At 56.9% G+C, this 218717-nt stretch overlaps 72 protein-coding genes across 72 annotated transcripts; 34 read left to right on the top strand and 38 right to left on the bottom strand.

Annotated features, from left to right (window-relative positions):
- Positions 1 to 3266: 3266 nt before the first annotated feature.
- Positions 3267 to 4508, top strand: EX895_000642 (uncharacterized protein; the record flags this gene model as incomplete). The annotated part of the gene is made up of 4 exons (XM_029881243.1): positions 3267 to 3423; positions 3557 to 3959; positions 4054 to 4390; positions 4485 to 4508. The coding sequence occupies 4 exons, from the start codon at positions 3267 to 3269 to the stop codon at positions 4506 to 4508; spliced, it is 921 nt and encodes a 306-aa protein (XP_029742629.1).
- A 1111-nt stretch (positions 4509 to 5619) lies between these two features.
- EX895_000641 (uncharacterized protein) lies at positions 5620 to 9687 on the top strand (the record flags this gene model as incomplete). Its single annotated transcript, XM_029881242.1, has 1 exon — positions 5620 to 9687. The coding sequence occupies one exon, from the start codon at positions 5620 to 5622 to the stop codon at positions 9685 to 9687; it is 4068 nt and encodes a 1355-aa protein (XP_029742628.1).
- A 202-nt stretch (positions 9688 to 9889) lies between these two features.
- On the bottom strand, positions 9890 to 11338 carry EX895_000640 (uncharacterized protein; the record flags this gene model as incomplete). Its single annotated transcript, XM_029881241.1, has 1 exon — positions 9890 to 11338. One exon carries the CDS (start codon positions 11336 to 11338, stop codon positions 9890 to 9892), a length of 1449 nt encoding a protein of 482 aa, XP_029742627.1.
- Positions 11339 to 13348: 2010 nt separating this feature from the next.
- EX895_000639 (uncharacterized protein) lies at positions 13349 to 14849 on the top strand (the record flags this gene model as incomplete). Its single annotated transcript, XM_029881240.1, has 3 exons — positions 13349 to 14580; positions 14665 to 14673; positions 14762 to 14849. The coding sequence occupies 3 exons, from the start codon at positions 13349 to 13351 to the stop codon at positions 14847 to 14849; spliced, it is 1329 nt and encodes a 442-aa protein (XP_029742626.1).
- A 139-nt stretch (positions 14850 to 14988) lies between these two features.
- EX895_000638 (uncharacterized protein) lies at positions 14989 to 16026 on the bottom strand (the record flags this gene model as incomplete). The annotated part of the gene is made up of 1 exon (XM_029881239.1): positions 14989 to 16026. One exon carries the CDS (start codon positions 16024 to 16026, stop codon positions 14989 to 14991), a length of 1038 nt encoding a protein of 345 aa, XP_029742625.1.
- Positions 16027 to 18644: 2618 nt separating this feature from the next.
- Positions 18645 to 22313, top strand: EX895_000637 (uncharacterized protein; the record flags this gene model as incomplete). Its single annotated transcript, XM_029881238.1, has 1 exon — positions 18645 to 22313. One exon carries the CDS (start codon positions 18645 to 18647, stop codon positions 22311 to 22313), a length of 3669 nt encoding a protein of 1222 aa, XP_029742624.1.
- Positions 22314 to 23508: 1195 nt separating this feature from the next.
- Positions 23509 to 24115, bottom strand: EX895_000636 (uncharacterized protein; the record flags this gene model as incomplete). The annotated part of the gene is made up of 2 exons (XM_029881237.1): positions 23509 to 23988; positions 24095 to 24115. The coding sequence occupies 2 exons, from the start codon at positions 24113 to 24115 to the stop codon at positions 23509 to 23511; spliced, it is 501 nt and encodes a 166-aa protein (XP_029742623.1).
- A 458-nt stretch (positions 24116 to 24573) lies between these two features.
- On the top strand, positions 24574 to 25653 carry EX895_000635 (uncharacterized protein; the record flags this gene model as incomplete). The annotated part of the gene is made up of 1 exon (XM_029881236.1): positions 24574 to 25653. One exon carries the CDS (start codon positions 24574 to 24576, stop codon positions 25651 to 25653), a length of 1080 nt encoding a protein of 359 aa, XP_029742622.1.
- Positions 25654 to 26498: 845 nt separating this feature from the next.
- EX895_000634 (uncharacterized protein) lies at positions 26499 to 27129 on the bottom strand (the record flags this gene model as incomplete). Its single annotated transcript, XM_029881235.1, has 3 exons — positions 26499 to 26613; positions 26689 to 26808; positions 26915 to 27129. 3 exons carry the CDS (start codon positions 27127 to 27129, stop codon positions 26499 to 26501), a joined length of 450 nt encoding a protein of 149 aa, XP_029742621.1.
- Positions 27130 to 27909: 780 nt separating this feature from the next.
- Positions 27910 to 30690, bottom strand: EX895_000633 (uncharacterized protein; the record flags this gene model as incomplete). Its single annotated transcript, XM_029881234.1, has 1 exon — positions 27910 to 30690. The coding sequence occupies one exon, from the start codon at positions 30688 to 30690 to the stop codon at positions 27910 to 27912; it is 2781 nt and encodes a 926-aa protein (XP_029742620.1).
- Positions 30691 to 34085: 3395 nt separating this feature from the next.
- EX895_000632 (uncharacterized protein) lies at positions 34086 to 35873 on the bottom strand (the record flags this gene model as incomplete). Its single annotated transcript, XM_029881233.1, has 3 exons — positions 34086 to 34807; positions 34927 to 35044; positions 35871 to 35873. 3 exons carry the CDS (start codon positions 35871 to 35873, stop codon positions 34086 to 34088), a joined length of 843 nt encoding a protein of 280 aa, XP_029742619.1.
- Positions 35874 to 37075: 1202 nt separating this feature from the next.
- EX895_000631 (uncharacterized protein) lies at positions 37076 to 38098 on the top strand (the record flags this gene model as incomplete). The annotated part of the gene is made up of 1 exon (XM_029881232.1): positions 37076 to 38098. One exon carries the CDS (start codon positions 37076 to 37078, stop codon positions 38096 to 38098), a length of 1023 nt encoding a protein of 340 aa, XP_029742618.1.
- Positions 38099 to 38454: 356 nt separating this feature from the next.
- EX895_000630 (uncharacterized protein) lies at positions 38455 to 39933 on the bottom strand (the record flags this gene model as incomplete). The annotated part of the gene is made up of 1 exon (XM_029881231.1): positions 38455 to 39933. The coding sequence occupies one exon, from the start codon at positions 39931 to 39933 to the stop codon at positions 38455 to 38457; it is 1479 nt and encodes a 492-aa protein (XP_029742617.1).
- Positions 39934 to 42151: 2218 nt separating this feature from the next.
- Positions 42152 to 46201, bottom strand: EX895_000629 (uncharacterized protein; the record flags this gene model as incomplete). The annotated part of the gene is made up of 1 exon (XM_029881230.1): positions 42152 to 46201. One exon carries the CDS (start codon positions 46199 to 46201, stop codon positions 42152 to 42154), a length of 4050 nt encoding a protein of 1349 aa, XP_029742616.1.
- A 2574-nt stretch (positions 46202 to 48775) lies between these two features.
- EX895_000628 (uncharacterized protein) lies at positions 48776 to 51538 on the bottom strand (the record flags this gene model as incomplete). Its single annotated transcript, XM_029881229.1, has 1 exon — positions 48776 to 51538. One exon carries the CDS (start codon positions 51536 to 51538, stop codon positions 48776 to 48778), a length of 2763 nt encoding a protein of 920 aa, XP_029742615.1.
- A 952-nt stretch (positions 51539 to 52490) lies between these two features.
- Positions 52491 to 53808, bottom strand: EX895_000627 (uncharacterized protein; the record flags this gene model as incomplete). The annotated part of the gene is made up of 5 exons (XM_029881228.1): positions 52491 to 52622; positions 52697 to 52766; positions 52865 to 53060; positions 53158 to 53530; positions 53716 to 53808. 5 exons carry the CDS (start codon positions 53806 to 53808, stop codon positions 52491 to 52493), a joined length of 864 nt encoding a protein of 287 aa, XP_029742614.1.
- An 851-nt stretch (positions 53809 to 54659) lies between these two features.
- On the top strand, positions 54660 to 55097 carry EX895_000626 (uncharacterized protein; the record flags this gene model as incomplete). Its single annotated transcript, XM_029881227.1, has 1 exon — positions 54660 to 55097. The coding sequence occupies one exon, from the start codon at positions 54660 to 54662 to the stop codon at positions 55095 to 55097; it is 438 nt and encodes a 145-aa protein (XP_029742613.1).
- Positions 55098 to 55124: 27 nt separating this feature from the next.
- Positions 55125 to 56648, bottom strand: EX895_000625 (uncharacterized protein; the record flags this gene model as incomplete). The annotated part of the gene is made up of 3 exons (XM_029881226.1): positions 55125 to 55243; positions 55330 to 55770; positions 55865 to 56648. The coding sequence occupies 3 exons, from the start codon at positions 56646 to 56648 to the stop codon at positions 55125 to 55127; spliced, it is 1344 nt and encodes a 447-aa protein (XP_029742612.1).
- Positions 56649 to 57910: 1262 nt separating this feature from the next.
- On the top strand, positions 57911 to 59098 carry EX895_000624 (uncharacterized protein; the record flags this gene model as incomplete). The annotated part of the gene is made up of 1 exon (XM_029881225.1): positions 57911 to 59098. The coding sequence occupies one exon, from the start codon at positions 57911 to 57913 to the stop codon at positions 59096 to 59098; it is 1188 nt and encodes a 395-aa protein (XP_029742611.1).
- Positions 59099 to 59826: 728 nt separating this feature from the next.
- On the top strand, positions 59827 to 61683 carry EX895_000623 (uncharacterized protein; the record flags this gene model as incomplete). Its single annotated transcript, XM_029881224.1, has 1 exon — positions 59827 to 61683. One exon carries the CDS (start codon positions 59827 to 59829, stop codon positions 61681 to 61683), a length of 1857 nt encoding a protein of 618 aa, XP_029742610.1.
- Positions 61684 to 61976: 293 nt separating this feature from the next.
- Positions 61977 to 65849, bottom strand: EX895_000622 (uncharacterized protein; the record flags this gene model as incomplete). The annotated part of the gene is made up of 1 exon (XM_029881223.1): positions 61977 to 65849. The coding sequence occupies one exon, from the start codon at positions 65847 to 65849 to the stop codon at positions 61977 to 61979; it is 3873 nt and encodes a 1290-aa protein (XP_029742609.1).
- A 360-nt stretch (positions 65850 to 66209) lies between these two features.
- Positions 66210 to 66770, top strand: EX895_000621 (uncharacterized protein; the record flags this gene model as incomplete). The annotated part of the gene is made up of 3 exons (XM_029881222.1): positions 66210 to 66308; positions 66401 to 66601; positions 66681 to 66770. 3 exons carry the CDS (start codon positions 66210 to 66212, stop codon positions 66768 to 66770), a joined length of 390 nt encoding a protein of 129 aa, XP_029742608.1.
- Positions 66771 to 66937: 167 nt separating this feature from the next.
- Positions 66938 to 68088, bottom strand: EX895_000620 (uncharacterized protein; the record flags this gene model as incomplete). Its single annotated transcript, XM_029881221.1, has 3 exons — positions 66938 to 67296; positions 67374 to 67433; positions 67527 to 68088. 3 exons carry the CDS (start codon positions 68086 to 68088, stop codon positions 66938 to 66940), a joined length of 981 nt encoding a protein of 326 aa, XP_029742607.1.
- A 569-nt stretch (positions 68089 to 68657) lies between these two features.
- EX895_000619 (uncharacterized protein) lies at positions 68658 to 69641 on the top strand (the record flags this gene model as incomplete). The annotated part of the gene is made up of 1 exon (XM_029881220.1): positions 68658 to 69641. One exon carries the CDS (start codon positions 68658 to 68660, stop codon positions 69639 to 69641), a length of 984 nt encoding a protein of 327 aa, XP_029742606.1.
- A 519-nt stretch (positions 69642 to 70160) lies between these two features.
- Positions 70161 to 72455, bottom strand: EX895_000618 (uncharacterized protein; the record flags this gene model as incomplete). The annotated part of the gene is made up of 1 exon (XM_029881219.1): positions 70161 to 72455. The coding sequence occupies one exon, from the start codon at positions 72453 to 72455 to the stop codon at positions 70161 to 70163; it is 2295 nt and encodes a 764-aa protein (XP_029742605.1).
- Positions 72456 to 73974: 1519 nt separating this feature from the next.
- On the bottom strand, positions 73975 to 75606 carry EX895_000617 (uncharacterized protein; the record flags this gene model as incomplete). The annotated part of the gene is made up of 1 exon (XM_029881218.1): positions 73975 to 75606. One exon carries the CDS (start codon positions 75604 to 75606, stop codon positions 73975 to 73977), a length of 1632 nt encoding a protein of 543 aa, XP_029742604.1.
- A 2777-nt stretch (positions 75607 to 78383) lies between these two features.
- EX895_000616 (uncharacterized protein) lies at positions 78384 to 79437 on the top strand (the record flags this gene model as incomplete). Its single annotated transcript, XM_029881217.1, has 4 exons — positions 78384 to 78438; positions 78723 to 78815; positions 78933 to 79025; positions 79133 to 79437. The coding sequence occupies 4 exons, from the start codon at positions 78384 to 78386 to the stop codon at positions 79435 to 79437; spliced, it is 546 nt and encodes a 181-aa protein (XP_029742603.1).
- A 1566-nt stretch (positions 79438 to 81003) lies between these two features.
- Positions 81004 to 82778, top strand: EX895_000615 (uncharacterized protein; the record flags this gene model as incomplete). The annotated part of the gene is made up of 2 exons (XM_029881216.1): positions 81004 to 81090; positions 81186 to 82778. 2 exons carry the CDS (start codon positions 81004 to 81006, stop codon positions 82776 to 82778), a joined length of 1680 nt encoding a protein of 559 aa, XP_029742602.1.
- Positions 82779 to 83077: 299 nt separating this feature from the next.
- Positions 83078 to 86032, bottom strand: EX895_000614 (uncharacterized protein; the record flags this gene model as incomplete). The annotated part of the gene is made up of 1 exon (XM_029881215.1): positions 83078 to 86032. One exon carries the CDS (start codon positions 86030 to 86032, stop codon positions 83078 to 83080), a length of 2955 nt encoding a protein of 984 aa, XP_029742601.1.
- A 4967-nt stretch (positions 86033 to 90999) lies between these two features.
- On the top strand, positions 91000 to 91953 carry EX895_000613 (uncharacterized protein; the record flags this gene model as incomplete). The annotated part of the gene is made up of 1 exon (XM_029881214.1): positions 91000 to 91953. One exon carries the CDS (start codon positions 91000 to 91002, stop codon positions 91951 to 91953), a length of 954 nt encoding a protein of 317 aa, XP_029742600.1.
- Positions 91954 to 95850: 3897 nt separating this feature from the next.
- Positions 95851 to 96762, top strand: EX895_000612 (uncharacterized protein; the record flags this gene model as incomplete). The annotated part of the gene is made up of 1 exon (XM_029881213.1): positions 95851 to 96762. One exon carries the CDS (start codon positions 95851 to 95853, stop codon positions 96760 to 96762), a length of 912 nt encoding a protein of 303 aa, XP_029742599.1.
- Positions 96763 to 97109: 347 nt separating this feature from the next.
- EX895_000611 (uncharacterized protein) lies at positions 97110 to 98201 on the top strand (the record flags this gene model as incomplete). Its single annotated transcript, XM_029881212.1, has 1 exon — positions 97110 to 98201. The coding sequence occupies one exon, from the start codon at positions 97110 to 97112 to the stop codon at positions 98199 to 98201; it is 1092 nt and encodes a 363-aa protein (XP_029742598.1).
- Positions 98202 to 98276: 75 nt separating this feature from the next.
- Positions 98277 to 100139, bottom strand: EX895_000610 (uncharacterized protein; the record flags this gene model as incomplete). Its single annotated transcript, XM_029881211.1, has 1 exon — positions 98277 to 100139. The coding sequence occupies one exon, from the start codon at positions 100137 to 100139 to the stop codon at positions 98277 to 98279; it is 1863 nt and encodes a 620-aa protein (XP_029742597.1).
- Positions 100140 to 101462: 1323 nt separating this feature from the next.
- Positions 101463 to 102855, bottom strand: EX895_000609 (uncharacterized protein; the record flags this gene model as incomplete). Its single annotated transcript, XM_029881210.1, has 2 exons — positions 101463 to 102462; positions 102677 to 102855. 2 exons carry the CDS (start codon positions 102853 to 102855, stop codon positions 101463 to 101465), a joined length of 1179 nt encoding a protein of 392 aa, XP_029742596.1.
- A 400-nt stretch (positions 102856 to 103255) lies between these two features.
- Positions 103256 to 104587, bottom strand: EX895_000608 (uncharacterized protein; the record flags this gene model as incomplete). Its single annotated transcript, XM_029881209.1, has 1 exon — positions 103256 to 104587. One exon carries the CDS (start codon positions 104585 to 104587, stop codon positions 103256 to 103258), a length of 1332 nt encoding a protein of 443 aa, XP_029742595.1.
- A 729-nt stretch (positions 104588 to 105316) lies between these two features.
- Positions 105317 to 106966, top strand: EX895_000607 (uncharacterized protein; the record flags this gene model as incomplete). Its single annotated transcript, XM_029881208.1, has 1 exon — positions 105317 to 106966. One exon carries the CDS (start codon positions 105317 to 105319, stop codon positions 106964 to 106966), a length of 1650 nt encoding a protein of 549 aa, XP_029742594.1.
- A 1029-nt stretch (positions 106967 to 107995) lies between these two features.
- On the top strand, positions 107996 to 109959 carry EX895_000606 (uncharacterized protein; the record flags this gene model as incomplete). Its single annotated transcript, XM_029881207.1, has 2 exons — positions 107996 to 109538; positions 109670 to 109959. 2 exons carry the CDS (start codon positions 107996 to 107998, stop codon positions 109957 to 109959), a joined length of 1833 nt encoding a protein of 610 aa, XP_029742593.1.
- A 210-nt stretch (positions 109960 to 110169) lies between these two features.
- EX895_000605 (uncharacterized protein) lies at positions 110170 to 112011 on the bottom strand (the record flags this gene model as incomplete). The annotated part of the gene is made up of 1 exon (XM_029881206.1): positions 110170 to 112011. One exon carries the CDS (start codon positions 112009 to 112011, stop codon positions 110170 to 110172), a length of 1842 nt encoding a protein of 613 aa, XP_029742592.1.
- Positions 112012 to 112785: 774 nt separating this feature from the next.
- On the bottom strand, positions 112786 to 116059 carry EX895_000604 (uncharacterized protein; the record flags this gene model as incomplete). The annotated part of the gene is made up of 3 exons (XM_029881205.1): positions 112786 to 115492; positions 115588 to 115716; positions 115989 to 116059. 3 exons carry the CDS (start codon positions 116057 to 116059, stop codon positions 112786 to 112788), a joined length of 2907 nt encoding a protein of 968 aa, XP_029742591.1.
- A 2109-nt stretch (positions 116060 to 118168) lies between these two features.
- Positions 118169 to 121411, top strand: EX895_000603 (uncharacterized protein; the record flags this gene model as incomplete). The annotated part of the gene is made up of 1 exon (XM_029881204.1): positions 118169 to 121411. The coding sequence occupies one exon, from the start codon at positions 118169 to 118171 to the stop codon at positions 121409 to 121411; it is 3243 nt and encodes a 1080-aa protein (XP_029742590.1).
- A 1578-nt stretch (positions 121412 to 122989) lies between these two features.
- On the top strand, positions 122990 to 126736 carry EX895_000602 (uncharacterized protein; the record flags this gene model as incomplete). The annotated part of the gene is made up of 1 exon (XM_029881203.1): positions 122990 to 126736. The coding sequence occupies one exon, from the start codon at positions 122990 to 122992 to the stop codon at positions 126734 to 126736; it is 3747 nt and encodes a 1248-aa protein (XP_029742589.1).
- Positions 126737 to 127130: 394 nt separating this feature from the next.
- On the bottom strand, positions 127131 to 128696 carry EX895_000601 (uncharacterized protein; the record flags this gene model as incomplete). The annotated part of the gene is made up of 1 exon (XM_029881202.1): positions 127131 to 128696. The coding sequence occupies one exon, from the start codon at positions 128694 to 128696 to the stop codon at positions 127131 to 127133; it is 1566 nt and encodes a 521-aa protein (XP_029742588.1).
- A 2058-nt stretch (positions 128697 to 130754) lies between these two features.
- EX895_000600 (uncharacterized protein) lies at positions 130755 to 131179 on the bottom strand (the record flags this gene model as incomplete). Its single annotated transcript, XM_029881201.1, has 3 exons — positions 130755 to 130835; positions 130931 to 131074; positions 131165 to 131179. 3 exons carry the CDS (start codon positions 131177 to 131179, stop codon positions 130755 to 130757), a joined length of 240 nt encoding a protein of 79 aa, XP_029742587.1.
- A 589-nt stretch (positions 131180 to 131768) lies between these two features.
- EX895_000599 (uncharacterized protein) lies at positions 131769 to 135506 on the top strand (the record flags this gene model as incomplete). The annotated part of the gene is made up of 1 exon (XM_029881200.1): positions 131769 to 135506. One exon carries the CDS (start codon positions 131769 to 131771, stop codon positions 135504 to 135506), a length of 3738 nt encoding a protein of 1245 aa, XP_029742586.1.
- A 934-nt stretch (positions 135507 to 136440) lies between these two features.
- EX895_000598 (uncharacterized protein) lies at positions 136441 to 137430 on the bottom strand (the record flags this gene model as incomplete). The annotated part of the gene is made up of 2 exons (XM_029881199.1): positions 136441 to 136982; positions 137094 to 137430. The coding sequence occupies 2 exons, from the start codon at positions 137428 to 137430 to the stop codon at positions 136441 to 136443; spliced, it is 879 nt and encodes a 292-aa protein (XP_029742585.1).
- Positions 137431 to 139106: 1676 nt separating this feature from the next.
- Positions 139107 to 139631, top strand: EX895_000597 (uncharacterized protein; the record flags this gene model as incomplete). The annotated part of the gene is made up of 1 exon (XM_029881198.1): positions 139107 to 139631. One exon carries the CDS (start codon positions 139107 to 139109, stop codon positions 139629 to 139631), a length of 525 nt encoding a protein of 174 aa, XP_029742584.1.
- A 186-nt stretch (positions 139632 to 139817) lies between these two features.
- Positions 139818 to 145142, bottom strand: EX895_000596 (uncharacterized protein; the record flags this gene model as incomplete). The annotated part of the gene is made up of 1 exon (XM_029881197.1): positions 139818 to 145142. The coding sequence occupies one exon, from the start codon at positions 145140 to 145142 to the stop codon at positions 139818 to 139820; it is 5325 nt and encodes a 1774-aa protein (XP_029742583.1).
- Positions 145143 to 146109: 967 nt separating this feature from the next.
- On the bottom strand, positions 146110 to 147126 carry EX895_000595 (uncharacterized protein; the record flags this gene model as incomplete). Its single annotated transcript, XM_029881196.1, has 1 exon — positions 146110 to 147126. One exon carries the CDS (start codon positions 147124 to 147126, stop codon positions 146110 to 146112), a length of 1017 nt encoding a protein of 338 aa, XP_029742582.1.
- Positions 147127 to 147737: 611 nt separating this feature from the next.
- Positions 147738 to 149018, top strand: EX895_000594 (uncharacterized protein; the record flags this gene model as incomplete). Its single annotated transcript, XM_029881195.1, has 1 exon — positions 147738 to 149018. One exon carries the CDS (start codon positions 147738 to 147740, stop codon positions 149016 to 149018), a length of 1281 nt encoding a protein of 426 aa, XP_029742581.1.
- A 236-nt stretch (positions 149019 to 149254) lies between these two features.
- EX895_000593 (uncharacterized protein) lies at positions 149255 to 151858 on the bottom strand (the record flags this gene model as incomplete). Its single annotated transcript, XM_029881194.1, has 1 exon — positions 149255 to 151858. One exon carries the CDS (start codon positions 151856 to 151858, stop codon positions 149255 to 149257), a length of 2604 nt encoding a protein of 867 aa, XP_029742580.1.
- Positions 151859 to 152786: 928 nt separating this feature from the next.
- On the bottom strand, positions 152787 to 153287 carry EX895_000592 (uncharacterized protein; the record flags this gene model as incomplete). Its single annotated transcript, XM_029881193.1, has 1 exon — positions 152787 to 153287. One exon carries the CDS (start codon positions 153285 to 153287, stop codon positions 152787 to 152789), a length of 501 nt encoding a protein of 166 aa, XP_029742579.1.
- A 3358-nt stretch (positions 153288 to 156645) lies between these two features.
- EX895_000591 (uncharacterized protein) lies at positions 156646 to 157149 on the bottom strand (the record flags this gene model as incomplete). The annotated part of the gene is made up of 1 exon (XM_029881192.1): positions 156646 to 157149. One exon carries the CDS (start codon positions 157147 to 157149, stop codon positions 156646 to 156648), a length of 504 nt encoding a protein of 167 aa, XP_029742578.1.
- A 356-nt stretch (positions 157150 to 157505) lies between these two features.
- Positions 157506 to 159317, top strand: EX895_000590 (uncharacterized protein; the record flags this gene model as incomplete). The annotated part of the gene is made up of 1 exon (XM_029881191.1): positions 157506 to 159317. The coding sequence occupies one exon, from the start codon at positions 157506 to 157508 to the stop codon at positions 159315 to 159317; it is 1812 nt and encodes a 603-aa protein (XP_029742577.1).
- A 128-nt stretch (positions 159318 to 159445) lies between these two features.
- Positions 159446 to 163171, bottom strand: EX895_000589 (uncharacterized protein; the record flags this gene model as incomplete). The annotated part of the gene is made up of 3 exons (XM_029881190.1): positions 159446 to 160763; positions 160994 to 161006; positions 161107 to 163171. 3 exons carry the CDS (start codon positions 163169 to 163171, stop codon positions 159446 to 159448), a joined length of 3396 nt encoding a protein of 1131 aa, XP_029742576.1.
- Positions 163172 to 163587: 416 nt separating this feature from the next.
- On the top strand, positions 163588 to 165012 carry EX895_000588 (uncharacterized protein; the record flags this gene model as incomplete). Its single annotated transcript, XM_029881189.1, has 1 exon — positions 163588 to 165012. The coding sequence occupies one exon, from the start codon at positions 163588 to 163590 to the stop codon at positions 165010 to 165012; it is 1425 nt and encodes a 474-aa protein (XP_029742575.1).
- Positions 165013 to 165141: 129 nt separating this feature from the next.
- EX895_000587 (uncharacterized protein) lies at positions 165142 to 167805 on the bottom strand (the record flags this gene model as incomplete). Its single annotated transcript, XM_029881188.1, has 1 exon — positions 165142 to 167805. The coding sequence occupies one exon, from the start codon at positions 167803 to 167805 to the stop codon at positions 165142 to 165144; it is 2664 nt and encodes an 887-aa protein (XP_029742574.1).
- Positions 167806 to 170812: 3007 nt separating this feature from the next.
- On the top strand, positions 170813 to 172147 carry EX895_000586 (uncharacterized protein; the record flags this gene model as incomplete). Its single annotated transcript, XM_029881187.1, has 2 exons — positions 170813 to 170843; positions 171420 to 172147. The coding sequence occupies 2 exons, from the start codon at positions 170813 to 170815 to the stop codon at positions 172145 to 172147; spliced, it is 759 nt and encodes a 252-aa protein (XP_029742573.1).
- A 598-nt stretch (positions 172148 to 172745) lies between these two features.
- Positions 172746 to 177083, bottom strand: EX895_000585 (uncharacterized protein; the record flags this gene model as incomplete). The annotated part of the gene is made up of 1 exon (XM_029881186.1): positions 172746 to 177083. One exon carries the CDS (start codon positions 177081 to 177083, stop codon positions 172746 to 172748), a length of 4338 nt encoding a protein of 1445 aa, XP_029742572.1.
- A 978-nt stretch (positions 177084 to 178061) lies between these two features.
- Positions 178062 to 179201, bottom strand: EX895_000584 (uncharacterized protein; the record flags this gene model as incomplete). The annotated part of the gene is made up of 1 exon (XM_029881185.1): positions 178062 to 179201. The coding sequence occupies one exon, from the start codon at positions 179199 to 179201 to the stop codon at positions 178062 to 178064; it is 1140 nt and encodes a 379-aa protein (XP_029742571.1).
- Positions 179202 to 181272: 2071 nt separating this feature from the next.
- Positions 181273 to 185136, top strand: EX895_000583 (uncharacterized protein; the record flags this gene model as incomplete). The annotated part of the gene is made up of 1 exon (XM_029881184.1): positions 181273 to 185136. The coding sequence occupies one exon, from the start codon at positions 181273 to 181275 to the stop codon at positions 185134 to 185136; it is 3864 nt and encodes a 1287-aa protein (XP_029742570.1).
- A 104-nt stretch (positions 185137 to 185240) lies between these two features.
- EX895_000582 (uncharacterized protein) lies at positions 185241 to 188186 on the bottom strand (the record flags this gene model as incomplete). The annotated part of the gene is made up of 1 exon (XM_029881183.1): positions 185241 to 188186. The coding sequence occupies one exon, from the start codon at positions 188184 to 188186 to the stop codon at positions 185241 to 185243; it is 2946 nt and encodes a 981-aa protein (XP_029742569.1).
- A 530-nt stretch (positions 188187 to 188716) lies between these two features.
- Positions 188717 to 191458, top strand: EX895_000581 (uncharacterized protein; the record flags this gene model as incomplete). The annotated part of the gene is made up of 1 exon (XM_029881182.1): positions 188717 to 191458. One exon carries the CDS (start codon positions 188717 to 188719, stop codon positions 191456 to 191458), a length of 2742 nt encoding a protein of 913 aa, XP_029742568.1.
- A 365-nt stretch (positions 191459 to 191823) lies between these two features.
- Positions 191824 to 193095, top strand: EX895_000580 (uncharacterized protein; the record flags this gene model as incomplete). Its single annotated transcript, XM_029881181.1, has 1 exon — positions 191824 to 193095. One exon carries the CDS (start codon positions 191824 to 191826, stop codon positions 193093 to 193095), a length of 1272 nt encoding a protein of 423 aa, XP_029742567.1.
- Positions 193096 to 193150: 55 nt separating this feature from the next.
- Positions 193151 to 195732, bottom strand: EX895_000579 (uncharacterized protein; the record flags this gene model as incomplete). Its single annotated transcript, XM_029881180.1, has 3 exons — positions 193151 to 193207; positions 193299 to 193373; positions 193468 to 195732. The coding sequence occupies 3 exons, from the start codon at positions 195730 to 195732 to the stop codon at positions 193151 to 193153; spliced, it is 2397 nt and encodes a 798-aa protein (XP_029742566.1).
- A 758-nt stretch (positions 195733 to 196490) lies between these two features.
- On the top strand, positions 196491 to 198314 carry EX895_000578 (uncharacterized protein; the record flags this gene model as incomplete). Its single annotated transcript, XM_029881179.1, has 2 exons — positions 196491 to 197620; positions 197714 to 198314. 2 exons carry the CDS (start codon positions 196491 to 196493, stop codon positions 198312 to 198314), a joined length of 1731 nt encoding a protein of 576 aa, XP_029742565.1.
- A 2043-nt stretch (positions 198315 to 200357) lies between these two features.
- On the top strand, positions 200358 to 202402 carry EX895_000577 (uncharacterized protein; the record flags this gene model as incomplete). Its single annotated transcript, XM_029881178.1, has 3 exons — positions 200358 to 200725; positions 200824 to 200937; positions 201208 to 202402. 3 exons carry the CDS (start codon positions 200358 to 200360, stop codon positions 202400 to 202402), a joined length of 1677 nt encoding a protein of 558 aa, XP_029742564.1.
- A 248-nt stretch (positions 202403 to 202650) lies between these two features.
- Positions 202651 to 203401, bottom strand: EX895_000576 (uncharacterized protein; the record flags this gene model as incomplete). Its single annotated transcript, XM_029881177.1, has 2 exons — positions 202651 to 202783; positions 202872 to 203401. The coding sequence occupies 2 exons, from the start codon at positions 203399 to 203401 to the stop codon at positions 202651 to 202653; spliced, it is 663 nt and encodes a 220-aa protein (XP_029742563.1).
- Positions 203402 to 204663: 1262 nt separating this feature from the next.
- Positions 204664 to 207622, top strand: EX895_000575 (uncharacterized protein; the record flags this gene model as incomplete). Its single annotated transcript, XM_029881176.1, has 2 exons — positions 204664 to 207480; positions 207578 to 207622. 2 exons carry the CDS (start codon positions 204664 to 204666, stop codon positions 207620 to 207622), a joined length of 2862 nt encoding a protein of 953 aa, XP_029742562.1.
- A 1647-nt stretch (positions 207623 to 209269) lies between these two features.
- EX895_000574 (uncharacterized protein) lies at positions 209270 to 212920 on the bottom strand (the record flags this gene model as incomplete). The annotated part of the gene is made up of 1 exon (XM_029881175.1): positions 209270 to 212920. One exon carries the CDS (start codon positions 212918 to 212920, stop codon positions 209270 to 209272), a length of 3651 nt encoding a protein of 1216 aa, XP_029742561.1.
- A 322-nt stretch (positions 212921 to 213242) lies between these two features.
- On the top strand, positions 213243 to 214121 carry EX895_000573 (uncharacterized protein; the record flags this gene model as incomplete). The annotated part of the gene is made up of 1 exon (XM_029881174.1): positions 213243 to 214121. One exon carries the CDS (start codon positions 213243 to 213245, stop codon positions 214119 to 214121), a length of 879 nt encoding a protein of 292 aa, XP_029742560.1.
- An 87-nt stretch (positions 214122 to 214208) lies between these two features.
- On the bottom strand, positions 214209 to 215240 carry EX895_000572 (uncharacterized protein; the record flags this gene model as incomplete). Its single annotated transcript, XM_029881173.1, has 2 exons — positions 214209 to 214544; positions 214632 to 215240. 2 exons carry the CDS (start codon positions 215238 to 215240, stop codon positions 214209 to 214211), a joined length of 945 nt encoding a protein of 314 aa, XP_029742559.1.
- A 582-nt stretch (positions 215241 to 215822) lies between these two features.
- Positions 215823 to 217760, top strand: EX895_000571 (uncharacterized protein; the record flags this gene model as incomplete). Its single annotated transcript, XM_029881172.1, has 1 exon — positions 215823 to 217760. The coding sequence occupies one exon, from the start codon at positions 215823 to 215825 to the stop codon at positions 217758 to 217760; it is 1938 nt and encodes a 645-aa protein (XP_029742558.1).
- Between the last annotated feature and the right edge of the window lie 957 nt (positions 217761 to 218717).

The following is a 218717-nucleotide window of genomic DNA, read 5'->3' as shown; positions in this document are numbered from 1 at the left end:
GAAAAGTTGAATCTATGTTTAAGCGGAAAAACAGGGAGTCGAGCTCTGCTGAGCCCATCGACCGGTGAGCATCTGAGAAGAGGAGCGTGAGAAATCAGCCAAACCCACCGGCTCAACTCTGTTCAAATCCGATCAACGCGTGGGGTCTGGCAAAAAAGGTGGACAAATAAGAATTCATCTTACTCTTTCGAGAGCGAAAGGCACTTGGACAGTCAATCCGACGCGGTTGACAGTGGAAGCGCGGCAAGTGGCGGAAGGCGACCGACACTCGCGACGAAACCGAAGCGAAAGCTTGTGGCTCTGCCGCTTGATGCCGTCGTGTTCGCCTCCCTCGCTCACAAAACGGGACTGAGACACAAAAGCAGCTGACAAGGAGCTTTCATCGATCCTTGGGTGGATGGCATGGGTCATGCTGGTCGGCGTGGGAATGCACCGATGGTGGGGAGACGACGCCAAAAGAAGACATTAACTGGAGAAAGAGAAAACTGTGGGAGCGAAATGTGGGGAGCAGCCCAGGAACGTGAGAAAAAGACTGGAACGAGGGGAGGATTCAGGTAAATGAAAATCAACGCTAACAATAGCTTGCGGCTGGCAATTTCGGTCATGCGCCGCGGCCAGGTGACTTTGCGAATGCATTTTGGTCGTTGCGTGTTGAGACAGAGGACAGGCTGAGTATAGTCCAGGCCTAACTAGAGTAGCTCAGTGACAAGCATCGTATGTCTTATTACGCTCCAGTGTTGAACAATGGCAATGCATTGCGGTTGCCAGTGTTGTTCGTTTGTCGCCGGCCAAATTGGGAAATTTCGCAGCCGGCCAATGATCACGACCGAGATTGCGACGAGCACCGGCCCGACCAACAGCGACGACACACTTGCGCCTCAAATTCGTTCCGGAACGTCCCATTGTACGCTGGCTGCCTTGCTCTCAGCTCCTTCTGCAAGGAAGGTAGTGAGATGCAAACTCTTCTTCTCTCTCTCCAAGGAAGTGTCGAAATGTATTGTCACAGAGCGAAAAGGAGGCAGTTCTAGAGGTTCTGAACGCCAGTCGGTGGTGATGGCGGAAGCTGCCTCCTGGCCGGACCGGTCGCCTGCCGCACCTCTAGGGTTTCCCCCTTGGGCTTATCTGAATCGTCTACGCAGCCTTATTTCTTTTTTCAATCAGCTCGGAACAACTCGCTCCGCTAGACCAGGAGGCCTGCCACTTCCACGTTACAGATAAGCCATTCTTCGGAAGCCGCTCGCTTCGTCTTCGCAGCCGCACCTTGATCGAATACAGTTGAACCATGCTTTGAGCTTTGAGAGCCAACGTTGCTACAGTTGTTGAAACACAAAACCGGGAATCTAGATTTCACTTTTTTTCCCTTTTTTCCCCCTCTTCCTCTGGCCTTGATGCGGTGCTCCAGAGCTGCAGGAATTCGTCGGTGCTCGCTCGGAGCTCGGTTTTTGTTCTGCAAGCAGCTTCACCGCCACTTTTCTCTCTCTCTCTTACTCTCTCTCACTGCCTTTCCTCTGACTTTCGGCGCGTGATGCCAACTGCTGAGCTTGAAAGGGTGGCGATGATCTACTGTCCCGAATCGCTACCTGTCCAACCTCTAGAATCGCCCGCTCTTTCTGGGCGAGAAGGTGTGCCTTGATTTCCGGCTCTCCTCTCCCCGCAGTGCGCAATGGTTGCGGCCGACTTTCCACCTCGTCCCGCTCCAAGCTTGGAGACCGGCGAGCGGCATTGCAATAGCTGTCCCGCGACTGATGCGTCTGTTCTTTCAATGTAAAGTAGAGTTGACGCGGACTGACACGCTGTAACTCTTTCTTTCAGGCTAAGGACATGACACAATGCTCAGCTTGTTATCGACTCAGTCCGACGCGAGAGAGGAATGCTAATGTCAACCATGTCCAACGAGGCAAACCATTCCATCCTCAAAGGCGTGGGCGCCAGAGGCGAGGTCCCCTCCCGAAAGTGACGCGTTGGTCGATGTCGATGACGTGAAATTGTGCTAAATGCGTCTCGCTCTTTCTCCTCAACGTCAAGCTACGATGCGCAAGGGTCCGATCGCCTGCGCATGCGCAAGAGCAACAGCCCTCTCAAGCTACATCTCAGACGGTCTGACTGTCACGACGCTTCCCTGTTCGAGTTGGTGTTGCACACATTGCGGACCGTTGCTAGGCAGGTCTTGATCGAGACGCGAAAGGGCGTCCCAGTCTCCGCCAAGCTGAGACACAAGGTCAAGTGACAGAGATGGCTTTCAGCGGGGATTGTTGTTCAAGAATGTACTTCGGTCCTTTCCCGACTCGCCACTCGTGGCGACTTGCTTGCTCTAGTCGTGAGCCTAATTCCGATTCCCCACAACAGACGAGCAACACGACCCTTCCCCGCATTGCTCCCCTTTGTCTCTCTGTTTGCGATTCTTTCATCCGTTTGAAAGTGCCTCAACCTTAAGCTTTCACGCTTCCGCAACTTTCCGAGCTTTCCTTCCACCCTTGTGCTCATCCGTTCTGGTGGTGAACGGTCTGAGCACGTCTGTCACCCAACCTGCCTTGAGCCTCAAACCCAGTAAGCCACGGATGCAGTCCCGGTCTGAGGAGACGGCATGGCATGACTGCGTTAGACAGCAAGCGGAACCGCCTCGAGGTCAGCGGGCACGACGCTCCGAATGCTCGATCCGGTCTTGCTGCACACGAAAGGCCGATCCGAAGGACGATCCCGTTCGTTGTGATTCCTCCTCATTGTCGCGATATATTCTCGCAGAGACCGGCAGAGACCGACCAATGCTTATTCTCAGTATTGACCAAGGACAGTACAACACTCTGGACGGGCTGAAGCCTGAGGATTAGATGTGGGGTGGAGTGACGCTGAGGATCTCATGGTGAGATTGCCGGACGGAAAACTGTCGCCCCGCAAGGAAGTCCCGATTGAGTGTCGCATCGGAAGTTCCTATCTCGATACGAGTATTTCTATGCTCGGTCCGAGAATATCACGCTGAGGGTTGTTGCCTGGCTGCTCGGCGCAGACACGGCGACCAAGCTGCAAACTGAGCACGCCCCACGTCGATTTGGTCGTGGGCGACGACGGTGGCCAACTTCCCTCCATGCGCAGGGCACGAAACACACAATTGGGAGGAACGTTCTCTGCAACAGAGTTACGACTTCGCTTTGGCCATCGAGAAAAGGTGCTCATCCGATCTGTCACCACCAACACCATCATCCCCTGTCTGGACCTGATCAGCTGCATTCGAAACGTCAATTCACACTCGCAGTCCGAATACGATCATCATGTCGCAGTATCCCTCCACCGCTCCAGGTCAAAAGACCTTCAAGCTCAACACCGGTGCCGAAATCCCAGTGATCGGCTTGGGCACATGGCAGTCGGCTCCGGGAGAGGTTGCCAAGGCGGTTGAGAGCGCCATCAAGGCAGGCTACCGTCACATTGGTAAGTGGCTGCCACACCACACAGAGCACTATGCTACGAGCTGAAAGCTAACCTCGCTTTGTCCTTGCTCTGTCCACGAACTGCAACCCCGCCCTGATTGCCATAATGACATACTTGACTTCCGCCGGCGAAGATGCTGCTTGGATATATGGCAACGAGGAAGAGGTAGGCCAAGGCATCAAGGCCTCTGGCGTTGCTCGCTCCGAGCTCTTTGTCACCACCAAGGTATGGTGCACGTACCATCGACAGCCCGAGGCGTGCCTGGATGAATCGCTCAAGAAGCTCGGGTTGGAGTACGTCGACCTGTTGCTAGTGCACTGGCCCGTGCCGCTCGAGAAGCGAGGCGACGAAAAGATCCCGCTCAATGAGGATGGGTCGCGTGCCATCGACCGGGAATGGTCACCCGAGCAGACTTGGGAGCTCATGGAGAAGCTGCCCGCCACTGGCAAGACCAAGGCGATCGGCGTATCGAACTGGAGCATTCCTTACCTCGAGAAGCTGCTGGCCAACGCCAAGATCGTGCCCGCTGCTAACCAGTAAGTGTTGTCGGAACGACGAAGCTAGAGTGCCTCATGACCGAAGCTTACTGACTTTGCAATCGACCGTCCACTTGACCTTGTCCGCACACAGAGTGGAGCTCCATCCGTTCCTTCCACAGCATGAGCTTGTCAAGTACTGCCTTGGCAAGGGTATCATGCCGCAAGCTTACTCGCCGCTTGGATCTTCGGGTGGACCCGTCCTGCAGGACGAACTGGTTCAGTCAATCGCCAAGGCCCACAGCGCCGACCCCGCGCAGGTGGTCATCTCGTGGGCTGCGCAGAGGGGCGTTGTGGCGCTGCCAAAGAGCGTCACGCCCAGCCGCATCGAGACCAACGGCAAGCTGATCGTGCTTTCGGACGACGAGATGCTGAAGCTCAACGAACTGCACAAGCAGGAAGGCAAGTCGATCCGCCTCGTGAAGCCCAACGTAAGTCCTGTTCTTCTCGTCTCATGTTCCCTTGTTGGCTTTGCGCGACAGTAGCTGACAAGTTTCGATCTGGATCTCTCATGATTGATTGCAGTGGGGTGTGGACCTCGGATGGTAGAAAAGTCTACAGCCGCGCATTGTTGCAGCCACTGGGCGCGCATTGTGTACGAATGAGTCCTTGCATCGCTGCTCATGGCCGCTCAAGTCTAATGACAGCGCATCGATGCCGAAGCAAAGTTGACGATTCGAGACGACCTTCGAGAGGGAACAAGGATCAATCTCGAAAATGTAACAGCTTGTTGCGGGATACGCCATTTCAATGTGGAGGCGTGACTGCGAAAAAAAACGCGGCCGTGATTTTAGCAAGTGAAATGAGCCTTCTCGCAGGTGACATTTGCTTTCATCGTTGCAAGTCACACATCGTCAGGAGCCTACCCTTTGCCTTGTACATGTAGCCTAGAGGGATCATGGCCATATCTGAAGAGTTGAGGGCTTGTCTCTACTATGACTGATGTATCGATTTAATCAAGACGCAACAAGTAACAGCCGAGCCAACGTCGTTTCCAGGGGAAAAGGTCACTCAGGGTTCAGACTTGAACCAGACCACCAATCCGAGATGCTCGGTCTCGCTTTTTCTTTGGCTGCTGAGACACCGAAAGGAAAAAGGACTCGAAAGTGTGCATCAATCAACACTTTTCTTGCACCTCTCGACTCAGCAAGCATTGTCGTGCCTCTCACCATCACATACAACAACTCTCATTTGAGGCACGAGAAACACTCGCTCGTTCATCCAGCGCTCGCTGATCCTCCAGCTACACGACCGACGCGTCCATCTCGCTCCGCATTTGCTGAGGCGCAGGATCGCTTGAATCGCGCCCCAGTCTCGACTTTGCTCAACTTCCGCAACCACCAACTCTGCCTGGCATCGCTTGCCTGCATTGCTGTCCTCCTTCGCACTCCGCAACAACACACGCACCCACTGGCAGAGCTTTGCCGCAGCATATCGTCAACGGTACCAGAAGCGCCAGCCGCAGTCATTCGGTCTGCTTCTTCCGTTTGCGCCGCTGCGGCTCATCGAGACGCTTTTTTTCCTCCGCGACCTCACCCTCTGCTCCTTGTGCTGATCACGCATGACTTTCGCACACTCTTATCACGGCAACGCCATTCAGTCCGGGCCTCCTGCTGCATTCTGAGCTAACTGTCAGCTTGTCCGCAGCTCATGAGCAGATATGGTACGCAACCTCAGTACAGAGGAGTACAAGACCGTCAAGGAGTTCCATGGCATTCCTCAGCGAACAGCTACACCAATAGACGTCCCCCAGAATGGAGATACGCCTGGAGGCCGCTCGTCGTCATATGGTCGATCTAGGCGCAACAAGCCCGACTTTCCGAGCCATCCAGCTACGTTTCTGGACAACCTGCACAGCGAGGGCGACCATGTAGTCCGTCCATTCACCGTCAATGGCACGGCCAAGCGAACCGGTCATCGCTCTGCTAGCCTGCGAACTCCCTCGGCCGATTCGCAGGCGCGTTCCCCTCTCGCCAGCTCGCCCAACGCCGTCCTTGCCGACCTCGCAACTTCATCCAAGTTCGCTAAGGGGAAAGCCAAGGCGCAAGATGTCTCGCCGCGTACCACCCGTTCCAGAACTCTTCGCAAAGCCTCGGCCCAAGCGGAATTCATCAACCTCGCCAGCGATGAGGACGATGACGATGAACACCCTCACGTCGTCCCGCAAATATCCTCCAGCAGCCGCGCATCAAAGTGTCCACCAAAAGAACCCGTCCGAAGTGCTGCTTTGCAAGCAAAGGACGTCCGGCGCAAGCACGAGGACCAAGCCGTCTCCAAATCATCCTCAGCCGCGCCTCCCTCGTCTTTTTACTCTCGTGCCGAACCGAGTTTCCCTCGTCCTGCAAATCGCCCTAATCCTCTCTTCGGCAACGGACGTCCAGAAGGACCCATCCAGCTGGAGGAGCCCGTCCCGCGTCGTGCATCCGGTTCCACGCACGTGGTACACCTCCGAGATAGCCCCGAACCCGAGTCTGGCGTCAAAGTACCACCACCTCATCGACTCGACCGAGCTTCCTCGAGTCAACCGCGCCCCAAGTTGTCCGAACGCATGAAACCCAAAGCGCGCTCACCCATCCGATCAGACTTGGCTGAACGAAGCAGCAAGATCTTGCCCTCGGGCTCTCAAACTCGCTCGCCGCAATCCAGATCGCACCTCGAGCTGAACCTTTCCCCATCAGAGCATGACACCAACGGTTCCACAAAAGGCCGCAAGCGCTCGCGAACGGATGATGGCCGGTCGCTTTCGCACGAAAAACGCTTTCCTGACTGGCCAGTCGACTTCCCCTTCGAAGTTCGTCTCCGCGCCATCATCGTCTCTGACGCATGGAAGTCTCGCGAAAATGATCGCATGGTCATGGTCTTGAATCAGCACCACCTCTTCTTCGGCCTAAGCACCGGACAAGCCATCAAGGTCCGATACAGCGACATACGCGAGATCGTGGCCAGCAAGCTCGACGTCAAGCAAAACAGCACCTTGTGTTTGACTCTGGCGCCCAATTCCGAGAGCGCACGCAACGTGCAGGCCGTTTTCTCCGAGTATGATCCTCGTGCTTCTGGGGACGCCGCCCAGATCCAACTCGTCGCATTGGACTTCGATGAGGTGGAACGGCTCAACCACAATCGTGCCATCGCCTGGATCACCCATAAGTTGCGCGAGCCGCGACCCGACGGCGTCAAAGTCTTCTGGCTCGACGAGTACAGCGCAAAGGGTAAGATCAGCAGTGTCGAACGCGTCATGCAACTTCCGTGGCCAGAGGCTTCAACGACGCCAGTGCAGACACGGCCAAAGCGGACGCTGATCGTTCCGGGTGCGGATCGCTTTCCGAACAACGATCTGCGACAATTCACGCGCCAAACCACTACCTACATTCCATCTGAGGGGCGAACGAAGACATTCAACATCCAACCAGACTCTCCCAACTCTCCGGCCAATTCGTCTGTCGATGTCGATATGGCAGATGCCTTCTCGCGGTCAAAATTGCCGACGCTGGCCCCTTTGTCTACTCCCAAGCCCAAACCGGCTTCCACTTCAGCTGCCAAGGTGGAAGTGCGGCGGCCGCGAGTATCTTCAGATGGAACAATCCTCCACTACCCTTACGAAGGCATCGGCGCCATGTCGCTTCGAGACGCAGACTTTGACAAGCTTCTCGATGGCGGCCTCCTCAACGATTCTGTTATCGAGTTTGGAATGAAGTTTATCCTCGACGAGATCCGTGCCAACGATCCAGAGTTGGCGGACAGCATTCATGTCTTTAACACTTTCTTTTCGACCATTCTGATGTCGGATTCGGTCGAGAACAGCTATGCCAAGGTGCGGAGATGGACAGCCCGGGATGACATCTTCTCGAAGAAGTACATTGTTATTCCGGTCAACGAGAACTACCACTGGTACTTGGCCCTCATCGTCAATCCGGGATACATCTTGGCGGACAACGGCAAGGATTCTTCTAGCGAGCAAGACACAGAAGAAGTGGCGCAGGCATTGACGCTACCCTCCAAGGATTCGTCGCGGCCACCATGCTCGCCCAGAGCGACTGCGACTTCCGAGAACAAAGAGGGCGCACCTGAGCCGCGCCAGGCTGCCACGGCTGCCGGCAGTTCAGACCCCGAAACGCCTCCCCTGCCTCCGCTCCACCTTCCGTTGCAGTCGTACGAGAGTTCTTCCGCTTCGCTCCCCACTCCCATGGAGGTAGACACAGACTCGCGCAGTGACTCGTCGACTAAATCCCCAGCAAGTGGAACTACCTCCGACCAGCTGATCATTATCACTCTCGATAGTCTCGGGCAACGGCACGTCAAGCTGGCCAACAAATTGTTTGAGTACCTGTGGCGTGAAGCCTGGGACAAGAAGATCTCTACGATTGCGAGGTCACCGAAACGGCCCGTCGATGACAAGGGCAAGCAAGACGGCCGTGCTCGGGAGGACGCGTGCGAGAACGCCGATGTGCAAACATCGGCGAGCGACAAGGAACCTGCAAAGGATCAGGCAGCCAAGACGTCCAAGGACGCGCATGACGACAGCACCGAAGAGCCAGATGTCCTGACTGACGGCATTCGCTCTGTCAAGGTCCAAGACTCACGACGATCCGCCACATGTGCAGCCACCAAATCAACTGAAGCGGAAGCATGGGCCAAAAGCCTCTCCAAGGCGGTCTACATCAATGCACAGGTTCCGGAGCAGCCCAACTTTTGCGATTGCGGCATCTACCTTCTGCACTATATTGACCGCTTCTTCCGCCAGCCCGACAAGCTGCTCGAGCTTACCGTCAAGGCCAGGGATAGGCTCGCCAGCGTCAACAAGGCGGGGTCGTCGGCTCGGCATCAGGCGAAAAGGGACATTGAAAGAAAAGTTGAAGCGGAATGGCAGGCAGGCGAGGTGGGCACCAAGCGGGCTTACTGGCGCTCCAAGCTGGTGGAGCTGTCAGAGGGATGGGAGGCGTTCAAGAAGCAGAAGGAGGAGAATGCGGTCAAGAGCGAGCAGGAGGAGACGAAGCCAGACAAAGATGAGGAGGAGCCCGAGCTCGGTTCATCGCAGCAAAAGCAAGCGCCGTCGCCAGCGAAGGATGGAGACATTCCAATGCCCGATGCAGACCCGGACCGAGGTGTCAATGAAGAGCACCTGCCTAGCGTAGAACACAGCAAGGAGGCATCTGGGGAGAAGGCAGTCAATACCTTGGACGACATTGAGCGTTCTGTCGACGACTGCGTGCGCGCTACCGATCCTGCGGCATCGCGTGTCGTCGACGACATCCTCGTCCAGGCTATGGCTACCCAACAGGGCCCACTGTCTCAGGAACAGCTCAGAGAGTTGCAGATGGAGGACCGAGAGCAGGCACACCAGCTGAGGCCCGCTTCCGAGTGGCGTCACAACGTTAGCGACATCGGGGCCTTCAGCACGGCGGTGCCTCCGGTGGGCAATTCCGGCTCGTCAGCTGTACCCGTTGGTGTTGTGACGGAGGCACCGCCCAAGGCTTGCGTGCTGGGGCAGCGGGAGCAAAAGGAGCAAGACACGCCATCACCGTTCGGCGCCAGCATCATGCCAACGGCATCGGGCACGTCGTCGGACCCCGCACCCTCGCTGTCGTTCGCAAGCAGCAAGCACGCTGCGTCAGAGGCGGTGAGGGGGGATTTTGAGGATTGGTCCATCGACGAGGGCGTGGGCAAGCTGTCGAGCGAGCTGGCGCTCGAGAGCGTATCTGTCTCGTCGTCTTCGGATGATAACATGTAAAGGGTCGGGTTGTAATTCTCAGAGAATCAAGTGCATTTCAGACAGGATGAGGATGTGAGCAACGGATGGATTGCTCGGGACCGTGAGAAGCTGGGGTGTTCTATGAGCATGAGAATCTACATAAGCGCGATAGGGGCTGAAGGTATGACGAGGGAGCGGTTGTGGCGAACGTGGTGAAAGTGGGGGTGGAGGGATGCTGGGATCAAGGTTCGTCGTCGGTGATGAAGACCTTGACGACGCCACGGCCGTGCTGGGCGTCCTTGCCATTGGCGAGGGTCTCGAAGGCCTTGACGGCGTCCTTGAGCGGGTAGGCGTGCGAGACGAGGTTGTCGATTCCGCCCATCTTCTTACCTGCGCCGAGGCCCTCCTGGTCGGCGTGCTGCTGGGCGGAGGTGGCCTGGGCGTGCACGCCGCCTCCTTGCGCACGGAGCGTTCCGCCAGCGAGCAGGCCGAGGGCGATCGGGTAAGTGTTGGCATAGCGGAAGACGCCGACGATGTCGACCTCGCGCAGGGAGGCTGCGCCGATGGGAAGGGTCTGGATGGGGCTGCCCATGCCGATGAGGACGACTTTGCCGCCAGGGCGCGTGGCGAAGATGCCGGTCTGTACGCAGGCGGGCACGCCGGTGCACTCGTATACCACGTCGAAGCCTTCCGAGGCCAGGTCGAGCGGCGCAGGTTGCACTGCGTACCCGGTCGATGTTGAAGGGGCCGAGGAAGTGGAGAGGGCTTGGAGGAGCGAAGTAGCCGAGGACGAGGCGGCGGCGATAGCAGCTTTGTCTTCTGCTACACGGCGAGCGCGGGAGTCCTGTGCCTCGTCGGCTACGGCGGCAGCAGGGGGAGCACGCGGAAGCAAGTACGTCGCATCCGCCCATCCGTTGGCCGCAGCAAACGACAGCTTCCCCTGGTCGATATCCACTGCCGCGACAAAACTAGCCCCGCTCGCCTTTGCCGCTGCACACGCCAGCAACCCGACCGCTCCAGCGCCGTACACCAACACGCTCTGCCCTGGTTGCAACTGACTCCTCCTAATCCCCTGCAACACCACACTCAGCGGTTCGCACAGCGCGGCCGAGGTCAAAGACACATTCGCAGGCAGCTTGTGCACCAACCACGACGGCCAGTTCATGTACTTTTGCAGCGTGCCGTCGAGATGCGGGAAAGTCTTTGCCGAAGAAGCGAAGCGCATCTGCTTGCACAGGTTATAGCGTCCATCGCGGCATTTGGGGCACGATCCGCAGAAGCGCCCGGCTTCGATGGCGACGCGGTCGCCAACAGAGAGAGAGGCCGCGGCGGGGACGTTGGGTCCGAGAGCAACGATCTCTCCCGCGGATTCGTGGCCGAGACACATCGAGTGTTGGAGTGCAAAGTCGCCATTGCGGCCGTGCAGGTAATAGTGGAGATCGGAACCGCAGAGACCGGTGGCTCGAACGCGGATCTGGACCTCGTCGCCTGTTGGCGCGGCGTAGGGACGCTCTTCAATGCGGAGGTCCTTGGCTCCGTGTAGCACGGCTGAGGTGTTGGGACCGGAGGAGGACGCCGATGGGGAGGCGGTGGTGCCGTTCATATCGCCGTTGACTGCAGCGGTTCCGTTTTGCTGCTTGGCGACGGGTGCTGCGACCGGGGCAGAATCTGTGACAGCGATGGGAGACATTGCGAACGAACGACCGTATGAGGTGTTTGAAGCGGGGCCGGTATTGGTAGGTGAAGTTCGATGACGAGGGAATGTGAAAGAGGAAGGCAGGAGGGAAGGAAGGGGTCAACTCAGCAAGCTTGTTGTAATATGGACCGTACGACTCGGAAAGATTTAGGCGCGCCCAGCAGCAGCAGGCTTGAAAGACACAAGCGGCGGGGCAGCAAGCCAACGGATATGAAGGGGCGTCCGTTCAATAAAGGACGCTCAGAGAAGGGGCGTTATCCGCGAGTCTGAGCCAAAGTGGGGGGGGAGGGAAGGGGGATATAGCCTCTGGTTCAAGCGGGTGGGGAATGGGAGTAGAGACTTGGGAGACAGAGGGGAAATGCCGGTGCGCCTCGGACCGACCAGACCTGCTCGAAGCCATGATCCTCGCTGGGAGGAAGCTGACTGGGCGCACAAAAGACCGGGGAGTTGTCCGCGATTCGAAGCTAGCAATGATAGGCTTGTACGTACCGGCAAGAAGGGTCCGGGGATGGGCGACAGAAGGTGATGGCACCAAGATGAGATGCACAACCCAGTGTCGATGTCAACTTTGACGAAAGCGCGGGGAAGGGCTAGCAAGAGAGAAGGGGGCGGAAGAGGCGAGAGCTGAGGTGGCCTCAGAACTCTCGGAATTGGCCGCCCATTGCTTCGAGTGTCGTACTTGCGAAGGACCCGCCGTGGTGGAGATGCAGCAGTTGCGCAGGAAGACTGGAGAAACGTGCCTGCTTGCCCCACCCTTTCTCACCACGCCTAGCCGGCGCGGTGAATTGACGGCTTACAACCCTTTTCGAACTCAAAAGGTTAATCCGCCGGACCGCTCTTCCGGTTCTCGTTCTGTTTGCTCGGCGGTCAAACATTGAAACCATCCAAAAATAATGTAATGATCGGAGATGAGTTTTGAGTTACCAATTGGCCCGATCGATGTAAATCGACCACCTTTTCCGGTTGATTGATTGACATGTCACACTATGCAAGCCCAAGCTTTGCTCCCTGTCATGACGGTTACATCCTCTTGACCCGTCTGCCTCATTCTGCAAGCCAAGTTCTCGATGCTCACCACCCCGACGCTTTTGCTGAAACGTAGATATTGATCTCGCTTACCTCTCTCGCCATGCGTTGGCTGTAGATCTTGCCAAAACCAGCAGTCTCGGCCTCTCCAGTCGTACCGCTCCAAAGCCCGTACATCACCGCCGCCATTCACCTTCATGCGTTGCAGGGCCGTGGTTCTGATTCGTGCTCTGCGATCATCAGTAGGCTCTACAGTCTAGCTTAGATCCTGAGGCTGATCAATGTGCTGTGTACCTTTTACAGGTGGTCCTGCTGCCTATCTGAGGTCATGCGACGCTCGCAGCTCTCTTGCGGCGTTGCACTGGGCCCATCCTTCGTCGTTAGTCAGTGGTGTCAACGCTAGAGACTCTTTTTGGAAGGACACTCCAAGACCCGTTCCGGTCTCAGCCATTGTAGATCCTTCATATAGGACATGCTTTGGCCCGTGTAGATTTCTCTTGACCTCTTCCTTTGCTTTTTTGAGTGTATCCCGTCTCTGTATCTCGTTCCGTCTCAGTCTCTTTCTTCTTCGTCACGACCAGCAAGCCTTCGACACGCTCTTCACATCCATCATCCGTACCGCAACTCTCCTCTTTTCGGTGTCGCTCACAAGTCTGAAAAGCTCGCTGGTCGAGTTTCTTCTTTGTATCACTTCTGCACACAGCCTCTGTTCTGCATCTTTGTATATCACCGCAACGCATCTCTCGACCGTCAGCTCCAATTGCATCTGTCTCTCCTCACCAGTTCGCTATCAGCATTCAACACCAGCTCGCACCACCGCACACGATTCCGCACATCCACGCCATTTGTACACGTAGAAACATTCCCTACTCTCTACTCACTTACACGCCTTCCCTTTTTCTGCTCAGGACAGGTCTCGCCTCCCCCTCAACATCCCTTCTCAACTCTCTTTCAAGCATAGACGATAGAAACTAGAAGATGCTTCCCTTCCGACAACTCGTTTCTAGCATCTCTGTGGCGCTCGTAGTGCTTCAGACGCACCAGTATCTTCATGGAACGGGACAAGCTCTTGCCAGGCCTGTGGGCCAAAACAGTGTCAACGACGCCTTCAATAGGCGGTCTACGCAGCCCGGCACAGCTGTTCCAGCCTCAGATGGGAGTGGAGAGGCTACCATGAACCCAGAGGCTGTTCTCAAGGCACTCAAGGCGCTTACCGAAGGTATACAAAGCCAGTCTGACGACCAAAACCGTCAGCCTGTCATGGTCATCTCTCATGGCGAGGGAGGGCCAATCAAGCCCAGCACTTCTTCCTCAGCTTCCAACGCAAAACCTACCGACAGCGGCAAGAAGTCTAAGGAAGATCCGCAGCCGAACAAGAACAAGAACAAGAACGACAAAGACAGGAGCGGAAAATCCAAGTCCAATGATGCAGCCAAAGCGGTGCTGAAGGCGCTTCAACAACCACGCACACGCTTCTGTGCCCAGGCTGCCAACACGAACGGTACTATCGATGATATTTCACAAACACTTGTCAAGAAGGAACGTAGGCGTCTGGCTGCCATTCGCAAGCAGCGCGCCTCCAAAACTTCGTCCAAAAACAACGCTACCGACGCGCGCTCCCTGACCGATGCTAAGCTGCTGGCAGAACAGACCAAGACCGTCTCGGTCGTCTGGCACATCATCCACTCTGGCTCTGCTGGCAACGTTACAGATGACATGGTTGCGAGCCAGATAGATACGCTCAACACAGACTACAAGCCCTACGGGTTCGCGTTCGACCTGAATACTACGGATCGCGTCGACAACGCCAACTGGTTCAAGAACGTGTCACCTGACACTGATCTTCAGACGCAGATGAAGAGTGCGTTGCGTCAGGGCGATGCAAAGACGCTCAATTTGTACAGCGTTGACTTCTCCAACGGCTTGTTGGGCTACAGCGCCTTTCCGTGGGATGTACAGGACGACCTGGTCAACGATGGCGTGGTGTTCCAGTACAGCACTGTACCTGGTGGTAGCGAGACCGGGTACAACATGGGCAAGACAGTGACGCATGAGGTGGGCCACTGGCTAGGCTTGTACCATGTGTTCCAAGGGGGGTGCAACTCGCCGGGGGACTACGTGGATGATACGCCGCCGCAGAGCATAGCGACGAGTGGGTGTCCGACTGGCCAGGATAGCTGTTCTGGTGGCGGCGTGGATTCCATTCACAAGTGAGTACCGTTTGCTCGTTTGCTCGGTCACATGATAGAGTATGGCGCTGACCAATTTACAACATGGTTGACCTTGTTTTGCAGCTACATGGAGTGAGTATCCCTTGCCGCGTTCTCAGGACACAACAAAACACAGGATCAAGACTAACCCGCTAATGCCCGCTTCTCTTGCGCACCAAAGCTACTCGAGCGACGCCTGCTACACCGGCTTCACCGAGGGACAAGCGGTTCGAATGGCTGCCCTCACTTCTCAGTACCGCTCTCTCTAGATCCTTCACGACAATCACGAGCTTGGCAAACACATTTGTCAACATATGCCAGTATGAATCACAATCCATGCTCGTTCTAAGCGACTGCTCGCGCTTTTCAGAATCTGTGAATGCAGTGTGTCCGCCCTTCGTCCTTCTGTCATTGATTGCTGTTGCTGTTGCTGTTGCTCATACGGATCCCCAGCGCTTCTTCGATCTCTTCTTCGCTCAGTCTGCACCGCCGCAATCGCGTGACCAGGTCACCGAGTGTTTCAATAACCTGACAACCGGTCCGGACTTTGGCCTCTGCCCCTTGCCCCACAAACACGTTATCCGGATGCTCCTGTGCCAACGCACACGACAGCAGTGCCTGCTCCCGCGCGCTGCGTCCTTCCCTCGCCCCTTGCTTCCTCTCATCACTCATCCAAGTCCACCTCTTATCCACGCGCAGCTGTATAGCGTGCCACTGCAGCCCTTTGACCCTCTTGACCATCTCCTCCACCGCCTCTGCTTCGCCCTCGAAGCAGAGATAGCCCGGATAGCCGACGCGCACAACACCCCAGATGGAGAGTTCGGGACACCAGTTGTTAAAGTCTTTGAGCTTGGACGGGGCCTTGAGGTGGTGGGACCAGAAGAGGGCGCGTGCGAGCTCGATGTGGGCGGGGTGTGCATCGGTCGTGCGGGTGTCGGGAGAGGTGTGCGGTGCGTCGAGGGTGGATTCGGAGGACGCGGTGAGGTCAGCAGCGAGCGTCTGTGCGGTGGTGACCAGGTCGAAAAGGAAGAGCGACTCGACGCCGTCTGTACGCCATTGGTGGGAGCGATCGAGCACCGCTTTCTTGATGCGAGTGACGTCGTTGGTTGCAAGTGTCGGCGCGGACACGTCGACCACTGCTTCTCTCCCGCCTTCCGCCTCCTGCCCGTGAGGGTGTGAGAGAAGGCAGAACATCAGACTGACCCCATCAACCACATTGAGTTTTCCTGCTAGACCCGCTGTGTCTGACTCGGGCACTGACACTGGGTCTTGAATGAAATCGATCCACTTCCGGCTTTCCTCCTCGCTTGCACCCTCCCACGACCACTCGCCCTGCGACGACGACTGGATCACCATGTCCAGATCCTGCGCCACATCTTCGAGGCTAGCATACCGCAGCGTCAGTAGTGCTGTCGCTGCTGCTGATGAATATGAGGAGGGGGCCATGCCATGTGTGATCAACCCCTCCTGTAGTAGATGATGGGAACGAAGAAACGAAAAGCCTCAGAGAGGCGGGAGAAGAAAATGCCGCGGTCCGCGCAAAACCCCATTCTTGCTCCTACCAATAATCCCTTGTTCTCAAGTTATATACGCATATTGAAGCCACCACCCCACCAAAAAGGCACTCTGCCCGAGTGGTTAAGGGGTAAGTCTCGAATTGAATTATTCGATCGTCCTCCTGGACGAGCTAACTTATAGGCTCTGCCTGCGTCGGTTCAAATCCGACGGGTGTCGACAAATACTGGTTTCTTTTTTGGCCTTTTTTTGGGCGCACGTTTTCGGCACTTCAATTAAGTAGGTTGATTTCTTTTTTACCAGGCGCGATTTCAAAGGACGACTTCATAGGGGAAAACGTGCTGAGAGTTAGACATATCGTTTTGCTTTCTGCCTCATACACATGCTAGGGCTGCCTAGCTTTGAGCAACCAGGACTGACATACAATGATATGCGGTTAGTTCTCCGCAAAAACGTTGGGTAGATTCAGCTTCATGTAGCTGGTTCGTCAGTGGCTTGAGTGACCGTTACGTCAGCCCTGGATCCAGTTGCGAGCTGCACGGCTGCATGCACCTGCACCAGAGCGAGCATTTCCTTTCTAGGGGTTTTCACTTTCGACAGAGGAACAAAGCAGAATGCAGCACTTGCGACCTACGAGCTCACAAGAACACTTTTCCGCGTTCCATAGAAAGACCAGATTCGTTAGCCTTGGCTTCGCTCTGCAGTGTTCAGGGACCTGTTCGGAGAGGTGCTGCCTTCTGCAGAGTATGCTCAAAATTTGTCCCGAGTCGCCTAAGGTTGGAGGTTCTGCGTACAGCTGGTCAAAAGGCGCTGCATGAAGCTACGTGGCGCTGTGCAGGAGGGCATGGTGATGGGATGTGGAAGGTGCCTGATCCGAAAGGTCCGACAGGAGTCCGGATCGACGTCCCCCTTGAAAACGACGGCAGAACGTGCATCAACACAGCTCCCACCTCTGCGACAGTCGAGCATGACACTTACCTGCCACCGAAATAGTGCGAAACCAAAGCAAGCTGACAACAGCCAATGCGGATCGAGCCATGTCCTATATCAGCTCGGGTGGTGTGCGTTCGATGCACGGCTGATGTACCGGGGCCCGTGAAATTTTTGTCTCACTTTTCCTCATGTTCACATTTCTGATGTGGGCTCTTCTGCCGGAGCTGCACGAACCCTGAAGATCATCGGTTGCTCTCGCTTGTGCGTTTGTCTCTATTCGCACCTTCTCGCTTGCTGCAGTTCGCCAAAAAAACAGGGGCGAAATTTGGCCGTGACTGCTGTAGCGCCTCTGCTCCACACGCATCCATGAATGCAGCTCGCCTTCCGATCGAAACAGGCCAACATTCCACCCCAAGCAAGCCTTTTCGCGCACCTTGCAGCGCCTCTTGCCCTTCCTGACCTTCAGAACCCGGCCTGACGGTGGGCGTTGCATGTCATCTCTGCAACCAACCGCCCTCTCTCAGCTGAGCTGCGGAGGACGCATGCATGCAGCACGCCCGTTTGTTGCTGTTTGTTCCTTCATCCGTCCGCTTCGCCAGAATGGCGCCACGATGGACGGGCAGGGGCATCCGCTCCGTTGGCAATTTGCGCGCCCTGTGGGAGCAATTCGTTTTCAGCCCAGACGGTCGCAGTCAGCTGCGACGGCAGCTTGATCAAGTCTCCGCACCCCGCCGCCGCCGCCGCCAAGGTCCATCGTGCCTCCCCTCTTTTGGATCGCTTGGTGGTTGCTGCTGTCTGCTCCCCGTGTGCGCCGATCGCGAGGCGCCGTGCGGTTTCGGATTCCAGATACCGACAGCCAGATGCCGGCAGAGCATGAAGGCGAAAAGGAGAGGGGGTTTATTGACCTGTGGCTCACTTACTTTGCTCGCTCGATTTCACAAGGCCCTGGTATGCTGGACGTCGGGTGTCATCATCGTCAAGCTCCGTTCCTCGCTTGTGCAAACAGCTCTCTCTCCCTCTCACCCACTCTCTCGTTTCTCCCATGTACAGCTTGGGCCTCGCACTCCTCGCGCTCCTCGCTCTCTCTCTCTCTCTCTCTCTCCACGGCAACTCTAAGGTTTCGTCGTCTCTCGCCCTTACCTTTGCCCTTGCCGTTGGCCATTGCTCCATAGCTAGCTAGCCCTAGCCCTTGTCGTGGAATTTGCAGTCCTTTACGGCCAAGTCGGTGTGTGGCCGGATTGACCCACGTTGACTCACCGTAGATTCAAGTTCGACCGGATCTTCATCCACTCCCCACCTTGTGTCTGGTTCATACCCATTCGCTTTCCCATCCACAACCTTCATAGCAGTATTAACTTCATCGGCATCACCTTCCGATCGATTTCGCGCCTTCCATCCCCAACCAGTTCAGCTACGCTCAGAACGACAACTTGCTTCCTGACCACCGACTAGCTTCAACAAGCATCAAACATCAGACACCGTTGAAACGCTCCTGGAATTGCATTGCCACGCCTTGGTCTTGCGCACCTACCTCTACCTCGTTACAACGAATGCCTCTCTAACCCCTTCCCGGGCACAGCGAAAACAAGAAGCACCGCGCTCGGTCAGACACAACAATGATACTGCTGCAACCGCAACGACCCGCGCCTGCGCGTTCCAGCATCGGCTCAAGTCGCTTCGGCCGCAAGAACAGCAGCGTTGCCTCGTTCGCCTCGAGCAGCAACGACGACTACGACCCTCCTCATCACCATCAAGGGTCTGGCGCACCCGGCATGTACCGAGATCAGCAGAGCCGGTCGTCTCGTGAACATTCACGTGGCCACCCTGCTTCTCCATACTCGACCCAGCTTCCTCCAGCGTCCCTGACCGCGACCACTGACGAGTCGAGCGATGTCGAGTACAGCAACAACAGATCCGGCAGCACGTGGGGCCGTCGTCGCGGGTCGTCGACCAAGAAAGGTCAGTCGCAGTCGCACGATTCGAGCTTGACCAAGGAGGGGGCTTCTTCGAACAAGTCGAGTGGCGTGGGGACGCTGAAGGGGTTTGGACGTCGGCTGTTCAACCGATCGAGCTCCAACTTGAAGCCAGCCCCGTTGCTCGCCATGCGTTCCCACTCGGCGTCGTCTGGTAGCACCAATGCACAGTCGCCCCCGCTCACCCCCACCACGCCGCCACCGGTTCAGCCGGTCTGGCTGCCCAATGGGCAGAAGGACTTCTTTGCCAACTTCTCCGGCCTCCCCTCCAGCATCGCTCTCCCCCATGTGCAACCACTTCGCACCTCCAATGCCGACAGCACGCTCGACATCAGCCCCAAAAGCAGACAGGCTCCCTTTTCCGACTCGGTCTCCTACGACTACACGCAGCGCGAATCCACCTCAAGCAGCGGACACGGCTCCAGCAGTGCCTTTTCGCACCACAGCAGCAGCAATGCCTTCTCCCTACCCGCTGTCCCCACGGCCACCGCGGCTCCTGTTGGTTTCAGCAGCAGCAGCCAGGTGGCCCGGCGCGAAATTCACGCGGTGATTGAGGAGGAGGGCGACACGGACTTTCTGCGCGCCGTGCTCAACTTTGGCGAGAGCGAAGCGGGCGAGGAGGCGCCGCAGCAGACGCCTTCATTTAGAGGCGGTCGGGCGGCACCGTTGCCGGCGAGGTCGAGCTCGTTGAGTCAGATTGCAGGGTTGACGGGGAGTCCGTCGGCGTATGCCTCTCCGTCTTCCCTGTTTGATTCTCGGCCGCCGTCACATCGGACGCTGGATGGACGCATGGTGCTCACGCAGAAAGCGGCGAAGGACTTTGCCATTGAGAAGCCGAAGTCTTCGTATGTTGTCGTGCATCGCAAGTACCGCAAGGGGCTGTTTGGGACTGACTCGGACTCGGAGGACGAGTATGGGAATGAGGACGAGGGGGAAGGTGAGACGACTATGGTCTCTCCAGCAGAAAGGCGTGCGCCAGCAGCTGTGAAACAGGTGGACCGAGTCGAAGAGCCCGCTCGCTACCCGTCCTCGTTCGCGAAGTCCAGAACGCATTCTCCGAGCAACGAAGCGCAAGCCCGATCCGGACCTGGCCTCGACACAGCCGCCAAGAAAGCCGTCTACAACTGCACGCTGCTCAAAGTACACATGCACCTCGCCCCGACTCTGGCAGGGGACGCCGATTCGCGCGCACTCATCCCCGTCATCGCAGCCGGCGAAGTACTGTACAGCAACGAAGACCTCAAGTTCCCGCGTTCCATCAACGCCGAATCGAGCCTGCGTCAACATTCGAGCACGTACGGGTTTGCACGCAACTTGCATGTTGCGCTGGCGAGGACGGGCGTGATGCGCAAACTGCGACGCGACCGACTGAGCATCGACGAGGAGGTCGAGATCTCGTGGTTCCAGCGCAGGTACGGCAGTGCCAGCATCGCTACGGACCAGATTGCCAAGGCGTTGCGGCAGAGGCAGATGGTGAGCCCAGAGGCGCTGGCCAAGCCGCCGATTGCTGTGATGCAGGAGGCGGCCAACCGCAGGCTGAGCAGTGAAGGGGTGCAGAAGGGCGACAGGAATGGGATTGTGGTTTGGGCGCAGAGGCCGACTTTTGCGGACAGGACTATGGTGTTGCTGCCGGCAGACGAGTTTGCGCCGGGGGAGGTGATGGTGCAGGGCGCGAAGTTGGCGGTCCAGGTCGGAGCGGCTTCGTCTGCAGCAGCGGCGTCCCCGACGACGACGGTCAACTTCTCGCCGAGGATCCGAACGCTGGCTGGACTGCCTTCGGTCGAAGAGGAGAGGAGGATCAAGTATTCTCTGGCGAGTAGGCGACCGAGAGACACGCAGTCGAGGCGCGCTTCCCGACTCGGCTCGGCAAGCGACGGTGCCGTGTGGGAAGGTCCTGAACGTCGTGCTGCTAGAGGATCGCCGCTTGCCTCACCTTCTCAAAAGTCCAAGAGGCTGCCGCCTTGGATGGCACCTGCGAGTCCACAGCTGCTGTCTCCCCACTCGATGAGCCAGCTGCGACCGGCACGCAGTGCGTCAGAGGGCTTGACGGCCTTCGCCACTATGCACCAGAACAGCAGCACCTCTTCCATCCCCGAAGTCTCCGAGACTCCCGAGCAAGCTGACGACAGCAGCGACGAGGAAGTGCCCCTAGCGCAGCTGCAGACCTTCCGAGCGCACCGCAGCGCGGAAAAGGAGCGAATCATGAAGCTCGAGAGCGAGATCGCGCAGCTCAAGCAGAAAGAGAATGTGCGCGACAAGGAGGAGGAAGAGCGCAAAAAGAGGGAGGAGGAGGCTAGGCGTATCGAAGCCGAGCGGGCGTACGAAGAGCGAAAGGCGATTTTGGAGGCGCGGAAGTTGGAGAAGAACCGAAGGATCTTGCAAGAGGCAAGGGATAGGCGTGGGTTTACGAGGCAGTCGGTGTTGCAGGCCGAGCCCAACTACGGGGCTGGGAATCCTCTGTTGATGCCGCACAGCAACAGCAGACTGAAAGAGGGAAGCTCGCCTAGTTCGCCCAACTTGCACGAGCCGATGAGTCCGCCGTCGACGGTAGGCGCGAGGGCGACGCAGCACGATGCGGCGTTGGCCAAGTTGCAGGGGAACCGGCTTGCGTCGAGGTCAACGACGACGCTGTATGCGCAGCAGGAGGGACAGAGGCGGTCCAAGACTTCGGTCGTAGCTGGTGCTGCTACGCCGTCACCTGTGCAGGAACAGGTGTCTTTGCCGATGCTGAATTCCGCCTCGCCTCTGGTCGACTTGCAACGCCTCGACTTGCAACGCCATGCTTCGATGGTCAACTTGGCCGTGCCGTCTACACCTGTACAGCAGACGCTGCCGCACCGTCGCAGCATGGCAGCGCTACCTGCGGTACCACAGGTGGCACCGCGACGAGCGTCGCTCATGCCGCCTCCTGCTCCGCATGTTCCTATCCACGAGGGCACAGTTGGCTTGCATCACGCAACGTCGATGCACCACCTCGGTGCGGGTAACATGCACCACATGCCCAGCTCGCCCAGCATGCTCTTGGCCAGCCCGAACGCTTTGATGCAGCAGTATGCGGATCCACGCCTCTCGATGAGCATGACGAATCTGCATGCGCAGGCGTACGTGCAGGCCCAGCAGCAGCAGCAACATGCGCAGCAGATGATGGGAGGTGTGCAGAGACCGACCATGGCGCAGACGGCGAAAGTGAGTTCGAGGCCGAGGTCGAGGATGCCGCCGCTCGTGTCGTTGTACGGGGATGTGGTGCCGAGCAGTGCATTGTCGGCGCAGCAACAACAACAACAGCAGCAGCAGCCGCCGTGGAGAGGTTGAGGTTTTTATTTCGTATCATGCACCTTTTTAATGAACTTTCTTACTTGTCCCAGGTGCGTATGATCGTTTGTACGTGTGTGTGCTGCTTGACGACTTGCATCGCGTGTGGCCGGGTGTGGGTGACAAGGAGTAGGTGTCAACTCAGATAAGCCGGAACATGTTCTTCTTGCTTTCGGGTCCCAAGCCTTCCTCGTATCTGCCATTGACGATCGATACGCCCGCGGAGCCTCCTTCTCGATCGAGCATTTTGGAGAGCAGCTCTTGGTCGCGTGCTAGCATCTTACCCTGTATGAGGGGTGTGGACTTTGCTGGTGTGTCCACAGGGTCCGATGCTGCTGTTGCGAGTGGCGTTGTCGGCGGGGTGGTGGAGGTGGGTGGATTTGGAGATGTTGGTGTAGAGGGTAAGGAGGTTGTTGCTGAGGTCGATGCTACGGTATGGCTTGATATTGATGTGGGAGTTGAGGCGGTTGAGTCCTTTGCGGAGGCGTTGGTCGACGTCTTGCCAGAGAACCAGCTGAACAGCGATGACAGAGAAGCAGGTGAGGAGGAAGTGCAAAACGTGCGGCCAACCGCCGTAGGGCCGGTGAGTGCACACTTAGAAGAGCTGCTAGCGTACCGCAATGGTGATGTTCTTGCTACCGGAGAGAACATGTTCGCTTCGGAGCTGCACAAGGATGGTTGAGCGTGTAACGGGAAGGTTGAGGCTCAACAAGAAGGTGTAAGAGTCAGGATGGAAAGAAAAGCTTGCTGCTGAAGAAAGCGCTCCCAGGGTCTTTTAGGTCCTTTGTGATTCAGCAACCGAAAACTTCCTTTTTCTCCGCACAGTCACACGCCACTCTGACTGGGGTTCCGACATCCGGCGATTTGCGTTTTAAAGTGTCGAACGGGTCAGACACTCAATGTACAGCAGGGACGAGATCTCCCACACACGAATGCTCGCAAGGCATGTGTCACTCTGTCCCACAATGGGCCTCGCAGGAATGTAGAGATGAGGTTGGGTGTTGCGACGGTACAAGTACAGGTGCCCGAATGTGGTGGGCAGTTTTGGAGAGGAAGCAGGGAACAAAAGGCAAGATGCCAAGGAGTAGACTCATCAACAAGGCACGGTCAAGGTGCAAATCAACGGGATTAGTCTCTAAGAGTGTGAGACTGTCGGCATCTCCAGCAGCGCCACGATCCGAGAGGTGCTGCAACATCAGGCCTTTGGCGCAGGTTGGTCGGCACCGACCCTGCTCGCCGCCGTCGACGACCCTGTCCCTGCCGCTGCTCCACCATACCTCGTAATCACATTCTGCTGATAAGGGTGGTCTTCTCCGTCGAAGATCTTCAACCTCTCCAGTCTCCTATCCCGCAACGTGTTCTTGGGCAACATACCGCTTACCGCCTTCCTGATGATCTCCTCCGGCTTCTTCTCCATCATCTCCTTATACTTGATCTCCTTGAGTCCTCCCGGGAACATGGTATGGTGGCGATACACGCGCTGGTCGGCTTTGCGTCCCGTGACGACGACCTGCTTGGCGTCTGTGACGATGACGTAGTCGCCCAGGTCTTTGGATTGGTCGTAGATCGGTTTGTGCTTGCCCATGAGTAGTTTGGCGATGTTGACTGCCAGCGGGCCGAGTACACGGTCTTTAGCGGAGACAGCGTGCCACGTCCGTGCGAATGCTAGTGTTGACTGTAGATGTGCAGACAAGATGCAACGTGAGGAGCAGGAGTGGTGGTCAGTACGATGTGCCCCAGACCCTCTTGTGCATGTGACCGAAAAGGACGATGAGACTTACGTTGCCGACGAATTGTGACATGTTGACTGCAGCCAGTATATGTTCACCGTACGTCTTATGTGGAGAGGCGAGTTCAGTCAGAGTGCTCTGGCCGTTAGTGTTGATGGTGAGGGGAAAGCGTGGATGATGAGCAGCAGTCAAAAGAGAGTGTCACTTGGAAACAGCAAAAAATCAAATCTTCCGACAAAAGCTCGGGTCCGAGTTATGGTTTTGAACACTTTGTGAGTTTCACACAGACTTGACACTGAGTCTTTGAAATTGATACCGGCAGTATTGCCGACCTTCTGCATCTACCTGCATAACCGCGCGCCCCAGACCGGTTCAAAAGCGCACGGTGTCGCACAGAGCTCGACGTTCTGCTCCCCACACTCGGTCCAGGGCGGCAATATAAAAGCGACCGACTACCACACCCGGCCCCTTGTTCCTTCACCTCCCCCAGCTCAACCCTGACTAACCACCCGTCGTCGCACCCTTCGACCATGACAGGCAAAACGTACAGAATCGCCGTCATCCCCGGCGACGGCATTGGCCAAGAAGTCATGCCCTGCGGCCTCAAAGCGCTCCAAGCCGCCTCTCGTCGCTTCGGCTTCACCCTGTCCATCACGACCTTTGACTTTGCCTCGTGCGACTACTACGACGCACACGGGAAAATGATGCCCGACGACTGGATCGTGCAGCTGACGCCCTTCGATGCGGTCTACTTTGGAGCGGTGGGCGATCCGAGCCGTCACCCGGACCACGTCACGCTGTGGGGGTCGCTGCTGCAAATGAGGCGGCACTTTGACCAGTATGTCAACCTGCGGCCGTGTCGGTTGGTCAAAGGGGTTCCTTCGCCTCTGGCCGAGCCGGGTGAGATCGACTTCTGGATCGTGCGTGAGAACACAGAGGGCGAGTACTCGGAGGTCGGCGGAAAGATATTTGAGGGAACAGACCGCGAGGTGGTGGTCCAGGAGACCATCATGACGCGAATTGGTGTGGATAGGATTCTCAAATACGCCTTTGAGCTCGCGCAGACGACACAGCGCAAGAAACTCACCAGTGCGACCAAGAGCAACGGCATCAAGATCACCATGCCCTACTGGGACTCGCGCTTCAAGCTCATGGCCCGAGACTATCCGGACGTGAAAACAGAGCAGTTCCACATCGACATTCTGTCGGCGCACTTCGTCCAGAAGCCGAGTTATTTTGATGTCGTCGTCGGATCCAACTTGCATGGCGATATCTTGTCCGATCTGGGACCCGCGGTGACGGGCACGATCGGCATCGCTCCCTCGGGCAACATCAATCCAGAGGGCAAGTTTCCGAGTCTGTTCGAGCCGGTGCATGGCTCAGCGCCGGATATCATGGGCAAGGGCATTGCGAATCCGGTGGGTATGATCTGGGCGGGCCAGATGATGCTGCTACATCTCGGAGAAAAGGAGGCGGCCGAGGCGATGATCAAGGCAATTGATGCTGTGTTGGGTCGAGCAGATGCTAGCGTGCTGACGCCGGATATGAAGGGTAGAGGCACTACGCAGAAGTTGGGTGATGCGATCGCCGACGCCATCGCTACAGTCTGATCCGTTTCTGCACATTCAGCATGTTCCGTTTCTCACTGGACTATGGACGTCAATTGTCTGGCTTGAAACTGCTTCTAACCTTCGCGTTGTCTAGGCACTGCGAGATCCATTCCACGTTTCGATGTTCGGGAGTAAAGCGCAGCAGCCTTGGTGAAGAACGTAAAGATGATGCCGATGCCCGTGAAGTACGAAGCGGTTCAAAGTCTAGCAGCTGCTTCGTCCGTGACAGAGATCTAGAACCTGCCAACAAGATACAAGATACCAAATACAAAGTTCACAGAGAAGTTCTTGTACCAGAGCCAGGTCCCAGACCTACACTTTGAAGTGGGACGGCTGACCAGGTAGCCGACGGTGAGCTGCGCACTCTCAGCACGTATGAACTGATTCTCCACCGCCGTCTTGTCCCCTTTAGCCGGCAGTTCAGCCAACAATTGACGCGAGGCCACAAGCTTCACGTTTCTTGGCCAGTCCCGCCGTCACCCAGTGCGGTACCATTGCAACCCACCCACGCGGCGGGGACATAATGGTACGCGTAGTTCGGCCGCTCGAGAGGATCGTCATTGTGAAAGGATTGTTTGTGAGGTAAGAGATGGAGTCTGTGGTGGCATAACGGGGGACGGAGATGGCTGGATGATTGTGCCTCTCATACGATATTGATACGGTGTTTCGCGTCTGATACGGCGTTTCGCGGTAGCATGGAGCTACCAACCACTCGCACCACACATACCTCGCACATACCAAGTTTCCGATCTCGCGTCAATGGACGAGAATGCGTCTAGCTTGATCAATTGTCTGAGCGCTTCGAGATCTATTCAACATGGCGCTGCGGAGGAAAATTTCGATAATCATGCAGAGCGCAGGCCAGCCTTGATGAAGAGCGTAAAGATGATGCCAATACCCGTGAGGTACGAACCGGTTCGGAGCGTGGCGGTTGCTTCATCCGTGACGTAGACGTAAAGCCTGCCGACGAGGAACAAAGCAAAAAGTCATCAGTATATTCCTCGTACCAAGGCCAGATCTCAGAGCTAAACTTACAGGTTGAACAGGGCACGGCTGGCCAGGTAGCCAGCGGTGAGCTGGTTGAGCTGGTGGTTTGGAACATTGGCGACGTTGGCAGCTACGACGGCGGCGGCGAACAGACCGAGCGTCTCGAACCTGTGCCAAACACAACGATACAAAACAAGACAAAATGTTCTCGTCAATCTTTGCCCCCAACCTAAACTTCCAAAGCGTCGGAAAAGGAGACGTGAAAGGAACTCACCCATTGAGCTGCGCACTTTCGGCACGGATGATCTTCTTGTCCAGAGCCGTCTTGTCCTTCTTGGCCAGCAGATCGGCAATCAACTGACGTGGCGAAACATTCGTGAACTGATCCTTGGCCAGTCCAATCGCAACAAAGTGTGGCACCATCGCAAGCACCCACGCCGCCGGGATCGAGTAGTACGAGTAGTTGGGGCCGCTCGAGAGGATCGACATTTTGATTTGTTTTGTACGAGAGGAGATGAAATACGGAGAAGAAGGAGCAGGTGTCGAAGGAAAAGATGATCAGGACGAGTGGATGGAATAGAAGAGTCTTATACGGCATTCAGCGGAGCTAGTTGATCGACCAAGAGCTCGGCTAGGAGGGGCGATTGTGGGTCACCGCCTTCACGCATAGACTCGACTGGATATGACGTTACCCCGCACGCACCACCATGTCGAAATTCCCTCCGCGCGTTCCGAGCGTGCGAAGGCGGTGATTGGACTTTCGGTGACAAACGCCGCCCCTCCTTGCCTGCTCGACCCCGGCGGCGACCTGGGCGGCGACCTCCTCCATCGCGGCTGCAACTCTGGTAAAACAAAACTGACGTCGAAAATGTCACTCTTTTGCAAGGTCTACCTTGACATACTTTGTGATGGTGAATGCTTGGTCAATTGAATGACTGAATGAGACGATGCGATGCTAAAAGAGATTGACGATGAGAACATGGTTAGAAATGCCGACGAAGTGATGAATGATGTCTGGATATCGCTTTTGAGGATGGTGACGATGAATACCGCGAACAAGACTGGACGGAATCAATATGCTACTTGATCTTTTCAAGACCTTTTGGGGAGCGATTGAGGAACTGGGCCTCATTGCGCTAGGAGCAATGCAAGATGACGGGCAAGATGATGCACCGATAGTGCCAAGAACGAAGGAGCTACGAGCAACTTTACTTTTGTTGACAGGATCTGGCCCTGTATGTCACCGAAGAGTATCGAACACCTGGGACTTTAATGTTCTTCGGCGCTGGCGGAGACAGCCTCGCCGTTGGTCTCGGAGCTTTGCAAGGACAAGGCCATTTGCGAGCCGCTACTCTCAGGAGCATGGTCGCCCGTGGCCTGGTCCCTAATCTTTTGCTCGATGTTGGCCTGGAGATTTCCAAAGATCATAAAGTGGTTGGGAGGCAAAAAATCGCTTGGCTGCTCGCTAAGGAACTTCAGAATGATCTCCAAAGACTGCTGTGCCTGCTCGGCAGTCACGATCGACGACCCATCGCCCGAGTTCTGCATCGCGCGGATGCGTTCAAGCGCAACTGCGGTGAGCTGTTCGGCGTCGGCAGCATCGAAACCATGGAAACCATGAAAAGTCGGCTCTCCCCCTCTAGCGTCGGCCGGCGACATGGACAGCGGCGATGGCGTCTGCGGCGTGTGGTTGGCGTTTGACAGTCGTGCTTTTCCGCGACGCGAGCGTCCACGGCCACTGCGATCCGCAGGCTTGGCGGGTGTTCTTCGGTTTCGAGTAGTTGGCTTGGGCGGCGTTACCATGGCCTGGCCTAGAGCTTGCGACAACTGTGCTGACATATGCACCTGAGACGAAGATGTCGAAGGACCCGCGGCCAGAGGGAACTGGAACTCGATCGGCGGGCCTAGACCCAAGCCGGCTCGGTTGTCTTGGACATCGTCCATGGCTCGTCTCCGCTTCAGGTCCGACTCTGCCTCTTCCTTGGTGGGCTGAGATGGGTCTGAAACACCACCATGGCCGTGGTGCATGTCAGGGCAATTTTGCATGGGCAGCTGAGGCATGCTAGGATGGCCAAAGTAAAGTGTTTGCCGGAAGAAAGCGGAGTCAGGCATGCATCCAGGAGGACCGCCGCTCTGGAAGTGCATGCGCTCCATGTCTTGACTGAGAGGTGACATGCCCAATATAGCTTGCGTTGCCTCTTGTTCGTCTCTGGCTCGCTTCTGAGGCGTTCCTTTCGCCTTGCTGCTTCGTGCTGGTTGGCGACGAGCGGGTTGGGACTGGTTGCTAGAGCCTGACTGTGAAGGAGTCCCTGGCCGAGGCGCAAGCGGCACGCCACCACCATTCGACACTGCGGCGGGTTCTCTCTTCGTTGCTCCTGCATCCGAAAGCGAACTGCTGCCCTCCGCAGGTTGCGGCTTAGGGATCTGGTTGCGCTCTCTGAACTTTTCGATCCAGCCGCCTGATGCTTTGAACTTGTCCTCGCCGAGACCGAGCTCTCGAGCGATGCGGAGCGCCTCGTTTCGGATGGTCGAGTCGCGGATTGCTTCACCGCGTGCCTTTAGTTGTGCGACCCAGCCACTCAAGCGGTCCTCGACGGCGGGAAACTTGATAGCGCGGTGTTTGGCGATCTTTGCCGCTTCGCTGCCGGGCTCGATCGCCAGCCATTTCTCCTTCTGTTTGAGGATCTTGCTGACGGTGCTGCGCTCGATGCCAAACTCGTTGGCGATGGCATCCTGCTTGATGGCCGGATTGGCGTTCGAATAGTCGCAGATCATCTTGCGGTCAATGTTGCGCAGCTTTTTCTTCTGCTTGGTCATGCGCAGAGAAGAAGCGACACTGAGAGCCCCAACGTCGAACGAAAAGACATCTTCCGACGTGGATGAGGCGCGACTGAAAGAACCAGAAGCCGTATTGGAGATGCTATCAAAAGACGACTCTTGCGAGGTGAAAGAGCCGTCAGGATTGATACGAGCACTTCCCAAGGGCGAGATGGAAGTCATTGATGTAGACGCCAAGCTGACCGAGGGCGACGTCGACCTTACGGAGGGACCACTCGAAGCAGCAAACGGGCCCGAATTCATTGCAGCCATCTGCGCGCCACTTTGAGCAAACGCGGGACTGTGTTCCGCCATACCGAGGCCCATGTCTTGTCGAGGTGCCGGGTTGTGAAACAGAACAGGGAAGGTGTCGGCGCTGATACCATGGCAAGGCGACACGGGCGCGCTGGCATGACTGTGCGAGTGCAAATCGCGAGATGGAACAGTGCCAATGAACGCTGCAGCCTGTCCTAGGCTGTGACTGGGCCGGTGCGAAGGGACGTGACGGCCGGTAATTGGCCGCATGCCATGTTCGAGCGCACGCAAATTCGTCTGCTGGAGCATTTGGGATCGAGTGGGTGGTGACGGAGGGTATGACTTGACTGCATTTCGCTCGAACTCAGGGGAGTGTTCCATCTTGAGCTCCACAGAGGTGGCGAGGGCTTGGTCGGGAGAGACCTGATCCGAGATCTGACCGTCTTCGAGCCCCAAGTGAGCGTTGTCGCTGGCTTGCAAGTCGTGGCATCGCGTTGGAGAGTCAAAATAGTGGTGAGTCGCTGTGTGACCTTGCGTCGCCGTCTGTGCATGGGTGGGCTGAGAGTCCATGTCGACGCCAAAGGCTTGGGAAAGAGTGCCCGATTGGGACGTCGATAACTTGGTCTCTGCGTGTTGAAGGTTAGGTGAGCATTGCAGATACTGCTGCTGACAGTGCGGTTGTGTCGATGGAGTGGTCTCGTTGTTTCCGATATGTGCATTGGTGAAGGCGTTGAGATCCGCAGATGCGTGCTTCATGAGCACGTCCTGCGGGCTCGTCCTGTAGGTCGCACCGTGGACCACGGTCATGTGGTGGCTTGATGGAGCAAAATCGCCATGGGCGCTGAGATTCGACTCGGCACCCTGACTCACGCCGTCAATAGCATTGCGGGACGATGCGACCAGGTTGGTGAGGTCGGTAAAGTGAGACGGACCGCCAATATTGAGGCCGAGGCCGATCTGCGAATGAGGATCGGACATTGTCTTTGAGCCGAGCCGTGCTTGTTTCCTGAGGCGATGCACCGGTGTCGAAAGCACCGACGAGGTGCACCTGAAGTCGCAAGGCTCCTGGGCTGACCCAATTACGATGACAAGAAACCGGGGCGAGCCTGAAGCAGCAGCGTGCGTGGACGTGCGCAGCACCGAGGGCGAAAGGGCACTGGTGAGAGAAGCTCAAAGTCAAGCGGACTCGAATGGGGTCATCAGCTTATTCGGATTGCAGTGGCTGCCAATGCAGGCCGTGGGTGGATTTTGAGTGTGGTTGCGGAGATGAAGCCTGTCGGAAGGAAAAGCTGTGGCTGTGGTGGGGAGCGGAGGGGTCGTGAGTATCGTGACGGTTCGTGAGCCGAGGTTCGACCAAATCGGCGATCTCGTAGCGAGGATGGAGCGAAACAAGTCTGGAAATGAAGGAGAGTCTCGAAGCTGATCGGAACAGCTGAGCGCGAACGCCGGAAAGAAGCAAGTGCAGCAAGCTACAGTACGTCGGCGCGAAGCAGTGTGATTCGAACTGCGCAGTCGGATAGGCGGCGAGATGTCCAAGATTACACCCGCAATACGGCTTGGATCGTTGGATCCAAAGTACCGTCACTGGCAGAAGTCAGACAGCGCTGATGCTGCGAGGCCACAGCAGAAGGTTGTAGGCGGCAACCACGAGCTCCCTCTGCTGCTTGAGCGGACAGCAGATATACAGACCGCAAGCAGCAAGCTAGCTTAATGGAGATGGGAGCCTGTCAGCCTATGCGAGATGCGATGGGAAGAGGAGGATGCGGGCCAGGAGAGGAGGAGAAGGCAGGATGTGGTCGTTGAGAAGAGAGGCAGCGAGAACGGTCATATACTATTCCGACTGCTGGTCGAGCGCACTTCTGTCGCTTGCGTTGAAACGGCACTGGCGAAAGGCCGAGCGGACGAGAGGCAGAGAGAGAAAAAAAAAACTGGCAGCCAGCCGCAGCGCTGCTGAAAACTCAACACTCTCTCCAACCAACACTCACAAAAAATTAATAAAAGATAATTTGAACAAAAAGATTGCTGAAAAATCCTGCTTTTCAGCGGCCTGCGCAGGAGAAGGTGCCGGTTAGCTTCACCTAGCTGCTGCTGTGATGAGCGTCCCCTTCTCACCTCTTCACTTCATTCGCCAAGTACAAATCAAGTTTCGGGGCGTCCAGTCTGCTCAACAACCTTGTCTTGATACTTGCGGTAGTGAGCGCAACACCAGGTGATTGTCGCTTCACTCTCAAAATGTGTGTGCCACAAAACCCTAAAAAGCCGAGTGATCAGCCCAAGCGCGCCGATTCGGTGAGTTTGCAGGCAGGGCTACGCACAAGCCGCCAAGCAAGCTTTGAGTAAGTGCAGCGTTGTCGAGACAAAGTGAGCCTTCTTTTGCGAACCGCTCGAGCCGCAAAGATTAAGCCAAGCCAGCCTTGTTTGCGCTTTCTCTCGGCGCTGGGGCAGGCGGGGCGGTGATCATTCAAGAAGAAAATTGCTACATGATAAGGCGGCGACAAAGATGGAAATGCACCGAGGTCATCAGACTTCTACGTACTTGCTTTTACCGCTAGGCCAGGTCGATGTGCCAGACGGAAGCCAGATCGGCGTTAGTAACAATCGGAAGGCATCCGCAGACCCTGTCGGCGTGTTGTACAAGGAGGAAGACAGGCAATGAGAGAGCATCGCAAGAATTCCGATCTCTGCGGGCTGTGCAAGTCAGCAGAAAGAGGGTGCCGCTTACTCGTCACAGCCAGCGCCATGAGGACGGATGCTCCCACACTCACATTCCCACACTTCCTCGGTAACAAACGCGACCAGCTTCCTCGGCGCAACAAGCGACTCAGCACTCGCATAGAGTACTGTAGGTCGGGCTCAACCCGGCGACAATTGTAAGCTTCGGGGGCTTGTCAAACAAGCTGCAACACGGTCGCAAGAGCCTAAACTTTGAAACTGCGGCCGTGAGGCAACAACGAAGCTCTTCTTGCGGGTCCTCGGAAGAGCGTTTCCAACTATGTCCTTCTGTCGTTCCCCGTTTGACGTGTGCGACGCGGGTCCTTTCACTCAAACTCGCCCGCCTGGTGGTGCAACTCCGGAACGAGAACGGGAAGCGTCCCAAGGAGTAACCCGAAAGCTCCAAAGCAGGCAACGGGTCGAGTCTCGCCTCGCGTTGCACTCAAATGTCGCTTTCGCCGTTTGTTCGCCGTACATGCGCATCTTCCGACCCTTTCTCTGATCGGTCCGCTGCGCCTTGAAGCTACACTAGCTCGCTTGGACCCTTGGTCCCGTCTCTCGTGCCCGTTTTTCTTTTTTCGTCTTTCCTTGCAGACCTCGGGATTTATCCGAAGGCGTCGCTGTACTCTATCGAAATTAGGTGCCATCGGCGTTCTTGCAGCCAGGCTGATAAGTAACTATCCGTCGGCCCTTTCGATCCCGTCGTAGCGCGTCGTGTACCCCAGGGTCCAATGGGTACAAGTGGTGCGAGCGGGGACATCGATATCGAAGCTCTTTCGTCGGTTCTCTCATTCTTTCTTTCCTTTTTCTACTTTAAGATTTCTTTTAAGCGTTGTGTTGGTCTTCTCAAAGATCGACGAAAATAGTGGCGTCAGGCCACGCGTGTGCATATCGAGTCGTAAAATGTGGAGGTATTTCATGCTAAAACATTTTTGGACACCAACTTTCACGTCGGCGCAGATACCGGTTCGCCTCCTGCAACTTGCGAGTACCGAGTACCAACCAGCGCGAGCGCCGTGCCATCGGAGGCACAGTAATCATGGCGCGAGGTGGGATGGAGGGCATGGAAGGAAAGACCGCCAAGACTGACGAGAGCTGCGTCGGAAGACCCGACCACGAACCAAAATTGCCCGCGACCCGTGTGAAACTGGAGCGGGTCTGTGCGTCAAAGCCTACGTCTACGCCCCACCTTTGCACCTTCCCGGTTGAGATATCTCGACCAGTCCTGTCGACTCGGTGCCTCGGCCAGATCGGCCAGATCGAGTCCGAGTTGGACACGACTTCAACTCAAAGCGCAAACGTCTCAATCACATCTTCGGGAGGTCACACGGGCAAATATGTGCAAGGCGGAGGGACATCACAAATCAAAGGAGATTCGGGGTATTGTACAAAGTGCTCCCCACCATCTGAGAACAAAGGAGGAAAGGCACCAGAGCAACACGGGCGATGAGCGGCACATCCGACTAGCCCAGTCGCACCGCGTAGGACGAAGTAAGGGCAAGTGCTTGGTACGGTATCACGATCCATTCACTAGGCAAAGAGGGAGCGAACATGACATCGAGCCAATGACTTTTAAAAAGAGGGGTGTTGGTCTCGAACAACCCGTCGAGACCAGCTTTTGGAAGGAGAGAAGGGACCAGCATAGCAAATGAATGATACATTTACTCGTCGTCGTCCTCAGCAGCGGCAGCGGGAGCGGCCACAGCGACGGGCTTGGGCTGCAGAGCGGCAACCTTGGCACGCTTAGCCAGCTTGTGGTTCGATCGCTGCGAGAGGTGTCCACCACCCCAGTGACGTCGGATCTCCTCAGCCTTGTCGAGGTAGTTAGCCTTGGCGGCCGAGACGAGGTTGGCGAGCTCGCGCTCGTCCTCAGAGCGAACCTCCTGAATCAGGGCGACGGCGGCGGTCTTCTTGTGGACAAGAGCACCGATCGAGGCCTTGGACTTGACAATGACGTAGGGGACACCCATCTTGCGGCAGAGGGCGGGGAGGAAGACGACGAGCTCGATGGGGTCAACATCGGCGGCGATGACGACGAGGGCAGCCTTCTTGGCCTCGATCAGGGCAACACAGTGGTTGAGACCGTACTTGACAAAGAGGGGCTTCTTGCCGTCGGCCTTGGCGTCAGCCTTCTTGCCGTCGGCAATGTCCTTGGCAGCGGCATCGAGACGACCCTTCTTCTCTTGCTTGGACTCGGGGCGGTACTTGTTGAGCAGCTTGAACAGGTTGGTGGCGGTGTTCTTGTCGAGGGTGTTGGCGAACTGGGCGATCGCGGGGGGAACCTTCAAGCGCTGGTTGAGGATAACCTTCTGGCGCTGGAGGCGGACGTATTCGGGCCACTTGACGAAGCGCGAGAGGTCACGAGAGGGCTGGATATCCTGGCCTGTGGAAGCGGGGAGGGACGGAGAAGGGAGGTTTGATCTAGGGTCAGACGATGTCCCCTTGAGGAGCGGCGGCGGCGGACCGTCTGAGTCGAGAGTCATGAGGCGGGTCGAAACTTACCAATGCCGAAGTTACGGGGGCGCTTCTCAAAGAGAGGGTTCTTGGGAGCCTTGGTAGCCTTACCCTTGGAGTAAGGGGCGGCAGCGGGCTTCTTAGCGGATCCGGTCTTGGCCTTGGGCTGTAGGAAGAAACAAAACAAACAAAACGCACAATTGGGTGACAAGAGGCGAGAGAAAGGCGGGGGTCATGGAGACGAGTCAGTACCCTGTTGCCATGTTTTGAACCGCAGAGGGAAACAAGACATTTGGAACGGCAATCGGATAAGAGACAGACTCGGTGCTCTAAAAGAGGTGATGGGCGACTCGAGTGCACTACCGAACCGAACAGCAGAAGGTTGACCTCGCAGAGGAAACAAGCCGGTGCCTGCCTCTGGAGCTGACCAGCGCCTCGTCGAGTGGTGTCCAAGAGCCATTGCCCATCACCTCATCCCCTTTTTACTTTGGATACCCAGAGGGTCCGGTGAACGCGAGAGACTGCGAGGCGACATTGTGTTCTGCCAGGTAGACGCAAGCTGTCCACTGTCCCTGTGATCAAAGGACCATGCACGCAATGCACAGCGTGGCAGCGGACGAGAGTTCGCAAGAATGAAGTGTCGGTGAGAGCGTATCTTCCGGCGTAAGAGGCGCCACATCAAACTTTAGATTGATGGGTCGCCTCGACGGTTGCTGAGCTACCACTGCTACTGCATCTTCCTCCCTTCCATTGTCCACACGTCTTTCGACATGATTGGGCCTGCACATGCATTGTCGATGCGGTCGCTTTGCCGGGTACTGGCCGAAGCGGCAGTGTCGTTTTACTGAAAAAGCCGCTGTTGGCGAAAAAGCTTGGGTGGGGAATGGCGGCACCGCATCATGTATCCAATCATCCGAAAGCCGCTGCTGCTGGTAACGTCGCTGTTGATGACCTCATGGTGGGCCATATGCTTCTGCTGACGAGATGCGTACCATTTTGAATGATATCAACTGTCTTGAGGGGGAAGGTGATGATGGTGAGCAGAGAGGAGATTCGAGAGTGTACGACATGTCAAGACTCAGTGGTGCTGCGCGCCCGCGGCCTCCGCCTCTCATTTTTTCCTCAGCTAGTCTATGTCAGTTGCAGGAAGCGAGCGAGTATTTTCTGCGCGCTCCCTGCCAAAACGGCATCATTTCAAGTTCGGCCGAGCGACACAACGGGGGTCACGTGTTGACTTGGCCTGTTTTATGAGCATGGCTTTGTAAATGTATTTAGATCTTACACTACTTTATTAACCTCATCACCGATTTAACTCACCGCTCCACTCGATGTCGATGTGACGCAACGTGGTCGTATGCCTTCATGCTCAGCGGGAGGGAGCCGCCTGCTGGTCTTCTGACAAGCGGTTACTACTCCATCTTGCATGCCATGTGACGAAGCGACTACGTACCAACTTGCTTACCGAGCAAGGCGCTGGAAATCGGTGGCGAGTCTTCGTGAGGGTGCCTTAGAAGTAACGTGAACAGTAAGATGGCACTCGAGATAGGCTCACAGCCTTGAGCACGAGCGGGTAGAAACCATGTGTGTGAATTGATCGTATCTTCGCAAGCGTGGCTGCACAAGCTGACAAGCTCGGGTTACACATGCTCAATGATTCGGACAACACTCGAAAGAAGATGGCGAGATGGCGAGTTGGCGATTGATGCAAGTCGGGTTTCGATTTACGTGCGATACGCGGTGTGCAGCTAGCTGCTGTTTGGGACTCAGGGATCGATGCGAGAGCGGGCCTTCCTGATTTCTTCCTGATCGCTCCGCATCAAAGGTGATGCGCGCTTTGGGCAAGTGAGGGAACTCCACCTCGCTCTCTTTTTCTCTCTCGGTGGTTGCTCGCTCGCTCGTCTGCCGCGTTCAACTGACTGGTCTCTGGAAAGAGAAAATGAAACAGAATCCGAAAAGAAGGAAAGTCAAAGCGCGCTCCGACTGGCTCCGTTGAGAACGAATCTAAGCCGTCCGTGATTCCGTGATTCTTTCGAGTCGATTGACTCGTCGTCCTCTGGCCTTGTGCCTGCCCCTCACTGTCAAGCTCGTGCGTTGGTCGTCGACACCTCTCTCTCTTCCTCTCCTTCCTTTTCCATCTACACCTCCTCTTTCGTTCTCCACACTCTCACACCCTCCTAACGGCCACACATCATCCACAATGTTCGCTCGTCAGGCTCTCCGATCCGCTTCGGCCGCCCGCGCCTTCTCCACCTCGGCTGCCAACAACCGTGCCGTCGCCGTGCTCGGTGCTTCGGGCGGTATTGGACAGCCGCTGTCGCTGCTGCTCAAGCAGAACCCTTTGGTCTCGGACCTGCGACTGTATGATGTTCGTCTGGCTCCTGGTGTTGCTGCCGACATTTCGCACGTCAACACCCCTTCGACCACCACCGGTTACCAGGCCGACCAGCTCGGTGAGGCGCTCAAGGATGTCGAGGTCATCGTCATCCCCGCCGGTGTGCCGCGTAAGCCCGGCATGACCCGTGACGACCTGTTCAACACCAACGCCTCGATCGTGCGCGACTTGGCCAAGAAGGCCGCCGAGGTCGCCCCCAACGCTCACCTGCTCATCATCTCGAACCCTGTCAACTCGACCGTGCCCATCGTCGCCGAGGTGTTCAAGAAGGCCGGCGTCTACGACCCCAAGAAGCTCTACGGTGTTACCACCCTCGACGTTACGCGTGCCTCCACCTTCCTCTCCGGCATCTCGGGCAAGAAGCCCTCGGAGACCATCGTCCCCGTCGTCGGCGGTCACTCGGGTGTCACCATCGTTCCCCTGCTCTCGCAGGCCAACGGCGGCGACGCCGTCGCCAAGGGCGAGCAGTACGAGAAGCTCGTCCACCGCATCCAGTTTGGCGGTGACGAGGTCGTCAAGGCCAAGGACGGTGCCGGCTCCGCCACTCTCTCCATGGCCTACGCCGCCGCTGTCTTCTCCGACTCGCTCCTCAAGGCCCTCAACGGCGAGAAGGGCATCAAGGAGTGCGCTTACGTCGAGTCGCCCCTCTACAAAGACCAGGGCGCCACCTTCTTCGCCAGCCCCGTCACGCTCGGCAAGAACGGTGTCGAGGAGATCCACTCCATCGGCAAGGTCTCGGCTGAGGAGGAGAAGCTCCTCGAGGCTGCTGTCCCCGAGCTCGCCAAGAACATCAAGAAAGGTGTTGAGTGGTACGCCGCTTCGCCTTAAATTCGGACTTGCACACACACAGAGACAGAGGCTCTCATCTTTACAACCAACAACAACCCAACCGAACCTCACCAGTCGCTAAGCGTTGCACTTTGCTCTTGGGTGTCTCGGCCCCGTAAAGCTTTTCCTCGTTCGCGCTGTCGATTATTTATGCCTAAAAACCCCGTTTCATTCTCTCGTTCTCAGCACCATGTCATGTGTTGCAACAATGTCATCGCGGACAGACCCGCGATGTCCTGCTTGAGCTTGAGCTGCAAGAGTCCACACAACAGACGATTCCTGCCGGGACTGGATGCTGATCAAAATACCCTGAGTCTTCCATTGGATCAATCCTCGTTGGCCTCCGCTATGCCAGGCTAAGGAAAACCCGGATGCGCAGAGTCCCGCATGCCGTTGTACACGTGTGCCGAGATGGCGATGTCGTTGCGCGGGTCGTCGGTAGACGTGGTGAATATGCTGTCGAACGACGGGGCGTGAGTTGCATCCTTGACATCCGCTGACGAATCTACGTCCACGTTGGTGTGGGCCTGAGGCGCCGCTGCGGCGTCCGCGTCGAAGCTGTACCCTTCCGCTTCTGCGCCGCCATTAGCCGATGCTGCAGCATTCGACAGCGCGGCGGCGGCAATCGCCAGCTCAGGAATTCCATTGTGCTCATTCGCAGCGGCACCATCGCGCTCCATCGCCAGACCCAGCGCCGAACCAGGCACAAAAGTGGAATCCTCGCGTGCCCGCTCGTTGTACGCCGCCGCCAGGTCCTCCATGAGATCCGCCTTGTCGAAACAGTCTTCGTACGACAGGCCGTACTGCCGGAGTCCAGCCACGATGATATCCACCTCGCTCCTCTGGAACCGGATCAGCATGTGCGCCGCCACCTCCAGGCTCTGCAGCGAGTTGCACGGATCCAGACGCAAGTATTGGTTGCTGCGAAGGATCTCGGTCAGCCCGGCGATTCGAAGTGCACTGTTGAGCGCCTCCTCCTGAATCGTTGCTAGGGTCAGCTGCACCTGTTCTGCGTCAGGAACCTGGTCTCGCGGCGTGGCGTCTTGCTCCGAGGCAACGCGTCGTTTAAGCCGATCTTGATGAATGGGTGAGGTGGCATCGGAACGGTCCGTTCCATAGATGCCCATCTCGTCGACCAGACGCCACAGCACGATCCAGTTGGCATGATAATTGATGTCGCTGGTACAGGCGCTCACAGCGGCGATGTAGTCCCAGTGAGGAGGCCAGTGCGGCAGGGGAACGCCCACCTTTTCCAGATGTTCCAGACGCCACTTTTTGAGCATCTCGACAATCTCGACCACGTTGTCGAGACGTACGCCCTCGATGTGACTTCGGGGTGCAAAGTAGTTGGCGGAGAGCTTGCGCTGGAACACGACGGCATCGTGCATCGAGCCGAAGAAGGCCAAGTACGAGTCGAGGCTTCCGAGTGGGTGTGGCGCCTCCTTCTTGTTGTCTGCGTCTCCTGCGGGTGGATCACTGTTGTAGTCGTCGCCAGAAATGATACATCGACGTTGGAAGAACAGCGCAGATGCCGAGTCGGCCATGCAAGCGAGCCACCACGTGAACAGCGTTTCCCCACGCAGCGCTGCATCCTTGATCGTCATGACCTTCTCCTTGCAGTGTATGCCCAGGTCGAGCATGTGCTTAATGGCAACGACGTACCAGTGTCCGTTGGTGTATGCAAGCAAGCTTCGGTGCTTGGCTGGAACCGGCGTACCAGCCAGGTTGAGATTGCCGTTGAAGTGGATCGATGGATGCAAAAGAAGCGACTCCATCAGCAAGCATGCTTGGACATTTTCGAGGGATGCTACCCTCGCGACGCGCAGCCGGTCCATGACGTCTTGGGCTCGCCACGTCAGATGGTCTGCGATCCGGTTTCTGCCCTGTTCCCTCAACTCCTCCGGCACGGTGAGAACGGGCTGCTCGATTCCACCCTTGATGCCGGTGATCTGGTTCGCTTTCTCCGTCTCGCCCTTGAGCAGCGCCGCGTGTGCCTGATTGTACGCCTTCTTCAGTTCGTCTGCACTTTCGCTGCGGTCCTGCGCAATGAGCGGATTCTCGCTAAACTTGGCACCCCACGCGATCACAAGGGCGAGGATGATATCCGAAGGCGGGCCTCCGAGCTCTGGACTTCTCTCGTAGTAGCGCTTGCGGAATGTCTGGGGGTTGAGGAGCGGCAATCGAGCATGTACGACCGAAAAGTAGGTTTCGACGAGATCGTTGACAAAATCCTCCCTTCGCTGCCGATCCAGCAGATGCAGCTCGGCGCTGGTCGTGGCCGCTGGCTTGGGCCCAGGAAGATACGAGGATGGCAGAATATTGCGGATGGTGTAGCCGGTTGCAGAGAGCGGCGCATTGCAGGGCAGAGTCTGGTAAAGGTAGACCTTGTTGTCGGCTGCAACATAGTCGGTGTCCCTCTGGAAGAGAGCGTTCAGCAGGCGATCCTGGACTTGCACGGCGGCGTCGATGAGTTCAGGTGGTTTAGGCGCCTCTTTTTTCTCTTCTGTTGGAAATGGCAAGGAGGTCCTGGGACGCTTGGTGGGACGCTTTGCGGACGAGGTAGCCCATTGGACGTATAAGGTGGTGCAGTCGATGTTCTTGGCCTTGCAATGGTTGCATTTGGCTTCGCCAGGATCTCGGTTGCATCGTACTTTGCGACTTCGACAGGCATCGCAAGCACTATTCTGCTTGCGAGATGCCATCAAGATGGTTGTTCCGCCCTTACTGGGTGACGCAGACGCTACGCGTGGCACGCTCGGCGACTGGTACGCCGAGTCGTCCGCTTCGCTGCTGCTGGCTGTCTGGTGGTTGCCATTGGTGCTCGAGGTGGCGATGGCGTATTGGGGCACATGCTGAGTGCTTACACCTGGCAATGAACGAACGCTCGCCGCTGCTGCTTCAAATGATGGAGAAACATCCGACGGTCTGTGTGTTGAACTGCTTGCTTCTTCCAACGCTGTGATGTTGTCTGCTGTAGACTGGATGCTCGCGCTAGCGTTGTCGCCGCTTCCTCCTGCTTCGTGCACTGCCTGCTCCGTAGATGACTTGCCCGCTGACTGATCATGCCATGTGGCAACCTGCCCGTTTGCTGAGCCATGCTCAATCGAGCCCGTACCGTCACTCATGGTGCCTAGTCTGATGGCGGATGTAGGGCAGGCGTCGGGAACCTTCCGCTTTCTACACCGAAGGTAATCAATCGAGGAAATCGGGTTTCCAGAGCCAAAACGAGGTCACTAATGCATGTGAAGGCCTCTGATCGTCCAAACCTCGATGAAGCGCACCACGCAAAAACAGGTGTGATTTGTCGAGCTCGCCGGTGCCGACGATGACGAGAAGGAACGTGGTTGTTGACCACCGCACAGCCACCTGGGCCGAGCCAAGCCCGTGTGTCGGTAGAGGCTGTTGGCGGGTGGTGGCAATGAAGCAGCTGTCGCGTATTGCAGGATGGACTCCGGGCTGTCGAACACTGTGGACCAGGATGCGGGGAAGGCGGGGGGCGAGGGGCGAGTGCGGGTCCGAGAATGTGTTGGATGCGTATATTAGGTCGTAAAGCGAAGAGCGGATCCGAGAAGATGGTGTGGAAAAACTCCCCAAAGCGAGCAGAGTCTAGCTTGCATCCAGGCAGCCAGTCCGCGGGTAGGATGCCTGTTCGAATCGGGTGATTTCTCGTATTTTGCATCGGAGCCAAGCCGACAGAAGCTAGAAGCTGCTGTTTTTTAACGCCGACTTGTTCAGCGTCAATATCCGGACAGGGTGCTGCTCAGACGAATTTCGTCAAATGCAACGGCTTTTTGCGTTTTCAACCGAGAAACCCCAATCAGGTCTGGGGGTCGAGATAGTCTCGAGATCGCCAGCCTTCTCATCAACCAGCCGTGATCACAGCCGTTGTCGTGGTCGATCAAGCTCAATACTGCGGGTTGTACGCAATCCTTTGGATGCTCTCACTGTACCCGAACAGTACCAACGACAATGGCGATGATGACAATGACGTTACATGTGAAGATACAGTATGTGATGTACGAGGAGAGACAATTTATGGAGCGACAGGCTCGGTTACTGCGGGGCTGTCCAGCTCGATTCATCAACCCAGTCTTTGTCTATGGCTGCTGCTGCTGCTGATGTTGCTGCAACTGCTGTCGCTGGTGATTGGCCGCAGCGGGATGTTGACGTCGACGTCGATGTCGCTCTTGGGTCAATGCTGCTCCCCACCGAACCTGTCAACTCTTCGGCAGCCTCCCGTTCGATCTGCTCCAAGTATGCTCGCTGTGCCTTCATCACGGGTGTGTCGCGCTCGGGCTCGCCGGGCAGAGGCTTGGCCGCCATCTTGATCGCCACCTCCTTGGCGTAGCCCCGTTTCACGGCTCTCCTCACACGTGCAAGGAAGGCATTGCGCGCCCGGCGTGCATCTGCCGTCGTCATGCCCAGCGTCACCAGCGACGAGGGAAGATCCGGAATGTATGTGTTCTCCGGCGCGGCAGTGCACTGGATGCTGATCTTCTTCAACGGATGCTGCGTTGGATCCTCGATCAGGATGCCGCGTTTCGACGCGCGTCGCACACGTGCCAGGAAGGCGTTCCTTGCTCTTCGCTCGGCTGCCCGACGCGACGCCTCCTCAGTGCTCAGCTGCAGCTTATGGCGACCGCGTCGCCCCGGCGTCTTGACTGCAGGCTTTTTCGACGCAGGACGTCGCTGAGGACTACCGTCCTGCTTCTGAAAATCCGACATGGTCTCTTCCGAGTCGGACAGGTCTTTGTCCACAGAGGAAGCCTCGTCGTTGTCCGAGATAAGCGCCTTTGCTGCGCTCCATCTTCGGTCCTTGGTGCCTCGCGTTGCCTTCGCAGTACGGCCAAAGGCGCTTCCTATGTTCGAACTGGCGGGTCGTTTGAGTAGCGGCAGTCGCATGAACCCTCGGCTCGCGGCAGTCAGCTTTCCCTCGCCTGGCGCGCTCTGAGCCGCACTAACCTCAGGGCCCGCACTTGCTGATTGCGAGCTCCTCGCTTCTATCCGAGCGGTCGCTTTCATGGGCAAGCGCTCGGTCGGAATGGCGGTGCTCGTCGCCTGACTACCTACAGGCACAGAACGGGGCAAGGGCGATGCGGTAGCTCGCAATGGTGCGACAGGCTCTTTCGTCTTGGCAGCACCCGCAGTAGTAGGTCGCAAATCAGATACCGGCTGCGTATCCTTCTCGCCCCAATTGAGCGGCTTGTCTGCGCTTTTCTTCCCGACCAGGTCTGTCGTGACATCCGCGCGGCCTGCAGCAGCGGTGTGCAAACTCGCTTCTTCTGCTGCGCGCTCGCGGCGTCTGATGACGATCTGGTTGAGAAGATTCAAACTCGACTGAGCTTCTTCGCGCTTGCGCGAGTTTCTCGCAGCCTTGACGCTCAAAAGTGCTGAAGTGGGCATCGCCGCTGCAGACAACCGCGACGCGGTCAGCATCGGCGTCATGGCGCGAATGCGGACGCGCGAGCTCTGCGATGGCTTGCGCACCTTGCCCTTGCCTTTTCCTCGTCCCTTGGCCGTCTTTTTGCGCGAGTTGGCCGTTACCGCATCTGCTACAGTCTTGTTGACAGGTGCTTTCTTGCCACCCAGGATGCCAGAACAGTTTGCCGCTCCGCACAGACACTGCTCGGATGGCACCTGCGCCGTGGGCGCACCCGTGATGTCGCGAGGTTGGAAAGCGGCCCAGCCGTAGTTGTATGTCAGCTCCTCGCCCTCCGCAATGTCGCGATTTGCAAACAAGCCGATTTGAAATTCAGCTGAGAGCGCCTCGTCTGTGCCGCAGATGATGAACTTCTCGATACGGCAATTGGGGTCGCAAGAGTGATTAGCGAAGCGGGTGATGTTCCCTTTGCGACCACCGTCGAGCAGCTCTCCTGCGGCCGAGTCATAATCGAGCAGATAAAAATTGCCCGTCGCCTTGTACTCTTCGGTAACTCGCTTCGCAGCCTCGCCCAGATTGATCACCTCGCCTCGATACTCGTCGATAAACTCATCCTTCTTGATAGCCTCGAGCGTTTTGAGACCAAAACCGCGACGACCATAGTAAGCGACCGTGGTTTTCTTCGTGGGTCGACGGCCAAGGCTGATGTTGCTGCAGTTGCTGGCACTCGGACAGGTCCTCGGATCGCAAATGAACATGAGCATGCGGTTCATGCAGTCGTTTCCGCATCCGCTGCCGGGCTTGCAATTGCACAGTGGCGACTCGCCCTGCAACTTGGCGCGCGTGACATATTTGTTCTTGCTGATCTGCTGGTAACGCGGTGGTTTGCGCTTGGCATTGACACGGTCGCGTAGCTTGTCCATGGATTGGTAGATGGGATAGGGAAGGTGAAAGTCGCGCTCCTCGGTGAGCAGTTTGGCGCCAAAGTGGATCGGAGTGGGGAACACTGCGTTCGGCGTCTCGGCAGTGCGCCGAGATGAAGTCGAAGCCACCGCATCCGCTTCGCCGGCGTACAAGCCCGTAAAGTGGTACGCCTTTCCATCTTTGTCCTGTTTGGTGGCTCGCCTCATCTTCTTAGAGTCCGACGTGCTGGCCAGCGGAGGACGTCCACGACGTCGTGGTGCCGGCTGAGCCGACTGCGAAGCAGATCGAGACGGTTGCGACGAGCCGAGCGAAGTGTCGCTGAGGTCGCTCAACTCACTGATATCGTCATCGAGCAGATCGATGGTGCTCTGCCGATTGCTGATGCTGCGCTGCAGAGGCTGCGACTGTGATGCAGGAAGAGACTCAGTGACGGTCTCGATGGAGGAGGCGACGAGAGTCGAGCGTGCAGGTCTGCCCCGCTTGGGTCGAGGTGTCTCCGGCGGCTGCTGCTCAAGGACAGGTGCAGGATTTGCCTGGACGCTTGCGCTCGCCGAGGACAAGCTTCGTTTGCGAAGCCGACCTGCCATGGCAGAACCCTTCCTTCCTGTGATTGGTGTAGCGGTTGTTGCCGGCGTCGGTGGCACGATGGGTACGAAGATTGAATTCCTTCTCGGTCGTCCAGGACCGCGCTTGACAGGTGGGGTGGCGGTGACCTGTGCGGTCCCAGTTCCTGCAATGGAGGCTCTAACCTGAGTTTGCGGAACATTCGATGTGGATGCAACCGAGGAGGAGACGAGAGCAGGCGGCGAGAACTTGGGTTGATCTTTTGCAACTGCGACTGCATCGATCCCTTCTGAGCGTCTACCTCGCCTCAATGTGTGACCTGTCTCCTGTGTTGGAGTTCGTTCAGCTTTCCTAGTTTGCAAAGAAGCGGGCTGGGTCAACGCAGAGACTGGCGAATCCTCGACGTTGGATGAAGGCAAGAACAGCCGAGAACTTCGTCGGGCCGAGGCGGATGCTGGCGTGTTCTGCTCAGACACAGCTGTCTTTGTCTGCAGCGCTGGCAAAGGAAGGCTTGCGTCGGGCGCCGATCTTCTCGGCCTGCCTCGCGGTCTTTTCACCGGCTGTGCTTCGGGAAAATCTGGCTTGCGTCGGAGAGGACTGGCCAGCATCTTTGCGTCAAGCTCGTCTCGCCTCTGAAGCGCCTTTTGTACGCTCGATCCGGACGAGACAATGCGAGCTGATCTACGACTTGGCGTCGGCGTCGAGGAGGATAAGCGAGCCATCGTCTCTGCAGTGGCTTCGGTGTCTCGCACCGGCGTGGAGACTGGCGTAATAGCGCGTGCCATGCGAGGCGTTCGTCTCAGAGAAGCAATAGCTGTGCTGCTCTTGTCATCGACGAGGTCGGCTGCATCGCTGTCCGAATCGATGGAGCTGAGAGAGGACAGACTTCCGTCCGAGACGGCATTGAGATCGCTGTTGAGAGACGTAGCATACGATCGATCGAGGGTGGTGGACGAGCGGCTCTCGTCATGGTGGTTGTTGGAGGCAGAGAAGGTGGACGAGTGCAGCGAAAGATCCTGTATGGCGTCGACCGTGCCAGTGGGCACGCTATGAGGGGCAGTCAAGCGATCACCGACCTTCAGGGCGGCGTCTGCAGTATCGACACGACCAGCCGTGACTTCAGTGACGTCGTTCATGTCGCTATTGCCGTCGGTGTCGGTGTCGGAAAGTACGATTGGGTCCTCGAACGAGTTGTTTGCGGAGATTTTGACCGGCGATGACAGAGCGGTCTTCATGGGGCTTTGCGTCGATGTCTTCAGAGGCCTTCGAGCACTGCGAGAGCCTGCATTCGAAGTGGTTGCGAAAGGCGAGCGTGGTTGGGGGCCAACGAGTGAAGGGGCGGCCGTCGCTGACATGCTTGCGCGAGCTGTTCTGCGTGCGGGTGGCATGACGAGCTGAAGTCCAGTGCAAATGCGCGTCAGACCATGAGCATTGGCGGCGAGGGGCTGATGCGTGCACGAAGAAACGTCGATGCCCAGCCGACCAAACGAGTGGGATGCACCCTGCAAGTCGAGTGCGTCGACTGCTGGAATCCAGCTTGATCTGCTAGAGTGGCCGATGGTATTGGCAGACCCGGCTGTGCTATGAGCGGCGGAAGCGCATCCAATCAAGAATGTACGCTGATCGCGAGCAGGACGCGCGAAGGAAAGTTCGGCTGCAAAGGCGGGGGAAAGAGAGGGCGAGAGAATGACGAGACGAGTTGGTTTTGTTGGTCGCGCGAGACAGCCTGCACCCTGAAAACGAAGCGTGTTGAGTGGTGATGTTTGTGCGCCTGTGTGTTTGTTTTACGAGGAATTGGAATTTTCAGAATTAAAGCTGCGAAGAACGATGAAGGGCTACTGTGCTGCGTTGCTGCGTGATTAAATCGAAAACGGAAGGGTTGAGATCGAAATGCAGCTGTCTGCAGAGTCCAGGAGGGAGGAGGTGAGAATGTTGGATGGCGATGATGTTGATGATGGCGACGGTGACGAGATGCCGTCGGGACCAGGCCGTTGAAAACGTGAAGGCGGAAAGTGGAAGGTGGAAGGCGGATGAGAAAGAGGAAAGAGAGAAAAGAGGCAAGAGGCAAGAGGCAGGAAGGGAGGCAGACTAAATCATGGGCTGAAGGGCAGCCAGCTACGGGGAAAGAATGCGGACGACGGATAACGATGGATGTGGACGGGAGGCAAGGCTGTAAAGAGCGGGTCTGCTATTGGGCCAAGCTCGCTGGTTGGTGGAACGCAGACCGGCTGAAGCAAGAGACTGGCTGGACTGCCGAGTTGGGGAAAGTCGAAAAGCAATGTGGGAGGGAGAGCGCGCGCGCGTTGCCAATATTTACACTCTGCTGCTGCTGTTTGAGCGCTGCCGGCTGCGTTCCTGCTGGCTGCTTCTGCGAGCAAAACGCTAAGTGAGTGCATGTGTCGGCTAAAGTTTGGCTTTCCGAGGGTCGAGTGACAACCACAAATGCACTCGCTGTGCCTGGCCCGACGCGGATAACCAACTCTGCGAGGCCGGGGCAGCTCGTTGAGTTGTGCGCAGCGGTGCGAGCAAGTTCATTACAAACTGAAATTTCGCTTCGGCGGCAATTTTCCTCCATATCGAAACGACAAAAGTCGGTCTGTCTACACACAGAATCCCGCAGTGTGGCGAATTTCGGCCGTTCGATCCTGGATACGCAAAGCTACGATGGCGCGGCCCAGCTGAGCTGTTCGCAGGTGGTGACGACCTATATAGTAGCTTCTCGCATGATCGGCTGATCAGCTTGGGCGAGAAACAGCGAGGATGTTGTTGCTTGGACATCAAGAGATCGACAATCGAACTTCCAAGTGGCGTGTGGTCGTCGTTTTCTTGCAACTTCGCCTTTTTTCAGCACCCAGTGCACATTGCTGAGCAGATGAAGTGCTGAGTCGATAGGTTGAGAGCCCGCCTCTCTGTGGCGACACTAAGTGAGTCCGAGGCGCCGCAGCTCTCCGAAGTCACAGATCCTACACGTTTTGAGCATTCGCGCTATGCTTTTGTCAGCCTCAGCCGTGTCAACCCCCTTCTGATCGCAGCTCAAGCCACAGGTGATTGGAATGCAGAAGAGACAAAGTAATTGCATCCAACCCTGATTGCGGCAAAACTTTGCACGCAGAAGTCAGAAGCCATTAAGCACACACTTGGCGACGCAGCCGCGACTCAGGCCCCTTCGCAGATCGTTACTTTCAACTCGATCAAGGCGAGGTTCAGAAGCAGGTTAACAGCGAGGAAAGCTTCTCCAACGCTTGGTATCCCACCTGAAGACAGGATGGAGAGACAGGGCTTGAGATCAGTGAAATTCAGGGCGTATTGCTTGTCTGTGCATGAGCTCAGTGGTAGTTCCTTGCATCCTGGACCGCTGTTCATGATTAGCAGTCACTTCCCCTCGCCATCATCTTGCCAAGCGCCTGCGTGTAACTAGCTTGCTGGCTTGCTTGTTCCTATTTCTTGACCTTTAAGGAAGCATACCTGAATCAATTGAGCGCCGTTATTACATCCGGACCCTCACTGGAGTCCGAAGAAGTGTTGACTGACTTTACTTGCCATCAAGATCGCGCTCTTTTCGATGCCGACAGGTGGCGCGACAACTTTGCTCAGGCCGTGGCCCTCATTCAAAGTCCCTCTAAGCTCCCCTGTTACTGATACGAAGTCGCACCGCCGAGCAGTACAATACCAAGCTCCGGTCTGTCCGGACGGTAGAACATATCGCTCGAATGTCAGAATGAGCACGCAAAGACATTTCAGTTCAACGCGCCTATGGTTACAGGAAACAAGTACAATATTGAGTAGAACTGGCCGAGCATGAGCGCGCATCAGTTGACCGTAGCAGACGAATGCGAACCACCGAGGCTGCCGTAGTTACCCGGTCCCGCACCAAATTTCCGCTGGAAGTGGATCAATTCGCGCGTCAACTCCTCCATCAAGCGCATGCTCAAGGGCAGCTGTTCCACCTTTGCTTGCGCGGGGCCTGCATCCGTCGCAACCTCCCCTGGATCAGACTGGTCTGCAATCTTCTCGTCGGTTAATCCGCTTGCAGTGCCAGCGTCGATGTTCTTGACATTGCCTTGCATTTCCTCCGCTCCAGTCTCGTCCTCTTCGGCCATCTCGTCCCTGTACGGAGGCACGATGCCGAGCAGCTTCATGCGTTTCTCGCGTTCCACAGCTTCGATTTGGCTTCGTGTCACGTACTCTCCAATATTGCGTACTCGCTTTCGCATCTCGCCCATCGTCATGCGACGACTTGGGAAGCGCACTTTGGTCGACGATTCGATCGATGAAAGCACCTGGAAAGGCGCTGGGAACGACGAGCTCGCAGGCGGTGACGGTACTGAGCTCGTCTGGCCGCTCGAAGAGGCCGAGCCCTTCTTGGCGGTGCCGTTCTCTCCCGTTGTTGAGCCAGCAAATCGACCACCTGCGTACGGAAGCAAGTATGCCAGATGCGTGAGATGTTCGGGAAGGCTCAACTGCATGGACAAAGTCGGCTGACCACCACGGCCAGAAGCACCCGACTCTCCCGGAGCAGGCGTGCCAATTTGACTTCCATTGTCCCTCGCGGCCGCACGTCGTGCATGCTCTGCTCGGCCTTTGCTCGGACTGGGGCTCGGAGAGTGCGAGGTTAGGTTCGATGTCGAGCTCGACCCCGTCTTTTGGCCGTTGGGAGCAGTCGCTGCTCCGTTACGATCCTTGTTGCGATACGTGTACTGATTGGGGTGACGAGGCTTGGATGCAGAGGCGTCGGCAGCCACTGAGGCCTCTCGAACAGTGTACTGATTGTTGCCCTTCTTCTTTTTGTGGCTCTTGTCGCGCGATGCAGAAGCCGCGTGATCCGCAGCGCCAGACGCTTCGTCTTCGTCCATCTCGGCATCGCCGTCCTGGTCCTGCGCGGCGCCTGCGCTCATGCGACGGCGCTTGGAGGTGTCCGAGCCAGCATCTGCAGCACCTTCTCCCGCTTCGGGTGTCTCCGTAGAACTGTCACCATGGTCGTCAGGCAAACCGCGCTTGCGTTTTTTGCCTTTTTTGTCGTCGGCACCGTCCCAGACTTCGCCGTCGGCGAGAAGGCCTGGAGGGAGCGGCTCCCAGCCGCCGTACGCGGTGTCGCGGCTGTTCATGGTGCTGCGTCTCTTTGGGCTTTTGGGCATCTCCTTGGAAGTGTCGTTGCGCGAGTTGTGGCTTCCCTTTCTGTCCCTCGGATTATAAGCGGTCGCGGTGTCGGAGGCCTGTTGCCTGCGTGCATTCTCTTGCGCGAGCATCGCAATGGCCTCCTTTGCTTCCTTGAGCTCCCTTGCCGAATATTTGGCGCCACCTTTTGCTGTGCCTTTCTTGGAGGCTTTGGGCAGCAAGCCGAGCGAACGCAAGAGGGGAATGTGAAGTTCTGGACGACATTGCTCGCAAAAGTAGACGTCGGGACAGTCCTCCTCGACCTGCATGCCCATGCAGACGCAATGCTGCCAACACTTGCACGTCTCACACTGGATCATGAGACCAACATTCTCATCGGCGCTACCGCAGACACACCGTGTGACGCCCTCGTCACCGGCTTCTTCCCCGTCCAATTCGTCGTCTTGCTCATCTGCGTCGCCATAGGTAGCCTCGGCCTCGTCGTACTCGTCGTCGTTAGCTGCGTCGGTCCCATGTGACTCTTTCGCTGGGTCGGCTGTGAATGCAGATTGTTGTTCGACTTCAAGCTCAGCCTTGGCGTCGGCATGACCTTCGGATACCGCCTCTTTCGGGGCTTCTGGGTATTGGAGCTCCTCCTTGCTATCTACGGCTGGCTGGTCGAGATGGCTGGGACTATCCTCGGGTGCAGCGGCTGCATCTTCGGTTGCATTGTTTGCAGTCGGGGCGGCAACATATTGCAACGACAAGACATCCGTATCAGGCTCGGCCTTGGGAACGCGCGCTTTCGGATCTGGCGAAGCACCTGGGCCGCGACGGGAACGGCGAGGACCTACGACGTCATCTTCGGCGCCATCACCAAAGGAGCCGAGTCCGAGCTGTGCGAGCTCTTTGCTGGCCGATGCGCCTCTTGGCTGGGCGTTGTCAGGCATATACTCTGAGCTTGCTTCCGCGTCTGCTGCTGATGACGACGCTTCCGCTTCGGCAGCTTCATCGAGTGCGCTTCCGTCGTGCGCTGCAGTGGTTCCGTTGGCATCGTTGGTATTGCCGGTGGAGGTGGATGGATCGGCAGTTTCTTCGGTAGTGTCGGCGGCAACGTCTTCCTTGCGGGTGTCGTGCTCTTCGCTGCTTCGTTTTGAGCTATTGGACTTGCCACGGGAGGTTCTGCCGCCCTTTTTGGATCTGCCGCCAGACTTTTTGGAAGGAGAGGCGAGAGGGTTTTTGTCGTCGGACTCGGAAGATGCGCGAGAGGCGGCGTAGTCGTGAGCACCGTCGGTGGCTGATTTGGATGCAGTGGATTCTAGCGTCTGTTGCTGCGTAGACGTATGTGCTTCGCCATCTTCGGTTTTGAGAGGAGCATCGGCGGGATCAGACGTGGCCTCGGACGTCTCTGCTGTTGATGGCTCCACAGTGGCCGGATTTGGCTCTGCGTTTCCAGCTTTGTTGGTCTTCCCAGCCATGCTGCTTAGGCCTGGAGTTGAAAAAACGAGAGCCGGGATGCTGTGTACGACTTGACTCTGCCGTCGAGATGGTTCAGGCTGCTACAAAGGCTTATCCTGCAGTGTGTTGCTCCGATGCTGAGCGAATCCGACGCAGGGTGCGGCTCTGGGATGACGAAAAGGAAAAGGAGCAGGCGGGCTGGTGCCGGAACAGTTGGTCGCGAGATCGCAAAGACAAGCTTTGCGATGGAGTCAGAGGAATGAGTGGATGCTGTGGGGCGAGGTTAAAGTTGGCAGAAGCTGTGCAGATGGGCTGTCGCGAGCCGTCGCGCGCGAACAACGGAGGATGGCAGAACGAAGTTCGAGACGCTGGTTGCGAATGAAAAGGAGTGGGGCTGATGCTGTTACGGTGCGATGGAGCGTCATGAAATGGGAGGGCGAGCCGCGTCGGGATGATGGAGGAGCATAGCTGAGGTGGAAGACGGCTGAGCAGGATGGAGAAAGATGGCGCCGAGCAAGAGAGTCGCCGTTCGGATGCAAAGCGAAACGAGGAGCGGGCGAGCCAGAGAGAGTTGAGAGATTCCAGGAAATCAGGGTTGCGGATGCTGCTGGATCGACTCTGTCGTCTGTTCACTTGCTGCTTGCTCTTTGTGGTTGCTCGCTTGATGTGGAAATTCCCAGATGCAAAATGCATGGCCAAAACGTCGGCTGTTTCGCCTGTCGTCCGCCTGCCGCTCAAATTTCCTTCAAAAATTGGCTTGCGTGGGTGTCTCTGGCGTTTGCATCGCCGCGGCCGAGACAGTCAACAATCTAACAAACAAAATAATGCCGCTGGTAGCCTCAGAGTCCAGACGAAGCAACCGACCCAAGGGACGCAGACACACAGTACACGGCATGAGACAGGTACAAGGGACGCTTTGCTTTGGAATCTCGAACAACCTTGCTGAAGAGGCAAACGAATGAGGGTTAACGCTTACTCCTTCCAAGCGCCCTTATCGAGACGGGCCACGGTATCAAAGTAGACCGAAGCCTGGAAGGCCAGCGCCTGGTCGCTGCCCACCTGCCTGCGTGTGAACTCGGCCTCTTCGTGACCAATGACGATAGGCTGACAGAAGGATGAAAGAGTTGATTGTCAGAGGTTGCTTTGACGTTCCTGAATGATCTTGACGTTGGACTCACCTTGGTGCCTCGAGCGGCAGCAGCAGGCTCTGAGATCAGCATCACTTGGCAGTGTTTCTCTAGCAGGATACTGCGAAATGTGGCGGAGTCGAAAGAAGGCTGTGTTAGCAAAGCAAATTACTGAAACACTTTGAGAGACTCAGGCTCTGGCTTTGATTGTGGACTTACAAGTAGCCGACGGCGGCTTCGATCGAGGTGCCAGCGGACAGGATGCCGTGATTCTGCAGGATGAGGGCACGGTTCTTGTCTCCCAGCGCGTTGGCAATGTTGTCGCCCTCCTCGTCGGCGAGCACAACACCGCCGAAGTTTTCGTACAGGGCGCACTGTCCGTAAAATGCACAGCTGTCCTGGGTCGTGATCTCGACTGTGCACAAACAACCAGTAAGCACGGTCTGGGTCAGGATGGATCTGGCAGCGTTGAATGAAGTTGCACGTAATCAGGGTGGTGGTATCATACTCACTGTTCCTGCCGAGTGTGGAAAAGGCCTTGCCATAGAGCGAGTGAGAGTGGCAAGCAGCATCGAGATCGGGTCGAGCAGTGTGAATAGCGTGGTGAATGGCAAAGGCTGCCTGGTTGTAGATCATCCTCTCGGGACGTCCACCGTCGACGATGTTGCCATCAGGGCCGATGAGCAACAGGTCCGAGACGGTCATGAAGCGGAAGGGCACACCGAATGGGTTGACCCAGAAATGGTCCTTCAAAATAGGGTCTCGGAAAGTCAGGTGGCCGGCGACACCTTCTTCAAAGCCGAGCAAGCCAAAGACTCGGAACGCTTGTGCGAGTCTCTCCTTGCGACCGCGTCGCTCGTCTTCGAGCGTGTCATAGGTGACGGGCTGGGAGAGAGAGAGAGAGAGAGAGAGAGAGAGAGAGAGAGAGAGAGAGAGAGAGAGAGAGAGAGAGAGAGAGAGAGATGGGCAGTGGCAGGAAAGGAAACGAGTACTTTGGGTCAGCAATCATGTTTCGTGGTACGATTCAACGGCACTGTATCAGTTGAGAGGCCATCTGGCACACGACTCACCTTGGGGAACTTGAACTTGGGAGCGCCCTTCTGGACCTCCTTTGCAGCAGGCTGCGATGCGGGGACGTTGTCGGTAGCAGTCGGGGGCGACATGGTCAATAGACTGGGTATGCTGAACTCGGATGAAGGGGCCAAAGGTGGTCGACGCCGGTAATGAAAGGTCGTTGGAGGTCTGAGGGATAGATGGTTGGAAGCGGAAGGCTTGAATTTAACGGCGTGGTCACGAGCTCGACGGGTTGTGTGTGCCGTCGCCGACCCGCCACCTGAAGGACCCTGCGCTAGGCTTCCTGCAACACCCTAGGTACAGGACTTCATCGTACCTATTGCGACTTTACACAGCCGTGCTTCAATTTCATGTATGGCCCCACAGTAGGGCCGCAAGGAGCAGCGGTCATCAAATGTATCGGACATCGGCTGCGAATAACCGAAGAGCCGGCTGTTGAGCGTCGGTAGGATCTCGAGCTCTGGTCAAGCCACACAAAGGACAGGGGACAAGTCAACAGTCAGCAGCAGCCAGCAGCCAGCAGCCAGCATGGATGCGGGGAAGTTTGGGATTCCGCAGTCCAAGTGGCTTGTGCTGCTGTCATGCTGCCAAAATCACCACATCACACGCATCTGACTCGTGATCCCAGGTCCGCTTCGCCGCGCGCCAACTCTGGACCTTGGATTTGATTTTGATCTTATCTTAATAAAATAAATAACTCCCAAGCTTGTCCGGGTTTAGTCACCGGGTGACAGCCAAGGCCAGTCGATTCAGGGTCTTCTTGAAATTGGCACGGATTTCGGAAAGCCAGGACAAAAATGTTATTGGCGTCGTCTTGATTCTTGTATTGCTGTTGCTGAGCGCCCACTCGACAGCCTACTCTCACGCTCACGCCACCTGGCCAACAAAACGACCTGTCTCATCAAGCAAGGTGCTGCAACGTCTAGCTGTTGAGTACACGATGCCGCTCGTGATTCCAGACTCGAGCCAGGTACCCACGATCGTGGGAGATTATAGCACCGTAACGACCGAAGCGCTCCGTGGGCTCAACGCAGATACCCTTGTCCACGAAATCAAGCGCCTGCAGGACAGCGTCGCCAGGCTCCAAGACTCGAACCGTCAAATCGAGCAGTTTGTGCACGAGTCCGCTAGCGAGCTTGACAGCCACGATCGAAAAGAGATGCACAACGCTTGCACCGACAACGATGCCACCATTGCAAAACAGAACAACGTCGTAGAGAAGCTATTCGACGTGTTGCAAGAAAAGACGGGTCACGAAGATACACAAGCCCACTACGGTCTCACGCGCCCGTCAAGAACCGCGAATGCCGCACCCGAGGCTGGCTCTGCTACCGATGCGGTTCCGATACAAGAAGATTCAGAAGGCGTCTTCCTCTGACCGTCGGATCGCATCGACAAGAGTTTCTCAGATCCATTCGCCCGACAAGGCCTCGACCTCGATCTCCTTACTAGACAGCTCAAGCTCTTTGAGGATTGCCTCGTCCGACAAGTTGTCGCTGTCATGCTGCGCTAGCTTGGCCAGCGCTGCAGAAGAAAGGCCAAAAAGCAAGGAAACAATCGTCAGCATCTCGCCAGTGAGAACACGAACCAAGTTGCTGCATCTGACTCACCTTCACTCTGTTTGTCACCAAGGCCCTTCGAGCCATCGTCCTCTTGCTGCTCTCGCTTGATCAATAAGAGCTCGACGCCCTTGCGATCCAGTAGTGCCGGCTCTTCCGGTGGTGCGTACCGGTTCCCATTTTGGTTCACGTCGCCACCAAAATTCTCCTGCAGCTCGTCTTTGGTCAGGATTGCTCGCTGATCCTCAGGGAGGCCAGCTGCTGGTGCACCTGGCCCCGTAGGAGCGAGCGTTGGGTTGCGCATCTGCACGAGAACCGACGACGCGGTGTGCAGACCAAGCTCTTGCTGTACCTGTCCAAAGTCGTCGCGGCTTGGGTGGGAGAGGTGGTACGTGAGGCGCACCTCGCGCGACGAAGGCGGACCTGTCTTTTTGATGCTCAGCGCATAATGACCGCGCCCTGCAGGTCTAGCTGCTGGCTTGATCCGATCGCCTGCAAACAAGGGACCAGCAGGAAGGTCAATGCGGTCTTTAGTGGGAATTTGCACCTCTCGAAAGCTATGGAGTTCACCCGTTTTCAATCTCACCTCGTGTCTTTGTAGAGTAGTGCTCTTCGCCCATACCATCGGCCACTGCCTTGAGATCAGCACCGATGTCGGCCACTGTGGCCCAGATGGCCTCACTGTGACGACCACCGATCCCTCCGGGCTCTTGTCCGCGTTTGAGAGCCGCTTCGGGACTGGGCATGCGCTTCTTTCCGAGCGAGATAAGACGGTAAGCAGTCAGGTTGGGCGGCTTCCTCTTGTCGTCTTGACCATCCTCAGCAAAGCCCTTGTCGTTAGCTGCATAAACAGCAGGTGCTGTGTCCGACTCGCTTGCCCTTGGAACCAGCAGCATGGATGTGCTTTGAACGTCGTCCAACGACTTTGTGCTGTTCGACTCGGCCTTGTCGCTCGACATCACCTTGGGTCGGTAGAAGAAGTAGACCACTCCCTTCTCTGTCACGTGCCAAGGCACCTCTTTCTTGTCTCGCGAGTCGCCACTCTTGATCTCAACATCGTCACCCTTGAGCTTGCTGTCGACATTGCGCTGGTCGCCGGACAGCTTTACCGGTGACGAGGCTCCGTCCTGATCGCCATTCTGCCCTGTCGTGCTGTCCTCGTCGTTTTGATCATCCGCAACTGAGGGCTCTGTCTTTCGGTTCTTGTTGCGATTCTGGATCTCCTCCTTCGTTAGCTTTGGGTCTGCATCAGCGGCGGGCTCTTTACGCTTGGATCCAGCGGTTGCTTGTGCCTCGGCAGAGTCCTTGGACTTCTCCATCTCCCCCTTCCGAATGTTCTTCTTGCTTTCGTCGAGTCGAGTCTGTCGCATGATTGCCTGTGCGCGCTTTGGGGTTTGCAGGCTGTTGAAGGTGAGATTGGGTCGGAAAGAAGGCGATCAGAGCATGGGACAGTCCACTTTGGCTTTGTTCATCCAGCCGAGGTAGAGACGGACGTCACGATGACTGTCTGATGCCTCATTTCTCCCGTCGGCTCGAATTTCCTTCTGTAATCATTCTTCGCTCTCATATGACGCGGGTGGAGGTTATTTCTTCGAAGCGCGGCGTCAGGAGCGCGAAAGGGTCTTCGCTGTATCTGTCACCGATGAAAATGACACGCATCAGTTAGTCACATTCGGGGCGAGCGGTTTTGCCTGTCACACTGAGCACCTCTTGAGAACCGAGCGGGTCAAATTCTCATCCCAAGCAATAACACGATTGGAGGTTTGTAGGCCAAGAGGCAAAAGTTGCTGCAAGACTCTTTCTAATCCTGATCAGTCCCGGCAAAAGGCACTTCAACTAAGACTGACGCTGCGCACAGATTGTCGATCGTAACAAGCGAAAGGAGCTACAGTCGCTGTGCGGATAAATCACAAGGCCCAGTGATCGATAGAAACAGGCCGCTGACTGAAGTCCGCGATGATCAGCTTCCGTGTTCTCCGAAAACCACCTTCAAGCCGGACTGCCGAACATTATGAGCCTGCACACTTTGACAGGTGCCAGCCAGCCTTGGCGCCATTCGAAGGACTCTAATGGCCGGCAGACAAAGTCTTCTGGCCTTCCTCCCGGCGCTGTAGACTCAGCCATCGGTTTTGTAAGTAATTTTTCGATTAGGCGACCAAGAGCAGTGTCACCATCAGCGACGTGAACGCTCGTCCTGGCTGAAGATCGCAATGCGCAATCATCATCCCCTACACTTTGTAGCAATATGCACAGCTCTTGAGCCTCAGCGTTTCGGAGGCGGGCTCCGAATCGTCGATGCCTGTCTTTGCTTCTTGCTGAGAGTCAGCGATGACCGTTTCAGACGTAGTCCAGTGTCTTGATCGCAATGACAAAGCGCAAATTTGTCGTCCGCAGATGGCAATGTTGCTTCCCTTCCGCTGAGTGTGACTTTGGTCTAGCCATTTCCAGCCTCTTCAGACTAAGAGATGATGGCTTCTGTTCCTCACTTATGATGTCGATGTTTCTTCCGCGGATACGATCAAGTACCGTATAAATACCCCTTTGGTTTTTCTCATCCGGGCTGTGCTTGGTTGTCCATCCACCGAATTCTCCAACATCACCATTCATCCATCCCACAGTCTCGTCGTCAATAATGGTCGTGGCTCCTCGTTTCTTTGCCCTCCTGAGCTTCGTGGCTGGGTGGGCGTCATTGCTTCCCTTTGCTTCTGCTGCACCCAGTCAGCTCAAGCGAAACCAGATCTCGCTCGTGCCGCCTGCGCAGCTTGGAGCTGGTGCTGATCCTCGCCGCGCTGGCATGAACATCTCGGAAACTTATCAGCCTAACTCCTCCTACATGGTTGAGAAGCCAAGCTACCAAGTATTTTCCAACTTTGACTTCCAGTCCATCGCGCTCGCTCTGCACCAAGAGTACATCGAGCTCGACCTGTTCAACTATGGCCTCGTGAAATTCTCAGACGCCGACTACGATGCAGCTGGTATTGACGCCGACGACCGCCACTTGATCCGACACATGGCACAGCAGGAGATTGGCCATGCCGTCGCTCTCTCCAACATGCTGGGCTCCAAGGCTCCCAAAATGTGCACCTACCGATATGATTTCCAGACCGTCCCCGAATTTATCGATTTCAGCCAGAGGCTCACCAAGTGGGGAGAGTCCGGGGTCTATGGCTTCCTCAACTTGCTCGACAACCGGGCTAGTGCTCAGATCTTGCTCCAGTCGATCACCACCGAGGCTAGGCAGCAGATGGCATTCCGCCAATTTGAAGGCCTGTTCCCCATGCCGGAGTGGTTCGAGACGGGCATTCCTCAGTCTTGGGCCTGGACGTTGCTGAGCCCTTGGATTGTCTCCTGCCCCGAGGAGAACAAACCACTGGCCTGGGAGATCTACCCTGCGCTAAACTGGACCAACCAGCCCAACTCCATTGCGGCAGGCAGGGCAGCCGGCGGGCCATCGATCTCGAACAACGTCACGGCTCTCACCCACGGGGGGCAGGAGAACACGTTTGAGTGGGAGCAGCCCGGCAAGTTGCAGGGACCCTACAATCAGAAGACTACAACACACACCTCGGGGGTGCCCAAGTATGCCGCTTACGTCTCTCAGTTCAATGTGACGTATGCGCCTCTGTACGATGTCGACACGAATGCACGAAGGGCCAAGGCTAAGCAGCCTGGCGGAAAGGTGTTCCCCCAGGGTCCCTCGCTCGTCAACAGCACCATCTTTGTTGCTCTGACGGACTCCAATACGTACTACACCCCGGCAAATCTGAGTCTCATTACCCATCACGTAGTTGCTGGCCCCGCCATCTACCAGGCTGGTTAAGGTGATGATCCGCTAGCATTTGGGTTTTGTATCGGTGCAACTTCTATAGGTCGATATTCTCAAAATTGAGCATTTTGACCGCCAAGCCCTTTGCTATGTTTCGGTTGATGTGTAGACAGCACCATTCTTGACAGAGAACGCACGGGAGCCTCCATGATGCCGCCTGCCTTACTCTTCATCGTCCAGCTGCTTGATGACAAGCTCGCTTCTCCTTTGTAAAGTTCTATTTCAATCGAGAACTGAAATCTTTCGTTCGCATTTCTTTCGCTTCGTCCTCACGCTGGACGGTAAGCTGTACTAATCTGACGTTGTCAAAGTTTGACGTGACACTGAGTCTGCTTCCTTTTTGAGACCGAGTCTGAAGCATGTCGACGGGCTTGACGGGCTGCTGGTGGTGAGCTGCTGACGAAGGCGAAGACTGACAGCGCCATCAATCGGAATTTTTGTTTTTGTTGTTATTCGCCCGGCACGGTCCATCGGCGCATCCGATCCGCTCGATGTGGCTTGAGCGCTGCCGGAAAATGGGCGCCTGGCGGAACACGAATGTGACACTGCGGAATTGAGACCCTGTCTGGAACTCGAACCAACTTGGCATTCCTGCGCTTCCAGAACTCAGCTTTCAACCATCATCACTACCTTGTTCCCATCCCACTCCGAGACTCCAGCCACTCCCTAAGAGCCTCAACAACAGGTGAAACTTTCGACGACAGACTTGTTGAACAACGCAAATGAGCTCCCAGACCGGCGCAGGCACAGGCGCATCGTCGCCGCCTCAGCCCCATGGTCGGCCAAAGAAGAACTCGATCGGCAGCTGGTTTTCAAAGAAGTTTGGCAAAAGACCAAACGAGGCAGCACTAGACTCGAACGGCACGTCATCCAACGGTCGACCCGGCACCGGTGCTGGCGGGACCGTCCCGACGAGAAGGGGCGCGGCAAGGGAGGACGATCGACTCAAGACAGCGACGCTGCCCAACATCAATGGCGCGGGAGCTCAGCGCGCATCCGTGCCAGGCCAGCAGGCGCAGTTCAATCCAGCTTTCACTCCCAATCAGGCGCACGGCCTCGCGAACACGCTTACCGTACCAAGCAATGGCGGCCAAGCCCAAGGCAGGTTGACGCCTCCACCGCGACTCGAAGGTATTCCGACTCAAGAGCCGCTCGGAGCTATCGACCTGCCTAGGTCGCCTCGCCCCGATGCTGGCGCTGCTCTCGCTCACCAGAGCTCTGGAGCGCTCTCACCTAGCACTGTCACGTACGACAAGCCCCTCGAGCCTGTTCTCCCGAATGCCAACGATACTTTGACCCATCCCAACACGGACCTGGATCACCATTCAGAGCAGGCTTCCGGCCCCGGTGCCGCTGCTGCCATCCGCACGGCTATCATCTCCGATGCTCCTACCACCGCCGCGAGCGCCAACGACCACGACACGGACAACGACAGCAGCCTCACCGGCCGCGACTCGATCGGCAACCGCACCATGGACACATCCAAGAGTCGTGCCAGCACCAAACCCACCACGCTCATGAGTCTCGATACACGCGAACCCACAGTGCTACCAACCACCCACATTGCTCAACCACGTCAGAGCGGTGGTGACGACTCGTTTGGTAACTCTGCCCGTCTCAGTACGGGTCCTCGCGAGGGCTCTGCAATCCACTTTGCTGCCCACGACAGCGTGTCCCGCAGTGGCAGTGGGCAGATGGGCAACGGCAGTGCGGCAGGTGAGGGAGGCAGCACGTTTATCAATGTCCCCACCTACTCGCGGCCGCATCCGAACAACAACCCACACCCGTCGGCCATTCCTGCTGACAATGCGAGCATCTTGACGCTCGCTTCGTCGACGGCTGGCATGAGTCTGGGTGGCGCCAGTCGGAGTCACCACCATGTGCCGAGCTTGGGTGGAGCTCGCAGCATCGGTGGCAGTCTCATGGGCGATCGCCGAAACAGCAGTGACACCTCTGCATCGCTCAAGGCGCTGCCGCCGCTCAGCAGGCGTGGGAGCGACTCGTCGTCTCGCACTCGCGATTCGTTCCTCGCCAGCTCAACGGGTCAGACGTCGCATCAAGCCATGTATGCCCCCACTGGCGTGTATGCTGCACCTGGAGCCCCTTCGGACCGTGTCAGCCTGCACCGCACACCGTCGCAAAAGACGGTGGCTACGCAGCTGTCCGTGCCGCTCTCGACATCGGCGTCCAATGCCGCACTCAACGCGTATGCCCGGAGCGAACACACGGCGAATGGCAGTCAGCTGCATCTGGCTGGTTCGCAGTCGACGAATGTGACCGCTGAGCCTGACATGGGCGGAGAGGCTTTGTCAGTTGCTTCCGAGGCGGGGCATTCGGTGGAGACGGACAAGTCGCTCGAGGCAGCGACGGGCGGTGGGGAGGGGTTGCTGGATTCGCAGCTGACCACGCAGGCGGCTCCGGCGGATGGACTGCTCGAGACGCAGGCGAGCAATTTGGCCGCTACGGAGCATGACGAGGCGTTGTTGCATGCCGAACAGCAGCGGAAGCGAGAGCAGGTGGATGTGGGCGTGAAGAGCGAGGAGCCGTTTGATGTGCCCGGTGGACCGCCTGTGGCTTGATGGAGGGCGTGGGGTTGTGATGTCTTTTTGTGGGATTACTTGGAAGACGATGCAAACAACGTGCCGCTTTTTCGTTCAGGTTTGTCTGGATCTGTCCACACGATGGTTTCGAGTGTGCTCGAGGCTGAGTAGCAAGAATGGCCAGACTGAAGACTGTCACAAGGACAGCGTGATTTTTAGGGCATGGCATCGGTGGCTAGGCAGGCTGGTCTCATTTGTGGCGGTGCATATGTACGCTAAGTTAAGTTACACTCTGGGATGCTGACAGACGGTTACGTTTGACACACAGCGTTCTAGAAGTACAAGCTGGCCGCAAAGACGATATCCCTGCGGATGAGGGTTTGGCACGTCTGGATCTTCTCGCCCAGGTCTCTGTCGCCAATGACCCTGGCGGCGTCTCTGATCTCTCTGCACGTCTCGTCGAGTCTGGTGATGACCCTGACGATCGAGCCCTCCTGGATATCGGTCATGGCGGCGATGGTGGCGAAGTCGGTGCCCTTGGCCCACTCGTACACGACGGGGACGAGGGCGATCTTGTTGGCCGCGGCAAAGTCTTCGCTCGCCAGTGAATTGGCCAGCTGCACGGTCGAGACGCGCTCGGCGATTTCGAGGATCTTGTGGTAGCCCTCGAGCAGCTTACCCTCGAGCACGGGGATGTCGTCGGTCTTCTCCTGCGTAATGAAGATCGACAGCAGTGCCACGAGGTGTTCCGGCTCGTACTCGGTCAGCACGTTCTCCAGGATCAACTCGGTCAGCACCAGCTCATTCGCCGAGTTGACCTCGCACGCCACGCGGCCTTTGAGCAGCACGCTCTCGGTCAGCGCGTCAACGTAGCGCAGCGTCTTGAGCACCGCTACACGCTGGTGGTAGTCGGGCAGCAGCTCGAGGTTCTCGTCCGACTGTAAGCGCAGCGTCTGCTCGAGCGTGTGCGTGAGGCGTTTGTAGTGCGCGACGAGGGCGTAGTTTGAGGGGAACTCGGGCGAGGCGAGCAGGTGCACGTGTTGGGTGGTTTTGCGCGAGTACGAGTCTCGAGCGCGCAGGGCTTCTTGGAAGTCGAGTCGGCGCAGCTTGGTCCATTCGGCTTCGCGGATCGGTTCGTCTGCATCGCCAGGCGCGGTGGCAGCGAAGGGCGCACGGATGGGAAGCAGCGCTTCTAGCGCACGGTTCATGGCGCTGATTCGATGTGCCGTGATGAGCGCCACGTCGATCTTGATCGTCTGGTCCGTCACGAGCGAGATACTGCTCAGCGGCACCTCGCGCAGATCGTACACCAGCCCCGCCGCATTATCCACAGGCTCCACTCTCGGCGGCCACAGTGGCGCAACTTGTCCTGCCTTAGAATCCAAATCCCCGCGCTTCCTCTCCGGCGTCACAGCAGCAAGCACCAAGAACTCGCTCGCCGACACCTGCCGCACAATCACGGCCGCATCAAACTCAAAATGTTCGTCACGCAAGACCACCACTCTTCCAGCCCCGAAGTTCTTGGCACCCTGCGGATGCCCCAACGCCAACTCGAACAGCGACTGGTTGCTCGCCACCACGGCAGCACACAGATCGTAGAACGTCGATAACTGTTCGTCCAACTCGGGCGGCTGCGGATGCTTCGCCTTGGCCAGCTGCTTCTCCAGTTCCTGCGCCTTCTTCTGCTGATCTGGCAACATCTTCTGCGCGGCATTCTCGGAAAATGAGCGTTTGATCATCTCTTCCACCTTGAGCGCTTCGACGCGCAGCAGGTTGAGGATCATGTTGTACGTCAACCGGAACTGCGATTGCAACTTGGTCGGCTGGCCAAGGAGCATCTTGTGCAGCACGGCAGTCTCGGGCAGCTGGTCGGCAGCGTTGATGATGACGACACCGGTAGCGTCAAGACCACGACGACCTGCTCGTCCGGACATCTGGGTGTACTCGCCGGGGAGGAGCTCGCGGAAGCCGTGCCCGTCGTGCTTTCGGATCGATGAGAAGACGACCGAGCGCGCGGGCATGTTGACACCCATCGCGAAGGTTTCGGTGGCGAATAGCACTTTGACCAGTCCGCGCTGGAAGAGCAGTTCGACGATCTCTTTGACGATGGGCAGCAGGCCACCGTGGTGCACGCCGATGCCGCGGCCGAGCAGGTCGCGCATGCGCTTGATTTGCGGCAGCTCCTTGTCGGTGCCCTTGAGACGGGTGAGCGACTTTTCGATGAGGATGTGCACCTCGGATTTGTCCTTGGCCGTGTTGAGGTCGGTGTTGGGCATGCTGGTTGCATACTCTTCGCAGCGTTTCTTGGAAAAGACAAAGACGACACAGGGGAGCAGATCCTTCTTGCGCAGATTGCCGACAAGATGGATCCAGAGGTTCTTGTCAAGTCCAGTGCGCACCGTCGTGGTTCCGGTGTAGCCTCCGCCTCGACCGCCGACTGCACCGCCACGGCCTCTGGGCGCCGCACCTCGGGCAGGAACCATGCCCCTACCTCGTGAGTTGGACCCAGCTGCGCCACCGCCCCTGCCCCCCCGCGCACCGGCCCCTCCACCACCACCAGCCGCAGCATTTGCCTCTCTCTCCTTCTCCTGCTTCCTCTTGAGCGCTTCGCCAGCCTCTTTGATCCCCGTCCCCAGAAACTGCGCACGTGCGTCGACGATCTTGAACATCTCCTTGCCGGCATACAAGAAGTGCTCCAGCGGCACAGGTCGCTTGGGTGTGCTGATAACGTAAATGTCCTTCTTCTTGGTGCGCCCCACCCAGTCTGCAAACTCCTTGGTGTTGGGCACGGTGGCCGAGAGCAGGATGAGGTTGATATGCTGCGGACAGAGGATGATGACTTCCTCCCACACCACGCCACGCTCTTGATCGTTGACGTAGTGGACTTCGTCGAAGATGACAAACTCGACATCGCGGATCAAGTCGGCGCCGCGGTAGAGCATGCTTCGGAGGATCTCGGTGGTCATGATGAGACAGGGCGCTTCCGGGTTGATCTGCACATCGCCTGTCAAGATGCCCACGTTGGCCGCGCCGAACGTCTGCTTGAAATCGCGGTACTTTTGGTTCGAGAGCGCCTTGATCGGCGAAGTGTAGATACACCGAGTCATGTGCTTCTGTGCCAGCGCGATGGCATATTCGGCAACGACGGTCTTACCGGCACTCGTGTGCGCAGCGACAAAGACCGAGTCGCCCTGCTCGAGATGGTAGACAGCTTCCTTCTGGAATGTGTCGAGTTCGAAGGGGAACGAGTGTGCCATTTGGGGGACGAGCTCGTGGAAGTTGCACAACTTTTGGTTGACGTCGATCACATGAGCCCAGTCGCGTTTGGCTTCGATCTTGGCGGTCCTTCTGGCGTGTGCCAATGGCTGGGGGCGTTCGACGGGCAGCAGCTCGTCGAGCTCGGCATCGTGGGCACTGGTGGAAGCGTGACTTGCAGCGTTACCGTTGGCTTGGAATCGCGAGCCGCGCACAGTTGAAGGACCAGCACGGTCTTGTTCGATGGGGCGATAGACGGGGATAGGCGCCATACCGAGCCCGACGTCGACCGCTTTTGTGGTATCTGTGACCTGGTCAGCGTCTTGGTCCTCGTCGAGCTCCTCCTCATTAGGATCGATGAACGCTCGACTGAGACCGGGTGCTTTGGAGCGCAGACCTCGACCGGAACTCAACGTCTCCTCCATATCGGCAACCTGCGATCGAATCGTTTCCGACACATCGTTGGCGTCTTGCTCTGCACCATCTGCATCCTTCATCACCTCGTTCTCCAGCCCACCGGGAGCAAAGGGAACATAGGCAGACTTGCCGCGGACAAAGTTGCTCGACGCCGCCGGTTTCCTCGCCATGGAAGCCGAGGATCTCGAGTCCAACAGCGGCGTTGAAGTGTGCGAGACTTCGCGATACGATACGATTCTGCCCTCCAAACCAGCACGAACAAACTCGAGCGAATGGAGCGAGGTGCTCGGCTCGGCCCACAGCATGTGTTCGAGCTTGGGCTTGCGCTGCCAGTGAACCTGGGCGCGAGCGAGCTCTGGTGTAGAAAGCTTGTTGGATGGAGTGAGAAAGTCGTCAATCAGCGAGTCGACCGTGTCTCTGCTGTCGAGAAGGGAGTTGAAGCCTTTTGCGGCTTCAGAGGCGCCCCGGTTGCGTAGGTTTGCAACGGCATTGTTGTAGCTGTCGACGGGGTCTGTGTCTGACGGGGCTGTCATGGCTGCCACGGTCTCCGTTCGGTGAGCCTACAGGAGGCAATGCAGATCCAAGATGCTGTCGAGCGTAAGGTTCTTCAGCCTAGACAGGTGTCTACCAGCTTGCAATGATATAGGTTGGAAGAAAGGAGGACATTGCAAGCTTGTGTCACCTCTCACTTCTGTCGAGTGGAGGCGAAAAAGGTGCTTCTGGAGCGCGAAGTGTGTGAAATATTCGGAACACGGCCAAGAAGAATATCAGAAGCGCCGATTGACCCGAGCAACGAGCAGCAGCAGCCATATTGCGGGGGGAGGGGGGAACAACATACAACTACTCTCTCTTGCTCCCAACACACTCAACCATCTTTACTCGCCACTACAAACATGAGAGACCCAACGACCAGCACCGTGCTTTACAAGATCCTCACTCCGCAGGAGAAGCAGCAACTGCCGAGCACCAACTGGGCTGGCACTGCTCTGGATGTGCGTTGTCATCCCAACCGCGCCGCGCCGCGCCCACAACGCCTTGCTTCGTTTAAAACTGACACTCGACAACCCTGCCTGCTATTGCACAGACAAAGGACGGATTTATCCACCTCTCTTCGGCCGACCAGCTGCCCGGCACACTCGAGCGCTTCTTCAGCTCCCAAAGCGGCTGCGGCGATGTTCTCTACATCTACACGTTCAAGCGGTCCAGCGTCGAGAGGGAGCGAAGCACGCCGATCAAGCTGCAATTCGATCCCGCAATTGGCACGCTGTTTGGTCATATCTACGGGGTAAGTCTTGCCACCCCTGAATGTTGATCCTGAATGGAGGATCATGGCTGACCAGTGTCTTGAGACTGTGTGTGAGCAGAACATCGACCCAGAGGTAGACTTCTCGGGCCCTATCGAGGTCAAGCGTTCCAGCTCCGGCACGTTTGAGCTTCCACCCCTTGAGTACTGATTGACATCATTGACACCAAGCAATACAGCTCATTTCGGATACCTTCACCGTGCGTAGCATCTCGTTTCTCGTTTGACTTGGTCAGTGATCTGCAAACAGCAAAGGCCGAAGTAAGATTGCGTGTGGCCGCATGAAAGATGCCATTTCTAAAGAGCGCGAGTCTAAAATCACTTCTTGTTCTCCGGATGAACATCCTCAGCACTGCTTTCCAACTCCTCCAGCTTGTTCTCGACAACACTCTTCTCCACCTGCAACCGCGCACGGCGCAGGTCCGCCCTCACCCACTCCGGAAACTCCATCTTATTCATCAACAGCTGAATATGATGCGGGAGCAGCAGCATGCGCTCGTCTTCGATGGCCGCGGACGCTGTCGCCGCCTTCTTCTCGCTTGACGCTTCCGACGCGAGTGCTTGTGCGGATGGTGGCGGGGTGACCTGTGCGAAAATGCTGTCGAGTTCCTTGCTCTCGGTGGGGCGGACGAGGTCCTGCGCTATCAATGTCGAGAGGTACTGCGACGATTTGTATGCTGTAGGAGATAGATGCAGACGAGCATGTTAGACGTCAAAGTGCGAGGGCATAAAATAAGGAGCTCGGCGAACTCACCTTTCCAGTGGCTCCATGCTCGGTATACGAGGTAGAAGAATGGCAGATTTGGTACCACGGCTGCAAAGGACGGTACAAGATTGTTAGCAAGATTGGAGGTCAACGACTCAGAGGACAAAGCAGAGCAAGTAAGGGCCGAGCCGCGATACTTACGAACAAGAGCAAAAGGAATAGTAACTGGCATGCCCGCCACACAGTACCAGAACCGCCGGTAGTGGTGCGGGGTACGATGATCCGTCAAGTTCTTCAAGCTGTTGAGCAGCCGCTGCGGCTCGAGTAACGACGACGGATACAAGAGTGGCACATGATCGAGCTTCGGGATGCCACCACTGTTCGAGCCCTCGCTGTTCACATCCTTCGGCTCGCGCCGAATCAAATGTGGACCCATGGCCGGGTCGATGCCCTTCAACGCCCACTCTTGGTACTCGATGCGATCCATCAAGCGCTCGCCTACAACGTACGTCCTTCGTTTCCAGTCAAACGTGCTAGTCTGATCGGTGCGACCCAGATCAATCCAGAAGGCGGACGCCTTGTTGAGCATGCGAGTCATGAAGGGTGGCTGAGCAATGTTGGCGGCGCCATTGTTTTGCTTTGCTGCTGCAGCTGCTTCGGCTGCGGCCCTTTCAGCGGCTCTGGAGGCGGTTTGTGCGACAAAGGTGGAGATGGGATGCGAGGTGGGTCTCGCCCGTGCTAGAGGCACCGCTATCAGTCTCATTGGGGCTGAGTCTGTCGATCGTGTTGCTTGCGGATGGAGGATGAGGCCAAGGCAAGTAAGTAGAAGGAGGGCAACCAAGAAGAACAGCCACGAAACGGCTGACAAGTCAGTGAATTGCACGTGCAAGCGAGCCAAGCGGAATATCTGAATTTCTTCAAGTTGCAGTGTCATCAAGCCAAGCCAAGCCAACGAACGGCATTTGGGACATTGGTTTTTGGGTGGCTGCGAGGCCTCCACATTGGTCTAGCTGAGCCATCATCACGTGAAGACAGCTTGGCCGCGTCGCGGTGTTGGACTGCAAAAGAAACACGTTTTGGCGGCGGCGGCTCACTCGAACATGGGCGAAATCTCACATTTTTTAAACAAAAGACCCTAACATGGCTACCTTCAGACATGGCCGACTAGATGCAGCTTCTTCCTCCTCAACGACCACCCTTGTCCATCCACATCTTCTCTCCTCGGACTTCCACCGCAGCAACACTTCCGCTGCAGCGATTCGATCATTTCGGCGTGTGCAATCCATTAGCATCGAAAAGGCAGAGGCTCGCAATCAGAAGCAACCCCTCGCTATGCCAGCCAAGAAAGCCACTCGCCCGACTCGGGCGACGCGAACAACAAAGGCATCATCCAAATCGTCGTCTTCAGAAGCCATTCTCGATGAGAATTTTGACACCCCCACCAGCGAGGACGCAGCTGAGGTGAAGAAAAAGTCGACCAAGTCCTCAGCAGCCACGAAGAAGGTGCTGGAAGAGCGCAACGATAACATCTCGAGCCCACTCAAGAAGTCGTCCGCAGAGGTGAAGGCAGAGTCGAAAAAGTCGAGCAAGACCAAGAAATCAGGTAAAAGCATTACGGCGGAGCAAGTCAAGGAGGACCAGGCGTCAGATTCACGAGCAACAACACCAGTCCCTTCGTCACCCACTAAGAAACGATTGCCCGAGGATCAGGTGCAAGCCTTCCTGCAAAACTACGACTTGGAGGCACAAGCCCGCCTGTCGCGACTTAGAGCCTCGCTCGAGATGTCCATTCAATCCTCTATCACACGTATGCGCTTGACCATCGAACGCATCCCGCGAGCAGTACGCGAGCTGTCCCTCTCGGACTTTATCGCCGACTACGGCGCCGACATTCACAATTTCATGAACCGAGCACCCGTGCAGCACCTCAAAGATACGCAGGAGGAATGGGATCAGATCCGAGAAGACCGCTCGCCCGCAAAGGCAAAACGCTCCAAAAAGGACCCGGCTGACACGGCGGCGAAGACGGATCGCAGTTCCAAAGCGTCCTCCCGCACCGCGACGGCTGCAGTGGCCAAAAAGAAAGGCACACGATCAACGCGCCCTGCCGATCGCTCGTCGAGCGCTATTCCCACCTCTCCATCGTCCAGACCCGCGCCCAGCCTCGCGACCTTCCAACCCGACTTGCCCGCCCAGACACCCAGACCACGCATGGCGAGGCCCGGAGAAGTCATCCAGTGGCAAAGCATCAACGGCTCCCCCATCTGCGGTGTCATCGGCCAAGACGGACGTGTGGTGCCCGTCGCCTTTGCCTGAGCTTCTCCAGCGCTGTGCCGACGCCTTCTGTTCTCTTCCGTCATTGTCCTTTCCGCTTCTGAGCAATTCATACCCGCGCTTGTTTTTTTGGTTTTTTTTTTCGGCATGCACTCCTTCACCGCGACTGTTGACAAGATGAAAGACCCATTGAAAGTTGCGATTTGCGATGTGTGTGAATCCAGAACGATTGAAAAGAAGACTAGACATGAATGCGAGTGTGAGTGAGTGAGTGAATGAGTGCGTGTGCGCGGCTGAGAGGGCCGGGAATGCGATGCTGGTGGGAATGATCGTAGTGCGTGGTTGGCGGAAGAGGGTATGAAAGTGCGCGTGAGAGTGTGAGAACGTGAAGGTGCATGCCGGTTCATGCAGGTAACGGAGAACTTTCATAAGCATGATTGGAGATCTGGATTTGGTCAGATCGGCGGAGAAGGCAGAGATGACACGGCTGTGAGAAACGCGAGTCGCCGACAACAGAACAGGGAGAGAGCAACACGCCATGAGGTTGCCTCATCGACCTTCCTAATCGCCCTGTTCGTCGAAGTCATTGCTCTGAAATTCTTCGCCCTCCAACTCGGGCGATCCAGCCGAGACGCTCTCCTCCTCGGATTCTGTGTAGGCCAGCTGCTCCTCTTGCTGTGACGAAGGGATCTGCTCGAAACCAAAGTAGCCCGACGACATCTCGTCTTCGGACACCGAGCGAATGGGACGCTGGACACGCATAATGAGCGCATCGATATCGACAAAGTGTGACTCGTTGGTGGCAAACTTGCGGTGCCTTCGGTCGTAGATATGTTCGATAAAGTCGTCGTATTTGACGCGGCAGTTCTCGCAGTAGCCTGGCTTCTTGGCAGAGGCTGGTTTGCTAACCGCACTGGCGCTGGCGCTTCGTTGAAGTCCGCTATCTGGGCGACGCTCCTTGTCATCGAGCCCGAGCATTCTTCGCACCGTCGCTCCTTGCTCCGTGTTGCCGCGCTGAGCACTAGTACCTCCAACCATAGGACTGCCGCCGCCGCCGTCGCGACGGATACCAAGACCGCTTGCAGCGCTGCCGGCCAGCACGCTAGCCGGGCTCGCGTTGAGCGTGCGTGGTGGACGAAGAGGCGCGTTAGGCGTGTGCATCCTGCGATTCAGCTCGGCAACCCGGCGGTTCTGAGGCAAACCCACAGTGGCTCCATTCTGCTGATCCGTAAAGATGTTGGACGTGGTGGATGCGATGTTGGATGTGATCGAGACACTGTTGCCGGATGCCAAAGGATAGTCTTGCTGCCTTGTGTCGTTTGTGCGGATGGGCGGCACTTGCGGACGGCATGCGGGCCCAAGGTTGGAGCGGACCATGTTGTTGAGCGAAACGGCTCTGCGGAGGCTCTGCTGAACACCCAAGCGAGGAGCCGAGGCATTGTCCGCGTCTACCTCCTTGGGTGTGCTCTTCTTTGAAGGATAGTAAGTGAAGGGACATCTCCCGGCAGTCTGGCCATAGATGACGGGCCAAGGCGGAGGGAGGCGCTGCAACCTGTCCTCGCGGGTATATTGGAACTCTGTGCACATGATGGGGCGATACTCGAGCGTAGCGTCTTCCACCAGAACGTAGCAAGCCGACTTTTCAAAGTAATGCCACGATGATCTGGCTGTGGCCGGATCTCGCTCTGTCGAGCCAAACACCTTCTCCTTTTCAAGCATCTGCGAGAGATCCTGCTTGTTGTTGGCTGGCGTCTCGAGATCGCGAGGCGATAGCTTCATCAATCGCATGAGGACGTTCTGAAGTTTCTCAAACTGCCAGACCTTGATGCCGAAGCCCTTGGCCTTTACGAGGATGTCGTTGGGGCCGTACTGACGAGGTGGTCGCTCCTGGAGAGGGTTGCGTTCCGAGTACAGAGGGACGGGGCGTGAGCGAGCCGCGTTGCCGCTCGTCTTTGTGGAAGAGGTGCGTGCAGCTAGGAAGCTGGGTCGAAAGAGCTTATGCGCACTCGATTTGTCGACCATGCTGGGGCCTCCTGGGGCGTTGGTCTCCTCGAGAGCGGTCTCATCGGGGAATCGTCGTGTGGTGATGAGGTGTGTGACTTTTCTGGAGAAAAATTGATCGACATGACCGCCGAGCTTCTGGATGAGGGAGGTGTACTTTCGGGCATTGCCATCGTCGACGGAATCAAAGTGAAAGATGAAGTTGGGAAAGGCGCGCAGGAACTTTTGGCGCCAGATCTCCTGCTCGTGCTGACGCCTGCGCGCTTCGGGCGCAAACTCTTCTGTCGGCTCGTGCACGGTGCGGTTCGTTTTGACCGAGGTGGCAGCGGCCGCCGGGGGAGCAGGGGCCGGCTGAGGGCGGCGTGAGAGAGCCGTAGGAGCAACAGCTTGCAATTGGGCAGATTGGGGGAGGCGCCGCGACTCGTTGACACGGATGCTGTTGAGATCGTTGGCGAGCGCACCTCCAACGCTTTGCTCGGTGTTGCTGCTGCCGGTGCCTGTCTTGGAGGAGCGACTGCGCTTGCTGGGGCTGTCGATGACTACGTTGCGAGGATGCGATTCGTCGATTGGGATGGCACGCTTCTTGGGAGTGGCTGCCGCCAGCGAGAGCGGTGCATTTTCCTGGTTATTAATGTCCAGCCCGAGATGCGAGCGCGACACAAAGCTGGGGAGGCGGGATGCATTGGTGCGTGGACGGGCGAAGGTGACAGGCGCAGTAGTCGAGGCAGTCCTGAGAGGCTGCTGCGGGAGCGGCTTGCGGAGGAGGGTGGCATCGCGAGAGAGGGGCTCTTGGTTGGGAATGTTTTTGACGCTGAGCGGTATGCGCGAGGTGTTTTGATCTCGGGCGGCACTCATGGTGCTTTGCAGTATGGACGCCGACCACCTACGGACTCACGGATGGGAGAGTCTTTGACCGAAAGTGATGGACGTCAGTGTGGCGATTTCAACGATGCATAAGACGGTGAGCCGAGCGGCGACGGCGTCGGTGGTGGTGATGATCAAGTCGTGTCGACGGAGACGTGATGAATTCGAATGCGCAATGTATGCGCTTGTGTGTTAGCAGGGCAGCTGTATGCGTGTGAGAACGAGGATGTATGCGACTCCACGTGACGACCGTATGCTTTGTTTTGGGTGCCGCAAGGCAGCAGCTGGGTCGAGGCGTGTCGAGGTGAGCAACTTGACAAGGGCGTCAAGGTGATGTCGAAACAGATGCACGACACAGTGGAAGGGTGGAAGGGGGCGATGCTCCTCGAAACAATGCTAGATATATAGTAGAAGAGCGCACAAGGCGGAGAAGGCCGAGGAGGCCGCGTCTGGTGTGAGTTGGCTGTTCGGGGCGAGAGACTGCAGGCTGATGTGCCTGTTGAAAGGAGGAGAGCGTGATGCGAGATCCGTAGAGTCCAGGTGAGTTGAGTAGAGGGTGTCAAGATCCAAGGTTGGGGCTGAGGGAGAGGAAGGTGACAGAGTGAGTGAATGAATGAGCACACGAGCCGTGATTTCTCTGTTCTGAACAACACGAGAACCAGCGATTTGCGCTCTCTGAAAAAATACGCTTGCAGTCGCCCTTTGTCCGAGACTCGCGCTGGTGCCCTGAAATTTCATTTTTCTGATTTGCTCGCTCTACCGCCACGCTCGATTCTCGTCTATTCAGAGACGCTCAGTCAAGAGCATTCATTGATTCATTCATCCACTCATCTTCTTCCATTCTCGATGGTCACACTCTCGACGCCGTGTGCGCAGAATGCGAGAGACATGAGCGTCTACCCACATCTGCGGTTCAACTCGTTTCAAATGAGATCTGCCTTTCAACAGACGCAAATCCTCTCAATGGGTACGGGGACATGGAGCTCTGCGCCAACGAGAGCATACGTCGTCATGCACGAGAAACGTTGCTATTCTCCATGCCAAACCATCCTGCGCTTGCCTGTGTACGAGCAGTTCTCGTTGAGGCCTTTGGGTCTCTCGTTCGGCGACGCTGTATTGCAAGCCTTGGCAGCAGCAAGTCGGGACTCGTGTGACTAAAGAGAAGACGCGGGCGGGACGCGTCTGCAGCAGACCAACACACACACCGCGTTGCAGCTGTCAAAATTCACAATTTCACTTTCAGACGTCACATCGGTCTGGCTTCCTCTCTCGAATCGGCGAAATCGGCATCGTCGCAGTCACGATCCGTTCCGGGAAAATCACAGCCAACAGAGCTCTCAGCACAAACTCTCTCGTTCGTCGTCAGTCATCTTCACATCTTGCTCTTTCATCGCGAAAGCACACGACCGTCACCGGCCGGGGCTCGTATCGGCAATCAACACTTATTGTCGTTGCAGTTTCCATGCTGTATTTCTTCAAACGTGGCAATGTACAGCGGCAGAAATCGCGATCAACGAATCATGGAGAGGGGCAACGCAGTGGGAGAGTTGCGGTGCGACGGCGAAAGCATGTGTGCGCGCTTGGACGGAGAAAGAGATCGAACAGACGGCGCTACGTTCTCTTTGTACGGTGACGATGACGCAATCAGCGATTCGTCCGTGCGGGAGCGCTTCGACGGGCTTGAGATTTCCGGGGCACTCTTAGCCTGTCTCTTGCTCGTCGGCGATGTCTTGCTTGGTGTCAAAGAGCGATCCTTGTTGGTCGACGCTGTTTCCAGCACAAGTTTGTTCGCCTCGGCAATAGCTCTGGATACGTTCGGTGGTGCGAGCGGTTTCCACCCGTCCTTGGCACCAAACACGCCCCACGGCGATGCGTTGGGACTCATCTTGTGCCCCTTGGGCTTGGACTTCTTTCCAGAGCCTGTGTCGAGACGGAACAAGGGTCTCGACTTGTTCAGTGGCGTTTTGGCAGCCTCGACCTTCTTCTTTGCTGCTGTTTCGGATGGACTTGACTTTGTGTGAGCAGACTTAGACTTCTCCGACGATAAGGTTTTGATGGAGCTGGGCGACCTTTTCGCCTTGGATCGTGTGGGCGTGTGCGATGCATCGCTGACTTTCGAGGCCTTCACCATTGGTGTCAGGCCTGTGTGCTTGTCCATTGTTACCTGATAGCTTGGTGTTGAGGCTCCTTCTGGTAGGGCGCGTTCCGAGACTGCCCCCTGCAACTTCCTGAAGGGCGACTGGATCTTGTCGTCGTCCATGTAGATGCCAAGACCGCTCAGTCCAGCTACCCTGGGCATCTCGGTCTCAAGTCTGGACATTTTCGCTCGTTCTGCAGAGAGCACTTCCGCTGGGAGCTGAGCGTGGAGGCTCCTTCCATACGGGCTTCGACGCTGCACTCCGGGGAAGGATCCCAACGAAGTAGCCTCGCGCTGATATTGCCATGTCTGTGTTTCGAAGTGGCCCCGGCTTTGTACCCCAATCAAGGGCGCTCCAGGACAGATTGGAGAGCTCCCATCACGGTTCGAAGGAACTGTGAAACCGCAAGAGGACCTTGGCGACGCTCTCGGAGTGCGTTGACCATCGCTGTAGCCGATGATGGTATCAGACCGGCGATCAGGAGACACATTCGTTGGTGATACAGTTGGTCCTGCATTTGGTTGTGCGAAAAAAGGAGAAAGCGGCGTAGCAGGTGGACCGATCGAGTTGGCGCCGCGGTCGTGATGGAAGGATGAAACCCACTGTTGGCTATGTGCCGAAGTGGCCGATGACATAGACCCGTTGCGTTGCATGATCTCTCCTCCTTGATCCGATCGAGCCGAGCTCAGAGCGTGGATGCCGCTGCTCGGAGGCGAGAGAATGTCGTGATGGAACAGATCCGTGAGACTCGGAAGACGCTCGGTGCGCGTACCTGGGGAGCTGCCACCACAGAGGGTGGACGGAGTCGACGGCAATGCCAAGTAATGATGCCGAAGGCGATCCACGGATCGAGATGAGTCGTTAAACACATCTTCTACATTGCCAAGCGACATGGAGCTGTTGAACGAAGGCGAAGGCATCGACTTTTCGTCGGAGCGTCTTCGTCCGAAGACGATGTTGGATGGCTTCGGGCGGCCCTGGCGACTTGCTGAGAAGGACGGCATTGTTGAAAAGCAGACAGCTGGTGTTGATTTGAACCGAGGGTATGGTCGATAACAATGAAGGGCCTAGTGAATGATTATCTTCTTCAAGAAGGGACCAGTGTGTTAGGGCAATTGCTTTGTGAGCGTGTTGGAAAGAGACAGACGATAGTTGGATTGGATAAGATATTACCGGATCAAAGAGCGTGTCGAGGCAAGGTTGCAGTTTGGATTAGGATGTACTAGGCTGATGGGGGAACGCTGATGGCACAGCTGGGGAAGGATGGGGAAGGGAAAGTTGGAGGGGAGAGGAGAGGATGAGGAAGCGTGGAATACCAACAGCGTCCTCGTACGGACAATCGTGGGTATATGAAGGAGTCTCGCAGGTTATTTTGCAACAAGAGGGCTCGCTTGTGTGTGCAGGAGCTGGCCATACTGAGCTAACAACTTCAGCTACGGACCTGCAACAAGCGCACCCATGAAGCTGTCATCCTGTTTTTGTTCCATCTTTGAAGCGGGAGCTTGTCAGCTGTGGACGTCCGAGCCGAGGCTGGCCAAGTAGAGTTGCTGTTCTGTGATCACCTGGCATGTTCTCGTCGATTGCCACTCGAGGCGGACCTAAGACAAGTTCGGCCCCTTCTCTGTATGGAAAGGATCGTCGTCGGGCAGCAGACAGCGTAGACTAGCCTCGCTTAAGGGCTGTCCAGTCGCGGAAGAGTCGGAAGAACCGAGTAAACAGCATCACTTAAGTGAATCAGGCGGGAACTTAGGCAGGCGGGAGGCACAGCGGCATACAGTTGCAGAAAGGGCGAAAAGTGAGCTAGCGACACGAAGAACCGAGCATATCAGATTTGTTCGCAAGCTGTCGAACTTGGCAAGAGAGAGGAAATCTTGCACGATTTTCTTCGCATTTGCGAGCTGGAATGGAAGCGCAGACAGACGCAATTCTCGCTTTGGGAAAGAGGCAGGCATGTGTGGCAGTCGGTGTGCTCAAAGGTGCAAGGGTCCGGTGTACCAATGCCGCTAGCCTATACCTGCCAACTTGGGAGCTGTGAGCGTCCTTTGTTCGGCAAGCTGTCCGCTCCATTTTTGACAGCCACATTCTAGCCTACAATCGGCGGCGCCCTGTTTCAGTCGAGCGCGCAAATCCGCTCAGTTTGACAGCTGTCCTCCGCCCCGTAGTTGTTCATTGACGAAAGGTTCGCGTTCCACCCAAGAACTTGTATAGGAACCAATCCTCCGCCGAACATGCCTAACGATGACCAAACTCGTAGGCCTGCCTGGACGTCCATCGCTCTTCAAGACTGATCACGGCCCGTGAGCACATGCCGAGACTTTTTAATTTATTGGCCTGCACAATGCAAGCACTCTCTGCAACTTTCCGTCCGGGGAATGCTGCGCACATTCGGGTCGGCCGGGGCATTGCCAACAAACGTCTCGATTGCACGCGAGGCTCTAGTGATCAGATCTCGGTGCCTTCGGACCGGCTGTTGCGATACACAAGGTAAGTTGTGAGCACCATCGTCGGAGCAACGTATACAGCACCTCTTCTGAACAGCGTCCTCTGCCATGTGCCGCTGCTTTCCATCACAGCACGACGTCAGCGCCTCGTCGGCACAAGGTGTACAATGGCAGCCTGTGTTGTGCTTTCTTCACCGTGAAGAGCTTGTATGATCCACTTGGCACTTTACCAGGTCGTGGAGCACCGACAACTTTGCCTACGAACATCGTATCACCACCTTCTGTGACTGGTGAGCGAGTTGTCGAGGGAGAGGTTTGCCTGGCACCGGCACGTAAGAATGTCAGATTCGAAAGATCGACGGACGACACGTCGGCTTGCTGGCGGGAAGTGTGCCTTTGTGGCTCGACCGGCCTGCCGTGTGTTGTTCTTGCTGAATTTCTTCTGGAATGGCACGAATTGAAAATTGGTCAATCCGTTCTGTCCGCTCTTTGAATTCAGGTAGTGCAGAAAAGGTTGTTCGATCGAGCGAGAGAATACAATCAGCTTCGAGGGAAATGAATTGCAGATTACAGCGCGATGAGGTGGAATTTTGGAGGATTTTGAAAACGCGCCTTTCAAAATTGGAATGGCAAGGTCGGTCAGTAATCAGTCGCATCGCCACGATAGAGCAGCAGCAGCAGCGGCCAACAGGCGATTCGAGCGCTCGGAGTTTGCCTTTAAAATTCTACTGCAGTTTCCAAAGGGGGGCGACAGACAGTCCAGCGAGCAAGCAGGAAGGCAGAGACACGCACGCACACACGCACCACACGCACACGCCCAGTGCGAGCTGCGGTGGTTTGGCCTTCTCTGGGTTTCGCTTTGCTCGCCCGCTTGCTGGCTCGCTCACGCTCGTCGGAGCAGCTCCCCGCGCAGTGAGCGAGTTGCGAATTTCGTCGTCGTCGACACCTCGTTGCCATCGTCGTCGTCGTCACCCAACACAGTCTACTACTTTCACCACCACCATTGTCACCACCCATCTTCTTCACCTTCCTCTTCTTCCGACTGGACCTCCTCACTCGTCCTCACGACGCCCGGTCGCTTACTCGCCGATCACGCCCACCTTTTTCGTCAATCGTTCGTATCTCCAACCCGTCCACATCTAGAGCCGGGCTCATCTCTGCCATTGCACACGCTCGCCCTTGCTCGGCATCACATTTCAGTACTTCACAAGGAACACGTCTTGCTGATCTCATCCGCTGCCGATCTTTACTCTCATCCCTCGCCTTGCTCCCCCGCCTCACTTGTTGCCGCATCTGCAGTCGTTTTAGCCTTCTCGGTCTAGAGAAACCACTCTTCCATCATGGGCATGTCTATTTCTAAGCTACTGTCCGGCCTCTTCGGCAAGAAGGAGATGCGTAAGTATATCCGCCATCGGCGCAGCAACGAGACGAGCGATCGACGGACCACGCACGCACCACGAACGAGACGCTGTCGAGCAACACCCTCACGCTCCGTCCCGGATAAGCGCTGCGATGTATAAGCAGCCAGACCTTGGGATCGACCCGGCCGGCATTCTTGCGCAATGGTTCCATCGATCGCTCGGGCATCTCTCCTCCCAACTCTGCTCCTTTAAAGGACAATCTGCTCACCGCTGGCTTACTTTGTCGCTTGTTCTACTTCTTCCTGCCACCACGTACAGGAATTCTCATGGTCGGACTCGATGCCGCCGGTAAGACCACTATTCTCTACAAGCTCAAGCTCGGCGAGATCGTCACCACCATTCCCACCATCGGTAAGTACATCCAAGCAGCTACATCGCGCAGTCTCTCTAATCACTTTGCCAGGCACAGGGCAAGCTGACTCTTCCGACGAATCGTTTGACCGGTGCGCATTATTCCTAAATCAACAGGCTTCAACGTCGAGACTGTCGAATACAAGAACATTTCGTTCACCGTGTGGGATGTCGGTGGACAGGACAAGATCCGACCTCTCTGGAGGCATTGTAAGTTGACTAACAGCGGACCGTCTTGCTCAGCGACAGATCGTCAGCAATTTTGACCAACTTTCCTTATTTTGTCCGCATCTTTTCGGTCTTTTCTCGCTCCACAGACTTCCAAAACACGCACGGTATCATTTTCGTCGTCGACTCGAACGACCGAGAGCGTGTTTCCGAGGCGCGTGAGGAGCTGCAGCGCATGCTCAACGAGGACGAGCTGCGCGACGCCTTGCTGCTGGTGTTCGCCAACAAGCAGGATCTGCCCAACGCCATGAACGCTGCCGAAATCACGGACAAGCTCGGACTGCACAGCTTGAGACAGCGACAATGGTTCATCCAGGCCACGTGTGCCACGAGCGGTGACGGTCTCTACGAGGGTCTCGAGTGGTTGAGCACCAACCTCAAGAGGCGCGCTTGAACGGGGAGCTGAGTCTCCAATGCGAGCATGGTAAGAATGCACAGAGAGAGCTGTCATTGCAGCTCTCTTTTGTGCAAGACCATGCGCGCGCGCCCTTCGAAGTTAGATCGTCAATCATTACCATCATCTCCTGGCGCCGTTGCTCGGAATCCGAGCATGTAGCACATTAGGCCGAGGCGCAGGAGTGAAAATGTGGATATCCTCTCAGACTGTTCCTCCCTTTGACCGCTGCGCAATATCACCGAATCAGAACGCTTTCCTACTGGCCATTGTTGACGCTGATGTTTGTGGTATAAAGTGAGCGATGTGCGACGCATTGCCAAGGGATGACGCTGGCCACTTTTGGTCGATCCGTTCGGGCTGTCTCGTGACTGAGCACTAGAAGGGAAGATGCTACAAATAGGGCAGGACCGACTGGTTTAGAGCAGGTCTGTGATAGCCTGCGACGACCAGTTCTACACATTGTGGGCAAGTTTTTTAACGGGCCGTGCTGTTCCGATGACGCTGGGTCGAGCTCTGATCGTTCAGACTAGGCAACTCTTAGCGTCCATAAGCGTATCGGGGCTGTGGACGAAAGGTGTACGGCTCTTCGGCTTTGCATTGCGAACAAAGACAGTGGCCAGGACGAATCTTCTTGCTTTGAACCCCGTTATCTCTTATCACTTTCCGGTTGTGAGTCAATCGAACGGTTCCTGATCAGTTGTCCTGCTCGCCGGTCGTCGATCCGAGTTCTCAATGCCGAAACAAGAGACGGTTCGGAATGCCAGACCAGGCAACCGTCGCTGCTTTTTGCAAGCTGGATGGCATCAGCACACAGGCTCTTGCTTGTCTTGGATGGAGGCTCCCGACTCGTAATGAGTGGAATGGCCATCGGTTGATCAGCGCAAGAGACGATGGCCGCGTGGATGACAGACAAGCGTCGAAAGTGAGCAAGGCCTTAGACAGACTGAGAAGCGGAAGCTCGGAATTGGCCTGGCGCGTCGCTGGCTGCCGATTTCAACTGAATTTCGCACCCTTTCCGCTGTCGCGTGCAGAGGCAGAGAAGGGCACAAAGCCGCACGCCGCCCTGGCTGTCTTATCTTCTCCACTTTGAGTGTGACCTGTGCGCGCACGTTGGGTATGCATCCGAATTCAGGGTGCAGAAACACACACCCACTCAGTCCACCCACACGCACTTGATTGCGGAGTAACTAGAGCAGGTGCGAGCTAACGGCGGCTGGGCCCCTCCGATGCTTGTCTCTCGCTCAACAGCTCACGCTGACGGACACCGCCGAGTGGTGAGTGTGTTGGCACAGCTGCTGCTCCGTGAGCCTCTCTCTCTCTCTCGCCCTTGCCGACCATCCGTGAGCGTCGTCACTATCAGCCTTGAACCTTGTCCGTTCCCTTCATAAGCATTCATCGTCTAAGCTTTGCGTCCCCGAGTCTCCGTTACCGTCACCCGTCATCTGTCTCATCCATCGAGCTTCCGCTGTACGGATTCTCACCTGAACTCCAACACTTCGTTCTACGCCCAAGCACGACACCCTTCCCCTCACTGCCTCCTGAACGGAGCACACAATCGACAAGATGACTTCGTCCACCGACCACATCCTCTCGCGCATTCTCGACGAGCTTACAGAGCTCAAGGTGAAAAATTCGCATCTCGAGGCAAAGGTAGGGTGTGCACGCTCGTAGCGACACCGTCGAGGAATAGAACATCGATGTGACTGACAGCTCTCTCTCCTTTCGCAATGCGTGTGTATCCTCAGGTCGACGCTCTGCAGAATGCAACCACGCTTCCCTCGCCGTCATCACAAGCTCGTCGACAGAGTGCGACTGGATTCACTGCTCTCGGCGCGCACAGCTTCTCACCCTCTGTACCTGCCGAATTTGCGTTTGGCTCTTCGCCACCGCCTCAGCCTCTCGGCCCTCCCGCTCACCCGATGGGCGGTCTTCCTCAGACCAACGGACCTAGTCCCGCAGAAACCCCCGAGCTCGGCACCAAGAAGCTTCCCGTCAATGGTGCAGCCTCGCCCTCTCTTCCAGCCTCCACCAATTCCACGGCTGGCTATTACTCTTCGCGGGTCATCCTGACCACCTACCCTGGCCAAGTGGGCATCAAGCCATTGCCGCTCAACTGGGCCGCTCCAGACGCCAAGCAGCGAGGACCCGTCGTTGCGAGCAGACATCCGAACTCGATCCGCGTGCGTAACGCCATCGGCGCCTACGGCGGAAGCTACTCGATCTACCGCTCTCTCGCCATCGCCATGGGGCAGCTCAACCCGAACCACCGGCCGGACTACACCAACACGGAGCCGCCGTTCGAGATCCCGCCCAATCCGTCGTGGTTCGACCCGTCCAAGATCGTTGCCATGGATCCGTGGGGGCATCTGGCGCCGCAGGTGTACAGGTCCGAGTTCGAGGCTGGCGTGGATATCCGCCCGACGGCGTCGCTGACCAAGGCGCACATCAAGATGCCCGAGCTAGACAACGCGCAGCAGGCGGGCGTGTTCCCAATCGACGGCAAGATTGTCGTCAAGAGTATCCGGCTGCCTGGTGTCGCGGAGGACGTGGATCCCGGATGCGAGGTCAGCGTGAGCAAGGCGGCGGTCGACCCGGTGTGGTACCTGCCCGGTGTTGCCGAGCGCCTTGGCGTCACCGAAGGCGCACTGAGACGCGCCATCTTCGAAGACACGGGAGGATCGTACCCGGAACTGCTCACTCGTCACGACCTCAAAGTGTTCCTGCCGCCCATCTCGGGTCTGACGGTGTACATCTTTGGGCGACCGGAGGACCTGCGCGATCCGACCAAGGAGGTCACGGTGCGCATCCACGACGAGTGCAACGGCTCGGATGTGTTTGGCAGTGATATCTGCACGTGTCGGCCGTACTTGCTGTTTGGTATCGAGGAGTGCATCAAGACGGCGCAGCGCGGGGGGGCGGGGGCGGTGATCTATTTCCGCAAGGAGGGGCGTGCGCTGGGCGAGGTGACCAAGTACCTCGTTTACAACGCCAGGAAGCGCGGCACAGATTCGGCGAGCAACTACTTCAAGCGCACCGAGAACATCGCCGGTGTCAAAGATATGCGCTTCCAGGCACTCATGCCCGACGTCCTCCACTGGCTCGGCGCAACCAACATCACCAACTGGATCTCGATGAGCAACATGAAGCACGACGCCGCCGTCAACAGCGGCATCAAGATCAAGAACAGGTACGAGCTTCCCGAGGAGCTCATCCCCGCCGACTCGCGCGTCGAGATCGACGCAAAGATCCAAGCTGGCTACTTTTCCACCACCAAACACCTCACCGAGGACGACCTCAAGCACACCGTCGGCCGCGCTTGGGAGGACCTCGATCACTGAACACAGTTCCCAACCCCTCATCGTGACTGCTGTCTGGCAATGACATTCTTGCAGGCTTTTCACTGGGTTGAACTTGAAGTCAGAACACGTGTGATTGCGCGCAACGACGGTAAAACTGTTGCGCGAGTGCGAGTGAGAGTGTGACAGATGCAGCAATACAAATACAGCCGGACGGTTACGTAGAACCGTCCGTAGCAACGAAAAGTGACAGATATGGTAAAACAGTAGAGATTCAACGCTCCCCTGAGCGTGTAAAAAAAGGAGCATGCATTGACCGCCAGCAGCCGAGCTCCAGCCCCTCACGCAAACATCCTCGACGTCCTCTTCTTCAACAGATGCACCTTCCTTGAGATCTCGGACTTCTGTAACACATTCAACTTGGAATCGTCCAGCGCCTCCTCCTCGAGCGACTTCAGCACATGCCTCAGCGCATCTCCGCGCTTCGCGCCACCGACCCTGCTCTGCGCCGCTGCGGCGTAGTCTTGCTTAAACACGACCGAGTCGGTGCTCGACGCAGCAGCAGCAGCAATGTCGCTCTGCAGACGTACGATCTGCGACGGCGTCGAGCCAAAGATTTTGCTCAGCTTGGAGATGGAACGATCGTGCGAATCCAGTCGCCTCTGTCGGAGCGTCGCAGAGTAGCAGGGGGAGAGGTCGTCAATGTCCAGCAGCTCCTCGTCGGCCTCGGTGCTGTCACTCTCGGAATCGGTCAGGTCGAGGAAGGCCGCCGATCGGCGCGGAACGCCACCGACGCTGGAGCTCAGCGTGGAAGATCGAGCGCCTGAGCCGTGGCCAGCGTCGACGAGCGAGGAAAACACAGCAGCGGCAGCAGGCGAGGTCCGAGGACGAGCGGGCGATCGAGGTGGCCGAGCAACGGTAGCCATAGTCTGAACAACAACAGCAGCAACGCTCGGCGCAGCCACACGCGTACCATGGAAGATGGAAGCAAGCTCGGTCAGTCGCTCGTGATCGTTCTCGAGCAAGTACTCGTAGCTCTCGATCGAGGTGCGGTAGGCAGAAATGCTGTCGCGCACCGCGGCAGCTGGACTACTCGACGAAGGCTCAACAGCACCAAGCTCTTCTTGAGAACGCTGCATCGGCGTATCGACGGCGGGCGCAGCCTCAGCCTCGTCATCTGACTCATCGTCCGAGCTGTCGATCGAAATGAAGGACTGCAAGTTGGCCGATCCTTGTTGCGACAGGGAGCCGTGACCAGTGGAAGACGTCGTATGGCTGACCTCGCTGACCGTATACGCGGCCGAATCATGGCTGGTCTCTGACTGATGCGAAGGTACACGAGCTTCGGTGCTGCAGATCACGGCATTCTTGCGTTGATCAGATCCCGACAAGATGAGCTCAGCCGGTACCGCCTCGCCAAGCCAGCGCGACATCTTGGCAACGCGACGCCGCCGCTCATCGCGGGCAGCCGCCAACTTGCGACTCTCAGACATGACAAGAGCATGGTCTAGGTGCGATCGATCAAACACTCGGAAAGGTCCATCCTGAGGTAGGGTGGGCGACGCGGCTTCGTCTAGAGCTGCAGCCGAGAAGGTGGCAAGCTGGGCCACCTTGGGCGTTGGCTCGTTGAACTCTTCCAATCCAGAGGGGATGAAGCTGCGCGGGTGCATTCCCCTCATCGCATCGAGCTCGTCGTCGCTGGCCAGCATCTCTTCGCCCGAGACGCGTGCCAGCGCGCCAGACGAGTACGGATGCGGAATACCAAGGACGGCCGCGGCTTTGCGATTGAGACCAATAGGCGTCACAGTAGGAGGCTGCGTCATGTCGGAGAAAGCGTGGTCCAAGCTCTTGGCACCGTGGCTGCGACTGTGGAGCAGCTTCCGCGAGAGTGCGCGAGTCTTGCTGCCTGCTGTGGATGCAAAGGCGGGAGCTGAGGCTGGAACGCCCCTTGGGTGAGACCCAAATGGCACGCTCTGCGGACGCGATCTGCTGCGCAAGTCTGATCGTACGTGAGAAGAGTGCGGCTCGGTGAAAAGCATCTCTTCGCCCAGCATCTGCGTGAGCTTCTTGGTCCTTCGCACCTGTTGACGCCTTTCCTCGGCAGTCAGCTCGTTGGTGGTAGCTGGACGCGTGGAAGCGGCGGCAGAGGGAGTGTAGTGAGAAACGCGGGCAGGGGTGACGGGTATGCTTCCCGACGTCGCAGGTCGCTGGGCTCGACGAGCGGGTAGCCGGCTCGATGTGACATAGCGGTCGAGAAGAAGCGGACTCATGCCGCTCTCAAAGCTATTCTGGTAGCTGAGAAAGCTGTGCTCGGAGGCGGACGACAGGATGGACGCAGTGTAGGGGCGGTGAGAGTGGAAGTCGGACGACAAAGGCGCTCTCCAATGGGTTCCAGATCCGTGGGATACGGAAGCGCTTAGACGAGAGAAGGATTCGGAAGGGAGCCGTGTGTGTTGGCTCGACGAATGAGAATGGTTGCTGCTCGTAGCGCTGGAACCTCTTGGTTGTTCGATTCCCATCGAAGGCAAAGCATTAAGGACGACAAGCGAGGATCTTTGCGACGATGTGACGCGAGGGGGGATGTGGGCGGGCTGAGTGGCGTCGTTATTACGATCCGAGGCGAGTGAACGGTGCTGAGGGGTCATGCTGGATCTATAGGCAGCCCACACCTCGTGTGCCTCTTGCTTGAGCTGGTGGAGATGCGGGTCCTGCACAGAAGGAGGAGAAAGCGATGAAGCATCGGGCGCTGCCGTGGACGACGGGACATGCTGAGCGTCATCGTGAGGTGTGGTGACCGACTCGGCATCCGAGTCGTTGTCTACATTGCGGTGGAGCGACTTGCTGTTGTTGTTGAGCTGTGTGGGCACGGTAGCGAGCTCGTCATCAGCATCGGAGTCGCCATCCGAATCGTGTTGCCAGGGGCCGAAGGTGGCACGATCGCCACTCTGTCGCTGGATGAGCTGCTTCGGTCGGCTCTGAATTACGAGATCAAAGTCGGGAGGCAGAAGCGATGCGTCAAGTGAAGCACTCGCTGTGTTGTTGTGGGAAGATGTCGTGGCCGGCGGGGATGATGCCAAGTCTAGTCCATGATCGACGCGCGAGGCGGGCATGGAACGCAAACTGGAACGCAGGCTCATGTGGCTCTTGACTCTTTTGAAGTCGCCCGGCTGGAGGATTCTGTAGTCGTCGACATCAACCGCCGAGGTGTGATGAGAAGAGGAAGAGCCTGGTGCGTCGCCAAAGCAGGAAGCAACGCTGGCGCTGTCATGGCTGAAGAAGCTGGCTGGTGCGGCCATGTTGGTGGTGAAAGCCTGGATGGGAAGTAGGTGGGATACGATGGCTATGAAGCCAGGTGGACCTCGAAAAGGGTGACAGACTGTCACTTGGGTTTGAGGATGTCGGAACCAGCCTGTCCAGCAAGCGCAAGACTAGCTGAGGCTGAGCCTGGCGATGAACGACGGAGATCGTGATGGTCAACGGGCTAGGTAAAGAAGCAGAATCGACGAAAGGCGGACGATGATAAAGGCGTGTTGCAGAGCAGAAGAGTTGGTCGAGGATGGTGTGCAGGCGACGTCGAGCGCAGCCGGTTGCCTGTTGCCCACCTTTTGTATATGTTTCCTGTTTGCTGAGCGAGCCGAAGCGAACAATGCTTGGAAGCGAGAGCTGGCGAAGAACCGTTCGCGATGCGTTAGCGAAGGGCGCAGACCGCTTGCGACGAGATTGCGAACGAGATTGAGACGCAAGGTTGGCGAGCAAGCCAAAGCTGTCCGTCGGAGCGCAAGCTCGGATCGTGTGGCTGACAGCAGCTGCTCGTGGGCTGCGTCGGGTGGGAAGAGAAGCAGCAGACAACGACGGCGGGGCAAATGCGGGAGGCGAGGTCTGAGCCCCCTCTGTGACAGCAGAGGGCGGGCAGGCAGGCAGGCAGGATGAGAAGATGACAGCAGGCGAACGGGCAGAAGCGACGATGAACGGAAAAAGTGTAGAACTGCAGCGTTCGTGGCAGAGGTGCAGCAGCAGCAGGTAAAGGCAGGAGCGTGGAGAGGGCAGCAAGGCGCAGCCAGACTGACAAGCAAGGGTTTTTGGGGGCAACGGCAGGGGGCGACAGCGAAGAAGGGGTTCAGCAGCTGCACCACCTTCCATGACAAATTTCAAAAGGCGTCTTAGTGCGGGACCGGCACAGCGTAAGGAGGCCACAGCGCAGTTTTAAAATCTCTCTCCTTTTTCCAGATATATTTAAATAATTCAAAGTTGCAACGAGCAGTACTTGGGCGCAAAGAGAACATTATTCTACCGACAAAGAAGCAAATAAAATACTCATTCGTGCTGCGCCAAAGCGAGGTGATTGGCGTCTTGACACATGCAGTTCGAACTCACTTTCACATCGGCTACCATCCGCACAACAGCCGACGGGGCCGATTCATTTCATCTGCGCATGAAGGACGTATCTTGTCACAATCAAGAGCTTTGATCTCTTGCACAATGTCGCACGAGGCGGACCTTTCCCAAGGACGCTGGCTGACTTGCTGCACAACATGAACAGCCGAGTTCAAGCGAGGAGGAACGTTTGGAAGAAAAAAATCGCTGGAAAATAATCCCCATTCTGTGTTCGAGAATGGCAAGCAAGACCACGCGAAGTCAAGGTCAGGAGGCGACCAGAGGCATGCATCAGACACAGCATGATTAGGCTTCTGGCGTTCGATGGTTGCTCGCTAGCCCCTTGAGCGCCGTCAACAGGCTCATCGATATCCCTGGCGATCAGTGGCTCACTCAACAACGGTCCCACCGACTTCACACGCCAAGAGGCTCAAGCTTGGACCTTGCTTGCCTTTCTCACTCGACCTTGGAAGAGCATGGTGCATTCGCAAACGAGTTCCGAGTTGACAGCCCGCATGAAAGTCGCAAAGGCGGTGCAGTGCGGGTCAATTACTGTCCCGTCCGGCTGCCAATCTGCTGGGCTACGCCGTATATGCTGCATCTTTGCGAGCTGCTGAGACGCGAAGCAATGCGTTCCGCAACAACGCAGTCTCGAGTCCGAAACAAACAGACGTCGCTTATGCCCCTGCACTCTCCCTAACTCGCTCACTGCTAGTCGAATGTCGTCGCTCGCGGTTTCGAGACAGAAAATGGTAAGACAACATCAAATTTTGGGTTTCAGTGGTGACGAATTTCGGACAGAATTTCGGTACTTGTCTCGCCTTTCTCGTGAGCGCCGTGTCAGGCCGGCTCTAATTCACTCGGACCGCAGATGGCGGCTCCTATCCAAGCCGTTTGAGACGCATTGTGTTCACCCACCGTATCGTGGATAGATCATTGTCGGCCCTGGACCTGCGCTTGCCGCACATGGTAACAAACAAAACTCGGCCCGGCTGTTCCACCACACAAAAGGCCGAGGGGAGCCGCTTTCGCCCATACGCCATCGGCACCTATGGCATTGCGGACCGCAGCGTGCCTTAAGCCGCACAACGACCGTCGATTCAGACGGTGTCTGCTCGAGCCTCTCCCACACGACCAAGAGGCCCTGGCTCTCTGGCGCTTCCTTTCTTCCCACGAGCAGCGACGCGATCGAGAACAGCCCGACTTCGTGTGGGTTCGCAACAGCAGCACTCACGCGTTCGCCACGTTATATAGCTTAGCAGCATGACATGAGAGTGTCAAGATTTTATTATACTACAACTAGCTCCTCGATCCATCTCACTAGTCTAATTGAGATCAGGCGTGGCAATAAAGGAACCCGACGCCCAAGCGAGCTCGTCTACCTAAATGAGCGAGCACGCGGCAGAGAAACAAAAACGTCGGTCTAGCCAAGTTCTGTAGCTGTCTAGGGTCCATTTCGAGTCTATCGTCAACGATACCATGCTGTCGAGATTCGGCTAAGAAAATGTCTCATGTCAGGGGAGAGGGCGGATCTCAGCCCAATTTGAATCAAGTCACCAGCCTTACAGTCTCAAACCCCTCATGGCACTAGGACTGCCGGTCCATAGTCCTCGCTTTCTGTCCTCACCCCTCGTTCTTACAGCACTTGTCATAAGCTAGTTCCTCTTCTCCACTAGGCAGGGCAAGGACTCTTGGTGAGATGCTGAACAGAGTGGGGCTAGTGCAGTCAGGTACGCCATAGCCTGGGACTTGCTGCCGTCGTTCGTACTGGTTTTGAAAGCTGGCCGAGGCAATCAAAGCGTCGGAGCTGGGACCACCAGGAACGAGTACACAAACGACTTGCAACTCCGCAGATCTCGACCCTACTCTAGATGCAAGGAGCAACAAATAGTGAGTTCCCGCTGCGAGACAGGATCAAGCGCGGTCTCTCTCTCTCTCTCTCTCTCTCTCTCTCTCTCTCTCTCTCTCTCTCTCTCTCTCTCGTTCGTGTGTGAATCGGTTTTGTTAGAAACTCTCGTGACCCGATGCACTTTGACATCGGCGGGGTAATGATCTGAGTTGTTAGATCGGTTTAAATTTGTGGCCTTGCTGGGACAATCTGAATCGAAAAGGCCAAGAGAAACTTTCCCACACACCGCTTGCAACTGACACACTACTGCAGACCGAGTACAGTCGGACGACGGCCGGCCAGAAAATCCTTGTTCCCTTTGTTTTCCCTTTCAACCGAGATTCTGGGATCAACGACAACCCCGGTGACAGCCATTAGAGTTTTGTGGAAATTCTAGGCCTTTGTGTCATCTGGATGATCATCCCCCTTTGTCTGCGTTTACGGGACCATCTCGTCCGGCCTGCATCCGGAAGCTTCGAAACCATCCATGCTCTCGTATGGTACCTGCCCAGCTGTGCCTGGCAACCGTACCGCTCGTCGGAGCAGTATGCGCGTTCCCGTGTGGACAGTCACGAGCTGCTGCCCTTTGCTGAGAAGTCTCGAACGCGCTAGGTTCCATTACCCGCCGTTGTTCCCGCTTACTCCCACACATTGATGCTGGATCTCGTTGACCACCTAGCCAGTATCCGCAGCTTGGACTGATGGACTCATGCGGTGTCACTGAGCTGGCAAGCCTACTACTGACTCGTACCCGTCCGAAGACATGGAGTTCCTCGGTTGAATGTCGGTTCTTCCAAGTTTAGAGACACCGGTCCCTTTCATGGTGCTGATCTGGCCCCCTTGGTGTGCAAATTGCAGGCAGCGCATGAAACGGCGGAACTCTCTCCTCTTTGTTTACCGCATCTAGAATCTCGGCTGTGAACGTCGATGCAGGGCCTTTGTTCCAGAACGACACTGGTGCCTTTGTTCCCCATGAACGCAAGGTCACGTTCCAGAGGCCGCACCAAAGCTTGACCGTGTATAAGTAGCAAGCCCAGAGTCGATGGCTCGTCGCCATGATCCTGACTTTTCGTGTACTATCTTCTCTGCCACTAATCTAGTCACTACCATACCATGAGTCCTGATAGCCAAGCAAATCGCGGTCTCGCAGCCACGAGGAAGGCTTTCGGCCGCCCTGCTAACCTGCACCTCACCTGGTCGACCAGCAACAGCGTTACTTCGCCACCACACCATCATTCCACAGCGTCGCTCGCGAGCTTCCAGCCAAAATTCACTCAGCCCTCGACCGAGTCGCAAGCAGCAAGCACGTCAGCTCTGCTTCATGCCTACACCTCGTTTCTACCTCCTACCTACTTGGACAAACCTGCAGCACCTTCTTCGAGATTCCCTACTTCAGCAGCGAAAGACTTTCATTCTTCTTATTCGTCAAAGGGAGTCGAATCAAGCTCATCAGCGGTGACTCTGAAGGCCGGTCATTTGACGTGGAGGGGGTCGGGTGATAATTCGGGCAGAAGAGGGACGCTTGGAGGATTCGAGAGGGCTTTGAGGAGGAGACAGGGTTCGAGAGATTTGGTCACGGACAACCACCAAGAGGTTTTTGTCACTCTGCAACAGAGCGAGGCAGGCGGAAATCTACATGGGAGTCACAGGGACTCTTCTAGTCGACGAAGCTTTTCGACAGACCATCTCCTCCCTAGCCCGGGTGCCGACGATTCTTCCGCATTCGACAACGACAATCTGCTCTCCCTTCAATCACTCACTGTGCCCTCTTGTCTCTCTGATCAGAGTCGATGGGTCCCGCCTTACAGCTGGGGGGTGTTAGACACTCTCTCAGACGATCAGGATTCGCTTTCGAGATCATCGTCATCCTCCTTGTCGGATCCACTCCAGACGCCGAGATCCTACCACCCGGGCACGCCCACCACGCACGAGGCCTTCCTCGACCTCTACTCCCATCCAACTTTGGTGAAGAGCCGATCCCCATCGCGAGAGTACCTACAGATGAGGGTACGCATCACACGTTCTAGCACGGTCGAGATGCAAACCTGTCCCTCGTATTTCTCCACAAGCCCGGATGGCTTGAACCCAATCCGGCGCAATCAGCTCGTCATCACGGGAGAGCCGGCGGATACCCCACATCAACCGCAACGGTCCCGGTCGACGGCAGCAGGAAACCAATATCTAGAAGCCGAGCTGGCCCGTAGCAGGCCGTCAAACCTCGTCTGCATCCTGAGCTCGGCCGACGTGGCAGACTTGTCCGAATGGCTGTTCGCAATTGAGACTGCTATCACTCGATGCAGGTACTCTGCCGCTGAGCGAGACGACCCGAGACGGTCGAGCGAGTCGATGTACTCGACGATGCGCCTCTTTGGGGAGATGCAGGCCCAGAGAGTTGACCCAGGCCGCAGCGCGAGGAAAGAAGACCCACACTCGACGCCCATGGCTGCTTGCCGCTCGCTCCCGCTATCTCTTCCTTCACACTCTCTGCCACCAGCCGCATCAACACGGCAGAGGAGCTCGAGCATGGCCGGGAGCGAGTCCGACTTTTCACCCTCCGCCTTTATTGACTACTACGCGGCGACCGACCCAGGCAGCTCTGCGGCATCAGCCTCGGATGGGCTGTACAGCTTCGAAGACGCATATGCAAGCATCATGCGACGGTATGAGGACAACGACCTTCCCAGTCCACTACAGAACCTTCCGAGTGCGCCGTTGGATGGGTACGTGCGGTATGCCCGCTCAGAATGCGTGGATGTGCCCGTGTCGCCACGCAGCTTCGAGTTCGAGCAGGACGCCTGGGGATTGGAGGACGAGCAGCCGAGCAGCCCGTTGGATCCGTGGATCTCACATGCTGCTGCGCGATCGGCCACGAGCTTGTCTGCTGGCGCATTTGGTGATGACACGGTGATGCAGATCTTTGCTGAGGGGTTTCGACGTCGGTCGTCATCTGTTTGAAGTCTTTGAGTCGTTATGTATCGGCCGATAATCTCGTACCATAGCTGAACCAATGGAACTGCCTTTTTTCGTGGCCACTTTTTTCGGAGTAACTTTTCTTGCCGCTTTTCTTTCTTGACAGAATTGAAGGCCTAGCTGAATTTGGCAAGATTGGTGTGTGGCATTTCTCACAACAACAGAGGCGCGCAATCTCCGCTCTGCTAGAACTCAGATCGGCAACTGACGCCCAGATGCCGCGATTCGAAGAAAGAACACGAACAGTCCATTGGTTGATCGACTACTCAGACTCAGACAGTGTCAACAGCATGCACTTTGCTTCAAAGTTACGAATATGATCCAATCTTCTTTGAAGCACTTTGAGTCCGTTCGGGTGGTATCGGTAAAGACGGCAAGAGTTCACCCTCTGCCTCGGCCTCACACCGACTCCGAGGCAAGGAGAGAGGAAAATTGCTCCAGCGGCAGACCCTGCGAACCCTGGCTTTTCCCTCCTTGCAGGCGACTCTGTGTGGGTCTCGCTGCAGGCGAGCGGGGAAGAAGGGTCCTTGACCGTCTCTCGCTTGCAGTGTAGACGGGCTTGTGCTTGCAGGCTTCGGTGCATCGCCTTGTCCCAGAGTGTCGGGTACGTCTTGAGGGGCGCGTCGCGTCCTGAACGAGTCTTTGTCGTCCACCTAGCAACGGTGCTGACCAGTCCGCACTTGGAAGACACGCATCGCCATACAGTCTTGATATCGGGTACCAAGTGCGTGAAAGATGGTGCTTTCAACATCTTCCCACGTCTGCTGGAGAGGCGGCAGAGACGGTGATTGAAACGCGACGCAGAACAGCAGATTGGCCCATTTCTGGATTCTGACAGCTCATGACCTCGGCGTCTGTTCTCTGACCCGTCGCTCCCTCTCAACGTTGCCGGGTAGACAGACGACAGGCGACAAAGCCGATGAAAGCCCGCCCAAAAGTCTGCTAGCACGTTCCTAGAAGGACGCGAGACCCTCGCTTGTCATACCCTCACCCGCAGACTCTTCGCTAGTGGTTCACCGAGGCATGCTGCTAAGCGAGAGAGGCGTCCTGGAGCGCTTAGCCCTTCGACTTTGCTGACGGCCAAGCCCGTAGAGATGGAGCTACCGGGCTCGGACAAGTCATGTCAGGGGAGAGCGGGACTCGGATGGGACGCGTGGGTTTGTTAAAAGGTGCCAAGCAAGCAAATTAATCTCGTGGGCGGCGGTGATCATGTCCAGACCGACGCCAGGGGTGAGCTCGGATGGAAGCTTTGGAAGGTTTCCAAACAAGCCCGGAGCGAGTGGTGTCAAGACCGTCCGCTCCGACTTTGTAAGCAAGCTTTGAGAAGGCTTCCGACGACAAGCAAGGGGAGGATCTGACATGAAACGATGGCGAATTAATCAGGTGTTGGAGAGGGTTCAACGTGTACCAAGTGCAAGGCAGCCCCTTGCATGGAGGTGAGATTGAGTGGCGGAACCAATCAATCATCGCCGCCGCAACTTTGCTGGCTTTTCCGATAAGGTCAGGTCCGCCTACGCCAGCTCCCAGAAGCATGGGTCAAGTATCCTCTCACCAGGTTTGCCTGCAGCGAAGGTCGAAAAGCACAAGCATCAGCTGATTGGACTACAGGCACTGACCGCGCACTGCATTGCAGCAGCATGCTCTATCAAAGCTATTCCACAGCCAATGAGTCGGAAACGCGCTTACCACTTCGATCCGCGCCTCGCCTCTCTCCATTGTTGCTGCGATGATCGCAAGCCACACGAATTCCAGCAACCATACTAAATCGGGCTCGCTTCCAAACAAGACCGGGTGCCACACCGAGGGATGACGTCGTAGCAGAACCATTTGGTTGTAATTCAACAATGTCAGACGGCTCAACTCAGCAGCGGGCGACAAATTGGGGCAGTCGGTAGGTCGGAATGCGAAAAGGCGTTTGGTGCTGTTGCTTTAGTCGCCAAAGAAAGTTGGGGTTGCTCTGTTCGGGCGTGCCGTTGGGTGTCTGCTTTCGCTTAGCCTGGCACTCGTCGCGGTCTCCCAGAGAGAGAGAGAGAGGGAGAGAAAGACACTCGCTTCTGACTTTGAAAAGAACCGAAATCTTTAAGCGAAAGCTTGTTCTCGAGTAACAAAAATGTGTTGGTTTCAGATGCGCATTCGCGTGTGTTCTTGATCGTCCTTTTTCCAGGCTAATAAGCCCAGTGTTGGCTGCCACCACCAGCAGAAGCAGCGTGCTCAGCCTGCAAGCCACTCGCAGGTGGCCGCACATTGTTGCTGCAGGACAATAGCAACGCGCCCCGTGCTGATAACGCCGCAACCGCCGTCGTTGTCAAAGCACTCTTATTCACTCTGGGGTTGCGAATTCCACCCCCTGTTCCCCGGGTCAGCCGGCGTCTTTGCCGTGAAAGTCTAGACGGGACGACGGCTTTCCTACTATGCTTGCGGAACGCCGGGTTTCAAAGAGAGGAAAAGGGGGTCGAACAAAGGTGGGCTAGACCTTTTCAACTTTGGAACGCCTAGCGAGAGGGAGAGAGGGAGAGCAACCGCGAAGAGTCGGAGGACAAGGCGACCAAGACACGGCGATGGTCAGCTACCCCTGGCATGAGCCACAACTCAAAAAGGAAACAAGAAAGGGAAGCTTGGAGTGAGTGCGTATCTGATGACGAGCACTCAATCCGTTGGCAATGCCAGCCGAGTGCAGATCTCTTGCCTTTCCGGGACGGTTCTCCCTTTGACGGCGGGAAGGCAGGAACGCCCAGCTGCTTCTGCTGTTGCTACTGCTGGTGTCGTGCTTGTCGCTGCTGCTGCACCGTGGCGCTTTGCTTTCAGTGCCCCGACGCTGGGTGGCTTCTCCTTGCTCCTTCAATCTGCCCTTTGTCCACCAGCTCCGACGCTGTGTTTTACGCAGGACCTCCCCGCAGCGCGCCCATTCGAGTTAGTGCAGAACGCAACACTAAGGGCTTCGAAATGGATCTCCGCTTGGATGTCCGCCTTGCCGCCCTCATGCAGATCCAATTCCAAGGAATCTCGCGCGCAGCAACAGCTTTATTCACTCTTCTTTCTCAGTTTGACATCGTCGTCATGCTTCCTTATCCACTGCCTCGGGTGCTTGACGCTGTCTCCTTGTCTCTCTGCCCTTTCACCAGCACTGCGGCCTTTGAAAACAGCATCCTTAGCTGGATCTGAGACGCGACACACCATGCGGAACCAGGGTGGAGATCTGCGTGTCTCAAACGTTCAGTTCTTTCTCCGGTCGGCTCGCCTCCCACCCTTTCTCAGCAACAGATTGAGACCGTTCCGCTCGGATGTGCCGGTTTGCACCGCAACCCAACCAGCATCACAGCAACGGACAATGGGCTTGCAGAGCCGTCGCGCTATCTTGCCGCTGCTGCTCTCTCGCCTACGCCAGTGAGTCGGCTCAGCCCTTTGTGTAACCCTCACTTGCAGTGCAGCCTGATAGCAAGGCTCCGATAGCGTGATTGGAGGGCGTTTCTTGTTGGTTGTCGACCCGAATTCTGGGCGGGCGTTATGCGAGAGCTGCCTGCTAATGCCACCAGCATCCTTGAGCTTTGCCGCCGTTCTTGGCCTGCAGGACCTATGCTTCACAAGGTCCATCATAGGAACCGGCTCGACGGCTTCCTACGAAATCGGCTAGCCGCCTCTGTAGGGGAGCGCCTCGCTTTGCCGCCCCCGTCTGCATTGCACTGCAGCCTAAGCTCATCACGTTAATCCTCGACAGATTGCCATATAACCAGCCTGATTTCGGACCGTCCCCCACCATCTTGTGGTCCAGTCCTCATCCATCCTTCCCTTCACCTCCTTATCCTACACTCTACATCTCAACTCTGATTCGCTTCTCAGTCTTCTCAACCCTTGACTCGCTCGCTGACACCTATCTGGCTAGCCATGTACCAGCTCTCTTCCCGGTTCTCCGACTCGACCATCGCTTCGGCCTCGTCGAGCTTCAGCAAGATGTCGTCGGCCAGCAGCGCATCGTCGGTAGAAGATCTGCAGCTGCCTTCGCTCGACGCCATCCCCAAGCCTCCACCTCGCACTTCGTCCATCACGCTCGCCAGCACCAAGACATACACCGAGAGTCAACGTCGTGAACGCAAGAAGCCCGCGCCGCTAGAGCTGGCGTCTCCCCCGCGATCGAGACGAACGGTCCTGCAGACGGACTCGCCGGTGAGCGACGATGGTCAGGGCTATTTTAGCTGTAGCGAGCACCAGCGAGAAAGCTGCAGCAGGTCGACGTACCGACCGCGGTGTTTCTGTGGGTCAGACATCCGTCCCTGCGACAGCGCGTCCAGTTCGACCAGCGTCGAGATCTACTGCTCGACAGAGTGCGCGCGTCGAGATGCACTGTACGCACTTGAGGGCCGCTCGCCATCGTCATGCCCTTCGTCCGCACCGCACTCGGACAACGAGGAGGAGGACGACTGCGACTTCCCCGTCACCCCGACCAACGCGTTCCTGCCCAGCCCACCTCGCACGCCTGCTGCCAAGGGGCGCACGCTGGAGCTGCAACGCAATCCGTCGCTGGCACGGAAGCTGACGGGTCTCGGTGCAAGCCACTACCGAAGGATGGAGGCGCTGGGGATGTACGATGCCGACCTCACGCCGACGAGGCCGTCAAGATCGAGCCCGTTGCTGGAGCCCATTGATCTCATGGTTGCGCACTCGCCCTCGAGCAAGTCGGCGCGCTTATCCGGGTCCTTCGCAGATGCAGAGGAGGATGATGGCGAGCTCGACGTCGATCCCCGCAAGACTCTGTTCCTCCAAGTACCCTTCTACATGAGCTCGCCTGTCTCGCCCTAAAGGCAATTTTCCTTCCGCTGTATACCCCCACTGCTTCGACATCACTACTGTACTTTTATCAATGATATGGCTTTCTTTGCGATTCTACTTGGGTGTACGGGCTTGAACAGAGCAGAGCGTTGAGGTTGCTGAATCCGAGAGGTCAAGTTTGGTTTGCTTTGATGCAACCTTAAATTGGTAGGAAACCCGCAATCCGCGATCCGCGATCCGCGCTTGAATTTTTTCAAGTGGCTGCGATCCTCAACAGCTGCTCCCCCCTTTTATCGTTGTTCCCTCACTCGCCCATCCATCTTCGCTTTAGCATCTGCGCATTTCGCCGCCAGCCCAGCTCGGGGACCCGCACAATCATGGCGGGCACAAGGTTCGCGTATGTGCGCAACTTTGAGCTGCCAGACAGCGTGATTCCGGACACATACCTCGTCGTACGCATCGACGGCAAAGGGTTCCACAAGTTTTCCAAGGCGCACTCGTTTGCCAAACCCAACGACCCGCTCGCTCTCGAGCTCATGAACCAAGCCGCCCGCTATGTCATGGCTTCCTTGAAAGGACATGTTGCGCTGGCATTTGGCGAGAGCGACGAATACAGCTTCCTACTTCGCAAATCCACAACACTCTACAGTCGACGCAACAGCAAGATCACGACGCACATCGTGTCGCTCTTCACCGCAGCATACGTGTTCAACTGGACTCACTTTTTCCCAAATCGCCCGCTGCTGCATCCGCCGAGCTTCGATGGCCGCATGGTGGTCTATCCGAACGAGAGGGTGGTCAGGGACTACTTCAGTTGGAGACAGGCAGACACGCATATCAACAATCTGTACAATACGGCCTTTTGGGCGCTCGTGCTCAACGGTGGGCGTACAGAACAGGAGGCGACCAAGGAGCTGGAGGGGACTGTAGCGGCGGATAAGCACGAGATTCTGCATACCAAGTTCGGGATCAATTACGATCAGCTCGAGCCGATGTATCGTAAAGGCACTACGCTCGTATGGGCACCTTCTTCCTTACCGTCTACCTCGCACCTGGATGAGGGGGCGCCAGAAGCAACGAGCAGCACACCCGACGCGGACGCTGCGGCAGCAGAAGACGACGCTCCTCTCCTCGCCAATCCAAAAGACGAAAAGCTGCGTCTCAAGCTCTCCCGCAAAGGCGCTGCCAAACAAGCACGCAAGCAGGAAAAGAAGGACAAGAAGGCGATGCTGTCGGTACTGCGCACACTGCACTGCGATATCATCGGCGACGACTTCTGGCATCCCGCCGCCCAGCCATCTCCACCACCGTCCTCAACAGCAGCAACACCAGCATCAGCACCAACACAGCCAATAGACTCCCCCTCAACCAGCAGCGGCGACGCGGACAACATCAGCAGCTCACAACCGTGGAACGATCCTTCACGACTCAACGGTGCCGGATTGGGCATCTCTATATTTCTAGATTGAACATGACATGGAGCGTGAAAAATGCGACGTAAGAGAGGGGCCGTGCGGCGATCTTCCGAAGGGGGACCGTTTCGTTTACCACTCGAAGGCCTCGGTGTGCAGGAAGATCTCCTCGACCGAGTTGTGCTTGGACGACAGCACGTGCGACCACTGCAGCTTGGCGACGGTGTTGGCCGTCTCGTTGGTCATCGACGCGGGGCCGCAGACGGACACGCCTACCGTGCTGCCGTCCTTTTGCTGAGAGACATCGTCGACGAAGCCGATGATGACGTTGGGCACGTCCATGCGTTGGTTGTGCACGCGGATCGGCGACTTGGCGAGTGTGGATGAACTGGACGACGCGATTTGGTCCTTTTCCGAGGGCTCGAGTGCAGCCTGTTCGCGGCAGTACACGTCCAGTGACACGTCAATGCCGAGCGACCGCAGGTGCTCGAGCATCGGTCGAAGCGACGGCTCAAAGGCGTCGAACATGCGCATCGTCTGGATGGCCCAGTGCACGGCAATCTTGGACGTCAACGTGTCGTTCGACGACCGCGCGGCAACGCACAAGCTCATGAGCGCGGGCAGCACCGACGTCATGCCCACGCCACCGGCGATCATCACATCGGCATTGTACGCCGCTGGGTGGAACGGCGAGCCATACGGACCATCGAGTGCTACCGTGAGCGCCGTCGAGACCTTGCCCTTGACGGCAGGCTGTCGCACAAGCTGCTCCCAAATCTTGCGGGTCAGTCCATCGCGCGCCTTGAAGAAGAAGACCATGTGCGAGTCCGCGTGACTATCCGGCGAAGCCAGATTGGCGACGGTGAAAGGGTGGGTCTGGTACGGTGCCGACTTGTTGACTCCAGGGAAGCGCAGGAAGAAGTGCTGACCAGGCTGCCACGACACGGGTGCTGCCAGTTCAAGCTTGAGGAGCTGTTCATCTTCGTCGACTACCGTCACGGTCGCGCTAATACCGGTGAAACGACTGATGCGCAACGAGTTGGCGAACTTAAACAGCACATGGAAACCCCACACGCCGATGGTCGGCCAGAGCCACGACCACGAATGGAGCAGATCGCGCGTGTGCATAAAGTAGAACACGAGGAAGAGCACGATGGTGATCACATGCTGCACGACGAAAAACTCGTACGACATGCGTCGGAAGTAGCCAAACGACGAAACGACGAGCCAGGCCAAGAAGGCCAGTGCAACCGTGCCCGTCCACCAGACCGGATCGTAGTAGTACCACGCCTTGAGGTTGCTGAAGCCGCCGTCATGAACAGGCTGCCAGATGAACGGCACCGTGTGTACGACGGCTAAGAAGAGGATAACACGCGCCATCCACTGGTGGTAGAACTGCAACTTCTCGTGGCTGATGCCCGTCAAGAACGTGAGCGGGTTGAACTTGAGGCCGAAAGCGAAGAGCCAGGGGAACATGGCGTTGGCGATCATGCCCGCTCGTACACCGAGGGGCGTGCTACCCCAAACAGCCGAGGGACGGTAGTAAGGCTTGATCGCGAAGCACCAGCAGACAAAGCCGATTGCTGGAGCGGCAAAGGTGATGATGTTACCGAGGGACGGGAAACGATCCGCCGACACAATGTCGCTGAGGACAGTCTTGCGGGTAAAGATCTTCTTGGGTCGGTAGTAGCCGATTCCTCTGCATAACGCTGCGAAGGATCGGTACCCGGGGATTGCGAGGATGGCAAGCGAGAGCTTTCGGTTGGGGCTATGACGAAGCTTGGAAACGAGCCCGCGAAGCATGACCAGGCCGAGCATGGCCAGCAGAACCCAGGTGACGATGAGGCTGTACTTTTCCATTTCGTAATAGCTGTCTTTGCCCTTCATGGCTGCCTTTTTGAGCGCTGAAGAGGGACGACAGCCCGGCCCGACCATGCCGGGCTTCCAGACGCAGCCTGGCACTTCCTTGTGCCTTTTGAGGATGGTGTGCTCCATGACTTGTCCGTTGCGATCGCCGTGGGAAGGGATAGGGAGGTGGGCACGAACAAAAGAAGAAGTCGACCAGAGAGGAACTGCTTAAAGGTTTTGTCCGACGTGGCGTTGGAGGGTGTATAAGAAGGCTCGGATCGTCCTTTTGCTTTGAAAAGTTAGGTGGTCGAGGTTTGGATGCTACAGGGCAAAGTTGGAGAAGTTTTCGGTTGTCGAAACAGCTGCTATCCAATCGAAAAGGATCCGAGATGCCTGAAATCTGTCGTCGTACAATAGCACGCTGCTGGCTGTCAAAAGTCGAGGCGTTGATTGGCTATGTACGCATCGCCGCTGTGCAAAGGGGGGTGGGGGTGCGACGACGACATGTGGGATGGAGGGGAGGCTCTGTGGGACCGTTCTGCTTTGAGAGTGACCAAGAGCGCGGAAGCATCCGAATTCGAGGATTTGGCCGGTGGTTAACTGTGCCAGAGCAATAAAGGCTCCGAGAACAAACGCTCCGAGAGACAGACACAGAAGCCCAAACCGTCGATCCAATTTCTTGGCGTTTTCTCAACGCTCGAACAAGGCCGCGACCGCCTTTCTACTGTGTCGGCGTGATTTAAACTTGCCTTGCAGTGGTCCACTAGCCACCACACAAACATCTGAACTTTACGAGCAGGCACTCAAACGTCGACGTGTGGGGTGTGAACGATGCGATTTTGCCCGTTTGCCCTCAGAAAAACGCCAAGGCGACGCTAAACGTGCAACCTACCAACCAAACAATCGAACCGCTCCAGAGAAAGCATCCGAAGCCGCGCCATGCGTCCTGCCCATGAACATTTCGACGTTCCTGACAAACGAGAAGCATTCGGGTGGTTCTTCTCCTGAGCTCATCTCCGTTTCATGACGCTTCTGCCCTGCATCCGGCTTCTTCTTCCCCTTATCAATGCTTAACACACTTGTAACAGGCCCAAACGAGATCTTCGTTAGCCGTTCCTCTGGGCTTCGGTCGATTCCTCGCCAATATTTGACAGGTCGGCTCGCGCTCAAAGACGATCCATCGTGGACGTTTTCGCTTGTGCGTTGGAGATGCCAGTGTGAGATCTACGCTAGTGCAAGAGTGCACTGCAATCTTCCCAGTTGACGAGCCTAGATCAGACAACACAGTCGACGGAGAAGACGAGCTCATCTTCGCTCCTCTCACATCGGATCATCACATCGGACCATCACGTCGAATCTGACACGACTTTTGAAACGGTCAATCGCTTGCTCTTGCTTGCGGCATGATCAAACGAAATACAAAGAAAGAAAGACCTCGGCAGCTTCTCTATCTGATGTGGTTCAGTCTGTTCAGTCGAGTACGTGGTACTTTGGCTTCTTGAGGCGAGCACCACCAGTCTCGAGCGGCTGCTCGAACCTTGTCGTAGGTCGGTATCTCCTCAGGTATGGTGCCGCCGTCTCCTCGAGTGTGTCCGGGGTCATGGCCAAGTCGGCCCAGCTCTTGGTGCCAGGTGCGTCGGGCAGGTCGTCAATGTATCGTCGCACCACCTCGTCCGGCGAGATCATGGGCCACCATGCCAGATCGGCAATCTTGGCCGCCAGCTTGAACGCCCACTTCGGCGTGTTCAGGCCTGGCTTGGCCAACGAGGTGAAGGTGAGCGATTCCACGAGCTGCAGGATCTGGCCGATGGTGTACTCCTTGGGCCCGGCAAGAGAGAAGGTGGCGCCCATCGACGTCACGTCGGCTTCGAGCATCTTTTCCAGAGCGTGCGCCACGTCGAGCGAGTGCACGGGGCGCATCTTGGTCTGACCATGGTTGACGCGCCAAGCGTATGGGTAGACGGCCATCTGGTTCAGGAATCGATCCTCGTGGCCCCACATGGTGCTGGGGCGGACGATGGTGGCGCCCTCGAAAGCACGCTTGACCATCGCCTCACCTTCCGCCTTGGATCGCAGGAACGCCGAGGGCGAGTTGGCATCGGCGTTGAGGTGCGAGACGTGGATGAAGCGGCCGACACCGGCCGATTCGGCGATTTGAGCGATGCGCTGAGCACCAGTGACGTGCACGTCGTTGAAGGTGAAGTTCTTGGTCTCGTAGTGTCGTCCGACCAGGTTGTAGACCACGTCTGAGTGTCGCACGCACTCCTCGATCTGCTCGTCGTGCCTCAGGTCCCACTCCATGGGCACGACCTGTCCAAGGTCTCCCATGACCTTCAAGTGCCTCTTTTCGTCCTCATCGCGGTAAGGGATGATGACCTGCGAGCCCTTCTGTGCGAGACGGTTGACAAGGTATCGTCCGAGGAAACCGGTGCAGCCGAACACGGTCACGACGTGACCCGAGACCGACGATCTGTGGAGAGTATACAAGGCAGGGTAGGAGTATGGAGCGGCGGTTTGTCAGTCAACTGTGGTGGGAGGAGGGGTGATCCCCAGACTTTCTTTTGCTGCGAAGCGAACGTTTGAATGTGCACTAGCAACAGAATGTGCATCCGCTTGGCTCGTGCAATCGAGCTTGACAAACGGGCAGCTGTCGTCCTGTTGCCATCCACGTGTATTCTACTCACCGTCCGCCGCCATAAGGACCAGACTTGATGATAGGCCTACCCGTCTTTCGGTTGATAGTAAGGTCGTGAACGTTGCGAGCCTGGACCACCTGAGCTCCACGAAGTAGCGAGGATCGAGCCTCAGATCGCAGCACCGACGAAGCAGCCTGCGCAGCGCTAGTCCCAACAAGGTGAACCATTTTGTGCTCCCGCGACGGCCGAAGTAAGATGTGTCGAGTAAGTTGCGAGGGTACCGGAGGGAGAGGTGGTGGAGACGGCGCGGAATGAGATTCGAGATTGGTGATGAGAAATCGCCAATGCAACAGTGGACCGACGAGCAAACGTCGATTTCCGAGGCTCCAATTCTGTCTGGCCAATGCGATCACGCTCACACACCACGCTGCGCTCTGCTGCCGCTCTCGTCTCTCTCTGTCTCAAAATTCCTTCTGAATTACACGTGACAATCCAGCCTGAATCGTGCGAAACATTCTTCCTTGCCAATTTTATAAACTGTGAGATCGTTAATAACATGCTATTCCAGACAAACGGACTTAATTTGAGATGTAGAGGCGACTGCTTTCCCTTCAGTGTACGATAGATCTAGGTATCGACCAAGGCCCACATGTACATGCATGCTACCGAGCGGTAGGGCGACCAAGATTTCGCGAGTGCCTTCATCTCGTCCGGGCTGAGATACTGGCCGCCTTTGATCTTGTTGCCCTTTGCACGAGATTGCAGCACCTGTCGGCAAAGTCCGTGCTCGTCTGCGATCAGATGGTCGAGCGAGACCGCTGCGTCTTCTGCACCAAATCCCGATTCAGGTTTTGGCATAACCTCGGTCTGAGCAAGGAACGGCACCTCGTCTCCCCTTTCCTCCGTCGGCTCCAGCGGCCCTTGCTCCTTTGCTGTCGTCCGCTTGCTCTTGGTGTCCTTTGTAGCTTTGTCATCCTCTGGCTTCTCCTCGCCCGGCTTTCGCTTTTTGATGTTGATGCGAGGACCTTGCGCGTCGCTAAGGAAGAAGTTGAGCATGCCCTTTTGCACTCCTAGGTCTGCACAGGGAAGAATGTCGGGCTTGCGCATAGCAAACATAAGAATCATCTCGCTCGTCCATCTGCCGACGCCCTTGACCTTGCTCAGCTCGGTGACGCACAGTTCCTCATCGGCCAGATCGAGGATCTGGCGGATGTCCAATCGTCCGTCTACAAAGTGAGCGGCAAGATCCTTGACATACTTGATCTTGGCGAAGGACAGGCCTGCAGCTCGTAGGTCTGCATCCGGTCTGCGTAGAACCATGAGTGGAGTCGGGAATGGCCACTCTTCACGGGGAAAACCAACAAAGTCAGGTTTCTCTGGCATCGATTCCGGAGAAAAGAGCCGGCAAAACTTGTACAGAACGGACCTGGCAGCGAGCCAAGAGATCTGTTGTCCCAGGATGGAAGTGGTCACCGTCTTGAACAGGTTGAGATCTTTTTTGTCGCAGGCGGATGGATCCAGTGCTTCATCGTAGCAGCGGACGGGCACCTTTTGGAAAAGGCGTTCGAATCGACGGTCCACACTGCAGAGATGAGCTTGGGCTTGTCCTAAGTCGAAGGGAAGTGTCGGGAAGGGAGCCGTGGTGCGTGTCAAGCAGTCCTCCTCGCTGGCATCCTTTGGAATCACGAAGGGTTCTTCGGGCGTCTTGGCCTTGGCTGCACTGGCGGATTTGGCGGGGCGTGCATTGGAGGAGGTAGACGAAGGTTCCGAGCCTAGTCGTGTCCTCTTTCTAGGGCTCGTAGCAGCTTTCGCTGTATCAAGCTGGCTGTCTGTCGCCGATCGTTGAAGACCGCGTTTGAGTGGTGCAGCTTTGGTGGCGATGGAAGCCTTGCTCGATGCTCCAAACGAAGCGGCGATCGACTTGGCCGGAGTTGCCGAGCGGGATCTTGTGAGGACCATGGCGGGTTGACGTGATTCGACTAGGTCCAACGGTCCCAGAAAAGTTCGAGGAGGGACGAAGGTGGACGGCGGGAGAACGCAAGTGGCGAATGCGGGGGCACAGATGCTTTTCCGATTGCCGTGGTCCGAACGCAGGGTCCTCACCGCCAGCTGACCTCTCTGCCATTGCAGAAGGCTGAGTTCTCTTCCTCTCAATGAGCAAGGGAGAAGAGAATCGGGCAACCTCAAAGCTGTCACATCCCCGATGTCAAGCTACACACACAGACAATGCTCGAATTCAAAGTGCGAATGCAAGGCGTGTCTTTTTTGGTTACAAATTTTTGAGAGTGCGCAAAGGGGCGAAATACAATTTCTTCTTGCTTCAAGCAGAGTTTGAATTGGAAGTGCTTCACGAAGGAAGAACGAGAAAGAGTGAAAACTAGAGAAAAGCAGGCGCGCTTCCGAAGAGGAATTCGACTCTGCTCTTGACCAGTTAGAAAGAGGTTTTGCAGCAGCAGTAGCAGCAGCGCGTCCTCGAAAGTCTGAGTTCTTCCTGCTGAAGTCTGAGCCAACAGCAGCGTGTCTCTGTCTCTGAATCGCAAAGAAGAAAAGAGCTTTTTTACACCACCATCTCGACCATACCCTCTGGTGTCCATAGCAACTTGTCATCGTTGCTTGCATCACCATCACCACCTCACCACCGCCACCTTCAACAGCTCAGAGACTCTAACTCGAGTGACCGTTGTAACCATGGCCGAAAAGTATGACTTGACACAGACCCTTCTGCCCTACCTCGACAGGCATCTGGGTCTGCCTCTCCTCTCGCATCTCGCTGGATCCGGCATCTTTTCCGAAACCGACATCGCCAAAGCCCAGTATGAACTCGCAAAGAACACGTCCATGGTCGACTATGCGCTCCAGCTTCACGAGCAGGCCTACCCTAACCAGCCTGCCCCCGCCGAGATCGAAAAGCAGCGAGAAAACGCCATCGCCCTGAACGACAAGCTTGGTTCCGAAGTCGACCACGTGCTCAATGTCATCCAGGACCCCAGCGTCGCCTCTGCCCTCAAGCAGGACAAGGCACAGAACTTGCAGTGGCTCGAGGAAAAGTACAACCTCACCAGCGAACAGATCAATGCACTCTACCGATACGGATACTTCCAGTTCAACTGCGGTAACTACGGCGATGCTTCCTCGTACCTCTACCACTTCCGCGTCCTCTCCACCGACCCCGTGCTCACCATGAGCTCGCACTGGGGTAAGCTTGCCAGCGATATCCTCGTCGGCGAGTGGGAGCAGGCGCTCAGCGAGCTCAAGCTGTTGCGAGAGCAGATCGACTCTTCCGCCGCTCATGCTACCGCTTCCTACGCCCAGCCATCCACCTCGAACGGCACCACACACAGCAACGACGACTTGACGCAGGAAGGTCTTTTGAAGAAGCGCGCATGGTTGCTCCACTGGGCTCTCTTCATCTTCTTCAACCACCCTGCTGGCCGGGAGCAGCTGGTCGAGATGTTCCTTTCGCCCGTCTACCTCAACACCATCCAGACCACCTGCTGGTGGTTGCTCCGATACGTTGTTGCCGCCATTCTGCTCTCGCGACGAACAACGCGCGTCTACATGGTGCAGCAGCCCGCCCCCGCTACGCTCATGGCCTCGGCATCCGGCGGCAACGTCAGCAAGCTCAGCCCACAGCAGGCCATCAAGGACATTGTCAACATCATCGATTCGGAATCGTACCGACTCGCCGGAACCGACCCCATTGTCGACTTCATGGCCAAGCTGTTTGTCGACTTTGACTTTGAGGCAGCGCAGGAGCAGCTCGCCCTCGCCGAGCAGGTGGCGTCCAAGGACTTTTTCCTCGGCGACTTTAAGGACGAGCTGGTCGAGGCGTGCCGTGTGGTCGTCTCGGAAGCCTACTGCCGTATTTACTCCAAGGTCGACATTGCCGACCTGGTCAAGCGACTCAACCTTTCCAAGGAGGACGGCGAGAAGTGGATTGTCAACCTGGTGCGCGACACTCGTGCCGATGCCAAGATCGACTTCAAGGAGGGCATGGTGTTCATGAACCCTACTCACCCTCCCATCTACCAGACCATTATCGAAAAGACGCGTGGCTTTACCTTCCGCACTTCGGCCATGGGCACCGCCATCGACCGCAAGGCGCACCCGCCTTCGCTCAACAACACACACAACCTCAACGGCAACGACAAGCGTGGCGGTGCTGGCGGCCGAGGCGGTCGTGGTGGCCAGCGCAACCAGGGTGGTCAGCGAGACCGCTCGCACGCTCACAGCAACAACAACAACAACGCCATTGAGTCGAAGCGTGAGGGCGAGTCGGCACCCGCTGCCGAGGCACAGCAGCAGCAGCCACCAGCGCAAGAAGTCGCTGCTAACTAAGCCTTACACAGTCCAACCGCACTCTGTCTTCCCATCTCCTCCGCTTCCCCCACCTTCACCCAAAAAGCAAGGCACCTGTGACAGCTGTAGAAGGACGAGCATTGTATTCACGGCTTTCTCTCAGGTTGTATGAGCGAGTGCTTCGTCCAACGCCGAGGATGCGAACTCGGCTCACGACTGGAGCTCCAACGTTCTTTGCCCTCCTCGCGCCCTTGATGTCTTCGACCAGCCCTTTTTTGTAGATTAAATGGTCCTAATATCATTGGCGACATTCCAATGTGCATCTCGGCGTGAGACATTGAGATCAGTGAGATTGTTCTAGGCGAAGGCCAATCGAGGCGGGCTTCTCTTATCCCCCGCACGATGAAATCGTATGAACGAGGAGGCTCTATCTGTTTCCGACGGAGGGCCGACTCAGTTGCCTCCCAGGATCCATTGGGGAATCGCTAAAAATAAAAGTGCCTGCATCTCTAGTCGAGGCAAAAACGCCGTTCACGCAAACAAAAAAATTTCCACGCTTCTCGCATAAAGACGCCGGAAGCCTCTCATCCGAGTTGGCAGGAATCACCGTGCAGCAAGCGATACGCACATCCAAAGGCGAAGGCTCGGCCATGCCCTTCGCACGAGCTCGCAGCTATTCATTGTCACATCTCCATGACCGGTCAGACCGGTCACACAAGGCAAGTGTGAGGAGAGATAGAAGGCGCACGGCCTGGTCTTATCAACCGGTGACTGGCTACTTCACGAGGAAAGCCGTCGGAAACGAGAAGACTGTACTAAACTGCAGACGCAGGGTCTCTTTTTCTGGAAGTCGCTGCTGACCCCAGCACAGTTGCCAGTCCTTCCCGTCGGTGTATATGGTTCTTATCATTGCACCACCATCCGCCCTGAGCACAGCTATCCCCACCTGGCGTACAGACCACTGAGCCAGGCGTTGGAAGTGCTCGACGACGTTCGACCCCTTTGCTTTATATTAGGCTCCGGTGGACCGACGAAGCCTCTTCACATTCTCTGCACCGCTTTGGCAAGATGACACGGCAGGCGGCCGACTTGCGAGATGAAACGACGCCATTGCTCTCACACAGTGACAGCGTTAGTGACCAGAGGCGGTGGTCACTGGCACGTCGTCGATCTTCGGCCTTTCTTTCCTTCCTCTCGGAGCCCGAGGACAAGGACGGCGACGAGTATGTCGACTGGAAGCGAAAGCGTTCCATCTTCCTCATCGTCGGCCTCAGCACGCTATACAACGTTGGAACGGGCATCTCGCATTCTTACATCATTGAGCTCGTCCAGACGCTCGCGTGCGCCGAATACTACTATTCTCCTTCCTCCGACGGAACCACGTTTCCTACGCTTCCCTCGACCGATGATCCATTCGTCTGGTGCTCGATCGCGCCCGTCGACAAGCGCACCAGCCAAATGGGCACATACATGGACACATTCAGCAGTCTGACCGCTTGCGTTGCAGCGCTTGTTCTTGCCAAAACCGTCTTGCCCCGCGTCAGTCGAAGGACGATCGGGATTGCTCTGCCGCTACTCGCCGCGCTCTTTTCCATGCTTATAGCTCTGATCCCAGCGCATTACTCATTCGATGCCGCCACACCCCCTAGCTCGAATCTCCATCCCACCACCGGTCTCCACCTTCTCCTTTTACTTTATGTTGTTGCCGGCCTGCTCGGTGTGCCTCAAGTCGCACCTTTGCTTCTGTCTCAGGTCATGGTCCTCGATGTGTGCAGGGACGACGAGAAGACTTCTGCTTTTGCCTTTGTCTATGCTGCCCTGACCTTGGGCATGGGATGCGCATCCATCTTTCTACGATTCGTGCTACCCGTGTTTGGCCTGGACTTTAGCGTACTGCGCCACACGGGTCCCTTTTCGCCTTTCTGGATGGTTGTCATCAGCCATGTGGTCACGTTGATTCTCGCCATCCTCTTTCTCCCGGAAACAAAGCCGAAGGCATCCGCACAGTCACGCCCTCGCACCAGCTCGGTCTCTAGCGACGACGATCTCTTGGCAGACACGCAAATTGCAGAGGCTCAACAGCAGTCGACTACACCATCGACCACCGAACGTCGATCCTCGACTAAAGCTGTTTGGGAGACTACCAAAGAAACGCTGTCTCTATTCAGCTACCTAGTTCCTTACAAGCCCTCTCCGGATGCTAAGAGGGACTTCAAGCTTCCGCTTATGCTGTGTGCTGTCATCACATGCGACACGATCACAACGGTCTGGGGCAATTTGATCGTCTTTTGTTCCACGCATCTTCGCTTCGGTCCCAAGGAAGTGGCCACGCTTCTGGGAATCGTCGGTGCTGGCAGGGGTCTGTTCAGCGCCGTAGCCTTGCCCTTCGTCGTCAAGGCTGTGCGACGCATAGTGGCAAGCAAGATGAGGCAAGAGCTGCGAGAGTCCTCTGTCGAGGAAGTCTCGACCGAGACGCGACACATCAAGCGCGAAGAGTCCGTCATTCGCACTGACAAACTAGTTGCATCCGGATCGCTGGTTTGCGACTCTTTGGGATTCCTGGCAATGAGCATTGCGGCGTCTCATTTGTCAGCCAACGGCATCTATGGTAGTAAGTAGCGCTACGCACAGGATCTCGCTGCGAGACTTGGGGATAGTAGCCATGCGGAAAACGAGTGAGTACTGATGAACGTTTCTTTTTCTTTCTACCTCTCCTACTTGTTCCGATTTCGCTTTCAACAGGTGCCACCTTCCTGCTCGTGGCATCGGGGGCCTTGCCTGCCATTCAAGCCCTCTGTGTGGACTTTTTCCTCGCGCAGAACCGTCCCACCGACGACCCCGTGGCTGCACGAGACGCCTTTGTTAGTTTCGTCAGCTTGCTGCTGTCCATCATGATGACAGTTGGGCCGCTGATCAACAATGCCATCTATCAATGGTCTATCGATCATTCAGTGTCGTTTCTGGTGTTCCTCTGGACCGCTACGCTGTCGTTGATCACGCTCATGTTTGTCACTTTGGCCGGCATCCTTTAGAGTCGAAACGTCGAGCAGGATCAAGAAGTCACGTCTGGTGCCCACCGCTCCACAAAGAATAGGGAACATCGTTGTGCTTAGACGGTTGTCATTCGAATACATTTGTAAAATACATGTTGATAGAATCGCCTGAACGGCATCGATGCCAAACAGAGAGGGATGTGTGTGCTGCTGTGCTCGAGCGAAAGCTGGGGTGGAACATACCGTGGCTCAGAGATCGGAGAGCTTCGACGGCGACTCCTGCGGATGGGCCGTGACGGCAGCGTTGCCGGCTGTAGCTGTAGCGCCGGACTCGTGATGAACAAACGTGGTGGTGCGTCCACGCTGTTTGGTCGAGTCCAGCATCCATGCACCTGGCTCGACGAGTGTAGGGAAGCCCTTCCACCTTCGTGTCCCGGCTGGGAGTGCCGCTTGCTGACCGGCATCCGTCTGTGCTTGCGAGTCTTGTTTGTACCACGGCGCGTGGGGGCCGTCGAGAGCGCCGAATTCTTGCCACAACCAAGCGGCTCCACCCAAGGCAGCCGCAATGCCCAGAAGCGCCGTGGAATTGATGTGGTGCTGCTCGGCGAGTGGCAGGAGGAGGACGACGATCGCCGCGACGAATCGAGGCGCGATCCTGATAGGCTTGGAGAAGAAGAGTTCACCGGGCTCGTCGTGCTCCTTCTCCAACATGACGAGCAGAGCGGTTGACACCATGCCGATCGCATACGTAGCAGCAAAGATCCATCGGATCCCCTGCGCCACCTCGTTCTCCTTGACCAACTCGGCCGTCGCATCACCGCACAGCGTGATCGCCGAGACCAACGGCAGGTGCAAGGCAAAGTACGGCACGGCATGCAGCACGCTCCTCCGGATGGGATGGGTGATCCTCCTGCTGCCTGCGCCCGTGCAGTAGATGCCGTGCAGCACGAAGGCGACCACGACGGTCAAGATGATCCTCGCGACGCCCGCATGCATCCCCTCACCCGCCGGCTGACCGGACAGGACGCTGTACAGAAACTCGCCGTGCACGAGCGTGACAAAGTCGGTGAACCGGTCGATCTCGTGCTCGATCGCCACGGCGGACGAGTAGCGCAGCTTGGCGAGACGCTTGAACACCGGGCTGTAGAAAAACATCCAGGACGAGTACTCGAGCACGAGCGCCACGGTGACCATGGCGATGCAGGCGCGCACCGAGACGAAGATGCTCCCGATCCACAGGGCGAGCACAAACAGCCAGACGGCGGCCTGGCTGCGGATCTGGATGCGGTACTGACAGATGTAGAACGAGTAGAACGTCAAGATTCCAAACACCATGCCGCCTGCCACCAGGTACGCACCGATCGCCGTTGCGCGCGCACCGCTCTCCTCCCTCGGCTCCTCGGCCTTGGGCGCATTGTTCCCGTACACCACCAGACACGCCATCACGCCCAGCACCAGCACGCGCTGCGGCAGATCGTCGGTGAAAAACGCATTGAAGATCTCGCGCATGTAGTTCCACACCATCCATGCTGCCGTATACGTCAAGATGTAGCGCACGATCGCATCGCCGTTGTGCTCGTGGATTGCCTCCTCAGCCAGTGTCGCGATGAGGCCGACAAAGACCAGGTCGAAGAACAGCTCGAGCCGGTGCGACGAGCGCTCTTCCTCGGAGCGCACCAGCACGTTGCCGCGGAAGTACTGCAGCGCTCGCGGGCGTCGGAAGAGGTACCGCCGCGACTCGTGCAGCTGCCGGTTCAGCGCATCCTGCCGCTCCATCGACCGCCAATGGCGCGCCTTTGCATCCCGCGGCAGTGCACCGCTCCTGGTGGACGTAGACGAGACAGTCGAGGGCGAGAGACTCGACGCATCTCCCCCCACGCCAGTGCTGTGGTGATCATCGTCATTGTCGTCGTTGGTGTCGTTGTTTTCGAGCTCGTCGTCAGAGTCCTCGGGGACAAAGCCACTGGCAATCACATCGCCGTACTTGAGATGATGCGCTCTGTGTGCGGGGGCCTGTGTCGCTGGCGGAGTCGTGGTGCCGGCAGAAGTGCTGCCGACAGACGCTACGGATCCCCTGTGCTCCGAAGTCATGGTCTGTTGAACCGTTCGCAGCGGATCGAGAGGTGGCTGGGGAGGAAAAGACGATGCGGGTTCGGGAAGTAGCCCTTCATATAAATACATGGGCACGCTCCAAACGCGGGACCGGAAGCATGCGCAATGCAGCTCGATGCTGAGCTCTGAACCTCGCTAAACACTCCCATCTTTCTCTTCTCTTTCACCGCTTCGGATACTTTGTAGCGTGTCTCGGCAACGCATCTGAACCCAGGCCCAGCCAAAGCCACAAATAATATCTAATGTCCTTGGCAGTCCTGTCAGAATCTGCCGGTTGCGTGCGTGCGCGAGGCGGACTTAGTATCGATTTTTCTCCGCTGACTCCGCCGACTCCGTTGCTGCGTTGTTGCGTTGCTTTTGATCTGAAAGCCAGTGCGCGCGAATTGTTGTCCACGCTGATCCACCATGTTCTATACTGGCAGGGAATGCGAGCCTCCCGCTTCTCAGACGTTCTGCTGGGTGTGCGTATTCTTCCATCCTAGATGCTTTGTAGCAGAGAGGGGCCGATAAGTATACTTTGACAGCCTGTCAAACTCGAAACAAAAGACAATGCAGCCAAAGACATTCGAGCTCCGACGCCGTGCACTGAACGCTGCCTCTCTCCCTCATCACATGCACTCCACTGCACAGACGACACGGTTCAACAATGACCCAAACACTGCCATCGACCAACATCTGATTGGAAGGCAACATGAACGAAAAAGCAGGACAGCGAGGCGTATACATGGGACACCAAAGCATCGTCGTCGTCGCTCAACGCATCACCTCCGAGATGGGAACACCAACGCCGCCCCCGCCTCCGATGCCGTGCGCCATGCTGTTGTTGGTAGCGTGGTCGAAATCGTTAAAGATGGGCAAGATGCTCTGCATGTACTGATCCAGCAAGTCATCAGTGCCCAGCCACGTGTTGGTCACCGAGTCCAACGCGGAAGAGGCGCTGTTCGATCCAATGTGCGACGTCGACATGGGTCCACCGCGATAGGCTGACGAGAGCGGAGATGGCGCACTGCTACCATTGCCGAGCATGCCAGCAACGTGACTGCTGCCTGCACCTGCACCTGAATGTGACCCGCCTCCGCCACCGGGCGTCGACGCATAAGGATACGCATAGCTAGCGCTGTTCGACGTCGAGGGTGACATGGCGTGCACACCATTGGCCGGCGCTCCGACGAAAGCAGGTCGGCCGCCCAAGCCTGGAGTTTGCAGGCCGCCTTGCGCCGCCGATTCGAAGGCGAGCGCCATATCGCTCATGGCTGCGGCCGACGTCGCCGCTGCGCCCGGTGTCGACGGACGCGTTGTCATTGCCCTTTGCGCATCATAGCCAGGCGCAGCGCCCGTTGCCGTAGCACTCCTTCTCATATCACCGTTCTCACCCGCTGCTCGCGGACTCGGCACACCAACACTACTCGACCCAGCCGACATGTGTGACGAATCTCGCAGGCGCTGACGCTTCCTGCGCGACTTTTCGGCGCGGTCTCTCTCGACCAGCTCGGCGCTGAGAGACAGGATGAAACGCCCATAGAAGCGTGCAAACGATCGAGAGTGGGCCGAGTCGCGCGGATCACCTGCCAGCATCAAGCCGAGCTGCACCACCAAGCCGCGCGTCTCGATGGGCCCATTCTTTAGCAAGTGGACTCCCGACCACCCCATCATGGCGGCCACGATGCGGCTGACCGTGTGCGAGTGTCTCTGCAGTTTGTCAAGCGCGAGTCGACAAGCTTCGGTGAGCAACGCCACGCACTCCTCACGCGCGGCTTTGACCGAGTCGCCACAGATGCGCAGGATGCGCATGTTGCTGGCCTCGCAGATGGCCTTTCTTCGCTCTGACTCGCGGATGGCGTGCGTGTTGATGAGCACCTGGATGTGAAGGCCGATGAGGCGCATGGTGGTCGAGGTGAGGCCATGCTGGTCCAGTGCAGGATGCTCGCACCATGCTTCGGACCAGGCAGCGAACAAGACGTTGGCAGAGACACGGATGCTCTCGATCGAGCCGACCTCGTAGTAGCTCTGGCTGAAAATGCGCGTGCGCATTACCTCCTCGATGCGACGCAGGTGCAGGAAGGCTACGATTTCGATGTCATTATCGAGCGAGATGGGCGACTTGAGCCAGTCATTGAGCGTGCCCCAGTCGACATCGAGTGTCGTGTTGGGTCTCTGGCCCGAGAATGAACTGAAGCTCCTCTCCATGATGGCAGCGAGCGCCCATGTCCTGGAGCGGTCTCGCGCATGTCGGCGCGCCATCTCGTCTTCCTGTGGCGTATCGTCTCGCCATGCCAGATCAAGCTCCTTGGCCATGCGTGCGGCTGTTCCGATGAGCAGCCAAGCACGATCTTCGGCCATGAGCGGGGTGAGATGCGCCCACATCGGCCACACGATGAGACCTTTCACGACCTCGACGCTCTTGACGTTGCGGCTGAGCACCTCGACGACGAGAGAATCTACGAGTTTGCGCAGCTGCTCAAACTGCTGGATAGAGCGCGGACTGCGATCGACCGAAGTGGCGATGGCGAGAATGACGGAAAAGAGAAAATTGGACGACTCCTTGATGGTCTCGACATTGTGGATGATGGGGTCGAGGATGCAGAATTGCTCATGGATGACATCCGTGAAGATCTTGAAGAGGCGGTGAACATCATCCATGGTGACGATACCCTGGTCGAGTGGATCGCACCGACGCGTGTCCCAGCTTGCCGAGGCGGAGGCACCGGAAAAGTACGAAGCGCGCTCGCAGGCGGCATGGCCCAGGCAGGATCGAGACCAACCACTGTTCTCGAGCATGGCGGCGATGTCGCGTGCAGATCTGGCCTGGGTATCGTCTTCTTCGTTGCTGGGATTGTCCACGTGAAAATGCGAAGAGCCGCGCTTCTTGCCATCGGCGTGGGGTGCGGGGCTGTGGGCTGCGTCGTCAGCTTGATCATGCTCGGCAGCGAGTTCGTCCTCCTCGCTGTCAGTCTCGGTGCAGCGCTTGCCGAGGGCCGCTTCCGAGAGGCAGAGGAGGGGGTTGGTGGATGAAGGCGGCATGCGCGATTCTCGGATCAAGAGGCCGTCGTGGTACTTGGACGTGCGTCGACTGCTGCCGTTACTTGTGATACTGGCGTGGCTGCTGTGAGGGCCGTTGGTAGAAATGGCGGTGGGGATCGATGAAGGTGGATGCGAGCCGGAGGAGGACGAGGTGACTGCGCTACCAGGCGACTGATGATTGTTGGTGCTGGCATCGGATCCGTGACGGTGTGCATGGTGAGAATCAAAAGCGGCGGGGTGAGGATAAGGGTTGGACATGTTCGAGGGACCTGGATAGTCCCAAGCAACACCACGTCGGTAAGGCATGTTGGCGGCTGAAGCATCTTGCGGAGTGGGAGAGGTCCGGTCGAGCTTGTCGCTAGAGCTGCGTATGTGGAGCTGCCTGTCGTGATGATGTCGTTGCACTGCCTCGGACTGTTCGCGCGCGCGTGTGGCCAGGCTGGGGAAGAGTCGGGTCCAAAAGAACACAAGTCAGTCGGAAAAGCTTGGGCTGGGTGCGGCATGGTTGACGGAAAGAAGCGGTGACGAACATACTTTTTGGTTCCGGGCTTTTTGCCTCGACGAGAGGCTGTCCAATTGCATTCGAGGCCCTTTGCTTCGCAGCGAGAGCAGTTTTGAGCGTCCTTGCGCTTGCCGTTGCACTTGATCTTTGCTTTACGGCACCTATTCGGGCAAGATCGGCGCGACGAAGACGGGAGGAAAGAGGAGGGGCAGAGGATGTGATGGCCAGCAGGATGTCGAGAGATGACGTCCACAGTATCGGAAAGGGGAGGAGGGAAAGGGGGATCAGTAAGTTGCGCCACGGTTGCAAGGGCAGGGATGAGGGGGATACAAGAGAAGACGGCGGCGTATGCATTGCCGCAGGCTGGGTGATGTCTCGCGACGGTGCATACGCTGCCGTGAGTGACAAGTTTCGCTATGCTGTCGATACTCACTCTAGACATGCTTGAGAGTTGCGTATTCTGGGTCGCTCTCCGACGAGACTGTCGTCCATGCTGGTATCCATCTTTGACGAGAGGGGAGGAGAGGAGGAGCCAGTTGGTGGGAGCGGATCAAGGAGATGGTGCGCCAGGCAAGATTAGCCTCTGGCTCGACTCGGCCTCAGTTTCCCCCCCTCTGCATCCGCACCGAACCACGGCTACGAAAACTTTGACTGACTGCCAGTTTTTGTTTTTGTTTTTGTTTTTGTTTTTGTTTTTGCATTTCTGGCCTTGGGAACTGGCAGACAGACGCCTGGGAATAGACCTGTGCTGCCGGTTAACTATTGAGCAGCGGCGTAGATTCAGTCGTAAGAAGCGCGTGTGGCGCAGAAGAAATTTCGGTCTGAAAATGAGCAAGCCAAGTTTGAGCAACTCGTTGGTTAGCCGGACACCTCCTTTTACGCACCACTCCTCTCATGTATCTAGATCAAGATTCGACACTCAACAGATCCAAAAAGTCTTTTGCCCCTCTGACGCACGACATCTTCCTTTTCGACTTCCTTGTCGATGAACGTGAGCTGGAAGAGGTGGCAAGGACGAGCAAACACGTTACAAGTTGGGCATGGGTGCAATGCTTCCCAAAGCAGGGGTTAATGTTCCTGTTTCAATAGGGTGACGAAAGCTTGCGCAAAGGGCAGGCAGCGTCATCAGACTGTCAGAGCTGAGTTGAGTGAGTGGTCGCCGTTTCTGAGGGGAATGAGCCAGGTTGGCGAGCGAGGGGCGTGCGTGTGTGTGTGCACATGGTCAGTTGCGATCTCGCTTGCGTTTCGGCTACGCATCGCTTTGGCTTCGATTTTTTGGGACACAAAGTCGGGCTTTTTTGTATTGCTAACAGTTTGTGTTGTGTTGGACGTTAGATTCCGAAATCATTATTGCTGCACGCGACTTGAAGTTCCTTTTTCTCTATCCAAATTTCCGCCAACTCGGAACCAGGTGTTCCACGTCTCTCTCGACTCGACATCTAGACCAGGCGAGGACGTTCCGCGGTCCTTTTGTCGATGGTATTTGCTTTGGTTCACGACATGCTGCTGGAATAGAACAGAGGATTGCGATCTGAAAAGAGAAACGGAGAGAGTGAGAGAAGGGGAGCGCTGCCCTTTGCGTTGGCAAGGCATTGTGTTGAGGCTGGACAGTGGAGCGAGATGCGGGGAAGAGAACGGGTCAAGAGGGAAGATGTGTGCTCTCTGTGTCTGTTCTGCAAGGGACGAGAGCATGGAGAGCGGTCTCAAGCGAACCTGCCCTTCGAGAGTCAGGCACAGCAGACGAATTGCGCATCGCATCGCGTCGCAGCGGGAGGCTTGACTCTGATTACGGCTTTGCGCTTGGGAGACAGGGAGAAAGAGAAAGTTGGCCGAAGACGGACCGAACGTCACAAGGCGGCCGGCCGGCCGTTCACTGGCCGCTTTGCTGCCAAAGCGTCGAGTGCAGTTTCTCAGCGTTTTCTGTTCGAGCCTCTCAGGCCTTATTTCCTAAACAGCGGTTCGGCACACTCCGAGGAGTTCTCGTCAGACAGGCTGGACTGTGCAACGCTGCAGCCGCCGTCAGCGCCGAAGTCCACGCGGACATGACCCGTCATTTCCCTTCGCCTCGCTTTTCTTCGGCTCGGGCCGTGCTCTGTCTGCTCTGTCTCCACACACTCTTCTGAGCAGCAGCAGCAGCACTAGGCGAACCGTCCCTCGTTCTTCCTCCCGACACCATCGCGCTCGTATCTTGCCTCTCTTTTGGTCCTCGTCGCGCAGCAGCGTGCTTTCATTCATCGACTCTTTCGTCACTCCTGCCCCTGCCATCAGCATCGTCGCTCTCTCTTGCATGACGTCTCGCCTATAAGTCATCCTGACCAGCAGGGTCTCACGCCTCTTGACTGATTGCGAGTATCTATCGCAAGACTCGCAACTCCAGTACACTCGGCGTGTCGGAACTCGCCGTCGATCCGCTCACACGCCACACGTACTAACACCTAGCAAACGAACGCAGTCACATCCAAGATGCACACATAGAGTTCGACGTAGCCTTCCGCATTCATCGCTTGCGCAGTCAAAGCGGCATCTTCGCAACGCCATCTGGATACATCCATTGGCTCCGAGCCTCTACCGGTCGAAATCCGACGACGAGTCTTTCACAATCACATTCGCGCAATGTCGTTCAGCTGGAAAGGCCTTCTGGGCGTCAACCAGACGTCGGCTTCGTCGTCCTTGGCCTCTCCCAACACTTCCGCGTCCACCTCTGCCTCCAATGCTAACGTCACAAGCCATGCCACGCCGAATTCAGTCACTTCCAACACGGCACCCTCGTCCACTGTGGCAGGCTCCTCCGCCTTGGGCACGTCTTCCTCACGGACACCGCTCAACGCCAACCCTTACTCGGCGATGCCATCCTCAGCTCCGACACCAACCCTTTTTGGCGGCATGATTCCCAGCACCACCTCGTATCACAGCACCAGCTTCATCCCATCATCATCCTCCACCACCCAGTCGTCCATTGCCTCCCGCAAGCCATCCGATATCCCTGTGAACGCCGTCGAGGGTGGAGGATATCTTCTTGGCATGGAGAACTTTGGCAATACCTGCTACGTCAACTCGGTGCTTCAGTCGCTCTACTTTTGTCGACCCTTTCGGGACTCAGTGCTCAGCTACAAGACCTCAGGCCGAGAGCGATCTCAGTCGGATGTTGGCAGCCAGAACGGCATCCATTCCATCAGCGATCTTGTCGCTCGCGCACCATCAGATACCGCACCCGAGGCCACCGACGGCATCCCCCCTCCAGACACCCTCTTCGCGTCGCTGCGTGACCTTTTCGAAGTGATTCAGCAGTCTGGACAACACAAAGCCCTGGCGTCGCCCACGCAGGCCACCGCTCCGGGCTCGCTGCCTATCACCAGCCCCTTGTCACCTTCCCCTCCCACCACGGGCTCTGCAGAGCAGACACTCGTCACCAGAAAGACCTCGATTCTAGGTCGCCCGTCCACTGCCGGCGCTACTTCTGGCAGAGGCGGTGCAGGCAATCACATTGTCTCTCCTGCCTCTGTCGGTGCCAGTGCCACGGCAGCGCAAGCCATTCCCATCACTCCCAACTCGGTCGCGGGCTCAGGACCACCCACCTTGTCCGTCTCGACCAGCTCCATCGGGACGCTGGCTTCTGGCTTTCCTTCTGTAGACTCAGCTGCTGTCAAGGCGTTCCTCGGCACCCTCAAGCGCGAAAACGTGCTGTTCGACAGTACCATGCACCAGGACGCGCACGAGATGCTCAACTTTGTGCTCAACAAGGTTGGAGAGGACCTCATCGACGCCGACAAAGCCAAGAGCCGCGTCAAGATGCAGAGCCGCAATCCTTACCTCAACATGAGAACCGATTCGGACAAGACCGTCGATGCCCAACGCAAACGCAACGTTATGGAGGTCGGGCCAAACGGCAAGACGTGCGTGCATCGCCTCTTTGAAGGTGTCCTGACCAACGAGACTCGTTGCCTTACGTGTGAGACCGTCACATCGCGCGACGAGTGCTTTCTGGATCTCTCGATTGATATCGACAAGAACTCATCCGTCACCTCTTGCTTGCGTCAGTTTTCGGCCTCCGAAATGCTGCGCTCGAGAAACAAATTCTTCTGCGATTCTTGCTCGGGTCTGCAGGAGGCTGAGAAGCGTATGAAGATCAAGAAGCTCCCCAACCTGCTTGCCTTGCACCTCAAGCGATTCAAGTACGAGGAGACGGTGCAGCGATACGTCAAGCTGGCTTACCGTGTCGTGTTCCCGCTCGAGCTTCGACTCTTCAACACCTCGGACGACGCCGAAGACCCGGACCGGCTGTACGAGCTCTGTGCGATTGTGGTGCATATCGGGGCAGGGCCGCATCACGGACACTACATTGCCGTAGTCAAAGTGGGCACTCGCTGGATTCAGTTTGACGACGACGTCGTCACCTACATTGACGAAGCCGAGCTCACCAAGTATTATGGCGATCGTCCCGGTCTTGGTAGCGCCTACGTGCTCTTCTATCAGGCGGTTGATCTGAACTTTGAAGGTCTTGGTCTTGAGGACCCTGCGATTCAAGCTTTGAGCCAGCAACGCAACGCCGCAGGTGCTGGTGTTGAGGGCAGAGGAAGAGCTGGGCTCAAGGTACCTGATGCGGGGGATCAACGCAGCAACATCTCACCCGACCGATCCGGTGCAGCTGCGACGACCGCAAATCGACCTCGTCTCGACTCGGTGACCGAAGGAAGCCCACTCGTTTCGGTCGGTGCAGGCCAGTCAGAAACAAGTCAAGGAAGCAATGGATGGTTTGGATCCTTCCGCAATCGCGAGAAGAGGGCTGGAAGTCAATCGAGAAGGAGGCCAAAAACAACATCATCCATGGAGCCTGTCCCTGGTGCTACACCTGGCTTGCCCAGCTGGCCGACTTCGACCACACATGGCGATCTCGCCAAACTTGCAGGAGCTGCCGAAGGTGAGGGGGTGACACCCGACAATGCCTCGGTATCGACTCACTCGACTTCTGCGAACGAAGGCACCTCTCGGGGCACGCCTGCTCTGACCTCGTCTTCCATCATGACGCCAGCTACCGAAAGCTCTGCTTCATCAGCGTCGACGCAGGCTGCTCCGTCGACGAAAGTAGGCAGCTCGCGCGCTGGAGCAGAGACGGTCGCGTCGCCGGTGCGCAATGGCACGCCAGCAGCCAACTTTGCGTCAGCGACGAGCTCAGATGCCAATGTGAGCCGAGCCACGACCGAGTCGCCAAGCGAGTCCAAGTATGGGCGCATGATGGCGAATCAGGCGGATGCTGCGGCCAATCGGGAAGCGAAGGAGCAGAACTTGATGCGTGGTGTCATGAATCGCCGAGCTCGCGCTGCTTCCGAGGGCTTTCCTTCCTCAGGCATGCTGGCAGAAGCACCGGCTGGTGCTAGTGGCCCGTTAGCCATGTTCGGAGGAGCGAGGCTCGTCGCGGAACCAGAGGAAGGTCATCGTGCTGTTGTGACTCCGCTTGCTGCTGGCACGAGCGCATCGGCAGCATCGACGATAGCGACTTCGGCCTCGCCTCTACGCGAAGCAGCGGGAGGATTCGCGCCTCTGGACAGACTGATGCCATCAAAGACGCAAAAAGCACAGGCCAAAACGGCACGCAGAGCATCATCGAGCTACACGCCCTTGTCGCCGATGGCAGAGAAGGGAGAAAAGAAGGAAGGCATGCTGTCCAACCTGTTTTCTTCATCGTCCTCCTCCGGCTCGACGGCTCAGTCGAAGCGCAACTCGATGCAGCACTTGGCCAACGGCACCAGCGGCGCCGCAACAAGTGCTGCCGAGGAAGGTGGACTTCCAACGCGCAAGGCGAGTCTGTCGAGTCGAACGTTGAGCAAAACCTTTGGGTTCGGCCGCAAGCAGAACTGATCCTCAGCAGCAGCCTTGTAACAGCTGCCGATTGCAATCAGATAGATACCTTTTTTTTGAAGCATCTTGACTCGGAGCTGCTGCCGTGCGGAGTCTGTGGTGAATGAATGCAGCGACTGGGTATCCTTCTTTGCGAAAGCAGGAAAAGCTCCGATTCACTGCGGACGGCAGAGCAACAAACGTACAGTGTGCAAGATGACAGATGGACGCAGCCAACTTTGCTGATCACACAGCTGCACAAGTCACGGAGCAGGGAGAACTGGAATTGGAGCCCCGCCTCGGCCTTGCAGATCTCGATGCCGGGGAACTTGCACGTCAACATGCACCGAGGAAATGTCCAAGCTTCATAGCGTGAACTTCTTACTCGCCATAGAAACGAACTTTTGGTGTTTTTGTTCTGACCTGAGCCTGTCCGTTGGCCATGGCGATCAAAGGACCACCTTGTGTTGAAGCTTCTGTTGCAGCTGAAGGCAGTCAGTCAAATGGACATCGTCATTGCCCCTTCGTACGAGAATGGCGAAGAAGGAATCGGTACAGCTACAGGTCAAAGTTGGCCTCTCAATCGCGTTTCGCATATACAGTACGCGCCTTGTTATAAGTGTAGAAGGGCCTTTTTCTTTTCCTTATTGAAAAAGGTACCGCCCTACCGCCTAATCGACTATGGCCGGTTGCCGAGGCTTCGATCGCTGCATCGCCGACAGCAACAAGAGGTGCAGAGATGACCTCGCACACAGCCAACGAACTTCTGGCAGACGCAGTGCAACCCCACGTGTGTGTCAAATTAGCATCGAGTTCTGCAGCATGCAGCTTGCGGCCTGCAACATTCTAAACGCCGACCCTAGGACGAGAAACTCTTGTATCTCCTCGTCGTGTCGATCTTCCGGCTTGTTGCAGACCGACTTTCTCTCCTTCTAGTCCTGCTTGGCGACGCTTTTGCCGTGTGAGACAGCACACGAACAGGGACGGAAGGTGAACCCAACCGTGGCGCCATAGGGCGCGCTATGTCTCAGTGTCAACAACCACACCCCCCTTTTCCCCACACAAAGGCGCGCGAAATCTAATCTCAATCACAAAACAACTCAGCAGCTGTCACAATGTTTTCGTAGCATCAAGAGCGAGGCCCAAAAACAATGCACCGGTTTTCAAGCTGCTTTGTTGTTGCGATGTCTTTCCGGACCATCACAGTCTAACGAGCAAAGGCCGGCTCAGGTTACAGGTCGTCGTGCCTTATGAAAGTTCCGACAATCTTGGCATCTCCGAGCTCCTTGCCTCCGCTTTCCTCGATCCTCAGATTCATGGCTTCTGTCTCGACCTCATGTGTCGGCACCCTCAGGCGAGCGGCTATCGATATCATCTGCGCATCGCTGCTGCTTCCTCGCCTGCTGAGTTCTCTGCCTAGCGTGGCTTGCCCCACAGCATCGCGGTGCCTCGCATCCTTCACATATCGGGTCTCGGCAACGTATATAGCTACTCGAGGTCAACGCAGCTGATGACTGCCTTCTCCCTCCCTCCATCTTCCGCCGCCGCCCCAGCACACCAGGCAGCACCAACATCCTGGTCCCTTTCGCCGTGACCACAATGCGTCCGTCACCAATCTTTCAGCCTTCTCTCAATTCGTCGTGCACCGTGCCGCAAAGCAAGGCATATCATGATGGCATCACCTTTGCAGCTCACTACCCGGCCGATGGTTACGCTGCTTCGTTGGCCAACGGCGAAGCACGTCTTGAACTCTGGACCGACCTTCCCGTCTCGCAATGCAGTCCTGCCAGTACTTCCAGGGCGACTGCTTGGAAGGCGGTACCCCTTCTGCCCCTCACAGCCTCAATCGACCGTAACAACGGATACGTCTTTGCGGTCACTGTCAAATGCTTCAACCAAGCTGCAGAGGCAGTCTTCAGCTTTACGTATCGTATCGTGCATCCCGACGGCAAGATTGACTGGATCAGTTCGCCCTCCAACGATGGTCAGATCTTCATGCCTTCCAGGCAAGGTCCCTGTTACACTCTTCGACAACTGGTGCAGCCGCACTCGACCACAGAACTCAACCTGGGCCAAGGCGAAGCCTCGCCTGCTGAAGTCAACGATTCCTTCACGCTTGCTTGCCTGACGACCAGCCGACGTCACACCTCCGGAAGCATTGGCTTCAGCATCATGTCGAGCCGCGTCCAGTCTGGCCTGGTTATAGAAAGGACTAAATCGACCTGGTGCACTTCGCGGCGATTTCAATCGCTCACTGAAGTATCACCAGACTTCGGCTCCAACCTCATCGTTCTCGAGCTGTCACAATCTTGCAGCAACGAGGTGCTCGTCGTTCTTCCGGTCTTTGACGATGGCCAGCCTCCGGCGCGTCTCGTTCGAGGCCCGTGCGGTGATGATGTTGTCAACTTTGAGATAACCGGAGGCGGTGCATCGCACGCCAAAGTATCGCTCGCCCTCGGCACTGCTGCCAAGCTGAAAGAGGTCATCACAGCATGTCGCATTCATGCTGCAAGATCACTCCGCACGAGCATCCACGAACCTCTGGGGCTCTCTTGGTCAGCGAGAAAAACGCTTGATGTCGACTCGCCTTTGTCCGACGTCGTCGTACCTTCCGTACCCTGTGCGTACGACGAGTCCGATTGCGTCGACGTCTCATTCTGTTCCGACTCTACAGCTGTCGACAGTGCTGACCAGAGTCCCAGTTCCGCCAACTCGCTGATGATTCCAAGCTCAGGCGATGAAACGCCTCCAACACTTCTAGAACGAGATGACGCCTCGACTGTCAGCGGCGATGACACAGTCCAGGCTGAAGCTTTGCCATCACCGCCACAGTCTAAGGCCGGGCTTGGGTTTTGCACCTGGGAAGCGATGCAGAACCAGGAGCGACGTCCGTACCTCTCCGAGGTGGTCGCTGCACTCGAGGCCGCGGAAAGTCGTCTGGGTCAAGGCTCCATCGTGGCTCTGCTCATCAACGATGGCTGGCAAGACGTCGTATGTGGCGCTGACGATCGTGGCCGACTCAACAGCTTCGATATGGACCCAGCAATCCTCGACATTGAAGACGCCGCCAGTCTGGATAAAGCAAATGTTGCAAACCGCCCGTCAGTCCTGGCTCGCTACACTGCATACATTCAAAAGCGGTTCCCTGCCATCCGTTCTGTTGGCTGCTGGATGACTTTGGCCGGATATTGGGATGGGATTCATCCCGATGGACCGATTGCTGCTGGCCTCAGTGCGCCTCTTCGTCACGTTAGATTGGAAGATCCTTTCCGCCAAGCGAGCCGGAACTGGTTCGTGCAAGCTACTGAGCTCGACATGCATCTATTCTGGGATAGGGCATTCCATTCCTTGCGCGAAAGCGGCGTAGACTTTGTCAAAATCGACGCTCAAGCCGAGTGGGAGTGGATCCAAGAGGATGCCAGCTCTGGACAGCCTTTCAACGCGGCTGCATTGGGAAAGGCAGCCTTCGAAGCCATGGAAGGCGCAGCAATGCGCTACTTTGGCACAGGAGGCGGTGTGATCCACTCAATGGCGTTCACCTCGAACCTCACCAACACGCTCAGAACACTTTCCAGCCAAGGCATGACGGTTCGATGCACCGACGACTTTTTCCCACAAATTCCCGAGGCGCATCGTCACCACTTGGCTCATAATGTCTACAATTCACTGCTACTCCCGCATCACCGTTGCGACGCGGACATGCTTTCCCACTGTCTGGGTAGCAGCAGTGTCGCTGGTCAAGACTACACGGGCTTTCATGCTTCGTTCCGAGCTTTCACAGACGCACGTCTCTGGGTCTCGGACAAAGCTAACGCTCCTGTGCACGACTCGCTTCGAGCGCTTGTTGCTCCTCCGACACTGTCCAATGCAGGCGCCAGCGTGTGTGTTCAGGCAAGTGGAAGCCTGATGACAGGCAGTGCTTTTGACGACTTCGTCAGCGATGGTGTCGGACCCGCTTTGAAGATGACAGTGCAACACGAAAGCACCGCGAGCGCCACTGTTGGTCTCTGGAACCTGCGTGGTAGCGCAGAGACCTTCGATGTGCTGCAACCCAAACAGATGCTCAGCAGGCAAGATGAAGTTGAACAGGTGGCCAGCTCGCTACATACCTATTATGCTGTTCGAAGCTTCCGGTCAGGCCAGATCTGGCTTCTGGCCAGCGGGGCCGATCAGGAAGGGAGGGAGAGCGGTTCACTCGGTGCAACTCTCCCAGCGGGATCTTGGGAGGTTCTGACAGTCTCTCCACTGCGGAAGACGATGGTGCAAGGAGTGAGTGTGGCTCTGCTCGGCGCAACAGAGTATTTCATGACGCCGGGTGCTGTTCAAGCAGTCACCATCGCCACCGCGTACCCTCACAAAGAAAGCAGGCGACGTTCCGACTTTTCTCACTTTCGACGGCCTTCGCATCAACGACACCGATCGAATTGTTCCAGCAGCAACATCAGCATCAGCAGCAGAAGCAGGTCTCCGACCACTATGGCGATCCAAGCAAAGCAGACCGAGTCTGCACTGACGACGGTTGCTGTCGAGTCATTGATGCAGAGGTCGGACGCTGGAGCGCGCGCCGTGCTGCTGTCGCTTGCCCTTGTCAATGGATTCTTCGCGATCCTGCAGACAATGATCACCGGCGCCATGCGGGTGCCTGGCAAAGGCAATGGAAGCGTGGCAAAAGCCAAGACACCTGGCGCCGACATTGCCGACACAATGATCGGGATGCTGGACAAGCTGCAGACGTTGTTCGTGTTTGGACTGCTCGTGCTCGCGTCTTGGACCTGCACGCTCCCCAGGGCCTCGGCACCAAGCGGACCAAAACCATCCTGGCGACGCTTCCTCAACGCCAAACAGACTCTTTGGGGAGACGCGAGCGATGCGGCGTATTTCGACGACGCGACGCTGCGCAAGGTGCGCTTACGTCCAGCCGATGCAGTGAGCACCCTGAAACGCTGCCTCACCGCACGCACCATGCTCCCGCTCCGTTCGTGTCCGATCTCGCTCGCCGACCCTCAACCCTCGAGCCCGTCCACCCCGCAATCGCCCCGACCCGACGTGGTCGTTACCGCGCTCGTCGACATCGCGGCCAAGATCAGCTTCCTCGTCCTCTGCCCGACGCGGGACGCCATCAAAACATGCAAGATCGACCGCACCCGGTACGACACTGCCGCGACACCCTGGATCCGCGTCGAGCCTGTGCAGCTCGAAGCGGGGTCTGCGCAGGATGTGGGCAAGACCGCGTTCTGCGTGGAGATCAACCTGCAGGCGTACAAGGCGAGCCAGGACGAGTCAGTGGTGCAGACCTTGTCGGCGCCGGTCAGCGTGTCGCTTCGCATCAGCGGCGGCGCAGAGTAGGGCGGCCCGTTGAGCAATGCGAGCGTATAAGTTACTTTTTTTCCCATCTCAATGGAACTGTTTTGCAGGAGGTGAAAGCTCGGATGAAGACGGCTGTTCTGTCTGATGCACTGAGATGCGGACTGAGACGGCTGGCAGCAGGAGCGATCCGGCGGCTCTGCATGCAGACGGATGTTAGGGGCAGACGATAGGTGACAATGAATCCTTGGGTGGGGCGTTCTATTTTACAAACACGTCAGATAACGCAGGTGCGGGTTGGAGCGGCTCTTGCATCCGAGACTTGCGCCCTCTCCATCCCATCTATCCCATCCTCTCCTTGTCCTGCTCGCACCTTATACCTCGATTCCAGTTTCGAAGAAGAGAGGAGAGAGGGGGGGTGGGGGGACAAATGCGTCTAGTAAGGGTATCTAAAGGTCGCACGCTGCTTGTCGGTCAAATCCGTCAGGTCTTCTTGGTCTTCGATGGGCTTGCCATCTTCGTCGATGCTGCTCAAGGTGCCGTTCTTCTTGTTCCACAGGTAGTGCGTACCGCCGATGGCCATGAGGCAGACGGAGGCAAAGCCGAACATGGCGATCAGGGTGATCTTGGCGGGGACGTAGTTGGGCGCATCCTTGGCCCGGTACGTCTGAGGGCCGATGAGGTTGCCGGTCGAGTAGCCGACCTGGAGCACCGTGTTGAAGACGATCCTCTTGGTCGTGCCCGAGACACTACCACTGAGCCAAGAGTACAGGTACGGGGAAGCTACCGGGTAGGCGTAAACGATGACAAACCCAGTGTAGCGGGCGGCCTTGGCGTGAGGAGGGATGGCGATCATCATGACGCCGCCGACAATAGCGAGCAGGTACATGAGGACGCCTGGGATGACCCTCGTGTGCGTCTTGTACGACAACCAAGCGCCAAAGTAGACGGCCACGACCTCCATGGCACCGGGAGCCATGCCCAGGAGCGCGGTAGTCTTGTTGTCGTAGTGGAATGCCGAGATGATCGCACTGGAGAAGTTCGAGACACCACCGTTGGCGATGTTGGCGCTGCAGACGGCCAGGAAGAACATGTACAGCCTAGGGTCCCGAACGGCCTCCCAGAGCTGTTCCCACTTCCAGGTGGTGTCGTGGATACCGGACTTGTTTTGCTTGATGCGGAAGACAGCGACCTGACGCTCGCGTTCGTCGAGGTAGCGGATGGTGGCAGGCGAATCGGGCATGAAGCACAGCACCACGACGCCGAACAGTAGCGCGATACCGCCGAGGATGAGGTACATCTGCTGCCACACCTTGAGGTGCGAGGGTTTCTGGACCTGCAAGGCGTACGAGATGCCTCCTCCCAGAATCTGCGCCCAGCCGTTGTTGGCGAACCAGATCGAGGTGCGCGTCACCTGTTCCTGTTTCGTGTAGAATCGGCCTGTGAGCAGGATGAAAGCCGGGGTCAAGGCGGCCTCGAACCAACCGAGCAGGAAACGAACGGCAACCAGCTGGCCGTAGTTCTTGCAGGCGGCGTGCGCACCGAGCGAGACAGCCCAGAGCACAATGCAGGCAGCAACGTAGCGCGACAGCCTAGTCTTTTGCAGGAAGAAGCCGTGGATGGGCGTAGCGACGAGGTAGCCGACGTAGAAGAAGGAGCCGAGCCACGAGTACTCCTGGCCCTTCAAGTGGGTGTCCTTCTTGAGGCCGAGCAGCGAGGCGTAGTTGAGCGACGTCTTGTCCAGGAACTGCATGAGCACGGCCACGCACATGATGGGCATGAGGATGCAGTCGATCTTGCGCAGCACTCGCTTGAGCTCCTGGGGTGTGAAGTCGGATGCCGAGGCCGAGGCGGCGAGCTGTGCCGCTTTGGCGTTTTCGCCATGGTATGCAGTGGAGGTGACGTGGTATGGGGAGATGGCATCTTCGGCGTCGTCGAATTTGGACGAGGCAGAGGGGGTCTTGACTGGCGTCACTTGCGAGCCGTGGACTCGGTCCGTCATCTTTAGCAATGTTCTATGAGGTGGGAAGGATGATGGCGGTGAACCAGGCCGATGTCGAGACAAGTGGCTATTAAGTAGTTGTATCAGCTGTTTCCTCGCTTAGCATGGTCGAGTCTGCAACACGAGCCTCGATCACAGAGAGACGGACTCCACGTTAGGAAGGTTCAGACCTCCCCACGACGAGATAACGCAGGTCGGCAGACAGGCATCATTCAGCGTGTCCTCATGTGGCCCCCACAGCAGAATCCACTCTCTCTTGGCGCACGCGACAGGGTGCATCTGCTTATCTTTGCACGAAGGTCGGAACACTCAAAGTTTCTCGTTCCTTCTCATCCCGAACCTCGGTCAACTCGGACGTCGAGCTGTCGATCAGCAAGCCAGCCTGAGGGGGGTAACAATCTCGGCATTATGGTAGGTGAAGGTAGGTGGGTTAGCTGGCTGGCCGGCTGGCCGGCTGCCCTGTCGGATTTAGGACGGGTTGATTTTATTATCTTGAAACTGCGAAACTCGAAGCGAAGGTTGTGTCTCCTCTGGCGTGATTGCCAATGGCTGGGTCGCCACCCGTCTCCAGCCTGCAAAGTTGTTCTCGACGCAGCAGACCATGAAGGCTCCTCCCTCCGTTTGTCCACGTCGCCTGCACAGGTCACGTTGATAAACTGTGCGTGTTGAACGTCAAGCTTGATCGCGTCTGGTAAGAGAGCAGCACACAGATCAAAGGCGTTTTGTGGTACAAGTCGGTGGTATGAAAAGTTTCCGTCCGCCGTCGGTCAATTTTTACAACTCGTGCCGAGCCTTTTCTGGCGCAACAGCGGATTGCAAAACTTCGGCAAAGCACATGTGCATCTATCTCTTATCTTCGGAACAAAGACATTTGTACTCGGTGCCATGTGTTTCAGAACCAATCAGAATCGTCCCATCCTCCATCCGCGCGGCAAGTCGGGCGAGTTTCTTCTATCCCATTGGCTGCTCCCTCTGTACTTCGCCTCTATCTTACCTGCTTGATCGTGGCGCTGTGAGGTTGCGATTACGGTCCGGGTCTGGAGAATTTGACCGATTCTCACCCGTCTCCAAGCCGTGGTAGATTCGAGAGAGATTCGAGAGATTCGAGAGAGAGAGAGAGAGAGCGCGTATATCTGTCGCAACTCGCAGGATGGTGAACTGTGCCTGCATACGCCGAAAGCCAGGCAAAAGTCTGGTGGGGACTCGTAGTCACTCTGACCTGCATCCGCGCGTCTGGCTGTTCAGTGGTGGCGCGATACCAGGCACGCGAGGGCACATAGGTCCGTCTCTGTCCGGGGCAAGGCATCAGGTGGCTTCGAATGCTGCTCCTGTCCATAGCTGCGGGCGGGCCCCTGCTTCGATGTCGCGGAAGAGCCCAGCCCAACCCAGCGTCGGACACGCAAAGAACCAGGAGGTAGCCGGTCGAGTCGGAGCCCAAGACGAAGGTCGAACGAGGTTCACAGGGCTCGCAACAATGGTGGTTCCAGACCGTGACCCTGGTTGTTTCTGTTGCATTCCCTCGCGAGCATTTCATGCACAGATCGGTCTCGCCGACAATTTGTGAGCCTTATCAAGAACTGATAGCGATCATCAAGACAGAACCGCGAGAACGAATCAGACGTCCGTGCTGCTCGAAAGCTCGCTCAAGAGCTGATCGCGGATATCGGGGTGGCAGATCGACGATTCCCCCCTGGTTCTGACCGATCCATGGCTGCCATGAAGAAGAGACGCTCGGAGACGCTCGTCAACGATTTCGGCCCGGCCGATGTCGGGTTTGTGAGCCTGCCTCAGGTCGATTGGCCAGACCACCTAAGCTCGGTGCAAAAACAGCAAAGACACAATGGCAAAGTCGGTCTAGGCGAGAAGGGTATATGTCATTCCGTGATGCGCAAGGTGACTCTGCAGTGTCACCTCCACTGCCGGAGGATGGGAAAAGGATGCCAGAGAAACGAGGATAGCGGTACAAATACAAGTTCTAAGGTCGGTGTCAAGCGTGTGCTTCGTGCAGCACAGGTTGCACGAGGGAAGAGCAAGCAGGTGCTACAGGCTACGCGACGCTTAGTCCATAGACGGCTTGCTGAGCCCATCGTCGTCGGCAGCTTCCATGTTTGCCAAGTTGAATGCTGCGTTTCGTCGGTACTGTTCGAGCATGAAGAACGAGGGCTTAGGTTGGTGAGTATCATACTGCTATCACAATGCAGCAAGCTGGAGAAGAGCTCGGGTGATAAACTTACAGCCTCGGACAGGTCGGATACGATGGTGATCGCCTGGTTGTGGTTATTGATTTCAACGACGGATTGGTCGAGTTCTAGTAGTGCTTCGTTGAGTCGGTGTACGCTCTTTGTGATTCGTTCGAGTAGCAGGGACTGCCTCTCCTCCTGTCATAGTCCAAGTGCGTGGTAACAGAGCAACTTAGTCAGCTGACTTTGTTCGCGGGAGACTTGAATCAGGAACAATGAGACACTTACATGTGGGTTCTCCATCGTGTATGGCAAGCAGATTGATGCACTCGAGATGATGGTGGTGATGGTCGAATGATGCAAGAGACTCGTAGTGTCGCTTTTCGTATGTTCAAAGAGAGCTGAGAGTGTTGCTCTTTTCGAAAACACGCGCGCGCGTCTCGTTTTTGGCTGAGCTGCTCCCACTCGTGTTCAGAGCATCTCGATTTGATTCGTGCGACAGCACACCTGAAAATAAAACGAGAAAAGAAGTCTAACAAACGTTGAATAATCTCTTCCTCCCGGCTCAAGAGGCCGCGCACGAGTTCGACGTGGAGCACTGAGCAGCGCTTCGGACGGCAGAAGATCTTCTCGTCCTTGAATGCCAATCGCGAGTGGTCCGAACACAGAACCCCAACGCCACTCTTTTGGTTCTCTCCCCCTTCCATCGACTCAAGATCACCTCTCAGGACATCACCTCATCAACAAGGTGTTCCTTTGATCCATCCGTACACCTCCCCCTAGCCCAACTGCTGCTTAAAAGCCTGTCGACTGCCCTTGCTGCTCGCATCCGTCTTCAGTCGCACGCACGCTTGCACGCACGCCAGCGCGCTGCTGCACATCAAAGCCCAGCATGAGGATCGCCATTCAGTCACCCGAGATCGCCTCGGTCTCGCTACACAAGCGCATCCCCACCCATCTCCATCTCTATGTGCTCCCCTTCCTTTCGCTCTACCCTGTCTGGGCCTACGCCTACTTCCTCAAGTACGACCAGTGGGTCAAGTCCGAAGAGTGGACTTTTGTCTTTACCGTCCTGCTTATCTCTGGTCATGCGCTCAGCTTCCTCGTCACCAAGTGGAGCATCGCCGCCAAGGTGCTCACAACCTGCATTTCCGCTAAGGGTCTCGAAGATGCTGAGCTCGTCCGTGTTCATCCACTCGCGCACAAGGGCGAAGGTGCTATCGTCTCTCTCGACCGCGTAGAGCGCACCAACCTTCCCATCGAAATCTCGTTCACCTATCAGGCCGACAAGTACATCCTCGCTACTCCGGACGCATCTGCTGCACCCACCGACATCTTTGTCTCGCCGCTAATCAGCGAACCTACCTTCCGCCGTCTGCCCTACCCTGCCGATGCAAAGCCCCACCTCTCGCAATTCCAGTCCAACCGCGGATTCAAGACCGACAAGGACGTCGAATTGGCCCTCGGTACCTTTGGCAAGAACGAACTCAACATCCCCAAGCCCAACTTTGTCGATCTCTTCCTCGAACATGCCGTCGCGCCCTTCTTCGTGTTCCAGGTGTTTTGCGTCGGCCTGTGGATGCTCGACGAGTACTGGTACTACTCGCTCTTTACGCTCTTCATGCTCATCGTGTTCGAGTGCACAGTCGTCTTCCAGCGTCTGCGTACCCTCAGCGAGTTCAGGACCATGTCCATTCAGCCTTACAACATCTGGGTCTACCGTACTGGAAAGTGGTCCGAGATGCAGACCTCCGACCTGCTGCCCGGCGACCTTGTTTCCATCGACCGCTCCAAGGAGGACTCAGCTACTCCTTGCGACTTGCTCCTCGTAGCCGGAACCACCATCGTTAATGAGGCCATGCTTTCCGGTGAGAGCACGCCTCTGCTCAAGGAGAACATCGAGCTGCGCGACGGCAAGGACGTCCTGGATGTCAACGGCGCCGACCGCAACAACGTTGTCTTTGGTGGTACCAAGGTGCTTCAGACCACCGCTCCCGAAGCTGACAGCTCCTACGCCAAGCTCCGTGCTCCCGACAACGGTGCGCTGGGAATCGTCCTCCGCACTGGATTCGGAACCTCGCAGGGCCAGCTCATCCGCCTCATGGTCTTCCAGAACGAGTCGCGCGTTTCCGCCAACAACATCGAGAGTTTTGTCTTCATTGGTTTCCTCCTCATCTTTGCCATTGCTGCCAGTGGGTATGTCTGGGTGCGCGGCACCGAGATGGAGCGTCCCAAGGGCAAGCTGCTGCTGGATTGCGTCTTGATCATCACCTCTGTCGTTCCGCCCGAGCTTCCCATGGAGCTGTCCATGGCCGTCAACGCTTCGCTCATGGCCCTGTCCAAGTATGCCATCTTCTGCACCGAGCCTTTCCGCATCCCCTACGCTGGTCGCGTCGACGTGTGCTGCTTCGACAAAACCGGTACCATCACCGGCGAGGACCTCGAGGTGCAGGGTGTGGTTAACTGCTCGCCCGGCGGCGACTCGCCTTTGATTCCGCTCAAGGAGGCTTCGGCCGAGACGACACTGACCCTCGCTTCGGCACACGCACTTGTGCTACTCGACGACGGACTGGTCGGTGACCCCATGGAAAAGACGGCGCTCGAGGCCATGGACTGGAAGCTGAACAAGGGCGACATGCTTACCCCGACCGACCCCAAAGCCGGCCCGCACCGTTTCGGCGTGCAGGTCCGCCGTCGCTTCCAGTTCTCGTCTGCCCTCAAGCGCATGTCGACCATCAACCACGTTATTGACCAAACCGGCAACCGTCGTGTCATGATCGCCGTCAAGGGTGCGCCTGAGACGCTCAAGCCTATGTTTGCCCAGCTCCCCGCGCACTACGACGAGACCTACAAGGGGTTCACACGTCGTGGCTCGCGTGTGCTTGCGCTCGGCTACCGCTTTGTCGATAACGTTTCTGCCAACGATACAAACGCCATCAACAACATGCAGCGGGACCAGGTCGAGGCGAACCTCAAGTTTGCCGGCTTCCTCGTCTTCCACTGTCCGCTCAAGCCCGATGCTGTCGAGTCGCTCAAGCAGCTCAACGACTCGTCGCACCGCTGCATCATGATCACGGGTGACAACCCCTTGACCGCTGTGCACGTTGCCACGCAGGTCGAGATCGTGGACCGCCCCACGCTCATCTTGGACATCCGCGAGGGGGCGACATCGGAGCAGGACCTCGTATGGCGTTCGGTGGACGAACAGGTGATCATCCCCGTCAAGGCGTCGGATCCCATCGACACGAAGCTGTTCGACCAGTACGACATCTGCATCACGGGCGTCGCTATGAGGCAGTACCAGGAGAACGCGGTGGCGTGGAACCAGCTTGTGCAGAACACGTGGGTGTATGCGCGCGTCTCGCCGTCGCAGAAGGAGTTCATCCTCAACTCGCTCAAGTCGCTCGGATACATCACGCTCATGGCGGGCGACGGCACCAACGACGTTGGCGCGCTCAAGGCGGCCAACATCGGCGTTGCGCTGCTCGACGGAACGCCCGAGGACCTGGCCAAGATTGCGGAACACCAACGCATGGAACGCATGAAGAAGGTATACGAGTCGCAACTCTCGCTCACGGCTCGATTTGGACAGCCGCCGCCCCCGGTGCCTGCGGCGTTGAAGGAGAAGTTCCCCGAACTCGAAAAGGCGCGCGACGAGGCGCTAGCAAAGATGAACACGGCGCGCACGACCGATCGCGCGGCCAAGTTTGATTTGTCTGCGATCACGTCGTCGATGGCGGATGCGGATCTGGAGGATGGACCGCCGCAGATTCGGTTGGGCGATGCGTCGGTGGCGGCGCCGTTCACGTCCAAGCTGTCGAATGTGTCTTCGATCATTGCGATCATCCGACAGGGACGCTGCACGCTGGTGGCGACGATCCAGATGTACAAGATCCTGGCGCTCAATTGCCTTATCCAGGCGTACTCGCTGTCGGTGCTGTACCTGGACGGCATCAAGTTTGGTGACTACCAAGTGACGATCTCGGGCATGCTGGCGTCGGTGTGCTTCTTGTGCATCTCGCGCGGGCAGCCGATCGAGAAGCTGTCGAAAGAACGACCGGTGGCCAACATCCTAAACGCCTATGTATTCGGGTCGATCCTCACGCAGACCGCCCTGCACATTGCCACCATGTACTACATCCAGACGCTCTCGATCGCCTACGAGTCGCTTGACGACGTGATCGACCTGGAAGCCAAGTTCTCGCCCTCGCTCCTCAACACGGGCGTCTACCTGCTCGGGCTCTCGCAGACCATCTCGACATTTGCCGTCAACTACATCGGCCGGCCCTGGCGCGAGTCGATCCGCGAAAACAAGTACCTCTACTACGGTCTGGTCAGCGTGGGCGGTATTGCGATTGCGGGCGCCACCGAGTTTTCGCCCGAGCTCAACGAGTGGCTCCAGCTCGTCAAGATGGAGTCGGGCTACCAGGTCAAGTTGGTGCTGGCCATGGCGGTGGATTTCCTGGGCAGCTATGTGTTGGAGAGCTTCTGGGGCCTGTTTGCCGACGTCAAGCCTAAGGCGTTGGTGACCAAGGGCCAGGAGAGGAGGCTCGAGAGGAGGAAGAGGGAGGTGGTCGAGAAGAGGATCGCCGACGAGGCCGCGGCGTCGGGGGAGAAGAAGGATCTTTGAGCTCAAGCTGAAGCAGCGATGGTCTGGCGTGGGCGCGAGGATGAGAGAGAGAGCGAAACCAAGGAGCAAGGTTCCCGGGCCCCCAATCTGGGATGTCGGTTGGTCTTTGGGGCCACGCTCTCGTCACCTCTTGTGTAAATAAGTTAGACATTTGAAGCGTGACAAAACGAGGATTGCCACTCGATCGTGCGCCCGGCCTGCTTCTTGATCCATGTACCGCTGGCTGCTCCCTGAGTGCCTTCCGCACCCGAAAGGGGGGGGGGGGCGGGGGGGCAACAGTGGGGGTGCGAGGTGCGAGTGACAAGGTGCTCCCGTGTGCGAGCCGTTTCCTCCGCCTTGCCCATGCCCATGCCCATGTCGGCCCTGGTCCGAGCCTGATCCTTCTGTACAATTGGCCTTGAACAGCGTCCCGACAAAAAACATCCCCCTCCCTCCTCGTCTTTATCCTCTCAGCTCAGCTAACCTACCATCGTCCAGCTGGACCCGCACACCGACGTAACCTATCCACAGCCTCAGCCCCCTCCTCCCCCTGCACACAACCGCATGTGCCTGACTCGCTCTCGCAACAACAAGCTTCGCCGTCCCTGCAGCACCTTCTTCTCAAATAGCATCGGACAAACACGCCTCACCACACGAGAAAGGAAAGTCCGTTCACGGGCGTCAGGATTGGCAGTGAAACACACAAGCTAAGCTCGACAGGCACGGAAGACGGACATAGAGGGTTGCGGGCTAGTCGATGAACAAGGGGAGTGAGTGAGTATAAAGAGGTAAATGGGAGGGGGGAAAGGGTTCTTAAGCTGACAGCCAGTCGTGGCAACTGCGTGCGGTCGACATGCCAACTACGGGTAACGTCGAGCCGACAGCGATCCTTCCGAATCGCACACGCAGCGACGAGCCGCCATTTGGCGAGTCCAAACGGCATGCGCGCGCACTTTCAGGCGTCCTCAGCACGAGGCTCCTGCGAGATGGCGCCATAGCCACCGCTGGCCGGCGATCCAGCGGGAGCACACAGCGACTCGGGCACCAGCACATGACCCTCATCCGGCGTAGCAATAAGCAGCCAAGCGCCCCACAGCGGCTTGGCAACCACATCGAGAACCGCAAAGAACAGGATCTCCTTGTCCGGGCTGAGCTTGCCCGTGCCCTCGCAGAGCGCAAAGGCGACGGGGTAGAGCGTCCAGACCACGACGAGCGCGAGCGAGATCTGGTTGTACAGACCGCCGACCTTGGGGCTGCGCAGGAAGGCGGTGGAGCGACCCGAGGTGACGAGCTGCAGCAGCACCCAGGCAAAGGCGACGCACGAGATGGTGAAGAAGCCCCATTTGCCCGTCTTGGTCGGGTGGACGCCGGCGACGACACCCGTGACAATCATGATTTCGTCGGCAAGCACGAGCACGATGGTCTCGGCCACGGGGAGGCCGGCGAGCAGGGTAAGGTCGAAGAGAAGCAGAGGCGTGGTGAGGGCCCAGTCGATGTCTGTTGATTCCGTGAAAAGGGGGGTTGGAGATGCGGTTTCAGTGGTCAGCAATTTGGTTCCCGGACAGCAACTTGCCAACGTATGCCGGCTTTAATTGATTCGGAACTTACATCGAGCAAAGTAGAACTCGCGAGGAGCACCGTGGCCTTCACCAATGGTGGTCAAGGTCTTGCCGACACCAGTAGCCATGGCAAAGTACGAGATGGCGGCAATGGCGGTGATAAAGAAGGTGGTGGTGTGCATGAGACGGTATCGGTAGGAAGCGCGCTGGGACGAGATAAAGAAGAGAACCGAGAAGCCGGCCATGATGAAGAAGACGATCCAGAGGTAGGTGTGGCCCCATTGAGTCGAGACGATGGGGTGTTCGAGGTGAGGCGGGATGGGAGGGATGCCAACCTCGGGCTTCTTGAAGGCGTCGACGACGCTGTCGTAGTAGAACGAGTTCATTGTGTCGAAAATGTTGCTACGACGAGGTTGTTGTTGTTGTTGTTGGTGGTGGTGGTGGTGGTAGTAATGGTGGAGTAGGAAGGACGAGAGGAAAGGTCAACACGGATGGTAGCTGATCAAGTTGCGGGACGGCTCTGGAAATGTGTGCTCCTGCGCAGAGGACTGTTCGTCCATGCCTGTTCGAGTCAGGCTCGGGCACAAGATGGCTCTGCGATGCGAGCGGAATGGAAGTGCTCGCTCGGCCTTGACTGCATAGCGACGACGGCGACTGGGCTGGAGGGCAGCTGACGCACAGACACGCACAGATTCCCTTGGTTGGTCGACTCTGCTGGACTTGTGACGTCGGAGAGAAGAGCAGTCGAGGCAGGAGGCCGAACCAGAAACAAAGTCATTTGACCAGTCTCTCCAGATCGGTCCTCGTTTCCGACTGTGAAGCCATCCTCAGCTTCCTGAGCAGAGTGGAGGCATGAAACCAGAATTTGGGAAAAGCGATGCCACCTGATGTCAGCAATAGCAGCTCGAAAAAAAACCCGCCGAAAAAAAAAGCGCATGCACCGTGATGCACGTTGGCTGTCAGACATCGGAACGCACCCAACGCACAGACGCTCCCATCCCGCTGACCTTCCCACGCTCTCTCTCTCCCACACACACGCACTCGCACTGCGCAACAGCTCCATTCGACTGCACGCTTTCCAGCCATGGTTGCTGTTCGGAGCGCCTGTGTGTTGAGATCCTGTTTCAGCAGCTGGACAATGTGGATTGTGCACGCCTATTTTCATTAATGCAGCGGGATCAGCGCGATAATTCAGCAGGCTCGGCAAGCAAAAGAAGAGGTGCGGGGACACCCCTTCGTTAGGAAGCAAGATCGAGAAAGGTCAAGACGCAACGTGACTTCACCGCTACAAGCTACGCACCACCGATTGCGCCGAGTGCAACTTTTCTCTCCCAAGCTCCTAACCTCGTCGTCATCTCTTGGCAGGTATCCATCTTCTCGCTGTGGGGACAAACATCGGTGAACTCCAGCACTGATAAGAAAGCGTGGCGCTGCTGCGAAAACGACATTCCGATCCGTGTGTAAGATGTACCAGTCCGACGCGAGCGAGATTGGGTCTTGGAAGGAGCACCTGTCTCACATATCGAGAGAGACAGAGAGAAAAGCCATGCGATTCCAAAAACGCACACTCGCTGTGCATCGATCGATGTCGACAGATTTCTGCGCGACCCTTTTTCTCTCGCTTCTTCTGTAGCAAGAACCACGGCTGGGTCTGAACCCTGCAGAGAGAGCCCTTCTTTTCTTTCTGGCGTCGTCACCTTCCCGGTTTTATGAACGAAAGTGTGAGATCATTGAACAAGTACATTTTACGAAAAAAAAGAATGTCGCGTAGCGAGATAGCCGGATACCGAGTGTAAAGAAAGCGAGAACGACCGCCGAAATGTGGAGACTGAAGAGGGGCTAAAAGGAGAAAGGACGAGGTCTGTTTGCGGGGGTGCGCTAATGTGTGAAAGAGTTCCTGGCATTCAACCTTCTCCTGTCACCATCATCACCATATCCCACAGACTCACACAAGCATCACCATCCCCCACAAACTACGCCACGCAGCAGCCGTGCCGACCCGCCTCTGTGTGCCACACAAGCCATCCTCCTTTCGTCGATCGCCGCTAACCCTCCCTCAGACATGGCCTCGGCAACGTCAACCAAGCGGCTGCTCAAAGAATACCAGTCGACGTCGCGCGAGCTCGGCCTGCTGCCCAATACGACGCGCAGCGCGTCCGCAAACCCGGACTTGATCGAGCTCCGGCCCTGGGACGTCGAAGGGCAGGACCTCACCGAGTGGACCGCCGTCCTCCGTGGCCCACCCTCGGGCGCCTACGCTTCCGGCGTGTTTGAGCTCTCGATCAACGTGCCACCCACATACCCGACCAAGCCGCCAGTGATCAAGTTCAGAACAAAGATATTTCACCCCAATGTGGCCTGGAAGGACGGTGAGATCTGCTTGGACGTCCTCCAGTCCCAGTGGACGCCCGCGTGGACACTCAGCTCGGCCTGTACTGCCATCCTGGCCCTCCTAGACGCCCCGGAACCAGATAGCCCGCTCAACGTCGATGCGGCTACACTGTTCAGGACCGGCGATACAAGGGCCTACACCAGCATGTGCAGGATGTACACCTTGCTCTACGCCCAACACCATCTCGTCGAGTGAAGCAAGCCACCACACCACTCGCACTCACATTCCGTCCCCGCAACCTCATCTTGAGCATCTTCTCCTCGCAACTGTATTTGTACCTAAGTTACCACATCAACACACGCATAGACCTGCCAAACCACAATGCAAAAATTTGAACCCACGTCCGGAACGCTCTGTACAAAGTCTCGTGCCCCCGCCAACTCAATCGTAGATGAGCAGAGGGTTGATGCGGTCCATGGCAAACAAAAAGTTGTTCGAATGGTCCTCTGCCTCCAAAAACCTCGTCGGATGCAACACCAACGAGCCCCTGCACTCTTCCAGCAGCGCCTCCATCTGCTCCAGCTCCTGGTTGGAGAAGCCCTCCACTTCCTTCTCCTTCTTGTCCTTGTCCTTGTGCGTGCCCGTGCCGCTCCCACCGGAAGCCGTGCCATTCTGCGAGGGAGAGGGCGCGTCTTTCAGCGTCGACGGCACTTGCGACGCATCGTCCTGTTTGGCATCCGACATCGAACCGCGTGTGCTGACCTGCCCCACCGGCCCACCCACGCTGGCACCAGGAGCGCTGTGCGCCTGAGCATCGCGTTCCGTTTTCGACTCTTTCGCTCCGAACTTGCCCGAGCGCGCCAACCGATCCGACCACGCTCCAAACGCCTTGTACTCGGCCCACGTCGTCACCGTGTCGTCTGGCACACACTTGAACACCTTGCGGAAGATCTGTGTGTTGGACACGGCGCAGGTGAGCCAGTAGTCGACATAGAACGAGTCGTCAATCGGGTCCTGGAAGCGCATCGGGTCGATCTCCAGCGAATTGGCCGGCAAGTTCCACAGATCGTTCGACATGCGTGCTGCTACCTTGCGACGCGCATCATCCAGTCCGGACCCATCACTCAGGAAACGTCCTCGGTGTCGCGAGCGTCGTAGCATGTCCGTCTCCCTCTCTGGGCCAAGGCTCGACGAGCTGAGCGAGCCCAACAGCTGACGATGATCAACAGAAGAACGGTGCTGCCCATGCGACGAGTGACTCGACTTGCCGTTGACAGCAGGTCCGTCCTCCACCAGCAGCTTCTCCTCCAACGTTGGCTCCATCGTGTTGTCGTAGTGACCATCAACCACTTTCTGTGTCTCCTCGCCTCGGAGCGCCATGTCGACTCGCTCGTTGCGTGCAGCTTGGTACCTCTCGTTGTGGTTGGCAGCGTCCGACGAGACCGGGTCCGATGCGCCTTCGGGCTCCATCTTCTCCTTCCCAAGCGTAAGCGTCTCTTTGATTTGACGGCGCATCGTCGACGTTGTGCCGCTGCCTCGATTGGCCAGGGCGGACGCTTTCTTCTTCAGAACGTCCTTGTTGGTGGGCACATCGACAAGTTCCGACGGCGAAGACACCGTGTCGCCGTGCCTCTTGAGTCCGCCATGACTTTGCTCCTGGTCCGGGTCCCACTCATCGTCCGTATCCGCCGGCTCGTACTCGCCGTCCGAAGACACAGACGCTTCATCCGCCGAGCCCTCGTGGCCATTCATCGAGCCATGGGCACCGTTCGCCTTTCGCTCGTTCGCCTCGAGCTCGTCCACATCGACGCCGAGATGCTCTCGCATGAGTCGCAATCGCAGTGTATGCGCAAAACGACCCACCTTGTATGGCTTGCCGCCCATGTAGCTGTCGATCATATCGTGGTCGCGGACGACGGAAGCCAGCTCCGAGTCGCGATCACCGCGCTGACTGCGCTCGTTGATATTGGCAGAGCCAATAATCACCAATCGGTCGTCGACAATCATGATCTTGTCGTGCAAGTAGATCTGCTCCGTAGTCAGCTGGCCGCCGCGCAGCTTGCCCCACGTGCGCAGCGAAAAGAAGCTGATGTACTGTTCTGGATCGATGCCCTCGCGGCGCAGCTTACCAAAGATCGAGTGCTCACCTCGCGCGATGGATCGGTTTTGCAAATCGACAATCAGTCGCACCGACGACGCATCGGGATGATCGATGGGCATGGGGAAGCCTGGGATCAGAGGGATGACGACAATCGCTCGCCAGGGCGTGCCTTCCCGGTGAGCCCGGATGATGCGGCTGACGAGCGCCTCGCCGATCTTGTTCTCGATTTTGTTGCCTTCCATGACGGTGGAGGTGACGAAAAACTGGTTTTCGATGTAGACAAAGTGGTCGCTCATCTGGATGGACTTGAGGTAGGCGTTCTGGATCGAATGCTCCACCTTGTTAGGAGTGCCCAAGCTCCAAGGACCCGCCGATCGACAGACCTGGACTTCGCACGTTCCTGTGAGACCATACTTTTGCAACTCTTCTGCCGTGAAGTCGGGAGGAGGTACCAAGAAGGGCATCTGTCGCGTATGGTTCTTAATGCGAAGCAGGTAGTTCCAGCGCTGGATAAAGTGGCGGCACAGATCACGAGCTGGCTGTCCTACCAGCTGGAGGCCAATGTCGTGCCAAGGCATCCTGGGAAACTTGTCACGCGCGAACAAGTCTTCGGCTGGCTTGGTGAGATTATGCCACTCCATGACTCGCTCGTTGGCATAGTCCTGTCCTGGCCAGATGTGCGCTTCTCGGCCATCCTTAACGAGACCTAGGAACTCAGGCTTGCTCGAAAGCCCGTGATCAGCCTCAGTCTCTCCTTCCCTCTTGTGGTAGAGCGCATCGTCGACGAGCACATGGGCCGGAGTATCGAATCGTCCAAAGCACAGATCGAGTCCGCCCATGAAAGCGATGGTCTCGTCGATGACACAAAGCTTCTCGTGGTGCGCCCAGTAGAAGGTGCCCGTTTGGAAATGACTGGGCGAACGCTGGACAAAGATGTTGCGATGCAGACCGATGAGGCGTTGCTTGGTGTAGTTGGAGTCAGTGGGCGTAAAGTTGTTCGAGACTTCGTTGTAGATGATGACAAAGATCTTGACGCCTTCCTCGGCCTTCTTCTTGAGAATGTTGTCAAGTCTCCACTTCGGATGGCCGGGCCTGCGCAGGTAGAGCTCGGGACTGAGCCACCAGTCGTGGATAAACACACGATCTTTGGCCATCATGAGCGCCTTGCTGAGATTCCAGTAGTAGTCGCGTCCATCTGCGAGCCACTGCGCCGACACGTTGAGACGGATGGGCGCAAAGCTCTCAAAGCGGTTGGTGCCACCAAAGATGTTGCCGGCGGCCATCTTTTGCATCGAGGCGACAAATTGTTCCATGATGCGCTCGTTCTTGGCGACAAGTTTGAGCTTCCTCTCCGAGTTGCGAATATAGAAGGTGTGGCTGCTGGCGTGTCTTTCCTCGTTGTGCGCCTCTTCTCGTTTGTTCGGGTCGACGCTTTTGAAATGCCCACCTGTCAGGAGGGCGGTCTGGTCATAAGAAGCATCTTTGTTGCCAGCGCCATTCGAAGCATCGGGCTGTTCAGAGCTCTCGATTTCCGCCGCTTTCTTCTCGTCACTGTGCGTAAAGCCGTGTGCGATGTGCATAGTCTGCTTATACAGACGCTTTGGTCTCTCGACCTTGAACTCATTGTCCATGAGGAAAACATCGTAGAGCTGAAGGCTGTCCGGCTCGTCGACGATGGCGATAAAGCTCTCGCGAACGATGAACCACTTGGGCTCGTATGCCTTGGCCCAGCGCGCGGGCGTCAGCATGCTCTTCTGGTCTTTCTTGCGCGAGGAACGTGAAAGAATGCGCAGATAGCCCTGCTTACCTTGATGTCCGCCGCGGCTGGCAAGCGAGACGGACAGAGCCGAGATCTCAAAGAACTTGCAGAGTCGATTGGCTTCGGCACGGAACATGGTGCGGCGGATGAGCTCGACGATGTAGTTCTCTAGCGCGTCTCTCTGTGCTCTCGCAAAATCGGCACGCGAGGTCTTGCCCTGCCTCTGCAGCTGATTGAAGTAAGGCAGACTCATCTTGGGGAAGCTGGGCAAGCCGACATCGCCTTCAGTCGAGTTGCCGCCGATGGACCTGCCGAGGTAGCCTCGGAGTGCTGCGGCTCGATAGTGGGCGTGTAGGTTGATAAAGTCACGGAGCTCGCGGTAGATGACCCATTTGACGAGTCCATCTCCGTATTCGAGCTCGATGCGGAAGACGGCGTGTGTATTGTGCATGGGATTGACACTGTCGGTGACGCGAAGACGCAAGTGGTTGAGCAGGACAGGAATGCGACGACGCTTGGCCTCGTCGCGCTCGACAGCCATCTTGAGGAGGAAGACGGGTAGGATGCCGGTCTGAAGTTCCTTGGCGAGGTCGAGGTTGACAGCACTCGATTTTTGCTGTTCTCGTTTGGCTTTTTGAGAGTCTCGCACCTTTGCCTTGAGCTGCGCCCACCTGGTTTGGGCTTGATGACCGCCGCCGAGACCAGAAGGCGAAGTGGCGTCGGGGGATGCGGGTTCTTCCTTGTCCTTACCCTTGCCCGAGCCGAGCATGATTTTAGTGATAGCACGCAGCTTCTGGTCGTCAGGAGCGAGTTCTGGTGTGGGGATGTCGCCGTTGCCGTTTTGCTGCTGGTTGTTTCTACCGTCAGGGCCAGCCTCGGCGGAGGGAGTGGGTGGCTCGAAAGCGTTGCGCATCTTGTTGGAGTTTTCTGCCCAGCGGCTCGTCGTGCGTGAGGCTTCGGGTCTGGTGGAATCGGCGTGTCCATTCTGCTTGTGTTTGCTGTCAGCACTGGCAGAGGCATCAGCATTGACACCGTGGCGACTGCTGGAGCCAAAGATGTTCAGAGTGGGGCGTGCAGACGAGTTGGTTTCAAACATGCCGTTGAGACGGCTGCCGCTCTTCTCCTTTTCGTCCGGCGTCTTGGCTGAGGGTGTGGAAGGTGCGTCGGTAGAGGAGGCGTTGAAGCTGGAGAATCGACGCTTCCAAGTGCCGTTGGCTTGTTCTTCCTTCATCTTTGCAATTTTGGCGCGTTGCTTGTCGTCAGGACGCGAGGCCCAAGAAGGACCGCGGTTGGCAGCGTGAGGCTGATGCGCATCCTCGTCGGGCTCAGGCTTGTGACCATCTTGAGACCTGTTGCGTTCCGAGTGAACCGGCTGGCCAAGTTCCGCTGCTGCAGTCTCAGGTTTTGTTTCTATTTGGGTCTTCTTGTAGGAGCCGTCCATTTCATTTTCGAGCTGCTTGTCGTAGATGGTGCCCTGTCGTTGTGCAGTGAGGCCGTCATCGCCGAGCGCGCGCTCGATCATGGACTGACCCATGTCGTCTCCATGACTCCCGGCGTGCGGATGCTTGATGACGGGAGAAGCGTCATGGTCCTCCTCTTGCGCATCGCGAGAGCCGTTTGCCTGCGCTTTGCGGGTGGGGTCAAAGTGACCATTGACTGCGTCTGGACGGTTGATGCGAGCAGCAGGGTCGTTCGGATGGTTTCCTGGAGCTCCTCGGTATGGTTCCTCTGCATGCGAAGCACCCTGCGCGCTTGCTTCCTGACCAACTTTGCCAGTATCGGAAGTCTGCTCCTGTGACTCGTCACCACCGGCGACATGTTCCCCCACCGAAGAGAGACCGGTCGCTTGCGCAGCCGCGTCCCAAGCCTGATGGGCGAGATCAGCGAACGAAGTGCCCGACGACATGGCTGGCTAGGCAGTTACTTGGTAGGTCGACTCAAGACTTAGAGCAGCTGAAATGCTCTGCTGAGTAGCGCTCAAGAGTGCATGCAGAGTTGAGCCCGAGTCGAAGCAAGGCTTACGGAGCCCAAATGATGGAACAAGGTGGACAGAGCGAGCGAGCAGGCTTGGAAGGGCCGTCGGTGATGTGGTTCTCGAATGGTCGCTGGTGGTGTTAGTAGTGGTAGTGGGAGAGACTGAGTCCAGTCGAAGCAATGAGCAGGGCGGTCGTGTGCATGCACGGTTGTGCTTTGCTCGCTTACACCGATGCTCTGAACCAGAATGGTGGGATTTCCCGAACAGGCTCTAGGGATCAGGCCAAGCAAGCCACTCAGACACACTCGGATGCACCGAACATTGCTTCTGTGGGTCTGGCGCGTGTCTCTGGAATCTCTCGCAAAATCCATTGGCACCGCACTGTGTAAGCCGCTGTTGAATAGCATGCGGCTGGCGCAAGATGACGAAAGCGTTGCTCCAAGCAGTCATCTCGGCTCTCAATTTCTTTTCTTGTTTTCTAAGGGGTTTTTTTTTTTTTTTTTGATTCTCCGCATCCCGACCTCGTGTCTCTCTCACAACCACGTTGAAGCACCGTCACACTCTTGAGAAGTTCGCCGAGACTTCCCTCACTATCCTCTTTGCTGGTAGGATTACACGCACGATGAGCTGACTAGCTGGCTGGTGCCGTCATTGGGGCGGTGTGAGCATCGCGCGCCGCCCCGCTCAGCCGCTCAGCCGCCGGAGAGGATACTCGGGGAACGACAAACCCTGCTTGACTCTGGTCTGTTAAGGGTCCTCAACCGTTGACCAATCCTCGCCCCTTCATAGTGGGCACACTCTCCGCACAAAGTTTGAAGAAAGCAAAGAGTCGCAATGGTATACAAACATGAGCTAAAAACGATATAGAGATGCTATAAGACGGGAGCAGGCTGCTCGCTTACTTGGCGGCCACACCGCTGCTTTTAGGCTTAGAGCTCTTCTTGATAAGATCCAAAAAGTTCGACTTGCTGAGATCGGCGAGACGGGCGTCTTTGCTCGCGAGCCCTGCTTTCTTGGTCGGAACTGTGGCCGCTGCACCTGCGCCAGTCTTGGCCTTGCCTGCAGCCGCACCACTCTTCTTGGCCTCAACCTCTTGCAGGTCGTCCTCCGTAGTCGTCTGAGCTGCACGAATAGCGTTAAACAGCTTGACAACACCGCGCTGAGCCACTTTGCGCAACTTGCGTTCGTAAGTCTGCGTGCCGCCTTGACTGGCAAATTCTTGCAGTCGCTCTGCTTCGTCTTGAGCTACAGGGTAGGTTTCGATCGCATTGCCGTCCTCATCCTCCAACGGGGGGAGCACACCGGGTGCGCCCCATCCTCCGATGACGTCTTTGACGTGGCATCGCTCTTCGCGTCGACGCTTTTGCTCGAGTGCGATGCGCGCAGCTCGTGCACTGAGCGTGGTCGACTGAGCAGATCGGCGCAAGTGAGGTGCAAGCGAGAGGATGGCGGGTACTGAGGCTTCTGACCTTGATGTCGAGGCGCCTGTCTTTGCTTTCTTCTTGCCCTTCTTGCTTGCCTCATCCTCTTCTTCTGCCAATTCGAGCACGTCTACTGATGTGGATGGCGCAATGCCAAGCAGGCCCTCAAGCGCAGTACCGAACGAGGTAGGAGAGGTGGCTCTGCGCTTGCGCTTGGCCGTCTTTTTGCTCTTGGAGCCTGCGCCTTTCGCTGCCTCGATTTCGTCTTCCGTGTCGGGCTCGTCATTGTCATCGCCGCCCTCTAGCGAGACCTGATCCTCATCGTCATTACCCATAGCCTCGTCCGGGTCGCTGTCGTTGTTCTGACTCGCTGTGCCTTTGCGGGCAGTACCGTTCCGCTTGGAGGGTCCTGCGCGAGCGGTCGAGCTGTTGGCTGCCGATGCCACCTTCATGGTCATCTTGGATCCGCCAGATCCAAACTTTCCGGCTGCCATGTTGGGATATGAGCGATAACTACTACGAAAGGTGCTTGTGATGGATGCCGTCGAACGAGAGAGTGGTGTGGATGGTGGAAAGCAACAGTGCAAGTTTCTTCTCGGCAATTTTCTCTCTGTGAGGGTCTGGCTCTGTTGAAATTTTGGCTTTTCGAGAAATCCGACTTCCGCAAAAAAAAGAAAGGTGAAATCGGGCAATTTTCCTTGATTTCCAACGTTTGCGGCTCTGGCGTCGCTGTACGTGATCGACTTGTTACTCGGATTTTGAGCGAATTACGCAAAAGGGAGCGGACGGAATGAGCCGCGCTTGCTTCCGTTGCGCTCGGGAAGAGTTGGCCGTTTCGTCGAGCAGCAAAAAAAGAATTTGGCGCGTCCGTGCTCTTCGTTTCCCTTGTTTGACCGATTTCCAATGACCGCTGCCGCCCTTGGCCGTGAGCCAGAGCCAACCAGCCAGCTCGGATGTCGGTGTGTGTGTCTCTTTGCGCGAGTGAGCGAGTCGGTGAGCTTCGTAGATACCATCGTCGCATTGGCAAGTAACGCCTTCTCCACCACTCACCTTCCCCTTTCTCATCCCTCTTCCCGCACCTCATCCCGTCATCGTCATCATCACCATGCTCTTCAACGCACTCCGCACACGCGCCTCGATGGCCAGGACCATGGTCCGTGGAGGCCCGGCTGCCGCACAGAAGCGATACCTGTCGATCCACGAGCATCTGTCTATGGACGTCCTCACCAAGTACGGCATCAACGTCCCCAAGTACATCGCTGCCAAGACACCCGAGGAGGCTTACAAGGCTGCGCAGTCGTTTGGTGGCAAGGAGATCGTCATCAAGGCGCAGGTGCTCGCCGGTGGTCGTGGTAAGGGTCACTTCGACTCTGGTCTTCAGGGCGGTGTTCACCTTATCAAGACGCCCGAGGAGGCTCGCGACTTGGCGTCCAAGATGCTCGGCAACAAGCTCATCACCAAGCAGACTGGTGCTGCCGGTCGTGTCTGCAACGCTGTTATGATCGCGGAGGCCCGTCCCCCACACCACGAGTACTACGTCGCCGTCCTCAACGACCGTGCTACCCAGCTGCCCGTTTTGATTGCTTCCAACCAGGGTGGTATGTCGATCGAGGAGGTCGCTGCCGAGAACCCGGATGCCATTATCACCACCCCCATTGATTTCGAGAAGGGTCTTTCCAAGGAGGACGCGCTCGGCATTGCAAAGAAGCTCGGCTTCACCGGCGTTAAGCAGGAGGAGCAGGCCGCCGACACCTTCCAGAAGCTCTACAAGCTGTTCGATGAGAAGGACGCCACCCAGGTTGAGATCAACCCGCTCGCCGAAAGCAAGGACGGCGAGGTGCTCTGCATGGACGCCAAGCTCGGATTCGACGAGAACGCCGACTTCCGCCAGGCTGATGTGTTCAAACTCCGCGACACCACTCAGGAGGACCCGGACGAGGTCGAGGCGGCCAAGTACGGCCTCAACTTTATCAAGCTCGACGGCAACATTGGCTGCCTCGTCAACGGCGCCGGTCTCGCCATGGCCACCATGGATGTGTTGAAGCTCAACGGCGGCAACCCGGCCAACTTCCTCGATGTCGGTGGTACTGCTTCGGCCGCCTCGGTCAAGAAGGCTTTCGAGCTGCTGCTCAACTCGAGCGAGGTCAAGGGCATCTTTGTCAACATCTTCGGTGGTATCGTTTCATGCAAGAAGATCGCCGAAGGTATCATTCAGGCTACCCAGGAGCTCGATTTGACCATCCCGCTCGTGGTGCGTCTGCAGGGCACCCACGAGAAGGAGGCAAAGGAGCTCATCAAGAACTCGAACCTCAAGATCTTTGCCTTTGACGGTCTCGATGAGGCTGCTGCCAAGGCGGTCGAGAGCGCTCACAAGGGTACTCTTTAGAATGTGTAGAGCTCCTGTTTGTATCAATCGCTGTGCGTTGTTCTTTTGTTTGACAAATGTACGACTGTTTTTTTTTCTCCGAGAGGTTTCGGTGGCTGGTGAGACACTGTTGGTCCGACTGCCGCACTTTGCAACCGCACAGCCTTCATTCGTTTGAGCACTGGCGATGACATTTGAGAAACGAGACTGCGATTGTGAGAAACAGGGTATCAAGTACACTAGTTTGTGCGCTAAAGCTAGACCAGATAAAACTCGTTCGACGTTGCGTCAAAAGGCTGAATCTTGCCTGTGAACGGGGCCTTTCGGTCGCCGTAGTACACGATCCGATACAGCCCGGGCTTGGTCCACGGTTCGACGTCCCAGCCGATTTCGACTTTGCTCGAGCCGTGGAACTCGTTGGTGCGCGTCCAGCGCATCGTGGTCGAGTGATGTCCGTCGGTGCGTTCGACCAGCCACGCGCCGCTGTCGTCGTAGCGCTGGACTTCGAAGTACGTTCCCTCGAGCCGCAGGTTGTTGCGTGGGTTGGCGCCGACAAAGGAGACGGTGATGTTCGAGCTCGACGAGATGGTGGGCGAGCCGTTGAAGTACGAGTAGTTGGAGGCTGGCCGCGGGTATGTGAGGAGGGGCTGCACGAGGACGTCTCCGAACGAGTGGCCGATAGGCGGATTGTCGTACACCACACCCGTCTTGAATTTCCACGCTTTGGTGATGTCGAACGCCTTTTGCGGTCCGATGGGCAGGTCCCGTGCGTCCTCGCGTAGCGCAGGCACCAGGCGACGCGAGAACACATCCGTGTACGCTTCGAGCGTGTGCGGCCCAAACAGCGTGCTTGCCCCTTCGTACCGCTGCACGCTGTACTCTTCCTCGGTCGTCACATAGTGACCGTACGTCGAAGCGGGCCCACTGACCTGCACGATCGGCTCGACTCCCTCCGCCACTATCCCACCCCGCTTTATCGCCTCCGCTACAGCCCTCTTAAGTCTTCGCCCGGCCATCGTCGTGAACTCGCCCGGGACAATGAGGATGAACAACTGTCCGACGCGAAGGATCTGGACTTCGACAATCGACGGCCCCCAGTCGTATGGCCTGTGGATCTCGCCAATGTCGAGCAGGATCGCTTTGGGCGCCTGGCATTCGATCTGTTCCGGTCCTGGATTCTTGATGAATCCTTTCACCAGGTCCCAAAACGGGTTGTGGTGGTCCGTCTTGTTGCTGCCCTGGACAAAGTCGAAGGCGCCAGGGCCGTCGGTGGTGCCACCTGCGAATCCGTACCCGAGCGCAGCGGGGCACGTCTTCACACGGCTGCCATCGGACCGGTAGACAGTGTACTTGCTCATGTCGACGTTCATCTTCACGCTCTTGATGGGTCCTCCGAGCACCGTCAGCCCGTCATACTCGCCAGCGGCGGCGGCACCGAGAGTAGAGTCGCGCTGCATGAGCTCGCGTGCGGCATCGACCTGCTTGCGCGCGATGATCTCGTTCGACGCCCAGTCGTATCCACCCGTCGGGCTTACCTCCAAGTACTCGTCCCGTGCCCACGCCGGCCCACGCCCATGGCACGTCTGCACACGCTCCTTGCCTTTGCCATTGTCGCATGTCGAGTGCTTGTACTCGCACTCGGAGCCGTCGTCGCAGTATGCGCCTTTGGTGTTGGGCGACGTATCCCCCACCAGGGCTTGCGAGAATCCCGCAACAAAACCCGTCTGGCCGGGAAGCTTGTCCGGCTGCTGCGCGGTTTCGTACAGTAGTGCTGCGAGACCTTTGTTGTCGCCCGAAGTGAGTGTGTTGTTCTCGTACAGAGAGGTGCCGTGCACGGCGTACCACGAGAGAAATCCGGCTGCTGAAGCCTCGGCGTCCGTGCCGACTTCTTCGAACTTGAGCAGCCCAAAGTCGTGGTCCTGATCCTCGTCGTTATACAAATCCCGCTCTTCCTGCGGATTCTGCTCGTAGGCATATCGGCTACGCTGGATATGCGCATCTTCCAGCCGCGTCTTGCCGTAGCTCAGCCGAGTGCTTGCTCCCTGTGCCACCCTCTCTTGCCGCGCAACAAAGTCGTCGTGTGCACGCACAGCCGCTCGAACCGTGCCCTCGACAATCGCATCAAAGTTCTGCAGGATGACGCCCTTGGACGTCAACGTAGGCAGCAGCGATTGCATAAACCCACCGGGTCCAGAGTGCGAGTGCGTCCCCACAAAGGCGACGTTGCGCTCGCCATAGATGCCCGGGTACTTGTCGCGAAGTGCGTCAACCACGGCTTTGCGAAGCGCTGTATCGCCCATGCAGATGTCCGAGTTGATGAACAGCCAACGCGTGGCAGATCCGTCGGCGGTCGGGATGAGACTGGTGAACCTTCCTGCGAGTTTGGACTGCAACGTAGGAGCGTCGTTGGACCCGACGATGAAGGCGCGAGAACGTAAGCGGATGTGTAGACCTGTGTTGGTCTGGGGCAGGGACGCATAGCCCATCATGTTGACCTCGACGATGGGGCCTGTGACGTCGCCGATGCCAAGGCCAAAGACGACGGTCGAGTCCGAGGCGATGTGAGTCGAGGTGGGTCGATTTGTCGAGACGGACCAGTTGCTCCAGATTGCGGATGACCCTTTGGCACCACCGCCGCGATAGGCGCAACAAGCAGCAAATGCAGTGGATGCAATGAGAACGAGACAGAAGATAGCTTTCAACAGCAGCCACGGTCTGCTGCGTCTAGCCGTCGGATCATCTTGATCTCTGCTGTCGATGGAAGAAGACTTGTCGAGAGAAAACTTGAGCTGCTTGTCGATGGACACACATGTCTCTTCACTTTCCCTGCTGGGGAGCAGCTGGTAGCCGGCGCCAGTCATGGCGTTGAAAGGCTGGTACTGACAAGGTCAGCTTTGACCAGATGGCGTGAGTCTACCTTGAAAATGGTTCTCGTCAAGCTGTTGTATCGGCTTTATCCAAATGCAAAAGAGCTGGCGTAAGTAGGAGATGGAGCTCAGAGCCAGGAACGAGTAGATGCAACTCGATTCTGACGTTATCGACAGGTTTATATGGGTGGCGGGAAGTCGTTGCGTCCAGTCTGTTGCGGCGTGGGGGAAATCGAGCAGCTCTTTGCCTTTCGCCGAATCCAAGCAAGATCTGTGGGGAACTCTGTCTTCGAGTTTATCGGTCGCTGCGTTCGAGTTGTGGCTGCGCGGCGACAAGGTGGATGCTGGGAGTGAGAGCCAAGAACGCAGAGATTGTCGCTTCGAGAGGAATCTTTCTGCATTAAACTCAAAGCTCAGGGGTCTCCATAAGCGAACAAGAGCAGTTCTGCACACGCCCCGCCTTCCCGTTTCTTTTCTGCAGGACCCTGAATTTGTCAGCCTTCCGCATGTTCTTCACCGGCGCTCCACGTGCGATAAGGGCCTCGCTCAGGAGTCGATCGACGCACCATCGTCAGCTGACCTCGCGCATCCACAACAACGTCCAAGAAGCTTGGAGGCGCTATACGGTCAGGATAAAGCCCCTATCTTGGGGAGTTTTCCGATTCAGGCGGGTTGCTGCTTTAGATCTCAGCTTCGCTCACGGTTCCCACACTGCGCTCTGAGCACAGACTGCTCTGCACGCAGGATGATGGTTGAAAGTCATGATATCCATACACGAACACAGAAAGCAGATACAGTAGGAAGCAGGAAGAAAAGCCATCGCGAACCACAGCTGAGTCGAAAGCTGAGACGCATCTAAAAGTACAGGTTACAACTGACAGGTGAAAAAAGAGAGAGCCATCAAGACAAACAGAGCGCGCGATCAAACGGAGCTAGTCGTAGCGCCAATGCTGTCAATGTCGACCTGCGGGTGAACCATAAACACAGGATCGCCCGCCGACGAACCACTGGCACCGGCCGACGAGTCGCCTACGCTGCTAATCGGGTTGCCGTCCTCATCCACCTGTTCGCGCAGCTCCAACAGCATTGAATCCTTTACCAGCTTGGTCAACACCTTCTTGATCAGTTCGGTCTCCTCTTCAAACTGATCCACCGTCTCGATCTCGTTCTCGCGCTGCAGCAGGTACCAGTCGACCAGCTCGGAGCGCGCGACACCGCGCATCGTCTGTCGCTCCACCTCGTTGACGCGCAGCACAACCAGGTTGGCGATCTCCATGTAGCGGTCGAACGTGATTCGGATCTTGCGTTTGGACGTGGCCGAGCTGGACGCCATCTCGCCTGCAGCGCCACCAGCTGCAGTGGCGGAAGAGGAAGCCTGGCCCATCGACTCTTGCAGGTTGGGGTCCATCGAGTCTTCGTCCATGGCACCGAGGGACGATGACGGCTGCGCACCGGCAGAGGCGGGCGTGGTACCCTGCCTCGCCTGGTTGGGCGCGAGTCGCTGCTGCTCCTGCTCTTCCTCCTCGTCAAAGTCGATATCGTCCTTCTCGACGTGGATGATCGACTGGCGCAGGAGCGAGTACGCCTCACGCACAAACGCAGGCGTGATCTCGTGGCGGCAGTTAGCACGGGCGATGGCCTCGCTCAGACGGATCATCGACTCCAACTGTCGCACCGTGATGCGGTACGAGTTCTTGCCCGGGCCCGAATCGTCCTGGCGCAGCTGACGGTACTTGTCCACCAACACGTCGCTCGCTTCGGGCGTCAGCTTGGGTTGGAACGTGCGCGCGTAGCGGATGTACCTCTGGATCGCCTCGGTGCTGAACTCCGGGTCGATGGCGGCGTCGCGGAATCGATGCACATTGACAATGTGCTGTGCAATGTTCATATCGACCGACTCGTTGCACTCGTCGAGCACTACGAAGAACAGATCGAAACGCGACATGATGGGCGCCGACATGGCCACGTTGGCTCGCAGCGTCTGCTTTCGGTTGTAGCGTCCGCCTACCGGGTTAGCAGCAGCGAGGATCGACGTGCGCGCATTGAGCGTCGCCTGGATACCAGCCTTAGCGATACTGATGGTCTGCTGTTCCATGGTCTCGTGAATCGCCACTTGGTCGGCCAAGTCCATCTTGTCGAACTCGTCGATGGCGCAGATACCGTTGTCGGCGAGCATGAGCGCTCCGGCTTCGATTGTAAACTCGCCCGTCTCTTCGTCCTTGACCACAGCCGCCGTGAGACCAGCAGCGGTGGAAGCTTTGCCGGACGTGTAGACGGCGCGGGGCATGAAACCACAAACGTACTTGAGAAACTGCGATTTACTGGTGGACGGATCACCGACGATGCAGATGTTGATATCGCCACGAAGACGCATTCCTTCCTTTGTCGACTTGTGCACGCCGCCCATTAGCTGAAGCAGAATGCCCTTCTTGACGATGTCGTGGCCGTAGACGGTGGGGGCGATCGACTGGACGAGACGGCTGTAGATGTCCTCGGACATGACCATGGCCTCAAGCTCGTCCCTTTCGGCCTCGGTGAGTGAGTCCATGAGCGTTTCCGGGTCCTCGTTGTCATCTGTGAAATCGGCACGAATGTCGTTGCCTCCCCTCGCATCGGCGCTCTGCACCATGCATGCGAGGAAGGCAGTCTTGTACGTCAAATCGCGCACACCGAGACTCTTGAGACCAGAGACACCCTGGGCGTTTACACCCTCAGCGGGTCGGCCACCTTGCGCCTCTCGCTGGATCTGCGCATTGACACCGGGCACGCCGAGCTGCGATACGTCCGGTACGACGATGAAAGTGCCTGTGAACACGCACTTGTCACCGGCCTTGGCGCGCTCGACGATCTCGGATCGCAAGATGACATCGAGACTGCGCGGCATGCTTCCCGTTGGGATCTCGTTTGCGTTTTCCTGGATGCGCACCTTTTGCCAGTCGCAGAATCGACTCTGATCCACATTGAGCTGCCACTCTCGCCTGTTCTGGCAGACGGGGTTCCTGCACATGACGGGCTCGGTATACTTGAACTGCTGCTCGACATCACGCACGGTACTCGAGCACGCCGTGCAGGTGAAGGCGCCGTAGAGAAGCTCTGGCCTGACTTCACTTGTTCGTGTGACGGTACCGCTGATTGAGACGAGCTTTCCGACGCGGTCGGTGCGCAGGTCGCGGATGCCCGAGACTAGACCAAGGTTGTAGAACGAGACGGAAAAGTCTCTGTGAATAAGGCCGGATGATGCGGTTGCTGCAACGTGGGCATTGAGGTAGAGGTAATTGGGCACGTACGTGTTGACGAGGTCGAGAAGTGCACGGCGCAGGTAGGGTACGAAACGGTAGTACTGGTCGCTGATGGCCCGCGCCAGGACCTCATCGTGGCGGAGAATATGGCTGAAATCGACGAAGAGGGTGGTGCGATTGTAGTCTCGCAGCGCATAAATCTGGTCGATGTAGAGGGGGTCCTGCACCTTTTCACCGTCGGGGTCGGGGGAGCCAGACAAGGGCTGGTCGACAAAGCTCTCAAGGAACTGTGCGAAACCTTCGCGCACACGCTCACCGACTTCGTCGACGACGGGTGGGATATCTTGGGTGTCGACAGCAGCACGCGGGCGAGGGCGACGAGGGGTGGCGTCCTCATCCATGGGTCGCGATTGGTCGCCGTTGACAGTGCTGGCGTCATCTTCGTATTGCCCTCGCAACTGGCGTTCGAGGTTGAGCGAGCCAGCGTCGGAGGTGCCCGGAGTGAAAGCTCGGTGTGCGCTGGCGCCTACGCCGCTTGTGTTGTTCGACCTGCCGAGAGCGAGGGGGTCAAGGCGGTCCTGATCGCCACTACGGTTCTGGCCACCGATCCTGCCCAGAGGCGAGGATGGCATTGCGGAAGAGGACGACATCCTTTCCTCTGTGTGTGTAGCTTTTGGCGGCAAGAGTGTACGTGCTTTCCTTCAATGCGATGTGAAGATAGATGCGAGGGAGGAGGATGAAGCAGTAATCTATCTATGATCCAGTATCTTGAAAGTAAGGGTGAGGTAGTATCGAGGTGAAAGGCGAGGGAAGGTGAGGAAACGACGAGGATAGTCGATGTGTGTATGCGAAGGATAGCTGCGTTAGCTGCGTCGATGTGGCATTCCAGGGTCGAAAAGGGCGCGACAGAGAGAGAAAGAGAAGTGTTGATTGCGATTTGCTCGTTGTGCGCGCGCTTTCTCTTCAATGCACACACACCTTCGTAGTCTGGCAGACACTGCTCATGCGCCTCTTCCTCGAGGAAGAGGCTCGCGCTGTGCTTTCCACTTCTCTCTCTCTCGCTCGAAAGCCTTTCAAATTTCTACCTCCCGCCCAAAACACTGCTCGTCGTGTAAATGACTCCGAACGCGTCCAAACGCGTGTCGTGTAAATTACATCCTTCTCCGTCTCCTTGGAAGAGTCGCGTTTCCTTCAACGCGAACATGAAATGGCAATGACTTCTGACACATATGCAGGTCTAACATCATAAATGACCCTAAACATGAGACAGCTACCAGGCAGGACCTCCCACGACGCTGCCACCGCCACAGCAGACGGAAGCCTGCTCTACAAGGCGAAAGAGAACGGGACTGAGAAAAGCTGCACAAGTCTATGAGTTGGTACTATTGTAATTCGGTTTTGCTTGACTGAAGATGATGTTACAATGGCGGCTGTGATCAAGATCAAGACCACACCGAGGGTATATAATGCAAGCAGACATGCCACATTGCAGTGACATCTGCGAAGGCGCACCTCTCTAAGAGTGAGGCTATCTTTGGATCTCTATGAGGATCCCGACGGCTTGCTGTTCCGTAGTTCACGCAGCTTATCCTGCAACTCCTTGAGCTCTTTCGACACCGAGTCATCCTTGACTGTCTGTTGCTGCGCCTGCGCTCTCGCTCGGTCGCGTTGCGCCAACCTCTGTGACTGTTGATACGACATTCTGGCTCTTTGTCTTTGCGCCTCTTCAAAGCTCGTTGGCGGTCTATTTGAATCTCCCTCTGCTGTTGCGCTTCCGGCTTGCTTGCCTTTGGCAGACACCGGGAAGGGCGATGGCTCATTGTGCGGTTCTCCGTGGTCCTGATCCCATTCGCTCTCTCGCATACCCAATGGTGGTTGATACGGAGGCACTTGCCGTCCTTGTACTCGATGTGGCATGTGGTCGATCTCGTGGATCATGCGGTCGACGACGCGGAAGAACAGTGGCGAGTTAGCCAGTTTACGTGTGAGCGCCTGCGTCAGCATCGATGCGACAATCCGCACCAGGTACGGCGGTAGTTGGGCCATGATGCTTGCGAAGCCGAACACGGCTTCTCTGACCCTGCTGACGCTGAAAGAGTGACAATGATGTGAGGTGCAAGAGTGAGCGTAGAAGAGGGGACGTGAGGTGGGTGACAGCTGTGGCTGAGTTTTTGGGCAAGCTCCTCGGGTCTCGGCCAGAAGCTTTGCTTTCTCTTCTCCACATCGCCTTGGAATTCCGGCCGAGATTCGCAAGACGCCGTGTGCTGTGGCATGAATTTGCCCGCGGATTGCAGTTTGAGCTTTTCTTGATCTGTGGATGGACCTTGCCTTGCTTCTTTCGACTCCAGCCACCACCACCGCGCAAACCTTGTGAAGCGCTCGCATCGACATCTGACGAAAGGATGGCTAGCTTTGCAGACGACTTGCTCGCCGACTTTGGCTCGGATGACGAGCAGGAGATTGGTGCTCAGGAGCACGACGAGGCGCATCTGGCTACGAATGGAGACAGCATTGAAAGCCGCAAGCGACTCCATCCGGATAATGGTGATGGACCAGATACGAAGAGAGCTCACATAGACGATGCAGACCTGGACGATCTCGAAGATGGAAGCGACGACGACAAAGACGAAGATGACTTGATGGCGGACGCGACTGCAGCAGGTTCATCATCGTCGACGACGGCAGAACGAGCCAATGCGAATGGCGTACCACTCGGTCGAAACGCTGTGCAACCCGCAGCCGAGAGAGACCAAGCAGAAGTCGACGAGCTCGATCTGACCAACACCACCAGCGTCCGCAGCGTCGCATCACTCCTCAGCAGCGGCAGCGCAGTCCACGAGGTTCTGAAACAGATCGACCACTACATGGCACTTCCTGAACCCGATCTCGCAGGCGTCCTCGAAGACTCGCCCGAATACCACCTCATTGTCAAAGCGAACAACATTGCCGTTGACGTTGACAACGAAGTGATGGTGGTGCACAAGTTTATCCGCGACCACTACTCACCGCGTTTCCCGGAGCTCGAAACACTGATTCCCAATCCATTGGATTTTATTCAAGCAGTCAAAGCGATAGGCAACGATGACACGATTCCTACCTCTTCGCTCGAGGGGATCTTGCCACATGGCACGGTGGTGGTGATCAGTATGACTGCCTCCACAACCACGGGTCACCCGTTGGCGCCTTCGGAATGGCACGCTGTACAGGAGGCGCTCGAAATGGTGTTTGAGCTGGAATCGGTACGCACGCGCATCCTCGCCTATGTCGAGTCCAGGATGTCATTCGTGGCGCCCAACTTGTCAGCGGTCGTCGGCACACGTACCGCGACCAAGCTGCTCGGTGTCGCCGGAGGGTTGGAAGGCCTCTCCAAGATCCCAGCCTGCAACGTGCACCTTCTCGGCGCGGCCAAGAAGCACTCGATTGGCCTCTCTTCCGCCCACGGCGGCTCGGCTGGATCCTCGGGCTTCATCATGCAAAGCGACCTCATCGCCAATACCCCTGACGACTACAAGCGACAAGCCGTCCGCATGGTCTCGGCCAAAGCGCTGCTCGCTGCTCGCATGGATGCAGGCAAGTCTACCAGTCGCGACGGCTCGTACGGCTCGAAACTGCACGACGAACTGTCCAAGAAGATCGAAAAGCTGCTCGAGCCGCCACCGCAGAAGCTCGACAAGGTGCTGCCTATCCCCAAGGAGGGAGGCGGCAAGAAGCGCCGCGGCGGCCGCAAGGCGCGCAAAGCCAAGGAGCGCAACGGCATGACCGAGCTGCGAAAGATGCAGAACAGGCTCGAGTTCGGCAAGCAGGAAGAGGAAGCGTTCGGCTACGACGAGTCGGTCGGGCTCGGAATGATCCACAGCTCATCGTCAGGCAAGATGCGCGCGCAGACGGCGGAGGACAGATCGAAGGGCAAAATCAGTAAGGCGAACAAGAACAGGTTGGCGGCGTTGAGGGGAGCGAGTGGGGTCGGAGGCACGAGTTCGGTGCTGGGTCGCGGGTCGGGAGGGTTGGACGGCACGGCGTCGTCGTTGTCGTTTACGCCTGTACAGGGGATCGAGCTGGTCGATCCGAGTAAGGGCAAGGACGCAAGAGGCGGGGAAGAGGAGCATGCCAAGTGGTTCAAGCAGGGTCAGTTTTCGCTGCTGCCCGGTGCGAAGGCGAACTTGCCCGGGTCCATGGGTCCTCCCCCGAACCCTTCTTCGACGGGGAACAAGTGAAGAGCACTCAAGACTTCGGCAAATCTGCAGACAGCACCATCAATGTATTTGTATTTGTATCATTTCATACCATTCAAGAGCCAGAACACAAGCCAGGCTGCTACGAAGTGAGTGAGACTGGGCTCTTTCTACAGCTTGCTCTTGTTGGCATCCAACTGTGCGACCTTGACGACCACCTTTCCACCGGAGCGTTTGTCGGCCTGGGCGAGCAGCTCGAACCCGCGCTGGGCGTTGTCGAGGCCGTCGAGCACCGTGTCGACCACAGGCACGATGCGGTGCCTCTCGATGAACCTGATGCTCTCCTCGAACTCGCGGGCGCTGCCCATGGTGGAGCCGAGCACCTCGATGTTCTTGAGCACCTCGCGCATGGTGAACGTCAACTTGGGTGCGGCGGTCATGCCGAAGATGACCACCTTGCCGCCTGCTTTCAGCCCGGCCTTCTGGGCTTGCACGGCGATCTCGCCGCCGGCACTGTCGACGACGCAGTCGAGGTAGGGGCGGGATGTGGGGAGCAGGTGCGCGATCTTGGAGGGCCAGGAGGCGTCTTTGTACTCAGTGCCGGCTTTGGCGCCGAGTTTGATGGCGCGGGCGATCTTGTCAGCCGATCCACCGGTGACGTAGACATTGGCGCCCGCGGCGACGGCCATTTGGAGGGCGAGCATTGCCACTCCTCCACCGACGCCCGTGAGGAGCAGGTTTTGGCCTTTGCGCACCTGGGCCTTGGTGAAGAGCGCCCGGTAGGCGGTGACGGCAGCGCAGGGGAGCGTGGCGGCTTGTTCTGGCGTGAGGTGCTTGGGGGCAGCGACGATCTGGTTTTTTTCGACAGCAACATACTCGGCGAACGTCCCCACGCCGTTAGTGGGCTTGGTGGCGCCAAGGATACCAAACCCTTTCCCGCCAAGCCCGTTGGTGCGCTGCTCATCGCTCAGACCAGGAAGTTCGGCTTCGGGACCGTCCTTGTCCGAGTCCCAACCGCGCGTGGGCGTCAGCAGCACCACCTTGTCCGGATGCTCGTTGGCAATCTGGAATCCGCTGGGCGCCACCACTGTACCAGCACCATCGCAGCCCATCGTGGCGTTCTTGTAGACCAGCCCAGGATAGGCGTTGACCATAGACCACTCGTCTCGACGGTTGAAGCCGGCGGCAAGGATCTTGACCAGCACCTGGTCCGACGTGGGTTTGGGCGTGGGCACCTCGCGCACGGCGGCAATGTTGCGCTGACCTTTCTTGGGTTCGCCTTCGGGGCGCTCGAGCTGGAGGGCCTTCATGCTGGATTTGACGTTGGTTGGCAAGGGTGTGTTGACAGTGGAAGAGGTCGAAGTCGAAGTCGAGGTCGAGCTCGAGGTCGAGTCTGTGGTGGCGGGTCGATCGAGAGCGTCAAAGTACTGCTCGATGGCTGTGCGTACGGTGTCGATAACGTCCTTGTCTTCGATGGTCGGAGGGAAGCTGTTGTTGAAGAAAATCGAGCAAGATGATGGTGAGCAAGACGGGATGATTCAGAAGACCAAAACACACGAAGGCCGTGCGCTGTACCAGTGCAATATCCGCTTGCGGGGAAAAGGAAAATTGCGCAACCCGCATCGGCAACGTAAAAACGCGCAGCTTCCGGCAATCAAACGGCAGGCAATGAATGGCCTCACAGCAACCGAACGCTTCAGGAGGAAAAAGATACTTACTCGACAGGTGCATCTGTAAACGGCGTCGAAGCAAAGGCAATTGCAGCACGAAAAAGTCAGCTTCGTCTCACTCTTCGCCGCAGGCTACAGATCTCCCAAGCATTGATACTCACTCCTCTTACCGGCAGCAGCATTCTCCACAGCCTGCCTCAGGCTCCGCCTCAGCGTCTTGCCGCTCCGGGTCTTGGGTAGCTTCTGCGCCTCGATCAGCCCGCTCAGCTGTGCAATCGGACCCATTTCCTTCCTCACGTGCTCATTGATGCTCTTGAGCATCTGCTTAGCCGACTCGCTCTGCGCCGAGTTGTGCGACTCGGCCCCCGTTGCAGCCGCCACCCTGCTGTGCGCGACAACGATGGCGAAGGGTGATTGGCCCTTGAGTTTGTCCGGCGCGCCTACGACGGCGCATTCGATCACGTCCGGGTGGGAAGTGACGACTTGCTCGATGAGGCCTGTGCCGAGGCGGTGGGCCGAGACGTTGATGATGTCGTCGCTGCGCGCGAGGACGGAGACGTAGCCGTCTGGGTCGATGACGCCCTGGTCGCCGGTTTCGAACCAGCCGCCCTTGGACGCGAAGGTGGAAAAGTAGGACGAGAAGAAGCGGTCCGGGTTGCGCCATAGACCGCCGAGGAACGAGGGTGCCAAAGGAGTCGCTAGAACCAGGTTGCCCATCTGACCACGGGGCAGTTCCCGCCCATTGTCATCGACGATGCGGACGTCCATGCCTGGCATAGGCAGGCCAGCGCTACCAGGGCGTGCCGGCAGTGGCCCGAATGCCGACGACATCATCAAGCCCGTGATAGGCGACCCGGACTCGCTCGACCAAAAGTTGTCGTTCGTCTGAGCGCCAGGTGCAGCCAACTCCTTCAACAGCCTCTCGAACTTTGCCACGATCTGCGGCTCGCTCCTCTCACCAGCCAGGAACAGTGTCCTGAGGCTCCTCAGATCCACTCCGGGCGCACGCATGAGCTTCGCATCCGCATCCTGCCCCACAATCGCGCGCAGCGCTGTGGGAGCACAAAACATCTGCGTCACCCTGTACTGCGAACAGATCCTCCACCAAATGCCTGCGTCCGGGATGATCGGCTTCCCCTCGAAGATGATCGAAGTGGCACCGAGGAGGAGCGGGCCGTAGTGGATGTACGAGTGTCCCACAACCCAGCCCAGGTCCGAGGCGCAGAACATGACGTCGTGGGGTTTCATACCGAACATGTGTTCGATCGAGTAGCGCAACTGGACGATGTGGCCTCCTGAGAGGCGGCAAACACCCTTAGGTGCGCCAGTGGTGCCGCTGGTGTAGATCGTGTAGATCGGGTCTTCACTCGCAACGGGCACGCATTCCCAGCAGGGCGATCTGCCGCCGGCCTTGTCTGCAGTGAGCTTGCTCTCGATTTCCCAGTCCCACTCGGGCAGGCCAGCTGGACCGTTGCCGCCGTCGCTTGCACACTGCGCTGGTGTGTGGCCCTTGATCGTGTGTCTTCGGAGGAAGAGCAGTCCTGATTCGGGCTTGTGCTCCGACACTTTGAGTGCTTCGTCGACCAGCGGTTTGTAGTCGACCGGGCCCTTTGGCTCCAAGCCGCAGCTGGCAGCGATGACCATCTTGCAGCCTGAATCCTGGATCCTCTTGGCCAGCTCCTTGGGTGCAAACCCACCGAACACAACCGAGTGCACCGCGCCAATCCGAGCACACGCCAGCATCGCAATCGATGTCTCGATCACCATCGGCATGTAGATCACCACTGCATCTCCCTTGCGCACGCCTTTGTGCCTCAAAATTCCCGCGACGATCTGCACCTGCTGGAGCAGCTCGTAGTAGGTCACAGAGCGAGACTGTTGTGTTTGGAACGAAAGAGGCGAGACGTTGTGGAAGGCAACTCTGTGGGCTGTGGGGGAGAGTGCGAGGTGCGGGGTGTCGGGCGAGACGGTAACAGGTGCGGCAGAGGGATTGGCAGGTGCGTAGACGTGGCAGTCGAGGGCATTGTAGCACGTGTTGAGCTGGGCGTCGGGGAACCAGGTGTGACCCTGAGGGTCGAGATAGCCAGCGTTGGGGTTGCTGCTGCGACCATAGGCGACAGTAGGAGGCTTGTGCCAGTGAATAGCGCGGGCAGCCTTGAGCCAGAACTCGTCCCTGTTCTCGATTGACTGACGGTGGATTTGGACTTGCGGGTGAGACGATGCCATGGTGTGAAACTTGCTTGTGGGGATAAGTTTGTGTGGTGGCAGATGGAACGATGGCAGCAACCAATGCGGGGAACGAGGCTCTTATACAGTACATACAGTGCGGTAGATACGCGCAAGCATTCGGCAACCAAGGCTAGCCGTCACCGTCAAGAAAAAAGTGCGGGGAAAAAGACGCCTAAAGCCGCACCTGTCCCGCAGCTCGCAGCTCGCAGCTCGTAGGGTGCAGCAGCGCTTGGGCCAATCGACTTGAACCCTCTCTCGGCTGTCGAGAACCAAAAAAAAAAGAGTGTTTGTCACCATTGCGCTGCTTGCCACCAGACAACCTTAATTCGTTCTCAAACAAGGCTTTCGACTCTCGATAGGACGAGCATCTGCTTTCTTCCGGATCGCTTTGCCTCTGGCTACCCCTTACCGCGATGCCGGCAAAGATCCCATTCTTCGACCCCTCGGAATCGCTGCAACAACGATGGCGCGAAGCCACCTCTTCTAGCCGCATCACCGCCCAGCTCTACGTCTTTGTCCTCATCATCACCATCGGCGTGTTGCGACAGTTCCTGTACCCCACCTCGTCCTCGTCCAAGCCCAGCGGAACCTTTGGTGCTGTCTCCCCGCCCTCTGAACCAGGTGCGGAGGATGAAACGGTCGGCGAGATCGCAGAGCTCTTCATCTACCCCATCAAGTCGTGTGCGGGGGTTTCGGTGTCTGCAGTCGATCTCACAGAGCAGGGGTTCGATCTGGATCGGCGATGGATGGTCATCCGCACCGCAAAGGATGGAAAGCTGGAAAAAATCAGCTTGCGGGAGGAGCCTCGACTGACGCTCATCCAGCCGGTCATCGACGAACGCGCCAACGCCCTAACACTGCGCTTGACCGAGGCAGGACAGAGAGAGGAGAAAGCTCGCACGCTCGGCGAGACTGTCACACCGCTTCGACCGACACCCTCCGCGTTGAAAGCATGGAAGCAGGTTCCCAGCGTCGAGATGTGGGGCGACTACGCAGACGGCAGAGTCGCAGAGCTGCCGGACGGAGGCACGCGCAAGTTAAGCCCCAGCGAGTGGATCAGCGAGTTCCTCGGCTACCCTGTGCTTCTCATCCACTTTGACACCACATCCAGCACGGCCCGCAATGCGTTTCCGATCTTCAAACCGCCCTCCGACTCACCCTCATGGTCGGGAAACGATCTAGCCGAGCTCCAGCGCAGACGCGGGATCGAGTTTCAAGACGAATACCCCCTTCTCGTCGCCTCTCAGGAATCGCTTGATTATGTCCGCTCGCAGCTGCTCGCAGCGGTGAAAGCGGGGAACGGCGGCGACGGTCGAGGCGGACGTGCCATCACGGGTATCGATCCACTCAAATGGTCCGACCCCACCGCGCTCTCCATCGCACGCTTCCGCCCCAATATCGTCGTCAAGGGTAGCAGCACCACCACCCTGAGCGCATTCGGCGAAGACTCATGGGAGCGCATCTGGATCCTTTCCCACGCACCCCTCGATGCCCCTGCGGATCCCAACGAATCCAAAGCCATGCTGCAACTCGTCGCGCGCTGTCAACGATGTCTGCTCACCGCCGTGGATCCGATCACAGCCGAACGCGATCCAAGTGTCCCGCTCAAGCTGCTCAATCGCAGTCGCATGAGGGTCAAGAAATCCGCCGGCGTCCAAGGGGGCACCGGAAGAGCCGGTCCGTGTTTCGGCATGTACGCCATTCCTCTCCCGCTCAGTCGAGCCAGTGTGCGAGAAGGCGTGTATGGGCATCTGCAGACTGGCGATGCAGTCAGAGTCCGTTGGCGACCCTACGAGCTCGACGACGAACCGGATCGAAAACGCATCGCTCAGCAATGAACCTCGCTCTCCCTCACACGACAGTTAATGCAAACCCATAAAAGCCTGCCCAACTGAAAGACCTGCAATGACATTGAAAACAAACAAACATACAACCTCGGACCAACCGTGAACGAACCCCAACGTCGCCTAATGCGAACGCTCCAGATACCTCGTCGCAGCAATGTAGCCCGAAACCGCAATCACCACCATGACTGAACAGATGCCTGCGAACCACCTCAAGTTGTCCACGCCCTGGCCCGGAACATTGACGTTCATCCCCCACAATCCCGTGATGACGTTCATCGGCACAATGACGGTACCGAGCGCGGTGAGCTTGGAGAGCACGTCGTTGATCTGGTTGTTGGCGTCGGTCATCTCGATCGAGATCTGGGCGAGGTAGTTCGAGTGCGACCTGGAGAGAATCTTTTCGTAGTGGTTCAAGTTCTGCGTCATGGTGATCAGATGGTCTTGGATGTCCGAGAGGTACAAGCCGATGTCGGATTTGGGTGCGACCGACCAGTTCTCGTTGCAACGCTTGGCGAGTCCCTTGACAACATCCGCCTTGTTGCCCATCAAGCGCAGCAGACCCATGACCTTCTTCCTGCATGTACCGATGCGCCTGAGCATGTCCGACTGCTCGGCCTCCTTGAGGATCAGCACAAGTTCGTCGATCGAGTCGACCTCATACTCGATGCTCTGGATCAGCGGGCCAAAAGCATCGGTGATGTCGTCGATAAGCGCATACGAAATCCAGTCCGATGTAACGTTGATGTAGTCCTTGAGCTGCTTGATGCGCCGACGCACGTTTTGCGGATGCGGCGTGCCGCGGAAGTGGAACGACAGCGTGCCCTCGCGGAACACGATGATGTACATGTTGAGCGGCTCGAGATACGTTGGGCTGTACGGATCCTGGTCGAACGAGCGGAAACAGACGAGGTAGTAGTTGCGGAAAAGCTCGATCTTTTCGCGCGTCTCCTCCATAAGAATATCTTCCGTGGTAAGTGGATGGATGCCAAACACGCGGCTGAGCAACTTCATCTCTTGGTCCGTGGGCGAGAGCACGTCGAGCCACCACGTATTTGCCTCCGGATCGGGCTCCATACGAATGCCACCGCCCGGAAGCGCCTTGGCACGGCTGGCGCTGAGGCCGCTCATGGCCCTAGCTGCATCCTCGCCGCCTGGCACGGGAGTGTTGGATCCTGTAGGCGGCGCAGTATTGCCTTCCATCCGGCCAAATGTCTGTCCGAGCGATGCCATGCGTGCAGTGGTCGCATTGATGGTGTGTGCGCGGCTGGCGTTACGACTCTGGCTACCCTCGGTGGGAGGCGAGTGGTCTGCACTCTTATTGTGACCGCTGAACAGCTCCTCAAACGTCTGACCCTCGGCTGGGAGCTCCGAGAGATGGCGCGCATGGATGGTCGATGGCAAAGCGTTCGAGTAAAAAGTAAAGCGGTACGGCTTTTCGCCGCGGTTGCTAAGAGCACCCGTCGTGGATCGTGCACGCCCAAGACCATTGGCACCAGGTGTCGTGGGGCCGCCAATGCCGATGTGCGACTGGGACGAGTGCAGACGAGTGCCTCCGTTTGCGCCGTGGTACGAAGGAAGCGTGTCGTTGTCCAAGAGAGGAGTGTTTACGTCCATCGAACGCTTGCCGTCACCAGGGGTGAGAGCACTGCCGCCGCCCAGGATACTAGCGGAGGCAGCTTGACCAGCCACGGGCGGGGGCGCGCTTCCTCCTCCTTCGAAGAGAGCAAGCTTACGTTGGTACTTGCTGCTGCCAAAGGCACCTGCCGAGGTGCTAAGCTTGCGCGGGCGGCGACTGTAGAAAGTGGCGTCGTCGCTGTCGGGCGAAACACCATAGCCAGCACCGGAACCCTTCTGCGCAGCGGTGTTGCGCTGGCGAAGGCCCTGACCCGGTGATCCAGCCGCATTCCAGGAAGACGACATGCCAATGCGGTCACGCTCCTCCGAGGCAAAGTCTTCGAGTGCACCAAGATCAAAAGTGAAAGGATATCCTAGTGGGATCTGACCGTGGTCGGGACGGGAAGTGTAGGCATCACGGACGTCGTCGTGCAAGTGTTCCGGGTGACGTTCCTCGGAGGGGTGCGTGTCATGCATGGGGAAGCAGACATCATCCTCGGCAGTGGAGTCACGTCGGAATCGAGTGGGCACGTTGGTGGCGTCGTCATCGTGATGATCGTTGGGCGGAGAGGAAGAGTGAGATTGATGACTAGGGCGGCGAAGATGAGGCGCACCTTGAGAAACGTGGGAAGCGTCACCGTCGATGTCGTCCTGGTCGTCATCATCCAGAAGCGAGTGTTCCTTGTTTCTACTAGAAGGGAAGTAAGTGTTGGGGCTGCGCATGGGCGTGCGCGAAAGGGCCGAGCGTCCGCGAAGGGCGGAAGGAGAGTGGACATTGCTGAGCGAGTGGACCTGGTGACGATGGTCGATAAAGTGGTGTTGACTGTCCAGGCTGGTGTTGGAGCCGTTGCGGTTGTGCTGGTAGAAGCGAGCTGCAGCGGCAGAAGAGGGTGGCGCTGGAGCACGCACAGGCACAGCGGCTGGGATTCTGTTCAGACCTTCGTGAAAGTAGGGCTCAGCCTGGTCATCGGAGAAGCTGGCTCTGGGCGGGCTGGGGTCCTGACCGCCGCGTGCCTTGCTCATCTGTCTAGCCGCGTCAAGATCTTGCTGGAGCTGGTGGTCGCCAGAGGAGTTGGTGCGGTCGCTGTCCAGAGGTGGTCGAGTTTCAGGCGGGGGAGAGACTGCCCGTCCGCTCAAGAGGGAGCCGTAGTAGTGCTGGGGCGACGACATGGTGGCTACAACAAGATCGCAACGCACAGAGGATGGTCGAAGTTGGCGTCTTGGTGAAGCTAGGTTCGGACCGGGAAAGAATGGTCTGTCGACTCTATGGCAGAACCGACTTCCCAACCGAGTCTGTCTGTATGACCGACTATCGGATAAATCTGCGTATGGAAGGAAGACTTGTCGCTGCAAGATGGTGGATTGGTGCGATCAGGGACGACGAAGGGGCGAAGAAGGCGGAAGCGAAAATGATTATAAAAACCCTTCTTTTTTTGGCAAGTTTGTCTCTCGATGCCGTTGTTTCTGCACGCGCGTGCCGTGTTCGGTCAGAGTAAATAGTCCCGCCGTCGTCTCTGGTCGGCAGCCAGCCAGAACAGGCCCAAACTGAAATTGCAATTCCTGGCCGACTGACGGACGGACGGACGGACGGACGGACTGAGCTTTTCCCGTATCAAGGTTGGAAGCAACACTGTCTATCCGTCTAGTACCCTCAAGCAGCACACGTCGAGGTCTGTGCTTTAGCGTCGACTGATGAAGTCCGAAAGGTAAAGAGAACGCAAGACATGCAGAGCAGAGGACAGTGAAGACGTTTGCAGTTCAAAAAGGCCTGCTGCATCCTGAAAGCCCACGTTCTTCGCGGAGGCCAGAATTGAAATCGATCGGGCAGAGCCAACAAGTTTTTTTTTGTGTTGTTCGTCTAAGTTTGTTAGACCGAGAGAAGCTCACTGCTGAAGTGAACGAGCTGCGGTCTGCAAGATGACGACACCAAAGGGTGCCTGGCAGCAACAGGATCTGCGCCCCCCTGTTGCCGCAGCGCCTTTTCATCGAAGCGGCGAGGCACACTTTGCAATGATAGCGAGAGGGAAGATGACCCAAGCAACCCCAGATTTGGTGTGCAGTCACCGTTTTGGTCGAGCAAACGATTCGGCAGGACACGATGCGAAGAACACTCGGACTGAAGATCGTCAAAGCCGAAGCGAGCGCATTCGAAGGTGCGGAGAAGCAAGTTCAGGACTCAGGCAAGTGAAAGATCGGACCCTGCTTGTCTGACCGCTCAAGATCAGCGTGGAGAGGATGACGTCGTGACATTCTGACTGTGTATGGTCTCGAAGTCGGCCTTCGACTCGACTCGATTAGCTCGCTCTGTCTCGATGCACAGTACCGATAGCATGCACATTTGTTGTCCCACAGTCGAACACCATCTTTAGTCAGCGGTGGGCCTATGCATGGTGACCCCGGGGACGTGGCTGTGTCTTAGCACGCGGTGCTGTGCAGTATTCTCTGGAGCCTATTGATATTACAGCGGCGAGCAGGATGGTGAACGGTGACAGATGGCTAGTTGAATGGGAGTTCCAAATTTAGGACTGCTCTGCATTGAATGCGCCCAGTTGGCCTCGCCTTGGTCAATGAGGTGACCATGCCGATCCAGTCACGCACTCACTTACTCGCTAGGACAGGTTCGGAAGAGAGAAATACAGTACAGTACAGTACAGTACAGTAGATAGTCATTGGCTTTGAGCCGCGGTGGGCTGTCGAAGCAATTCAGCCGACGCCTTCAGGTTGTGCAACTCGGTAGCGCGCCAAGTGTTTGAAATCATTTTGACGTTGAGCGCCGATCTACTGCTCAAACTCGTGCTGCAGTCGAGTTGCAATCTGTGGCTTTTGGACTTTTGGTTCTCGACCCGTCTGTTGGAAAGCGTCATCGTGGAGGGGCACTAATTTGTTCTTTTTTTTCGATTGCATCTGGCCTTTGATTTCGATTTTGACTTTTGAATTGGAGCCGAATTGCCGCCATCATACTGTATTCTTTGGATTTTCGTCATGCATCCGAAACTGGTCTTTTGAATGAATGCGAGCGAGGAATGGCTGGCTTCTCTGCCCAAGAGTTGGAGAGAAGCCAGGCCAAGCAGATGTGATGTGAAACCGATCCTATGCGTGCCTGTCAAAGTCAGGTCGCTTGCGTACAAGCGGTGGATCAACAGCATCATTGAGCATCATCGCCGTCCGCCCCAAGCCTGGTTGTTGGTGTTGTGCTTCTTGCTGCATGCTCGTTCAAGCCGCTTTGGGACATTCAATCTAGTTGCAGCCATCCAGCCGTGTCTTGGTTCTCCGACAACGTCGCGCTCTCTCTCTCCCCCTCTCTTCCAGCCATGGCTCATCGAAACTCCGCTGCCGCCCTCTTGTTGCCTCTTGGCTTCTTCTGCCTCTGCTAGCTTGCCTCTGCCAAAGGTCCAGCCAAAGGTCCAGTCACTCGTCTGGTGCCGTCATCGCTGCTTGCGACTGTGTCTATGTGCTCTTCTGCCCTGCTGCGAATCTGAATCATAGCCAAGCCCAAGGTGCCAATCGTGCGCCTGCAGAGAGTCACGCTTGATTTCCGCCTGCGAGTTCTATTGCAGATTTTCAGTGTAGATCATCAGTCACAGCTTGGGGGGTTTTTTTTAGCTCTTTCGCCCTTTCGGTTGGAGCTGCACTCTCTCGCGGCTGCCGTGCCGTTTGCAACGTCACCTTGAGACCTTCAAAAAAAGGTGGAGAGACGCCGATAACCTCTTGAGGTGACAGTTTGGATGAGTCCGATCCTATTGCCCTCCTCGTGTCGCTCGCCTGTGTCAGCTCGCTCAATTCAAGCGCCGCTTTGTCTGTCTCTAATGCCAGCTCTGCCCGTGGCTGCTTCAGCTGCCCCTCCTGCACTCGATTGCAGCGTTCCGCGTCAATGAGTTCGTCGTCATTGCCCGAATCGAGACTCGTTCTGGCTCGTCCGTCTTTTGTTCTCTTTCTCTCTCTTCTCCGCTTTCCAATAAAAATCTCTCGACTCTTTCTGAATCACGTCGACACTCCCTTTCACCATCCCTACAGCACCATCCATCCTTCCTTCCGCCCTACCTTGCACGGAGGCATCGTCATCCCCATCACCATCTCCAGCGCGATTCCATCTAGGATTTCAAGCGGATTCATACCCACCGCCAACTCTTCACAGCTGGATATACCCCTCTAGTCTTCTCATAATCCTCAGCCCAACATGGTGTTCAGAGGTCTTTGCGTTGGACTCGGTAAGTGTCACCATGAAAACCCGAAGCGAAGCGAGCCGTGCTACAGCAGCGTCGGTGCATCAGGGTGGAATCGGAGGCTCTGCGAATAGGCATGCGGATGCACATTGTCTTGATAATGGCACCCGAGCAGCGCAGAGTGTGAGGTGCGGGAACCAGAAACCCGCCTGCCCACTCTCTGTAGCTTTCAGGCGTGTCTTGCAGCTTGCTGTTCTCGCTCGCATAGCAGATGCCAAGCTCGGAATAGGAGGCGGTCAAAGGATGCAGGGTCGAGGGTAATGGATGCACCTGTTTTCAACCCTGCGACCGCGTTACTATCCTGAAGCACGCACACACCGCCAAACGCATCTCGTCTTCTACTCGGTATAAAAGTCCTGGACGAAGAAGAATCATGCTGACCCACATCTCTTCCTCTGTTTCCCTTGCCCTTCTTCTTATCACCGCTGCTTCCTGCGCTGTCCTTGACGATTCTGTCACCTCGAAACCGCAACCACGAAATGACTTCCACACCTATACGCGGTCTTCGCGGCAACGTGCGCTACTGCTGGGCATCTTTCGGTCGTTTTTGCATCCACGTAGGCGAGTTCCTCACTTTTGCCGCCGTCGTGCTTGCCGTCTTCGCAAACATCGGTCAGTTGAGCAACAACATTGTAACGCGCAACATCCGCTACGTCTCGGTCGATACCTCGGGTCTCGGCGATGCCCTCTCGCGCTCTGGAAACTCCATCAACAACCTGTACGCCAACAGCCAATCCTCGCCCGTTGGTGTCGGCAACGGTATCAAGAACGACTACCAGTGGGGTCTGTACAACTACTGCGCCGGTGAAGAGTCCGGCGGCCAGCGAGCCTGTACCAAGCGTCACTTTGGATTCGAGTTCCAGCCCGTCGAGGCCATTCTTGCTGATGCTCCCGAAGGCTCGCGCCAGGAGCTGCAGAACTTCCTGCCCCGCGGCACGTTCACAAATTCCAAGTACCTCCGCGACTACTCCAAGCCCGCCATGTACCTCATTTTCATCGGCTCCTGCTTGGCTTTCATCGCCTGGGTCGCTGGCTTGCTCTCGCACCGCTTCGCCTTCCTCGGCGCTGCCTTTATCGCTCTGCTTTCCGCTCTCTGCTTGGGTGTCGGCGCCGCCCTCTTGACCGCCATCTACGTCAAGACCAAGGACTCTGTCAACAACGCCCAGTACGGCATTGTGGTGCACTATGGAGACGCGCTCTGGCTCACTTGGGCTGCCTTTGTTGCTGTTGCCCTCTCGATTGTGCCGTACATCATCTCGTGCTGCACTGGCCGAAGCGACGACTACTAATGGTGGAAGACCGCAGCTCTCGCCTGATTTGCTCTTCTTTAGCTCTTTCGACCACCTCCGACACGCGCCTTTAATCAGCCCCTCGTCCTCCGCTTCTAATTTGTTTCATATTCCCTCGTCTCCCGCCTGCTCTCAGCTGTAGCCTTTCTTGACGTTGCTCTTCACCTTCATACCCCGAGCCTCGAACTCGAGCTGCTTTTCCCTCCCCTCTCCTATCCCCTCCTCTTGCTCCTCTTCTTTTTAGCCATGTGATCGCTTTTCTCGAGCTGGTCCATGACTTGTTCACCGTTTCAAACATTTGTCGAAACGTGATGGAAATGTCTTTTCGCTTCTCCTACGATTGGCTTGGAAATGATATACGATTTTGATATGACTTTGGCGCCGCTGCGAGTGCGACCGATTACAGTGTGTGTGCTGTGCGCCAGCTGGTTCCGCGTTGCGAAGCGTTGGGCCGGCTAGGCTGGACGGAGCGTGCGGCGGCAACTGGTGGTGCATACGGAAAGAGATAGCGCTGGGGACAGGCGCGTCGGGGCCCTGAGTCCCATCAGCAAACGACATCGCGGGGAAGGAGAGCGTTGCTATCCCAGAAGACGTGCGCTTACTCGAAAAATCCGCTGCCCTTCTTAACACTCCTCTCGACCAAGACGCCGATATCTTGCATGACAAACGTCAGCACGATCCTGCCCATAAACTCGGACGACTTTTTCAAGCGTTGCAGCAAGCCCGCCCGCAACGCCGCCGGCAGAGCATAGTACGCCGTGCGGTCCGCAAACACCGTGCCTACACCCGTAGGCGAGACCAACGGGGCGCCGTGCGCCGTCAGCGCTTGTGCAGCGTGTACACTGGAAGCAGGGATCGATCCATCGGCAGCCAGGATCCACCTGAGATGCGTCGCGAGCACGCCGGACCTCTTGAACAGCCGCTGGAGCGCCTCGACGTATCCCGAGATGGATACCGAGTCGAGCGCTTTCGTCTGCCCGACTCCCGCCGCCATGCGATCCAAGCCCCTCGTAAAGCGGCTCCCCAACCCGCCAAACGCCTTGTTCTTCGCCACCCCGCCCGCACCGTCCCTACCCAACCCGCCCTCAACAACCGCCAACTTCCGACTCAAACTCGCCTGCACCTCCACCAGCAACACCTCCCACTCATCCAAACACCTTACGAACCGGCTCGCATTCGACGTCTCCAACCCACCGCCACTCCCCAACGGCATTAACAGCGCCTCCCCCCCACGCTCCACAGCCTCCAGCCCACCCACCAACGCCTCGATTGCCCGAACCTTCGTGTCGACTGACGCCAACTTCACCCCCGCCTGCCGCCACACGCTGCGGGACAGGTACAGCCGCTCCGTCACCTGTGCCCCCGAGACAATCGAGAGCCGAAGCTGCTCCATCACGTAGAAGGGTCGCAGCAGCTGGTGTGCCGGTGGTGCGGGGAGGGACGATGACAGCGGGGTGGCGGCCAAGGTCGTCGAGGCGTACGACGGTGCACCTGCGGCGAGGGACGGCAGACCGGACGGGAAAATGTCGGTGATGAGGAACGTGTTCTCTGCAGCAACACTATAGCGAGAATCCTCCGCACTGAACTCATCCAGCGCCGGTCGAGGCAACGGCATAGCCAGCGTCGAGATAGACAAATCCCCCTCAGCCGTAGCAAGACTCGTATCCGCACCACCAGTCTTGCCAACCCCGTGTGCATCGCTCGACTTCTTCAGATCGAGCGCAGACAGCGTCCTCGCAAGGTCCGGCACGGGCGGCGGCAAATGCTCACCATTTGGAGTCCCGCTTCCGGAAAGCACACCACCAGAAGCACCGGCAATGGCCGATAGAAATGCCGCAGGAATCGACGGCCTCCGCATCCCCTGCTGCGACGTCGACCGCGGCCTGCCCATCACTCCGATGCTCGAACTGCCACGACTGCTATCTTCCATCCATCCTAGCTCTTCTAGCTCTCCAGACAGTCCCTGAACAGCCTTCTCCCCGGCCTGGGACGTCTTGCGACGCTGGCTGATTGTGCCCGCGGAAGTGGACGCGCTGACTAGCGCCGAAGCTGTTGATGCGCGCGGACGGCTCACGGCAGGGCGCACGGTGATATTCGAGCTCGTCTCCATGTCCCAAGGCGTAGGGTGGTCGGTGCGTGTCCCTGCCGCCGAGACCAGCGACGGGTCGACAGCGGCCGACTCAGCGGAGACAGGTCGGTAGAGCGGTACAGCGGGTACAGATGCACCATTAGCTCCACTAGCATCATCCCTCTTGCGATCACCCAGGGACGGCATCGACGCCTTCTGACGCAGCAAAGGCCCCTTGAAGCTGAGAGCGCGAGCACGCTGCGCCAACCCCATCTTGGCTGGCCTTTCTAAAGTACGTTCGGCCACAGAAGCCTCAGGACCCGAACTCGCTTTGGCTGTCGATGTTGAAGTCAAAGAAAGCTTGGGTTGGCGCGCTTTTGCGTCAGTAGCGCTCAGGCCATCCGAAGCGCGTTCCTGCGAAGCACGACCTTCGGCAAGAGCGTCAAAGTAGGGTGTCGCCGGCGTACGCACCTCTTCTTCCAAGCCAAGCGTGCGAAGCGGCAAAGTGGACGTCGGTTTGAGACGCGATGCGGTGGCAGAGCTCCTGTGCGAGCTATCCGAGTCGGACCTGCTGTGCTGTTGCGCAAGCCCATCCACCTCACGTGCCTGTTTCACTCCGTCGCGTAGACTTTGCTTTGCTGGCGAGGGGAGTCTTGTCTTCTCCGGGGCATGAGGTGTGGATACTTCAACCGAGACGCGCGGTGTTTCTTCCGCAATCACCGGAGGCGGGAGACGATAATCTTGCGCTTCTTGCTCGTCGGCGATCGAGAGGGACATGGAGACGCGACTCCCACGCGACTCTCTCGAGCTCGGCCGTGCGTGCTCGCGGACGCGCCGACGAGGGGACGTGTTCAAGGCAGGCGATAGCGGTGACAGCGGCGCGTTCGGCATCGGCGGTGATTTGGGGAACGGATGCTGCGACGTTGACGATCGCGAAGTTTCAGCAGCCGGCTGAGGCGAGGTCGCTTGAAATACCGTGCCCACAGGCGTCATGGATAGGAAGCTCTGAGAATCGTCTCTAGGCGAGCGCTGCAGCACGTTGGGGTCAAGATACTCGTCGTTCATCCTCGGTGTCGGATCCTCCTGACTGTCATCGCGCACGCGGTCCAGCCAGTCTGCTTTGGCGGATGTCCGTGGCTGATTGCTGCCGAAGCTTGTCTCGCCGCTTTCGTCGTTGGTGTCCAGATCTGGCGAATAGATCATCGAGAGCAGACGGATACGATCGGCATACGTGTCGTGAATAACTCTGAGTCGTCTTCGCTCTTCCTCTCTGCTCGGGCGCGAGCGCTTGCCGTTGCGAGGTGCGATGCGTTCCATGACCTCCTCGAGCAAGCGTACTGCCTGCTTGTAAGCGGCGATGGCCTCGGGCACATTGTTAGCACTGTCGAGCTGCACAGCATTCTGCGCTTTTTGAAGGGCGATGGTGAGGATGTTTTTGCTGCTAAAGGGAGCGCCGTTGGCGTTGAGAAGCGAGCCGGCTGATGCGCCTGGCATGGCGCCGAGGGCGGCAATCGCGGCATCGGACAAGGTGCCACGAGGTGAGTTGGTGCTCCTTTCGTACGAGGTGCGCGATACCTCTGCCATAGCTAGCGATGCCTCGGGGTACGATGGTGTGGCTCGAGGCTCTGAAGCCTGAGAAGGGTCGCCTGCGAGCTCTTGCGAAAGCTGCCGGCTGAAGCGGTTGTGATAGTTAGCTGCGTGCGTGCCGGCCACTGAAGGCGCTCGCGACGATGTGTTACTGGAGGTTGCAGTGGCTCGAGACTCGGCTCGAGTTGAAGCAATCCCCACACTCGTCTCTGTTCCGCTGGCGTGCTCTGCCCCTTCATGGTGACGACTCCAGCTTGAAGCGCTGTACGGTTCCACATCCTCGATGCCAAGGCCGCGAGTGGCGCTATACGACAAGGGTTGAGAGGACCCGTTGGAATGATGCTGCTGATGTTCTGATTCTGGCAAGCTGCTATTGCGTGTATTTGGTGCCATTCGTTGCGAAGCATTGCGGGATTGGGCGATGAATGCTATCGAGTCGTCCTTTTTGTACGCGAGACGACCCAGTCGCCCTCCGCGGGTCTGTTGCGTAGGAGGCCCGAGGGTGGAATCTCTGTTGGAAGAGGCAGCGAAAGATTCCAGTAGATTGGATTGAGACGACGGTCTTGCTGGTCGAGCGTTGCTGGTCATGAAGTCGCTGTTCAGGCTGTTGCCGTCTGATCTGCCGGGATCTGCTTTGAAGTCGAGCATACCCATGGCACTGGCAGATCTTACGGCGTCGGGTCGTGCGTATGTAGTTGAGAGTGTGGCGGCACTGGAAGAAGATGACGCATTTGCCCCAGCATCCTCGGCTTCGTCGATGTCTTCATTCGCAGTCAAAGGCTTTGAGCGGTTGCGCCTTCCAAAGAAGCCCGAGTCGTTAGAAGAAGCGCCATCAGTGTGGTTCGTGGATGACGAGGTGGTTCTGGTGTGATTAGCTGCGTTGTTCGGCAACGACCTGCCCAAGAGAGCACCCAGACGACTACCACGGGAAGAGGGTTGCTTGGCGGGAGCTCGTGGAGGAGACGAGTGGAGCGACTCGGAACGATTGGAAGCCTCGCTGGCATCAGCAAAAGCTGCTGCGGCAAGATCCTTGGCACTGGACGGCCTAAGCCGCGAGAGGCGAGACCCTTTAAAAGGAGAGGTGTGATTCGAGCCTGACGGAACTGGTGCTCGTTCGGGAGAAGCGGGATCGAGGTGTTGACCTTCTTTGTTCAAAGATGATCGCGCTGCGTATGTATCGTTGAGCTGCGGTGGATTAGGCGAGTTGGGCACGTCGTCAAAGGAGAGAAAGGACGTTTCGCGCTCACCCTGAGGCATTGAGGAAGACGTAACTTGCGCCATGGTCAATCCAGCGCCGAGCGATGCACCTCCAAACGCACGGATATCTCTGTGTTGGCTCTGCCGATCAGCTGATCTGATTGAAGCAAGGTTAGAGACGCTTGCAGCGTGAATGTCGCAAGCGCGCTGCCCTAGCGAGTGCGGGCTACAGATCAGAGGAGCATGAATGGCGACGTGGACGTGCAGAGGCGGTGTATCGTGGTTTCCGAGGTGACGACGAGATGTGCCGGCCAGGCAAGGAGCTGCAAAAGGTAGCACCGAAGCGGTCGAGACAGGATGAGGATGGGTGAGGAGAAAAGGCGGGTCGATGGCCGAGATTGATACACCAGAATGATGGAAGGTTGCAAAAGCGTGGATGCAAAGGCTCGAAAGCATAAAAGAGATAGATGGCCGAAACACGCTTGCTGCTTGCTTGGCTCGACTTGTCTCGACTCGTCTTGGTTCAAGCGTGGACCCTCTTCGTTGCCGTTCACACAGACCAGCATGAGTCGCGCCGCTCCGCTTGTGCGAACGGTTCTCACTCTGTGCAGTTTGGTATTTTAGCAAAGTAATTTGAAAATCCTAGCCGCATCTCGTGAGCTTCTTTTGCCTTTTGGCTTTGGAGTGACAGCAGCGTGACAGCAGGCGTATGCCTTCCCGGCTCAGCGCGACGGATTCATGTGTGAGAAGCGCTTCTGAGATTTATACTGTAGCTGGCCCCCGTGCTGCAACACTCCGCCGAACGCGCTCAAGCACCAAGACCCAAGTCGCAGTCTACATCGCGACCCCACCAACGAATCTCGACCACGATCATCAACGACAGTAGTAAGATTGTCCAACGAAAGAGTGTGTAGAGACAAAACTAAAGAGGGGAGAAACGAATACAAAAATACAGTGTAGAGCTCGATGGACCCATGACAAATACCGACTGCTCGACAACGCGGCAGGCTTGGCACTTCCAGAACAGCGACGACGACAGGACACAAGCAGCGATAAAAACATCTAGTCTAAGCTCAGCCTCGGTTGCAGGTGGAGCACGCTGGTGCTGCCGTCGCCCAGATGCGTGAGCGCTTTGCCGTCGTAGCCAACCAAGTAGCCGTTGTCGGCGCCAGCTGCTGCGGCTGCGCGTTCTTTGCGAGGACGCGAGATGGCATGCTTGAGGCCTCGGTCAAAGTTGAGCATGCACTGGATGGTCATGACCGCCGTGATGAGTAGTAACAGCATCGAGAGCGTCGAGAATACCGTCAAACTCTTGTACACCTCCTTGTATAATGTTTCCTTGAGCTGCCAGATGCGGAACAGCTTGTAGACAAAGTACACCATGGCTCCCGTCAAGCCGACCAAGAAGAGTAGCATGCCATACTTGAGCTCCTTGCGTACCGAATACCACGCAAACAGAAGGATGAGCAGCGAAAAGGGCGCCGAGATAATGGTGATCCATCGTTCTGCCGAACCGATCTGCCTGACCACCAGAACCAGCTGGATGCAGTAGGCGATGAAGATGAAGAAGTCAAACTTGAGCAGAGCTACGTAGATCTGGTAGTGCAGGTAGCAACGTTTGAGACTGCGGTCGGCGCCAATCTTTTTGTAGATTTGCCATCCAAACTCTTTCCAGAGCTTCCAGCCCAGACCCACGAAGGAGAGTTCGGCAATGGCGATCACGATGGGGATGGCACCCGTCAGCACCTGCACGGGCACCGTCTGGGAAGATCCTTCAGCGACACCGTCACCGAGAACCGAGCGCATTTCTGAGATCTGAATGAGTGAGTAGACCAGGAAGCACGCGTTGAAGATGATGGCGCCGATCACCAAGATAGTGTTCCTGTTGATCACTGCGTCGACAGCGAGCAAGAATTGGTAGATGTGCGCGATGGAAAAGACGATGACGAACACGGGAAGCGCTCTCGACTTGGACTCGTCGTCGAGGGATGGATGCATCTTGCGGTGAAACTGGTAGCGAGCAAAGAGCACGCTCTCGATTGCAATGTTGATGGATGCTTCTGCGAGCGTGATGAGCAGGAACAGGCGACATGCCCACGAGTCGGGGATCCACGCCCAGAGTCTGCTGACGCCTCTGGCCGGTGGCGGATATGCATATGACCTTTGGCGGCTGGAGCCCGTGGATTGAGAAGGGAGACCCATGACCGGCACGGGGCTGCGAGGGTTGATGAGCTGACCGAAAGTTTGGAGGAGTATGTGAAGAGCGTTGGCTTATGAACGGTTCCTGAGCGTCACGGACTGGACCGGCCAAGAGTGACGAAAGACAGGAAAGATTGGCTGCCACAGGCAAGAGCACACCGAAAAGCAAGCGTGATTCGGTGGACCGTGGCTGTTTCGCTATTACGGGAGAATCGAAACGGGAAGAGTCTGGTCTGCTGTCGAAGATGAACTTGTGTGAGGGTTGAACGGTCGAGCGGGCGGGTTGGAGGCTGGGGAGGAAATGAGCGTGTGAGGTCAGAAATTACGTAGCCAAGGAAGGTGGAGAGGGTGGGAGAGCGAGACGAATGATTAAAGATGAAGATGGAGATGGAGATGGAGATGGAGATGGTGATGGTGATGGTGATGGAGATGGAGGTGTTGGTGGAGATGACGGTGATGAGTGACGAACGATATCGACGAGGGACAGGAGCGACAAAAGGTGTCGGTCTCGGACAAGGCACGGCTAAGCGAGCAACCCCGAAATGGTACTAGTCACATTGCTTCGGCTTGGCTTGGCTGGCAACTTGCGTTTCCAGCGTGGGGTCCACGGCAGGGCGACAGAGCAGAGCCACGAGAGACCAACACACAGACTCGGCACAGACAATACGCGCAGAAGAGTGAATTTGGCAGCTTTTCCTTTTTACTTTTTTTAAGCGTGTCATCGGATCTGTGTGAACTTTGGTACAGACCGAACAGAACACAGGGCAGTTTAGTCAAGAGCGGGATGCAAGGCGAGCATGACAACGCGGCATCCCGTGGCTCACAGCGCGGTCGTGCTTCCTCCGACAATAAAGAAGCAAAGGAGCGTGCCGTACCACAAAAGCTTGCCACATGCGATTCCGATGTTGATTTCAAATGCGTGAGTGAGTGAGTGAGTGAGTGAGTGAGTGAGTGAGTGAGTGAGTGAGTGAGTGAGTGAGAGAAGGCCGCTGCCGACCTCGAATGCAATTGAGAACAGATCGGTATTCGTTCGGTTCCCCTCCGACGGCCAAATGAATAGAGAGCGAGTCTCATCCTGAAATGACTCGGCTTGATCTGCACACCCAACCGCTCACGGCTCTTTAGCAAAAGCCGAGCTTCCAAAGTTGAGCTTCCCACGCATCACAGCCAGTTGAGAATGAGCACAAACACCCGAAGGGTAGTCTTAAACAAGCAAGCAGGCACGCTAGGATACAAGGCAATCAATCCATTCGATGATACGTTGAAGTTATCTGCTGATACAGACCGAGAGGTGGAGAATGTAGCTGATCACAATTGTGTCCTCGTCTATGACTGTGAGCAAGAAAGCCACAGAGACGGGACACACTCAAATCGCCAGCCTTCGTTTTGGTCACGAATCGTTCTGAGAGCCTTCGGCTTCCGTCCTCACATCGACACAGAGATCGATTCGAGGCGTGAAGGGACTGGGAGGGGCGTCGAGATCCACCAACCGTCACCTTCAAACTCTTGGTATATGGAAGAGAGAGGGGAAGAAACTTCCGCATCAGAACGGCAGGTTTTGTGTCTCTCGCTCTCTCTCTCCCGTGTAAGGACTTTTCCGCTCAACTTTCTCCAATTCGAATCGGTAGAGCAATTTAGCAGAGCATCGGCGATCGATTTTTACCAATCCACATGCCAATTGAATTCCTATGTCGCTTGTCTCTCAGCTTTTGCTGATTCGCCTGCTGAGCTGTCAAAATGGACAGGGTTTGGTTTCCAAACTCAAGCGCGGGCCAAGATGCTGTTTGTTCAGAAACACCGCGGGATCGAGTCGAGAGAACAACACTTGAAAGGCCGCCGCACGCGATGTTCAACACAGCCGGCTACTTTCGACAGTCCTCCCTTCTCCCGTCACAGTTCATATGCGACGCCGTCTCCACCTTCATCACACAACTACATCCACTCTCTGTTAACTCAAGCGCGCGCAGTTCGATTGTCACGACTGCCACGTTCTCAACATGAACCGATCTTGATCCACTCGTTTTCACCGTTTCCGGACCAAACCTTGACTTGAAAGCCAAACCACACTTCAGCTATGACGACGGTGGCGACGGCCAAGGACCCGGCCTCAGGCAAAGCCAGCCATCTTCCACCGGCACCATCCACGTCTCTCGAGGTCGAATGCCATCAGCATCAACACGAGATCACCGCCTCATCTCCCGACGGCACGGCGCCTGCCGACCTGGACCTCAGTGTGGTCCAGGACCCCATCCTGGACCTTTGCCCATCGCTCGACATCCTTCAGCAGATCGCACGATCCCCATCCCTCGATGTCAACGTCAAAAAGACAAAGCTAAGCAAGGCTCTTCTGCGTGCTGCCAGCAATGGAGATACCGACATGCTTTCCTGGTTGCTCGACTCCAGAGCACCGGCGCGGCACCTCATCTCTCAAGACCCCACACGCACAGACTCGCAAGGCAGACCTAAAATCGCTTTTGACCAGATGCGCGACGAAGAAGGTTCCGGCCCCGTCGTCCTTGCCACCTGTGCCGGACACATCGATGCAGTCACCATGCTCGTCTTCAACGGCGCAGACGTCGACGAAAGGGACTCTTGCGGCTGGACCCCGCTCATGTGGGCCATCAACAGTTCCAATTTGCCCCTCGCCAGCTTCTTGCTCAGTCGTGGAGCTGACATCGATGCAAAGAGCGTCAAGGGTACCACTTGCGAAGACTTTGTCCTATCAGCAGCCCCCGAAGCCGGCACCTCTGTCCCTATGACCTCAAGTGCCCTCGCCTCCTCCGCCTCTACCGAACATGAAGCCATCGCTGACCTCATCTACGAGCATCAGCGATACATTTCTGTCCAGCAATCAGCCACGCAGCGCCTCAACAGCCTCTTCCTTGACAAATCGCCAGACCTGCACAAGTCCGCTTCTCCACATTCCAGCCCAACACCCACACTCTCCGCTGCCCTACCAACTTCCACCAGCCCTTTCAAGCCTGGTCACTCGAGATCCAGCTCGCAGCTCACCCAACGAAGACTTGTTGGCCGCTATGAACGAGCCCATCTAGCAGAGCAAAAGAACAGGCAAAAGGAGCTCAGCGACACCCGCAAAAATGCGCTTGCCGACATCGCTACTCTTCTCGAACTCGATCTCGAAACGCTGATGGGCGACCCGAGCGCGACTGATGCAACATCTGGCGCGGCAGCCGATAACCATTTAGGACCTTCGACCACATTCGCACGTCGTAGGAGGAGAGGGGGAGCGAGCAAGCTTATACACTCGGATTTGGCTTCGGGTTCCGGCGCAGCTGAAGTTGGAGCGGATCCGCTCTCGGTCGAATTCGACTGGAAGAAAGTACGCAACGATCAGATGCTCGTCTTTGGCACTGCCGATCTTGAACCATTACTAAGCATGCTGATCACCAACTTCAAGCCAATTCGAGCACCCTGGACATCGCGTGCTGCTCCTGCCAATGTTCTTTTCCTCTGCGCCCGTTACGCGTGCTTCCTGCGAGACGAAGATTTGCTGGAGGAACTCTTTCTTGGCGCCATCGACCGCATCGAAGGCGTCATCTACTCGCATCCGACCGACATGACCTACCTGGCTTTCTGGCTTTCCAACTGCTGTCTCCTGTATTACTACATGGACAGGGATCGCACGCTTCGCAAATCGAGCTCCGTGACAGAATATCGCGGTCTTTTGGCGGATCTTCTCAACGAAATCTTTGTCTTTATCATCCGTGATGCTGAGCGCCGCATCGACAAGGTGCTGGATGCGGCCATCTTGGACCATGAAGCAATCCCAGGCTTCGAAGAGGTCCGCTTCGAAGGCGAGTGGAAGTTCATGAAGACGCTGGCAGGCAGTGTCAAAGGAATCGGCCAGAACGGATCAATCTCACAGGGCATGACGTCCAGCCCTAGCTCGCGTCGACCCATCAGTCAGATTTTTGGCACCGGTCGCAAAGATGACAACCCAGAACCGAATCAAAATCAAACCAGCGGCAATACTGCCGAAGGATCGTCACTGTCGTCTTCTCCCTCCATTGGCTACGGTCGTCCATCCAACCCCTTCGGCTCGGCGACGATAGGCCAATCCCCCTTCCGCAACGCTGGCGGCGGAGACAGTTCTCCACGCAAGGGCCTCGGCGACTCGTTTCGCACCATCCGCGAAGTCTCGTACAACGCCTCGGCTACTGACCTGCTAACCGCGCCTACTCCACGCACCATCAGCTCACTGCTCACCTCAACATTGCAAGTGCTCCAGTTCTACGAGATCAACCCGGCCATCATCATCCAGGCACTCTCGCAGATCTTCTTCTGGGTCGGCTGCGAGCTATTCAACCGCGTCCTGACACGCAAGCGGTATCTCTGCCGCTCTCGCGCCATTCAGATTCGAATGAATGTCAGCGCGCTCGAAGACTGGGCGCGCTCCAATGCATTGCCGCTCAGCATCGTACATGCACACTTGTCGCCTCTATCCCAGCTCATCTCGTGGCTGCAGTGTCAGAGTTCGCTGCAGGAGTTTGACGGGCTGATCGCCACCATGCAAGGACTCAAAGCGTTGACCCCCGTGCAGATGCGAAGGGTGGTCAAGGATTATAGGTATGAAGTGGGCGAGACGCGGATGAGCGAAGAATGTCTGCAGTATCTGGATCAGCTGATCATTGATTGGAAGCGCAGGCAGGATGATCAGCTGCGACAGGCTAGGGAGGAGGCGAGGCTGGTGCAGCAGAAGAAGAAGAAGTATAAAAAGCAGTCTTCGCACCATCGAAAGTCAGGCACGGCTAGGCAGGAAGACTATTCGTCAGGGTCCAACAGCTCGCCTCATCCGCAATCTCTGGACCAGGAAAATGATACAGGTGACGATGATCAGGAGGAGGACGAAGACATGGACCCGGCAGATGGAATCGACGGTCAAGCTGCAGATGCCAGCATCAACAGCAGCGGCACCGCCAAGCTGTCACGAGGAGAAGACGCCGAGCCATTGACGGTGGCAGAAGCCACCGCTCGTTCTGCCCAAACCATGATCGACGGCCTCTTTGCACCGGGCAAGGGCATGTCCGACTACGTTCCGCCCTGGTCTGCTGCTGGTCCGCCGCTTGGGCTGCACGAAGATGGCAGTGCAGGCGGAAGTGGAAGTGCTCCTCCGTCACCAGCCAAAGGCGACGGCTTGCTCAACAGCCGAGAGATGCTGCCCTTTTCGCTGCCTTCTCGGCGCAACGCCTTAATCGTAACACCCGGAGATGCATTCGGCTTCGGAAGGGGTCATTTCACGGGCACAGGTACGCCCTCGGTTCGTAGTGTCAATGGGGACTCTGCCTCGAGCAACGTCGGCTCTGGCGCTAGCTCACGTCGCTCTTCGAACGCGTCCAGCTCCTCTCTGTCGCCGCGATTTTCGCAGTCGAATGCTGAGGATGGAGATTTGACGCTGGAGAGAGGCGAAGACGCAGAGATGGCAAGCGAGACCTCTTCTCACACAGACGCAAGTGGTGTCAGTCGCGCAAGCAGCCTATTTCCGCAAGGCAAGGGTTTTGCGGCCGGTGGATATTGGTCGCCTGTACCGCTGTTACCGGATGGGATGCTGGACAAGATCGACGCAATGCTCAAAGCAGCCGCAGCGCTCGTACCCGCCACTGGCGATCGATCGCGAAATATCCTCCTCGCAGATCATACGTCAGACGAGCATCTCCTTCTGCCCGCTTCAAGTCAAGACACGTTCGGTGGAGGGTTACCGAGATCTAGCAGGATCGTCATCCCGCCAAGGGAGAACTCTATCCTCCACTCGCCGAAGAAGGAGTCAATCGCGCCGCTGAGCAGGGTGCCAGATGTTGATGAATTTGGACGAATGCGGCTAGACTTTTCCAAGGGGTTTCCCGAGGAGGACGGTGACGAGGATGTCAAGACGCCAGGTCCGTATAGAAAGGACACGCTCAAGGCTTCTTTATTTCCCTAAGCTGGCAAGCACTATCGTCCAGCTTTGCCCTCAGGCGATTCTAGGTCGACCTTATATCAATGCTGACTGTGATTTGCTGTGCGGATATGCATACTGTTACAAGATCATTGTGGCGAAGAATCCTGATCGGCGGGCAAGCTGCCCAGCCCGAAGCGGCGCATGAGTACGTCCACTGGACCTGAACCCGCGCCGGGGCCGCTGGTTGCCGCCTGAGCCTGGAACGAGCGCAGAAAGCTCTCCAGTTGCTCTGCGCGCACGCTATCCGCCTGATCTGCATCTCCTCCGAGATGCGCGAGTAGCGACGAGGGGAGATCCGAGCCTGATTTGAGCAAGTGGGAAAGTAGCTCTTCGTCTTCTGCATCGTCAGGGGCCGGTTGAGTCGAAGTGAGCTTGGGAGAGGATGACGACGTGCGGGTGGTGGATCGGAGGTGATGCAGTTCATCCTCCATGGCGGCCATGACGCTTTCAAACGTGTCGAGCTTCGGTGCGGGTGCGGGCGGAGGCCGTTGGGCGGCTGTATTATTGGCGGTGGACTTGCCTCCCGGTGCGGGCTCCTTGTGAGCCGCAGCGGTAGGCACGAATTTTCCTTTCCGCTGCCTCTCCTCCAAGATCTCCTGATACTGCTCCTTAGTCAACCCCAGACTGATCCTCGCATACTCCAACATGTTGTCGATTTCTGTCGCTTCGTCCAACTCCGCAGACTCGCCTACATCCTCCCATCCCACTTCTGCTTCCGCCTCCGTAGGTGCCTGCACGACCTCGTCGGGCTCGAGTTCGTATTCTTTGGCGCGCTGCCGCCTGATCTCGGGCGACGTCTCCTGTTCGAGCTCTTCATCATCCGAGTCAGAAGCTCCGTCGAATTGATCATGTCCCTGAGAGGAGAGAAGTGAGGAGGTCTCACGCATGTATTGCGAAGCCAGGCGTCGACGTAGGTCGGCGTGGGCAGCTGACAGGTGATTGTCTTCACGCATTGCTACGTCTTTGACCTCTGACTCTTGCTGCCGTGGAGCTGAAGCGTGCCGTTCGGCAGCGATGCGGTCGATGACCGAGAGAAAATCTCGACTGGTTTCGCCTTTGCTGCCGTCACCGGCTGCTTCACGTTCCGCAATGCTATTGGGTTTGCGCGTCCACTCTTGTTCAGACATGCGCGGAAGCAAGCGCTCGACCAGCTTCCTCTTCTCCTCCTCGCCGCCGGACCGCATCCTCTCTTTTACCTCGCCCTTGATCCTCTCCTCTTGCTCCTGCTCATCGAGCTCCTCGAACAAAAGATCGTCATCGTCGAACTGCATATCTTCGTCGTCGAGTTCGTCCTCGAAAACGGCACCTCGGACATCGGACTTGGTCTTGATGAAGTCTTCCATCTTGGAGTTGAAGGCTCCAAGACGCTCGAATGCGTCTTGCTCGTTGTTCGTGCGCGCGGTACCATCGCTACGCCCAGCTTTGCTCTGCAGGATGGACTCAACGTCGTCTGCACCGAGCTGAAGCCAGGAATCGTCGTCCTCTGCCGACTTGCTCAAGGCGGCAGAAGCGTCTGGTGGCAAGGTCGTGGCCATCGGCACGTTGGAGCCGGATGCTTGGAGAACACGGTCGACCGTGTCACAAAGCAGCGGATTTCGGGCGTTTGCCTTGCTGTTCTCCCCTTGGCTAGATGATGCGTCGAGATAATGAGTTACAGCTTCCGTTTCGAGCTGCTTCCACGTTGCGCTGCCCTCAACTTCCCCTCGAAAGTAGCCGAGCTTGTTGAGAGATCTGATGAGATTGTCCCGCTCTTGAGCCGGCAGAGCGGATTGCGGTGCAGCCATAGGCCGCGCCTTGGTCGCAGTCCGGCGAGTGAGTGATTCAGTGTAGGCCATCTCCATGCCGCACCAGATTTTGGCTCCGAGGTCGTACCACCGGCCTTGTTGCATCTCTAGCTGTACTTGTGCTTCATCCTCTATCTTCGTCTGCGTGTTGGTGGAAGGAGACGGGTGGAAGAGTCGAAGTCGATACTTCTCGACAGCGGCCTGCCATTGAGGGCCGAGCTGGCGGGGCGGGAAGAAGCGATCATGTAGTAATTGCGCATAGAGGTGGCGTGTCATGCGCACTGAAGCGAGGACAACTTGATCTTCGCTGTGCGCAGTCGATGGATCGTTCGACTTCGAGTCGGTCGAAGCCTGTGCTGGTGGTGGAAAGTGGACGAGTCTGGATCCAGAGCGAGAGCTGACGACGTCTCGAGACTGTATCGACATGACATAATGGGCGATGAGTTGTGGCTCAGCTGCAAGCACGTTTGCGATGCGGCGTGGCATATAGGCGAGAGTACGATGGTGATGTGGTGCGGCTGCAGATGGGAACTCGTAAGCTCGTGCGAAGGCAGCTGCTTCGATGTCGTCGGATGCGCGAGTTAGCGTAGTTGCGTCTGTGACGAGCTCGACAGCTCGACGCGCGTCCAAGGTATCGCCTTTGCTGCTTTCATGGTGCGGCGGAATAAGATGCAGATGGCCATCGGAGATCCACACTCGATTTATGACTGCTTCGGGCGTTGCCCAGTCGGGAAGATACTCTGCAGCCTCGATGAGCAGAAACTGTCCGTCCTCGTCCTCTAAGCTGATGCATAGTTGATGTTCGGAAAGGTGCATTGATGCGCGAATGAGGAGATGAGTTGCATACCATTCATCCTCGACGCACTCTCCTCCTGTGCGTAGATGGAGGAGGACATGCGGCGGCGGCGGTTGTTGAATTGAGGAGTTGGAGGCAGATGGACGTGAAGAGGAGGGAGGGCAAACCACCGAGATCGAGGGTGGCTCCCGATGCCAGATGTAGTCCTTGCCGTCAAGATAGTCGCTGCGCTTGGTGTGTTTCTGGATGAACTCGACGAGAAGCGCTGCTATGCTGGAAAGCTTTGTAAAGTGGTCGACCGAGGTGGACGTGGTAGGAGCGGATGATGGAGGAACAAAGATGCGCGCTACGAGTGCCTGCTGCTTTTCTGCCTGGGCGGCCGCCGCCAGCAATCCGGTCACATCGGAGAACGGCAGTGCACCATCGTGCGAGTGTGCCTCTGTGTCGATCATGACAGCATGGCCTTTAGCGTTGTGATGTGTGTGAGAGAAGAGAAGCTCGAGTGTTGGTTAGCGAACAAAAGCTGAGCTTTCCTCCACATTCACGAGAAGCATTCTTTTTGATGAGGAATTTCAAGGCTTCTTTTTTCTGCGATCTTTTTTTTTTTTAAAGCGTGGTTTGAATGATGAAATCGAGCCTTGAGAGCGAGCAGGCTGAATTGCTTTCAATGCAGAAGTGCGGAACGCGGTTCACGACCGAGTCCCGGATTCTGCAGAGGCGCGCGTTCTTGAGGATCTCTCTTGCTCTCGACCTTGTCTCGTTATCCTTCGTCGTCTGCTCCGATCGCAACTCAGTGGCTTTCTTTCACTCTTTCCGCATCTTCGGCTTGCCACCGACCACCAACCCCTACCGTAAACGGCTCAGCGCGCGCGTTCAACCAAGAGCTGAGCTGACTCAAATCCGGTACTCGCAGGCGTCCTTCCGCCGAAGCTGTAGAGGCGATCTCTTTTTAGCTCACCCACAAGCGTCCAAACGAGGCGTGATGCCTTTGAAACGAGGGCGCCAAGCGCTAGATACGCTCTTGCAAGCATCAGATACATCTTTGCCGTCCTCTTCTGCAAACGCAATCGTGCTCAATGGCACCTCGCTCGATTCCGTGCCATCCTCCGATGCAAAACCCACCGCCAACTCGACGATGAGACGCCTGAGTAACTTCATTTCCAACGCATTATCTCCATCTTCGCGCAAGCGCCAAAAGCTTAACGACCATACAGTCTCCAATGGTCAACTCCTGATCACTCCCGATTCCATAACGCCAGATTCCGCATCAACCTCGATGCCCACCAGCGGCTTTGTAGACCTCACTTCTCGCGGATCACCTTCCTCGACAGCAGCATCCACCAAATCAGATACCCGAGCCCTACTTCCGTCACAAGAGGGTGCAATCCGCGATCCGCTTGGCCGCACATCACCCCGGTCATCATCACCATCGCCAAACACTTCTTTCGCTCTCATCACAAATACCCGCAGCTCGTCCGAAGACGCTGCAGAAATGCAGATCCAGCACACCTCTCTTCCCTCTAGTCCGGCTACTCCGGTCAAAGCTGTCGACCTTGATCTCGAACAAGGGCCCGAGGCTGAGCCAGAGTCGGCTCCTGCTCACTTCCAGTCCCTCGTCACAGACTCGCAATCTGATTGCCCCGTCGACGATGCTGGCAACGTGGCAGAGCAAGAAGGTCCTACCGATGCTGACGTCGATCACATCCAGACCCTCGCAGACGCCAAGGTTGGAGAGCAGATTGAAGGTCTGCTCGACTGGTCAAGATCTCTGAGCAGCAATGAGCCGCATCCTCCCAGTGCGCCAGCATCCGACATAGGCGATCTTACAGTCAAATCGCCAAATCTCGAGCAAGGTGCTGTTACTCCCGAAGGCTCTAGCGCCAATGGTCCCCAGAATCATAGCGCCGAAGTCGTAGACCTGGTCTCTGACTCGGACGACAGCAACTCGGTCAACGAGGATCCAGACAAAGAAAATGATGTGTCCCTCGTCAGTGCCACTCCGCGTCTCGACTCGGATATCTCCTGGTCAACCTATCCTGCTCAGGGCAGCGCTCAAGAGGCTCTGCGCGCTTCCAGCTCGAGGCACTCTTTCGTCGGTCCCTTGGCACAAAAAGTTCAGCGCGAACAACGCCAAGAACCCCAATCCGAATCTCGACCCAGCTTCACGCCAGCAGCAGCCAACGACCTCGAGCTGGCAGACATATCTGCCACAGAGGAGGTCCGCAGCATCGGTCGTCAGAGTCGCTTCGTCCAACCCAGTCGTCGAAGCGCTCCGCAACATTCCACCCCTTTGCAGAACGAGCGACCAAGTCGGGCCGACCGCTCCTTGTCATTCAGCAGTAATCTCTCGCTCCCCTCCGTTTCGGCCTTCTCGGCTGCGACGTCCAGCTCAGGTGTGTACAAGAAGCGAAGTCCCATCTACAACAAGAAGCATAAGCGCGAAGTTGGGCGCCAAAGAGAGCATGCGATCCAGCGCAGTATCGAAATTGCACTTCGAAGCATCAACAACCTGCGTTCGTCCGACCGCAAGCCGTTGTTCCAACCCAAGCAGTTCCATGAACTTGCTGCCAAGACGCAGCAGGTGCACGCGCTCATCGCTGCGGACAACCCCAAGCATGCTCAACAAGCTCATTTTCTCGAAGAGATGATGAAGAAGTTCATGCGACGACAGCGCGATGCTGGAACAGCCGTATTGCCGGTTTCACAGGTCAAGTTGCGCGAGAAAGAGAGGATCGATAGAGAGATCAGGGCTAGGGAAAGGAAAATCAGAGGCATCCTGGGAAGGAAGCCACTTCCTGACCAGATGGACGGTGAGGAAGAACAAGGAGCAAACACAGCTTTCAGCAAGCGAGGCGTTGTTTCCACCGTCCAAGGTGCGCAGGTTTCTGACTTTGACGTGGCAAAGCTGCGTCCGAGACAGTGGCTCAACGACGAGGTCATTAACTTCTATGGAACGCTTATCCTCAACCGCGCCAACGACGCCGACAAGAAGCGCACAGCAGCCCTTGCAGCGGCAAAGGATGCACCTGTTTCCCCTACACCTATCAGCAAGAGCAGCAAGAAGGGCGACAAGAACAAACCCAAGCGACCGTACGACAAGTCTCTCGACGCGTTCTGGCGTGTCCACTTTTTCAGCTCCTTCTTCTGGACCAACTTGAAGAGCAAAGGCTTCGACGGCGTCAAACGCTGGACGCGCCGCATCGACATCTTTGCTAAGGACATCATCCTTTTCCCGATCAATCTCGGCAATGCGCACTGGGTGTGTGGTGCCATCAACATGCGCAAGCATCGCTTCGAGTACTACGACTCGTTGGGAGCTTTCAACCAGAGCGCCTTCGAGCTCATGCGCACCTACATCACCGAAGAGGCACGAGACAAGAAGAAGAAGGAGATCGACCTGCGCGGATGGCGCGACCACTTTAGCAGTGAAAGCCCGCAGCAGGAGAATGGGTACGATTGCGGCGTGTTTGCCTGTCAGACGCTCGAGCAGATCAGCCGGCGTGATTACCACACGCCCATCCCGCTCGGCGCGCCTGCGATCGTGTGGAAGGGTGGCAGCTTGGACGAGGGCGCCGAAAAATTGAATCTCGGAGAGACGGATGGTGATGGCGGAGAGGGCGATTCGGATGGCGACGAGTACGAGTGGAATTTCAGCCAGCAGAACATGCCCTACTTGCGCCGAAGGATGGCGTACGAGATATACTCGCAGCAGCTGCTTGGGTAAGAGCCAAGTTGAGCGGTGGACCTCGATGGAGAGGGGATGGACAATGTACAGTCAAGTCAACGATGCTTTTAATCGCACAGCGCAGTGTACTTTTCGTTTTGCTTGTCATCGAAGGATGATGCGACCAGTGACTCTTTCAAGCTGCAATGGCGTCAAGTGTCCCAAGTGGATCGATATGTTGTTCTCGCCAGACGCGATGGTGGTAAATCCGAGTTCCACACGCTGAGGGCAAAAGTTGAGAAGAAATGGGATTTTGTGGAGGCGCTGCAAGGTTTCACTCGGCTCCTCCTTCAACCTCATCTTCCTTTCTGACTACCTTACGTCCCAGCTTTCACATCGGGCCTGCAGCACGCTGTGCAGAGGCGATGCTGTCGAGCGACCTAGCCTCAGGCACAGCGACAAGGGACGACGAGAGGCTGCTACGCTTCGAAGAGGTCCCGAGCTACGACGAGTTCTACGAGCGGTGTCTGGTGCCGAATCGACCGTGCATCCTACCCGCTAGTCTGGTTGCGCATTGGGATGTGGTCCGGTCCAATAGCTGGCACGCAACCTCCTCGCCTACATCCGATTCGCAGGTGGACTTTGAGGCTTTGAAACACGACTATGGTACGCACGTCTCGCCGGTCGTCATCAGCCGGATCAATGCCGAGGGGCAAACTGAAGAAGCTCGGACGGATATGACCATCGCGGACGCTGTCGATCTCATTCTTCAATTCCGAAGAGGTAACAACACAGACGGCGTTCAGTCGATCTACGTCAAGGACTGGCACCTCATCAAGCAGCTGTCTCCAGCTCAGCTAAAGGACACACCCCCATACACTGTGCCGGGCATCTTCGCGGATGACTGGATGAACAATCTCGCTACGGATGACGAGGGCGTGACGGACAAAGACGATTTCCGCTTCGTATACGCCGGTACGCGTGGTTCGCAAACGCTGCTGCATCGCGACGTGTACACCTCGTATTCGTGGAGCACCAACGTCGTCGGCTGCAAGACGTGGTACCTCTTCCCACCGCACACGATCCCATCACTGCGCCGATTCCCCGCAGTCTCCACGTCCCCCCTTGTGACCGACGTTGCCACCCTCCTCTCCCTGGTCTCTGACAAAGAAAGGAAAGAGTATCCACAACTCCAAATTGCCCTCTCACACATGCAAACAATCACCCAACACGCACACGAAACCGTGTTCATCCCCTCCAACTGGTTCCACCAAGTCACCAACCTCACTGACTGCATCTCGATCAACCGCAACTGGTGCAACGCGGTCAACCTCCCGTCGTTGTACCACTCGATCGTCGACGAGCTGCAACACGTCGAGAACTCGCTCTGCGATGTGAGGGACATGCTCTCCGCCAGTGGCGAGGGCGAGGGGTGGAAGCGCGAGTTTTACGCGGTGGTTCAGGACGTCGCGGTTCAGGACGCCGGTTGGGCTTGGGCCGGGTTCTGGGAGATGATCTTGCACAACCTCACCCACCCGGCAACCAAGGCCGAGTTGAAGCCAGCAGATGCCTGGGTAAGGGAAAGGCTGCTCCCGTTGGTGAGAGACTTTGAACGGCGGGAGGATGCCAAGTGGCTGGATGAAGGGATACGACAGACCGCGGAGAAGTGTCGCAGGCTTCTAGAGGCTCAAAGATGATCATCGTGTGCGCGAAAGCATTGCAACAGGGTAAAGCACGGAAAACAAAAGGCGATTAGGAAGAGCACGATGGAAGGTTGCCCGTCAACGGTCTGCCCAGCGAGCACAGACGCTGCGAACGCATCAACGAAAGCAAAGGAAAGAAACGGGGATCAGCATCAACACAACATCACCTCCAACACCGAAAGCCCAGGCAGACTTACAGCTTCTTCAGCAACCTCTTCGGCCGACTTTCCTTGCGCCGGCAGACCCCAATCTTCAAACGGCCTCGTCGCCATCTGCAGCGTGAACAAGCAGCAATGCACAGATCGCAAGATGTCAGTCAAACAACGCTACCTTGTCAACCCAAGATCGACAGCATTGAAAACTTACCTCGAGCACCTTGGCCAGGACATCGGTGTCGTTCTCCTCCTCGAGACGCTTGGCCACTTCGTTGGTGACCCAGTTACGCAGCACGAAGCGCGGGTTCTTTCCCTTCATCTCTGCAGTCACCTCGTCGCCATCCCTGCCTTCCTTGAGCAAACGACGGGCGAATGAAAGCAGCCACACACGCGCCTGCGTCTCCTTGTGCGAACGAAGGTACTCCGGCAGTACCGAGACGTCGTACCAAGGTTGCAAGCCCGTAGCCGCATCTCCGGCAATAAAAGCGTTAACGACATCCTTGAGCTCGTCTTCCTCCTCGACCGAGGCACCGCGCGCTTTGAGGAGAGCGGGAAGCTGACACAGCCGGCGAAGCGTAGTGGAAAAGTCGAGCTCGGACAGCACTTCGGAAAGCGGGTCGATCAGAGCGCTCTTGTCATCAGCTTCTGCCGTCTTCAAACCCAAGCGTGCACGGTACGCCTGCTTCCACTGCTCGAGCAGCGTACTCGTAAAGACATGCTCGAGCTCTTCCGAGTATTCGTCCGAGCACGATTCGCGCCACTCGTCAATTTGCGCATCCGTCGCTGCAAGCAGCTCGCCTGGTGCAGGGGCACGGTTGTGCTCGATCTCGAAGCCAACCAACGGCGCTACGGCGTTCAACAGCTCTCGGATGGCAAAAACACCCATGGTGGGCTGGAGCCGATACGCATACCTTCCTTCGCCGTCTGAGTGGTTGCAGATCTGCCCCTCGTCGTAGAGATCCATAAATGCATACGGACCATAGTCGATAGTGTGGCCAGTGAGTGCGATGTTGTCCGTGTTCATCACACCGTGCATGAAACCGTACACTTGCCACAGACCGATGGTCTTTGCGTTTCGCGTGGCCACCTGCTCCACCATTCGTCGTACCCAGGCCGGTCGCCGCGACTCGTCCCCAACATTTCCGCCCTTGACAACGTCGTCGAAGCCGAAGAGGTCGTGCGCCACATACTCGCCAAGGATGCGGACCGACTCCCATTCGTTGCGTGAACTATGAATCTGGAACGAGCCGATGCGCAGCCAGGATGGACAGAGACGCGTGGTGATAGCGGCCGTGTTGAGACGTTCGCGGACGACGTGCAGTTCGGGGAGAGCGACGACAGCAAGAGCACGACTGGTGGGAATGCCGAGGGCGCCCATGGCTTCACTGCAGAGGTACTCGCGTACACTGCTCGAGAGTGTGGCGAGACCGTCGGCGAAGCGCGAGTAGGGTGTGCGACCGGCACCTTTGAGCTGAATCTCCCAGCGCTCATTTGTTTCTGGGTTCTTTGTTTCCATCAACGTGAACGCTCGGCCGTCGCCGAGCTGTCCTGCCCAGACGCCGAACTGGTGACCGGCATAGCACAAGGACCACGGAGCATAGTCGGAAGTGTCGGCGGCAGCGCGCTTCTGCTCGAGCTCGTCGAGACGACGCAGGACTCGATCCTCGGATGGCTCTTCCTGTTGTTCGCCCTTGATGACCTTCTCACGAATTCGCATGTATTTTGTACCGTACCCAGCGCGGTCGTCCTTTTCGAGCTCTTCAGGGCTGGCGGCAATACGAGCACCAATGAGACGGCCTGAAACAAAATCGCTGAGTGTCTTGCGGGCAGCAGCCTCTGGGGCAGCAGAAGTGCTGGCATCAGCAAAGGGACCTGAGCTGTATGAGCTTGGACCGGCTTGCTTGTGGTGACTCTGAATCCACTCGAAGGAGTCACCAACGTCAAGATGGGGCAAGCAGTCGCGAAGGGCAGCCGAAGATAGACCAAGAAGGCGAGCTGAGGGGAAGTGCTGGTGGCGACGGCGGGGCGGTACATGGCCTGTCAGACCGGAAGATGCTTGCGCATCGGCTGCCACCGCGGGAGGCTGTATCTCGTAGCGCTGCAGCATATGTTCGACCTCCTGCATGCGTTTCTTGTGTGCTCGTTCAACTTTCTGCCTCTTCTGACCCTCGGCGAGGTGTGCATCGTCCTGGTCATCCTCTTGGAGCTCTTTCTGGTGTCGCTCTCCTAACGACTGCTCGCCTTCCTGCTCGGGTGGGAAATCGTAGGGAAAAGAAAGAGGCAGGGGGGAGAGGAAGCTGAAATGAGAGCCTTGGCCAACCGGGCGGGACCTGCGTACGAGCGAAGGCGCAGAGTCGGGGATCGAGACGATGGAGCGAGGTTCTGGCGTCACAGGGTCGGCAAGCAGGTTGACAGTGAGCCGCTCGGAAGGCGGTACGAGCGGCAGATTGAGAATGTCGAATCGCTGGATACGCATGCCTGCGTCGGTGCGGAGTACCGTGGTGTGAAAGCTAAGTGACAAGCGTTGAAAGGACGATGATTGGGTACGAAGAGCTGCAATTCGGGTCGTGGACAACAACATGAAGGGTTCATAAGCTAACAGGCCATGGAAGAGGATGGCGCTAGCAGCTGGTCGTGGTGAGGAGTAGCACGGTGGCAAGGTTCGCAGGCAGAAGAGGGAGCCGAGGGTGTGAGACTCGAGCGGGCTCAGCCGAAGGTGAATCAGAAATCAGTCACTTTCTTCTCTCCCACCAACGCTTCAAGGTGGAGGAGGCTCATGATGAGATTCGAGCGGTAATCTGCTGAAGACGTGCTTTGTGTTGGGTGTGAGCGCGGGCAGTGGAAATCTCTCGAGTTGTTAGACCGTTACTAGCTCGTTAGAAGCAACCTTCAAAATTTGAAAGGACAAGCAAGGCTTTCCCCGCACAAAGCATCTCTGAGCTTTCAGAAGAACACGTCTGCTGCTTCTGTTGCTGCCGGTGCTACTGCTGTTGGGTTCACGCGTCTTGCAATTCCGCATGCAGAAGCGCAACAAGAGCTCTAATTCTTCTCTCGTCTCTCTTGTGTTGGTCTGCACTCGAGGTGTACGTCCACGTCTCCACACCTAGCAACCGGCAGATGAGTGCCATTTTCTGGTCGCCGCCCAACCTGTTTTCCTTCTACCATCAACACATTTAACACCACCCTTGCGACAGGCGCCTGCTGCTGAACCACTGACGCGGCTCACTAGCAGCGATGAGGGCCTCCGTCTGGTCCATCATCTACATCGTCGCCGGTCTTGTCCTTCGTGCAGGTCTGTTACTGTGGGGTCAGCATCAGGATGCTACCCACACCTTGCCATACACCGATGTCGACTACTTGGTCTTTTCCGACGCTGCCAAGCTCCTCGTCGACGCATGTCCCCTGTCGCTCACCGTCGAGCAGCCCGATTACGAATCCGACGACGATCTCCTCGACCGCAACGATGTACACTGCGCTACAGGCATCCTCCCCGCCACTGCGCGCTTCCTTCTTTTGAACGACCCTAACACCCACACGCCAACTGATGGTCTTAAACCAGACGACTCGGACTTCATGTACTTCTGGGCAAAGCGGTGCTACCAGCTCGCCAAATCCGCTTTCGATCTGCTCGCTTCCCTTGGTGATCCTTATGCTAGGCCGACATACAGGTACACACCGTTTCTAGCTGCAATCCTGTCACCCATTCAATTGTTTGGCTGGACCAACTTTGGAAAATATATCTTCGCTACGTCGGATCTACTCTGCGCTGTCTTCATGTGGCTCATCCTCGATGGACGCCGCCCACAAGGTTCTCCCGCTGGCATCTATGTCCACCTTCCCGGCCTGCTGTGGATTCTCAACCCCATGGTCGCCCAGATCTCGACTCGTGGCTCGTCAGAAGCTCTCGTGGGGCTTCTCGTTCTTTCCTTCCTCTATTTCTTCCTCAAAGCCAACCCAGAAGCGCCCCTTGGTTTGCGTGCAAAGCATCTGCCTCCTTTCTCTGCCCTGCCCGCTACCAACAGTGTCGACAAATCAGAAGCCAACGATCCTGTCGCGGCGGATCAGATCCAAGAAGAAGGGCCTACGTATGAAGCGCTACCCCCAGAGAGCGCCTTCAATGCGCTCGATTGGTCGCTTCAAGCTTACATGGCTCCTGTTCTGCTCGGCCTGGCAACACACCTGAAGCTCTTCCCCGTCATCTACGCAGTGCCTGTCCTCTCCCACCTGCATCGGTCTACCGTCTCAGCCTATTCTCCTGATCGACGCGCCACGCTCAGTCTCTGGACAAAGCACGCAGCTGGTTTGCAATTCGGCTTTGTTGCCTTCTACGCTTTCATGGCCGCCAACATTGTGGCCTGGTTGTTGTAAGTACTTCCCCTAGCTGCTTGGCCCGACGTCGCTCTTCGTCTCATCTGACGGATCTCGACTCTCCGATGTTTTTGTTCCTGGGCGCACAGATGGGGCTCAACGTTCATCGAGCATACGTTCCTCTATCACCTCCACCGCACCGATCACCGCCACAACTTTAGCCCTTACTACCTCGGCACCTACCTCTCGCTCTTCACCTCGCACGATTCGGCCGCATCGCTGGAAGCGCGCATCCTCGCCTCGCCGCTGCTCTCGTTCCTTCCGCAGCTGCTCGTTGTCATCGCGCTCGGCTACCACCTGGGCAAGCGCGACGTTGTCGCCGCCATGACCGCCCAGACCATCGCCTTTGTCGCCTTCAACAAGGTTTGCACCAGCCAGTATTTTCTCTGGTTCCTTTGGCTGCTTCCGCTTGTCTGGCCCAGTCTTAAGGTGGGCAAGGTCGAGACAGGTGTGGCATTGACAGCATGGGTCGGCGCACAGGCGTTGTGGCTGTCTCAGGCATATCAGCTCGAGTTTGAGGCGAAGCAGGTCTTTGCTAGGGTGTGGGCGTCGGGGCTTGCGCTCGTCGTCGTGCATGCGGCACTATTGGTCTGGTTTTTGTCGTCGTGGGCGAGGTACAGGGTGGATGTCCAGAAGCACGGGCTGAAGGCTCAAATGCGAACATTTGGGAAGACGACAAAGACGCAGTGACGATTCACTTGGCATTGCCATACCTATGACATCGACTCGGATGGGGCTTGCTGCTCCCAGCTACCCTTGCAGAAAGAGCCGGGTTGACTTTCTCGGGTATTGACCTGCGCCTGATCTGGCACTTGATTGACACCATTTCTTCTTTGTTGCTATATGCTGGATCTTCCCATCACCGCCTCTTCCGTCATGTTGCGATCCAATCATCGGAAGCTGGACCAAAGCGTTGTAGAATCTCCGTCCATGAGCGTTATGTTCCGACGATACAGGACCTTGTTGAATTCGAGCGAGTGCGTTGCATCAACGCCATCAAAGATGCGTCCAGGTGCGTTTGAGCTGCTTTACACCTTAACGATTTGATGGACTTCAGCTTCGGTACGTGCAAGACTGTAGACAAGACCATTGCGATGCTGCCGGTCAGCTTCATATCGGCTGAAGTTACTGGCCGATTCAGCCTTGGAGTGGTTGGTGTTGGTACTGTCGTGATAATTGTGGTTACAATCAGCATGGAGGTGCAGGGAGAGAAAGACCTGGTTGCTCATCGGAGGGAAAGTCGCTACGCGTCCTGAAGAAGCTTTTTAGCCGCGCAAAACAAAACCTACTTGATCATGCTTGTACGCACCAGTTCCTGCAGTCGACCCAGCTTTTACGTTTGAGAAGTCACAGAGTGTCAAAGCGTATGACTCGCTTTCCAGATAGTGGAAAGGGTGGAGTCGGCTTGGGAAACCGACACAGCATTGTAGCCGCAACGCTGTTCTCGCCGATCCTGTTTACCTGCTCCCGATGCGACACATTGCGAATTGTACAAGCAGGTGCTGTGTTAGATTGGCGTTCTCACCGACCTGAGTCGCAGCAAAGCTCGAGTTTCGAAATGTGGTCTGATTATCGGCACGCAGCGAAAGCCTCCTCGGCGCGAAAATCCGAAGTTCAGTGTGCTGCGCGGTCACGCACAGCGGAGAAACCGTGTTGAAATCACCCGTCTGTGCGTGGGGGAAACTGCAAATCTCCAAACTCTATCTCCGCCCAGTCACTCTCAGAAAATTTGCGGTCAGCCTCAACCATTCAAAATCAAAATGAAAAAAAAGAACGTCGATCCCTTTTGTATAGCTGCATGTGTCCTTTCTCACGCCAAGTGTCAGTTCATCTTTCTGCAACGGCGCAATCAATAACCTTTGGACCAGCCTAGCCAACGAGCAGACTCAAGAGACGAATAGGAATCCAGTTCGTTGCAACCTGACACAAATGCCTGCCGAGATACAACGAAGCTCGAACCATGCGCAGAGCAGAGCGACAGCCGGAGCGTGGAAACGAGCCCCAAAGGTCGGATTTCGAAATGCGTCGGAATCTCGCTTCCGCCCGAACGTTCAGCATGCTCGCTTGCAGCCGCTGCTTTGCTGCCTGCTCGCTCTGTCTTGCACACCTGAGAGTTAATCCAGCCTTCAAGCACCCTTTCCTTCCCAGTCGGATCGTCCATTAACAAATCAACAAATCAGAATGGCTCGCTGTTGAGTCGCTCTGTACAGTTTCTTCCTCCGCAAAGCCTCTTTTTCATTTTTCACCGATTTTTTTCTCTTCTTCCCTCCCTCTTGAACTTTTTGTGTGGCCATGGCGCGGTCGATAGAAAGCCGTTCTTTCCCTGTTCAATATCGCCGAGACAAAACGCTGAGCTTGGCGAACATGCTGTAGACATTCTTCTGTTCTGAGTGAGCGCTTTCCTTCGGAGAAAGTCGTGGTGTGCTCGAATCGTCTTCACTCTGCACCAGCGCTTCACTCATCCGCCGCTTGCGCTTCTACCATCACCTACCATCCGTGCCCTTATCTCTCCTCCGCTCCGCCATCAGGTTGCTGGATCTTGCCTGCACGTTCAGCTGCCATCCACACTCTCCCTGATCACCGTCGCCTCCCCCGGCTCTCTCAGGTCTCGGTGTCGCATCCGACAAGCATTCCCTGCTCGCATCGTAACGGGCGACGCTTGCCTCTTTCCTTCTTTACATTCCCTCGCTGGTCATAGGACTTTCCGACCGAGGTCAAACCTTCACATTCACGATGGCTTCCATCCTCAACGCTGGTCAGCAGGGCCTCAACTTTTCGAGGTCATCCGCTTCCGCCTCGTCCTCGTCCTTGATCCAACCTGACTCGGCGCTTGGCAAGCTGCTTTCAATCGTCGACCTCACCCGTATTCCCTCGCTTCAGGAGGCCGACCGTACCACTGTTGTGTTCGCCGTACTCGCCGTCGTTGCCACGCTTCTCCTTGCCGAGCAGTACAACTATCAGAAGAAGAAGGCGCATCTGCCAGGTCCCAAGTGGACCATCCCCATCATCGGCAAGTTTGCCGACTCGCTCCACCCCTCGCTCGAAAAGTACCAGGAGGGCTGGAACTCAGGCCCTCTCAGCGCTGCTAGCGTGTTCCACATGTAGGTCTCAACCCAGGTCCCCACCGTCTTTGGCCCTATTCTGACTTGAGTCACTGACATTCCTTTGCCCTGGTTTTCCTTCCCTTCCGCTTCCGCAGCTTCATCGTCATCGCCTCGTCCAACGAGTATGCCCGTAAGATCCTCAACAGCCCTACTTACGCGGAGCCATGCCTTGTCGCCTCGGCCAAGAAGGTGCTTTGCGCGGACAACTGGTACGTTTCATCTCGTCGGTTCATGTCGGAAGGGTGCGCTACTTGACTCGCTGCAATGTGGGCGCACACCAAGGCTGTGTATCCACGCCTCTGCGCTTGGACGTCTACGCCGTTCCGAAAAACAACAATGGATAGTAGCACGCACAGACGCGTTCGGACGCGCTACAGCCGTTCTTCTGCACATGCCAGCCCTCTCGTCCTCTTGCTTTCCGCACAGACATGCAGTAGATTAACCCACCACGACATTGCCTTTTTTCTCTCACCGTCCAGGGTCTTCCTCAACGGCAAGACCCACGTCGACTACCGAAAGGGACTCAACACGCTCTTCACTCGTAAGGCGCTCGGTATCTACCTTGGTATCCAGGAGACCATCTACAAGCGCTACTTTGACGAATGGCTCGCCGATGCCAACCCCAACCCTCAGCCTTACATGATGAAGTTCCGTGACCTCAACATGGAGACCTCGCTCCGCGTCTTCTGTGGCAACTACATCTCGGATGAGGGCGCCAAAGAGATTTCGGACAACTACTGGCTCATCACCGTCGCTCTCGAGCTCGTCAACTTCCCCTTTGCATTCCCAGGTACCAAAGTTTACAACGCTATCCAGGCGCGCAAGACCGCCATGAAGTGGTTCGAGCTTACTGCTCGCGAGAGCAAGAAGCGCATGGCGGAAGGCGAGGACGTTACTTGTCTGACGGATGCTTGGATTAAGGCCATGATTGATGCCCGCCTGCAGAAGGAGAACGCCGACCTGGAGGCCGAGACCCGCCGGGTCCTCGTGCGGGACTTTTCGGACCGCGAGATCGGTATGGTTCTGCTCAGCTTCCTGTTTGCCTCGCAGGACGCCATGTCGTCTGGCCTCACCTACCTCTTGCAGCACGTCGCTGACCGCCCCGAGATCCTGCAGAAGGTGCGTGAAGAGCAGTACCGCATTCGTGGCGACGACATCAACGCTCCTCTCACCTACGACGCCATCGAGCAGATGGACTACACCAAGGCCGTTGTCAAGGAGTCTCTGCGTATCAAGCCGCCTGTCATTATGGTGCCTTACCTCAACCACAAGGACTTCCCCATTGACAAGAACTACACAGTGCCGAAGGGTAGCATGGTGATTCCCAGCTTCTGGAACTCGCTGCACGACGAAAACGTATACCCCAAGCCGGACGAGTTCAAGCCCGAGCGATGGCTCGACGAGGCCGACCCGGCGCAGAAGAACCCCAAGAACTACCTTGTCTTCGGCAGCGGACCTCACAACTGTATCGGCCAGCAGTACGCCAACATGCACCTGACTGCGGTGCTGGGTACCGCCAGTGTGCTGATGAACTGGGAGCACGAGGTGACACCGCTCAGCGAAAAAGTCGAGGTGATTGCCACCATCTTCCCCAAGGACGGTGCCAAGATGAAGTTCTCGCGTCGTGCTGCCCCTGCGCCTGGAACTGCTCCCGAAGTGGCTGCTCGCGCTTGAGCTTGTCTTGGCTCGGCAGGGAGGCTTTCCTCTTTGGCATCAGGTGCAAACCTCTTTGCTACATCTGATTAGAAGTCATCTAGAAAAGAAGTTGTCAGAACTTTCACTCATGGGTGCTTCATGTATCTTGACATCATTGTATTCCATCTTGTGCGTAGTGTGTACTGCAGACGGCGTGCTTTGTGTGGAAGGCGAGAGTGCAAGGATGGATTGAGACGGGTACAAGTACATAGAGGTCGGACTGCAGTTCAGTGTTTGGGCTTGGATGCACCCTTATCGAAAGCCAGTGTGTTTTGCGCGTGCAGACGGAGCGCTGCGAAAGGGTTTTTCGTGTATGCTGGGTCGGAGAGGATCAAGTTTTGGCGTTGCGATTCCAGAGTTCTGTTTGAGAGACGGGCGGGACCGTGGGAGTGTGAGTATAATGCCTCTCCATTGGTGTTCTGCTAGCAAGCTCAAGATCGTTACTTACAAGGCCTTCTTTCTTGCCTTTTCAGTGACGGTGGCGTCCTTTCTCGTCTTTTGCGCTCCGACGAGTGGGTATGCCGAGGATGTACGCTTCTGTTGTCTTGAAAGCTCATCTTCCATGCCATCATCGTCGTCGTCGCCTTCCAGATCAAATACGTCTGCTTCCTCCTCTTCCTCCTCTTGAACCTGTTGGGCGACCTCGTTCATGGCTTCTGCGAGGTCCTTCAAGCCGGTCGTGTTACCCGCCAGCTGTTCTTTCTGTTTCCTCTTCTGTCTCCTGAGCGACGATTTGGAGAGCGAGCCGTTAGCTGGTTCGAGGTTGAGCAACGAGACGTGAGTTGTGGGATTGACCTTGGACATAAGCTCGGCACGCTTCATGGCACGCTTGGCTGCCTTGGTGATCTGCGTGGGTGGAGCAGCAGCGACTTTGGGTGCTGAGGTGGAAGTGCGAGCTCGGATCGAAGCGGTCGCAGACGACCTTGATTTGGAACGAGGAGCCGAACGGCCCTGAATACCTTGGTCCGCGCGAACCATCTTGTGATCGGACTGAAGCAAGACAGAAAGCGTGCTGCAGTGGGAGGTGGACGTGCCGAGGACGGCGAGGAGACCGTAGAAAACGTGGAGAACGTTGAGAAGTGATGTGAACTTTTTTTTTGCAGGAACTGAAATTTTCATCGCGATAGCTGAAAACCCGATGTGCCGATTCGGAACGCACACAAAGGCGAGCGTGAAAGAAGGCTGCTCAACAACCTGCAGTCCCACATGCAATTCGAAAAGAAGGGTTCAGACGTGCAGAACCCGAGACCAACACGCCTCTACATAGGCAAAACAAGCTTTTTAGGGTGTCGGAGGAGCCGAATCACAGCACAACTCGCAAGAGTCAATCGAACAACAACACAATAGAGCCTTGGTACCTGATACTTCGCAAGCTCGACAGCCTTTTAACGCTCAAACCCGAGCCACTGAGAAGACAGGCGTGACGTAAATTGGCTGTTGAGTCAGTTGACGGGAAGGCCGAAAAGAAAAACCATAGCCAGCAGCGTGGCGCAGATTGGCGTCTTTGTCGTCACGCAGGTTGGCTTTGCTGAGCAAGTGCCGCATGACAGGTCCAAATTTCGTTTGTGTCTGCGCTGTGACTATATCACAAGCCAACGCATTGGCGCCCTCTCCCGCTCTCCGCATTGCATACCTTGTCATTAGTCCTCTTGCTGCTGCCCTGTGAGCAATTCGAGCATACACCAAGGACGTTATTGACAGCAAACGTCCAGACTTGCAACAGGTGGTGGGCCAGTAGCAGCAATAATAGCTGCAGCAACTGCTTAGTCAAGTCGCGCAGTCACCGACGTCGGTCAGCATTCGACCTGGCCATCCCCTACGCAACCTCAGATTCCGACGACTCAACCCTCTCTCTCCAGCCGTTTCTGCATCCCGCATACAAGCGCCCACTCTCCGCTCGCTTCTCCACAACAACGACTTCTGCACCTCAACACTCGATATCTTTGCAGTTCCGGCGTCTCATCACCAATGTCCCGCTGCTAAGGAAGTGCGGGGGAAAGGAAAAAAGGTCCAAGGGCTGTGCGTGGCGAGCGGCTCACCCACTCTTGCCGTGGACCCTGCCTTGGCGCGCAGGTTGAGCCTCCTCTCAAACCAGGCCGTCGTCTCAGCTGGCGCGTTCACTCGACTTGACACACGTCTTTGCCTCGAAAGGCAATGGATGAAGTCTAGCCACGTCGCCATCCTTACTTCACCTCCAAGACGCCAGAATCCGCTTTATTTGATTTCAGCGAACGATAACGATGGTGGGAACATTCCATCGCGATCCGCTGGATCCCAGCGCCTTCGACCTGGAACGCATGCCTCCCAGCTTGAGCATGGATGCCGACTTTCGCCAACAGGCGTCTAAGCCACTGCAATGGGTCGATGACACCAAGGGTGATCACGACGACGACCTGCTCACCACAGACACCTCGGGGCCTTGCACGCCTTCGATCGCGAACACGCGCAGTCCCACACCTTTGCTTGCAGCCTACTGCGGCACTGAGCCCAAGCAAGTCGCCATCACTTCCGGTGTCCGAGCGTGGACCAAGCATCAAGCCTATGAAGCTAGTGATGCTCTTATCAAGTATGCCACCGCGTCTCCACTTCTGCCCCAACAGGTCGCCGAGATGGTCTCGAATCTGTCCGTCATTGCTCGTGTCTCACTCAAGGCTGCTGCTTTTTTCATCGAAGTCATCCTCGAGGCGGTCAAAAACAGCACGGGAATGACGCTCGGCGTCACTCGCCGCGCCCTCATCAGCGCAGTGGGAACGGCCAGGGCGGTGCACTCGCTCACCTTGGGCGAAGCTTGGGACGCCAAGGACACCGGCAGATCATCACAGGCTGCCCCGCCGTCCTTCCTCAGCATTTTGGACAAGTATACAGCGGTCGGAATCTATCTCATACATCACACTTTTACGCTCACAGAGCTCTTTGCGATGGGAACGTTCCAGCTCGTTGGCACCACCCTGAATGTCGGTCTCTCAGCCGCAGACGAGTCGGTGCGTACCATCGACGGACTCTTTGGCTCCAACGAGACGTCGCGTGCGCTTGCATCCTTCGTCTCCCTCGTCCGCGGTGAGGTCAGCAACGATGCACGCTTTGCCAACAACAGCACCCTCTCCATTCTGAACAAGTTGACCAAAGCTGTCACTGCTTTCGCCGTCCTCCAAAACTCAACGTACAAGCGCAGCGCCAAGAGCATGAAGATGCGCGTCATCTATGACTGCACTGTGCTCGGCGAGGTCGAGGCCAAGAGCTGGCGTTCGCTCATGGTCGGCTCTGGCAACTTCATTCGTGCCTCTCCGTCCAAATTACTCGCATCAGCTGCAGAGGGATTGGAGACCCTTTCCGTCCGCTCGCCGCCTCCCCGGGCTGCGTCTCTCCTCGATACCACAGGGCATTTCCTGCATCCATCCAAGAGCAACACAGGTCTTCCTTCGTCCAAATCTAGGGGCTTCCTCGGTGATGGTCTCTGCCTCACTGACGTCAATCCTTCAACATCGCATGCAAGTACATGGAGTCCAAGCTGGGCTGCTCCGAACGTCGTCGAAGCCAACGCTGAGGCAGATAACGTCGACAACGCGTCCTTGATGGCTGACCTCAACTTTCTGGTCGGCGCCGATGATGGCGACTCGTCGAACGACTCGAACCTCACCGATAATCAGCTTTCACCAAACTTGCGCCAACAGCTCCAGGTCTATACGGACGATCAGCTTCGTGACGGCGTTGTGCTGCGAGACGAGTCTGCAGATGCAACTCCGCAGCAGCACTTTAGACGCATTCGCAAGACAAACCGTCAAAATGGCAAGCGCGAGACCATATACGAGATCACAACGGAGATCATCGAGACCGTTGAAACTGTCACTACTGTCGAGCAGACAAGATCTGCTTTGCTGCTACCAGACAAACCAACAACATTGCTGTCGAGTTTCAACAAGTCACAGACCCAGGGAACGGCCGCACCATCACATCAGGATCACAGCATGCTGCAGCGCGACGTCACCAGCACCATGAGCGGCACGGAGACACGTTCCATCTTTGACGGTGGCTTCGAAACCAAAACCGAAGAGGACGAAGAGTGGTGTGAGATCCGTACAACCAACTGCGATACGGCAGGTCATGGTCGTGTTGAATCTGACTCGGCTCATCCGGTTCATCGCGCCGAAGATAGCATGGTCGACGAAAATAATTTGATACTTCCCGAGGCCCCAAATGGCCATCGAATGCTTACCACAAGGAAGGAGGATGCCTCATCGAAGATGCCTGTGGTCCTCAAGACGATCACCAAGAAGCTGATTCAGAAGCGAAAGACGATTCGTAAAATCGAAGTAGACAGCATGCATGGCGACACTCATGACCCGATACGGGATCTTGGCGCAGATGACAGGACCGCTGGTTCACGTCGGGCGGGTCAACGGTCTAGGAGCCCGCAGCCCTCACACGGAGCGCCGCTAGGCCCAATCTTGTCTCCCGTTCATGCTTCAAAGGGTGCACCGTCCCATTTGTCAGACACCAACGAATCCAGGGCCGGTGCGAGCCGAGAGGCCCCTCACGGAAAGGGTGTGGATCTAGGTCGCGGACTTAACAAGGTACTTCGTCGCGCCAAACAATCTTTCAGAAACGACCAATCTTCAGAAAAGCCAGCGGATTCCTCATCTCGGCTAGCACATATCCCCACAGCACGCAACATTCAAGTGGGATTGCCCTCCAAAACACCTGGCTCAGGCCGTACGACGCCCTCTGCTTTGCTCACTCCGCTGCCTTCCCCTGGAAAGACCAAGCGAGACTCAGGTGCAGACCTTGGATCGATTTCGAAGGCGACAAAGCGAAGTGGGGATGGCAGGATCTCGGCACAGACTAGCCCTCGTAGGGTGATGAAGGAGCTGCCATCTATCCCGCAGAGGGGAACTTCGCAGCAGACCCTATTCCCCACCGAATCAGGCCGAACGTCTGTCATTCCACCGACACCAAAAGGGTCGCTGCGCGAAAACAAGCGACGCAGTAGAGCGCCCTCGATCACCTCGATACATTCATACACTTCGCGCTCGCACCTCTCGAGCCTCTCGAAGACAGGCGTTAACGAGAAAGGAAAACACGCTTCGGACCCGACTGCCTTCCCACAGGCCCATCTTGTCGAAAACTTGCGGCGCTTTATGCGATACTCCTCTGCAGCTTACGGCCAGAATTTTATGCGAATCCTCGGAATCGGAAGCCTAGATTACTTCTTTCCGGACACGAGCAAGCATCACGCCAACGTGTGGGCATTTGCTCACCACGTCGGCATCCCCGTCGACTGCATCCTTCTCAACAGCTTTTCAGAGGCTCAGCCGCTATTCACCGAGCAGATGTCCCCGCTCGTCAACTATGTCGCAGTCGATGAGGCAGCCAAAGCAGTGGTGCTGACCTGTCGTGGCACGATGGGCTTGAGTGACATTCTTACGGATCTCACTTGCAATTTCGAGACCATCGCTGTCGAAGGAGGAAGGTCCGACAAGCACTACGAGGTGCACTCGGGGATGCTGGCGAGCACGCGGCGACTGTGTAACGAGGACAGCACCGTCATGCAGACGCTTCGGCATGCGTTGGAAAGCAATCCCGATTATGGCCTGGTCATCACTGGACACTCGTTGGGTGGGGGTGTGGCGGCACTAGCAGCGATCGAGCTGAGTTGCCCTTCTGATCTGTTTCGCCAACGCGTGTTGCGCAGAAGGGCGGATTCGGGGCACTACTTGCAGCATCCACGCATCTACACGCCCTTTGTCACGTCCATCGATAGTGGGCTACCACCAGGTCGTCCCATTCACGCTTACGCTTACGGAGTTCCTGCGGTCGCTTCCCCTGATCTGTCGGCACACTGCAAGGGGCTGGTCACCAGTATCATCCACGGCCATGACTTCGTTCCGACCCTGTCGCTCGGCATGGTGCGTGACTTCAAGAACATGGCGCACGCGCTCAGCGAGGAGAGCGACTCGGATGTGGCACGCGAGATCATCACGCGCGTTCTCGGCACCTACCGCAAACGGTCTGCACTCCGCACCACTCTCGGATTCAAAGAGAAAGTGCCTGACCACCTCGCCTCTCTGGAACCACCCAGACCGCAAGAGATCCCACTGGCTGAGCGCGAAATGCAGCTTAGCCGGGAAGAGTTGATGAAAGGCAAAACCCGAAACTTGGCCACCGATTCAAACTACATGGATCCGAATTTGAAGGAGGACGAGTTGGACCCCTTTTCTTACTCTTCCGGAGGTGGACACATTCGATCCTGTTCTTCGACGCCCAACATGCCGTCCCAACAAAATGAAGGCGATACGGAGTTAGCGGACTGGCTCTGGTCATTGATCAAGACGATCCGTGCCGACATGGACTCAGCCAAGCTCTACCCTCCGGGCGACGTGTACTGCATCGAGAGCTTTCCTGTTTTCGTCACGCCGAGAATGCAGGCTGACAGCGATGTCGTCTTTGAGCGGAAGAAGGACGACGAGGAGGAGAGGAAGGCAGAGGCGCATAGGGTTATCCTCAGGTACTGCGAGGATGTGGAGAAGCGGTTTTCGGAGCCCATCTTCGCTAAGAGCATGCTGAGGGACCATATCCCCACAAACTACGAGCTGTGCATGAGCTTGCTCTACGAGAGCATTGTGGATTCGAATCCAGTGTAGAGGGGGAAAGATTTAGACGTGGATCGGATTGGATTGGACCAGGTTTGTCATCGTACAATCTATATCGTTTGAACAAGGACTGCTCTCTGTGTGCGTGTGTGTGTGTGTGTGTGTGTGTGTGTGTGTGTGTGTGTGTGTGTGTGTGTGTGTGTGCTGAGGAGGTGCGAAAGGTGATGGTTTAGGGCGAGTTCACATGGCACGCGCAAAGTCAAAGCAGAATGCGAGGCAGGGCAGCAGTGATGCGCTTCACCGTGCCGATGTCAGACCCGGTCGAAACACTCCACTTCGTATCCAGGAGCGCAATCTCGATCTCTTGCCACAGCTCCATCTTTTCCTCCTCTTCCTCATCAAAGGATACGCTCGACGAGAGAACGGCATACAGCTGTTCGGCGAACTTGACCCTCACCATGGGATAAGACTGGGTCAAAAACAGCTCTGCAGCCCTAGTCAGCGCAGGAATCAATGTGCTTTCACTGCTGTCGTCGCTCGCGGGGATAGCAAGTATGGTGTTTGCACACAGCGTCGCCGAGGCGACAAGTCTCGGCACCGATTTGATCCTCGCCACATTGGTCATGACCATCCTGACAAAGCGCGTCATTGTTTCCTCACCGCCAGACAGCACCGCTCCGTTCTCGAGAACGAGGTTGACGGTGCAGATAGCGGGGACGAAAATTCGGTTGTCGCCAAACTTGGATTTGGCAAGCTCGAAGATGTCGTTGAGAAGGGGGATGGTGGGGAGAGCGGTAAGTGCAGGGCCGATGATGCGTTCGCCGAGATCGGACTTGGAGCCGACGCTGGCGATGAGGCCTTCCAGAATCGAGGGGCGGTAAGGCTTGATGAGCAAGAGTTGACATATCCGTGGAAAGGCGCGTTTGGGATCTTTGAAGGTTCGGCTCAGTGGCGCTGCGCTGTCGTCATTGCTAGCGTCTACAGCGGAGAAGTGCTGCCGGCGAAAGGGGGCTAAACATCCAGCTCCGTAGGCTGCTTCGACGACGTCGTAACGCGCTGGCTTGATCCCACCTTCGCAAGAGTGGTATGCGTGGTAGATAGCAAGCACGCTCGTTCCAGCCGTGTGCCGCACATGATCGATCCGCTCAGCTGCTTGCTTCCACATACCCGCGATTGCTTGGTGGAAGTCTTCCTCGGTCAGCAATAGCTTCGTCCCACTGCACAGAATCAGTATCTCGCGCAAACCTGCAACACAGCTCAAACGCACCCAAGACCCCACATCTCCTCTCTGGTCTGTCGAATAGTCTTGCAGCCCGACAAGCATCGAGCGTACAGCCCTTTGCAATGTGTCCACGCTGCAAACCTCGGAGAATCGGTTCTGCAGTCCGACCAGAGCACGCGCGAGGCAATCGGCTGCATTGCGTCGGACTTCGACGTTATTTGAGTAGAGCGGGTTTGGGTTTGTCTTCGTGGCTGGTTTGCCAAGAGCGATCAGGTGGTCGACGACGGGTTCAAACAAGGCATCGTGCAGCCGAAAGTCGATTGCACCGAGCCAGAGGGTGTTGCTCTGCTGCTGAGGCAGGGTCAGGGTGGACCAGTTGTCGAGTGTAGAGCGGATCTTGGTGGAGAGGTCGACGGTGGTGCTGAGTTGAGCGATGGCTTCGGCAGCAGCGATGTGCACGGCTTCTTCTTGGCGTGCAAGGGCGATGTTGAGCACTGTTTCCCATGTCTGTGCCTCGGTCAAAGATGATGTAGTCGATGGCGGGAAAGCAGCACCGATGAGTTGACACGCCGCTTGAAGGATGGATGCTGCGCCGAGCGAGCGAAACACACTCGGCCGCACTGCGTCAAGCAAGCCGAAGCAGTTAGCTCTGACTTTCTCGCCCGTGACAGCCCCATCATTGTCATCCGAAAGCGTGCGGGAGAGCCGACAAAGCTCAGCGAGCGTCAAAAGCGAGCCGTGTAGCACCGCATTGTCGGATGTGCCGATGCGCTTGCTCAGTCGAGTCGTGATCTCTGGGAGCATCACTGTGGGTTCGTGCATGGCGATGAGCGCAATCGACTGTGCGCCCAATTGACGCATCGCGGGATCCCAGTGCACTGTCACCACATCCAGAAGATGATCTAGCAGATACCCTCTGTACTCTTCAAACCCAGCCACTTTGACCGCGCATTCCAGAAACGCACTCCTTCTGACACTGACAGCGTAGAAATCCGTCACCTTGATCACATCAATTCCGTGCGGGAACAGCACCAGCCTGCCCACGGACTCTTGGAACGCTGCACTCGCCGCGCGCCGGATTGATACGTCCCGATCCAGCGTCGCTACCGCCACCAATCGCTTCGCCATCTCGATCGCGTGCGGCCGGATCGACTCTGCATCGTTCGACCTCGCCAGCGCCCATACAACGTAACAGGCTGCATCTCGAACATTCGATCCGACCGAATGTGCTCCTCTTCTCACGTCGAACAGCAGTGCCTTGAGGATCCACGGCAACGCCTCGGACAGCATGTCCTTGAACAGCAGACCGCGCCGCGACAACTCGGCTAGCGCCATACATGCTCCTTGCCACGTGTGCTCTGACACGGAGGTTAGGTCGGTTGCGCCGCTATAGATGTCGGGGATATTGATATGGAAGAGCGAGATGACAGCGTCTACCACCTGATCGACGAACGATGTGGGGAGGCGATCGCAGAGTCTAGCAAGCCCTTTGGCTGCGCTGTATCGTACCACTGTGTCTTTGTGCTGCAGGGCCTCAATGAGACTTGCGATGAACCTCTCGACTTCTTCGGGTATATCGGACTCGTCATCGTCGTCCCCGAACTCGTTCGTTTTAGGTGATGACATGGATACGACATCGTTTACAGTTCCGCTCAGAATGTGAAACTTGTTTGCATGCCTTCGAGCCCGCGGACGGAGCAGCTTGAGTGCCAATCTGCTTGTGAGCTTGGTCTTGTATTTGATGATCAGACCATTGCTCGCAAGCAAAGCATTGCGAGGAGCTTCATATGCATCAACAATACCTTGGATCGCTTCGAGGTGGGTGCTCACAAAGGCAGGCTCGCTCGTCTTGAGTACCTCGCAAAGCGCCTGAAGAATCCCATTTGCGTGGAAAGGGCTGAGCTTGCCGCTGCCGAGGGCTTGTACGCTCGAGTCAAGGAAAGCGGTAAAGAGATCACTCTGTTGGACATCGCTTCGCTGGAACAGACGACCAAGCACCACCGCTGCTGCATCGCGCTCCTTCCCCGGGCTAGCAATGAAGTGGTTCGCGAGAGCTGAAATCCTCGAGGCAGTCGTGCCGTTGCCATCCTGGTGCGTCCTGTCGAACTTCGCCAGATCGAACGGGATCATGCAGATAAGCGACAACCACAGCAGACAAACGTATCGGAGCTCCCAGCTGTTTGCTGTAAGGGCGCTGGTTGAGGACTCTTGAGATCGTTGCAGCTCTTCCAAGAAATAAAGCGTGGCTGGTAGATCGGCCACTTCGTGTGGAAAGTAATGGACGATGGTCTTGTACCCTCGCACCTTTGTGTACGCGTAAACGAGCTTGCTGAGGCGAGTCACAGAGTCAGCTGACAGGGGTTGAGCCTGCGACTGGGCCACAGAGCGAACATGTCGCTGCAGTGACTCGACCGGAGGGGATACGATCTGTTCGAGGTAAGGATCCAACAGGTGCGACTGGTCTTGGTATTCGTCCAGGATTGTCACTAGGTTGCTAAGAGCTTCATCCTGAGTGGTAGAGTGGATGGCTGAGGTCGAAGGGGTTGGTGGTGTTGCACTCGTGCCGGTTGTTGGACTCACCAGCAACGAGAGAAGGGAGAGGTACTCTTCGGCCCGTTCGAAGCGCACCAGCTCCTTTTCCTCAACGACCACCGAAGGATCTCCGGTGACCGTTTCTGGTAATGACATCAGAGCCTGGGCAAGCGTGCAATGAGTCACTACGCGCGATGTGGTAGATGCGAATCGCAGAAACGCGGAGTCACAAGACGGTTGCTGGAACAGACGATGGTGGAAGATCCCAGCTCAGTGTTGTTCGGACGCGTTTTTGCTTCCCGCGGAGCTACCAATTGGCAAAAAGGCGCCGAAAAAAATGGTCCGTTCGTGGACCCTGAAGGTGATGCGGAAGCTTCAGCTCTCCCTACCACCGCACACACCGTATATAAGCGTCCAACTTGGGCCTCACGACGGTCCAGCTCTGTCATCAACAATACAATCAAAAGTTGTGGCTACAATGGCAGACTCAAAGAACAACCAGCTCATCACGGACGCCAATAAGGCCTTCTACGCTCTCACCGCTGCCGAGTACGACAAGATGGGTCGCGGCATGGCGGTCGAAGCGGCCAAGACCAATGCTGCCAACATCCTCGCTCGTGTGCCCGGGATCGACCCTACCAAAACGGAGCTCATGGACTTCGCAGCAGGCACCGGACTGCTTGCCATGTTTCTCGCTCCTCGCTGCAAATCGGTCACCGCTCTCGACCAGTCGGATGCCATGATTGAGCAGCTTCGCAACAAGCTCGATGCGCAGACAGATCCGAAAGACAGAATCAACAACATTGTGCCTGTGGTCACCGACATACTCGATGAGGCATTGTCGGACGGACCTCTAGATGGCAAGAAATTTGACGTGATTACCTGCACGAATTCGTACCACCACCTCAACGACCCAAAAAAGGTGACACAGGTGCTAGCAAGTTACTTGAAGCCAGGCGGATACTTAGCAGTGGTCGATTTGATCAAGACTGAGCGGTCCGCCGAGTTTCATACCGCTCCCAAGACTGCGATGCAGGAAGATGGATCGCACAAGTATATTGTAGAGTTCGGAGTCGAGCCGTCCGGCCAGCATGTGCATCACGGTGACGATGGCCATCACGAGCACAAACATCATGATCATCATGGTCATTCCCATGGGCATGAACTTTCCAGCGGTCAAGCAACTCATCACCACGAACACGTAATCGCACACAAAGGTGGTTTCAGCGAGGCCGAAATGGATGACTTCTTCTCTGCAGCCCAACTCAAACTAGTCAACATAGGCAAGTCGGTTCAGTTCGTCAAGGACGGCAAGGCGTATGACAATTTTCTTGCAATTGCACAGAAGTCCGAGTAGCACACAGTGTCTCTTGTCGTTCACAAATAGCTCTTAAAATCTGATAACTAAGATTGGTCTAGAGAGTGGCTGAGTGTCTTCGCGAGTTCAAGGATATGATTCAAGAACCGCATCCTTGTTTTCGAACCACGGCTTTACACCCTTCTCCAGTGCAGCCTTCACATCGGGCTGATCCTTGACGATATCCCACTTGGGCCGTTCGAGCTCGTATCCGGTGGACGTGCGAGCGTACTGCAAGCCGCCAATTCGGGTGATAGGTAGAGTCTTGCTGGCATCCACGGCTCCTGTCTCCGGGTGGATTGTGTCCTTCCGGACGTGCAGCACTTTAACTCGCCCCAGAACAAGTGTGGTTGTGTGCTTATCCTCAGCGTTGCGGATCTCGCGGATGTACTCGACCTCGCACTCCATCGACATGGGAGATTCCTATCGCGATAGAAACAGGAAGTAAGTAAAGGTTAGAAAAAAAGGCATTGAAAGTGCGGAAGGTAAGCAGTCTCCGTGTGATCGTACCTTGACACGCGGTGTCTCGATGACCTTGCTTTTGACAGGAGTCAGACCGGTCAAAGCATACTCGCTCACACCGGACGGGCAGTCAATTGAGGCAAAGTTGAGCGCCTCCGCGTACGGCTCGGACGACGAAGAAACGGAGAATTCGTTGAGACGCTTGATGTTGTTCTCGCTGTCCTTCCTCCTGTCTTCGTTCCCTCCGAAAGAGATCATAACCATGGCAGGATCATGCGAGACCATCTGATACCAGCTGATGGGCGCGAGGTTAGGCGAACCGTCTTCGTTGAGTGTCGTGACCAGTGCTACAGGTCGAGGGGCGATCGAAGATATCAACAGCTTGTATATCGTTGATGAGGACACCTCTGTCTTCCCGACTTGGATGACGTGGAACTGTGCATCATCGGCACCAAAGGTCGCAGAATCAGGATGCGAGTTGAGTCCCTGCCCGGGTTTGAAGTCGACGTCAGGCGCCTTGGTGAGCGTGTACGACAAGGAAGGGTCGAAAACCGGTCTCTTGGCCTCTTCCTCTTTGAACGGTTTGTACTTGGCACCGCCGCCTGCGCCTGCGCCAGGCACCCCGTATGTGTCGCTGCTGGTGAATTGAGAGGTCATCGTTCGTCTTCGAGCTCGATGACAATCTGAGATGGACGAGGAGAGGAAGGCTAATGTTTGCAGACGAGAATGGATTCGGGTCGGATTCAAGGCGGCGGAGGAGCGAAACACTCAAACCCCGCTACTTCCGTGGTGTGGGGAAAGCACGGCTAAACCAAGCCGTCTTTTGATTTTGTTGGCTGGCCGTGATATCCTTTGCTCTAACACTTCCGCGACGAGCGGCCTCCTACAACGCTTCTTGCCGCACCTCGACGACCCCATACTTCGTTGAGCTCCAGCGGCTAAGACTAGGCTGGCTCCTTACTGCTTGAAGCATGCTGCGAGTGTTGGAATGGTGAAAGCCAGCTGGTCCGGGCGGAGAAGTCGCCATTCACACGCACGGACCGGTTCAAAGATCGGATGTCGGGAATAAGAAGAGCAGAAAGCGCGCGTTTTTTTGGTTTCGCAGACCCTTTCGGTGGCATTCGACTTGCGCAGACTGCATTCGTCACGCTTCTCACCCCACCGCACACTATCAACGGTCTCCACAGGTCTAGCGCAGGTTCAGAACGACAGACTCAAGAAGACTGACGGCAGCTCAGCATGTCAACTTTCGGCTGGCTGTTGGTGGCCATCGTCGCTTACCTTACGCACGGCGCATACCGACGTGTCCAGCTCTCGCGCAAACGAGCAGAGTTCATACGAGATCGTAGACGAGCTGCCGGTATTCCAGACGATGACAATCGACCCTTCGCGGAAGCGAGAGCCGATTCCCTGACACGTAGAAGCCAGCAGAGGCGAGATGAGGCGTTGTCTACGCCCGTCAAGAAACGCAAGAACAGCCTAGGCCGTTCCAAGTCTCAAATCAGTATCGATCACGACGCTGCATCGCGGCTGTCAGGTATTCCTGGTACTCTGCCAGGCTACCTTAAGGGCAGCTTGTTGTCTCAACCTGTACAGCAAAGTCGCTATAAGCTGTCTCCCGCCATGACTTCAAATGACCTGCGCAGCCCCTCTCCCACGAAGCATCGAAGTGTCGAAAGAAGCTCGTCCCTGAAGACGATTAAGGGACAATCGTCTCAGACACCAGCCGACAATGTTTCAGCGTCGAAGGCAGACCCTATCAGTGATGTTCGGAAAAACAGTCCTAGTGCCAGCACCCAGCGCAGTCTCAAGCGCCGCCAAAGTGCTTCGCCAACCAAAGCCGAAGTTGGAGAGCAGGAACAGAACCGCAAGCTCAATCGAAAAGCGCAAAAGGTCTCCTTTCCCGGGGATTTCGCCGGTCAAGAAGACCTCACGGATGAGGAAATGTCGGACGGGACAGCTGCACCTGCTGATTCCTTGGACGCAGATGAAGAAGGCTCGGAGGCAATGGATGAAGACGACGCAGACTCGGTCTCTGAAAGTGGTGGCAACAGATACACAGGGTCAAATGGTGATGGTCCACTCCGCGCGCTTCAATCGGCAGCGCGTGCTACCGCCAAGAAACGCGAGGCGGACGAACTGGAAGATTCCGATACCGAAGGGAGTGTCGACACGCTCGATGACGATGAGAGCTACCTTCCTCACACGTCCAAGCGATCGCGCACCGTCAACCAGGAGATCGATCCGAATTCACCTCTTGACTTTGATATTGCGGTTCCCGAAGAGGCCATGGTGGACTTTGACCCTGTGCACGATAACAACTCGAGCTCATCGACCAAGGACAAGAGCTCTGGAACACAACACAAGCGCCAAGCTGACACCTCAAACGATCGACAGCCAGGCGAAGAGTGGACCGACTTTGAAGGTCTGCGGTGGCGCATCCACCCGGAGACGCACGATCTGCAGCGTTGGAGCGATGTGCTCGAGTGGCGATCCAAGTACCACATGCCGCGCGACTCGCTACATCCCATGGCAAAGGAGTCACACCAAGTCGTGGTTCACAAGTGGCTCACCAGGGAGAAGTGGGAGGAGGCCAAGGCTAAGAAGCTTCTATCATTTCAAGAGCCGGAGCGCCTGGCAGAAAAGGAGAAATTGGACAAGGAGGAAGCGGAAAAGATGCGACGCAAGCAGGAGCTGCTGGCGAAGATTCGACAAACTTCGTCACCCAACAAACGCATCTCATCGTATCTCGCTCAGCGGCAGCTGCAGCACAAGCTGTCGCGCGGCGACATGAGCGGCGACGTCTCAATGAACACGTTCACCACGAATGACGCGGATGGCGACGTGGACAGCATGTCGATTGACTCGATGTCGATTCTCAGTGGTGGTGGTGATGGAACCACGCCTAGTAAGCCGAGGTCACGGAGGATATCGTTGCAGAGCAGAATGACACCCTTGAGAGGGGCTGCTGATACGTCGACCGGATCCGCACGGGTCGGCCGGGAAAGCGGGTCGACGTCGGGAGCCTCGTCGCCGTCAGAAAGCCCGAATCGTCGAAGGGGCAGCCCATTGGCATCGCCATACCGGTCCATCGCCTATCCCAAATCGAAAAAGGGCACCAATGCTACCTCGTCGCCATTGGTTACGACGGCGTTCCCTCCTCCTTCGACATCATAAGATCTCGTCCATGTTTCTGCATCCGCAAATACATATCAGTCAAGAACATGTGAGTCTGTTCTACTTCAATCACTAGTCCAAGCGTGCTCACGACCCAACCAAAGGACAACTCAATCCAGCGTCGAGGGTCGAGGGTGAGCGTATGAGGACTCATTCCTGGGTTGTGCATGGTACAGCCCCTTTTGGCTGCAAGCCTGCATCCGGGGGCCTATTGTAGCTTGGCACTGATTGCGTGCTCAGAGATGTGCATAATCGTGTGTTGCGGGGTGGATCAATCACAGAACGTCGTTGGATCAGCTCAGTGTGATTGGCGGATATCGTGGATCGAGGAAAGGTGAACAAGAGCTGGGAGCCTTATGAGGCTGAATTCAGGTTGCAACATGACAGTGTAAGAACGTCGGGTGTCGCTGTCCAGCCCGAAACCGTCAAACCCGTGCCAAGGCGAGATGCGAAGGACTCACTGCCACATCACCAAGCGACCGCCGGACAACGCGGTTTTCTCCGTGAATGGTTTGAAGATGAGAAGAAAGTCAAGTCATGGACAGACATTCTTGGCGTCACATGGTTGCGAGATATGAGATTACGCACAGCCATTCCGGCAATATGACCGGAAGGGGACTTCTGTGGGGCGATCGCGATCTCTCGACGTCCTCTAGCGACCTTCGTGGGTTCGGACTTCGGCCACCGGTTCCTGACGTGGGCGTCTGAAGCGAGCTGCACTGTCAGCTGAGGTGGCTGAAGACGGTGGGAGAGCCGGGCACATGACTTGCGCGAGCTTGATTCTTCTCAAAAGTGGGGGACAGCGAGTTGCGGCTGCTTGTCGTCGACATACACTCCAACGGCTTCCTCGAACACACCTCCCCTCTCGCTTGCTTGTTGCTCAAAGCAGCGACCGTGGCTGTCGGAAGGTCGGATTCCACCGACGGCCGGATAGAAGCTTCTGCCAAGACACGCGGG

This window comes from Sporisorium graminicola, chromosome SGRAM_1 (assembly GCF_005498985.1).
Source record: "Sporisorium graminicola strain CBS 10092 chromosome SGRAM_1, whole genome shotgun sequence".
Lineage (NCBI taxonomy): Eukaryota > Fungi > Basidiomycota > Ustilaginomycetes > Ustilaginales > Ustilaginaceae > Sporisorium > Sporisorium graminicola.
This window is presented reverse-complemented; position numbering and strand designations above follow the sequence as displayed.